Source organism: Schistocerca cancellata, chromosome 3, assembly GCF_023864275.1.
Source record: "Schistocerca cancellata isolate TAMUIC-IGC-003103 chromosome 3, iqSchCanc2.1, whole genome shotgun sequence".
NCBI classification, from domain to species: domain Eukaryota; kingdom Metazoa; phylum Arthropoda; class Insecta; order Orthoptera; family Acrididae; genus Schistocerca; species Schistocerca cancellata.
Genome location: NC_064628.1, coordinates 894,844,220 through 895,067,875, shown reverse-complemented (window position 1 = coordinate 895,067,875; position 223,656 = coordinate 894,844,220). Strand labels below are relative to the sequence as shown.

Here is a 223,656-nt window from a genome sequence, read left to right as displayed (position 1 = left end):
CGTAATGTGTAATAGGCAGACATCTATCCAGACCGTCACACAGAAATTCCAAGCTGCATCAGGATCCACTGCAAGTACTTTGAACAGGTGAGAAAACTTGGATTTCATGGTCGAGCGGCTGCTTATAAGCCATACATTATGCCGGTAAATGCCAAACGACGCCTCGCTTGGTGTAAGGGGCGACTGAACAATGGTAAAACGTTGTGTGGAGTGACAAATTACGGTACACAGCGTGGCAATCCGATGGCAGGGCGTGGGTATGGCAAATGCCTGGTGAATGTCATCTGCCAGCGTGTGCAGTGCCAACAGTAAAATCCGGAGGCGTTGGTGTTATGGTGTGGTCGTGTTTTCCGTGGAAAGGGCTTGCACCCCTTGTTGGCGCTATCACAGCACAGGCCTACACTGCTGATGGCACAGCATTGAAATCTGCCGCAATTTGCAGAAGGGTTACAGTTCTGTCACATTGAACGATTCTCTTCAGTCGTTGTTGGTCCCGTTCTTGTAGGATCTTTTCCCGGCTGCAGTGACGGATTCCTGCTATTCACGATACACTCGTGAAATGGCCATACGGGAAAACACCCTATCTCTGAGATGCTGTGTCCCATCGCTCGTGCACCGACTATAACACCACGTTCAAACTCACTTAAATCTTCATAACCTGCCATTGTAGCAGCAGTAACCGATCTAACAACTGCGCCAGACACTCGCTGACTTTTGTAGGCGTTGCCGACCACAGCGCCGTATTCCGCCTGTTTCCATATCTCTGTATTTGAATACACATGCACATACCAGTTTCTTTGGTGCTTCAGTGTATATTGTGAATACGACTGTAAGTTGACATTTGCTTAGTGACCTTAACACTATAATTATGACAATGTGTTTTACTTGCTGTCTCCATTTAGACACCTCATGTATGTATCCTGGTCTGAAGATGACCGTTTAAGCAGTTGAAACTATTAATCACTGTTTCCTACCAAATAAAGATTTCAATATAATCTACAACATTCAAGTGTACAGATCGCTGTTCCTTGCTGAGAATGTCAGCTAATTACTACGTCTAGTTTTGACTGTATTCGCACATTAATAGACTTGCCACATACACTCCTGAAAATGGAAAAAAGAACACATTGACACCGGTGTGTCAGACCCACCATACATGCTCCGCACACTGCGAGAGGGCTGTACAAGCAACGATCACATGCACGGCACAGCGGACACACCAGGAACCGCGGTGTTGGCCGTCGAATGGCGCTAGCTGCGCAGCATTTGTGCACCGCCGCCGTCAGTGTCAGCCAGTTTGCCGTGGCATACGGAGCTCCATCGCAGTCTTTAACACTGGTAGCATGCCGCGACAGCGTGGACGTGAACCGTATGTGCAGTTGACGGACTTAGAGCGAGGGCGTATAGTGGGCATGCGGGAGGCCGGGTGGACGTACCGCCGAATTGCTCAACACGTGGGGCGTGAGGTCTCCACAGTACATCGATGTTGTCGCCAGTGGTCGGCGGAAGGTGTACGTGCCCGTCGACCTGGGACCGGACCGCAGCGACGCACGGATGCACGCCAAGACCGTAGGATCCTACGCAGTGCCGTAGGGGACCGCACCGCCACTTCCCAGCACATTAGGGACACTGTTGCTCCTGGGGTATCGGCGAGGACCATTCGCAACCGTCTCCATGAAGCTGGGCTACGGTCCCGCACACCGTTAGGCCGTCTTCCGCTCACGCCCCAACATCGTGCAGCCCGCCTCCAGTGGTGTCGCGACAGGCGTGAATGGAGGGACGAATGGAGACGTGTCGTCTTCAGCGATGAGAGTCGCTTCTGCCTTGGTGCCAATGATGGTCGTATGCGTGTTTGGCGCCGTGCAGGTGAGCGCCACAATCAGGACTGCATACGACCGAGGCACACAGGGCCAACACCCGGCATCATGGTGTGGGGAGCGATCTCCTACACTGGCCGTACACCACTGGTGATCGTCGAGGGGACACTGAATTGTGCACGGTACATCCAAACCGTCATCGAACCCATCGTTCTACCATTCCTAGACCGGCAAGGGAACGTGCTGTTCCAACAGGACGATGCACGTCCGCATGTATCCCGTGCCACCCAACGTGCTCTAGAAGGTGTAAGTCAACTACCCTGGCCAGCAAGATCTCCGGATCTGTCCCCCATTGAGCATGTTTGGGACTGGATGAAGCGTCGTCTCACGCGGTCTGCACGTCCAGCACGAACGCTGGTCCAACTGAGGCGCCAGGTGGAAATGGCATGGCAAGCCTGTGGAAACAGGACTACATCCAGCATCTCTACGATCGTCTCCATGGGAGAATAGCAGCCTGCATTGCTGCGAAAGGTGGATATACACTGTACTAGTGCCGACATTGTGCATGCTCTGTTGCCTGTGTCTATGTGCCTGTGGTTCTGTCAGTGTGATCATGTGATGTATCTGACCCCAGGAATGTGTCAATAAAGTTTCCCCTTCCTGGGACAATGAATTCACGGTGTTCTTATTTCAATATCCAGGAGTGTAGAAAGAGTGTATTTCTTTAAATAACACACAGTTTTAACTGTTAAACATGAAACTAAGGGATATCTGTGTAATCTGTGCATAGCAAGAGTGTATTTGTTTGAGTAATGCTGCGTGGTTGTGGTGGCATTCGCTGTGGCACACACTACATCAAGTGGCCCACGCTGAGATTCAACATTTGGCACTAACAAGTGCCTGTACAGAAAACCAGAGTGAGGGCAATGGATCTAAGAAACAAGCACAGGAGGCTCCACATCGCTATTTGCATACAGCGCCGGGAGCCTGTCTTCATTTTTGTTTTAGCTTTCAGGCGAGCTTCCTCGAGTTTATGTGGCACTCGTTTCTGTGATTCTAATTATGACGAGAGCCTGGACTTAGGCCGTTTACTGGAATTACGGATTGGACTTGAGGTTACTGCAAGCTGTATTATGAGAACTAGTGCTGTTCATGCCTCTTGTTACTGTCGTGCCACTGAGTTAAGTAGTCTGCAGCTATAAATATCAGTGTGTGTCCCACATGTGATGTCCTATTTGCATGACGGTTCCTTACTCACTGCAGCCAAATCCACACGATACAATAGTTTAAGACGAGGTACTTTTTACCAGCTCATTGTTTCAGTGATTCCTGCCACATAGTCGGATGACGAACAGTATCCAAGGGCTTATTTGACAGTGTGTGTGTGACTCCCTTACATTTTGAGGGACGATGGAAGCAGTGGAACAAAGCTGCTACAAGCCTAAATAATTTATTCAAAATGGTGGATGTCACCCCAGCGCTCCTATGATGTCACCCAGCCCCCTCCATCCCCTAGAAATGACTGGAAATTTTGGTGGGAAAAGGTCAATTGGGCTGTCTTCACTAACCAAACTATGCCCCCTCTCCCTACCCCCCCCCCCCCCCCCATTCTCTCTCACCCCATTTATTCCATGATATCAATCACAACCCTCCACCTACTGGAAATGGCGGGAAATTATATTGGGCAAAGGTCAATTGGGCTATATCTACTAACCTAACTTTCCCCTCCCCCTCCAACTTCCTCCCACTCCTCCTATGACGCCATCCCTGGAAATGTCAGTTGGGCTAACATAGCTTGTGGGAGTGGCGGGAAACAGTAATACTGTGCTGGAGACGAAGGTTTTATTTATTTATTTATAGCTCAGTTGGGCTGCCTTCAGTAATGTAACTTGGAGGCATGTGGTTTTGCCTCAACATGCAGGGACCGACTGAGCTAATTCATACTACTTCCATCAGAGGGCGCTGTTGGCCTCCACCTCCTCTCCCACTTCCCTCTCTCCTCTCCCTAATTCCTCCACTCCTCCCCTTGTGCAGAAGCTTCAGTCTATTGTGAGCTCTTGCATGGGATGACATAGGTCTTTGCGATGTGTTCGATGTCGTTGGTGTCAGAAAAGGAGGAGTTCAACATCTGTATCACATGTCATCTTGAGGGCAAGAACTGTATCCAAAATTCCCTGCACGTGGGTTGGAAGGGGAAGAAAATGGTGGAGAGTAAGGAGAAGAAGAATCCAGTTCATCAAATAGCGATGATGCAGTGGGACAGTCGGAGTTACGTTTCACAGCTCATGCTAACAAATGCTTCTGCTCGAACTGTCGACCTTACACGAGACGTTCAGTCCGGAACCTCGCGACTGCTACAGTCGCAGGTTCGAATCCTGCCTCGGGCATGGATGTGTGTGATGTCCTTAGGTTAGTTAGGTTTCAGTAGTTCTAAGTTCTAGGGGACTGATGACCTCAGATGTTAAGTCCCTTAGTGCTCAGAGCCATGAGAAGTTCAGTCAGTAGTCCAAAGCAGATGAGACGAGATGTTCACCTGCTTCAGCATAAGCATTCAATATAGCAGATCCCTTGCACTGGTGTATTGTGGAGGCGTTTACAAAATGAAACACCCCTCACGGTCGGATATACTCGTCAATGCATTGACTTATGGCTAGACATACATAATTTTTTTCCTTGAGTAGTAGTCTGATTACTTCACACTCATTTCTGGTGATATGTTGGAACACTAACAACAATAACCTCACGTTCCAACAGCATAAAATTCCCGACAAGTAACGAGATTGTGCTTTATATATGTATAGTGTCCGAAAAATTATGGTATGTCCACACCCACACCAACTGAGTGTTGTTTCGCATGGCCTACCATATCTTCCCAGTAGCAAAATCCTCCTACCATATCGTTTTTATCACGTATTTGTCGCGGAATAAGGAGCATAATTACAATTAAAAAGCCCTTGAATCGTTTATTTATGTTACGTACGTTCTTGAACGTCGGTGTATACCATTGCAGGAAGAACTGACACAACGTATAAATAGTAACTTAGAACGGTCGAGCTAACTTCCACGAAAACATCACCTCAGCCCCCCAGACGTCTAATCCCCACGTGTTGTCTCGATTTCGCCACTTCCACGAAATTATTTAACATATAGTTCTTCCGGTCTCTCAGAATAGAGAACATGCTGTAGGTATTCTGCCCTTGTAATGTCGTAAATAAATGGATTGGTCTCCAGATTTCATCATGAGTGCTGTGTCATCATACATATAGATAGTGGCTATTGGTATATCCCCATCCATTGGATTGATCCATAGTTCAATGGATGGTGTGTACGTTGGAGTCCAGTACTGACCTGCACCACGCTGTTTGAAACTTTTAGCGCACTTCTGTTAGTTAAAGCCTCCACAACAGAGAGAGGACTGGAACGAAATGATTTTAATATACCCAAATGAACATTTAACTACCCTCATTCATCCATATTTTTGATGAATTTTCCGTCGGTTTTACGTACTCTCCATTAATTCCACAATTTTACCAGGTTTTTCCGTAATTTAAACGCATTTTATCCAATTACTCGAGTTCAAAATCACTGCTCTCGGCGACTCCTCACGTCGACAAAACGTCCTACAGCTTTAATTTCATGAAGCTGTCAGCCAGTGACGTTGCAGCATGCTTCTCAGTTTCTGTATAATTGCTAAATCACCACCTCCACTAGTTTGCGAGTGCTATATACGAGTGGACATATCGCAAACTCTGTTACACTGCCCACTTCACATGACACAAATACTGTTTCGTAGTGCGGGAAATAGCCAGCAGCAGAGAGGAGGTGCAAAAACCACGTTCCTTAGTCGAAACACTTTACACATTCGACAAGATTTTATTACAACTGACCTTGTCCTCCTATGTGGAAGGGAGTCACAAAGAATTCTCGCATTCGTTGGATAAAGTCGAAGATTGAAAGATTTCACCAACATCTCTGATGATTACTATCCCAACAAATAATACCTCTGTCCTCTATTTCGAAACGCGCTTCCCCTTCATTAAACCTGTTGGCTAAGGATCCTGAGCAAAACTCTAGATGGCCTCTCTCTATGCATCTTGTAACTCTTCCTCTGTCTTTAGCCAACCCTCTCTGAAATACTGTCCCCGACTTAATTTGGAACTAACCAGAAGTAGTAAGGTACTATACCAGCTACATTCGACATCTCGTGAAGAAACAGAAAGGGCATAGTTTCACTGGAGTCAAAATTAACTAAATTCTTGCTTTAATCAAAAAATTAAGAATAAATTTTAATGTTCAGAGGCTCATTATCATACATGCATTTCAATTAGTGAACGGAACCATTTACTCACTCGGTGATGCGTCCTTGGCTTCGTCGGCCTGCATCATCATCAGGACGTCGTCAATTTCGTCGAATATATCATCCAATCCCGCAAGTAAGAGCAAACGCTGTATTACATCACACCTCAAAATTACAATTATACCTACAGATAAGAGCTGCTATTGATATACAACAGACACACAAACATACACAGACACAATCACACACACACACACACACACACACACACACACACACACACACCTTGAATGAACAGAAATTCCTCGATATCCGTATTTGAGCTGGTGTCCACCCACTCATTATCACCCCCCCCCCCCCACGTAAGGAAGTCATGATTGGTCTACACCGGTACTGGAAAAGAAGATGAACAAAACACAGACAGTTTCATCAAACTACATACGTATACATACATGTTGCTGTTGTTATATGAATAATTACAGAGACTTAAAATAAATCCTCCATTACACATTGTTATACGAATAATTACAGAGACTTAAAATAAATCCTCCATTGCACATTCAGAGCCATGTCGGCTAGGTGACTCCAAAAATACAACTGAACTGGATTATAGGGGAACATCGCCTCTCAGAAGACGCTGCAATTGACCTTGTCTGGAAAACCCACTACAAGAGCTTGTTGTAAAGTTCCGTTCTGCCTCAGGGGAGGTTGGCCATTGGTGGAAATGGTAAGCTGCTAGCCGCTGTCGCGAGCCTGTCGACGAGAATTTCGAGACAGAAGACAACAGAAAAGGTCCCCACCCCAGTCATATCCTTTGTCGTGCACAGTAAGTCAAAAAAATAGAACGGCTGCAAACTTGTATTGAGGTCTTGCACCCACCTACCTCTGATCTACACACATCAAAAAAAGTTTTGCATCACCTCGGTTCCGAGAGTTCTGGAATCTGTACAGAAAACTGGAATAGAGAATAACATAAACATCATTTCCATCCTTTTTATTCCTTATGAAAACCACATATCACATGTTGTACCACCATACAGAGATGGTGGTCCACATTGCTGTACACACCACCTCCTCTAATACCCAGTAGCACGTCTTCCTACATAGATGCACGTCGGTATTCGTCATGACATACTATCCGCAAGTTCATAAAGGCATTGTTGGTCCAGATTGTCACCCTCCTCAACGGCGATTCGGAGTAGATCCCTCAGAGTGGTTGGCGGGTCACGTCGTCCATAAACAGCCCTTTTCAATCTATCCCAGGCAACTTAGATGGAGTTCATGTCGGAACATTCTGGCCACTCTAGTCGAGCGATGTCGTTATCCTGAAGGACGTCATTCACAAGATGTGCACGATGGGGGGCGCGAATTGTCGTCCATTGTAACCTCCCCACACAAAATGTTAAATGAAAATGACCCAAGTGTAACCTCGGCACAAAAAATATTAATTAAATGAATTTTTTAATATTGTGACCTCTGAACAAAATTGGCTCCCATTTAGAGTCTGTGCGCAGAAATGCATTCACATTTAATGTAACCACAAAATTCAATTCCTAAACACCGAAATAATGAAAAAGTTTTGTAACCTGATGAATTTTATGAGGACAGCAGCGCTGCCCTTCGGCCCTGTATTCTGAATAAAAAAGCAAAAATTCTTACCTCAATAAAAAACTGCAATTATATCTGCGCTTAAGTTGGAATTTTTCGACACAGTTTCGTGCAATGCTGGCGTATATTTTTTTTTTTTTTGATTATTGGAAGGAAAGCTAATGCATTGGAAATATTCTTTAAATTGAAATGAATGCTTTTCTTTAAAGGAGTTACTTTATACACTCCTGGAAATTGAAATAAGAACACCGTGAATTCATTGTCCCAGGAAGGGGAAACTTTATTGACATATTCCTGGGGTCAGATACATCACATGATCACACTGACAGAACCACAGGCACATAGACACAGGCAACAGAGCATGCACAATGTCGGCACTAGTACAGTGTATATCCACCATTCACAGCAATGCAGGCTGCTATTCTCCCATGGAGACGATCGTAGAGATGCTGGATGTAGTCCTGTGGAACGGCTTGCCATGCCATTTCCACCTGGCGCCTCAGTTGGACCAGCGTTCGTGCTGGACGTGCAGACCGCGTGAGACGACGCCTCATCCAGTCCCAAACATGCTCAATGGGGGTCAGATCCGGAGATCTTGCTGGCCAGGGTAGTTGACTTACACCTTCTAGAGCACGTTGGATGGCACGGGATACATGCGGATGTGCATTCTCCTGTTGGAACAGCAAGTTCCCTTGCCAGTCTAGGAATGGTAGAACGATGGGTTCGATGACGGTTTGGATGTACCGTGCACTATTCAGTGTCCCCTCGACGATCACCAGTGGTGTACGGCCAGTGCAGGAGATCGCTCCCCACACCATGATGCCGGGTGTTGGCCCTGTGTGCCTCGGTCGTATGCAGTCCTGATTGTGGCGCTCACCTGCACCGCGCCAAACACGCATACGACCATCATTGGCACCAAGGCAGAAGCGACTCTCATCGCTGAAGACGACACGTCTCCATTCGTCCCTCCATTCACGCCTGTCGCGACACCACTGGAGGCGGGCTGCACGATGTTGGGGCGTGAGCGGAAGACGGCCTAACAGTGTGCGGGACCGTAGCCCAGCTTCATGGAGACGGTTGCGAATGGTCCTCGCCGATACCCCAGGAGCAACAGTGTCCCTAATTTGCTGGGAAGTGGCGGTGCGGTCCCCTACGGCACTGCGTAGGATCCTATGGTCTTGGCGTGCATCCGTGCGTCGCTGCGGTCCGGTCCCAGGTCGACGGGCACGTGCACCTTCCGCCGACCACTGGCGACAACATCGATGTACTGTGGAGACCTCACGCCCCACGTGTTGAGCAATTCGGCGGTACGTCCACCCGGCCTCCAGCATGCCCACTATACGCCCTCTCTCGAAGTCCGTCAACTGCACATACGGTTCACGTCCACGCTGTCACGGCATGCTACCAGTGTTAAAGACTGCGATGGAGCTCCGTATGCCACGGCAAACTGGCTGACACTGACGACGGCGGTGCACAAATACTGCGCAGCTAGCGCCATTCGACGGCCAACACCGCGGTTCCTGGCGTGTCCGCTGTGCCGTTCGTGTGATCATTGCTTGTACAGCCCTCTCGCAGTGTGCGGAGCAAGTATGGTGGGTCTGACACACCGGTGTCAATGTGTTCTTTTTTCCATTTCCAGGAGTGTATAATAAAAATTATTATTGGGGCCCTTTTTTTTCAACAAATTAAATTACAATTAACATATATTATTAAATATGCACAAGGCTGCTTCTTTACCTTCTACGACAATACTCATCCTCCAGAGTCCTGACCAGAGTCCCGAGCAGAGCACACAGCCGACACATGCCGACACGCGCCGACTCCTGTCGACTACTGCTTACATGACGGACAGACGACTACTACCGACAGACTACTGCTATTAGCGACTCACGCCGACTCGCGACAAGCAACAACTAACGACAAACTACTCTCTGGTCAGAGATTCTGTCATGCCTCGCCCATCGCTGGCAATATATACGTCTTACATAACCCACCACTGGGGGGGCAAAAATTTGGCAGCGATGGTGAGTCAATTGGACTTGCCATGAGCAACAAATTTTTCTTAATTAACTAAGTTTACAATCACAGAATATATACATATATGAAATAAAATATAGTGTACATGCACTGAGTACAGAACATACCAAGCAAAGACAAAATGTATACAGAATGAGTACAAATCATATTAACAAATGACATAAAGTGCACATGCACTGTAGTTCAGAATATATCAGCAAATCACAAAATGTATACGGAATGAGTACAAATCATATTAACAAATGACACAAGTGCACATGCACTGTAGTTCAGAAAATATCAGGAAATTACAAAATGTATACGCAATGAATACAAATCATCTTAACAAAATGACAAAAAGTGCACATGCACTGTAGTACTGAACATATCAGGAAATCACAAATGCATAGGCAATGAGTACAAATCATATTAACAAATGACAAAAAGTGCACACGCACTGTAGTACAGAACATATCAGCAAATCACAAAATGTATAGGCAATGAGTACAAATCCTATTAATAAATGACAAAAAGTGCACACGCACTGTATATATCAGCAAATCACAAAATGTATATGCAATGAATACAAATCATGTTAACAAATGACAAAAATGCACACACACTCTATATACTTTTTTTTACTATTTTACAAGAACTAGGATAGGAAAGGGAAGGATTGCATCATGGTTGTAACACTTTAGGTTGCTCGCAGCTGCACTGAAAGTCCATATCTTTCTACAGAAGCACAACACCAAGTGAGACAATCTGAAGTTCTTTTCCTTGAAGTATTAATCAGTATAGCCAAGACACTGAAATGTCGTAGTAATATTCCATGTTATCATTTTGGTAGTACATTAGGTACACCAAACAGTGGGACTATTATAATATCTCCATCGCTCAAGGTGGTGGACAGCATGTCGTGTCAACACCACGTTCTTGTAAAGTACACCAATGTAGAATTAGTGAAAAAACCAAATATAGTACTCCATGATCATGAGGATAGACAGGACAAACGGATATTGCAGTAATTTGTGATAATTAGGTCAGAAGGTGAAGGACATTAAGTCACATACTAGTCTCCATTGAGAATTACACTAGTCTAACAACTGATTTAAATGGCACTCATTGCCCAGTTACTGAACATTTCTGTACCATGTATGAAGTATTACAGAATAATGTTCATAAATCATCTGATTACAGTGAACATTGGCACTCATTGGCCAGTTACAAACCATCAGAAGTCATCATTGAAAACAGGAGCTAATGAATGGCATAATTCACTTAATTATAGTAATCATTGGCATCATAGGTCATCTTATTACAGTAATCAGTGGCATTCATTGGCCAGTTACAAAGCATTTTTTATGCATTATTCAGAAGTGATCATTCAAAACAAGAGTTAATTATTGGCATAGCATTTATACATAATTCATCTAATTATAGTAATCATTGGCATCATAGGTCATCTCATTACAGTAATCAGTGGCATTCATTGGCCAGTTACAAAGCATTTTTTATGCATTATTCAGAAGTGATCATTCAAAACAAGAGTTAATTATTGGCATAGCATTTATAGAGTATAACAAAAATATTATTTACAGAAATTATGCACATAGTATTTATGCATTATTACAAAGCATCATTCAGTATTACTCAGAATTCATCATTCAAATGACATACAATTCAGAGCATCAGTATTACTCAGAACTTTCTTAAACTGGTAGCATTATTTGGGACTGGTAATACATTTTTTTTTGGTGCTAGCAATACATTGCGTTGGGATCGATAATTAATTACTGGGGGATAACAATATTTGCTTTTGAGTTATTGCTGCAAATGAAGATGTGTAACGTCATTCGTCATGAGTCAGCTATAGCAAGGTTATGAAACAACTAGAGTATATGTGATCACATTCATAAATGACATAGGTTTAATGAACAACTGCTTATAGCACATTAATTTCATGAATAATTTCTCCTGCAAAAAATACAAAATGGAATATTAAACTGAAAGAAGAAACGCATATTATGCTGAAAAGTAGTGAATTTCGAATTAACAGGTAGTGAAATGTGTATAAAAAATATATATGTTCTCTAGCTGTCCTTTCCAAAACCTTCAGTCATCATACCATGCGATATAAGACATACTGTCAAAACGAACTGCAACAAATACTTAAATAACTACATAGCATTTCTTAACAAACAGTAAATATATAAACTTCATCATTATCCTCATCTGTAAAGAAAAACTTTATTATTCATATTACCATAACTCCATTATCATCACCTGTAAAGCAAAACTTCATTATCCATAGTAGCATATTCTTCATCATTATTCATCACCATTCATCATCATCTGCAAAAAAGTCACTTCATTATACAACTGTTCCTTATTTCTAGCATATTTCATCAATAAAACTAAGATGTGTAGTTCTGTCTGACAGCCTGCATCAATCGCCTTGTATTCCGAAAGAAAAAATTAGTTAAGACTTCTATCATACGATGTGTATAGTATATTCTCGTTAATGCTTGTTAATTCTGATCCATTTACTCTTCGTCACGAGCTATTGCATTTTCTTTCGTTCATTTAGAAGGTGAAATTCACATTTCTGTTTAATTTATTTCTTTTACACGTTATTTATTTCTGAAAATGATGAACAAAGATTAATGTCTTGCATTTAAATCACATACCCATTAAATAACATTAAGTAACATTACCAGATGCCAAGTTTGTTTTGTTTGCCGATGATACAAACATTGCAATAAATAGCAAATCAAGTGTAGTCTTAGAAAGATCAGCCAATAAAATATTTGTGGACATTAATCACTGGTTCCTAGCCAATTCTTTGTCACTAAACTTTGAAAAAACACACTACATGCAGTTCAGAACTTGTAAGGGGTGTCCCAAGAGTATATGTCTAACATACGATGACAAGAAGATAGAAGAAGTGGACGGTGTTAAATTCTTGGGATTACAGCTTGATAATAAATTCAACTGGGAGGAGCACACCACAGAACTGCTGAAGCGTCTTAACAAATCTCTGTTTGCAATGCGAATTTTGTCAGACATAGGGGATATAAAAATGAAAAAGCTGGCATACTATGCTTACTTTCATTCCATAATGTCATATGGGATTATTTTTTGGGGTAATTCATCAAGCCAAGCTAAAGTTTTCCGGGCACAAAAACGTGCAGTAAGCATTATATGTGGTGTGAACTCAAGAACATCCTGCAGAAGCCTGTTTAGGGAACTAGGGATACTAACTACAGCTTCCCAATATATTTATTCCTTAATGAAATTTGTCATTAAAAATATATCACTTTTTCAAACCAACAGCTCAATTCATGGAATCAATACTAGAAATAAGAATAATCTTCACAAGGATTTAAAGTCACTTAGTCTTGTACAAAAAGGTGTGCATTATTCAGGAACACACATTTTCAATAACTTGCCAGCAGCCATAAAAAGCTTAACAACCAATGAAATTCAGTTTAAGAGAAGCCTAAAGGATTTATTGGTGGCCAACTCCTTCTACTCCATTGATGAATTTCTTAGTAAAACCAACTGATTTGTATATAAGTACAACATAACTTCTGCACAATTTCAGTGCCGTAATGTGTTCACTGAAAATTTGTGTGTGTGTGTAAGTATAATCTAACTTCTGCACCATTTCAGTGCAGTAATGTGTTCATTGTAAATAAGTATTACAGTAGTTGTATTACATGTTTATTACCTTATAAATAAATAAAAAACTTTTTTATTTTAAATTCAGTGCATTAGTATTTGTAAAATGACTCTTAGTGTTCATTAAAAATGACGATCATTCCACTTGGGACCTGTGGAATGGCACATTAGCTTATTTGTTTTAGTTGTAAATATTTGTCATGTATTGTTGTTTTTCTGACATGTTCCACATCCTGGAGGACCTCCTCACTACGGATCAATTGGAATGAAAGTAAATCTAATCTAATCTAATCTAGAAACTGGTTTCTAGTGATATAATTGAGCATACTGCATAACATGACAGACAGTGTACAGGTGCAAAAATGTACACATTGTATCACAATGTAGTAGCAAAAAAAAAAAATGTACACATTGTATCACAATGTAGTAGCAAAAAAAAAAAAAAAAAAAAAAAAGTAAAATAGTCATGATGTTGAGATATCATAAGGCAAAATGTCAAAGTCAACTGGTGTTTGTTATATCTTGAATATTTCATAGTGCATACAAACAAAACAGGAAAACAATCATACATACATGAAAAATGGAAAATGTGCACAGTCAGATGTGTAACGACAAGAAAAGCGACCTGCTAACCTTACCTTGCCGGGCACTTGCCAAGAAAAAATACGATAATCATCAGTAAGTAGTCACGTAAATATAATTGCATAAGTGGTCATAAAATGTGTAAGTTCATCTGGAAAAATATGCACGGTCTGATGTGTAACGACAAGAAGAGCGACCTGCTAACCTTACCTTGCCGGGCACTTGCCAAGAAAAAATACGATAATCATCAGTAAGTGTTCATGTAAATATAATTGCATAAGTGGTCATAAAAAATTAGCAAATAGCATTACAGTGTGATAAATCATAAAGTATCTTCATTCAATAAAAGGTTTGATGTTGGAGATGTGGTGGTTCCCTTTGGTTTTTCTGGTTCTCAAAGTTTCGACGTGTACTACATTGGGGTGAGAAATGCTGCGAATTCGATATGGACCTTCATATAGAAGCTCAAATTTACTGCATCTATTCTTTCCTCTGTTGGATAAATGGTGTGTACGTACTAATATCTTCTGTCCAATTTGAAAGTCACGACGTGTACAAACCTGTTTTTGCTGTCTTCTCCGGCGCTCTGCGGCACGTTTGATGTTGTTCAGCGCAATGTCAATTATTTCATGGTGTCGTAGTCGACGAGATGCAGGAAAGGTTACTAATTCTTTAATTCTGTTAGGTGGTTCAACATTTTTCAGTATAACAGACGGAGATAGCATAGTAGATTCATTTGGTATGGAATTAATTACATCCTGGCATGAGAGTATGTGTGTGTCCCAATCAATATGTCTTTTATGGCAGTATATTCCACACAGTTTACCAATTTCTTTCATTAATCGTTCACAAGGGTTCGAAGAAGCATGGTACTTGGATATATAGATCGGAGAAATGTTTCTAGCTCGTAACATACGTGTCCATATAGCAGATCGAAACTGTGGTCCATTGTCGGAAATTACTTTCAATACATGCCCTACATGAAATAGAAAATGTTTTACAAATGCTTTCGAAACAGTTTTAGCAGTAGCTTTGCGTAACGGAGTGAAGGTAACAAATTTTGAAGTGAGTTCAACAGCGACAAAGATGTAGCAAAAACCTCTATTAGTTTTGGGAATCGGACCAAAAATGTCTACAGCGGCGATGTGTCTCAATTTAACAGGTACAATGGGATGTAATGGAGGAATATGTGAAGTCGTATCTGATTTAGCTTTCTGGCAGATTTTGCATGACGCTAAAACTCGTCGTATACGTTTCTCCATGTTAGTAAAATAACAGTTCTGTCTCAGTATAAGAAAATATTTTCTGACTCCGTAATGTGCGTAATTTAAATGAGTATACCAAATTAACTTGTTAACAAGTTCGTCAGGAATGCATAATAACCAATTATTGCTGTCAAGATGAGAGCGGCGAAACAGAATTTCATTGCGTACAGTGTAATGGTTTCTAATGGGAACATTATTCTTATCTTGCCAAAGGTGTTTAATTTCTTTCCATACGTTGTCTTTACTCTGTTCTTGTGCTATGTCTTGTAATGACGACGAAATGAAATTTTCAAATGCAACTTGTTGAATGTACATGACGCTGAAATTTGCTTTGCAGAAGTTGGTTGATGTCTTGGTGATTGTTGCCGAGAGAACGAGATAGTGCGTCTGCTACAACATTTTGTGTGCCGGGAATGTGAACAATTGTAAAATTAAATTCCTGTAAATAAAGTTTCCATCTGCTTAATCTGTCGTGAGTAAATTTAGCCGAAAGTAAAAACTGTATAGCTCTATGGTCTGTGTAAACGGTGGTATGTCTTCCATAAAGGAAATGCCGAAATCTCGTAAATGCCCATACAACACATAATGTTTCAAGTTCTGTAACAGAATAATTGCGTTCAGCAGGTGACAGAATGCGACTCGCAAAGGCGATGTTTTTAATTGCTGTACAACCATCTTCTTCAATTTCCTGAAAAATATGTACGCCTAAAGCGGTGTTAGAACTGTCGGTGGCAATGGAAAAATTTCTGGTAAGATCTGGATGCGATAAAAGTGGTGCATTCAACAAAGCATGTTTCAAATAACATTCTCGTGAACAAGAAGATTCTGCGTGTCAAAATTATTGCTTGCGTTACTGGAATATGCAACCTGTACTGTATCTAGTCAAATTCTATCTGACGTGTTATTATTTTCAGGAGGATGCTGTGGCATTTCCACTATTTGTACTGTTCTATTATTTCTTCCTGACGTACTACGTTCTGGATGATACCTACTGTCTGGTTCATTCAAGATAATATGTTGCTGCTGATGTTCTTGCTGCTGATAAGATCGACTGTTATTAAATGTACGCTGAAAATTGTGCTCATTATTTTTACGTCTGTCATGATAGTCATTTCTATACGGCGCAGTGCGATAGGAATTGAAATAGTGTGTTTTCTGTACGTACTGGTTTCCTTGTTGCTGTGCGTTACTATTTGTTGGAGCTGATGCTAGACGTGCACGCGGCGAAATATTAACGCTCGGTTGACCTTGTACATTACATTGTTGGTTAGGTATGCTAACCGGTTGGTTTTGTTGCTGTTGCGGAGAAAAACCTCTACTGTTACCAAAATGCGTTTGCTGTTGCTGATAATTTTGACGATTGCTGAAAATGCTGTACATACTGATGATTACAATTTTATCTGTTATTAAAATTACGGCGATAGTTGTCATTTCGGGAGTGTCTAAAGAGAACTGTCACTTTCGGTAAAACTTGTCTAATCAGGTTTTCTTTACTCATTCTTAATCCTAGATAGAGCGATAGTTAAAGAGCTGTTTTGATAGATATAAAGGATAGTAGAAGAGAAGGCAGCAGTGAAGAAAACTAAAGATGAAACAGCACTACTACGGCTCGGGGCCCTGTGCATGCTACGGCACATTAAAGTGTAATGAATCCCCTGAGGTCTATTACTCTCTGCAAATAAATTTTAGCTTTTCCGTTACAGGCAATGCCGGTGAAAATTCAAAAACAAATTGCTGTATCCATGCTAATTCTAGTTTCTGCATTACAGCCCAAGCTGGTGAAAGTACAAAAATACATTGTCGTATCCAGTTCAATGCGTGCACCTGTGCTTTGTCATTTTTAAATACCTTAGATTTTATTACGGATAAAAATTGCTCGTAATCAACGTTATCGTCTCTGAATGTGTGAACAGGTTCACGATTGCATAAGAATCTGTTTGTCTGTGTCTTTTCGGATTTTAAGTCGCGTAGTCTCTGTAAATTACTTAAGTTATACTGGCTGTGTGAGTGTGAGAAATGTTCGGAATGTGCCGTATGCTGTGACGTGTTATTGACTGAAATATTTTTTATCTCTGTTACCTCTTGCTGTATAGTTGACAATTTTCTACGTAATGGATTATTAAACGAATCTATCTCACTGATTGTCTGCTGTAAATTTTGAAATTCAGGTGTTTGATTAAACGAAATCGGTGTAGTATCGTCTGATTTGCTGTCATTACAACTTTCAATAACGTCAATACGACTGGCCAATTCATCACATTTTTCAGTCAGTATTTTTACCTGATCATCAGTTTTAGTGTCACAAGCATTAATTTGTTTTTGTATTTTACGTGTAGTTTCATTCAATTTTTTCAGCGTCTGCTTTGATGACATCGGAATCCTGTATTAGTTCTAATTGTTCGAGTCTGTCGGTCACTGTCTGAAAGTCTACTGTGTGTGTGTCTGTTTTTGTTTTAAGATCGGAAATTTCATCACGCCATTCCGTGTTCAACTGTTTGATAGTATTAATTTCGTCTGATACTGTAGCAATATTGTTGTCTACGTATGTTTTTGCTTTCGTAAACAATTTACGTTTATCTTCCTGTCTCTGTGCGGTAGTTGTTTCCATGACTTGTCGCTTTACTTTATTCTGTTCCTGTATAAATTTACGGAAACGCGTTTCACTGTTTTGCAGGTGATGATTAAAACGTTCGTCAATTCGACTGTTCTGTTGGTCGAATTTCGCGTCTACTTTTGCATCCAGTGTACGCGAAAGTTCTGCTGACATTAATTTAAACTCGTCGCGTAACTGTGTTGCGTTTTCAGAGCATTGTTTACCGACTGCACTAATTTCGTCTCTAAGTGATTCTGTTGTAGCTGTTTGCATATCCCTTAATTCTTGAGCAACAGATCTAATTTCTTCACTACTTTTCCTAGCACAAGCCTCAATTTCCTCACGTAATTGTTCTTTAGTATCATGACATTGCGCGGCAACGGCTGTAATCTGTTCACTAAGCTGTCTGGAATTGTTGTCTAATTTTTCATTCAACTGTTTGGAATTGTTGTCTAGTTTTTCATTAAGTTGTTTGTTCTGTTCACTAAGTTGTTTGTGATTGTAGTCTTGTCCATCATTCGACTGTTTGAGACTTTCATTCAACTGTTTGGAATTTTCGTCTTATTTTTTAATACGTTCATTAATTTGTAGCAACAATGCCATAATTTGATCCGAGCCAAAATTAGAAACTCTATTCTCTGTGCTGTGTGTTGGTGTATCTGCATTTGTCACGTTTTCTGTAACCATTTGGTCATTCTGTAATTTTTGAAAAGGTTTGCCAATCGGATGTGCACTGTTGGTCACTACACCGGAATTAAATAAATCTGTCGTACTCTGATTACACTGCTCATTTTCGTTAGAAAAATTTGTCTGTTCATTAAGTAAATGTTGCAAACCGGGTGTGTCAAGCTGGGCAGCGTTCATTGTAACAGAACGTGCCGCGTTATCAATTGTCGTTAAATTAACAGAGGACACAATTGAATTTATTTGTTCATCATTAGGATCAAAATCATTACTAGTGGTCAGTAGGCACTGATTGTCTACAATTAGGGGATTCTCATCATTACACTGAGTGTCGCAAGTAGTATCAGTCAAAATATTCGAATCGGCTATTTCACTCATTGCACATCGCGATGTACTGTTAACAGTTTTTCGCGGCATTTTTCACAAAACAAAATTAAGCACAAATGAAACAAGGACAACGCAAAAATGCAACAAACACAATTACAACAAGGAGCAACAAATTGTCGATGATCTGTGAAAGAAAGAGTGACAAATTAGTAAATGCGTTGCGCCAGATGCAAACTACGTTTAAGTAAATAAGAGCAGATATATGACTGCTTCTCAGAAGATTCACAAAAAAATACGATCCTGGCCGGATGTCGCCAAGTGTAACCTCCCCACAAAAATATTATAAAAAAAATATAAAAATGCGAACCACGAGCCAACCTCCCCACAGAATTATTTAAATTAGTAACCAGGAACCAAGTGTAACCTCCCCACACAAAATGTTAAATGAAAATGACCCAAGTGTAACCTCGGCACAAAAAATATTAATTAAATGAATTTTTTAATATTGTGACCTCTGAACAAAATTGGCTCCCATTTATAGTCTGTGCGCAGAAATGCATTCACATTTAATGTAACCACAAAATTCAATTCCTAAACACCGAAATAATGAAAAAGTTTTGTAACCTGATGAATTTTATGAGGACAGCAGCGCTGCCCTTCGGCCCTGTATTCTGAATAAAAAAGCAAAAATTCTTACCTCAATAAAAAACTGCAATTATATCTGCTCTTAAGTTGGAATTTTTCGACACAGCTTCCTGCAATGCTGGCGTATATTTTTTTTATTATTGGAAGGAAAGATAATGCATTGGAAATATTCTTTAAATTGAAATGAATGCTTTTCTTTAAAGGAGTTACTTTACATTATAAAAATTATTATTGGGGCATTTTTTGGAACAAATTAAATTACAATTAACATACATTATTAAATATGCGCAAGGCTGCTCCTTTACCTTCTACGACAATACTCATCCTCCAGAGTCCTGACCAGAGTCCCGAGCAGAGCACACAGCCGACACATGCCGACACGCGCTGACTCCTGTCGACTACTGCTTACTAGCACGGACAGACAACTACTACCGACAGACTACTACTATTGCCGACTCACGCCGACTCGCGACAAGCAACAACTAACGACAAACTACACTCTGGTCAGAGATTCTGTCATGCCTCGCCCATCGCTGGCAATATATACGTCTTACACCATGAAAACGAATACCTCGCCACTATGCTGCCGATATGGTTGCACTATCGGTCGAAGATAGCATTCACGTATCGTAAAGCCGTTACGGCGCCTGCCATGACCACTAGCTTGATACGTCGGCCCCACATAATGCTACCTCAAAACAGCAGGGAACCTAAACCTTGCTGCACTCGCTGGACAGTGTATCTAAGGCTTACAGCGTGACTGGGTTGCCTCCAAACACGTCTCCGACGATTGTCTGGCTGGAGGCATATGCGACACTCATCGGTGAAGAGAACGTGATGCCAATCCTAAGCGGTCCATTCGGCATGTTAGTGGGCCCATCTGTACCGCACTGCATGGTGTCGTGGTTGCAAAGATGGAGCTCGTCGTGGACGTCGGGAGTGAAGTTGAACATCATGCAGCATATTGCGCACAGTTTGAGTCGTAACACGACGTCCTGTGGCTGCACGAAAAGCATTATTCAACATGGTGGCGATGCTGTCAGGGTTCCTCCGAGCCATAACCCGTAGGTAGCGGTCATCCACTGCAGTAATAGCCTAAGCGAGGCACGTCATCGACAGTTCCTGTCTCTCTGTATCTCCTCCATGTCCGAACAACATCGCTTTGGTTCACTCCGAGACGCCTGACACTTCTCTTGTTGAGAGCCCTTCCTGGCACAAAGTAACAATGCGAACGCGATCGAACTGCGGTATTGTCCGTCTAGGCATAGTTGAACTACAGACAACACGAGCCGTGTACCTCCTTCCTGGTGGAATGGCTGGAACCGATCGGCTGTCGGATCCCTTCCGTGTAATAGGCGCCCCTCATGCATGGTTGTTTACATCTTTGGGCGGGTTTAGTGACATCTCTTAACAGTCAAAAGGACTGTGTCTGTGATACAATATCCACAGTCAACGTCTATCTTCAGGAGTTCTGGGAACCGGGGTAATGCAAAACATTTTTTGATGTGTGTATAATGTACCAAATCGCTTTGATATCTTCCCAGCCGATCTCTCGATCGAAAATACGTGTGGCACTATCGTTTTTCATCCCTCTGTTTGCTAGTGGAGCAGGATGATGAAAACCAACACTACTACTACTAAGCATGGTCGACACGGCAAATGAGATTGATGGAGTGCAGATTCCCGACTTAAAACACGAATAAAATCTTTTTTGACTAAGAAAGTAACTTCTAATTACTTTATAAGCGATACTTTCATGGTGTGGAACAGCTCGGTCAGCTCCTACGATACGTGCATGAAAATTTACCATGGAGGTAGAAAAGGACCAGCAACTACCATTGAGAGATGGTATTTGGGTTGTTCTTTGTCTTTTTAATATAGGAGGTGTACTGGATTGTATACACATCTATCGAATTTATAAAGTGCTCTGACTAAGGAATACTGTAGTATTAAGCTGGCATTTTCAACCATTCGGTACTCGTGCTAGTTATTCTCACTAGAATGCATAATATTGTTCTGCACCGTCTCCACCAAAGAGCACATAACACATCTAGAAGCTGTCGAGCAGTTTACTTGATAAACTTCAACGTATATGTGGACATCCAGAAGTCCACTGACAACATTTCGTATGCTGTTCAGGGATATTTTCTGAATATTTTGGTATAAGGGACTTGGGTCCTGTGGCTTGCTACAGAGTAGTAATGGGACCGTTTCGTCTGCGTTATAGGAATTGTATCAATACTTATTTTTATTTGTTCCCAGTACCGCTCTGAATTGTAATGCCACCAGACGTAAGCTGATGTGGTTAGAATGAGAACGATCTCTGTGAGTCCTGCCTCTGCTCCTTGTATAAGGTTAGATGACTGTTAATTGCATAGGTTTTGTGTGTAATTTTAATGGTAATGGTTTATATTCACGAAGTAAATTCAGTTACTCTCATAAAACTATACTGACATTCGCTCCATGTTGTCTTGTCAGATCATTTCATGACGTTAGCGGTGGCACTGTTGTGTTACTGAGTTTACAAGAAACTTAGTCCTGCGCTGAGGGGACATAATTATTTCGAGAACTGGTGTGTCTTACAGCTCGCTGGCCAAAAGAAACATAATCTGGCATATCCTGCCTATTGTTCAAGAACATATGTAACATAAATAACATACGCAACTATATCGCAGCTGGTGAAACATAAATAAAAGATGCGAGGGCTTTTGAATTGGAGTTATGCCCTCTATTCCGCGACAAATATGTAGTAACAGCGATATGGCAAGCGTGTTTTGCTTTTGGAAAGCTATGGTAGGCCGTGCGAAACGACACTTAGGTGGTGTGGGTGTGGGCATACCATTATTTTTCGGACACTGTACACTTACAAATGACAATCACGCTACTTGTCGAGAATGTTGTGCTGTTGGAACGTAAGGTTACTGTGGTTAGTGTTCCGAAGTATCACCAGACATGTCTGGGAAGAGATCAGAATGCTATTCCTGTAAAAAAATGTATATGTCTAGCTGTAAGGGGAGGACAGATTTGACTTGGAGAATTGCGTTTTTAACGCGTTGGCGAGTGTATCCGACCACAAATGGTCACAGATTCATTTCGTAAACACCTTCACAATAAACCAATACAAAGGTTCCATTGGATGTGCTACGTATGCTTATGCTAGTGAGGGTGGACGTCTCATCTCTTGTGCTTTGGATGACTGACTGGACTTCTCACGAAAGGCTGACAGATACAGCACAAGCATCAGTGAGCATGGATTGCGAAATGTAACTCCAGCTCATTCCACTACATCATCATTATTTGATGAATTGTATGCTTCTCCTTCTTTTGATTCAGCATTTTTTCGCCTTCCAACCCACACGGAGGGAACTATGGACACAGTTTTTGGCCGCATGATTGCGGGTGGTATAGCTGGTAAACCCCTCCTTAACTGACACCAATGACATTTCTAACACTGAACACATCGGAAAGACTTCTTTTGCTCTATCAGGAGCTCAGAATAGACTGAAACTTCTGGACAATTGAAGGAGTGTAGGAAGTGTGGGTGAATAGGATATTTCTCAGTAGACAAGTTATGATACTAATTTATGTATATGCAACAAATTAAATGCACTGAAACGAAATGGATGGGTTGGTGGAGATAAAATCAATGAAGATGCAATGACGCAAAATGCGAACCTGGAATGTAATGAATAAGATGTGATAACCGAATATTCGTGTCATTCTGGGATGTATGTCGAGATTATAGTGTTAGTTACTTTAGAATATAAACCACAATGATGCATATACACTTTGTAGCCTGGGATACAACCTTTTAGACTCAAATAAGGCAGAAGATACTTGTCTGTTCACAAAACCACTGTACCATCTTCTCTCAAACTTCAGTATTCTCTGTTACAGCCTCTCCACTTCAACACTCCTTCACTTTGTGAACAACATAGCTGAGAAGCAATTGACTCATGTGTTTCAAAACTACCCACCTGTCCGACAAAGAGACTGAGTGTAACTCACAGGACGAAGACTAACAATGTCTTAGAGTTGAGAGGCACCCACATGCCTTGCTCATACTGTGGCATCAAGCAGTCAGGCCTGCAAGATGAGTGGTCTGCCAAGCGAGTGGATTCTTTCTTAATTTAACGAGTAACATTAGCTCTAGTACTCTCACTTAAGTTACAAGTTATCCTCCTATATGATTACTACGCAACGGAAACGCATATCTGACTATCAATGATTTACAGAACTCTGACTGTACACTACGCACTGGCAGTACCACATTTTCTTTTTGTCTTTTATTTGACGGCTTTTATTAACACGTGGCCATCCCACTGAATATGAATGGCGCACACATTATAAATTCGGGACATTATGACAACATACAATTTGAAGGAATAGTCTACTAATCTCTTTCTTTTCACTAACTGATTTATTCTGATAAATTCCCTAACCTAAACACACAAATTCTATAACCTACAACAATTCCGCCCAGTGGGCATGGCTTTACATTAGTGAATCTCTATATTATGGTCTCGTAATTTATTTAACGCTACAGTGCACTTTCTGGATAGGTTGGTGGATCTTTTATTATACCTCACACTTCGACTCTCACAATCATCATCACGAAACTTTCCTCCAGACCGAGCGGTACAGAAGGAACAAGCATATCCCACTAATCTTTTGAAACTACTTCGCTACACACCCATGGAAACCACACCTACCCAAATTACATGTCATACACCACACAACAATATAAAATACTACACAGAGAATGGTTACAACATTATCACTTTCAGCTTTCCCACTTCAATTAATATTGATCCCAGTTTCCACGACACTGCCCCACTTTGTAATTCTACTTTCCTACTGTGAACTCTGGAGATAAATGCACGTCTTCCTGTGCAATGCAAGCCAAGTGGCGTTGCTGGATAGACGGCCGACTCACCTTGCTCTCTCTCAGAGTTTGAGTCTAGCGTCACACGCAAGTTAATATTAATGTATTCATCACACACGCGAGTCCTCAATTGATTCCATGGACGAGTACTTCTCTTTATCCTTTGTCTCATACACAGATTGAGACTCACACAGTACTCACCACGTGGAAGTACTCGTCTCTTATTTCAAGTCCTGCACACGCCATTTCTTAAATATTTCAACTTATGGTACACACGCTATTTCTTAAATATTTCAACTTATTGTACACACGCTAGTAATTCAACTTAACTTAAGCACACGGAAGTATTTCAACTTATTGCTACACGTGGTTTCTTTGTGACCGTTGGTCACTTCCGAAGATTACTACAATCCCATTAATATTACCTGCCTGACATTTAATTCTCCCCACAAAAGTTCCTGAAATAGAGAAATTATTATTTCAAACTACTCTTAAATATTCCACATGCATACCATGCCTCCACTCTTTCGTCATTACGGAGCACATCTAAAACAGGTGTTAACAGCACAGGATCCAGCGGCAGAGTGCCTAAAACATGGCCGTTTTCGAGGTCCTCTCCACCTCTGCTGAAGTGGGGGAGCACCTTACTACCCTATTGGCCAGCTACATTTCAGGCGCTCAAAGCTCTGGTAAATTTCATCTCTTTGGTTCCACCAAAGGTGGCCAAAGGATCGACTCAAAGATGATCATATATTCACATTCACTATCTGTGGTTAGCAGACGACCATACATTCATTCATTTCAAAAGATCTCACCAAACTGGATGTAGGGATTTATTTTGTGGGAGTGCACATATGATAAATTAAATAAATAAATTGTCATTCTTTCCTACACTGGTATCCGGCTTCGCTGTAGTAATTGAAATTGAGTTATTTTACAAAAATAATGTGTTGTTCTGACAAAAATACTGAAGTATGTTGTACCTATATTCAATGTCGGGCGGTACTGTACCCTTTCAGAGTAAGGAAAATGAATGCCTTGTAAATACTCTTAAGTGTTACCAGATTAGTTTGTAAATGTGTCATAGTTGATATCTGTGTTGACAGTGTAACTTTCAGAAGGAAATAGGATTGATGTTTTCGTGTTCACAAGTAAATGTGTAGTATGACTGGGTATTCCATTAACTATGTTATTAATTTCATGTTCTTGTTTACATAATATTTTACTGTTGCCTTACATTAAGAGTTTAGATGGTACTACGAGTAATGAAAGTTCTACTGAAAAGTATTATGAAATATAAAGAAGCAATTAAGTGTGGATATTGTAGTGATTTTTTTTTGTATATGTGGGTGCGTAAATTTGTTGTAGCGTCAATGTGGTGTCTTTTATGCGTCTGTGTATCATATGTGGGCACGAGTCGCTGAACAATACGTGTGACTACACTTGTGCTGTTAATAACACATCGTAAGATCACATGAGGCTATGTCCAATATACTTACAACAGTTTCATTCCATGGGCAAGAAAATTCTATCTTTGATATTGTTAAGGCTCCCTATATTCAAGTGCACGATAAATAAATTACTTTGGAGTGTCTGTATATACTTAAAATAGCTTAGGAACAGATCGGTGTGAAGGACGTTAATCGTTTCCTCTTAGAAATATCTCAGGGTTATAATGGAATGTCTTTTAGCATCATTAATAATTTATACTTTCGTACGTTCGTACTGAGAAGCACCTTTTGCGTGGAACACTTACTATAAATTCAGAGCGGAGCATTTTCTTAACTGTGTAAAATCTCTTCACTCGAACAAAAAATCGCCGTGAAGCGGCAACCACAAGAATCTGTTTTGATATCGATACCACTCTTTGCAAAAAGTATGAAATTTACTTTAGTCTGTTTATTCAAGAAATTAATCTCCTTTTGGCATTACGTCACGCAATTTTGGAGTAATTTGAAAAAGAATATGCCGCCTGGCAAATGGCGGCCAACAATACTAATTCCAACTCTCGCTGTACCGCACGTTATTAATCTCTGAAAAATATACAATTTTTCGAACATGTAGGGATGCTAATGCTACTGAAATAGGTGGTTTGGTTATCAATAACGGCGTATATACGTTAGGAGATGTATACCTCTCCACTCACGTCTTTCTCGTAGGAAGATTCCAACCAGGGTAAAAATTTTATGAAAATCTATATCTATTGTTTTTTCATTGTCCTCAGTATCTTTACTAGAAAACAGAGATTATCATGAAATATCGATGCTCCTTTTCATATACATCACAGTTCTATATATAGGGTGTTACAAAAATACGGCCAAACTTTCAGGAAACATTCCTCACACACAAATAAAGAAAAGATGTTATGTGGACATGTGTCCGGAAACGCTTAATTTCCATGTTAGAGCTCATTTTAGTTTCGTCAGTCTGTGCTGTACTTCCTCGATTCACCGCCAGTTGGCCCAATTGAAGGAAGGTAATGTTGACTTTGATGCTTGTGTTGACATGCGACTCATTGCTCTACAGTACTAGCATCAAGCACATCAGTACGTAGCATCAACAGGTTAGTGTGCATCACGAACGTGGTTTTGCAGTCAGTGCAATGTTTACAAATGCGGAGTTGGCAGATGGCCATTTGATGTATGGATTAGCACGGGAAAATAGCCGTGGCGCAGTACGTTTGTATCGAGACAGATTTCCAGAATGAAGGTGTCCCGACAGGAAGACGTTCGAAGCAATTGATCGGCGTCTTAGGGAGCACGGAACATTCCAGCCTATGACTCGCGACTGGGGAAGACCTAGAACGACGAGGACACCTGCAATGGACGAGGCAATTCTTCGTGCAGTTGACGATAACCCTAATGTCAGCGTCAGAGAAGTTGCTGCTGTACAAGGTAACGTTGACCACGTCACTGTATGGAGAGTGCTACGGGAGAACCAGTTGTTTCCGTACCATGTACAGCGTATGCAGGCACTATCAGCAGCTGATTGGCCTCAACGGGTACACTTCTGCGAATGGTTCATCCATCAGTGTGTCAATCCTCATTTCAGTGCAAATGTTCTCTTTACGGTTGAGGCTTCATTCCAACGTGATCAAATTGTAAATTTTCACAATCAACATGTGTGGACAGACGAGAATCCGCACGCAATTGTGCAATCACGTCATCAACACAGATTTTCTGTGAACGTTTGGACAGGCATTGTTGGTGATGTCTTGATTGGGCCCGATGTTCTTCCATCTATGCTCAATGGAGCACCTTATCATGATTTCATACGGGATACGCTACCTGTGCTGCTAGAACATGTGCCTTTTCAAGTACGACACAACATGTGGTTCATGCACGATGGAGCTCCTGCACATTTCAGTCGAAGTGTTCGTACGCTTCTAAAGAACAGATTCGGTGACCGATGGATTGGTAGAGGCGGACCAATTTCATGGCCTGCACGCTCTCCTGACCTCAACCCTCTTGACTTTCATTTATGGGGGCATTCGAAAGCTCTTGTCTACGCAACCCCGGTACCAAATGTAGAGACTCTTCGTGCTCGTATTGTGGACGGCTGTGATACAATACGCCATTCTCCAGGGCTGCATCAGCGCATCAGGGATTCCATGCGACGGAGGGTGGATGCATGTATCCTCGCTAACGGAGGACATTTTGAACATTTCCTGTAACAAAGTGTTTGAAGTCACGCTGGTACGTTCTGTTGCTGTGTGTTTCCATTCCATGATTAATGTGATTTGAAGAGAAGTAATAAAATGAGCTCTAACATGGAAAGTAAGCGTTTCCGGACACATGTCCACATAACACATTTTCTTTCTTTGTGTGTGAGGGATGTTTCCTGAAAGTTTGGCCGTACCTTTTTGTAACACCCTGTACATTAATAACACATATATATATATATATATATATATATATATATATATATGCTGCTTAATTAATATAATATATAAATAATACTGCTTAATTAATATTTTTATGTATGCTTTTGTACACAGTTCGTTTTATTATGTAAACATTTCATGTCAACCATAAAGAAATGTTTCTCGTTTCCACAGGAACAATACAATGGAACCCTGAAATGACTGGACCAAAATTATATGAAGTTATGTGGGGAGGCATTCCACTCATACCGTCAGTTACTTAGGCACATCACGGTTTGTTGTAATGCACTCGTAAAGACAAGAAGTCAACTTCATAATGCTTTGATATGTGAACACTGTTAGATCAGCTGTGTGTTCGTAATCGTATTTGTTTTAACCAGTTACTAATTGATCGGTTCATACTTCGTTTTCAGATGGACAATTTCACTTTTATACTGGGTTTGCAATTGCATCTGCTTTAAGTAGGTATCAGTTAGTTCACCAAGCATTGTTAGCTACACACGATTACATTGGTTGTGAGTTCACAATAATGTTTAAAAATCATCAGTTAGTATTTAACGACATCTATTGCGTAAAGTTTTTTATTGTTATTTATTATTACTTGGGCACTATATTAATTGATTTTGGCCTATTTCTCATTCCACTACTGCAAGCAATGAAAACAGTCAGGTAAAGTTTAACATTCCCCGGAAAGAAATGTGTTAACTCCCCACTCGGGTTTGTAGGCAGTGGGAAAAATCCGAGGCTGATAAAAAAAACTGTCCGGAGTCTTCAGATTGTTACCATCTGAACATTCGCACAACCATTATAAATTTAGTTACAATCTACGCTATTAAAGCTATTAACGGTGTTTTCAAAATTCACACTGAGAATTTTTTTTTAATAGCAGTACTTAACATGTTTGTTAAGGGAAACCATTGCATTAGCTTTCATTGTATTGTTCTTTGAATCTCACAATACAAATATGTGCAATAGTCTTTGAGAAAGTAATAGGTAAACTGTTCATGTGTAACAAAATATGCTGGAGACGCTTTTTTACAGACCTGCAATGAAATACATTAAGCGTTTCTTCAAAAAATGGTTCAAATGGCTTTGAGCACTATGGGACTTAACATCTGTGGTCATCAGTCCCCTAGAACTTAGAACTACTTAAAGCTAACTAACCTAAGGATATCACACACATCCATGCCCCTGGCAGGATTCGAGCCTGCGACCGTAGCAGTCTCGCGGTTCCGGACTGCGCGCCTAGAACCGCTAGACCACCGCGGCCGGCTAAGAGTTCCTTCCTCCGGTATCTGTATCGGCAATGTTGACTCAAGATACAGGAAAAGACGGTTATAGATGGACGTGGGTTGGTCGATGAGCTGCGTTAAAGCGCGTACAGGGCCACGCCCCATCGGTGGTCAGCTGTTGCGGTTGGCTCCGCCCCCCGGGTTAATCAGCTGTTTGTGAGGCGCGTTGTCATCTAGTCGCTGGTATAGCTGCCACGAGAACAGAAATGTTACCGACACAGTATGAATACACTTGTTACCACTGCTCGTTTAGCTGAAAAGAGTCGTCATTAGCTTCTCCTCATCCCGCAGTTATTCTTGCGTGTGTGGGTATTATTTTTTTGTATAGTATGAAGCAGTTACCCAATCCGGTATTTCGTTCATTTCTCGGTTGTAGGCATTAGTTGTTTTAATTGACCTACAGAGAGCATTACTTTCATATCTGTCACTGCACTTCACTAGCCCGCACTGTCTGTATTTACCATGGTCAGCGTTCGTTACTGTCGTAACGGGTTTGTACTGCTTTCCGAATTCACAATTGGCATACATGACATCGCAACATTCAGATGCCACGATTTCAGCTGTCACTGGCTGCTTGGCAAGGACACACAGTCTGTTTCAACTCGTTTAGCTTTGTTCCAGTTCTCATTTACACGGTACATAACTATAGACGTTGGCTGGGACGTTTAAACTAAATGAACTCTTGAATTACGAATGAATATCACCGATTCATGCATAAGTCAGTTGCTGTGATGGCGCAGTTTATACTCCTTAGAGTCACTCACAGTCTAATCACTCGAACAGAGCGTTCTTATAGTCGTAGCACAGTTTCACGCTCACAGTCTTGTTTTGTCATACTTAGAACGTCCTCTTACACCGTTAACTTCGTACATCGTACATGGTGAAAGAAACACTAAGTATTTTATTCTTTAAAGATCGTTTGCACACACAGAATGTAACTTAGCTCTGTCACATATTTCATTGACAATATGTTGTTTACCGTTGCTTTTGATCACTTCAGAAAGTAACTTAGCATCCCGATATGTCGAAAAGCAGACTATTAGGTCATCTGGATTAAATAAATTTAATGGTTTTACTATCATTCACACCGAGTCATTCTGTAACCTAATTAAATACAGGATACGGTCGCATACTGTCAGGCTTCACTATAACATGAAGAAAGCTTCATCTAGAATGAATGCAACAGTTATGAAACACGCATGACTGTGTTCAAATGTCCAAGACTAAAATTAGGACAGATCTCATCTGAGATGAGATACAGTTACTAGCAAAACAAGAAACCAGAGCGCTCTGATCAAAATTATAAATAAGTAATAAGTGCCCCCCCCCCCCGGAACATGCATGCAATATTTGCATAATGAGTACTCACTCAAGTGGATTCGTAATTGCTAACACGGCTCCTACACCATCATTATACACGCTCTTTTCCCCATTTTCAGGTCGGGTTAGCAGTGGTATGATAATCTTGTTGATATCGCACGCATCAGGCATGGGGCGTATGCTACCACCCGATTTGGAGAAGATAAAAAAGGCCTCAATTTGAGGAAGAAATTTGTAAGAAAGTAAGTCTGGAACAAAGCATTGTATGGTAGGGAAACATGGACTGTAGGTGTTGTGGATTGGCAAGAGAGCCAACCCGGTGTGAGAGGAAGCCGAAAGGCACGCGTTTTAGCTCACGCAGGCTGGCGTGAGGTCTGGAACAGGTCAAGGAAATTAGACTAGCAAAAAAGGACGTAGCTGTGGAATACATAACTTTAATCTATAAATGGTGAACATCGCTCTTGACGGTACATGTTTTACAGCATCAATAGTAACTGGTAATGGCGCCTTGCTAGGTCGTAGCAAATGACGTAGCTGAAGGCTATGCTAACTATCGTCTCGGCAAATGAGAGCGTATTTTGTCAGTGAACCATCGCTAGCAAAGTCGGTTGTACCACTGGGGCGAGTGCTAGGAAGTCTCTCTAGACTAGACCTGCCGTGTGGCGGCGCTCGGTCTGCAATCACTGATAGTGGCGACACGCGGGTCCGACGTATACTAACGGACCGCGCCCGATTTAAAGGCTACCACCTAGCAAATGTGGTGTCTGGCGGTGACACCACAGTAGGAAAACCAGAACGGAAGAGAATCGAAGCATTTGAGATGTGGTGCTGCTACAGGCGAATGCTGAAAATTAGATTGACTGATAAGATAAGGAAAGAGGAGGTTCTGCACAGAATCCGAGAGGAAAGGAATATGTGGAAAACACTAACAAGGAGAAGGGACAGGTTGATAGGATATATGTTAAGACATCAGGGAATGACTTCCATGATACTAGAGGGAGGGGCCGGCCGCGGTGGTCTCGCGGTTCTAGGCGCGCAGTCCGGAACCGCGCGACTGCTACGGTCGCAGGTTCGAATCCTGCCTTGGGCATGGACGTGTGTGATGTCCTTAGGTTAGTTAGGTTTAAGTAGTTCTAAATTCTAGGGGACTGATGACCACAGCTGTTAAGTCCCATAGTGCTCAGAGCCATTTGAACCATTTGAACTAGAGGGAGCTGTAGAGGGCAAAAACTGTAGAGGAGCAATGAGATTTGAATACATCCAGCAAGTAATTGAGGACGCAGGTTGCAAATGTTACTCTGAGATGAAGAGGTTACCAGAGGATAGAAATTCGTGGCAGCATCAAACCAATCAGAAGACTGATGACCCCCAAAAAAGGAAGTTTCTATTGTCCCCCATTCAACCATACGCTGTATCTCCGTAGACACCGCCTCCTTTTTACTCCATGGTACCGAATAGGTAGCACGGCAGTCGGTCCCATGAAGTTCGACTTGCATATCGTAAATGTATCGTTTAAGTATCCCCTGTTTTTCGGAGAATAACATTGCATAATTTTTCAATAACCGTGCAAGTTGGTACCACTGTTTACCATCGAGATTCGGTGATGTTCCCATCTATGTCTTTTCTTGTGTAGTCGACCTCGCTTTCGCCGTTTTCAATTATACATGGGTAGTTTTTCCGAGTACAGTCACTGGCTGTGTTCAATAGTTCGGGTTTCATTTATGTTACCCTCGACCTTCTGCAATATTGTCCATGTAAAGCAGTTTTTTATAATTCCCAGTTTGATTAACCTTCCTTCCTTCATAAGTGAGCATACAGCTCGAGAAATGTCGACCTCTGCGTCCTTTTCTTTTAAATAATCCCAGCCGGGGAATCGCTAAATTTTTCACAACGTGGAATGAGCTCCTTACCACTCCGTTTCCTACTTCAATGAAGGTCTGGATCTGACTCTGAATTCGCTGCATACGTCCACGTACGGCTCCAACAGTTCTAAAATTTTGAACTGGCAATGTTGGCAACTTATTCACCTGATTGATGCACTTGAATAAATCGTATTCCATAACGGGTACGCCGGTACCAATAATTGCATTCACTGGCATACCCTGACCACACTTTCTCGAATCAGCACACAGTTCTTCTTAACATATCTAATCCTTCGTTGCATCTGAGCTTGAATACATTTACGTATCGATTGCCCCCATTCGTGCCCCCACGACCACATGCGGTGGCTTACTTTGGTCATTCGGAATTTGAGGCTTACGATGTACTTGATTGTGGGTCATCCACCATTTCTACTATTCAGACACTATGAGATTGCTGCATCTATTGCGGCACCTCACTCTGTGTCTGTAGACACTGTGGTTATCGATTAGGAGCCCGCACTGGTATAACATTAACGTTATTCCTTCGATAGTTCCTATTCTGTGGTGTTGGGTTCGAATGCCATGTTGCTCGCCCTGCCTTTTGTTCTTGTTCATTCATCTCCCTCATATTCTTGGGTTGAAATGTGGCGTTATAGCCCCTTCATTTCCTCTTCCTATTAAAATTGTTACTCCACTACTTAAGCGAATTCCCGTTAGAAATGTTGCTATTATTGCTTCCATAATTTCCTTGACTTCGCACCAGATTTGGTGGTTGGCATTGACCCAGGCACAGAAATCATTGTCTCTTTGGTGTCTGTTTTTGCTTGGACTGTTCCCATTTTTGTTAAAATTATTATGGCCCATGCCACTGTTCTGTCTCGCTTTGGTTTGCATCCTCCCGTATGAGGTCAAGTGCGCCAACAGTGGCCATAAACTTTTTCAAGTCCGTATCAGGAACATGGAAAAGTTTTTTCCAAATGGTAATTGGTAGAATGCCTTTGAGTATTTGCAGAACATCTCTTGGAGACATTGGCTCATCCCAGTACCGAGCCTTATTTAAGTACTTTTCAAAGTACCGCGCAGGTTTCCCTGTCTAGTATTATATGGTTCGGGATTGTAAATCTGCTCCGAATTCTGAAAAGTTGTAACAGGCGTCGGCGATTTCCATCGCCCAAAATGCTGCATCGCCAGTTATGAAAGAAATCACAAACAGGAACTTTTACCTCTCAGTCCAAGAAGCAGGCAGTACTTTCTAAAAACTCTGAATAAACATTACGGGATGTACTCTCTTTTTCTTTTCCGAGAACGTCTGGAATTGTCTATCTTTTATAAGCGAGTCTTCGTGCTTTATATGCGCCAAAGTTGGTTCAGCAACGTCAGTAGCTGTCATGCCAACAATGACCTCGTTACTGTGCGGGTTGTATCTGTCAGTTTGATTGCGGTTTAAAATTTCGCAATGTTCATTGTTAATGGGGATGTTACCATACTGATAACTAGTATTCGGGGTTTCATTAGATTTTCTAAGTCTGTTATCGTTGTCTCACGGTCTGCTATAACCATACGCTGCTGTATTTTACGCACGTCCTGTGGCAGTCGTGCATTAAGGTCATCTTTCTCGCTATTTACTGCAGTGTTCAAAAGTTGCACTGTCGCGGTAACTGCAGTTTCTATTTTCTTGTTTAGATGACTGAGCAAATCGTCTACAGTACTAATCTTTTTTTTCCTGGCTTTCATGTGTTTCGTAAGCTTCTTCTTGACTGTTTACGTGTGAATCCAGTTCACTCGCTTTACTCGGCATATCCTTATTTTGAGTAACTAATTCTTCCATCTGTGCTCGTATGCTATCCATTTCCTTTATATGGTCCACAATACACCTATCATGAGCGTCGAGAGTTTTGTTTAGTTGTACGGTCAGCCTATTATCTCTTTCGAGTTCGTGTATTCTTTCAGTCTCCTGTCGTTCCTTTTCCTTTATACTCTCTAAGGTCTAGCTTCTGTAGCAACAGAAAAAGGAAATTGTTTTCTGTTGCCGTAAGTAACAGTACCCCGTCTGTCGCTACGACCTTTGAAGTATTAGTCGCAGCGTCAGCTGATCTGGCGCTTGTCTTTTGTTCCAGTGTTCCCACACTAGAATCATCCATTTTATTACCTATCTCGGTTTCCAAAGTCTGGAACTCCGAATTATGATCCTCTGTTTCGGGATAAGCTAACTCACGAATGTTGTCAGTTTCCTCTGAGTGTGTCACGTTATCTCCCTGCAGCTTTTCTTTCCTCTTAGGCCTACCCATACCTCAGTACACTATACACAATATGCAAACAAAAATACAAGACACAATAAATATTAACGTACTGAAAACAATAATAATAATGTAAATAAAAAAGTCAGTCCCACTTTTACATCGGTAACGTTCCCACACAGCACTGAAAATTGTACAGCAACAAGATGTAATGTTGAAAATGCACAAATATAATTTCGCTCATTGGATGCCCCCAAAGACAATACTATCTTTATTCTTGGAGTTTGGCGTTGTATGTCAACGTATCCTTACTTTGGATTTTATGCAGTTGTAAAGTGTTGCTCAGGATCTTATTAGCAATAATTTCTCTCAGCTTATTGTCTTGCCGATCAATTTGTATTCACGTTCTTGTAGACAATGATGTACATGAAAGAAAATACAAATGTACCTTGTACCACACGTTTCTGGTTGTACCGTATGGGCGCCAAAATAGTGATTTTTTGCGTATATGTGTCTAAACATGCTGCGTGGTGTCTGTTTGTTCTATATCGTGTCTCCCTACCACTTTCGCGCAACGACGCTCTGAGCGTGGTTTTTTAGGGAATTGAGTAGTTTGAACCTGGGACCTGTTGCTGGTAAGGAAACGTCAGACCACACATGACATGTAGAATTCAGAAGAGTTCAGTGAGACTAGCGATGATATAACCAAATACTTAATGATTTCAGCGTCAGCTCCACTGCACTCCCTGTAAAGGAATCTTAATACTAACTACATTTAGTGGAAGGGGTTCAAGGCTTTCCTATTTTTAGTTAGCTGGTAAAATAACGTCGAAAAAGCAGTTAAGTTTACCATTGGAAATTTTATTCTACTCACAAAACATCGTTTATAAATTGCACTATTGATAAAAGGAAATGTTTTAATACAGGATGGTAAAAACCAACTGCGTTCAACAAAAATGTGAACGAATATTCCCTGAATGGGTTTCCAAGTTCTACAATGGATCGAAGGATGACCTATGCCATATCACATCTATAATCTAGGTTTAAATTAAGTTTCACAAAAGAGAAAACTATCAAAATGGTCTACAGTGACCCTCAATTATCTTTAATTACTTATCTAACTTGTCGTAAATTACAGTGGCTGATGTGGCTTCTCAATAACTATATAACAGAAAAATCATCGCGTTTCTGATTTTTTACTTCAAGTGGCAAATGTGAACACCATGAGCTTTAATTGACGATCGACACTAGTATTACGTAAAAGGGATGTAACAGATGAGACTTCTGCAGTTCTGAGTGAAGCCTTATGCGCTCAAAAATGCGGCATCATGTGCGTTCATTACCTTGTCGGTGTTCGTCAGGGGGCGGCAGCCGGCGCAGCTCCGTCCAGCTCGCCCTCTCGGAAGCAACCCCCCTCTAACTTCTCCTTACTACAATTTACCGAAGTTGGTTAAAAAAAACTATCTGGCTGTGTTTTCATCTGACCAATCAGGGTCTCAATGTTAACCTTAAGCTCCGCCTACAAAAATTCTGTCTATCCAATGAGAAACATTATACTTTTCGTGGTGGGGCAATGTTTTTAAAGTTTGCAACGTAACAGAGAAGCAAAAAAGTCTCACGCTAAAACTTGCAGATGGTGTGGCCCTTTTAGCGTTATCGTAAGATCTATACTGTTCTTCTGGAGGGCTCTATCTTTTAACATGGGCTGGGGGGTGGTCCTAACGTAACAGAGACATGAAAAAGTCTCATGCTAAAACTTGCAGATGGTGTAGCCCTTTTTGTGTTACCGTAAGATCTATACTGTTCTTCTGGAGGGCTCTAGCATTTAACATTGGCTGGGGGGTGGTCTTGACGTAACAGAGACGCGAAAAAGTCTCACGCTAAAACTTGCAGGTGGTGTAGTCCTAGCGGTTACCTGGCGACATGGGTGTCCATCCGTCCCTTATCGTAGGGCCTTCCAGCTTAACACAGTTCTGCTCTCGGCTTCTGTTCTCATTTCTCCCCTCGGAACTGCGTCTGTCTCACGGTGGGAAGGTATGACATGCATTTAGGCATTCTTGTGTTAGTCTGTGGTATTCCATTTGCTCACTCGTTACTCGTATTACTTTGGTTAATTTAATGTCACGATTTATTCGGAGCTATGTGACATACTACTGGATTTGCTTATCATGTCAGGGTTTTCATGGAAGGTGTTGGATTTGCCTGACACCTTACATATCACCACCCTTCGAACTTAATTTTTGCACTGAAGTTAGGCAATGATTGAATCGTTTCATAAGTCAGTCAAAAATTATTGATTTATTTAAATTTTGTTGCCTACTGTTCAGCCACATTATTCTGGTTCTATGCTAGTTTGTATTACTAATTTATATTTTTATATTCTTCCGCATTATTCTTAAAAATGACAAGAGAAGAATATTTTTATGCTATTATTAATTTTTAATTATTTTCTTTATTTATCTAAGTGTGAAGTTTGTTTTTTAAGAAGTTTGTTATCGAAAGTGAGGAGTCTTTCACATCGATTTTCTTAGAAATAAATAAATAAATATATATATATATATATATATATATATATATATATATATGTATATTATAAATGTAGTAATTAAGTAAAATCTATTCCTAACACGTTTTCTAAATATCATGTACAAGTAAAATGTTTTTGTTTCTAGACACTCATTTCAACATTGTTACACTAACAAATAAGAATTATTTCCAAGAATTGCTTTGACAAAGAAATATACATACACAAGTATTGAGATATTATCCTAACAAATGGTACAAATGTTAAAAGAAGGGAAAACATCCAACAAGATAATTTTTTATTCTTTGTTTTTATTAGGAGAAAATAAGTAAAATATAGTTTTTCATTTATTTTTATGAGGAGAAAATAAGTGGCATGTAGTTTTAATGTTTATAATGCCTTACTTTTGTTCTTTATATACTGTCATTTCAGAACTAATGACTTTTTATCGTCCATAGTCCATAGTCAATGACTGTTATTTTGTAGTTTATTAGCTGTCTGGTGCTTAACTTATTTAGTTTTTCACACGTTTCTTTTGCACAATTCCTACATCACATAATTTGATTTCACACATTCACACAATCCTATGAATGTTTAAGCATGAGGTTGGTGAATGTTTTTGCACGAAGGTGATGGACTTGAGCGAGATGTGTGTGGGCAAGTATTTGATGTACAGCTTTGTTCGTCGTTCCCTGTTGGCTTTGCAAGTGTGTGTTGCTGTTGTGGAGGTCCCATAATGGAATGGACCTGTGAGTGCAGAATCTCGTGGTTTACTGGCTTTGTATGCGTGAAAGTCATCGTTATGTGTCGCTGAAAGCGGACGTTTTTCGTTGTAATACTTCGCAGACGACTAGTTTACAATAGGATAGGGATTTGGGAAGTTATGTCGTCTATTCTTCACCCATCTTCTTTCTTGGTCTCAATCTTGCGAATCTTCAACTTCTGGTCTTCCTGCTTTTTCTCTGCTTCTTACTTGATTCTTGGTTCTTCTCTGGGCAGGATATGGAAATATTTATTGATAACTAGTCGCTTTGAAGTTCTTCTGTGTAAATTCGTTACAGCGTCAATGTTGTGTCTTTTGCGCGTGTGTGTATCACGTGTGGGCACGAGTCACTGAACAATAGCTGTGAGTACAATTGTGCTGTTAACAACACTTCGTAAACTCACATGAGGCTATGTACAACATACTACAATTTTTAATTCCACGGGCAAGAAATTCTATCTTTGATATTGTTAAGGCTCTCTATATTCAAGTGCCCGATAAATAAATCACTTTGGAGTGTCTGTATATAAAAATAACTTAGGAACAGATCGGTGTGAATCATCTTAATCGTTTACTTTTAGAAATATCTCAGGGTTATACTGGAATGTCTTTTAGCATGATTAATAATTTATACTTTCGTAGGATGGCGTGGAGAAACATCTTTTGCTTGTAACACTTAATATTAATTCAAATCTGAGCACTTTCTTAACTGTGTAAAATCTCTTCACTTGAACAAAAAAATAGCCGTGAAGCGGCAAACACAAGAATCCGTTTTGATATCGATACTACTCTTTACGAAATGTATAAAATCAACTTAATTTTAGTCTGTTTATTCAAGAAATTAATTGTATCCCATCTCCTTTTGGCTTTACGCCACCCAATTTTTGTGTAGTTTGAAGAATCTGCCGCTTAGCATATTGCGGGCAACAGTACTAATTCCAACTATCGCTGTACCGCACGTTATTAATCTCTGAAAAATGTACAATTTTTCGAACATGTAGGGATGCTAATGCTACTGAAATAGGTGGTTTGATTACCAATAACGACATATATGTACCAGGAATACTTTACAAGATGTATACGTCTCCACTCACATCTTACTTGTAGTTACACAGAATAATGGTTCGTTTTATTGCGCACCAGTACAATATGATAAATGTTGACGACACCATGAACTTACGGTACCTTATTTTCTAGAAGCCCTATTGGTGGCGACATTATTTAACTAATAGTTCTTATTTAAATCATCATTTTATTTGTGTGGAAGGCACTATAGCTGCATAAACACTGAAACGACAAGAGTGTATATACACAACCTCAAAGAACATCTCAGATTGCTGTCAGCAAATGAGATAGTAAATGTTCCAAATGACTGCCATTTATTGGCATGGAACTGATATATTGGTTGTCTTCTTCAATTGTGAATATTGGCCACACTACCCTGCTCATTGCCATTTAGTCTTTTGTGTCCGGTGAGTGTGAGTTGGTTTCCACCACCACTTACTAAATATATGCCGAAGCTGCACGAGGTAATTCTCCCAGATTTTGAAATGTAAATTGCATATGAAGATCTGGTAATCGCCTTATGCTGTGTTAGTTAAAATTCTCGGGCTCCTTGTCGGAATGACTGCAGGTTCAGGTTGTACAATCAGCAAAAAAAAAAAAGATGATGTTGAAAAGTTATAACGAAGTCACGTCAGTGATGGATCAGTGCCACTTGGATTGGTTGCAGCTCGTCCAAAAGATGATGATGATCGAACTGGGTCAAAAGAGAAAAGCAAACAGCCAGGCATCTCTCAGTGCCCTAGAAATAAATGAAGGCCTCGCCTTCGTTTACTTGTACAGATAATGTAAATCTTAACATATGAACTCTTTCGTCTGGAATCGCTACACAGAATTTTATACAAAAAATAATTCTTAGAAAGGGGTATTACATGATCTAAATAACTTTCATTGTCTGTCACAAACCAAATTAAAAATCGTTTATTTTGTTGCAGGTGCTCATGAAATCTGACTTTAGATACATATTTATAACATATACGCACATAGCGATCATTTGAAAATGGCCATTTTGATGAAATTTGACACGCAATCTTTATGTTACCAGTGAAGCAAATAAAATATATGAAATAATTTTACTTAGAAACTTAAATATCATTTATTTTAGTAAAATAGTCGTAATATAAATAGATGGTGACCAAACGTCTTCTAATCATAAAAAGTGGGATTCCACTAGTCTTCATTTTACATCAAATGCTATTACTCTCTCTCTCTCGCATGCATACACACACCACAATATGAACAACAAGAAAATAAGAACAGGTGTTTATAAAATATCAACTTTAATCACCACTGCCATCGCTATTGGCTACTGGCTAAAAAGCTATCAGAATACTTTCTAAGAAAATGAGCACTCATTTCTCAGTGGGTCTTGAGTTTTGCATCCTTAAAGATGATAGAAATGAGATACCTTATCAATGAATACATCGCAACACAACAGATTACAGTGACACACAGCACAAAGGCAATGACATCTAGCAGCAGAAGCTGGTACCAGCTTAGGTCCATGCCTGCACTACGCAGATGTGGAGCTCCATTGTGGCGCAGAACGTATTCTATCCACCAGATGGCTTTCGGCAGTGACTCTGCCTGATGCTCACGATACACTGCTGACAACTTCTTCATGTTTTCCCGATACCTACGGCATCAAGCGATTTCATGAACACAAATAAATACTCGCTTAATTTATAGTACACAGTTATATTTAAATTAGCTGATTATGAATGTATGGTTACAATATACTAAGAATGTAGTTTTACAAAACTGTCAGATTGATACTTAAAGACATAAGATAAGGTTAAAAGAGAAATGAAAATATTTTTTCCTGGTAATTGTTTCTACTGTGCAGATGAATTTTTAATTACTATTTATTTTGCAATACAATATGCAAAAGCAACATAATGAATTTTATGTTGCTAAAATTGCATTGACAAACTGGTTGATTTTACACAAAAGTTCAGTGTTTTAAGAAATGACAGAAATATAATTTGATGCAAAAAATTTCATAGAGACATATGCCGTGTGTCGAACTGGTCCTTAGATAAACAATTGAATATATGTATTTTCACTATCAAACAATGGAAAGTCCAGGATGGAGGAACAACAGCATTATGAAAAGAACAGATTACTATTCACCATAGAGACGGACACTGAGTCTCAGACAGGGACAATGGGAAGATTGCTGTACATTTTTAAGCTTCTGACTAAATGGTCTTCTTCCAAAATAGAAACCATACTCACAGTCACACAGGCACAACTTCCACACAGATGAAAACTGTCTCTGGCCACTGTGGCCGGACTGCCGTCTGAAGTCTGGTAAAAGAGTTGTCATATGTGTGTGTGTGTGAGTTGTGCTTGTGTGAATGTGTGCGTGTTTTCTACTTCATGAGAATGCTTTTTGCCTGAGAGTTTAATTACAGAGCAGTCTTTTCGTTATGCCTGTCTGCGACTTAGTGTCTCCTCTACATGGTGATTATCGTTTATGTTTCACTTCCATGCATGGCTACACTTCATACTAATACTCTTCAGAAAAGACTTCCTGACACTTACATCTATACCCAATGTTAAAAAACTTATTTTCTTCAGAAACGCCTTTTTTGCCATTTTCAGTCTACATTTTATATCCTCTCTACTTCAATCATTATCAGTTATTCTGCTGCCCAAATAGCAAACCTCATCTACTGCTTTAAGTGTCTCAATTCCTAATCTAATTCCCTCAACATCATCTGATTTAATTCGACTACATTCCATTGACCTCATTTTGATTTTCATAATATTTTCATTCTCAAATAGATTTAATTGGTTGTGGTTTTAAGTTCTTGTAATTATTATATGTAATCTCAAATTTTTACAGTGATTTATAGTACATTTTAAACAGTTAATGTTTTCATAATCATGAAAATATTAGATAAAAATGTATTTTTCTCCTAATTACTGTCAGAACATCTTTACAGTATCAGGGGAAAGCTATAGTTTTTGCTCCAACATCTCAACTCTGTGTTGCCTATACCTTTACTGCTGAAGTTTATCATGTATCTCCAACCTTTGAACATTTTTTAAATTCTTTCCAAATTGAACTAATTGGTGCAGTTCCACTTTTGACTGACAAATCTACATATGCATTTCATAACACATTTATAAATTTCCAGTTCGATAATCTGACACTAGAATTTCGTAGTTGTGTCAAACTCTGTATTTGTACAAGTATAAGAATGTAAATGATAAATGTAGAAGATTATCCATTAAAATATTTCTAGTGTACTAACAATTTATAAAATGAACAACATTGTTCTCATGTACATGATGAGTAGCATAAATTCAGACCATAATAGAAATACCTGCATAGAGTATCACTTAATCCTGCATGTTAAAAGTGATATGGTCTAAGATCACAGTTTATATACCCGTGTTAGAAATTTTTTAAAAATGACTTGAAAAATTATTTCACTATATGTTAGAAGTGGAAAAGAAACAATGAATTGTGGTGATTTCATATATTTTTTAAGGAGTCAGATCAAAATCAGTTATAAAAATATTGAATAGTATAACATAAGTCACATAAACATTCATCAAGGAATAAATGGTAGTTTATAAGATGACTGTCAGTCAACCACAGTATAGAGTATGACAAAAAAAGTAAGTTGTGATATAGAAAATGATGTATAAGTACTTAATGTTTTCATTGTTATTAATTTTAGGATGACCTACTCATTATCAACTGGAAAATGTGTACAATTCCATGGGTGTCAACTTTGCTTCTTTTCTCAAGAAATTTTTCACAGATAGGAAATTAATTTTCAATACAGCTATGGAGATCATAGGTCACTAAGGAAAGGGCTAGAATAAAAATTTTCAGGAAGTGAAATTACATATGAATGCTCTGCAACATGCTCTTTGTCATTAACTATATAGGGGGAAGCCATAATTTAATCACTAAAAAAACTATTTTTAGATAGCCATTATATATTACATAGTGGGTGATGGCTCATTTCAGTACACATTCGATTCTGTACAGAAATGTTACATCCAACAAGTAACTTGAATTGCATTATAACAGAAAACAATATTTTCTTATCTGTAATTACTGTTCTTGATTTTGATATGCACATCCAGAATTAAAAAGGACTACTCATTAATATGAAATGACGACTAAAATTGGACTTCTGACATATTTGTTTTCCAAAAGCAATATTATATTATCATTTATGTAAACAGTCTGATATATACAACAAGAGCTAATGTTCTATAAGACTGAGCATACTGTGAATCAACGAGGCTCAAGATAAATGAAGGAGGTGAATTTGTTTTCATAGTGAGAAAAGGTGAATGATAATTGTTTTGAGAACATAGCTTTATACTAGAGTGAGTTGCTGGAGCAAAGCAGTGATGTACTGGCAATAAAAAGTGAAATTTAAACCTACAACATGAAAACAATCACATGGCAGAGGGTAAATACTTAACAATAGGTGTGAACAAAGCTTGTTGACTCGACTTACATCGTGCAGTAGAGAAAACGAAAGAATACAACAGAAACGAAGTGAGTTCATTCATTAACCTAAAATAAGAAATGCCTGATAAAGAGGATATATATGTATGCATGTGTATACATCTGTAGGAATAGAAGACAAAAGGCAAGAACATTATAAAAATATTTTAAGAAACTATGATACATATTAAATGAAAAGATGAAAAAATCTGATAATCAGGTATAACAGAAAGTTTTCTGAGCAATCTTCATCAATTATATTATGTCAAATTTGATAATATGAAATTTAATAATACATATTACTCTTAACTAACAACAAAGGACTGTTTACATCATTGACTTAGAGATGAGGAGTAATACAACCAACTGTTGCCTGTTGCTGCCTTCGTAGTGGCAGGCTAAGGCTATAATGGCTATACAGTCTGATAGACCCATCATGTCGATAACTAATGAATACTGTGTAATAGAGTAACTGAATTTTGAATTGATATGACTCAGACATGGAGATTGCAAGTGATATTACAGATACCAACACTGACCACTAAATATAGTGGTGAGAACGTTTGAAAATCAAAAAGAAATGTTACTTACTTAGGATCACCAAGAATAGCTCTAATAGCTTTTAGAACCACATCCTTTGTGATACTTCGAAACTGCAGCCTGTAACCAATTTCAGCAGATACCATTTTTGCTACATTGTAATGCTGATCTCCCATGAAAGGAATCCCAATTAAAGGGACACCATAATAAGTGGCTTCATTGAAGCTCTGCAGGCCTCCTTGTGTGATGAAGATTCTAACATTTGGATGTGCTGTGGATGACAAACACATACATTACTAATGATACAAAGAGTAATTTCATGTATCATATTTGTCAATTTATTTCTGGAGTAATAGTTTTTTAAGAATCTGTAGGAATTAGTATCTTCCGCTTCAACTCATCACCATTTTCAGTTTTGTATACAGAAACATAATGTGCAGATATTATTTAGCTATAAACAAAGTAAAACCAGAGTAATTTTCAGTAAGCTACCATAATTACTTTAGAGGAAAGTTTCATGGACATAAGCAGTCACTGGAGAGGCTAGTGACATCGAACATGTGTACGGTTTTAAGTACTATACTGAAACTGGATTCAGAGTGCATAGTGTGCCTAAATGATGATGCGACAAACTTTCTAGGGCTGCTGAAGAAGAATGAAAGTGAAAAAGTGTGTGAAAGTTCTTCTGTCCTCAGAAGTTCCAGTCAAACATTACACTGCAGTAGCCAACAGGGGTAATAGTTCATTGGGGTTGTCATTCTAATGTTTGCTGTATGGTCTGAATTTCTGCTGAAAGATACTAAAACAAATGTTTTGAAACGCATAACACTTAATACAGAAGTGTGCGATTATGACTTTTCCATAATTGCAATTTATGTCAAATCTGAATGATTGTCTACCTCTACTGTAGAAGAACTCTGCGACCAAGTAATGGAAACATGTAATTGGTACCACAAACACACTTACAGTTAACATAATTATGACTTCATTAGGTAGAAAGGTATTAACTGGAATGTAATAATTACTATTACTTTCAGAAAAAGGCTACTGCCGATAGGTGTGAATATAATCGAACCAGCAGCGTAATAGGACATTCTTATAAAAATAGCAACACAAATTATTTGTGACGACTGGAAAACTAATAGAGTCGACCACATGGATGTTCAGTTTGGATTTAGCAGAAGTGTAGGAACAAGTCAAGCAATACATTTATCCTAGAAGGTAATTTATAGATTTAGATAAATCTTTTGCAATTTTGGCTGGAATAAAGCCTTTGAACGTCTGAAGGTACCAGCGATAAAGTACAGAGAGAAAAAGCTTACCTAAAATTTATACATTAACCAGACTCGAGTTGTAACAGAGACATGAAATTGAGGATCAAGCTGAGAAGGGAGGGAGACAGGTTTGTAGAGTACTGCTGATGTTACTCAGTCTGCACACTGAGAAAGGTGTGAAGGAAACGATAAATAAATTTGAGGAGGGCGTTAAAGCTCAAGAACAAAAAATTAAAACTTGGTTTTTGCTGATTACATTGGAATTCAGTCACGGACGACAAAGGACTTGGAAGAGCAGTTGAACGGAATAGGTAATGGTTTGAAAAGACGTAAAAAGATGAATCCCAACTAAAATAAAACAAGAATAATGGGCTCTAGTTGAATTAAATCTGGCGGTGCTGAGGGCATTAAACTAGGGACTGATGTCGTGAATCACAGTAGAGCCGCCATTAGCAGTCTAACCACTTTATTACATAGTCACAGAACATACAATATAACAAGTCAAAGATGCATTGTCCTAAGAGTAAACAAACAGTCTCTCACTTGCGAGAAGTACATCACTCTGTGACATCCACCCCACCCTGGTCGACCTCCAAAGGTACGGCCTGCTGCACAGGACGACTAATGATGTGACCTTCTGGTGTCCGGAGTATTATCGTCCTTACCCTGCCGTCTCTTCCTGGTAGTACCTTTTCTATCCTGGCCTTCTTCCACATATGTCGCGGACGAAGGTCCTCTTGGATCAGCACGATGTCGCCAGGGCGAAAGGGGATGACTCGTCCCGATGGGCGTTTAACTTCATGGTAGTTCCGGAGCTCCAATAGCTATTCTTTAACCCAACGATTCCAAAAACTGTCACAGAGTTGCTGTCTCAGTCGGAATTCCTTTGTTAAATTCGTGCTCGCTGAAGGCTCTGGTCCCGTCGGAATAGTCGTAAGTTTTCTCCCGTCAGAAAATGGGATGGTGTGAGTGCATCACAATCATCTCCTGGTGTGATGGGCCTGGAGTTCACCGCGGCTTCAATACTGATCAAGGTGGTGTTCAGTTGTTCCTCAGTGAGCTTTGCGAGTCCCAGTACCTTCCGTAGGCAACGCTTTATAGTGCCCACCATTCTTTCCCACCATCCTTCCCACCAAGCCGCACGGGAGACAATGAATTTCCAAGTAATACCGTGGTGGGCGAGGAACTGATAAGATTTTGTGGTGGTTAATGCCTTCCAAAGTTGGGCTAGTTCCATATTCGTGGCGTGGAATGTTTTCGCGTTATCTGTATATATCGTGTGGGGTAGTCCGCGTCTTCCGGCGAATCGCTGAAGTGCCATAAGAAACTTGTCCGTTGACAAGTCTGTACAGAGTTCGAGGTGTACAGCTCGTGTGGTAGCACATGTGAAAAGAGTGATATATGACTTGTGCGTTTCCTTCCCCACTTTGATGAATAGTGGGCCAGCGAAGTCTATTCCGGTTATAGCAAATGGTTTGGCAGGTGAAACTCGTTCAGGTGGCAGCGGTGCTTCGATCTGTTGCCCTCGTGGATTCTTCAAGATCTTGCATGCGAGGCATGAGTGTAGGATTCTTTTGATGGCCTGACGAGCTCTAAGGATCCAAAATTCGGTTCGCAGTTCGGATAGTACAGAACGAACACCAAAGTGATGAAGGCGGATGTGTGTCTCTCGAATAACCAATTGTGTGAAGTGGTGGGAACCGTCAAGGAGTACAGAATGTTTTTGTTCCCTATTTAGGCTAGTGCACTGCAGTCCATCTTCTAGGAAAGGATTGTATCGTGTGATTTTTGACTCTCTTGGCAGTGGTAAGTTATTCTGAAGTGCATGTAATTCGTTGGGGAAGGAATCTCTCTGGCCGACTCGAATCCAATACATTTTGGCAGCTGATAATTCGGTGGCTGTAAGGTCTCCTGAAGATTTATTCTTCTGACGAATGTTGTGTAGGAAGCGGAGCGTCCATGCTGTGATACGAATGAGCTTCCAGTACGAGCTGAATTTAAGTAAGTTCAAAAGGCTGGTTGGCGTAGATATCGACAAAACTTGGCTGTGGGTTTTCTTCCTCTTTTCTTCGGGAGGAAGTCGTACCATCGTTGGAGTATCGTTGTTTGGCCAGCATTCAGGAGGGCGTGTAAGCCAAGGCGGCCCATGCCACCAAATATCCAGAGAATTCATTTGGTAGCCGAGGAGTCCACGTGAGAGGTGGTCAGCAGGATTGTCTGGTCCTGGGCAGTGTTTCCATTGCGTGGGAGTCGTGTGTGTTTGTATCTCAGTTACCCGATTACAAACGAAGGTCTTCCATGTTAGGATCACAGCGAATCCAACTTAGTGTTATTGTAGAATCTGTCCACAATATCGCATGGGCAATTTTAAAGTCTGTTGCACGGCAAAAGTAACACAATAGTCTGGTCCCAACTACTGCCGCTAAAAGTTCGAGTCAAGGCAATGTCACCTTCTTAATAGGAGCAAGTCTGTTCTTGCTACAGACTAAATGGGTTACGACGTCATCATCTAAGACAGTAGGAATGTACAAAGCTGCTCCATATGCCTTTTCCGAGGCGTCACAGAATACGTGCAGCTGAGAGTCTCTTCCATGAGCTGTAGCAATCCATCTCGGGACACGTATATGTGACAATGAAGGTAAGCTAGATATCCAAGTGCGCCATCGTGTCCCTAAGTCCCAGGGCATAAGTTCATCCCAGCCAGTTCCTCGGCACCATGTGTCCTGGAATAGCAATTTCCCAACAAGAGAAACTGGGGAAAACAGTCCTAGTGGGTCATAGAATTTAGCCGTACATTGTAAAAGGAGTCGTTTGGTGGCTGGTTCTTCTGACGACCTTCTGATGATTTCGCTAGGATCGATACAGAAGTAGTCACCTGCGGTGTTCCAGTCTACACCTAAAACTTGAGTCTGGGTGTGGAGTTCTCGCCCTTCTGCCCTCCAGATAGTGTGGAGTTGTTCACAGTTGGTAGCCCATTTTGATAAGGGGAGACTGATCAATTTCATTAGGGTTACAAGTTCATAGTATATAGTTATCCCCAAATTATCACCTTCTACTGAGATCACAAAATCGTCCATGTATGCAGTCTTGTTTATAAGTGGCGCTACGGTGGGAAATGCTGTCATACACTTGTCGGCAAGTTCTCTTAGTGTTGCAGAAAGTAAAAATGGGCTGCAGGTCAGGCCGAATGGGAGTCTGTTAAAACGGTATTCTGTTAGTTCGTCAGTCGTTTGAAGGTTTCCTGTTTGATCCTGGCTAATTTTGAAGCAGAAAAATCTGGTCAAGTCTTTGTCCTTTTCGTTCAAGGTTAATTGAAGGAAAGCTTGTGTGATGTCCGCGACGATAGCCGTAGAATATAATCTGAAACGCAGTAAAATTTCCAGAATCTCTGGTAATAGGTTCGGTCCTACTTCTAATACCTCATTCAGAGAAGGTGCATTGTTTTCGTGAGATGAGGCGTCAAAGACTATTCTCCACTTAGTGGTTCCGTATTTCTCCTTCCTCACTGCATGATGAGGGAGATAAAATAGCTCCTTTCCTGAGAGTGGGGTGGGAGCGACCTCTACTTGCCCCTTCGTAATGTAGTCTAGCATAAGATCGAAATACATTTGCTTAAGTGTCTCTTGACGTTGAAATCTTTCCCTGAGGTGCTTGAATCGTTTTTCCGCGATAGGTCTGTTACTCGAAAGCACTTTATGTTGCATTTTGGGAAGTGTAACGACTGCTCGATTATCCTTTATAGAGAAAGATGCTCTAAACTCTTCAAGAAGTCTCGTATCCTTGTTGTTCACAGGTAGATCCTGATCGGCAGTAATCCCTATAGTTTCCAAGTCCCAAAAGCGTCTGAAATCATTGTCAGAGTGCAGAGGAGATCGGTCAGTCTGAGCAAAATTTACCACGGTTGCATGCACACAGGCTTGTGACTTGTTACCACTAAGTATCCAGCCAAACAGAGAAGGAACTAACACTAAGGTTTCAGAGATGCGTATGGGCGAATTGTGCTTCACTATCTTCCAATAAAAATCGCCTCCTACAAGAATCTCCACGGGAAGATCTTCTGTTGAATCGGTTTTAGGATCTGCTAGCGTAATCTTACGGGCATCTGGTAAACTCTTTATATGTTGTGGAACTGAAGGCTGGTGAGAAATAACGTGAGTACTTTCGAAGGCAGTAAGTGGCACTGAAGAATTCTGCCAAAGCCCCTTCATATTAAACTGAACAAGCCTGCGGTGGCGTAGGCGTGTAGGGTTTGATTCAAAGGAACAAACGGTTAGTTCTGTCGGTCTACCGTTTGCAGTTTCAGATCATCAATCAGCGATTTTGCTATGAAGCTGGACTGACTACCTGCGTCCAGTAGACATCGCGTTGTCCTGCTCAATCCTGTAGGTCCTGAGACGCATACTTGAGCTGTCTGAAGGTACGTACATCCGTGAGGAGCGACAGATACCTTTCCCACGGAGGTAACGTTTGTCTGACCCGCAGGACCCCTAATATCCTTTCGTTCCTCACAAATGGACTTATGATGCAGTCTTTTACAGTTAACACCGAGCCTTTTCTTTCTTTTTGCAATTTGACACTTTGTGGCCACGTTGAAGACAAAGAAAGCATCTGTTTGCTAGTTTCAGTGGATCTATTCGATCATTAACGCGTAAGATCTTCTTACAGTCTTGTGCCCAATGACCGTCAGATTCACAAAAGACGCAGAATGGTTCCTTTACGCTGGTATCCTTCGGAGTCGATCTTTTAGATTTCGCGTGTACGTGAAGTGTGGACGCTGTGGGAAGGTTACCGTTACTAGAAGTGCTTGAAAATTCACCGCGTATCTTCTGCGTGGTAAGCGCCCCGTCGACTTTCTCGTTCAGAAACTCCATCAGTTGCAAAATGTCCCCTTCGGATATTCCTGTACGCTTGGCGTGAATTATCCAGCGGCGGCATATGTCATCCGGAAAAGCGCGTAAAATTTTCGGCGCGAGGACTCGGCCGTATCCGTTCACGTCTTCCCCAAGTGCCCGGAGAGCTTGAATACGTCGCTGGCATTCAATGAATGTTGAATTAAGTTCCTCTGGGGTGGACAGCTTAATTGGTTTTATGGCTTCGAGATAATCTAAGTGGGCTTGAATTATTCGATCCTTGTTGCCATAACGCGCTCGGAGAATCCTCTTCGTTTCTGCGTACGTCTCGGCCGTCACCGCAATACCGTCCACTAAATGCTTTGGTTCTCCGGAGAGATAGCCGCGAAGAAAAATGTGTTTATTGATTGTAGTTACCGTCGGATCTTTGTCAACCGACTGCTCAAACTGCTCCCAGAATCGCGCCCATGTCTCAATATCGCCTGAAAAAGGCTCAAGTTTGATCGGCGGAAGTTTTACTGAAGCTGTGGGAACACTCATTGTTACAGATTGTGCCGGCGGATTGTCGGGAATCTTTATGTCTGCTACCGATTTCGCAAGCTGTTTCTCTATTTCGTGAGACAATCGGGAAATTGTGAGTTTCGCGGTGTCTATATAATCTTCGCATTTAGGAACATCTTCTTCGTATTCTCCATCATCTAACAACTCGTGAATATCCTCATCTAATTTAACGAGGCGGTCCAGAACGCTTCCCAATCTGTCATTGTAATATTTATAATCCGCGATTTCTGATGTGTCGGGCAACCTTGCAACTTCCGCCACGAGTCGCGTAATGTTTGCTCTTTATCTCATACGTTTTCTCTTTAGAGAGTGTAATTGCGCTTCTGGTTTGTGGTCTGGCACGTCCATTCCGTCCGATTACTCCAAAGTTTAAAGCAGTGTCGGCTAGCGATCAGCTGGTCCTAGTAAGGCGTTATCTTTGGATCGCTAGTCGAAGTAGTTCAATTGATGGTCGCTAGATGGCAGCACTAGTCATAAACAATCTACAGGCGTAGCGTAGGATCTGATAATTCGTTAAAGCGCCAATCGAACAGCTACAATAGCAGTACACAGCGGCAATAATGTAATCAGTTCCTTTTGCAAATGACACTACAAAACATGTTGCGTGAGGATGGTGGGAAAGAATGGTGGGCACTATAAAGCGTTGCGTGATAATTCAGTTGAACTTAGCTGTGTATGATGGCGGTTGTCGTCGAAGAGCTTGTTGCGTGGTGTAACAAATCGCTGCAGTAAACCCCGTCGTAGTATTGCAGCGTGACGTGCGTCCAGAATTCGTGTTTCACAACGGCAATCGTGGAAATTGTCTCGGGCAAAATCTATTCCCGGGTTTCGGCACCAAACTCTTATGTCGTGAATCACAGTAGAGCCGCCATTAGCAGTCTAACCACTTTATTACATAGTCACAGAACATACAATGTAACAAGTCAGAGATACATTGTCCTAAGAGTAAACAAACAGTCTCTCACTTGCGAGAAGTACATCACTCTGTGACAACTGAAGCACTTTAAGTTGTTTTGCTATTTGGGCCACAAAATAATTCGTGATTGGTGAAACGAGGAAGATACAAAATGCAAACTGTCTTTTTTGAAGGCATTTGTCTGTCTTATATGGAAGTGAAACCTGCACAATAAACAACTGAGACAAGAAGAAAATAGAAGCTTTGCAAATGTGGTACTGAACATCAGATGAGTAAATCATGAGGTACTAACACTAAAATTGGATAAAAGAAAAGTATTTCACAATTTTACTAAAAGAAGGGTTTGGTTGATTGAGCACATTCTGGGGCATAGAATAATCGTCAGTTTGATAATGGAGGGAAGTGTGTGTGTGTGTGGGGGGGGGGGGGGGGGGGCGATTGGAGGCAGTGAGGCCAAAGCTTGTCTGTGGGTAGCATTGGAGGGCAGCGTGGAGGGTAAAAATCGTAGAGGGAGACCAAGAGATGAATACACTAAGCAGATTCAGAAGGATGTAGGTTGCAGTAGGTACTGGGAGATGAAGAAGCTTGCACAGGATAGAGTAGCATGGAGAGCTGCATCAAACCAGTCTCAGGACTGAAGACCACAACAACAACATGTATTATGCACATTATAAGTTTACGCAGCTGACAAAAAGATAATGGGCGCCCTTGACACAGATGAAAGATGTGGAAACGAGCGAGAAGAGATCAATACTGACTGACAGAGGTTTGGGTGTATACGTGGTGTTTGTTATTCACAGGTGTGCTGTCTTTGACAAAGAGAAAACATTTTTTCAGAATTCTACGTCTAGCACTCTTCACAAACTGAAAATACTGTGAGATCTGCCAGTTTATAGTTGAGGTGTTGTCATCTGATCAGGCTGTCCTTTGCTTTATAAATGCTAAATAGATTGCAGTGCCGATACAATTCCCAATGTTTGATGCCATCTTCCATCACTGAAATTCGACCAAATACCACATTTGCTTGTGGTGAATAGAGGTGCAGAATAGTACACACATATTGTACTGAAATTTCCCATGTATGTCTATCGTTGCTCTTACGCCATAGGTATTCGCCTCACTATTAGAGGCTAACAGTCTAGACTTGAAAGTCTCCTACAGCACGTGTCATGTTGGGGGTTTTGAATTCTTCTGTGAATCCACCTCCAGTTGCCGCCCGTAGTCATTGATATTTAGCCTCCTTCCATGTATATTGTCATGAACAATGCTGGACAATGGTATTTAAATTAATCGAGATAGCACTGTGGCCACACCTGAGTGGCAACGCAGTTTCATTCATTTTTATACGCAACAGCACTTTTTCATTATTGGCAACGTGAAAGATGTCTACCAATTTCTGCCATCACTTGTAAACGGAAACAATCGCGCTCCTCGCCTTCGTAATAAGGCAGCTCGCTGTGAAAACTTTCCTTTATCGCATGAGCGAATTTTTTCCCCAGCCTACAAGTCAAATTAGACCCAACTTCAGAGTCCAACACAACCTTCAGATGTGTCACACTGTAAAATTTTATGTTTCCGTTCTTACGAAGGCCTTCTTTCCTGAGAAAATACATCACTTTCCTCCCGCTTCTGATGCCAGGGGTTAAAGCGAAGAACTCCATCGGCACTGAACGTCATTATTTCCTCTTTGACAAGTCACAGGTGTAGCACTTAGACAACATACATTTCAGACACTAGCTCAAGGAGTGTCTTTAACAAAAATAACGATGACAATAATAAAAAGCCAATTAAATACTTGGCTACAAGACAAGGGTCTTTTTAAATATTTTAGCTTTTCACAATTTCCATGCTGGGAAAAAAAGTCTACAAACTGTCTGCCTTTGTGCAAGACCAAATTCACTGATTTTTCTGTTATTCATACAAGTTCTGGAACGTATCTTCAGAAGTTCTTTAAAATTATTATTCTGTCTCAAAAGATTTTGAGTATCCTATGTGTGGTGTCACCGCCAGACACCACACTTGCTAGGTGGTAGCCTTTAAATCGGCCGCGGTCCGTTAGTATACCTCGGACCCGCGTGTCGCCACTATCAGTGATTGCAGACCGAGCGCCGCCACACGGCAGGTCTAGTCTAGAGAGACTCCCTAGCACTCGCCCCAGTTGTACAGCCGACTTTGCTAGCGATGGATCACTGACTACATACGTTCTCATTTGCAGAGACGACAGTTTAGCATAGCCTTCAGCTACGTCATTTGCTACGACCTAGCAAGCCCCCATATTAAGTTACTGTAATCTGAACAGATAATATTGTGAATCATGTACCGTCAAGAGCGACGTTCATCATTAATGGATTAAAGTTAAGTATCAAACTAATTACGTCCGCTTTCTGAATTCTAATTCCTTGCCATGTTCCAGACCACACGTCAGTATAGTTCTTCCCTCCTCACGCCAGCCTGCGTGAGCTAAAACGCGTGCATTTCGGCCTCCTCTCGTAACACGGTGTTGGCTCTTCTGTCAACACAACACTATGAATTCGACTTGAAGCTATTTCTTAAGGAGTAATAATTTGATGTTTATTCACGTCAGTATACATATGCAGTAGAGCCACATTTCGTAGTTCAGCCATGAAATATTATACATCATATTTATAGTTTATCAGACCTACATCAAGTTTTTTGCAGAAAAATATTTTAGTGTTATATTCACGACACATAACGTCAATAATTATTTTAGGCTGGATACAACCTAAAAAAAAGACGCGTCATGAAGGAGTTATGCAAATTGGTCAAAAGTGATATTCATACAGGTATTGACAGAAAATGCAAAATCGTAAGCTTTGGCACCCGATGGACGAACGTGTGACACTGCAGTACAATTTCACTGCGCAGCTCGCAAGGATAGTAAAGGAGGGACATGTCGACACCAGGGCATAATGTCTTTGCGAATTTCATTCCGTGTACTCAGGTGGACAGTAGCTATGCCTCACAGACGGGCGCGTGAACAATATACGCAGATATCAGTGTACAGTTGGGCTCGAACAAGTGGGTTGGAGTAATCGATGAATCGTTCGAGATTTGAATAGAGGCAAGCATTCGTCAGAGAGGCACCCAGAGCTCCGGATTCATGATTACCATCCATCTGACGTGTAATTGGTGCTTCAGTGATCACAAGGACCATTAATAGGAGGCATACAGAAAGGGGGATGAGTTTATAGCGCCCTTTGTACAGACTACCATCGTCTACTGTACACCAACAAGACCAATTTGCCGTGGTGTCGGGCGTATTCAGTCTGGACTCTCGTTTACTGGAGTAGAATTGTCTTCAGAGAAGAGTCTTGCTTCGTATTGAGAACCGGTGATCACCGAAGACGTGTTTGAAGATGCCCCAGGCAGTGGTGGGATACCAAGCTTCTATCATATCACAATAACGTATCAGGCGGGAGAAAAAAGAAAAAGAAAAGAGAAACACTGACATTACACTGAAACTGCTGGAACAAGTGCTAGTAAGAGAAAATTAAATGAATTTAGTCTTGCATACTATGCAAATTTTCTCCAGTTTGACTACATATACCGCATACCTAGTACAGATTGTTGTGGAAGCCATTTGGACATTTTAACATTAGGTGGCAGGTCAGTCGCGTCGTCCGTCTCCCACTTCCAGAGTACCCTCTGCGGCAGCTGGGAGAAGGCGTCGAGGAAGGCCCGTCGCTTTTCTGGTGGCATTTTACTGCTCAGTACATTGGTGCCCAGGCTGAAGTAGATGACGCCTTCAGTCGCTCCGTCCAGCCACTCCTGTACGTCCTGTTTGTGAAACACAAAGTCCATTGATACATGATGTTACTGTAGTTCACGTACTACTGAATTTGTATTAAATCTGACATAACCTTGAATTTAGTTAGTTGTATCAGACCGTTCTGAACACAGTGACAAACAGTAAACCAGAATGAAGCAAAGAAAGAAAACACGAGTTGCACTTGAGTGGAGAGTAGATCGTTCCAGGAATTCTAAAAATAAATGCTGGCTTCAGTGAGCGTGTGGTAAGGCCGTAATGATTATCTTTTCAAATTAGTCTTAAATATTTCATTACAAGCTGCGACATTGTCGCGAATAAACCAGTGACCCGTATACACAATAAGTTTCCTGTAATTTGCGTCTATGGTCACAAACTTTTTGTTAACAGATTACCGGTTTCGGTCTATAATGACCATCATCAGATTTGTTTTATAAAAACAAATTCCTAATGTACTGCAGCCATAGTGGCATCGTCAAAAGTTTTTATAAAACAAATCTGATGATGGTCATTATAGACCGAAACCGGTAATCTGTTAACAAAAAGTTTGTGACCATAGACGTAAATGAAAGGACACTTATTATTTAATTACAATTAAAGAGGATAATCACGTTAACAACTTTGCTCAAAATTTGTATCGCTTGTCTTTGATTGCTTTACTGGGTTTCAGTTCAGCGGGCACCTACCTCACGAGCATGGGTTCAAAATGGTTCAAATGACTCTGAGCACTATGGGACTTAACATCTGTAGTCATCAGTCCCCTAGAACTTCGAACTACTTAAACCTAACTCACCTAAGGACATCACACACACATCCATGCCCCTGGCAGGATTCGAACCTGCGACCGTAGCGGTCACGCGGTTCCAGACTGAAGCGTCCAGAACCGCACGGCCACAACGGCCGGCACGAGCATGGGCATTAGAAAGTTTGTGCCAGTGGAAACACTAACGAATTGAGAGCAGTCTCGGTGCAGCAGCTGCTCATGTTTTGTAGCTGAAATGTATGTGAATGTCGAATAGGCACAGGATATATATCTTTGTCTCTACTGCCTTATCTCACTCCTCATATGAAAAAAAATCCACTTTATATGATAACTGCGCATCATCAGTTCAATCACATTTATTTTCCTTTTTATTGGGTCACAATGTTCGGGCTGGACTGATGTGGACCATCATGATTTACTCTCCTTTACTTCTCTTCATCTCAGAGTAGCCCTTACATTTAAACACACATTTACCAATCAGTCATGAACTATCTGGAGGCCGGCCGGTGTGGCCGAGCGGTTCTAGGCGCTTCAGTCTGGAACCGCGCGACCGCTACGGTCGCAGGTTCGAATCCTGCCTCGGGCATGGATGTGTGTGATGTCCTTAGGTTAGTTAGGTTTAAGTAGTTCTAACTTCTAGGGGACTGATGACCTCAGATGTTAAGTCCCATAGTGCTCAGCCATTTGAACCATTTGAACTATCTGGATCTAATAATCTCGATAGAAATTTTGCCTCTGTCGTGTACTCGAGATCAAACGCTTAGACCACTTTGGAAAATATAAGCAGGGACCCAAAACTAGCAAGGATTCTTTTTCCATAGACAGAGAGGTGTGAGTGTCACTAAAGTTGGTTTGTAGTTTTGACAAAATTAGTATAGGCAGCGGGATTGCACGACCAGTTTACTATCTTACAACAAAGACTTTCTTGTACTCAGCCAAATAGCATATACGATGGAGTTTCCTCCAAAAGCCCACGGAAAACGAAATACATAAATGTTCTGAACAGTGATAGGAGCGAAAGCTCTACGCCAGAAGCAGTAGTAACGTGTATATTCCAGTAGCTTCTATTCTGTGGCCCATGTCCGACAGAAATACATTTCTGAAAAAGGTGCACAAACATCATCCGAACTCCTACGGAAATCAGGATTTACGGGTAGAGATTTTAATGTGCGAGGGATGCTGCATTGCAACTTGCGATAAGTTGGAAATTTGAGTCGATCAGGGACCGTGTCCGGATGGCCGAAGAGCTTAAGGAAACCGTTCATGAGAAGCGGTAAATCCGGGTTCGAATCACGGTCGTGGACGAAGTTTCAACTTTCGGCATTGCATTATCACAATGTCCTGTGCGACTAGCCTTCATGATTTCCAACCCAACTTTATAGCCTTCCCTTCTCTTCGTCCTACATTCCATGTTTACATAGTATTAATAATGTGTTGTTGTTGTGGTCTTCTGTCCTCAGACTGGTTTGACGTAGCTCTCCATGCTCCTTCATCTCCCAGTACCTACTGCAGCCTACATCCTTCTGAATGTGCTTAGTGTATTCATCTCTTGGTCTCCCTCTGCGATTTTTACCCTCCACGCTGCCCTCCAATGCTAAATTTGTGATCCCTTGATGCCTCAGAACATGTCCTACCAACCGATCCCTTCTTTTTGTCAAGTTGTGCCACAAACTCCTCTTCTCCACAATTCTACTCAATACCTCCTCATTAGTTATGTGACCTCCCCATCTAATCTTCAGCATTCTTCTGTAGCACCACATTTCGAAAGCTTCTATTCTCTTCTTGTCCAAACTATTTATCGTCCATGTTTCACTTCCTTACATGGCTACACTCCATATTAATACTTTCAGAAACGACTTCCTGACACTTAAATCAATACTCGATGTATTTCTCTTCTTCAGAAACGCTTTCCTTGCCATTGCCGGTCTACATTTTATATCCTCTCTACTTCGACCATCATCAGTTATTTTGCTCCCCAAATAGCAAAACTCGTTTACTACTTTAAGTGTCTCATTTCCTAATCTAATTCCCTCAGCATCACCCGACTTAATTCGACTACATTCCATTATCCTCGTTTTGATTTTGTTGATGTTCATCTTATACCCTCCTTTCAAGACACTGTCCATTCCGTTCAACTGCTCTTCCAAGTCCTTTCCTGTCTCTGACAGAATTACAATGTCATCGGCGAACCTCAAAGTTTTTATTTCTTCTCCATGGATTTTAATACCTACTCCGAACTTTTCTTTTGTTTGCGTTACTGCTTGCTCAATATACAGATTGAATAGCATCGGGGAGAGGCTACAAGCCTGTCTCACTCCCTTCCCAACCACTGCTTCCCTTTCATGTCCCTCGACTCTTATAACTGCCATCTGGTTTCTGTACAAATTGTAAATAGCCTTTCGCTCCATGTATTTTACCCCTGCCACCTTCAGAATTAATAATATCACCACAGAAAGTTTTTAGAAAGTTGCTCGTTCACTGTCACGATGTAACATGTGACTCAGGAAGAATCAGATGAAGGAAAACGATGCCAGTCGTCTCGCCCTAAACCTCATGGAAGACCGTTTACCATGCAAAAATCTGTCGAAACCGCTATATGAATGAACGAATCAGTCCACCTGGACTGTGTTTAAGCAAAAAGTGAATAATTATATACTATACCTGAGGAAGAGGTTTAGTGTCTGGCTGTATGTGTAGACCAGTCAGTTCAACGAAATTTGGGAGATTCGGCCTGGGATAGCATTCGGTGAAGTGGTTAGAAACGAGCATCAGGCTGAAGTTTCTCTCGAGATCGAACACCGATGGGACTGAAGGACCGAAGTAGCTCTTCTGTATCTCGTCGTGTCTCGGCAGCACCACACTGTGCCACACAGAGTTAAAGTAGAGCCATATGTAGGCGCTGTAGAGCCTCTCCCAGAAGGACATGTGGTGAGAGTACGGCAGGACCCAGAGCGGCATGTAGGAGGGACTGTCTGGGTTCCTGTGGCTCCAGTGGGTGTACGGGTGTGCCCCGTGGGTGACGAGACCCACCATTGGTGGGGAGCCGACTGCGTGCACCACACCGTAGAAACACGGAACCAGCAACCTCTCCATGATGTACAGGTCGAATTTGGGCGCCGACCTGGAACACCAGTGCGCCACACGCTTATTATTGGTACACTGTGTTAGAAGTTTACGTAGCTTGTACTTCACAACAATGAAAATTTTTGTGCAGTAGTACACGTACTTTATAAAGCTGATCATCTCCGGACTATTTAGCGCGTCTTCGCAGATAGGGGCTGCTATGTCCTCAATGCGCGAAATCATGTCCACAGGATCCCAGTCACGCATTGCCATCCCCATCCAATCAGAAGACTTCCTGAGGTATCTGTAAGCCGGGGATATGTCCACCTCCGTGTAGTTTTCTATATTTTTCTGTAAGTAAGAGGAATAGATCGATTTATTAGGCTCTGATTTGAAACTTATTTCTACAGCTGAAGGATGAAGATGATACCGTAGCACTCTACTGAGTAAAACGTACTTGTGGCAATTTCAGTTTCAGTATTTTACTACAAGTTCGAGGGATCACTCGTTTCGGTCATTAGCTCGTTATTTTTTCTAGAGGTTTCTCTTTACTTTCGATAAGGATAGAAACAGAAGCAATGAAGATATAGCTGAGATTATATTACATTTCAGCGTCCAGTTGCATAAGAAAAGAAACTTTACCTAGGTTTCGGCTATAATAATGTAGCCTTCTTCAGAAATGTCACAATATAAAATTAAAATTAAAACATGCCGGATGTTGGTCTTGTCAAACTTAAAATGTTACTAACATTTAGAAATTGGCCTTGTCAAACTTAAAATGTTACTAAAATTTTAAGTTTGACAAGACCAACATCTGGCATGTTTTAATTTTAATTTTATATTGTGAAATTTTTGAAGAAGGCTACATTATTATAGCCGAAACCTAGGTAAAATTTCTTTGCTTATGCAACTGGAGGCTGCAATTTAATGTAATTACATTTTACAGTTGCTGACTCTGCTGCACCATGCTAAAAATATTCAAATAAAGCTGAGACTCATATGTCTCCGGAAAAATATAATTCCATTGGCTTCTCCTTATATTACGCTTGTGAAGGCAGAACGGCCATGATTACTACATAGGCACAAATTTGAGTTTGTGGTCCCCATAAATCATCCAAAGTGCCCTCATTTAACCCTTTCAGACTCGAAACATTAAAAATTGTTTTATCTGAATTTTCTTGTTTTCGAGGACACAGAGGACATACCCATAGTGGCCATTTATTTACCTCAATTGGGAAAGTAGAAAATCTGTGCTGGACCGGGACTCGAACACGGGTCTCCTGCTTACTAAGCAGATGCTCTGACCACTTGCTTTTCGATCTCATTTTGTTTGTTATTGTTCGTTGCATTTTTTGGCTTTGGACGTTCAAATGGCTCTGAGCACTATGGGATTTAACTTCTGTGGTCATCAGTCCCCTAGAACTAAGAACTACTTAAACCTAACTAACCTAAGGACATCACACACATCGATGCCCGAGGCAGGATTAGAACCTGCGACCGTAGCAGTCCCGCGGTTCCGGCTTTGGACGTTCCATGACACTTGTTATCCTATCAGACGTCCAAATTCTCACAAATGTTTAACTTTCCTCTTTGATGTACTTGATGTACTTCTTTCGGAAGTGCTGAAAGAACAGACACTACATATATTTCTTGTTTTTATTCGTCTATTAGGCCTACATTGAGACGGAACAACGTGAAAAACAAATGTTATGTACATTTGAACATGTACAGGTTGCTTTCAAATGGAGCCGCTGTGTGCGAAATGTCGTTACTTTTGGCAATAAGGTAAAACACAGTTCCTTGTTGCAGTTTGGGTGCCAACGGCCTTGCCCCAATGGTAACACAGGTTGCCGTCACATCTCGGCCTGGGCTAGTATTTGGATGGGTGACCATCTGGTCTGCCGAACGCTGTTGGCAAACGGGGTGCATTCAGACCTTGTGACGCAAACTGAGGAGGTATTTGACTGAGAAGTAGCAGCTCCGGTATCGTAAACTGACATAATGGCGGAAGAGAGGTGTGTTGACCACATGACCGTATCCGCATTCAGTGACGCCTGTGGGTTAAGGTACCATTGGGCCTTGATGGTCTGTTTGGGTAGAGTGTAGGTTTTTTTATTTTTTTTTATTTTTAGAGTTACGCATAGGGCTACTTGACAGAGACCACTCTTCCCTCTGCTTCTGTGATGTTCCTTCTTTGTGCTACAGTGTACACAGTGCCTTGAGGTGTCATATATTGGTAGATGTTTTGCTTCTGTTGTATGTTTGTCAACTGGCACAACAGTTTTACATTGTTTTGCTAATGGTTCTTCGCTCTCACTCTCTGAAATAACGCAAGACAACACTGATTTTTTCGTCTGAAACTCGATATCACTGTCTTCAGCTAATACATCATCTCCACTTTCCGTGTTACTGTTAATTTGAGCCAGTACCAAAAAATATCCCTTCTGAAAGGCACCCCAGAGTGTACTCTTCCTTTATTCTGTGAGGGTACAGCGTGTGAGATTGGAAATACAACTACTTGTCACAGCTACAGGTGTTGCCCTTAGAGCTGCAGTGGTTTCTGCAGGAACCTCCACAATAATTATGAAAATAAATACACAAATTTAATTATTTTCATAATACACAGAACATAAATTTGATCAGGATTAATTTCTGTAGCTAATCCATGCTCAAAACATGCATTATAGAGGCAAACTCAATCACAATTTGAAAACAAAAACAATCGCGCATTGCACATAAAAATGGCTCCTATGGTTGCTCGTCTAACAGCTAAGATTCGAAACATATGAAGTTAAAACTGCAGCCGCTAAAAGGCAGCATGTACTGGAGACGTAAAGAGTGCCTACAGATGAAGCTACTGTGCATATGACACGAAATGAGAAAATCCTAGGTGGCTTCAAACGGAGGCACATCGTTGTTGCGAGAACTGTGCGTGATATCTGTGACAACTTTGTGCTCAATTTACAATGCGCCTCTATCCTTTTCTGCAGAAAAATCTCTGTTGAAAATTGTTGTCATAATAATGTACTTCAAAATGGTTCAAATGGCTCTGTGCACTATGGGACTCAACTGCTGTGGTCATAAGTCCCCTAGAACTTAGAACTACTTAAACCTAACTAACCTAAGTACAGCACACAACACCCAGCCATCACGAGGTAGAGAAAATCCCTGACCCCGCCGGGAATCGAACCCGGGAACCCGGGCGTGGGAAGCGAGAACGCTACCGCACGACCACGAGATGCGTGCAATAATGTACTCTTTAGCACTTTTAACTGCTAACTCAGTACGTACCTGATTTATGTGGAAAGAGTCAACATTAGCTAAAAGTTCGTAGATCAATGATAATGTGAGTAAAAATTATACTCATCTTTGCTGCAGTTGCAAATTTCAGGCTTGTATTCTGTAGATCAGACGTCCTGGATTTTCGATTCCATAATAAAGACGCTTCCTCACGGTATCATAACAGGAAGTTTTATAACACATCATAACAGTAGAAATTTACGCCAATCATCCTTTTTGTGTTTCTGCACACGCGTCTTTTTCATAGTCACCAAATAAAGACTAACTGCCCAGTACATTCACAAGCTGACAAGAGGTGTTTGGACCTACTTGTTAATTGAACTTTCGAACTGAAGTGATCACTTTGGCGTGAATTCATTGATATTTAGTACAAAATGAGCTTCTGATACGTTCTCGAAGCCGTAATTGATCAAATAATTAATTACATGAACTTCCTGTTTTAAGCAAGTGAACAACTTAAACATAACCGCATCTTTTGATGCTTACAAAATTTAAGGTTGAGAGTAGTAACTTAAGTTGTTTTAAGTTATAAAGAAATATACAGTTTGAAATTATAGAACATACCACATTTATAAGACAATAAATATTTAACTTTTACAAAATATACTGTTATTAATAAAATTACGGGCCAAGAAGACAAACAATCAACTCTGACTGCCGAAATGGCCAAATCAAAGCCTGTACTTTAAGCTTTCTCTTCAGTGTAAAGTACGTCATTCTACACTCAAGTCAACAACCCAAATGATCGTTCCCACCATTCGAAACGGTCCATCTCTGTCTGCAAAGAAAGGCGGTATAAATTTGACGATAAGGAGAGTTATTTTCTGCCACCAAGCTATCTACCTGCTGTTTCTTTATAAATCATTGGTATTTTTATCATTCGGTTGCCGTATTTGCGATAACTTACAAGTTTAACATGTGACAACCACATTAAATCCTTCTGACATAGTCGTTTCTGTTCATTAATGATTTCATCACATTTTTTTATCATTGAATCATAACAAAAGACAAGCTGTAGAGGTCAGTGGAGCCACATGTGTTACGTCCTCGCTGACTTTGCTCAGAGTCTGTGAAACTCGTCCTCGCTACGCTACGGTTTTAAAACAGGAAATAGGCCGTGGTTCTCACCCCCACCCCCACCCCCACCCCCACCCCCTTTTCCTTCAGCACACACTGTAGAGGTCACCGACACAAGTCTTTTCTGAAAGAACTCAGTCTCTAATACTGTGATCATGATTTCTTACATTCAGTTAATACTTGGCAAGCCACAGTGTACACAGTTTATAGTAGAGGGGACAGGAAGGATCCTCGAGGGATGTAAATAGAGTCTATGCTGGCCTTAGTACCCACCAAGAAGGAAACATGGCACGAAATTCAATGTGATGAAGTAAATCTCTGTGGTGTTCATTTTATCGCTTTCAGTATAGTGTCTGGATACTATAGAACTACTGCAGTATTTTCACACTTGTTTAATCCTTGAGAAGCTTACATTAGAAAAAGAAGATAATAATGAAATTAATTTTTAGATGTAACACTCATAAAACAAAACAACAAGCACATGTTCTAAGTTTACTGAAAGCCCACGACTGACACAATCATTCACGAAATGTTGAACCACTGAAACTCCAAAAACAAGCAGCACTTCGACACGTGCTCCATACACTCAACAGAGTGCCACTTAACAAAGAAAATTACCAAAAAGAACGAGGCATCATAATCCAGATTGCCACAAACATTGGATGCAATAGTAAAATGTTCACAAATACTTATGCACAAAGCTGGACAACAAAATTAAAAGAAAACATTATCATTAAACACAAATCCACAAACAATAATACAACAGAGTGACGAATACGGGGAGGCTAGGAAACGTGCTTTCTTGGATCGCTAGAGAAACAGTTCAAACAAGTCGTATTAATGAATTTCATTGTGAAAAGTAATTGACAATATTTAACTTTGAGAAATATTCAGACGTGTTCTTTAGTATAACAATTCCAAGATTGAGCTACATAGAATGTGCAAGGAAAGTAATGAGCTTTGACGGATCTATCTAGCTGCTCGTCTTCAAGCTGCTGGAGAACTTGGCCGCGGCCAGTCGGGAGCGGCGCTTATGTTCTCTTCGCATAGAGGCCGCTGCTGCCGCGTTGTCGTCCTGGAGAGGGGTCGCTCAGCGTGCAACTGGCTGACGTCTTATCACAGCCTTCTCTGCTCTCCCGTTTCCGGCTGGCGTGCCGGCGCTTGACTTTGTGCCGTAACACATAGCTCAACAGAAATGCATACACTCAATATCATAAAAACAACACAATCAAGAAAATATGGGAGACTGACAAAAGATGGAATACAAAGACATACAAAGATAAGTTCATACACTCAAAAAAGAAAACAGCAAAATTTACGAAAGAGGAGGCTTAAACACAGCATACACATCAGACGGTTTCATCCAAAAATACATTCCAAAACTGACAACAGACATAGAGTATACCAGAAATTAGGTATATATCAAGTACTGTGTAACACTGGTGATGGCATTTATTTGAAGCGAATAGGTAAACGTTCAATGTCGGATACAAAGAACGCATGATAGCCTGGGAGTATCGGATAAACCACCCCACATGTGCAGAACACCTCACAGTACATATCACAAGCCAACCTCTAGAGAAAAAGACATGAAAACAATCAGAATGACCAATAAAAGACACCTTCTAACCTAGCAAAAAATTATCTTATACAAAAAAAACCAAAGAAGAAAAGAAAACGGGTTTGAAAGACGAAGTATATATGGAAAATATCTCACTTTGTATATTAATAAATAAAATACAGTAGAACTCTAATTATTGGTATTCCAACTACCTGGATCATCAATTATCCGGATCACTTTGAGGAAAAAGAAATTTATAGGACTAAAATCGTTGGTTTTGTTCGATAGTTATTACAGTATACAGTACATTGTAGTTTCTTTATCGTTCTAAAATCAGTATGTAACGAATGCATTAAAAGACATAATCTTTCAGCAAACAATGAATACAGTGCGCGTATTATGTGTTTGTGGTGCCTATCATTCAGTGCTACTTGTATCAGTGCGCGTCATGACCATAACGTATACACTGATTTGTTGCCATACATTCCGTTTTCAGTGTCTTTTGTTTTGTTTTATGCCTGTGATTTGATTTACTGTGCGTCATATGTCTTCTAAAAGGAAACTATTGTCTTGGCAGACAAAATGAAAGTCCCTGAACAATTAGACAAAGCTATCAGTAGTAAGGAGCTAGGTGAGATGTTTAGAATGGGAACATCGACAATTTCAGACATAAGAAAAAGTCTTCAATTTTAAGTTTTGTGGCTGTCCATGAGGTTGGAGACGGGAGTTCGTCGAAAAAAAACGATGAAATCATCAGAAAACAGAGAGCTTGAAGAGGCCGTGTTCAAGTGGTTTTTGCAGCAGCGAGCTTCGAGAAACCATTTACGGGGCCGATTGTTTGCGAAGAAGCAAAGTTTTTAGCAGAGAAAATCGAAGAGTTTGTCTTCATTTAAAGCGAGCGATGGCTGGCTCCGGAATTTCAAGGCAAAGCACGCAATTCATGAGTTTTATTTAAGTGTTGAAAAATTATCAGCGCGGACTTACAAGCAGCAGAAAATTTTATTCGGATGTTCAAAATTGAAGTAGAGTCTCATGACCCTGAATTTTTATACAACGCAGTGAGACAGGCTTTTTTTGGAAGGCTTTGCCTGAAACATCTTTAGCTTCTGAAAGGAAGACTAGCGCTCTTGGCCGTAACGTTAGTTGAGACCACACTACTGCGCCGAACTATACTAATTCTACAGGAAACCACAAAATGCAGTACCCCTTCTGTTGATAGGAAAACTGAAAAATCCTCAGGCTTTCGAAAATGTGAACAACATTCTCGTCTCTTACAAGAATCAACCAAAGGCTTGGATGATTGCTACATCGTTGTACGAACGGTGCGATTCAGTTTTCACACACGAATTTAAAAAAAAGTACAGAAAGGCCGTAAGGAAAGAAGGCAATAAGGTGATGTTAATTCTGGACAGTGCATCCACCCACCCCACAGAAAGCCTTCTTGATACGGAAGGTGGACGTTTGAAAACACTCTCCCTGCCGCCACACGCAAGGAGTTCGATGCAACCAATGGACCAGTCGCTTGTCGAAACTATGAAGCGACATTACAGAAGATAACTATTGTGGAAGGTTTTTATAGAAATGGAAGTAAAGAAGGCACTGTGGCTCATCACCAAAAATTAAATTTAAAAGACTTCTCTTACAAGGTGATGGAAACATGGAATTTTGTGAGGACAACTACATTAAAAAGAGCTTGAAATAAACTGAAAGCTGTTTAAACCAAATATGAGGTACTGAAAGACGAAGATAAAAGGAAGAATCGTGTAAAGGAACACGAAGAAAGAGAAGCGGATGGGGACGGAATATCAGATATTAGATTATCCGGATAAGTGGAGTTCCAAAACAGCAGAGTAACACCCCAACAGATGATCATCAGTACAACGCCATACAAGTGCTTTCCCTTCACTCTTCCGTGATCCCCTCCAAATAACAAGTATCCAATCACACAAACACCTAGAACCTTTTTACTCTCTGATAGCTATTAGATCCACATTCAACTCAATACATCCCCCTCCCTGACTAGCTACAGTCACAACTTCCGAAATATCTTAACATGTTATTAAAAAAATGAACATTCATACACTCACGTAAACACACATATACGCATGCACGCACACACTCGTACACGTACACACATACACATGTAGAGATAGAAAGAGAAAAGAAGTGAACAGTCAGATATTCATCCCGTATTTTGTTAGTTTGACAACACTTACGTAAACAAGTAAGCGGCACCATGTTATAAGAAACCAAGAGTTATACTTACTTTCTAATTTAACTGATGTTTGCGGTACCACATTCTTTTCAATAATGTTTATTCCGATTTTTGACTACAAAGCATGAGATTCGCGTTTCTCAAATAGCTAGGCTATACATTTGTGCATTTATCAAATTTTATATCTTTTCAAATTTGGCCATAACGTAATAACACGTTTACATATTTCTGTGAGATACTGTTGTGCCATGAAAATTAGTTGTCCTATGGATTCCACTTTATATGAGTTACAACTAATGCCAAATACACTACTGGCCATTAAAATTGCTACACCACGAAGATGACGTGCTAAAGACGCGAAATTTAACCGACAGGAAGAAGATGCTGTGATATGCAAATGATTAGCTTTTCAGAACTTTCACACAAGGTTGGCGCCGCTGGCGACAACAACAACGTGCTGACATGAGGAAAGTTTCCAATCGATTTCTCATACACAAACAGCAGTTGACCGGCGTTGCCCGGTGAAACGTTGTTGTGATGCCTCGTGTAAGGAGGAGAAATGCGTACCATCACGTTTCCGGCTTTGATAAAAGACGGATTGTAGCCTATCGCCATTGCGGTTTATCGTATCGCGACATTGCTGCTCGCGTTGGTCGAGATCCAATGACTGTTAGCAGAATATGGATTCGGTGGGTTGAGGAGGGTAATACGGAACGCCGTGCTGGATCCCAACGGCCTCGCATCACTAGCAGTCGAGATGGCAGGCATCTTATCCGCATGGCTGTAACGGATCGTGCAGCCACGTCTCGATCCCTGAGTCAAGAGATGGGGACGTTTGCAAGACAACAACCATCTGCACGAACAGTTCGACGACGTTTGCAGCAGCATGGACTATCAGCTCGGAGACCATGGCTGCGGTTACCCTTGGCGCTACATGACAGACAGGAGCGCCTGCGATGGTGTACTCAACGACGAACTTGGGTGCACGAATGGCAAAACGTCATTTTTTTGGTTGATTCCAGGTTCTGTTTACAGCATCGTGATGGTCGCATCCGTGTTTGGCGACATCGCGGTGAACGCACATTGGAAGCGTGTATTCGCCATCGCCATACTGGCGTATCACCTGGCGTGACGGTATCGGGTGCCACTGGTTACACGTCTCGGTCACCTCTTGTTCGCATTGACGGCACTTTGAACAGTGGACGTTACATTTCAGATATGTTACGACTCATGACTCTACCCTTCATTCGATCCCTGCGAAACCCTACGTTTCAGCAGGATAATGCACGACCGCATGTTGCATGTCCTGTACGGGCCTTTCTGGATACAGAAAATGTTCAACTGCCGCCCTGGCCAGCACATTCTCCAGATCTCTCACCAACTGAAAACGTCTGGTCAATGGTGGGCGAGCAACTGGCTCGTCACAATACGCCATTCACTACTCTTGATGAACTGTGGTATCGTGTTGAAGCTGCATGGGCAGCTGTACCTGTACACGCCACCCAAGCTCTGTTTGGCTCAATGCCCAGGCGTACCAAGGCCGTCATTACGGCCAGAGGTGGTTGTTCTGGGTAGTGCTTTCTCAGGATCTATGCGCCCAAATTGCGTGAAAATGTATTCACATGTTAGTTGTAGTACAATATATTTGTCCAATGAATACCCGTTAACATCTGCATTTCTTCTGGGTGTAGCAATTTTAATGGCCAGTAGTGTATTTCGAATATCTTTCCAAATGTAATTTACGAAGTTTTATTATTCACGAAATAGAAAACTACTGCTATGTTGCAAAAACTCACTTAACTTTTTCATTAATAACTGTATAATTTGTAAAAGCTAAATATTTATTGTCGTATACACGCGGTATACTCCATTATTTCAGACATTATATTTCGTTATAATTGAAAACAATCTATGGTACTACTTTCAACCTAATTTTTTTTATAAGCAGTAAAAGATGCAGTTATATGTAAATTGTTCACTTATTTAAAACATGAAGTTCATGTAAATATTAATTTGATCAATTACCGCTTCGAGAACATACCAGAAGCTCATGTTAGATTTAGTAGAATCCGCTCCAAAGTGATCACTTCAGTTCGACTGTTCATTTTCCAAGTCAGTGCAAAAATGTCTTGTCAGATTGTGTATGTACTGCACTGTTAGTCTTTATTTCATAACTATGGAAAACGCGCGTGTGCAGGTAACTGAAATCAGCTTTAGATTGTTCAGCACATCTTGTCTTCAGTGTAAGAGTATCTTTGCTCCGCAGACGTGTAGATGTAAAAATTTGTATAGTGAGCATCTCAATAAATGTAAGTTTTGCGGACGATGTTCATTCTGGCACGTATCCCAGTGGTGACACCAGCTATCAGTCTAATGTGACTGATTATACTGTTCCAGAACCGTTCCCCACGATAACCTAGCTTCCCTGTCACACAATGCACCTAAACTGCGTTGCACATGTGCAGTTTCTGGTCCTGACCTTCATAAAAAGGCTTCTGCTGTGTCGACACCACAGACATCAGCTGCAACCATCTAAGTGTCACGAACACGCCTAGATGAAATATTGAGGGGATTTAGGTAACATGCTTTGGTGTCACATACGAAAACCCCACATTCAACAGACCCGCCAGGAAAGATCGATGTGTGATAAGTACGTTGTGACTAATGGGTAATTGTTCAGATCTAGACGAGATTCTGGAACTCCTACCTGCCGTGTCCGATCACCTTAACAACTGTGCTGTCTGAGCACATCTCTAGGCCTGATCCAAAGTCACTGTTTCCGCCTACGATTTACGAGCCTGGAGTGTCAGGACTTTTACGTGTTTTATCCTCTTGAAAAATTTTAAAATATTACCACAAGTTTTCATAGTCATGTAAGCTTGTAAGCTTAGGAGTGGAAGTTGGCATCCCATCCATGCTAATGAAATCGAAGAATCTTACTTTTCGTTTTTTTTCCCTGGCCTTATCCTATATCATCACTGAGTGAGCACGCTACTTTTTGGATTTGGCAATGACACTTGTTAAGGCTGCGCAGATGCCCTTTCTGTTACCAACCTATTGCCCATAGGGACGAAACTTGTGTTCCTCAATTCTCGAGTGAAAGTGCGCCAACGTTTTCTAAATCGTGTAACGGAGGCGGAATATGGGTACCTATTTGGATGTGGGAAACCGCTTAAAAACCATATCCTGGCAGACCAGCGCACCGATCTTGTTGTTGAACCGCCGGTCGTATTCGATTCGGGGCCGTTGCGGCTCCCCGTACAGCTGAATCCGCGTGTTAATGTGGACAGCTGTCCAGGTGAATTAACGAAATGGAAAGATAAAAATAAATCCCGTGACTGTGCAGTACCTGCTACTGTCACCACGTGTCAGGAAGTACAGGTTGGGCGAGAAGTCCCACATGTTAACAGCGTAATACCGTTAGACATGTTGGTAAATACCGTTAGAAAATGAAAGAGTATGTTTTTACGTTTCAACATTTATTCTGAATAATCAATGTCTGGTTATTATAAATATTTAATGTGAATAAAATTCGAACATTGTTACAAATGTTCGTTAATCAATGTCAGTGTGCAGTCTTCGATGTGCCATGCAAAGTTTGATGCGACACCATGTTCTTGTGTGTATCCACCGCAGCATATCAAGGCTAACCCTTTCAAATGTGAACCCAGCCTTTCAGCTGATCGTCGTTCACATATCGTCGCTTACGAACGTCTCCTTTCACTATGTCTCGCAGCGTGCTGTCGGGTGTGGTCACGTCTAGGCTTTGTGGATGTCGTGGCAACAGTGTTGACGCCTCTCTTGAACTACGCCCAATCCAGCGATTTGAAAACAGTTCACTTAGCAGTTTGCAGACACTGCAAAATGTGGTGAAGCGCCTTCTCATTGAAGTTTAACGATTCCTCCAGCTCTTGATTCTGGAAATAACTATGTATTCATTATGTGAAGATAGGTGTGTTGGTTCACAGAACCATCAAAGAAATACGATCTAAGCAGGTAGTCTGCCCTTAACGCTTCCCAAGTCATAACATGGGATGGATTGCATCCAATTTTCTCATAAAAGTGCCCAAAGAAAAAAGTTACGGACCGAGCGAGGTGGTGCAGTGGTTAGCACACTGGACTCGCATTCGGGAGAACGACGGTTCAATCCCGCGTCCGGCCATTCTGATTTAGGTTTTCCGTGATTTCCCTAAATCGCTCCAGGCAAATGCCGGGATGGTTCCTTTGAAAGGGCACGGCCGACTTCCTTCCCCGTCCTTCTCTAATCTGTTTTGTCTCTTCCCCCAAAACAACCAAAAAAGTTACGAATCCGTGAGTTACGATCAATCGTACACTCTTCAGACAACATAACGTTCTTCTGATCATTTGCATGCGAAAAGCTCGGGAGCAGTATTGCACGTACATGCATATGTTGCTCGAAGTCACGATCACTCCCATTCACTGACGATGCCGGAAGACGTGAAACATTCATGTCTTTCCGCATGTAGTCTCGCTTTAGTCGATCTCTGGATGGCTAAGTGTGCAGACCGCTTACCGGTTGATTTCATCGGCGAATGTTCACTCGTAGTTCTGTTCAAGAATAGTACAAAGTGTATCGTTTCCGTATTATAGGTTTGTTTATAAATAGGTTTGTTTATAAATAAATAAATCTTCTGCTACCAGTCACGATTTTTCTTTATTTTACTATTCGCACGACGCGTTTCGAGAAATAATTCCCATTTTCAAGTGCGTTTTTATGTGTGTTAAGCCATTTCTTTTGATGTTGTCAGACAACATCAAAAAAACATCAAACAACATCAAAAGAAATGGCTTAACACACATAAAAAACGCACTTGAAAATGGAAATTATTTCTCGAAACGCGTCGTGCGAATAGTAAAATAAAGAAAAATCGTGACTGGTAACAGAAGATTTATTTATTTATAAACAAACCTATTATATCTACAGTCGCAGGCTTTCAAAAACCATTTATAATGGATCAAATCAGTTTCCGTATTATTTTGTATTCACAACAGTGTTCATGTACATGTCTAACTGTATTAATACGTGGAAGGACTATCTGCTTACCCCGTACACATACACATACCGGATGGTCGGGTTGTATCGGACAGCTGATTGTATCAGGCGATACCTGTTCCTAAGCTCTAGCACAAGTGACAACACCTAAATCGCGGCTGAACTGTGAACCACAGAGAAACAGGACCTCACTCGATTTTCAGTTGAAGCTACACTGCGTTTCAGTGTGGCAAGTCACTTCTTTCTTTGCATTTTCGATTCATCAACTTTGGAGTGTTATGCTTTGTTTGCAAGTAAGTAGGGTAATATAATTGGGCTCGTACAGTAAAGCCTTTATATCTCTGTATGGGAACAGTTCCTCATTGACGCAACCCTGACAAATGTGCCATTCAATTCACCGTTCTTCGAAGTTTTCATTCATTGCACAATATTGTTTCCGTTCATCATCGTCACGTGCTCGGAAAGACATGTAATTTCCTAAAACTGGGTTCATGGCTACCTCTCTGTTTCCCCGTAAAGCTTTAAGGATATCACCTAATGTACTTATTGAAACTGAGTATTCCTCACTTGCTTCCCTAATTGTCATTTCAAGAACTGTGATCCTTTCCTATGGTTTCCTTTATGTTATTTTCATCCCATTTATGTCATTACTTCTCCATATTTGTCTGTTAATGAAATACGTAAAAAATTAAGCCTTTATGGTATATGTTTTTTCCTGTTCAGCCCCTAAATTTATTTTGTATGTCTATCCTTCTGATCGGAGGTTTGAGGGACTTAGGCCGTTCACTTATGTAATAAAATGAAACACCTACAGCCGACCTTACGATATTATTTATTATATGGTTACCAGTTTCGGTGCTTCAGTGCACCATCTTCGGACCTTAATTGACGCTGAGGAGTTTAAATCCAACCGCATACACTATTCTATCAGTGGTCAACATCTATGAATTGATTTTCGGAAACTGCCGGTAGCAACGATGTTGTGCTCCAACCGTCAACTACCAAGTGAGTGACGTACCGTATAGCACTCAAAGCTGCCAAACGCCAGGCGTGAAGAGGAGCCCACCAGAATTTCAACAAGCATTACTATGCTACATGCCAACTGTTAGCTGATGGTTGGAGAAACAACATCGTTGTTACAGGTATTCTACGAAAACCAGTTCATAGATGTTGGCTACTGACAGAATAGTGTATACGACTGCAGTTGACTCCATCAGCGTCGGTTAACATGAAGATCGTGTAATGAAGCATCGAAACTGGTAGTAATATAATAAATAAATCGTAAGGCCCCCCTTCTAACAGCGGTGTACCGCAAGTCTCTAGAGGAACGGAAGGTTCCAAATGATTGGAAAAGAGCACAGGTAGTCCCAGTCTTCAAGAAGGGTCGTCGAGCAGATGCGCAAAACTATAGACCTATATCTCTGACGTCGATCTGTTGTAGAATTTTAGAACATGTTTTTTGCTCGAATATCATGTCGTTTTTGGAAACTCAGAATCTACTATGTAGGAATCAACATGGATTCCGGAAACAGCGATCGTGTGAGACCCAACTCGCTTTATTTGTTCATGAGACCCAGAAAATATTAGATACAGGCTCCCAGGTAGATGCTATTTTTCTTGACTTCCGGAAGGCGTTCGATACAGTTCCGCACTGTCGCCTGATAAACAAAGTAAGAGCCTACGGAATATCAGACCAGCTGTGTGGCTGGATTGAAGAGTTTTTAGCAAACAGAACACAGCATGTTGTTATCAACGGAGAGACGTCTACAGACGTTAAAGTAACCTCTGGTGTGCCACAGGGGAGTGTTATGGGACCATTGCTTTTCACAATATATATAAATGACCTAGTAGATAGTGTCGGAAGTTCCATGCGGCTTTTCGCGGATGATGCTGTAGTATACAGAGAAGTTGCAGCATTAGAAAATTGTAGCGAAATGCAGGAAGATCTGCAGCGGATAGGCACTTGGTGCAGGGAGTGGCAACTGACCCTTAACATAGACAAATGTAATGTATTGCGAATACATAGAAAGAAGGATCCTTTATTGTATGATTATATGATAGCGGAACAAACACTGGTAGCAGTTACTTCTGTAAAATATCTGGGAGTATGCGTGCGGAACGATTTGAAGTGGAATGATCATATAAAATTAATTGTTGGTAAGGTGGGTACCAGGTTGAGATTCATTGGGAGAGTCCTTAGAAAATGTAGTCCATCAACAAAGGAGGTGGCTTACAAAACACTCGTTCGACCTATACTTGAGTATTGCTCGTCAGTGTGGGATCCGTACCAGATCGGGTTGACGGAGGAGATAGAGAAGATCCAAAGAAGAGCGGCGCGTTTCGTCACAGGGTTATTTGGTAACCGTGATAGCGTTACGGAGATGTTTAACAAACTCAAGTGGCAGACCCTGCAAGAGAGGCGCTCTGCATCGCGGTGTAGCTTGCTCGCCAGGTTTCGAGAGGGTGCGTTTCTGGATGAGGTATCGAATATATTGCTTCCCCCTACTTATACCTCCCGAGGAGATCACGAATGTAAAATTAGAGATATTAGAGCGCGCACGGAGGCTTTCAGACAGTCGTTCTTCCCGCGAACCATACGCGACTGGAACAGGAAAGGGAGGTAATGACAGTGGCACGTAAAGTGCCCTCCGCCACACACCGTTGGGTGGCTTGCGGAGTATAAATGTAGATGTAGATGTAGATGTTCCATTTTATTACGAAATTTCTTTGTCCGATACGACGACACAACCGGAACATACGGCTGTGGTACTTTAACATTTAGATTGTTACCACTGAAGGTTAAACTAATATTTTGATTTAGGCCTATTATATTCAAAACTTTAACTTGATGACTGTATTAGGAATTGTTGTTTGCCGCGCGGGGTGGCCGTGCGGTCTTGGGCGCCTTGCCACGGTTCGCGCGGCTGCCCCCGTCGGAGGTTCGAGTCCTCCCTCTGGCGTGGGTGTGTGTATTATACTTAGCGTAAGTTAGTTTAAGTTAAATGACGTACTGTGTAAGCCTTGGTACCTCTCACCACCGACAATGCAGTGGCCGATGGCTCTCACTTAACGCCGAAGAGCAGTGGAATTTGCGTAGAGCTGTCAGTGCCAACCTTCGACCATAAATATAATAGACTGGCCCTGACGTCATTTTCTTGGCTCCAACATCTCTGGGCTAAAGTCACGTGAATGTTGGCAAAACATGGTTGTTTCGTGTTGCGCTTATGGCTGTACTCTGCGTTTTGTCGGGGGAAATGGCATTACATTTCACGTGTAAGTGTTTTTATGATAGCGCAAATGCGTTTATTGAAATCTGCTGAAGTGACTTTTATATGTTTTTTACACTTGAAATAGAGTATCACGTAAATTAAAGTGTTGAGAGTGATGCCTGTAAAGTCAGACTCATATTACATTTTGGAAAGTATCTGTGATAATTCGGTTACAGAAGTAAGTATAACTGTTTCTCATTCCTACTCATAGGTTCCCTAAGGATGAAAACCGAAGGCAGCTTTGGATACAGGCCCTGAAACGGAAAAACTTTAAGCTATCTGCACATACGCGCCTTTTTGTATATACATGTGAGATTATAATAAGGTAAGAGCACCTTAGTGGGCACATGAATAGAAATTTTTTCTACCTTCTAATACTATTAAATAAATGTAGGCTCCAAAATTATTTTCTGAAACTTCAAAGTCTCACCTTTCATCTAAAATATTTTTTTTAAACTGATAGTTTAAACTTTTGTAAAAATAGTAGGAACTGAACCTTTGAAGGGCACCTAAAATTGATACTCTAAAATGGACCTGCTCCTAAAGTCGACAATTTTGGCACCTATAGTTGACATAATTCCCATATCCCATTTTCTTTTATAAGTGACTAGACCTCAAAACGCGGCGAATCCAATGTTTAAAGTTTTGACAGTAGCCCACTCTTACTGTTTAAAAGAATTTTAACAACATTTTACTTTAATTGATAGTTTATAGTAATTTCGTCCCGCTGCCCACCAGAGGGGCGTTCGATGTATTTGTTGGATTTTATAAATGGTACTGTGAATAAATCCAGGTCAAATCTAGTTCTGACAATTTTTCGCAAATAAAAAAGTAATTTTTGTTGGAAGCGTTTGGCAGTCAATTGAGAAATGTGGGTAAAATACGATACAAACATAGGATGGCAGAACGCTGATTTGAAATCCCGCCACGTTTTGCCAACAGTCACGTGGTTTATGTTGGAGCCACACCAGCCCTATTGCTTCTGCACAGCGAGGCCAGTCTACTAGTATCTATGGTCGAAGGTGCCAACAGACATGCAGCACTGCGTGAAATAACATCAGAAATCACAGCGTGTCGTAGGACGAACATATCCGTCAGGACAGTGCGACGAATTTTGGCGTTAATGGGCTATGGCAGAAGCAAACCGACGCGAGTGTCTTAGCTAACAGCAGAACATCGGCTGCAGCGCCTCTCCTAGGTTCGTGACCGTATGGATTGGACCCTAGACGGCTGGAAAACCGTCCCGATTTCAGTTGGTAAGAGCTGACGGTATGGTTCGCGCACACTCCATGAAGCCATAGACCCAAGTTGTCAACAAGGCACTGTGCAAGCTGGCGGTGGTTCCATAATAGTGTGGGTTGTTTTACATGGAATGGACTGAGTCCTCTGGTCTAACTGCACCGATCACTCACTTAAAATGGTTATGTTCAACTACTTGGAGACCATTTGCAGCCATTCATGGACTTTATGTGAAATTCTCATGGTTGACAATGGGCACGTCACCAGGGCACTGTTGTTCGCTATTGGTTTTAAGAACATTATAGACAATTGGAGCGGATGATTTGGCCACCCGGCTCATCCGACATGAATCCCATCGAACATTTATGGAACATAATTGAGAGGTCACTTCGTACAGCAACTCGTGCAATGGCAACACTTGTGCAAACATCGACGGCTATAAAGGCAGCATGGCTCAATACAGGGTGTACACAAAGTCTGGGAACACTTTCAATTACTTATTGCACAAGAACTAAACATTCTACAGATGTCATACATATTGCATTTTGAAGAGAAATTCTGAAAGTCTTTTTACAAACATTCGATATACAAACCATGAGTGAGCCAGCAGACGTCAATACGGTAATCGAATTCTTGCCATAGGTACCCGTCCTAGCACGGAATTGTCGACTGTGGCAGTCGCTTCCCCTATTCCCTCCCGGAGCTCTGCCGTGTCACGTGGTAGAGGCGGTACATACACCAGATCTTTAATGTGTCCCCACAGAAAAAAGTCACACGGAGTGAGATCTGGTGATCGGGGAGGCCATTTCATAAAACAGCTGTCCCCTTCCTGTCTCCCCCTACGATTTTTACCCTCCACGCTGCCTTCCAATACTAAATTGGTGATCCCCACAAACTTCTCTTCTCCCCAATCCTATTCAATACATCCTCATTAGTTATGTGATCTACCCATCTAATCTTCAGCATTCTTCTGTAGCACCACATTTCAAAAGCTTCTATTCTCTTCTTATCCAAACTATTTACCGTCCATGTTTCACTTCCATACATGGCTACACTCCATACAAATACTTTCAGAAATGACTTCCTGACACTTAAATCTATACTCGATGTTAACAAATTTTTCTTCTTCAGAAACGCTTTCCTTGCCATTGCCAGTCTACATTTTATATCCTCTCTACTTCGACCATCATCAGTTATTTTGCTCCCCAAATAGCAAAACTAATTTACTACTTTAAGTGTCTCATTTCCTAATCTAATACCCTCAGCATCACCCGACTTAATTCGACTACATGACATTATCCTCGTTTTGCTTTTGTTGATGTTCATCCTATACCCTCCTTTCAAGACACTGTCCATTCCGTTCAATTGCTCTTCCAAGTCCTTTGCTGTCTCTGACAGAATTAAAATGTCATCGGCGAACCTCAAAGTTTTTATTTCTTCTCCATGGATTTTAATGCCTACACCAAATTTTTCTTTTGTTTCCTTTACTGCTTGCTCAATATACAGATTTAATAACATTGGGGAGAGGCTACAACCCTGTCTCACTCCCTTCCCAACCGCTGCTTCCCTCTCATGCCCCTCGACTCTTATAACTGCCATCTGGTTTCTGTACAAATTGTAAATAGGAATATCCAATGACAATTCTCTCAGCAAAGAAAAATGATCCGTACACTCTTCGATGTGACAAGGCACAAAAAGCATTTACCTTTGGGGATCACGCTCAAATTCAGTGCATTTGTAGGGATGCTTTGTACCCCAAATTCGATAATTATGTCTGTACACTTTCCCATTAGTGTGAAAAATGGCTTCTTCGCCAAAAATTAAGCGATCAACAATGCCGTCCCCATCCTCATTCAATTGTTGCAACTTCGAACAGAACTCAAAACGCTTGTCTTTGTCGTCGTCATTGAGTTTCTGAACTAGCTCCAATTTGAGTGGTTTCATAGACAGCTTCTGTCGCAAGACTTTCCACACTGTCATTGGAGCCGTTTAGAGTTCATGGGATGCACGACGCAACGATTTCTTTGACTCCTTATAGATGTCTCTCGTACGCGCTCCATATTCACTTCACTCACACGGAGACGTCCACTTCTCTTTGCCACATTCAAGCAACCCGTCATAACGAATTTGTTGTGCCAGTGGTAAATGGCCTTCCTTGTTGGTAATGTTACTTAAAATCCGTCTTGATTGCAAATTTTTTATTCATATGACCGTTTTCGGTTCATTCAGAACCATCTTCAGATCTGTAAAAATAATGATACTAATTTACTATTTCCGTGAAGTTTACTATTTCCGTGAAATAGTGAATTAGTATCATTATTTTTACAGATCTGAAGATGGTTCTGAATGAACCTAAACCGGTCATATGAATAAAACATTTGCAATCAAGACGGATTTTAAGTAACATTATAAAATCACTGATTGCTGTTATCCCATAAGACATTATGTCTGTTTTTACAAACTTCCTTGTTGGTGGCTTCTTACCCTACTTTCTAAACATCCGGTGAACAGCTGTAGCACACTTGTTTTTGTCGAACTCCAACACACAGAAAGCTCGCTCCGCAGCTGAACTCGCCATGTTTGCGACTAGCGCTGACTATCGGAAAATTACCAAATTACGCTGTGGCAGTATACATGAAAAAAAACTTTCATGGTTTCTCTTCAAAATGACATATATGTGATATCCGTACTATGTTTGGTTCTTGTTCAATAAATAATTGAAAGTGCTCCCGGTCGTTATGTACAACCTCTCTTTCTACGAGGGGCGTTTGAAAAGTCCGTGCAAAGTCCGAGAGATGGCACCACCGGCGCGTATCGAGGTCATGTTTAGTTAGTAGCATCTTTGGAAAAAACACACACCAAATTTCAGCCGTATTGGTGTATTTCTTTGTGTTTGGCATTCGTGTGAATCAAGGAAGTCGAGTGATTGTCAAAAAATGGACGAAAAAGAATTTCGTCTGGTGGTTAAACATTACTTTACGAAAGGCAAAACACCTCAGGAGACTAAAGAGAAGCTTGATAAACATTATGGTTACTCTGCACCTTCGATTAGAACAGTTTATAAGTGGTTTCAAAATTTTCGGAGTGGCCATATGGGCACAAGTGATGTTGAACGTTCTGGACGCCCTGTGGAGGTTATGAATGCAGAAATCATTGATAAAATCCGTGATATGGTGATGGATGACAAAAGAGTTAAGGTGCATGAGATTACTAGTGCTGTGGGCATTTCGAATGAATGGATACAGAATATTTTGCCATAAACATTTGGACATGAGAAAGCTATCCGCAAGATGGGTTCCGCGATTGCTCACGCTTGACCAAAAATTGAATCGTGTGAAATGTTGCAAGCATGGTTTGCAGCTGTTCAGGAAGAATCCACAGGACTTTTTAAGCGTTGTTTCGTCACTGTGGGTGAAAGATGGACACATTACTATACTCCTAAGACCAAACTACTATCTAAACAGTGGGTTACCAACGGAGAATCTGCACCAAAAAAGGCGAAGACCATTCCTTCGGCTGGAAAGGTTATAGCGACTGTCTTTTGGGATTCACAAGGGATAATCCTCATTGACTATGGGAAAAAGGGAACAACTATTACAGGTGCATATTATTCATCGTTATTGGACCGTTTGAAAACCGAGTTGCAAGAAAAACGCCGGCTATTGGATCGCAAATAAATTCTTTTCCATCACAACAATGCACCAGCACACACCTCAGCAGTTTTGGTCGCAAAATTAATGGAAATAGGATTCCAACTCGTTTCAAATCCCCCCTATTCTGTAGACTTGTCTCCTTCGGACTACTATTTGTTCCCCAATCTGAAGAAATGGCTGGCGGGAAGAAGATGTTATTCAAACGAAGCGGTGATTGCAGCAAGTATTAGCTATTTTGCAGACTTGGACAATTGCTATTATTCGGAAGGGATCAACAAATTAGAACAGCGTTGGACGAAGTGTATAAGTCTAAAAGGAGACTATTTCCAAAAATAAAAAACGTTTACCCCAAACATGTAAGTAGTTTTTATTTTCGCACCGACTTTTCAAACACCCCTCGTACACAGGACTTCCAGTGATCTATGAGTCCATGCTACATCAAGTTGCCGCACTACGCTGAGCAAAAAGAGGTCCGACACGACATTAGAGGGTATCACATGACCTTTGTCATCTCAGCGTATAAGGTCACGTGCTAATTTAGTCTCAAATCTTTGCTTAACAAAAGTTTCGGAATAGCTGGGAGTAAATGCCAGGTGTTTGTCATTTTTGGTTGTGTGGTGCCGGTCTTGTTTAAGGTATGTGTGTTGTCTTTCGATATTAGTATGGCATCCCGAGGTTTTAAATTTCTTTGCACAGCGCTCTGTGGTTGCTTTTGCGCCTTGAAAATGACAGGATGTGCACCTGCCTAAATATTGGCGGTTGTCGAAGGCGTCACCCGACTGCAGTCCTGTAAGTTGTTCGAACATTTCAAACGCTGGGAGTAGTCCATATGTATGCCCCGTTTCAATTGGCTTTTCTAATTTTTAATCTGTTTCTGCTTCACCTTCCGTATTTAATACGACTTCAGGCTATTCTTCAGTACTCTTGTCTTGTGTTAATTTTATATCATTATTAATATTAATTTAATTTGGACTGCTATACAGGCGCTGTTTTTTTTTTGGACGTATGATGCTAACGTTTCTCTGATTGGTTTTCTTTATACTTATTTACTGTTTAACATTTTTATTTGCATTGCTACTGCACTCTCAAAGATGGCATTTACTCTGTGTCTCTACTTCACTCTTGACGGTAGCATCTTTTGCATTGTTGTTCACGAATATTGTAGTCTCTTTGACGACGACAGTCAAAGTTTGATAAATTGTAAGCCGATAACAGCTAAACAAATTAAATCTAAACTGTGTGATACATCCAATATTGTGCTTTTTATTTGCAATTCTTAAGAATTACATACATTTGGCTAGAATGAAACCTATATCTCTATTATAACTAGAAAAGTAAGTTGAATCAAGCATCAGTAAACGACTTAGGATGAAACGTGGGAGATGTGATCACGAGTTAGTAAGATAGTAGGTAGTATTAGTATACACACCTTGATAGGATCCGTTGTGATATGCGTGACTTCGTGGCCTCGATTAACCAGCTCGAGAACTATATGTCTCATAGGTAACACGTGGCTGATGGAGGGAAACGGCGAAGCGGCCAGAATCCTGGCACACTCGGAGCCTCCTAGCGTGGACAGAACGACCAGCGGCAAGATGGCAGCCATTCTGCGCCCCCTGCGGAATAAAAATAGTGACATATTCACTCTGTTACAGCTTATGCAGAAGAAATGTGCCACAGGTTGCAATTGTTTATGTGTGTATTACGATTCCTTGTGCCAATTGTAGTTAGTACGTCTGTTATTCATTCTGCAGTCATCAGAGGCATTAGCAGTTATACCACAGGGATACATGTCTTTACTGAAGGGTGTTAATGTTTCTTACACGACTGCAAAATGAGATACTTCAAAAAATCGGGAAAAGATCTTTAATTGCAACATAATGAAGACTAGCGGAACGAACCATGTATGTATCACAACGTCCAATGCAGGCCACCTCCCCGCACCGATTTCAGTACCCAAACGATGTAACAACGTTGGTGAAGCGTCGTATGGGAAATAAATACGCATGTGGTACTCGCACTGCAGGCCTCATGGAGAGCAGAAATGTGTTATCCAGGGGAGTGTATGTTTTGCGAGTCACACAATGAGTGACTGACTGATAAATACAACCGCCGTGACAATAGTGCCTGGTGGCTATAAACTTGAGAACTGGTCGTGTTGACCATAGACTCTGGCAAATGGACTCATTCAAGCTATGATCATGGCTATGTCGAGATTTAGCACCATTCACATGTCACGACAATTTGGTGGGGACCCTGGTGTAACAACCGTTGGACTGTCAGAGGCCCTATTGTCAGATACAAGTGTCTCGCCACAAGCAATGAAAATTTGGAGTAGTGGAGTAAGAGAACTGAGGCAATGGTTTCGGGCAATGAGGATTGCCTAGTTACTTTTAAACCTGCTACTACTAAGTTGGACTATGAAGCATTAACATGGACCTCAAACCTCTAATTGTTTTGCTGCTTTTTGTTTCGAGACAAGAAACCGCAGAACTTTACTATCCAAAGACAGTGCAGTAGGGAGATGTGTTAAGTTAACATCATAGCGGACAAAAATGAAACCCAAAGAGAACTAATACAATGTCAGCCTTTAGGGGGACAGCGCTGGGATGAAATTTTTTTATATGAACATAATCATAACTAAAAAATGAAAGCAATATTTAGATAGTGAAGGAACCTGAGACAAAACAGGAAAACTTTTATTGACGCGTATACAAACGGCATTCCAAGTAAATCATTTAAGTCTATGCACTAATACTGTATGTACATTTTGTTTCCTATAGAAACTGATAACTGATAGCATATACCACTGAAAAATAGTGAAGGACGATTTTTGCATGAAAGAAATTTTAAAGAAGTATTTACAATACGATATGATGCTAAACCGTGGCAGGTCATTCGTTAATAATATGCTGAGAAGAAAACCTAGCTAGAACCATATGCAACTATCAATTAAACTGACTATATTTTAACAAACACTAAAGAAAGTGTATAGAGTGTAAAAATGGCAAACCACTAACGAATTTCAAGTGATGGAAGAGTCGTAATAAGTAGTATAAAGAAGATAGAAATATAAAAATAAACAGAATCATAACACAGTAGGTAATAGATTTAGATTATTTAAGAATACTAGATCAACTTAACCAAAAATTTCAGCATTTTAAACAACTAATGGTACAGAGGTGTAGACAAAATAGTCAATTTGCAACTTATTAAATGTGTTTATCCAAGCAACAAAATTATGAAAAGTCCAAGAAAAGGAAAACACAATAAAAATCGCAAACAGAACGATGCACGTGTATGGAGGTGAGAGTTTTAAACAAACGATAATGCGAACATAAGTAAATATGCTGATTTGAAAAAAACTGTCGAATATGAATTGAACTTCCTCCAGCATGAGCATTTTAATGATTTAAATAATAAAATACTGCACCAGTTTTTCCAAGCATAACATGGCTTTTCTCAAGGATTTACACCAGTTTAAAAGTATTGTTTGAGTTCACATTAGCAATGAACAGTCTGTTTAAAAGTTTGATGTAGTTTCAAATCCGAAACAAACTCAAAAAAATGATTAATTTGTGGGAGAATCAAGAGCGATAGTACGAACTGGAGCAGCATATTGGCAACCTTTCCCCACAAGTATTGCATTAAGACAGGAAGATACACTGTCATGTGTATTGTTAAACCTCACTGTGGACTTGGACTTACGAGAGAACTAAGTTTAAGAGTGCTATGGGCTATGAATGGAATTTCAGATACCTGCTTACGCAGACAACCTGGTGTTGGTTAGTGAGAGAGAACAAGATGTTGGAGAGATGTACTGAAGTGTTGCCATAGCAGCAAGTAAAGCAGGACTACTCACAAAAAAACGAAAAATACACTCCTGGAAATGGAAAAAAGAACACATTGACACCGGTGTGTCAGACCCACCATACTTGCTCCGGACACTGCGAGAGGGCTGTACAAGCAATGATCACACGCACGGAACAGCGGACACACCAGGAACCGCGGTGTTGGCCGTCGAATGGCGCTAGCTGCGCAGCATTTGTGCACCGCCGCCGTCAGTGTTAGCCAGTTTGCCGTGGCATACGGAGCTCCATCGCAGTTTTTAACACTGCTAGCATGCCGCGACAGCGTGGACGTGAACCGTATGTGCAGTTGACGGACTTTGAGCGAGGGCATATAGTGGGCATGCGGGAGGCCGGGTGGACGTACCGCCGAATTGCTCAACACGTGGGGCGTGAGGTCTCCACAGTACATCGATGTTGTCGCCAGTGGTCGGCGGAAGGTGCACGTGCCCGTCGACCTGGGACCGGACCGCAGCGACGCACGGATGCACGCCAAGACCGTAGGATCCTACGCAGTGCCGTAGGGGACCGCACCGCCACTTCCCAGCAAATTAGGGACACTGTTGCTCCTGGGGTATCGGCGAGGACCATTCGCAACCGTCTCCATGAAGCTGGGCTACGGTCCCGCACACCGTTAGGCCGTCTTCCGCTCACGCCCCAACATCGTGCAGCCCGCCTCCAGTGGTGTCGCGACAGGCGTGAATGGAGGGACGAATGGAGACGTGTCGTCTTCAGCGATGAGAGTCGCTTCTGCCTTGGTGCCAATGATGGTCGTATGCGTGTTTGGCGCCGTGCAGGTAAGCGCCACAATCAGGACTGCATACGACCGAGGCACACAGGGCCAACACCCGGCATCATGGTGTGGGGAGCGATCTCCTACACTGGCCGTACACCACTGGTGATCGTCGAGGGGACACTGAATAGTGCACGGTACATCCAAACCGTCATCGAACCCATCGTTCTACCATTCCTAGACCGGCAAGGGAACTTGCCGTTCCAACAGGACAATGCACGTCCGCATGTATCCCGTGCCACCCAACGTGCTCTAGAAGGTGTAAGTCAACTACCCTGGCCAGCAAGATCTCCGGATCTGTCCCCCATTGAGCATGTTTGGGACTGGATGAAGCGTCGTCTCACGCGGTCTGCACGTCTGAACGCTGGTCCAACTGAGGCGCCAGGTGGAAATGGCATGGCAAGCCGTTCCACAGGACTACATCCAGCATCTCTACGATCGTCTCCATGGGAGAATAGCAGCCTGCATTGCTGCGAAAGGTGGATATACACTGTACTAGTGCCGACATTGTGCATGCTCTGTTGCCTGTGTCTATGTGCCTGTGGTTCTGTCAGTGTGATCATGTGATGTATCTGACCCCAGGAATGTGTCAATAAAGTTTCTCCTTCCTGGGACAATGAATTCACGGTGTTCTTATTTCAATTTCCAGGAGTGTAATTCTAGTGGTTTTACTATCATTCACACCGAGTCATTCAGTAACCTGATTAAATACAGGATACGGTCGCATACTGTCAGGCTTCACTATAACATGAAGAAAGCTTCATCTAGAATGAATGCAACAGTAATGAAACACGCATGACTGTGTTCAAATGTCCAAGACCAAAATTAGGACAGATCTCATATGAGATGAGATACAGTTACTAGCAAAACAAGAAACCAGAGCGCTCTGATCAAAATTATAAATAAGTAATAAGTGCTCCCCCCCTCCCCCCGGAACATGCATGCAATATTTGCATAATGAGGACTCACTAAAGTGGATTCGTAATTGCTAACACGGCTCCTACACCATCATTATACACACTCTTTTCCCCATTTTCAGGTCGGGTTAGCAGTGGTATGATAATCTTGTTGATATCGCACGCATCAGGCGTGGGGCGTATGCTACCATCCGATTTGGAGAAGATAAGGAAGGCCTTAATTTGAGGAAGAAATTTGTGAGAAAGTAGGTCTGGAACACAGCATTGTATGGTAGTGAAACATGGACTGTAGGTGTTGTGGATTGGCAAGAGAGCCAACCCGGTGTGAGGAAGCCGAAATGCACACGTTTAAGCTCACGCAGGCTGGCGTGAGGTCTCGAACAGGTCAAGGAAATTAGACTAGCAAAAAAGGACGTAGCTGTGGAATACTTAATTTTAATCCATAAATGGTGAACATCGCTCTTGACGGTACATGTTTTACAGCATCAATAGTAACTGGTAATGGCGCCTTGCTAGGTCGTAGCAAATGACGTAGCTGAAGGCTCTGCTAACTATCGTCTCGGCAAATGAGAGCGTATTTTGTCAGTGAACCATCGCTAGCAAAGTCGGTTGTACCACTGGGGCGAGTGCTAGGAAGTCTCCCTAGACCTGCCGTGTGGCGGCGCTCGGTCTGCAATCACTGATAGTGGCGACACGCGGGTCCGACGTATACTAACGGACCGCGGCCGATTTAAAGGCTACCACCTAGCAAGTGTGGTGTCTGGCGGTGACACAACAGTAGGAAAACCAGAACAGAAGAGAATCGAAGCATTTGAGATGTGGTGCTGCTACAGGCGAATGCTGAAAATTAGATTGACTGATAAGATAAGGAAAGAGGAGGTTCTGCACAGAATCCGAGAGGAAAGGAATATGTGGAAAACACTAACAAGGAGAAGGAACAGGTTGATAGGATATATGTTAAGACATCAGGGAATGACTTCCATGATACTAGAGGGAGGGGCCGGCCGCGGTGGTCTCGCGGTTCTAGGCGCGCAGTCCGGAACCGCGCGACTGCTACGGTCGCAGGTTCGAATCCTGCCTTGGGCATGGACGTGTGTGATGTCCTTAGGTTAGTTAGGTTTAAGTAGTTCTAAGTTCTAGGGGACTGATGACCACAGCTGTTAAGTCCCATAGTGCTCAGAGCCATTTGAACCATTTGAACTAGAGGGAGCTGTAGAGGGCAAAAACTGTAGAGGAGCAATGAGATTTGAATACATGCAGCAAGTAATTGAGGACGCAGGTTGCAAATGTTACTCTGAGATGAAGAGGTTACCACAGGATAGAAATTCGTGGCAGCATCAATTTCCAGGAGTGTATTAGGTCATTTTTATGATGTACAATCGAATTATTAATCGTTGCGTTGGCTGATACTGGCTAGCATTATGTATTAACAGTTTCTGTAGCACTGCACGTCTGGGAGTTAAGTAGAGCTGAGCACTGACAAAAAGGGCGGAATGGGCCACACGCTCCTCAGAAGCCACTAACAGTTAATGAGGGGCTGGGAGGAGAGTTGTCTTATTCTGCAGGGGCGGACATTTACTGCCCTGAGAGCAGAGTGAGGAGGTGGCGGTTTACAACGCTGGACGCCTGCGGACAGTGCAGGCTGGACATTGTCCTCTGGTGGAACGAAAAAAAAAAAATTCAGAATAGCGTACCCGGTGATAAAGGGCGTTGCGGACAGAAGAAGGCGAAAAGACGTTCTTCTTAGTGCGAAGGAATGCGTGAGGCCACAAACGATGGTCGCGGGTTGACCCCCAAGGGATCTTCTCATGGGAAGTGCCGGGACGTGCTTCCCAATGAAAAGCAGAGACGCGAATTTGATTGGAGGAATGAGTAAGAGGGGAAATGGAAACTTCCAGAAAATCTTTTGAAAGGAGTATGAGATTCGGTGTAGGAGAAGAAATTAAAACTTTGAGGTTCCCCGATGACATTGTAATTCTGTCAGAGACAGCAAAGGACCTGGAAGAGCAGCTGAACGGAGTGGTCAGTGTCTTGAAAGGAGGATATATGATTAACATCAACAAAAGCAAAACGAGGATAATGTAATGTAGTCGAATTAAATCGGGTGATGCTGAGGGTATTAGATTAGGAAATGAGACGCTTAAAGTAGTAGAGGAGTTTTGCTATTTGGGAGCAAAATAACTGAGGATGGTCGAAGTGGAGAAGATATAAAATGTGGAGTGGCAATGGCAAGGAAAGCGTTTCTGAAGAAGAGAAATTTGTTCACATCGAGTACAGATTTAAGTGTCAGGAATACTTTTCCGAAAGTATTTGTATGGAGTGTAGCCATGTATGGAAGTGAAACGTGAAGGATAAATAGTTTAGGCACAAAGAGAATAGAAGCTTTCGAAATGTGGTGTTCGAGAAGAATGCTGATGATTAGATGGGTAGATCACATAACTAATGAGTAGGTATTGAATAGAATTGGGGAGAAGAGAAATTTGTGGCGCAACTTGACTAGAAGAAGAGATCGGTTGGTAGGACATATTCTGAGGCATCAAGGGATCACCAATTTAGTATTGGAGGGCAGTGCGAAGGGTAAAAATCGAAGAGGGAGACCAAGAGATGAATACACTAAACATATTCAGAAGGATGTAGGTTGCAGTGAGTACTGGGAGATGAAAAAGCTTGCACAGGATAGAATAGCGTGGAGAGCTGCATCAAACCAGTCTCTGTACTGAAGACCACAACAACAGCAACATGGTATTCAGGCGATTGGCTGGCAGATTCATGACCCAAGTAGTGGGAAATAATGTTTTCGTACGAGCCACTGGGCTTTGTCACCTGTGCACGCACATAGATGCTGCCTATGGCATGTAGACACTTCCCTGCAGGGATCGACACTTCTCTCCAGAGCTCGAGCTAGAGACTTCGCTGGCGAGAGCCACAGTGCAGAAACTGGCGGTTAGCGTTTGAGAAATGTTACTTGCAACACAAGGATCATGTGAAGTCGTTTCTCTGTGAACAGAGCCGTAATTCTGTTTACTCTCTGTGGAGGCTGACACACATTGAAGTGCTTCTTTACAGAAGAATACTTGAGTCGAATTTCTGGTCCTGGCTAGTGAGCAAAGATAAATATTGCCCCGTGTTCTGTCTTGTACTAAGGTAATTTAGCTCTTGGAGTTGGCAGACGACACATTTCGTTCACTGCGCAGGCAGAGAATTACATGTACGCCACGTACGCCATTTGCACAGCGGCCAACGACCCGAAGAGCAGATCATCTGTATAGTACACCTGCTGTCCGTAGCTCTGCACGTGACATGTGCACTTCGGTTCAGCGGATAGAGAAACATCCACAGTAAATGTGTTGGGTTCCACTTGCTTGCCCACTGAGTTTTTTCTGAAAGTGCCAGTCAGAGTATAGGTCTTCTGTTTTTCACTGCCAATCACTATCAGCCACTATTAAAAACAATGAAGGGGGGAGAGGGGCGGTCTAATGAAAGTCAAATATATGTTCTGCCACTCTGAAAATTACGTTTAGGATAGAATCTGGCATTGTGTACTTCATACTTACACAATTTTTGCACTTTTTTGAGAATAAGTCTTTTACGATATCCAAGTTGTGATTCATTTAGTAGCATACAGAAAGAAATAACTGCTTTGATTTGCTAAACAGAATTGAAGTAAAACCATAACACGATACCTCGTTTTAAGGGAATCCCTAGGTGTAGACTGTCAATAGCAGCGTGGTTTTGACCATTTGTAGGCGTGAGAATTCCATTGCGGAGACAATATTAGGCAACTGCTCGTACACAAGTCAAACGTTACAAACACGACGGGGGTTCACATAAAAATGTAGATGAAAGAATTACTACTGACTCGAGACGTCTAGATGGAGATACGTTCAAATCTGAAATCCTACCACGTTCTGCGAAAGTGAAGATCTACAATGCCATTGTCCTCTATGATCCAGAAAACTGGATCAAGATGCAAAAGCTTCTAACATTTGAAAGAAAGGCGGTGGCTCCTGGTGAGTGACGTACGTATTAGGAGGACAGGAACGAATTACAAAAGTCATGAGATCAAGAATCAGCCCAACGTTTTACAATATCAAAAGAGCAGACGACTCCAATGGGCAGGTCGCGGAATCCTTGAGCCAGAGACCCGACACCCTAAGCAAGCTTGCCGACATTTTAACAAAAAGACCCCTGGGTAGGCAAGAAACAGATGAGAATACGACTATAGAAAGTTGCGGAAGCTTAGAATGTAATCAATTGGGAGGAAATGGCAATGGATAGAATGCTACGGGGACTGATTGATGAGGCAGATCGGCTGGTGACCTCAAGAAAAGTACGTAACTGCATCTCATGGCTACGTATGTGTTGTTCTGTCTCTCTGTCGTTGCAATCGTCTTCACACGTTCTCACTGCAACCGAGACACGGAAAAATATAAATTTAGGTGTTTCAGATGCTGATAGGATGATTTTATTTGTACGTTTCGTATTCCCGACTCACATAAGCGAACATGATGACTGCGTGCCAGGGGGTAAGGGACTGCCTGTATTTTAAAGTCGTAGCACACGTTAGCTATCATAGAGGAAAATATTTTGTAAATGCTTCTTAAAGTATGTTTTAACTATCCACTGCAAAGATTTTGATCGTAGAATGCTATGAAGTTGTTGCTCGCCAAAGAGTTTGGATACAGTCAACGGTTTTATGTTTTTGTTGATATCGTTTGTACACTCCTGGAAATGGAAAAAAGAACACATTGACACCGGTGTGTCAGACCCACCATACTTGCTCCGGACACTGCGAGAGGGCTGTACAAGCAATGATCACACGCACGGCACAGCGGACACACCAGGAACCGCGGTGTTGGCCGTCGAATGGCGCTAGCTGCGCAGCATTTGTGCACCGCCGCCGTCAGTGTCAACCAGTTTGCCGTGGCATACGGAGCTCCATCGCAGTCTTTAACACTGGTAGCATGCCGCGACAGCGTGGACGTGAACCGTATGTGCAGTTGACGGACTTTGAGCGAGGGCGTATAGTGGGCATGCGGGAGGCCGGGTGGACGTACCGCCGAATTGCTCAACACGTGGGGCGTGAGGTCTCCACAGTACATCGATGTTGTCGCCAGTGGTCGGCGGAAGGTGCACGTGCCCGTCGACCTGGGACCGGACCACAGCGACGCACGGATGCACGCCAAGACCGTAGGATCCTACGCAGTGCCGTAGGGGACCGCACCGCCACTTCCCAGCAAATTAGGGACACTGTTGCTCCTGGGGTATCGGCGAGGACCATTCGCAACCGTCTCCATGAAGCTGGGCTACGGTCCCGCACACCGTTAGGCCGTCTTCCGCTCACGCCCCAACATCGTGCAGCCTGCCTCCAGTGGTGTCGCGACAGGCGTGAATGGAGGGACGAATGGAGACGTGTCGTCTTCAGCGATGAGAGTCGATTCTGCCTTGGTGCCAATGATGGTCGTATGCGTGTTTGGCGCCGTGCAGGTGAGCGCCACAATCAGGACTGCATACGACCGAGGCACACAGGGCCAACACCCGGCATCATGGTGTGGGGAGCGATCTCCTACATTGGCCGTACACCACTGGTGATCGTCGAGGGGACACTGAATAGTGCACGGTACATCCAAACCGTCATCGAACCCATTGTTCTACCATTCCTAGACCGGCAAGGGAACTTGCTGTTCCAACAGGACAATGCACGTCCGCATGTATCCCGTGCCACCCAACGTGCTCTAGAAGGTGTAAGTCAACTACCCTGGCCAGCAAGATCTCCGGATCTGTCCGCCATTGAGCATGTTTGGGACTGGATGAAGCGTCGTCTCACGCGGTCTGCACGTCCAGCACGAACGCTGGTCCAACTGAGGCGCCAGGTGGAAATGGCATGGCAAGCCGTTCCACAGGACTACATCCAGCATCTCTACGATCATCTCCATGGGAGAATAGCAGCCTGCATTGCTGCGAAAGGTGGATATACACTGTACTAGTGCCGACATTGTGCATGCCCTGTTGCCTGTGTCTATGTGCCTGTGGTTCTGTCAGTGTGATCATGTGATGTATCTGACCCCAGGAATGTGTCAATAAAGTTTCCCCTTCCTGTGACAATGAATTCACGGTGTTCTTATTTCAATTTCCAGGAGTGTATTTATAATCAACTGTTGTACGCTATGTGACCAAAAGTTTCCGGACACCCACAAAAACATACGTCTTTCGTATTAGGTGCATTGTGCTGCCACCTACTGCCAGGTACTCCATATCAGCGACCTCAGTAGTCATCAGACATCGTGAGAGAGCAGAATGGGGCGCTCCGCGGAACTCACGGACTTGGAATGTGGCCAGATGATTGGGTGTCACTTCTGTCATACGTCTGTACCCGAGATTTCCACACTCCTGAACACTCCTACGTTCACTGTTTCCGATGTGATAGTGAAGTGGAAACGTGAAGGGACACACGTGCAGCACAAAAGCGTACAACACTTGGGAGCAGGTTACGCGCTGCAGACCAGCGTAGTGAATTATCGGTAAGCACGGGCGGCTGCTTTCTATGACGATGGTGTTGGAAATTTGGTAGAACGCTCTGACAAATGTCTAAGTCGGAGCGGCGACTATGTAGAGAAGTATCTGGAAAGTGTAGCTAACTCTTGCAAATAGAATGTTTCTGATTTTCGCTGTGGTTTCCATTTACCTACCGATGTTTTCTTATGTGACTGGCGAGTATTGCGCCTCCTTCAATACATTTGGAACCTGCACATCATGCAGAAACTTGCGTTTCTCGATATTTTTGAAATCTTTTTTATTTATGCACTGCTGGTATGGTAGCTGGAAAAAATTCATTCACTTGACGTTCAGCAACTAAACTTTATTTACGCGTTTCGAGTAAATTCGTCTTCAGAATATGTGCAGAAAGCCTACAAAAGACATGAGTAACACGCTGCTTCAAACAGTTAACAACAGTAACTAAGCAAACACTGTTTTCAGCCTTGTTTAACAATTTATTATTAATGTTATTGCACAACCTAGGTTTCGGGTTATAAGCCCATTTTCAAGTACATTACTGATTCTCAAAGATGATACCCGAAACCTAGGTTCTGCAATAAAATTAATAATAAAATGTGAAACAAGGCTAAAAAACAGTGTTTGTTTAGTTCGATTTGATATTACGGAATGGCCACCAGGTGGCTTGGAAGGTAGCATTGTATGGCGCTGAAGACGTTCGACAGATCAAGCACAGATGTAAAGACATTAAAAACAAAGCGTATTAAAGAGGAAGTAATACAACATCATTACAGATATCCCGAAACAAGAGAATTACAATGAATGTAAAACCGAAACTTATGGTGAAGAGTGGAGATGAGAAAAAATCGAAGAAAGCCGGGTGGCACAGTAATCATATATCATATTACACAAAACTGAAGATCAAACATGCATTATATTTTACAAAAAAAAAAAAATGGCTCTGAGCACTATGGGACTTAACTTCTAAGGTCTCAGTCCCCTAGAACTTAGAACTACTTAAACCTAACTAACCTAAGGACATCACACACATCCATGCCCGAGGCAGGATTCGAACCTGCGACCGTAGCGGTCGCGCGGTTCCAGACTGTAGCGCCTTTAACCGCTTGGCCACCACGGCCGGCTTTTACAAAAAAGGAAGAGTATAACAGAGTAAATGTAGCTAAAATTAAGAATAGGGCGGTGAGCCTGTAGATACAGGCCCCTGTAGAGATCTACATCTACACCTGCATCCATACTGCGCAAGCTATCTGACGGTGTGTGGCGGACGGTACCTTGAGTACCTCTATTGGTTCTCCCTTCCAGTCCAGTCTCGTATAGTTCGTGGAAAGAAAGATTGTCGGTATGCCCCCGTGTAGGCTCTAATCTCTCTGATTTTATGCTCATGGTCTCTTCGCGAGATATACGTAGGAGGGAGCAATATACTGCTTGACTCCTCGGTGAAGGTATGTTCTCGAAACTTCAACAAAAGCCCGTACCGAGCTACTGAGCGTCTCTCTTGCAGAGTCTTCCACTGGAGTTTGTCTACCATCTCCGTAACGCTTTCGCGATTACTAAATGATCCTGTAACGAAGCGCGCTGCTCTCAGTTGGATCTTCTCTATCTCTTCTATCAACCCTATCTGGTACGGATTCCACACTGGTAAGCAGTATTCAGGCAATGGGCGAACAAGTGTAATGTAACCTACTTCCTTTGTTTTCGGACTGCATTTCCTTAGGATTCTTCCAATGAATCTCAGTCTGGCATCTGCTTTACCGACGATTGGTTCAAATGGCTCTGAGCACTATGGGACTTAACATCTATGGTCATCAGTCCCCTAGAGCTTAGAACTACGCAAACCTAACTAACCTAAGGACATCACACAACACCCAGTCATCACGAGGCAGAGAAAATCCCTGACCCCGCCGGGAATCGAACCCGGGAACCCGGGCGTGGGAAGCGAGAACGCTACCGCACGACCACGAGCTGCGGACTTACCGACGATTAATTTTATATGGTTATTCCATTTTAAATCACTCCTAATGCCTACCCCTGATAATTTATGGAATTAACTGCTTCCTGTTGTTGACCTGCTATATTGTAGCTAAATGATAAAGGACCTTTCTTTCTATGTACTCGCAGCACATTACACTTGTCTACATTGAAATTCAATTGCTTTTCCTTGCACCATGCGTCAATTCGTTGCAGATCCTCCTGCATTTCAGTAGAATTTTCCATTGTTACTACCTCTCGATATACTACAGTATCATCCGCAAAAGCCTCAGTGAACTTCCGATGTTATCCATAAGGTCATATATATATATATATATATATATATATATATATATATATATATATATATATATATATATATATATATAGTGAATAGCAACGGTCCTACGAGACTCCCCTGCGGCACACCTGAAATCACTCTTACTTCGGAAGACGTCTCTCCATTGAGAATGACATGCTGCGTTCTGTTATCTAGGAACTCTTCAATCCAATCACACAATTGGTCTGATAGTCCATATGCTCTTACTTTGCTCATTAAACGACTGTGGAGAACTGTATCAAACGCCTTGCGGAAGTCAAGAAACACGGCAGGGTTATGTATGCAGGGGTTTTGAGAAACACATACACTGGTAAAATTTTAATATAACTGTATACTTAACTAGGTACAGTGATTAAACTGAATGCTGTGATAGAAATCCAGATAACAGCCTGAAGTATGTACAAAAACTGCTACTAACAACAATTGCTAATTCTACTTTACTCAGTGTCTAATAAGAAGAAGAGGTCTGAGTCGATTACATTTGAACTCGCAGCTCTGTCTCACGTAAGCTGACTTCGTATATAAACCAAAGATTGTAGATTATGGAGACTAGATCACTGTATCCAGGTCGCTGGAGTCTGAACAATGGAGCCTGAATACTGGAGACTGGAGGCTCCTTGCAAAGGCCTCTTATTGGTGTGGTGCTTGACATTGTCGACGCCAGTCCAAGGGGGCATGTCCCTCAAGCAGCTGGCTGTTAGTGGAGGTGGTCGCCCTTGGTTGCCTCCCACGGTAACCTGCATAACCGTTATTGCCAACTCCAAACAGCAGTACGATGCCTCCTGCGTGGTATTCATTGCTTATGATACCAGTCTCCACACAGTGCCTAGAGAGCCTGCATATGTGGGCACTCATAGAGAGCTTGCACACATAGCGATATGCAGAGAGCCTGTGTACACAGGGGTTTTGAGAGCTTGTATACATAGGCATCTGTAGAGAGCCTGTGTACACAGTGGACTGTAGAATGCCTGATTAGACGGTGCCCCCTAGAGAGGATTTTCACACAGGAGTCTGTAGAGAGCCTGTGCACACAGCGGCCTGAATAGAGTCTGTGTACATAGTCACGTGTAGAGAACATGTACAAGCGAGGGTCTGTAGAGAGCCTGTATACACAGGCACCTGTAGAGAGCTTGTCTCCACAGGGACCTACAGAGAGCCTGTATACCTGGGTGCCTGTAGAGGCTGTACATACAGGGGCTCTGAGAGCCTATATACACAGATGCCTCTATACAGAGGATCCTGTAGAGAGACTGCATACACAGAGTGCCTTAGAGAGTTTGTATACACAGCCGCTGGGCTAAGACATGTTTCATTTATTAGTAAGTACGACTTCTGAAGAAGGCTATATTATTATAGCAGAAACCATGGCCAAAGTTTAAAATAAACATAATTTAATGCAACTGTGGGCTGTTTTTCATTCGAGACAATTTCGTAACGGTTGCTGTTGTCACTGCCATGATGAAAGTAATAAAATAATATTGAATCGAAAAATACACTGAAGAGCCAAAGAATCTGGTACACCTGCCTAATATCATGTAGTGCCGCCGCCAGCACGCAGAAGTGCCGTAACACGACGTGGCATGGACTCGACTAATGTCTGAAGTAGAGCTGGAGGGAATTGACACCATGAATCCTGCAGGACTGTCCATAAATCCGTAAGAGTAAGAGGGGTGGAGATCTCTTCTGGACAGCACGTTGCAAGGCATCCCAGATATGCTCAATAATGTTCATGTCTGGGGAGTTCGGTGGCCAGCGAATGTGTTTAAACTCAGAAGAGTATTCCTGGAGACACTCTGTAGCAATTCTGGACGTGTGGGGTGTCGCATTGTTCCGCTGGAATTGCCCAAGCCCGTCGAAATGCACACACGACATGAATGGATGCAAGTGATCAGACAGGGTGCTTAAGTACGTGTAACCTGTCAGAGTCGTATTATCTAGATGTATCACGGGTCCCATATCATTCCAACTGCACACGTCCCACACCATTACAGAGCCTCCATCAGCTTGAACAGTCTCCTGCTGATATGCAGGTTCCATGTGTTCATCAGGTTGTCTCGATACCCGTACACGTCCATCTGCTCGATACAATTTGAAACGAGACTCGTCCGACCAGGAAACATGTTTCCAGTGATCAACAGTCCAATGACACTGCTGACGGGCCCAGACAAGGCGTAAGGCTTTGCGTTGTGCAGTCATCAAGGGTACACGAGTGGGCCTTCGGCTCCGAAAGCTCATATCGATGATGTTTCGTTGAATGGTTCGCACGCTGACACTTGTTGATGGCCCAACATTGAAATCTGTAGCAATTTGCGGAAAGGGTTGCACTTCTGTGACGTTGGACTATTGTCTTCAGTCGTCGTTGACCCCACTCTTGCAGGATCTCTTTCCGGCCGCAGCGATGTCGGTGATTTGATGTTTTACCGGACTGCTAATATTCGCAGTACACTCGAGCAATGGTCGTACGGGAAAATCCCCACTTCATATCTCAGAGATGCTGTACTCCTAAGCTCGTGCGACAACTATAACATCACATTCCAACTAACTTAAATTTTGATAACCTGCATCTGTGGCAGCAGTAACCGACCTAACAACTGTGATAGACACTTATTGTCTTATACAGCCGTTCCCGACCGCAGCGCCGTATCCTACCTGTTTACATACCTCTGTAGTTGAATACGCATAACTATAACAGCATCTTTGGCGCTTTAGTGCATTTATAATGTAAAACTTCAGCCAGGAATGTCAGTAAGAAACGTTACCTCTAACATTACAGCCTCCTTTTGTTTGAAAAAGACAATATAGTGACACAGCCATTTAATGGAAAGCGCACATCGTTATGAACGCAGCTATACTTACGAAGTCTGAGCTTACAGCTGTCTACCTTAAGAGTCCGCCACAGATAAACAGCGCCTGCTGTTTCTCTCTCGCTCTAGCCATCGCAAGTCTTATTATATCAGCTCCATGGGCACCGCATGTGTTAGTCAAGAGACACGCTATCGTCGTAGATGCCTGACACAAAGTGCATCCGGTCACGCCGTTATCGCTGTTTGGTAATCATTCTCTTCTCCTCTCACTGTGCAGGCGCCTTATCGCAGTGCTGTGTAGCTATCTCACCTGTAAGTGCTGAAACGTTCGCTATAAATAGAACAGCATTGCATAACATAGCATCATGTTGCGCCACCAGATGAGACAAATCTTTGTTAGTCTGGATTCTCAGCAAAAACAAAATAAAATAAACAAAAGCTTCTGGATTTTGTTGGTTCGCCACAACCGCATCCAGACATCCACGCTTCGCTTCTATATCTAAATCTATAGTACCGAGGGCATTCTGTAAAGTAGCACCTCCGAATTTTTTATTTACACACTCTTAAAGTTTTTTGAATAAGACATACGTTACTAGCAGTCTATATTCTTATCATTCATATTTAGGTATTTTCAGCCCTTTGCCGCCAGAGTGCTTCGAAATGTAGCGTGTAACATGGCGGTATGTCGGTTCTCCAGACAAAGCGTCCTGTAATCGAGTTCTCTCCTTCAGCATGACAATGTCAACTCACACACGAGAGCTGTGACATATTCAACAATCCGACGCCTTAGCTTCACTATCATCAATCATACTCTATACAGTTCCGACTTGACCCCATCTGATTCTCGTCTGTTTCCTGAACATAAAAGGCGTCCCAGGACTCCACTTTCTCAGTGAAGAAGCGATGCCAGCATAGGTGAGGTTGTGGCTCCGTCAACAAAGTCAAACATTCTCAATTGATGGTATCAACAAACTGGTCTCTCATTGGAAGAAATGTATTCGTCGCTAGGATAACTATGTTGAGAAATAAATGTGTACCGTATTGCAGGGACTATAAGACGCACTTTTTTTCTTCGCAAAATTGCCTCCAGAATTCAGGCGCATCTTATACTTGAAATTAATATTAAAATGTCCATTGCTTGATTTAAAATTCCCGCCAGTCTTAAAAATGCTCGAAATTTAGCGCGGATTTCAATGCGAGATGCTTTTAATAATTTCCACAACCAAACTTTGTCTCGAATCCTGGCAGAAAATCCAAAGAAATTCTGGTCGTATGTGAAGTATGCTAGCGCAAAACACAATCAATGCCATCTCTGCGCGATAGCAATGAAGATACTATCGAAGACAGCGCTGCCAAATCAGAGTTACTAAACACAACCTTCCGAAATTCGTTAACCAAAGAAGGCGAAGTAAATACTCCAGTATTCGAATCAAGAACAGCTGCCAACATGAGTAACGTAGAAGTAAATATCTTCGGAATAGCGAAGCAATTTAAATCACTTAACAAAAGAAAGTCTTCAGGTCCAGATTGTATACCAGTTAGGTTCCTTTCAGACTATTCTGATACAATAAGTCCATACTTAACAATCATATGCAGCCGTTCGCTCGACGGAAGATCTGTACCCAAAGACTGGAAAGCTTCACAGATCACACCAATATTCAAGAAAGGTAGTAGGAGTAATACACTAAATTTACTGGCCCATATCATTAGCGTCGATATGCAGCAGGATTCTGGAACGTATGTTATGTTCGAACTTTATGAATTACCTCGAAGAAAACGGTCTATTGACACAGTCAACACGGATTTAGACATCGTTCTTCTGAAACACAACTAGCTCTTTACTTGCAGGAAGTGTTGAGTGCTGTTGTCAGGGGATTTCAAATTGATCCCGTATTTCTGGATTTCCGGAAGGCTTTTGATATGGAATATCGTCTCAGTTACGTGACTGGATTCGTGATTTCCTGTCAGAAAGGTCACAGTTCGTAGTAATTGACGGTAAGTCAACGAGCAAAACAGATGTGATTTCTGGAGTTCCCCAAGGTAGTGTTATAAGTCCTCTGCTGTTGCTTATCTATATAAACGATTTGGGAGGCAATTTGAGCAGCCGTCTTAGGTTGTTTGCAGTTCACGCTGTCATTTATCGACTAGTTAAGTCATTAGAAGATCAAAACAAATTGCAAAACGATTTAGAAAAGATATTTGTATGGTGCAAAAAATTGACAGTCGACCCGAAATAAAGAAAAGTGTGAGGTCATCCACATGAATGCTAAAAGGAATCCGTTAAACTTCGGTTACACGATAAATCAGTCAAATCTGAAGGCCGTAAATTCAAATAAATACCTAGGAATTACAATTACGAACAACTTAAATTGGAAGGAACACATAGAAAATGTTGTGGGGAAGGCTAACCAAAGACTTCGTTTTATTGGCATGACACTTAGAAAATGTAACAGACCTACTAAGGAGACTGCTTACACTACGCTTGTCCGTCCTCTTTTAGAATACTGCTGCTCGATGTGGGATCCTTACCAGATAGGACTGACGGAGTACATCGAAAAAGTTCAAAGGAAGGCAGCACGTTTTGTATTATCGCGAAATAGGGGAGAGAGTATCACTGAAATGATACATGATTTGGGGTGGACATAATTAAACCAAAGGCGTTTTTCGTTGCGGCGGAATCTTCTCACTAAATTTCAATCACCATCTTTCTCCTCCGAATACGAAAATATTTTGTTGGCACCGACCACCATAGGGAGAAACGATCACCATAATAAAATAATGGAAATCAGAGGTTGCACGGAAAGTTATAGTTGTTAGTTTTTTCAGCGCGCTGTGCGAGGTTGGAATTATAGAGGATTGTGAAGGTGGTTTGATGAACCCTCTGCCAGGCGCGTAAATATGATTTGCAGAGCATCCACGTAGATGTGGGTGTATATATTCGATGCCGTGGGAAGTCTATCTCTATCTGGCAAAACTGGATTCAATTGGCAGCAGCAGTGCACCGATGCGACGAACATGAGTTGCAGGGATTCACAAGCTTGCCAACACTATTTCCCTGCCGCCCCGCCATCACAAACCCAGATCCCCGTCTAGCGTATGATGCGTCATTGTAGTCTACGGTACGAGTGAACTTGAATTGAAATAAAGGATATGGACGAATCTCCTCCTGCACTTGATGTTCCGTGTAACAGAACTGTTGCCGTAAAGGGCGCTAAAACTGTAATTGTGAAAACAGGAGGACATGGAAAAATGCACTACACTTTTGTCCTTTCATGGTGTGCTGACGGTACTTAACTTAATCCAATGATCATTTCCACTCGCAAAATAATGCCAAAACCTTCTGAAATACCGCCAGATGTTGTTCACATACATGACAACGGTTAAATGGACTAGGCTGGTGTGAAATTATGGATTAACAGAGTATGGGAGGGAAGGAATGGTGCTTTGTTGAGAAAGATTTCTCTTCTTGTGCTAGACCAGTTTAGAAATCATTTGAAAAATTCTGTGAAAGAGGAATAGAGACAGGGAAATGCAGAGCCCGATGTTATTTCAGCAGGACTTCTTCACAATTGCAAACTGTTGATGTCTCGATAAGTAAACCGTTTAAAGTATATACGAGAGAGGACTGGATCAAGTCGACGATGGATGAAACCCAACATGAATTCACGTTGGAGGGAGGTTTAAAACGACCTACAGTCAAGCAAGTGCGTCAGTGGATAAAACAGCCGCGGTCTAGAGCGAGAGAAGACGTTTGTTAAATCTTGCAAGAAGTGGGGCTTAAGTAACGCTTCGATGGCAGAGAAGAGGAGAGGACATCGATGATGGTGATGAAGAGGAAGAAGAAGAAGAAGAAAGTATAGGTGACGATTTTCAGGGATTTTAAAAGTCAGTTCTGTTTTATGAACTAAGAATTTTTATAATGTGGCTTTGCAATCTAATAATAAAAAAAGTAAAAATGTTATTTTTTTAAAAAATTGCTTAAAAACTAAGGAGACTCTTATAATCAGTAGCGTCGTATAGTCCGTAAAATACAATAGACATGAAGCATAAAGAGGTGGAATGTTAATAACGTTGGTTTTGTTTAAAAAATTTTGTTTTCGCACAAAAAATTCGGCGGCTTTACTTTTCCGCACATCCTCGTTTATGCATACCTGCAGTAGTCCGACCAGTTAGTGCAGCGTGTCCAAGAAGTCCCCGTAGGCCTCTTGACCTTTTATAAATAGGGAAATAAATTATTATTTTATTCTTATGCTTCAGATGGTAATGAAAAGTATTGCTTTCAGTTTATGGAATATTCTGTCGGTACTTGGAAGAATATACACATATTAATAACTGAAATGCATACGCAATATTGATTTTTCTCAGAAGTAGTTTCGGACATAATTATTATTACGTGCGTTTCAGTTTTTAGTATTTTTTAGTATTGCTGTCATTTGTGAAGCCATGGTTGATGTGGGCGGATGCAGCTACACATAACCAAGCCAGATAACTCACTATGACGAATTATCGAGTAGAGAGGATGTTTAGGAAGGCCTTCGAATCAGATCTCCTATTACGGTGCGTGTGAAGTGGTAGCACGAAAGTGCACAGATACGACAACAACGACGGATTCGAATGCGTTTATAGATTGGTTTTGCAACGCCCTGAGTCTTAAAGTACAGGGTGACTCAAAAAGGAGTTTATAATTTTGAAATGATATAGAAATTCATTGAGATAGCTTACTGAATCGGTAGATGTGTCATTTTGTAACAAACAACCTCAAGTTTCATGTAAAAGCGTCATTTTGGTTCGATGTGAATACCATTTGTGATGCGGAAACATCCCACCTGTAATCAATTTCTTCGCACACTCGTTTCAGCAAATCGTCCATAACATGTGCAACGGCAAAGTAGATTCGATTTTTCAGGTCACCTAAACTGTTTGGTGGGAGAGGACCATACGGACAGTTTTTGTTGACACTCCAGAGAAAGAAATCCAGTGGTGCCAAGTCTGGGGAGGGAGGTGACTGCGCAATTGACCCTTCACGGCCAGTCCAATTACCTGGGAAGTGATTATCGAGTAAACCTTGAACTTCCATGAGGAAATGAGGAGGTGCACGGCTTGCTAGTAGTAAACCATCCCATCTCGGACATCTTCATCGATCTGTGGAATTAAAAAGTTTTCAAGCATATTCAGATACACTTTACCAGTGACAGATTTCTCCATGAAGAAGAAATGGCCACATACTTTCAATTTGCTAAGGACACAAAACACATTAACTCTGGGGCTATCAAGAACCTTTTCCAGGGTTGCACGTGGATTTTAGCTGATAAGAAATGTTACCTCATCGATGAAGACTATTATATTCGGGAGTATCTCGTCATTCTCTATCCGATGCATTTCCGCACAGAATTCCCCACGAACAACCTTATCTGAATCACTAATGTGCTGTGATAGTGTGAATCTGTTGGTTTCAGATGTAAACGTCTACGCAGTACTCGCCAAATAGTGTTCTGTGGCATGCCAGGTCGCGAGACGCACGTCGCGTCACGTTGATTTTTGTGAACTGTGGGCAAAGATCTCCCTAACCTGTTCGACGTGCGAGCGATCTCATGATTTATCATGCCACAGTGAACAACCCGTCTCAACAAAGTTTCTTATGCCAATATCAAATTCAAGGCCTGCTCGGAGGTTCTTTAACGTAATTCGGTGCAGAATTTAGGCCGAACAGTTGTTGAAGACTTCGTTTCATGAAACCAAAACACACAGCTCCGCTCTGACGTCTGGAGAGAAACTGGTTTATCTACAGAGCATCATGGAAACATTTGAAGCAGACATGCCGCTCCTGCTTGAGAGCATCACTCAATTCCATATTGCCCGATTAGTAACATAACACCAAAAACTCATCTGCTTATGTAGAACTGGTTTGTATAGATGAACTGCACAATTATTGTTTTTGTTGTGGTCTTCAGTCCAGAGATTTGCTTGATGCAGCTCTCCATGCTACTCTATCCTGTGCAAGCTTCTTCATCTCCCAGTGCCTACTGCAACCTACATACTTCTGAATCTGCTTAGTGTATTCATCTCTTGGTCTCCCACTACGATTTTTACCCTCCACGCTGCTCTCCAATACTAAATTGGTGATCGCTTGATGCCTCAGAGTATGTCCTACCAACCGATCCCTTCTTCGTTCAAGTTGTGCCACAAACTCCTCTTCTCCCGAATTCTATTCAAAACCTCATCATTAGTTACGTGATCCACCCATCTAAACTTCAGCATTCTTCTGTAGCACCACATTTCGGAAGCTTCTATTCGCTTCTTGTCTAAACTACTTATCGTCCAAGTTTCACTTCCATACATGGCTACACTCCTTACAAATACTTTCAGAAACGACTTCCTGACACTTAAATATATAATCGATGTTAACAAATTTCTCTTCTTCAGAAACGCTTTCCTTGCCATTGCCAGTCTACATTTTATTGCCTCTCTACTTAGACCATCATCAGTTATTTTGCTCCCCAAATAGCAAAACTCATTTACTACTTTAAGCGTCTCATTTCCTAATCTAATTCCCTCAGCATCACCCGATTTAATTCGCCTACATTCCATTATCCCCGTTTTGCTTTTATTGATGTTTATCTTATATCCTCCTTTCAAGACACTGTCCATTCCGTTCAGCTGCTCTTCCAAGTCCTTTGATGTCTCTGACAGAATTAACAATGTCATCGGCGAACCTGAAAGTTTTTATTTCTTCTCATGGATTTTAATTTCTACTTCGAATTTTTCTTTTGTTTCCTTTACTGATTACTCAATATACAGATTGAATAACATCGGGGAGGGGCTACAACACTATCTCGCTCGCCCCCCCCCCCCCACTGCTTCCTTTTCATGCCCCTCGACTCTTATGACTGCCATCTGGTTTCTGTACAAATTGTAAATATCCTTTCGCTCCCTGTATTTGACCCCTGCCACTTTCAGAATTTGAAAGAGAGTATTCCAGTCAACACTCTCAAAAGCTGTCTCCAAGTCTAGAAATGCTAGGAACGTAGGTTTGCCTTTCATTAATCTGTTTTCTAAGGTAAGTCGTAGGGTCAGTATTGCCTCGTGTGTTCCAACATTTCTACGAAATCCAAACTGGTCTTCCCCGAGGTCGGCTTCTACCAGTTTTTCCATTCGTCTGTAAAGAATTCGTGTTAGTATTTTGCAGCCGTGGCTAATTAAACTGATAGTTCGGTAATTTTCATATCTGTCAACACCTGCGTTTTTTGGGATTGGAACTATTATATTCTTCTTGAAGTCTGAGGGTATTTCGCCTGTCTCATACATCTTGCTCACCAGATGGTAGAGTTTTGTCAGGACTGGCTCTCCCAAGTCTATGAGTAGTTCTAATGGAATGTTGTCTACTCCCGGGGCCTTGTTTCGACTTAGGTCTTCCAGTGCTCTGTCAAACTCTTCACACAGTATCATACCTCCCATTTCATCTTCATCTACATCCTCTTCCATTTCCATAATATTGTCCTAAGGTACATCGCCCTCGTATAGACCCTCTATATACTCCTTCCACCCTTCTGCTTTCCTTCTTTGGTTAGAACTGGGTTTCCATCTGAGCTCTTGATATTCATACAAGTGGTTCTCTTTTCTCCAATACTCCCGTAGGCAGTATCTTACCCTTAATGATATACGCCTCTACATCCTTACATTTGTCCTCTAGCCATCCCTTCTTAGCTATTTTGCACTTCCTGTTGATCTCATTTTTGAGACGTTTGTATTCCTTTTTGCCTACTTCATTTACTGCATCTTGTATTTTCTCCTTTCATCAGTTAAATTCAATATATCTTCTGTTACACAAGGATTTCTATTAGCCCTCGTGTTTTTACCTACTTGAACCTCTGCTGCCTTCACTATCTCATCTCTCAAAGATACCCATTCTTCTTCTACTGTATGTCTTCCCCCCATTCTTGTAAATCGTTCCCTAATGCTCTCCCTGAAACTCTCTCCAACCTCTGGTTCTGTCAGTTTATCCAGGTCCCATCTCCTTAAATTCCCACCTTTTTGCAGTTTCTTCAGTTTTAATCTACAGTTCATAAACAATAGATTGTGGTCAGAGTCCACATCTGCCCCTGGAAATGTCTTACAAGTTAAAACCTGGTTCCTAAATCTCTGTCTTACCATTGTATAATCTATCTGAAATCTTCCAGTTTCTCTAGGCTTCTTCCATGTATACAGCCTTCTTTCATGATTCTTTAACCAAGTGTTAGCTATGATTAAGTTATGTTCTGTGCAAAATTCTACCAGGCGGCTTCCTCTTTCATTCTTTCCCCCATTCCATATTCACCTTCAACATTTCCTTCTCTTCCTTTTCCTACTATCGAATTCGATCGAATTATTGATATCTGTGCCAAAAGCAATAAGCAGTGGGACAACCTATATACCACTCCACATTGCATTGTTGCGGAATATATTCAAGATGGCGGCGATACACAAGGCAATGTCGCAATGACATCATGGTGGGCAGTTCAAATTTTGGCGGGAAAATAGGTCAATTAGGCTACCTCTACTAACCTAACCCCTCCCCTCTCCCCTCCCCTCCCAAGAAAATAAGGGGAAGTTCAAATTTTGGTGGGAAAAAAGGTCACTTCACTAAACTAAGCCACCTGACCGCCAGCTCTCCCGTGGAATTGGTGGGGAAGGACTCACCCTGTGCTTGGCTGGTGCAAAGGACGGACATAAGTCTTTATTTTGCATGCAGCATCTAATTAAACAATTTGAGACAGTATCTCCATCCAGTGTGTTCACCATGAGGTCTGGAGTGCAACTGACCTAGTACTCAATTCTGCCACCAGAGGGCACTGTCGTGCTTTCCATGAGATAATCCAAGATGGCGGTCTGGGGGGGAAATGGCGGGAAAAGGACTCAGCCTGTTCTGGCCTGCTGGAGAGAGGAAGGAGCGTACTTTATTTATTTTGGAACACTTTATTTAGGGACGGATTTCACATCATTTATTACACTGATACAAAACACTTGCTCTGACGTGCTTGGGTTCACAATACACAGTCTACAGACCTGCAAACTACTTGTACATTATCGAAATAATGCAGTACACTGATGTACAGACACGCAACCAACTCGTAAATTACCCAAATAATGCAATACACTGATGTACAGACACGAAAACCACTCGTAATTACCGAAATAATGCATAGCACAGCCTACAGACCAGTTCACAAAATGATGCAACAGATATGTCCGATAGTCGTGAAATTTTCGAAAAATAATGAGTATATAAAACTGTGCCAGCACACTCACACAGGCTTAAACAGCCGAAAACAATGAAGCAAACAAACACTCATTGCACGTAAAAACCGCTTTGGACTATCGTTAAGAAATTCGACTGTGATGTATCAGCAAACTGTTCCCTACAAAGGTTCCAACACATGCGCGTGCCGACGCCGCTGACTCTTGACGCAAGCCAGTGCCAGAGAGACGAACGCAGGTGCGTGAGCCATTGCTCTCAGGCTGCTGCCGCTTACAACCAGCAGGTGTAAGTCGCGTCTGTTTTCGAGTATACAGTTAGAATTCTTCCAGTGTCATACTGACATCACATGTCCATGTCTCTGGACGCGCATATGTTCACGTAACCACCGTTGCCGGCGCGATGACCCGTAGCTGCGGGCCCAGTGCCAAGAGAGAAGTTTGCACAGTGGCTCAGCCGCACAGATGCAGCTAAAACATTCTCAATGTTATACTGACATCATATGTCTATGTAAATGACAGCCAAGTCCCCCCCCCCCCCCCCCCTATGGACGCGTTATAGAAATCTGTTGAAACGCTTCCTAGAATAATATGGGGTGCATTGTCCATAGCAATCCTAATGGGACATCCCATTCCACATGAGAGACGCATCTGCTGTGTGGACGTGTTTACTTCCCTGGTATGACTGATGCATAGACATGAGAAGTGTGCGTAGTGTGGCTGGAATCTTCAGTGTCTACAGTTACTGGTCTGGAGATGTCCTAATGCCTCAAAGTCAGATGCAGGATAACATCATGTCCGAGAGGGATGGTCTCCTTTAACTTGTCTTTGAACACCTGAACAAAGAATACATCACCTTAAACTTAGAATTTTTCGTAGATAACTTGCCCCCCCCCCAATCTTGTTTGAACTAGTCTGTAGAGGCTCCTATGTACCAGAAAAAAAGGATGTCTTTTGAATGAATGGAGCATTCTGACTGGCTCTTACTGAATTTACCTGCCACGTTACTGATGCTGCTGGTGTGGAAGCACTGTCCACCTTTTTTTCTGCATATGAGACTTTCAGCAGCAAAAAATCTATTTTGTACATATCATCATATTGCACAGACAAAACCTGCAAACGTGGTCTACAGATCATCAAATACATCCCAACATACTGACCACGCTGCATTGCACCGCCGACCGGAGAAATTGCCGCCGTAAACGCGGTCCATGACCGCAGCCATGGAAGTGCGTGTCAGGCTGAGACAGGCCAGCCGGCCGTGGACGACCCCTCTCACCCCAGGAGGATCTGAGTGGTAGAAGTTCAAATGCTGTCAATAATCCCAACGCAAACACTAGTCATATTGAATCTTCTCAAATTCCTGCAGTGTATACACCCGATACACACGGTCCCAAAGGTAACTCAACACAAACTGGGTGTTGTTGTGGTCTTCAGTCCTGAGACTGGTTTGATGCAGCTCTCCATGCTACTCTATCCTGTGCAAGCTTCTTCATCTCCCAGTATCTACTGCAACCTACATCCTTCTGAATCTGCTTAGTGTATTCATCTCTTGGTCTCCCTCTACGATTTTTACCCTCCGCACTGCCCTCCAATGCTAAATTTGTGATCCCTTGATGCCTCAAAACATGTCCTACCAACCGATCCCTTCTTCTAGTTAAGTTGTGCCTAAACTTCTCTTCTCCCCAATCCTATTCAATACCTCCTCATTAGTTACGTGATCTACCCACCTTATCTTCAGCATTCTTCTGTAGCACCACATTTCGAAAGCTTCTATTCTCTTCTTGTCCAAACTAGTTATCGTCCATGTTTCACTTCCATACATGGCTACACTCCATACAAATACTTCCAGAAACGACTTCCTGACACTTAAATCTATACTCGATGTTAACAAATTCCTCTTCTTGAGAAACGCTTTCCTTGCCATTGCCAGTCTACATTTTATATCCTCTCTACTTCGACCATCATCGGTTATTTTACTCCCTAAATAGCAAAACTCCTTTACTACTTTAAGTGTCTCATATCCTAATCTAATTCCCTCAGCATCACCCGACTTAATTTGACTACATTCCATTATCCTCGTTTTGCTTTTGTTGATGTTCATCTTATATCCTCCTTTCAAGACACTGTCCATTCCGTTCAACGGCTCTTCCAAGTCCTTTGCTGTTTCTGACAGAATTACAATGTCATCGGTGAACCTCAAAGTTTTTACTTCTTCTCCATGAATTTTAATACCTACTCCCAATTTTTCTTTTGTTTCCTTCACTGCTTGCTCAATATACACATTGAATAACATTGGGGAGAGGCTACAACCCTGTCTCACTCCCTTCCCAACCACTGCTTCCCTTTGATGTTCCTCGACTCTTATAACTTTCATTTGGTTTCTGTACAAATTGTAAATAGCTTTTCACTCCCTGTATTTTACCCCTGCCACCTTCAGAATTTGAAAGAGTATTCCAGTCAACATTGTCAAAAGCTTTCTCTAAGTCTACAAATACTAGAAACGTAGGTTTGCCTTTCCTTAATCTAACTTCTAAGATAAGTCGTAGGGTCAGTATTGCCTCACGTGTTCCAGTATTTCTACGGAATCCAAACTGATCTTCCCCGAGGTCGGCTTCTACTAGTTTTTCCATTTGTCTGTAAAGAATTCGCGTTAGTATTTTGCAGCCGTGACTTATTAAACTGATATTTCGGTAATTTTCACATCTGTCAACACCTGGTTTCTTTGGAATTGGAATTATTATATTCTTCTTGAAGTCTGAGGGTATTTCGCCTGTCTCATACATCGTGCTCACCAGATGGTAGAGTTTTGTCATGACTGGCTCTCCCGAGGCCATCAGTAGTTCAAATGGAATGTTGTCTACTCCCGGGGCCTTGTTTCGACTCAGGTCTTTCAGTGCTCTGTCAAACTCTTCACGCAGTATCGTATCTCCCATTTCATCTTCATCTACATCCTCGTCCATTTCCATAATATTGTCCTCAAGTACATCGCCCTTGTATAAACCCTCTATATACTCCTTCCACCTTTCTGCCTTCCCTTCTTTGCTTACAACTGGGTTGCCATCTGAGCTCTTGATATTCATACAAGTGGTTCTCTTCTCTCCAAAGGTCTCTTTAATTTTCCTGTAGGCAGTATCTATCTTACCCCTAGTGAGACAAGCCTCTACATCCTTACATTTGTCCTCTAGCCATCCCTGCTTAGCCATTTTGCACTTCCTGTCGATATCATTTTTGAGACGTTTGTATTCCTTTTTGCCTGTTTCATTAACTGCATTTTTATATTTTCTCCTTTCATCAATTAAATTCAATATTTCTTCTGTCACCCAAGGATTTCTATTAGCCCTCGTATTTTTACCTACTTGATCCTCTGCTGCCTTCACTACTTCATCCCTCAGAGCTACCCATTCTTCTTCTACTGTATTTCTTTCCCCCATTCCTGTCAATTGTTCCCTTATGCTCTCCCTGAAACTCTCTACAACCTCTGGTTCTTTCAGTTTATCCAGGTCCCATCTCCTTAAATTCCCACCTTTTTGCAGTTTCTTCAGTTTCAATCTGCAGTTCATAACCAGTAGATTGTGGTCAGAATCCACATCTGCCCCAGGAAATGTCTTACAGTTTAAAACCTGGTTCCTAAATCTCTGTCTTACCGTTATATAATCTATCTGATACCTTTTAGTATCTCCAGGATTCTTCCAGGTATACAACCTTCTTTTATGATTCTTGAACCAAGTGTTGGCTATGATTAAGTTATGCTCTGTGCAAAATTCTACAAGGCGGCTTCCTCTTTCATTCCTTCCCCCCAATCCATATTCACCTACTATGTTTCCTTCTCTCCCTTTTCCTACTGACGAATTCCAGTCACCCATGACTATTAAATTTTCGTCTCCCTTCACTATCTGAATAATTTCTTTTATCTCGTCATACATTTCATCTATTTCTTCATCATCTGCAGAGGTAGTTGGCATATAAACTTGTACTACTGTAGTAGGCATGGGCTTTGTGTCTATCTTGGGCACAATAATGCGTTCACTATGCTGTTTGTAGTAGCTAACCCGCACTTCTATTTTTTTATTCATTATTAAACGTACTCCTGCATTACCCCTATTTGATTTTGTATTTATAACCCTGTAATCACCTGACCAAAAGTCTTGTTCCTCCTGCCACCGAACTTCACTAATTCCCACTATATCTAACTTTAACCTATCCATTTCCCTTTTTAAATTTTCTAACCTACCTGCCCGATTAAGGGATCTGACATTCCACGCTCCGATCCGTAGAACGCCAGTTTTCATTCTCCTGATAACGACGTCCTCCTGAGTAGTCCCCGCCCGGAGATCCGAATGGGGGACTATTTTACCTCCGGAATATTTTACCCAAGAGGACGCCATCATCATTTAATCATACAGTAGAGCTGCATGTCCTCGGGAAAAATTACGGCTGTAGTTTCCCCTTGCTTTCAGCCGTTCGCAGTACCAGCACAGCAAGGCCGTTTTGGTTAATGTTACAAGGCCAGATCAGTCAATCATCCAGACTGTTGCCCCTGCAACTACTGAAAAGGCTGCTGCCCCTCTTCAGGAACCACATGTTTGTCTGGCCTCTCAACAGATACCCCTCCGTTGTGGTTGCACCTACGGTACGGCCATCTGTATCGCTGAGGCACGCAAGCCTCCCCACCAACGGCAAGGTCCATGGTTCATGGGGGGAGGACTAACTGGGTATCAGTTCAATATGCACCCATCTAGGAGGAGCAGCGAGTCAAATAGTCATAAGTCGGAAGCTTTCTCAGAGTCTCTGAACCAGTGTACACAGGATGGGCAAGCCGTAGTTATGAACAAAGGCGTAAGCTGAAAGGCTGTTTCCGGCCCCAACCTGCTTGCTTGCTGCTGTGCTTTCTACGGCCTTCTCCAGACTCACAAGAAAACCGGGAACCAGGCGCATATTTATCAGTGTAACTGCAATTAAATATTGGGGTTGCTGCTGCAGCCTGACACCGAGCAATGTACTGGAAATGTCTCCTCTTGACAGCCGTGGTTCTGGAACGAATCTCAATATGTATAGCGCACATAATTTTCCACGTAAAAGAAATCCTTCATTTCCCTTACATTTATCGATATGCTCAATCTGTACCTCCCTCACGATAGGAAACACAGTAGCACCCACCAGACCCCCGTACATATACCGCAAAGACTGTTGTAGAAAGGCTGGGTCGGTTCCCCTCGGCACAAAGGCATCACTGTATCTGGGCCCGACCTGCTTGCATGCTTTCTATCCCCATCTACAGACTCTGGGATTACAAGAAATGCAATTTCACATGGTGTGCCAGAATATCACACCGTTTTCGCAATTCTTCTCCATATCAAGCACATAGAAATACCGCTTGATTAGCAGAATCGCTTGCGCAGTATAATTTCGAAGATACAGACCGGAAATTATTTCTCTATAAACAGAGTGAGGTGCAGTGTGCTGCAAACCACTGAGTAACTAGAAACTGATCTCGTCTGCAAAGACATTTACATGAAACCTCGAAAAAAACTGATATTTCCACTTGCGAATACCGATGTCGGTGATATAACAGATTCCAAATCATCCTTAAAATTTAAAAAGTCAACTAAGGTGTTTCTCATGTCTAGGGAACCAGCAAACGTGTCTTGCACCTGTCTTTCACCTGCTAGATGCCCACACCACAATCGATGTTCTCTTAACCAAATAAAGACGTGAAACGTGCAGAAGCAGTCAACCGGACAGTTTACATGGGAGGGAATAGTGGTCCAGGGCGAACACACGTCCATATTGAATCTCCTCAAATTTTCACCCAGTCATGAGGACTGTCCAACACATACTAAGTATTAGTTCGCTATACGGCTGTCTAGAAGACTACACGGTTAAGTCTGCTACATTCCCGCATCCCAACAGGCCTTTCCATTCGGACGGCTCCTGCCATTAGCGGGAAACGTGAATCATTCCCGAAACAGGCCACCGCCACCGCTGCACGCCATGCACTCCTAGAAAGGATCATCCTATGAAACTGCCCACATACACATTTGATTGCTATACTTACAATTATATATTACGGTAGTGGCCTCCATTGGACGACATTCGACAATGAGTGAAGAATTGGAAAAACAACCTGCTGACGGCTGTGGCCCAGGAAATAGAAATATCTGTACCATTCTTATGACTTCACATACTTTTCCCTTTGCTATCACAGTATTCCATGTCACATCCATACCTTCCTTACGACTGGACATAGTCAATTCCTTTGCACATGTTGGAATACTCACACATACTTTATAAGCCTGATGCTCAAGGCGAACCTATCATACATCCCCTACTACTAAGTATATTACTTCGCCAGTAACTGATTGCTAGGGATACAAAGTAATAGACCGAAAATCAGCGATGGGTGGGCATGTCTCATAAGTTTTTCTTGCGAGTGGTACCACTGTGTCTTAGAAAGAGAGGTGTAATCGTCTTACAAACCCTCAGATGTTAGTAAAACACGATCGCAACAACTACTGTATGTCACTGTCACAAGCGGTCTAGGTTCTACAGGTACACACAAGTGTCCATGTTAAAAGCTATATAGCCGGCCGCGGTGGTCTAGCGGTTCTGGCGCTGCAGTCCGGAACCGCGGGACTGCTACGGTCGCAGGTTCGAATCCTGCCTCGGGCATGGGTGTGTGTGCTGTCCTTAGGTTAGTTAGGTTTAAGTAGTTCTAAGTTCTAGGGGACTTATGACCTAAGATGTTGAGTCCCATAGTGCTCAGAGCCATTTTTTTTAAAGCTATACTCGCTTTATAAATTGAGGTATGGCATTACCTCCGAATTAACTGGTTTTTCCAGACAAATTCCGCGAGACTGAATATAGACGGTGAATGCCGGAGTATATATTATCAGACCAACAGTGTGGTTACACCTCGCCGACGGTACAACCTCGTAGTAAAATTACCTAATTTAGAAAGCGATTCAACTAAGAAATGTGGTATGAAACCGTTATTTGCAACTCTCTCATGTCGCCGCTATATATTTTCCAATATTTGCAACGCATTCTGTCTCGATGCCACGTCAGAGGTTTGGTGATATTTCCACTGGGTTATAGGCGATGGTTGATTGAGAAGCATCACAAACAGTAGATGGTGTGCTGATTGAGGTGAGAAATATACACTAGCTTTTGAGATCTCTAGTGCTGCGCTTTCCAGTAGAAATGATGCCTATGATTTGGAATCAGTTCTTTCCATTCAACCACATATTTGAGTTGCATCCAATGGAGAAGCCCTTTAATGATTACAGCCACTAGTGAATTATATTTATGGCACTCTTATATCTCGAAAAGAGTCACCTTTTTCGAACCTGTCTGTTACAGTAAAATTCCAATGTGGCTTTTTAGGCAGTCCCTATGTCTCTTTCAGCTACTGACATTCCTACAGCTTTGCGCATGTGATCATTCCAATTCAAATCAGAACTGAGCAGAAGTCGGAGGGAACTATATCTACCACCTTGTGCAAGCCGTGTAGAAACAGAGTGACATGAGTTAGTGCGACAGGACCGTGTTTTGACTGTTCGGTGGAAATGGGAGCAAGTTGTCGTAGCTCTGCCAACAGTGTACGATGTGTCAGGTCAGCGCTAAATGAAGCCCACTTCTGCAACACGAGGTAGTATAACAGACAGTAAGGGAACTCGGAGAAGGACGACGATTTTGCTATTGCATTGTGGTGCGTCCCCAAACTACGTACAACTACTGCAGTCCAAAGCAAATCCATGTCCCTCAGGGTCCATTCAAGTCTATCACCCTAGCATGCTGTCATTGTTATCTGTACCACCCAACAGAGAAAAATTACCAACTATTAGAGCTCCACTAACTTCATCTGATGGAGATCTCGATAAGATTTTTACTTCATGTCTCTCCTCCCATATATCGAAAACAAACACCGTCTGCATGCTGGCATCGAGCTCATGTGACGATCCTATTAAATATACAGGTATTGACCCACTGCACAGATCAGTTTAAAAGTTGCATCGCCTGTACTGTAGAGGGACGACCGTATCCCAAAAACTATACTATAAGTCGCAATAGATGCTCCCTGTGACCTACCATGCACAGATCTTTCGATAGTCAAGCAAAGCAATAATGTTACCCACGCGTTCTTGTGAAATGCCGATTGTGCTTGCAGTTTCTCTCTGAGTTATACGACGATCGTCCTGAATTAATCTATCAACATTTTGCTTGTGAAACTCGGTGGTTCCTGTTACAGGACGTCCAACTCTTTGTTTGTCACGCAGTTCAGATTTCCCCACCTCAACATCTTTAAACATACTCTCCCAACGACGCACAGTACTCACATCAATACAATCACCATAAACTGCTTTTATTCTCTGATGAATCTCCTTTAGGGTGACACCTTCTGCTGTCAAGAATTCAATGACTGCACAGTCCTTAAATCGCATTGACCGACCGTCTGCGCAGGGTTCCAGACTTTACACTGTAACACCACAACCGTTCAATGCTAAGGCTTCCCGCGAACTGGATCTGTAGAGAAGAGGATCAGAGCGAGCTGCAGATTTAAAAATTACCACATGAGAAGTATAGCGGCTAGTGTTGCTACCTCTGGATCACGGGGTCCCGGGTTCGATTACCGGCCTGGTTGGGGATTTTCTCTGTCTGGGGACTGGCTGTTTGTGTTGTCCTCGTCATTTCATCGTCATCCTCATCATTCGTACAGTGGCTAGAATGTACTGTGATAAAATTGGGACTTTGTACGGGCGCTGATGACAGCTTAGTTGAGCGCTCCACAAACCAAACATCATCACCACACGGGAAACAGGACAGCAATGAAATTCCTCTGCTATCGTGACGGAAGATGCATAATACACAAAGCTGAGTCTAAGTTAAGCAGTGGTCCCAGTAGCGCCTATCGAGTCCCAAATCCAAACAGCAAATGTTCCACAAACTCGGTGACACAGACTCTGCCCAAACTCTTCCGTGATCATGGCAGAGGCGATTGCCGCACTGGAAGACTTGATTTTTGCACAGAAGACAGCACAACTGTCGTAATAAATGATAGCACGTCAGCCATGCAATTAGTTAGAAACCACGACAACAGTCCTACAAATCCAGTAGGTGACGCTATAATTGACGACATGCGAGGAAACATCGAAAAATAGGAATTTAAAAAATGATTCAATCGGGAGAAAGACTGTCTTTCTACAGTATATTAAAAGTGGCCAAGATGCCCTGAGACATCATTCCTTCAATTTATTTTGCCTCTAAAATATCGTGAATTAATGTTGAAATATAGGGCGGTTCAGTTAGGAGTGGGAAAATGACTACTTGATTCTTCTCGAAGATGGGATATTCGACCACCTTTCCCCTACGAAGCTCAAAGTAACTGCTAGACAATTTTTGACAAGCTTTTTGCCTCAAGTCATTGCGTTTTGGACGATGAAAGGCCAAAAGGAAAGGAAAAATAATTTATTTTGTTCTTCAACAATGTCAAATAGCAGTGAAATGTTCCAGAATTGTCTAGCTAGCAGATTAGGCGTGTTTATTTCACCATCCAGCTTTCTCGTTACTATGTTTCAGATAAACATCTGTGCAATTGTAGTTCAACAGGTTGCTGTGCGTTTGTTGCAACATGGTGATACTTCCTTCTGTTTCTACAGACAGACTCCTTCGAAGTAGTTAGTTAAGTGGTTGATACGTACTCGTTTGTGTAAGATGCAAACAAAGGACACTTGTATGATCGATTCACATTCTCATATTTACTAACTAAACGTGTCACCTCGTACCGTTCCACGTGCACGGCCAAGCACTGTTTAGCACTGCTTTATTGTCGTACCGGAGCTGAACTACCGTTTCTTTACTACCGCATTTCTTTTAACGTGACTAATTCCTAGAAGCCAGTCTTTCATTTATCAATAACAGTGAGCTTACGGCGTTGAAACATCGACACCAAAGCAACAGTCTTTTCCAACCACTCGTACTTTTATTGCGAGAGACTGCGTAGAAGGAGAGTTACTTCGCTTGTGACGACAAAGTCACTGTGATAAGAGTGCCGATAAAGTCACTGCTGTAAGAGGTCCGTATCACTAGAACAACCCGCTTCGCCACTCAACGTGCTGTACCCGGAACGGAAGCGCACGTTCGTGGTGATGACATCACACTCACTTCAGCTCCCGTTATCTGTTACTATCTGTGAACTGTATCACGCAGCTTGTTTCACCTCAATTAAGATAAGAGTAACAGCTTACAATTCTTCGTGAATCAAGAGAAATATTCTAAAATCAAAGCGATTGCTCTCGACGCCATAAATAATTTAATAAAGATCCCTACAGTAATACACTCCTGGAAATTGAAATAAGAACACCGTGAATTCATTGTCCCAGGAAGGGGAAACTTTATTGACACATTCCTGGGGTCAGATACATCACATGATCACACTGACAGAACCACAGGCACATAGACACAGGCAACAGAGCATGCACAATGTCGGCACTAGTACAGTGTATATCCACCTTTCGCAGCAATGCAGGCTGCTATTCTCCCATGGAGACGATCGTAGAGATGCTGGATGTAGTCCTGTGGAACGGCTTGCCATGCCATTTCCACCTGGCGCCTCAGTTGGACCAGCGTTCGTGCTGGACGTGCAGACCGCGTGAGACGACGCTTCATCCAGTCCCAAACATGCTCAATGGGGGACAGATCCGGAGATCTTGCTGGTCAGGGTAGTTGACTTACACCTTCTAGAGCACGTTGGGTGGCACGGGATACATGCGGACGTGCATTGTCCTGTTGGAACAGCAAGTTCCCTTGCCGGTCTAGGAATGGTAGAACGATGGGTTCGATGACGGTTTGGATGTACCGTGCACTATTCAGTGTCCCCTCGACGATCACCAGTGGTGTACGGCCAGTGTAGGAGATCGCTCCCCACACCATGATGCCGGGTGTTGGCCCTGCGTGCCTCGGTCGTATGCAGTCCTGATTGTGGCGCTCACCTGCACGGCGCCAAACACGCATACGACCATCATTGGCACCAAGGCAGAAGCGACTCTCATCGCTGAAGACGACACGTCTCCATTCGTCCCTCCATTCACGCCTGTCGCGACATCACTGGAGGCGGGCAGCACGATGTTGAGGCATGAGCGGAAGGCGGCCTAACGGTGTGCGGGACCGTAGCCCAGCTTCATGGAGACGGTTGTGGATGGTCCTCGCCGATACCCCAGGGGCAACAGTGTCCCTAATTTGCTGGGAAGTGGCGGTGCGGTCCCCTACGGCACTGCGTAGGATCCTACGGTCTTGGCGTGCATCCGTGCGTCGCTGCGGTCCGGTCCCAGGTCGACGGGCACGTGCACCTTCCGCCGACCACTGGCGACAACATCGATGTACTGTGGAGACCTCACGCCCCACGTGTTGAGCAATTCGGCGGTACGTCCACCCGGCCTCCCGCATGCACACTATACGCCCTCGCTCAAAGTCCGTCAACTGCACATACGGTTCACGTCCACGCTGTCGCGGCATGCTACCAGTGTTAAAGACTGCGATGGAGCTCCGTATGCCACGGCAAACTGGCTGACACTGACGGCGGCGGTGCACAAATGCTGCGCAGCTAGCGCCATTCGACGGCCAACACCGCGGTTCCTGGTGTGTCCGCTGTGCCGTGCGTGTGATCATTGCTTGTACAGCCCTCTCGCAGTGTCCGGAGCAAGTATGGTGGGTCTGACACACCGGTGTCAATGTGTTCTTTTTTCCATTTCCAGGAGTTTATGTACTCTGTAAGTGCGTGGACTTCAACGGTCTGTGTATACAGTATATGAATGAAATTCTTTCTGGTGTCAGGTCGCTTCATAGTGAAACACCAAAGCACTTATACAAAACCTTCATTCCGATTGTCTTTGTCACAGTAGTGTTCATGGCCTAGCGTACTAAACGATTTAATTCAACTGAATACTGTCTTCTGAAATAATGCTGTCCCTTCTACTCTTATTTTCAGTTTCAGTCTGACATCCATTATAACTTCGTATTGATGATATTGTAGTCCTACCCTTCAGGGTTTAGATCATTCAGCTGTTTAGGACATTGCATCAGTCGTTCCATTGAGGAATTGTTCAATTGGAGACGTCAAGGAGCATTCACATGGCGAACCAAATATACCACATCCTGCACAAAAACCATGGATACGTAGTGTAAATACCTGTTATCCATGAACTGTTCAAACTGTAGCCAAATATAACAGCGAACAGAAGCTATTTCAACCTCAGTCTAATTCCTTTTCTGCTGAATGCAGTCCCAAACGCAACTCGAAGCAGGTACATTAGATGGTTACATCTCAGTTGAACAAGGATAGATGTGGGAAGCAACTGTAGCATGATTTAAAAAATCCTTGCCCCTGAAGTATTTAGAAAAATCACTGAAAACATGTCACGACAGCTAGACGGAGATTATATCGCCACCTTTCAATATGAGATTAGTATTTCCACACTCCCCGTGTCAATTGCTACTTCGGCTAGCTTCTGAGTGGAGAATGAAATGAGGAAGGTGGTAAATTATATTTTTTGGTCGTGTAAGGCTATCTTTGACTGAAAAACTCTATTAACAACTTTATTAACTGATGTAGTGTCTGCATTCTAACATTGAAATATGTGATTTCTCAAATCAATGTGCCAAGACGGGAAGCCTTATAAAATGTGACCAATGGTAATACCAACGTTGACTTTCGTATATTGTAGAACACAGAAAATGTAGTTGTGCATTCGTAAATCTCCGATAATCGAGATACATTGGATTGCAAATGTTTATAAGACTAGAAAGCCTTCTTTTGCATAAATTGTATGAAAGATTTTAACAACAGCAACAACGTATTTGTTATCTAGGTCCTTGTTTAGATATCAATGAAAATGAAACTGCTCACACTTTCCTACCATGAATTTCACCTAATTCTCTCATTTCTATACACTTTCCAGTTTTATAAGATGCTCTAAATTCGTTAATATTGCGCTCTTTAAGTGTGCACATTGCGTATAATTCATGGTATTTATATAAACCTAAAAGTTTGTTTCATCAATTTACAATGAGAGAGCCAAAGAGGTGGAAAGCACAAGACTTGATGTTAATGACAAGTTGCTCCTCCGCGAGCCCTCAAGTTATGATAACATACTGGGGCTTGGACTATATGATGTGTTGGAATAGTTATAGAGAGATATTAACTCTCACTGCATAGCAGTCAACATACGATGCAAACTGGAAAATTACTGTGTACTTTTGGCATGAACTTTTTTTATATACGGGGTGTAAATTTTAAGTTGACAAACCAGAATAACTCTAAAAATAAGCTTCACACGAAAAAATGTGTAGAATCCAGAGTTGAGTATATTCGAGGGGGACATCTGCTGGTGCTAAAATTAGCCCGCCATCATAGCCCCCCCGGGGGCGGGGCGGGAGGCAACTTTAAAATTTCAAATAGCAGCCCCCATTTTTTATTGCAGAATCAGATTCTACATCATTTGGTCTTAAACATTTGTTTTGATTCTTGGTAGTTGGTGCTGTAATCCAAGAAAATCCATGTTCTCATTTTTTCATGGAAAATGGTTACGGATGAACAAAAAATATGTATTTACTTCGTAAATTTTGATTGGCTAAAACTAAAACTCTCCCTCGCTCCCCTTAGGGTGGGGTTTGAGAATGAGGAATTAAAGTTTTACAAATGCTGACCCAAATACTGTATTAATTTTTTCCGCAGATTTGGATAAGTTTTGTTTGTTTCGTGGTCATGAGGCCAGACAACTTTTAATTATGAAACCCCACCCTGTGGGGAGAAAGGGGGAGTTTTAGTTTTAGCGAACCAAAATTTACGAAGTAAATAAGTATTTTTTACTTATCTGTAACCATTTTCCACACAAAAATGAGAACATGGATTTTCTTGAATTACAGCCAACTACTAAGAGTCAAAACAAATGTTTAAGACAAAATTTACGTAGTTTTTTTTATATAGAATCTGATTCTGAAATTAAAAATGGGGTGGCTAGCTAGTTTTAGCACCAGCAGATGTCCCTCTCGAAAATAATCAACTTTGGATTCTACACATTTTTTCGTGTGAAGCTTACTTTACGAGTTATTCTGGTTTGTCGACTTAAAATTTACATCCTGTATAATTCATGTAAGGTGCAGTAGGTAGCAGTTCAGTGTTTCTTTATCAACACTGTGTGAGATAAAATAACTCATACTGTCGAGTGGCACACGACCTACATCAATGCAATATGAAACATTTTCAAACAGTTTCCCTGGTACCCCAGTCCGATGAATTCGAAAGCCCGCCAGAATGCATGGACATAGACGGCAGCCGCTAGGTGGAGCTCCTAACATTTGCGAGTGCTAGGCGCGAGCCAGGCCCACGCAGTTGGCATCAGTTCCTGTTATCCTCCAAGGTGACCTTGTTCCCCTCCCACACCACACCCATCCCGAGAGTAACTCAACCCCCGCTGTCGTCCTCGCTTCCCCCAATATCCTTGGTCATATCGCCGTGGACGTCCTAGACTCCATCCAGCTCCTTAACGTTACCCACCTTATTTCCATCTGAGCACAGTACATGTTACAAAATCCTACTGCAAATCGATATATGATATAGGTCTGTAGTTTGGCGGATTACTCCTATTTTCTTTCTTTGGTACTGGTGTGACATTTTTAACTTTCCAGTCTCTGGGTACAGACCTTTCTATGAGCGAGCGCTTGTATATGAGTGTTAAGTATGGAGTTAGTGTATCAGCATAGTCTGTAAGGAACCTGACTGGTATACAATCTGTATCTGAAGCCTTGCCCTTTTTAAGTGTTTTAAGCTGCTTAGCTACACCAGGGCTATCTACTTCTAAGTCACTCATGTTAGCAGTTGTTCCTGATTCAAATTTTGAAATATTTACTTCGTCTTCTTTTGTGAAGGAATTTCAGAAAACTGTGTTTTTCTGCTTTAGTGGCGCTGTCATCAATAACATCACCACTGTTATCAGGCATTGAAGGTACTGATTTGCGTCTTGCCACCGGTGTACTTTACGTATCTCTTTGTGTTTTCTGCCAGATTTCGAGACGAAGTATCGTCGAGTAAATTATTAAAAGTATATCTCATTGAAGTCCACACTAAATTTAGAGCTCATGTAAAACTTCGTCAGTCTTGGGGATTTTGCGTTCTTTTAAATTAATCATGCTTTTTTCGTTGCTTATGCAGTAGTGTTCTGACATGTTTTGTGTACCACGGGGGATCAGTGACATCTACTGTTAATTTATGTGGTATATACCCCTCAACTGCCGTCGATACTATTTCTTTGAATTTAAACTACATCTAGTCTTCGCTTACATAGTCAGACTGGAAGGAGTAGAGACTGTCTCTTAGGAAGATGTCAAAAGAATTTATATGGTTTTTTTAATAGACGTATTCTGCGTTTATTTTTGGTGGGTTTGGAAGTTACGGTATTCTACATCTACATCTGTACTCTGCAAGCCACCTGACGGTGTGTGACGGAGGGTACTTTGTGTACCTCTATCGGTTTTCCCTTCTATTCCAGTCTCGTATTGTTCGTGGAAAGCCGGTCGTGTGTGGCCGAGCGATTCTAGGCGCTTCGTTTTGGAACCGCGCGACCGCTACGGTCGCAGGTTCGAATCCTGCCTCGGGCGTGGATGTGTGTGATGTCCTTAGGTTAGTTAGGTTTAAGCAGTTCTAAGTTCAAGGGGACTGATGACCTCTGAAGTTAAGACCCATAGTGCTCAGAGCCATTTGAACCATTTTTTTGTTCGTGGAAAGAAAGATTGTCGGTAGGCCTCTGTGTGGGCTCTAATCTCTCTGATTTTATCCTCATGGTCTCTTCGCGAGACATGCAATATACTGCTTGACTCCTCGGTGAAGGTATGTTCTCGAAACTTCAACAAAAGCCCGTACCGAGCTACTGAGCGTCTCTCTTGCAGAGTCTTCCACTGGAGTTTGTCTATCATCTCCGTAACGCTTTCGCGATTACTAAATGATCCTGTAATGAAGCGCTGCTCTCAGTTGGATCTTCTCTATCTCTTCTATCAACCCTATCTGGTACGGATTCCACACTGGTAAGCAGTATTGAGGCAATGGGCGAACAAGTGTACTGTAACCTACTTCCTTTGTTTTCGGATTGCATTTCCTTAGGATTCTTCCAATGAATCTCAGTCTGGCATCTGCTTTACCGAAGATTAATTTTATATGATCATTCCATTTTAAATCACTCCTAATGCCTACTCCTAGATAATTTGTGGAATTAACTGCTTCCAGTTGCTGACCTGCTATATTATAGCTAAATGATAAAGGGTCTTTCTTTCCATGTATTCGCAGCACATTACACTTGTCTACATTGAGATTCAATTGCCGTTCCCTGCAGCATGCGTCAGTGCGTTGCTCCTACATTTCAGTTCAGTTTTCCATTGTTGCAACCTCTCGATATACTACAGCATCATCCGCAAAAAGCCTCAGAACTTCCGATGTTATCGACAAGGACATTTATATACACTCCTGGAAATGGAAAAAAGAACACATTGACACCGGTGTGTCAGACCCACCATACTTGCTCCGGACACTGCGAGAGGGCTGTACAAGCAATGATCACACGCACGGCACAGCGGACACACCAGGAACCGCGGTGTTGGCCGTCGAATGGCGCTAGCTGCACAGCATTCGTGCACCGCCGCCGTCAGTGTCAGCCAGTTTGCCGTGGCATACGGAGCTCCATCGCAGTCTTTAACACTGGTAGCATGCCGCGACAGCGTGGACGTGAACCGTATGTGCAGTTGACGGACTTTGAGCGAGGGCGTATAGTGGGCATGCGGGAGGCCGGGTGGACGTACCGCCGAATTGCTCAACACGTGGGGCGTGAGGTCTCCACAGTACATCGATGTTGTCGCCAGTGGTCGGCGGAAGGTGCACGTGCCCGTCGACCTGGGACCGGACCGCAGCGACGCACGGATGCACGCCAAGACCGTAGGATCCTACGCAGTGCCGTAGGGGACCGCACCGCCACTTCCCAGCAAATTAGGGACACTGTTGCCCCTGGGGTATCGGCGAGGACCATCCACAACCGTCTCCATGAAGCTGGGCTACGGTCCCGCACACCGTTAGGCCGTCTTCCGCACACGCCCCAACATCGTGCAGCCCGCCTCCAGTGGTGTCGCGACAGGCGTGAATGGAGGGACGAATGGAGACGTGTCGTCTTCAGCGATGAGAGTCGCTTCTGCCTTGGTGCCAATGATGGTCGTATGCGTGTTTGGCGCCGTGCAGGTGAGCGCCACAATCAGGACTGCATACGACCGAGGCACACAGGGCCAACACCCGGCATCATGGTGTGGGGAGCGATCTCCTACACTGGCCGTACACCACTGGTGATCGTCGAGGGGACACTGAATAGTGCACGGTACATCCAAACCGTCATCGAACCCATCGTTCTACCATTCCTAGACCGGCAAGGGAACTTGCTGTTCCAACAGGACAATGCACGTCCGCATGTATCCCGTGCCACCCAACGTGCTCTAGAAGGTGTAAGTCAACTACCCTGGCCAGCAAGATCTCCGGATCTGTCCCCCATTGAGCATGTTTGGGACTGGATGAAGCGTCGTCTCACGTGGTCTGCACGTCCAGCACGAACGCTGGTCCAACTGAGGCGCCAGGTGGAAATGGCATGGCAAGCCGTTCCACAGGACTACATCCAGCATCTCTACGATCGTCTCCATGGGAGAATAGCAGCCTGCATTGCTGCGAAAGGTGGATATACACTGTACTAGTGCCGACATTGTGCATGCTCTGTTGCCTGTGTCTATTTGCCTGTGGTTCTGTCAGTGTGATCATGTGATGTATCTGACCCCAGGAATGTGTCAATAAAGTTTCCCCTTCCTGGGACAATGAATTCACGGTGTTCTTATTTCAATTTCCAGGAGTGTATATTGCGAATAGCAACGGTCCTACGACACTCCCCTGCGGCACACCTGAAATCACTCTTACTTCGGAAGACTTCTCTCCATTGAGAATGACATGCTGCATTCTATTATCTAGGAGCTCTTCAATCCAATCACACAATTGGTCTGATAGTCCATATGCACTTAGGTTTTTTCATTAAGCGACTGTGGGGAACTGAATCAAACGCCTTGCGGAAGTCAAGAAACACGGCATCTACCTGGGAACCCGTGTTTATGGCCCTCTGAGTCTCGTGGACGAATAGCGCGAGCTGGGGTTCACACGATAGTCTTTTTGCTGATTCCTACAGAGCAGATTTCTAGTCTCCAGAAGAGTCAGTATACTCGAACATAATACGTGTTCCAAAATTCTACAACTGATCAACGTTAGAGATATAGGTCTATAGTTCTGCACATGTGTTCGACGTCCCTTCTTGAAAACGGGGATGACCTGTGCCCTTTTCCAATCTTTTGGAACGCTACGCTCTTCTAGAGACCTGCGGTACACCGCTGCAAGACGGGGGGCAAGTTCCTTTGCGTACTCTGTGTAAAATCGATCTGGTATCCCATCAGGTCCAGTGGCCTTTCCTTTTTGAGCGATTTTAATTGTTTTTCTATCCCTCTGTCATCTATTTCGATGTTTAGCATTTTGTCATCTGTGCAAAAATCTGGAGAAGGAACTACAGCGCAGTCTTCCTCTGTGAAACAGCTTTGGAAAAAGACATTTAGTATTTCGGCCTTTAGTCTGTCATCCTCTTTTTCAGTACGGTTTTGGTCAGAGAGTGTCCGGACATTTTGTTTTGATCCACCTACCGCTTTGTCATAAGGCCAAAATTTCTTAGGATTTTCTGCCAAGTCAGTACATAGGACATTACTTTCGGATTCATTGAACGCTTCTCGCATAGCCCTCCTCACACTACATTTCGTTTCGTATAATTTTTGTTTGTCTGCAAGGCTTTGGCTATGTTTATGTTTGCTGTGAAGTTCCCTTTACCTCCGTAGCAGTTTTCTAACTCGGTTGTTGTACCACGGTGGCTCTTTTCCATCTCTTACGATCTTGCTTGGCACATATCTAATGCATATTGTACGATGGTTTTGAACTTTGTCCACTGATCCTCAACACTATCTGTACTTGAGACAAAACTTTTGTGTTGAGCCGTCAAGTACTCTGAAATCAGTGTAGCTACAACAACGTTATGGTCACTAATCCCTGTATCTGTGAAGGTGTTCCTTATTGGGTCATGATTATTTGTTGCTGAGAAGTCAAGTATGTTGGTTCCTAAACTAGTTGTTCACAATAAATTTCTGAGAAGGACTTCAGTACGATTTCTGACGACGTTTTATGTCTACTACCTACTTTAAACATGAATTTTCGCCAACATATCGAGGGTAGATCGAGGTCTCCACCTACTGTAATTGTATTATTGAGGTACCTATCAGAAATGACACTCAAGTTTTCTTTGAACTTTTCAGAAGTTTATCATCTGAGTTCGTCGGGGGGGGGGGGGGGGGTCGGTAATTTATTCCGGCTGTCAAATATAACCTTTACCCATATTTAGATATGAATCAGAGGCTCAGTCGGTTCGTCTGAGCCTCTGATTCAGACCGTCCACTCGGCTCTATACGAAAAGACCACAGTCGGTTCTGTCGACGATACTACAGGTGCAGAGCTCCACCTTCAACTCACGAGCAAGACTGGCTGTCTTTAGTGCTTCAGCTAGCCGCCCAAAACCACAGAAACCAGAGAGAATCTTCCAGTCATGAAGGTCGTCTTCCTCATCACAATTATCCTCTTCTTTACCATCATCACCTTCATCATCATAAACATTCTTTTGTTCTTCTTCTCCTCCAATGTATCTCCACTTTCTACCTTCATAAGTACATCGTTTTCTTTGGATTCATTGTATGTGTCTTCTTCTTCTTTGTCTATCTTATGCTTCTTTTTTCAGTACAGCTTCCTCATTCCTTGCAGTTGTTGAGAATTTGTTTAAATGCTTCTTCCAACACAGATTAATTTTTGCTTGCCCTTTTTGCAGCAACGACAATTTGTCGTGAATATTTCTTCGAAATTTCAATAAAACCTGGTGTGATTCTTTTGTATCCAACATTAGACACTGCTGGATCATGGTCTAAAGCTGAGAATAACATATCTCCATTAAGGGACAGAAAGAGTTAATATTCCTTTTATTGTTCTTTTAGATACTGAGTCTCTGTGTTTGTTGAGGATGACAACAGTAAATTTGAAAATTATTTCACTTTAAAATTTTCACTCAGTTAACATCAACGTTTTATTAGCGTATTAAACTGTACAATTTTGTGTAATTATAAATGTTATTACTGGAGGGATCAGCTTTCATTTTTTGACAGAACTGCAGTAGCATCATGAAATTTATTCCACATTTGTTAACAGCCTCCCTCAATGAAGAACCAGCTATTACTTCTTCTGTCTTTTGGTGTTGTGCCTCTGACTGCCTGTTTTTGTAATTACTCATGCTACTTTAACAAGGAAGTCAGGTTGTTATGCTACAACAAATCGCAGCAACTTGTGACAAATGACCCATACGTCATCATTTTATATTCAGCTGCAGATAATCATTGTCTCATATTTGGCAAAATATTACATGCTTGATGGTTGTTCCAATTAGCATTCATAGACATCATAAACTCTAGTTTTTCTGTTGACTGAGGAAGGTGAGACTTGTTCTAGCAAGTTGTGACTTGTTCGAACAAGTAAAAGTGAATAGTCTGGAAGATGAGTCTAATCAAGACAACATTTATGAGTTGGAGAGGGCGGCCAGTTACTGAAGGAAACTGTATTCCTTTCATTCCCTCTGTACTATACTAATACATTGTTTTCTCGTTGCAGAAACAGTAATACAGATATAGAGAGAGGGAGTTTACTATGATATATGAATCAGAGAGATAAAAATTACTAATTATGATTATCATAAGGTAAATGCAGGTATAGTGCAGGCAATTTTTTGGGTTATGTGGACACACAAGCAGTACTAACTTGTCTCGAAACTTTATCTGTTGTTCCAGTGCTGTATCAAATTGCTCCACAAGTGTAACAACTTGCCATAGTAGTGTATTAACATGCCCCCAAAAAGAGTAGAAGTGTATTAACATGCCACTAAAAAGAGTATCAATTTGTCCAACAATTGTTACAACCTGCACCTCAAATTGTATCAACTTGCCCCATGAAACTTAATCATCTTACCCTGCAATTTAAAAACTTTTCCTGTGACTGTAACAATTTGCCTTGCAACTGTAACAAATTACCCCCTGAAACTGTAACACTTGCCTTGCAACTGTAACTATACATCCCATGACTGTAACACTTACCCTACAACTGTAACAGCTTGCTTCCTGAGAATGTGACATCTTACTAAACAACTGTAATAACTAGCCCTTAGTGTAACAACATGTCCCACAACAGTGTCAGCTTGCTCCACAATTGTGACAACTTGCCCCTGACACTGTAACTACTTGCCCCCAATTGTAACAACTTATACCACAACCATAACAACGTGCGCTCTGAAACAGTAACAATTTACTGCACAACTGTAGCAACTGGCCCGACAACTATAACGTCTTCCTCCGCAATTATAACAACTAGTTGTACGTGAAGATCACACACACACACACAATAATGACATTGAATTGAAATATCTCGAAAAGCATTCTGAAGCATGAAAGCATTCTGGCTTAATGACAATGTTGTAGTGCTGGAGTCTTGCAGCTGTGGAAATAGATTTTTTATTATATATGTCTTTCGTAAATTGAAAAGCTACCTCCATTTTCCTAGCCGTTGCTAAGTTAGCTTCTTTGTCCAATGCATTTAGTTGTATTCTTACACCAAGATATTTAAATTTTGTAACCTTTTCTATTGTTCCGTAATCAATTTCCATGTGTTTCGGTACCTTCTTCTCACTTGTTATAAACCCTGTTATTTTTTTTTTTTTTTAAAGATATACATAGGCCTGCTTTTGAATCTGATATTGTAGGAAATTTATCTGCATTTTAGCATCTATAGATTTAGCTAAGACTGCAATGTCGTCTGTAAAAGCCAAACAGTCTCTAAAACTACACATCAGATCAAAAAAAGTTATAGTTGCAGTTTGTATATTCCGGAGAGGGACATCCAACGATACCACACACGACCCCCCCAACCTACTCTGTAGGTGAATGGCGAGGGCCAACTTTGAAATCTTCAATGTGAACCCCCATTTTTTATTGCACATTAAGATTCTATGGCAAAATCTACATACGTTTTGTCTCAAGCATTTTCTTCGCTTCGCCACAGATGACGCCGTATTGGAGGAATAAAAAAGGATACATAATCATAATATACGAAATATTACTCAATGGCCCTTGAAAATCTAATGACATGAGGAATCCTACCTTCATGCAGTGGGTTCCCTACAGGTCAGCCCAGATCACATTTATATAATTGCACAGTATCGGCAGTGCAGTATGAGTACACATTATTCTTCATTGCTTCCTCTATGTTGCCTTAATGACCTGTAACAGTACACACTCATGAAAATTAAACGTATACTGGGTCAGATTTACATTTGTGAGTCTACTCGGCAATTTTTGTGTTTATCATAAGCTAGTAGTATCGCTCCTCTAATATTGGGTACATTTGTTACCAGTGATACTTACCTTTTTGGAGATTCTCTCAGCAATTAAGATTATAAGTGGGTTACAAGTTAACAATGTGATGTCGCATGTTTTTATTTATGATTTTATTTCCTTTTCTCATCTGGAGCGGGTTACCTTCATTTTCAATTTCCTATCTGTAAATAACGTGTAAATAGTATGGTATGCATTTTGCAGTTAGTGTATCTATTTTTATTATAGGATAGATAAATATTTCGTAATATTTCCTGTAGTTTGGGTTTAAAATTAGTTTATTTTTCTATATGCATGTCTTTTCGTAAGGGCTCTCTTCATAGTCTCTTTGTAGTATATACCACTAGAAAATAAATTTCTCACAACCACTTCCTTGTATGTTAGGTACTAATGTCACTATATACAGCGTCTAAATTGGATGAATTTTTCACATTTTATATATACACTCCTGGAAATTGAAATAAGAACACCGTGAATTCATTGTCCCAGGAAGGGGAAACTTTATTGACACATTCCTGGGGTCAGATACATCACATGATCACACTGACAGAACCACAGGCACATAGACACAGGCAACAGAGCATGCACAATGTCGGCACTAGTACAGTGTATATCCACCTTTCGCAGCAATGCAGGCTGCTATTCTCCCATGGAGACGATCGTAGAGATGCTGGATGTAGTCCTGTGGAACGGCTTGCCATGCCATTTCCACCTGGCGCCTCAGTTGGACCAGCGTTTGTGCTGGACGTGCAGACCGCGTGAGACGACGCTTCATCCAGTCCCAAACATGCTCAATGGGAGGAATCCTACCTTCATGCAGTGGGTTCCCTACAGGTCAGCCCAGATCACATTCATATAATTGCACAGTATCAGCAGTGCAGTATGAGTACACATTATTCTTCATTGCTTCCTCTATGTTGCCTTAATGACCTGTAACAGTACACACTCATGAAAATTAAACGTATACTGGGTCAGATTTACATTTGTGAGTCTACTCGGCAATTTTTGTGTTTATCATAAGCTAGTAGTATCGCTCCTCTAATATTGGGTACATTTGTTACCAGTGATACTTACCTTTTTGGAGATTCTCTCAGCAATTAAGATTATAAGTGGGTTACAAGTTAACAATGTGATGTCGCATGTTTTTATTTATGATTTTATTTCCTTTTCTCATCTGGAGCGGGTTACCTTCATTTTCAATTTCCTATCTGTAAATAACGTGTAAATAGTATGGTATGCATTTTGCAGTTAGTGTATCTATTTTTATTATAGGATAGATAAATATTTCGTAATATTTCCTGTAGTTTGGGTTTAAAATTAGTTTATTTTTCTATATGCATGTCTTTTCGTAAGGGCTCTCTTCATAGTCTCTTTGTAGTATATACCACTAGAAAATAAATTTCTCACAACCACTTCCTTGTATGTTAGGTACTAATGTCACTATATACAGCGTCTAAATTGGATGAATTTTTCACATTTTATATATACACTCCTGGAAATTGAAATAAGAACACCGTGAATTCATTGTCCCAGGAAGGGGAAACTTTATTGACACATTCCTGGGGTCAGATACATCACATGATCACACTGACAGAACCACAGGCACATAGACACAGGCAACAGAGCATGCACAATGTCGGCACTAGTACAGTGTATATCCACCTTTCGCAGCAATGCAGGCTGCTATTCTCCCATGGAGACGATCGTAGAGATGCTGGATGTAGTCCTGTGGAACGGCTTGCCATGCCATTTCCACCTGGCGCCTCAGTTGGACCAGCGTTCGTGCTGGACGTGCAGACCGCGTGAGACGACGCTTCATCCAGTCCCAAACATGCTCAATGGGGGACAGATCCGGAGATCTTGCTGGCCAGGGTAGTTGACTTACACCTTCTAGAGCACGTTGGGTGGCACGGGATACATGCGGACGTGCATTGTCCTGTTGGAACAGCAAGTTCCCTTGCCGGTCTAGGAATGGTAGAACGATGGGTTCGATGACGGTTTGGATGTACCGTGCACTATTCAGTGTCCTCTCGACGATCACCAGTGGTGTACGGCCAGTGTAGGAGATCGCTCCCCACACCATGATGCCGGGTGTTGGCCCTGTGTGCCTCGGTCGTATGCAGTCCTGATTGTGGCGCTCACCTGCACGGCGCCAAACACGCATACGACCATCATTGGCACCAAGGCAGAAGCGACTCTCATCGCTGAAGACGACACGTCTCCATTCGTCCCTCCATTCACGCCTGTCGCGACACCACTGGAGGCGAGCTGCACGATGTTGGGGCGTGAGCGGAAGACGGCCTAACGGTGTGCGGGACCGTAGCCCAGCTTCATGGAGACGGTTGCGAATGGTCCTCGCCGATACCCCAGGAGCAACAGTGTCCCTAATTTGCTGGGAAGTGGCGGTGCGGTCCCCTACGGCACTGCGTAGGATCCTACGGTCTTGGCGTGCATCCGTGCGTTGCTGCGGTCCGGTCCCAGGTCGACGGGCACGTGCACCTTCCGCCGACCACTGGCGACAACATCGATGTACTGTGGAGACCTCACGCCCCACGTGTTGAGCAATTCGGCGGTACGTCCACCCGGCCTCCCGCATGCCCACTATACGCCCTCGCTCAAAGTCCGTCAACTGCACATACGGTTCACGTCCACGCTGTCGCGGCATGCTACCAGTGTTAAAGACTGCCACGGCAAACTGGCTGACACTGACGGCGGCGGTGCACAAATGCTGCGCAGCTATCGCCATTCGACGGCCAACACCTCGGTTCCTGGTGTGTCCGCTGTGCCGTGCGTGTGATCATTGCTTGTACAGCCCTCTCGTAGTGTCCGGAGCAAGTATGGTGGGTCTGACACACCGGTGTCAATGTGTTCTTTTTTCCATTTCCAGGAGTGTACATTTCAACTAAAATAATGCTTACATTCCATAAGCGCTCGTCGTACAAATTTCTTTAAGCCTTTTTGTGGGAATGAACCTCGTGTCTATAAAGAGTTTAAATATGCTAATAGATGATATCCTGGGTGTGGAATATCAAAGATCACATATGGATCTGAGTACAGTAACTGCCATTTACATTTTAACCTCTTTACTTTAGTCGATTTTTTATGTGTTCTAAGTAGCACTTCTTCTCTGATCTGATATTCAGATGTGAGTGGTAGACTTTTATCACATTGTTCCTTCCTCTGTCTTGCAGTTTACTTAAAGTTATCAGGACGTGACGAACCTATTCTTCCGGAGGAACTTCGTCAGGTGGTATTCGAGGCAGTGTTTAAACCACTCGTTCACTTCTGACTTACACAGCATCAGTTTTATTGAAGTAACTCCTATGAAAGAAGGTGGAAGATTATCTACAGTTTGCTCAAATTAAGCTAAGTATTATACCCATTTAGTCTGTTTTGTAGCAACATATGTCCTGATAAACATATTGGGTTTCTTGAAAATCCTTGCTACGAGATTTCCTTCCAGATGGAAATGAGAAATTAAAATGTGCTTTATTTGTTTGCCTTTCAAGATGGTTATCCACTTGTCATTCGTAAAAGTCGAGGCATTGTTTGTTAAGAAAACTGCTGGTTTACCAATTCTAGGCAAGTGGTCTTTTGAGATACTTTTGATGGCAGTGGCTGATGTTATGTTCTTAGTAGTATACAGCCGAAGATATTTTGTGGAGAGATCATATAATGCAATCACATACTTCACATCTCCTCTAGTCTGGGGAAAAGATCCCATAGGATCTAAGGATTCTAATTCTGAAGTATGTGTGGGATGTAATTCAATCACACAAGATTGATTCGAATGTTTAGCTTCCTGGTGAACAACACACGATTCCAAAACTTGCTGAGCTCGACGCTGCACATTAGGAAAGTAAGAGTAGGCTACAATTTTGTTCATACACTTGGAAACTGCATAATGTCTCCAAGCCGGATGAGTATAATTAATGGAATCATTTACACACGTTTCAGGTAAGCATGTGCACCACCAGGAGGATTTACGTTTGCTACAGTGAAACAATATTCCATTCTGTAAGGTATACTATTTAAGTAGTTCATTATCACTGTTTCCTTGAACTTTTTGCTGTATACCTTTTCATCGGGGATCAGCATTTTATAGTACACATCTTTAAATAATAGAAACAGAGGGTGCCATCATGTATAAGTAAAATATGGAAGTCAGATGTTAGCTCAGTAAGCTCCACAAACTCATTAGGATTTCACGAAAGAGATGAAAGAGCGTCTGCAATAGTATTCTGTACTCCACCTACACATGCAATTTCAAAAATAAATCGTTGAGGAAAAAGAGACCATCGTGCTGGTCGTGCATGAATTAGCCTGCAAATGAAAAGACATGACAATGCTTGGACACAGAAATCTTTAGTGTGTCTACTTTACAGATAATACTGCAATTTTCTAAAAGCCCCAATAAGCGCTAACGCTTCCAACTCTGTCACTGAATACGAACGTTCACACTCCGTGAGAATACCGCTCGCAAAACTTACAGCGCCAACGACAGGTCTTCCGTCAACACCTCTTATCTGGAACCGTCTCTAAGCAGCTGTGTTTATTGCTTTTTGTTTATTTACTTCAAGGCTTTATTTTCGTTCAGTTAAGCTTGGTAAGTGATGTCATAAACCTCTGCAAATATACTGAAGCGCCAAAGAAACAGGTACAGCCATGCGTATTCAAATACAGAGATATGTAAACAGGCAGAATAGGGCGCTGCGATCGGTAACGCCAATATAAGACAACAAGTGTCTGGCGCAGCTGGTACATCGGTTACTACTGCTACAATGGTGTGAACGTGGTGTCATAGGTGGTGCACAGCGATGGGACACAGCATCTCCGAGGTAGCGATGAAGTGGGGAGTTTCCCGTACTACCATTTCACGAGTGTACCGTGGATATCAGTAATGCGGTAAAACATCAAATTCCTACATCATTGCGGCCGGAAAAGAGCCTGCAAGAACGGGACCAACAACGACTGAAGAAAATCGTTCAACGTGACGGAAATGCAACCCTACCGCAAATTGCTGCCGATTTCAGTGCTGGGCCATCAGAAAATGTCAGCGTGCGAACTATTCAACGAAACATCATCGATGTCGGCTTTCGGAGCTGAAGGTCCAATCTTGTAACCTTGATGACTGCACGAGACAAAGCTTTACGCCTCGACTGGGCCCATCAACACTGGCATTAGACTGATGATGACTGGACAGAAGTTGCCTGTTCGGACGACTCTCGTTTCAAATTGTATCGAGCGGATGGACGTGTAAGGGTATGGAGACAGCCTCATGAATCCATGGACACTGCATGTCAGCAGGGGACTGTTGAAGCTAGTGGAGGTTCTGTAATGGTGTGAGGCGTGTGCAGTTGGAGTTATGTGGGACCCCTCATACGTCTAGATACTAGTATGACAGGTGATGGGTACGTAACCATCCTGTCTGATAATCTTCATCCATTCATGTCCATTGTGCATTCCGATGGACTTGGGCAGTTCCGGCAGGAGAATGCGACACCTCCTCCAGAATTGCTACAGCGTGGCTCCAGGAACACTCTAGTGAGTTAAAACACTTACGCTGGCCATCAAACTCCACAGACATGAACGTTATTGAGCAAATCTAGGATGCTTTGCAACGTGCTGTTCAGAAGATACCTCCACCCCCTCGTAATCTTACGGATTTATGGAGAGCCCTGCAGGGTTCTTGGTGTCAATTCCCTCCTGCACTACATGAGACGTATGTCAAGTCCATGCCACGTCGTGTTCCGGTACTCCTGCGTGCCCGCGTGGGCACTACGCGATATTAAGCAGGTGTACCAGTTTCTTTGGTTCTTCAGTGTATAAGGTGTTGTAGCAATCCACCGTACACTTATATGGTACTACGACCAAAGCGCCGGAAAGAAAAAAATGTTATCCATCGTTGCACATGCAGATTAACTCAATATTGATCATGAATTATTATACCTGACTTTAAATGGTAAAATGCGTCTTATTATAGGCTTATAAACTTTAGATCTTTCGCATAACAATATTTTTTGACACACTCTACAAATCCCACACCGCAAAACGTCATGACACGTTGACTGGGAAAGCAGATCGACGTTGTTCTTATCGGTGGAAGCAGTAAACCTAAGATGAGCGCACATGTGTTCCTTAAAAGGTGAAACATTAAATCATCTATGAAAACTTTACTAGAAAGCATTGAAACATGGTAGTTAAATATACTGTAAGTGGACGTAGTGACTCAACTTAAAATCAGTAAGCAGGATGTAATATAGGATCAGCGAAATAATGCTAAATGATCTTGCTTATCGCTTCAGACTTTAGGTGTATTGAGGTTGTCCGACTGTTTCACTTAGCAACCTATATTGTTAAGTCCAATTACATATCCACAAACTATTTTTAGGCAAGCGTTGTAACTCATGTAAAACAAAGAACTGTTGACAACATTGTAACGCAAGTCGTAATAAAGCACGGATGATCATAATGTAACAAAATATGTAAATATAAAGTACTGAAGATCAGAATATAACAGAATACGTAAATGAAACTTATTTTCCAGTTTTAAAAAGGTGAATTGTAAGTTAATAACGTAGAATGATGACGAAATGTTCACAAGCACAATACATATAAGGCCTCGTACCACCTGATATATTCAGATCTGACCAGCGGTTCCTAAACTCATAGTATTCAGTTTAAGATCGTCTACCGGCTGTATGATTACCAAGCTAACCCATGGAGCTCCTAATATTTACTAAAACATGCCTATCGTAAACATAACATTGTATCCATAAAGCAACGAAAACGTTATAACGCTTACCAACAACCAAGTTGATGAATATAACTTCTCACCACTTCGAAGAAATTTACAATACTTACCACTCCTTCTTATCAAGCATGAAATAATAATAAAAAATATTTTAAGGGGAGCCATTTCGAGAATCAGTCCAGTGATGAGGCACAAATATGGTCTCGCCACAGTAAATTATCAAAGCGAACGCGTTATTCTTTGGCTCTCCATAAACGTGTAGTCAGAAGGTGGAGAAGCCCGTTAAGTTTAGCCTCGCTGATTCTGTTCATAAACATACAATGGATGAATTGAATTTCAACACTGTAAATGTATTTAACCAGTACTCAAAGCGGCGTTATCAGTTTCTCTCTAACAAAGTCCGCTTAATCTGTTAGTAAACATGTACTGGATGTGAATATGATAAGCCGCAATAAATCCTTCAAAATGTTTGTAAACGTAACAGGGACCACGCCTGTCATGCTCAGTTAAAAAAGGCTGCGTTAACGAGGGAGTGCCTTCCGCCTGAGCATCACTTTACACAAAGTGTGGGCTATAAGGCGTGTTTTGTTTCTCATTAACTTCATATTTACTTAATTTTTATTCAGTTGGATCTCTCTGTTAATGACACAAGATGTTAAGGCACTGAATACTTGTTGAAAGAAGAAAAAACATAACGGATTAATAAAGTTTTGAACAACTATTGACCTGTTGTACAATTTTGGGATAAATTCAGGCATAGCTAACCGAGGAACAGCTACTCATGGTACACCTTAGAGTGTGCGTTGTATGACGCCAGCTTATTCTCTGGCCAGTAATTCATGAGAGAGAGTTGCCGTCCAGTTAAGTTGGGAACAACAGTGTCGTTTCATATTTATTTTGTCATCGTCTGCAGAAATAGCTTGTTTAACATCAGCGATAAGCATTCCGATCCGCAAAATGAATAGTTTTGAGTGTGTGTGTATGTGTATTGAACCTGGAAACAACGGAGAGGCTTCATCCCGCCATAACCCTGAGTAGTTCACAACCCCACAATAGGCCACAGCAGTCCACCCACCCCACCGCCACCGCCACCGCACACCGAACCCAGGGTTATTGTGCGGTTCAGAGTCCCCCCCCAGGGAACGTCTCATACCATACGAGTGTACACCAAATGGTTTGCATGGTAGAGTAATTATGGTGCATGCATACGTGGAGACAGTGTTTGTGCAGCAATCGCCGACATATTGTAACTGAGGTGGAACAAGGGGAACCAGCCCGCATTCGCCGAGGTAGATGGAACACCGCCTTAAAAACCATCCACAGACTGGCCGGCACACCAGACCTCGACACTAATCCACCGGGTGGATTCGTGCCGGGGAAGCAGCGCGTTAGACCGTGCGGCTAGCCGGGAGGGCAGTTTTGAGGGTACTTTGAGGCTGATCGCTGCTGTAAATAACTTCAACAGCGTAGAACACGAACACTGATGCGGTCTCATGCAAATATGAAAATGTAATGTAAAACATGTAACTAAGCTTGGAAGCTTCTTGAATGTATAACATAATGACCTGTTTTGAAATTAGTTAAAAGATCGAGTATTTATTGTTTGACCAGTAAGAGACCTTTCTAAATTTCCGAAAAAAAAATCGTGGGAAAAATATGCAACTTCCAGCTCTCAAACAACCTCACATAGATCGACAGAGCGATTACAGCAAACTCACGATTTTTTTAAAAGAAAGACACACATAAATATTATGCTCAGTAAAGGTAGCCTAGTAGTGCCTCGTACCAGGAACAGTCGTGTGCATTAAAATACACGATTTGATAAAGCTGTCAACGGAAGGACGCCATAATCAGTTCGATTCATATGCAACATTTCTAGGCAAGATAATGTTCCATCAAATGTAGCTGCATGGCAGATGAAAGATTGTCAGTAGCTACGAAATATGGTAGCAGGTGTGAAATGCGGACTGCTTTGTGAAATAGTTGATATTTTCAATCTCCACCGGACTGTAACAACACAGAAAAAATGGAGATTGATGTGATTAACAATTATGTGAGGTGTTACTGGCCCTGACTTGCTATTGTGTTTACGTCTTAGTACCATTAACTCATTACAGTAGCGATGGTCGTTCTGCAGAAAGTTTCTCTGCTGAATTGTTGAACAATATTGGTACATCAACTTTTGAGGTTCTTTGGCGTATGATGTGGTGGTTATTAATAATTATATTAGGGGCATATATGAAGAATAAAATGCCAACGTTTACAATGAACAACCATAGTCTTTTTTATATCGTAGGGGTACAAACGTAGCTATGATACAAAACCACACTGGACGCTGTTGTTATTGTATCTCACCTCAAATATTTGAGGAGCAGTAACTATTTTATACATAATTTTGGCTTGTGCAGTTATCTCTAGCAGCTATTTGTAGTCTGGGAGGGAAGGGATAGTAATTGGAGATGTGACACCTTCACTACGTTCTCCCCACTTTTCTACAATTTTCTCATCTTAACACGAATGAATCTTTCGAATCATTTGTAGTAAGTACAGAAATATTACCTATTGATGACACGCGAAACTTTGTACCGGACCGGGTTTCGAACCCGGATTTGCCGTATATCACGAACGGTCGCCTTGACCATCTCAGCTATCGATGCAGGCCCCTGGACCGATCCAGATCTCCATGTGCCACACTGTTTATAGTCCTATTGCTCGTAACTTTTCTTGGATTCGCACAACGGGACTAATGAGTCAAACATGTTCGATGTTACTAGCATTGCTGTCATTTTGCCCATTGAGGCTTGTTATACTTATTTTATCATGTCTCTTCTTTCAAACAGACATGCAGACATTTATCAAAGGCCATTTACAAAAGGAAGAACACGAAATCGTAGAAGTGGTGTGTTGTATAGCTAGAGAAGGCCGAAATGCACGCGTTAAACTCAAGCAGTCTGGCGTGAGGTCTGAAACAGGATACGTAATGAATGCTATAAAGAAAAGTACGTAGCTTCTGGAATACTTAACTTTAATCCACATTTGTAGAACATTGCTCTTGATGATACAGAAGTATTATAGCAATTGAATACGGCGCCTTGCTAGGTCGTAGCAACTGTAGCTGAAGGCTATGTTAACTATCGTCTCGGCAAATGAGAGCGTAATTCTCAGTGAACCATGGCTAGCAACGTCGGCTGTACAACTGGGGCGAGTGCTAGTACGTCTCTTTAGACCTGCCTTGTGGTGGCGCTCGGTCTGCAATTACTGACAGTGGCGACACGCGGGTCCGTCGTATACTAGCGGACCGCGGCCGATTTAAAAGCTACCACCTAGCAAGTGTGGTGTCTGGCGGTGACACCACATGGTGGAAGCAAACAGGCGAACCAGCAGACACAGAGTATGTTGGTAAGGAAGGACTGAATTGATTTGTCATAAATCGAGAAGGGAATAAAAATGAAGACTTGTGATAAACAAGTTTTGTTCACATTGCAAATCACCGATGTGTTTAATAACTACAGTATTTGTAAGCAAAGTCGTTTGTGAAACTTCCTGGCAGATTAAAGCTGTGTGTGCCGGACCGAGACTCGAACTCGGGACCTTTGCCTTTCGCGGGCAAGTGCTCTACCAACTTAGCTACCCAAGCACGACTCACGCCCCCTCCTCGCAGCTTTACTTCCGCCAGTACCTCGTACCTACCTTCCAAACTTTACAGAAGCTCTCCTGCGAACCTTGCAGGACTAGCACTCCTGAAAGAAAGGATATTGCGGAGACATGGCCTAGCCACAGCCTGGGGGATGTTTCCAGAATGAGATTTTCACTCTGCAGTGGAGTGTGCGCTGATATGAAACTACCTGGCAGATTAAAACTGTGAGGCGGACCGAGACTCGAACTCGGGACCTTTGCCTTTCGCGGGCAAGTGCTCTGCCAGGAAGTTTCATATCAGCGCACACTCCGCTGCAGAGTGAAAATCTCATTCTGGAAAGTCGTTTGTCGTTGTGGAACATGCTAATACTTAACTAGTTGAGCGAGAAACAACAAATTGCTGAATTCTTTTGGAAAGTAAGCTGTGTAGTAAGTGTACAGCAGAAAACGTGATTTATGTTGTCCTCATCATCATATCATCATCATCGACGCGCAATTTGCCGAAATGACGTCAAGTAGAAAGACTTGCGATACCATCATTTCAATACAGAAGCACGCTGAACTGTGAACGGAGGAGTTAGATGATAAATAGTGTCATTTTTAGCTCATATAAAATGACGATAAAAATAGCAGAGGATAATATTCTAAGGATAATGTGTCTGCTTTGTACCAGAATATTTAAATGGCTGACAGAGTAAATAACAGAGTATATATACAGGGTGAGTCACCTAACATTACCGCTGGATATATTTCGTAAAACACATCAAACACTGACGAATCGATTCCACAGACCGAACGTGAGGGGCTTGTGTAATTGGTTAATACAAACCATAAAAAAATGCACGGAAGTATGTTTTTTAACACAAACCTACGTTTTTTTTAAATGGAACCCCGTTAGTTTTGTTAGCACATCTGAACATACAAACAAATACGTAATCAGTGCCGTTTGTTGCATTGTAAAATGTTAATTACATCCGGAGATATTGTAACCTAAAGTTGACACTTGAGTACCACTCCTCCGCTGTTCGATCGTGTGTATCGGAGAGCACCGAATTACGTAGGGATCCAAAGGGAACGGTGGTGGACCTTAGGTACAGAACAGACTGGAACAGCACATTACGTCCACATACTAACACATTTTTATTGGTCTTTTTCACTGACGCACATGTACATTACCATGAGGGGTGAGGAACACGTACACACGTGGTTCCCGTTTTCAATTACGGAGTGGAATAGAGTGTGTCCCGACATGTCAGGCCAATAGATGTTTAATGTGGTGGCCATCATTGGCTGCACGCAATTGCAATCTCTGGCGTAATGAATGTCGTACACGCCGCAGTACATCTGGTGTAATGTCGCCGCAGGCTGCCACAATACGTTGTTTCATATCCTCTGGGGTTGTAGGCACATCACGGTACACATTCTTCTTTAACGTACCGCACAGAAAGACGTCCAGAGGTATAAGATCAGGAGAACGGGCTGGCCAATTTATGCGTCCTCCACGTCCTATGAAACGCCCGTCGAACATCCTGTCAAGGGTCAGCCTAGTGTTAATTGCGGAATGTGCAGGTGCACCATCATGCTGATACCACATACGTCGACGCGTTTCCAGTGGGACATTTTCGAGCAACGTTGGCAGATCATTCCGTAGAAACGCGATGTATGTTGCAGCTGTTTGGGCCCCTGCAATGAAATGAGGACCAATGAGGTGGTCGCCAATGATTCCGCACCATACATTTACAGCCCACGTTCGCTGTCGCTCTACCTATCTGAGCCAGCGAGGATTGTCCACGGACCAGTAATGCATGTTCCGTAGATTCACTGCCCCGTGGTTTGTGAAACCCGCTTCATCGGTAAACAGGTAGAACTGCAACGCATTCTCTGTTAATGCCCATTGACAGAATTGCACTCGATGATTAAAGTCATCACCATGTAATTGCTGATGTAGCGACACATGAAACGGGTGAAAGCGGTGACGATGCAGTATGCGCATGACACTACTTTGACTCAGTCCACCGGCTCTCGCAATGTCCCGTGTACTCATGTGTGGGTTCATGGCAACAGCAGCTAACACACCAACTGCACCCGCTTCTCCTGTGACGGGCCTGTTACGGACCCGTTTGCGTGCTACGACCATACCTGTTGCATACAGTTGGCGGTAGATGTTTTGCAATGTGCGCCACGTTGGATGCTCTCTGTCCGGGTACCGTTCTGCATACACCCTGCAGGCTTCAGCTGCATTTCGACACTCGCCATAGATGAGTATCATCTCCGCCTTTTCAGAGTTCGAATACACCATGGTCACAGTTCCTACAACACTACACTATCACAGACGTCTGGTAACACGGTGTACTACAGTTGGTCTGCGTGCGAATGCAGAATAACAATAGCAGCAAGCGCTACATGCGGACACTGCGACAGCTAGACCAAACCACAACAGTGCACTACAGCCACACTCGTATAAACACGGTCGTCATCGTAAACATGTCCCTGCAGATGCTGCTCGCCGGCCGTGGCCCGTGTTTGTTACAACACGCAACTGAAAGTCGGAGGTTTCAAGCGTCAACTTTAGGTTACAATATCTCCGGATGTAATTAACATTTTACAATGCAACAAACGGCACTGATTACGTATTTGTTTATATGTTCAGATGTGCTAACAAAACTAACGTGGTTCCATTTAAAAAAACGTAGGTTTGTGTTAAAAACATACTTCCGTGCATTTTTGTATGGTTTGTATTAAACAATTACACTAGCCCCTCTCCTCACGTTCTGTCTGTGGAATCGGTTCGTCAGTATTTGATGTGGTTTACGAAATATATCCAGCGGTAACGTTAGGTGACTCACCCTGTATATATATATATATATATATATATATATATATATATATGACAAGCGCTTATGTGGGCAAAATAACCCCTGAATCGATTTCAACTAAAATTGGTACATATATTACATACTGTCGGGAAAGAAATACTGTCGGAGTGAGAACTAGCAACCTACTATTAGGGTAGGGGTGAAAATGATGGCCTGTGCACAGAGAAGGGGGAGCAGGTTATCAATTACATAACACAACATTGACGTTGACGCTCCCAGCGCTTAGTGAAGGTGCTCTGGGTAATGGAACACATCCATGTGCTGACGTTGACAGAGGACAAATGTTAACCTAAGTAGAATGCACACCCGTCATTCCGTCAACCATCGTCTGTTGAAGAGCTGTGTGAGTAGAACACACACCAAGGAAGGGAAGATAGGAATGCAACTCATGTATGGGGACTTGTAAGTTAGCAGAACAGTAATTACAAAACTGTTTTCCTATGTACCGGTACATTTAGTACAGTTGTTTAGTCCTTTTAAGTACTGGTGTGTAGGGTAGGCATACAGTAAAGGCTACAAACTGAATCGACCTAACGTTTCTTTTATTGTTGTCGTTGTTGTTGAAGGTAGGCGAAATACTACGCAAGCAGCGGAACTGTACAGAGAGCGATATGCTGACAAGAACCCACCATCCCGACGGATGTTTTCTCGTCTTGTTGCGGCGCTTCAGGAAACGGGAAGTTTCAACCCACGACAACGTAATCGTCGTAGCACTCGCACAGATGAAGCTGCCGAAGTTACTGTTCTCGCTTCCGTTGGTATGAATCCACATGTGAGCACATGAGAGCTTGAACACGAGATAGCCATTCTTGAAACCAGTGTACATCGTATTCTCACGCGTCACCGCTTCCATCCTTACCATGTACACCTACATCAAGAATTGCATGAGAATGATTTCCAGAATCGTGTATAGTTCTGTCAGTGGGTTCATCAACAAATCCTCGCCCACACAAACTTCTTCTCCTCAAACAAAGGACAGATAAATACAAGGAACATGCATTATTGGTCCAGTGACAACCCACGATGGCTTAGACAACTGGAACATCAGCGTCAATGGAGAGTTAACGTCTGGTGTGGGTTGCTTGGTACTACAATTATTGGCCCTTATTTTCATCAGTGGTAATCTAAAAGGCGCAGCATGTGCCAACTTCCTTAGGCGAATTCTTCCTCCTCTTCTGGATGAGTTGCCGCTAAGAAGCAGAATGCTTGTGTGGTATCAACACGACGGATGTCCAGCACATAATGCCTTGCGTGCAAATCGTGTTCTGAACCGAAGGTATCCTGCCAGATCGATTGGTCGAGGAGGAACAGTTACACTACTGGCCATTAAAATTGCTACACCAAGAAGAAATGCAGATGACAAACGGGTATTCATTGGACAAATATATTATACTAGAACTGTCATGTGATTACGTTTTCACGCAATTTTGGGTGCATAGATCCTGAGAAATCAGTACCCAGAACAACCACCTCTGGCCGTAATACCTGCCTTGATACGCCTGGGTATTGAGTCAAACAGAGCTTGGATGGCGTGTACAGGTACAGCTGCCCATGCAGCTTCAACACGATACCACAGTCCATCAAGAGTAGTGACTGGAGTATTGTAACGAGCCAGTTGCTCGGCCACCATTGACCAGACGTTTTCAGTTGGTGAGAGATCTGGAGAATGTGCTCGCCAGGGCAGCAGTCGAACATTTTCTGTACCCAGAGAGGCCCGTACAGGACCTGCAACATGCGGTCGTGCATTATCCTGCTGAAATGTAGGGTTTCGTAGGGATCGAATGAAGGGTAGAGCCACGGGTCGTAACACATCTGAAATGTAGCGTCCACTGTTCAAAGTGCCGTCAATGCGAACAAGAGGTGACCGAGACGTGTAACCAATGGCACCCCATACCATCACGCCGGGTGATACACCAGTATGGCGATGACGAATACACGCCTCCAATGTGCGTTCACCGCGATGTCGCCAAACACGGATGTGACCATCATGATGCTGTAAACAGAACCTGGATTCATCCGAAAAAATGACGTTTTGCCATTCGTGCACCCAGGTTCGTCGCTGAGTAAATCATCGCAGGCGCTCCTGTCTGTGATGCGGCGTCAAGGGTAACCGCAACCATGGTCTCCGAGCTAATAGTCCATGCTGCTGCAAAATTTGTCGAAATGTTCGTGCAGATGGTTGTTGTCTTACAAACGACCCCATCTGTTGACTCAGGGATCGAGACGTGGCTGCACGATCCGTTACAGCCATGCGGATAAGATGCCTGTCATCTCGACTGTTAGTGATACGAGGTCGTTGGGATCCAGCACGGCGTTCCATATTACCCTCCTGAACCCACCGATTCCATATTTTGCTAACAGTCATTGGATCTCGACCAACGAGAGCAGCAATGTCGCGATACGATAAACCGCAATCGCGATAGGCTACAATCCGATCTTTATCAAAGTCGGTAACGTGATGGTACGCATTTCTCCTCCTTACAAGAGGCATCACAACAACGTTTCACCAGGCAGCGACGATCACCGACTGTTTGTGTATGAGAAATCGGTGAGAAACTTTACTCATGTCAGCACGTTGTAGGTGTCGCCACTGGCGCCAATCTCGTGTGAATGCTCCGAAAAGCCAATCATTTGCATATCACAGCATCTTCTTCCTGTCGGTTAAATTTCGCGTCTGTAGCACGTCATCTTGGTGGTGTAGCAATTTTAATGGCCAGTAGTGTACTTGGCCTGCTAGGTCTTCTGATTTAAATTCTCTGGATTTTTTTGTTTGGGGATGCGCTAAAGACGTTGTCTATCGCGATATTGCAACAAATCCAGAGGACATGCAGGAACGTATCGAGTTTGCTTGTAATTTTCTTCAGCAGGCAACGCTGGAAGCAGTAAATAACTCTTTCATTCAACGAGTGTACCGGTGTATCGGTGTCCAGGGTCGGCACTCTGAGCACCTTTGAATGTTCTACTTCTGGGCAGTGCTACAGGAGACTCAAAGTCAATTTTGTGTTATGTTTTTACTTGGTTTCCATTTGTTTTCTGACAACTCCAGCAAGTGGACGAGTTTGTGATCCCGGGCTCAAAGTCATTGTTGTGTTATGTAATAATTAATAATGTTGTGATTCAGTGAATGGTACACTGTGATACATTTTTGAATAGGTCTTTAGGAGAGGAAATGAAGTACCGAATAAAAAATACAGGGTGCCATTTAAAAAAGTCATACCGCTGTTCATATCTTTGTAAAAAACAAAGCTACAACGAAGGCAATCATGCTGATTGATGTCCCCCTGACAGCTAAAGAACTTCTGCTTGAAACATTTTGCTATTTGCATCTGGATAAACAGTTATTTAGGGTGGTCAAGATAAATGGGACACCATGTATATTGCGATAGGACATGAAAGAAAGTATACGTAGTTGACACGAGTCACTCCTTACTTCCGGGAAGGTGGACATACACAGTGTAAAGAAGCAAGATTCGGAACAACTGAATCCGAATCTAACACTAGAACTCTGGCTTGCAGTAGTTACCTCTGCTAAACAGCCAGTTTGGGAGCTGCAACATTTCGTCTATTTCTATACTACGACAGTTATTATAGTTGCTGTTTGTATGCTGAGTGCGTTCGTATTCAGTGGAGAAAGCGATATTGTTGCACAACAGCATGTCATATCATGCCAGCCCTTTTACGTTCGAGAGAGTCATACCGTAGCATCGAGCCATCGACAGCACCCTGACCACGGTAACACGCTATATCTGAACAGTCCCGTATCTCGGTTATCTTGCGCGGTGTGATAACTGCGAGTGAGCAGCGATGACGTAACGCTGCGCATCTCAAGGTCACTCCGAGTTATAGAAGCTGGCAAAGCTTCCATAGCCGGCAGTGGCCCGGCGGACAGCAGAGCGAGCAGCAGCTACACGCAGTCCACAGCAGGGCCGCACCTCCACGTGCTCACATCTCGTGCGCAGCCGGCGTGCTCGGAAAAGCCTCGTTAGTTACTGAGGTTAGTGAACACTTTGCAGCACGTAACGCTTCATAAGTACAAGTAACAAGCGAAGGCTGAACGTGACAGAAGTCCTCGAAGAGATACCAAACATCTGTCACACTGTGACCACGTGAATTCATTTTGAAGAAACTCTGCTTAACACCGCCTCTGTTCTAAACTTCACCTCGTCCCTACAGTACCTTCAGACCCTACTCCTTCATTGCCATCTCGTATTTTTGCGTGATTTGACTATTAATCTGAATAATCTTCATTTTAATATACGTTAATATGCTCTGCACTTGTTACACTTCACGCACTTTCATAATAATTGATGAATATAATATCAAATCTGCAACCACTCTCTGCAAGCCATCTTAGGGTGTGGCAAAATGTACTTCATGTATGACTGCCTCTTCTCCCCACATTTTATCATATTAATTCGAGAATGGTACGAGGTAGCAACGACTGTTGGTAAACTCAAATTTCTCAGGTTTTACTATCGTGGTCATTTTACGAGATATACACGGTGAGTCACTAACTACTGCCACCAAGAATAACTCCGAAAGTATGATAGGAGCTGAAAAGTTTGTGGGACAAAAGTTGCATGGGACAATGGGGGCCATAATATGATGTTGATTTTTTGTTGTGGGATCGCTTCAGAGATATGAAAGTCAACTTTGTTTTTATAAATGGGATGTTAAAAAATGGTTCAAATGGCTCTGAGCACTATGGGACTTAACTACTATGGTCATCAGTCCCCTAGAACTTAGAACTACTTAAACCTAACTAACCTAAGGACATCACACACATCCATGCCCGAGGCAGGATTCGAACCTGCGACCGTAGCAGTCGCGCGGTTCCGGACTGAGCGCCTGAACCGCTAGACCACCGCGGCCGGTAAGTGGGATGTTATACGAGGGTAATCCCAAAAGTAAGGTCTCCTACTTTTTATAAGTACATAGACCTCTTTATTTCTACAATGGTTTACATCTTTTACAGTTTGAACATTTAGCTATTTTTCGACATAATCACGATTTCTGTCGATGCATTTTTGTAGACACTGTGGCAGTTTTTGTATGCTCATGTCATACCAGCTTGTCGCCATGCTGTTCAGAAAGTTATGAACCTCTTCTTTCACCTCGTCGTCGGAGCTGAATCGTTGGGACCACAATTAACGCTGACAGGTACTGTGAGACCCTGAAAAAACTCAAACTGGTAATTCAAAACCGGAGAAGAGGAATGTTGAGCAAGTGCGTGTACATTCTCCATGACAACGCTCGTCCACACATAGCTTGGCAAACCGTTGCTCTCCTGCAACAGTTTCAGCGGAACATAATCACCCACCCACCCTATAGTCCCTACTTGGCACCCAGTTCCCTAGGTTAAAAGAACATTTGGCCTGAAAGCGATTCAGCTTCAACGGCGAGGTGAAAGAAGAGGTTCATAACTTTCTGCACAGTATGGCGGCGAGCTGGTATGACATGGGCATACAAAAACTGCCACAGCGTCTACAAAAATGCATCGACAGAAATGGTGATTATGTCGAAAAATAGCTAAATGTTCGAGCAGTAAACTGATGTAAACCATTATACACTCCTGGAAATTGAAATAAGAACACCGTGAATTCATTGTCCCAGGAAGGGGAAACTTTATTGACACATTCCTGCGGTCAGATACATCACATGATCACACTGACAGAACCACAGGCACATAGACACAGGCAACAGAGCATGCACAATGTCGGCACTAGTACAGTGTATATCCACCTTTCGCAGCAATGCAGGCTGCTATTCTCCCATGGAGACGATCGTAGAGATGCTGGATGTAGTCCTGTGGAACGGCTTGCCATGCCATTTCCACCTGGTGCCTCAGTTGGACCAGCGTTCGTGCTGGACGTGCAGACCGCGTGAGACGACGCTTCATCCAGTCCCAAACATGCTCAATGGGGGACAGATCCGGAGATCTTGCTGGCCAGGGTAGTTGACTTACACCTTCTAGAGCACGTTGGGTGGCACGGGATACATGCGGACGTGCATTGTCCTGTTGGAACAGCAAGTTCCCTTGCCGGTCTAGGAACGGTAGAACGGTGGGTTCGATGACGGTTTGGATGTACCGTGCACTATTCAGTGTCCCCTCGACGATCACCAGTGGTGTACGGCCAGTGTAGGAGATCGCTCCCCACACCATGATGCCAGGTGTTGGCCCTGTGTGCCTTGGTCGTATGCAGTCCTGATTGTGGCGCTCACCTGCACGGCGCCAAACACGCATACGACCATCATTGGCACCAAGGCAGAAGCGACTCTCATCGCTGAAGACGACACGTCTCCATTCGTCCCTCCATTCACGCCTGTCGCGACACCACTGGAGGCGGGCTGCACGATGTTGGGGCGTGAGCGGAAGACGGCCTATCGGTGTGCGGGACCGTAGCCCAGCTTCATGGAGACGGTTGCGAATGCTCCTCGCCGATACCCCAGGAGCAACAGTGTTCCTAATTTACTGGGAAGTGGCGGTGCGGTCCCCTACGCCACTGCGTAGGATCCTACGGTCTTGGCGTGCATCCGTGCGTCGCTGCGGTCCGGTCCCAGGTCGACGGGCACGTGCACCTTCCGCCGACCACTGGCGACAACATCGATGTACTGTGGAGACCTCACGCCCCACGTGTTGAGCAATTCGGCGGTACGTCCACCCGGCCTCCCGCATGCCCACTATACGCCCTCGCTCAAAGTCCGTCAACTGCACATACGGTTCATGTCCACGCTGTTGCGGCATGCTACCAGTGTTAAAGACTGCGATGGAGCTCTGTATGCCACGGCAAACTGGCTGACACTGACGGCGGCGGTGCACAAATGCTGCGCAGCTAGCGCCATTCGACGGCCAACACCGCGGTTCCTGGTGTGTCCGCTGTGCCGGGCGTGTGATCATTGCTTGTACAGCCCTCTCGCAGTGTCCGGAGCAAGTATGGTGGGTCTGACACACCGGTGTCAATGTGTTCTTTTTTCCATTTCCAGGAGTGTAGAAATAAACAGGTTTATGTACTTATAAAAATAGGAGACTTTACTTTTGGGATTACCCTCGTAGTTTGGTACTTATTTTCTGATTGTGGCTATCGAGACGAATCCAACGATGTGTAACAGTAAGGTCTTTGAAGGTCAACGAAGGTCACAAAGGTGGCATGAACGTCCATTTGCAGAAGGGGTTCGAAGTGATGACAATTGATGTCAATGCTGTGTTGCAATCTTGTTATCATGGATTGTGTGGTAGTCCTTATCAGATCGGCACTTATCAAAGTACATGCTCTGACAGTTCTCTCTCGCATATCTTCAGGTGTAGTTGGAATGTCTTTATAAACAATCTCTTTTACGAATATCCACAAGAAAAAATCCAAAGGCGTCAAGTCTGGCGAATGAGCCGGCCACGACACAGCTCCTCCGCGTCCAATCCAACGATGTGGCAATTGTTTCTGCAACTCATTTCTAGCCATCAGCGAAAAATGTGCCAGACATCGATCGTGTTAATACCACATTTTGTTCCTTGTTCTTAAAGGTATTTCTTCCAGTAACATACTTAATGTTTCTTGCATGAAAGTGGTGTACCTCCTACCATTAAGATTTCCTTCGATGGAACAGGGGCCTATAATTCTGTCGTCCAGAATCCCACACCATACATCCCCCGACCACGGTTCTTGGTGTGCAACTTGCCACAGCCAACATGGATTTTCAGTTGCCCAGTAATGAGTGTTATGCAGATTAACATTTCCATGATTCGTGAATGTAGCCTTGTCAGTAAATAAAATCAAATTAATAAATGTGTCATCCGTCTGAGTCTAAAGTCGAGCCTATCGGCAGAATTCAATGCCGGCCATACAATCCGTACCAGTTAATTCTTGGTGGAGACTGATATGGTAAGTATGATATTTATGGCGATGCAAAACACGAACAACACTACTATGGCTCATGCCAGAGTCCCTTGCGATTTGACGCGGCCGGCCGGGGTGGCCGAGCGGTTCTAGGTACTACAGTCTGGAACTGCGCGACCGCTACGGTCGCAGGTTCGAATCCTGCCTCGGCCATGGATGTGTGTGATGTCCTTAGGCTAGTTAGGTTTAAGTAGTTCTAAGTTCTAGGGGACTGATGACCTCAGAAGTTAAGTCCCATAGTGCTCAGAGCCATTTGAACCATTTGATTTGATGCGGACTAACACAAGGATCTCGAATCACAGTGGAAGTTGTACCAGTTCCTGTTTCCTCATTAGTAACTTTCCTTTGCCGGATATATTTCCGATGCGTTAAAGACCCAGTTGTTCTCAATTTAACATGTACATATTTCAATGTACGACGTGTAGGGTGAGTACGTTGAGCATATATTTCAGAGTATAAGTCTCTAGCTATGACTCAATTTCGTTGGCATTCTCCGCAAATGAGAAGCATATTGATTTGTTCTACATCATTCACATTCGCTTGATTCGACTATACTAGTCTTACCATTCATATTAGTGTTGTATTGCGAAACCGTCGAAAGGTGTTTACATGGCAATGGCACTTTGGATACGCCGTTTTGGGCGACTATTTACTATTTGCGCGATATATGAGAAACAATTGTCAGAGCACGTGCTTCGATAGGCGTCGACGTTATAAGGAATACCACTCAATCCATGATAACAAGATTGCAGCACAACATTGACATCAATTGTCATCACTTCGAACCCCTTCTGTAAATGGACGTTCACGCTACCTTTGTGACTTTCGTTGACCTTCAAAGACCTTACTGTTACACATCATTGGATTCGTCTCGATAGCCGCTACCAGAAAATAAGTACCAAACTGTAGCATGCCATTTAAAAAAACGAAGTTGACCTACATATCTCAGACGCGACCGCAGCAAGCAACAAAAAGCCATCGTCATATTATGGCCCCCGTTGTCCCATGCAACATTTGTTCCAGAAACGTTTCAGCTCCTATCATACTCTCGGAGTTATTCTAAGTGGCAATAGTTAGTGACTCACCCTGTATATTTAAGGAAGTAATATGTCGGTAAATTTTTACTGGTTATCTACGGTCTCGCAATTTTAACAGTAAATCTCTGTGATTCGGTGCACTTGTAAGTAGGCTGTTTAGATTTTTATATTGGTAATGCCACGTAGCGCTCTGTATGAAAATCACTGGCTGTGCTCTGTGCAGTCAGTGGCTAGTTTGCATTGTTGTCTGCCATTGTAGTGTTGGGCAGTTGGATGTTAACAGCGCGTAGCCTTGCGCAGTTGGAGGCGGGCCGCCAGCAGTGGCGGATGTGGGGAAGTGAGATGGCGGATTTTTGAGAATGGATAATCTGGAAGTGTGTCCATGAGAAACAGTACATTTGTACGAACGGATATCATGAGCTGCTAGATATATTATGACTATTAAGGTAAATACAGTGTTTGTTCTCTATTAAAATCTTTCATTTGCTAACTATGCCTATCAGTAGTTAGTGCCTTCAGTAGTTTGAATCTTTTATTTAGCTGGCAGTAGTGGCGCTCGCCGTATTGCAGTAGTTTGAGTAAAGAAGATTTTTGTGAGGTAAGTGATTTGTGAAAGGTATAGGTTAATGTTAGTCAGGGCCATTCTTTTGTAGGGATTTTTGAAAGTCAGATTGCGTTGCGCTAAAAATATTGTGTGTCAGTTTAAGCACAGTCATGTATAATTGTTCTAAGGGGACGTTTCACACTTTTCTCGTATCGTCTGCCACTTCATTTTGATGAACATCTTCACGATTGTCTCAAGCTTAACGAATGATCAGCTGTGGGAGCGCGTATCTCTTCTATGGATCTCCACCATCTCTCCAGTAGGCCTCCCTGGTAAGTGACTCAGACTGACTAGCAATATCAAACAATTGCACTAATGAGCGTTTTATAAGCTACTTCTTTCTCTTGTGATTACCTTTGCATAAGACTGTTCCGGTGAACTACAGCCTGTCATTCACCCTTCCTACAACTACTTTTATGTGACTCTCTTCACTCTGTCTGTATGATCGCAAAAATAAAGGTTTTTGGCAATTGATAGTATGCTCAGTTGCGAGTACTGTGGCTCTCCTACTGCTGCTAGTGACCTTAATACTTACCAAGAAACCAAAGCACTCGGATTCGGTCTTGTTTTAATCACATTCGGTACCTTTACTCCTGTTCTAAACACATTCGGTAGCTTTTGGGCTAAGCAGAATAACGGTGTAACGATCGTTAATACTAATGGCTGAGCATTTTGTATGTGTACATAAATGTTTGGTCGAAGTCGACCGGTACATTGTAAAGACACATCTAGTTGAAGCAGAAATTCCGGGTAAGTTTTTAAAGGTGGCATTACTTTGTTTGTCCTGCGAACAAAGAGTTTACGAGAAATGGAAATATTGATATCAATCAGCTAACAGGGTGATTGAATTGCTCCTCCCGAAACGTTTTGTGCAACCCACAATGCCTTAAAAACCACGCGTGAAACTGTTGTATTCCCTCGCTCGCTTTCTGAACTCAAGCAATTCGCAGTGTTCCAAAATGGAATGGTGATATTTGTAAAAACTTTAATGCTTATATTTGTGACAGAATTGATATCAATAAGGACGGAAGTCGAATGTAAACTAACCCCATGAGAATATTGTTTTAAATACCTCAAAACATAAAGATATATAGTTGCAGTATGCCTCATACAGGGTGCCCCAGAAGTTCGTTAACATGTGAAAATGTACTAACTCACATAATACTGTGGATGAAGAGGTAAAATTTGACACACGTGCGTGAAATGAAATGGGAACCTAAAACGAGTGCAAAAACCGCTCAACCTATGGTACTGGATAGCAACACGTTAGTGACGCCACATTAGAACCGTGTATAAAATGTATTTCTCCGTCATGCTTCGCCTCCCGGGTCATCAGACTTCAATCCGTGTGATTAACTACGCGGTAACCTAAAGTCGCAATCATCCAACCTCATCAGGAATGCCAACAGACAACATCCGATGGCAATTTCCCACGATACCTTCTGACATGCTGTACAGTGCCGCTCCAGCGTTGTCCCTCGTCTACAGGTATTGTTGACGAATGACGGCCACCATGTTGAGTGTTTCTTATAAAGAACATCGTCTTTGCTGAAAAATTAATTGTTATGCTAATTAATGCTTTTGTATCATATGAAGCGCTATCTGTTGGTCATTTCGTGCACCTTTTTTTTGTTTCAATAAAACCCCATGTAATTTGAAGCATGTGTGCCAATTGTTACTTCTCAACTTACATTATGTCATGAGGTAACGAATTATCAAATGTTAACAGACTTTTGTGTCACCCTGTACATCGATCCGCGTCAGCACCAGCCCAAGTAAAAGACAACAGTGAGAACGAATAGTTTTTATTCTCTTTCTCTAGTCCGCCTTGCACCCGTCTTTTTCTTTGTTTTCTCCTAAACTGAACTTTTCCCTTTCTGCTATATTTTCCTCCGTTTCTTTCCGTTTTCCTCAGATCTGTTTTAATTTCTTCGATCCAGGCCATCCATCGGGTTTCAGTCAAAAAAGTTAAAAATTCTTTTAAAATTTTTTTTCGTCTAGCCTTTCTAATTGTCCATGGAATACAAGTCTTTCTCGTTGTGTCTAATATTCGTTCCATTTTTTCACAAGCTTGTTTATTATTTCTTAATTTTCATTTCCCATTGTCACATTGTGGTGCCAGGATATTCCTTACCTTTATTTTTATTTTACGCAACAGTTTGGTTGCCTTTAACAAAAAACATTCTGAAACATGAAGGCATTCTGGTCTAATGACAATATTGTACTGCTGGTGTTTTGCAGCTGTGGAAATAGATTTTTTGTTATATATGTCTTTCGTAAATTGCAAAGCTACCTCCATTTTCGTAGCTGTTGCTAAGTTAGCTTCTTTTTCCAATGAATTTAGTTTCATTGTTACACCATGATATTTAAATTTTGTAACTTTCTTATTGTTCCGTAATCAATTTGCATGTATTTCGGTGCCTGTCATATACTCTGTTTTTTTTTAAAAAAAAAGATATATATAGGCCTGCTTTTGAATCTGTCTATTGTAGGAAATTTATCTGCATTCCAGCATCTTCTATAGATTTAGCTAAGGTGGCAATGTCGTCTGTAAGAGTCAAACAGTCAATATTCAGATCATCCCGTTTTCTTTCAATTGTGTGTGTGTTTTTTTAAAATTTCTACTACTTCTGATCTTTTCCTCCATTCCCTGACAACTTTTCCTAGTACACAACTGAATGGCAGTGAGTAAAACCGGTTCCTTGTCCTACACCACTTTTGATCTCAAAAGCCTCGGAGGTTTTACCAAAAAATTAAATTTTGTATTATGTATATGCCAGTGTGCTGTTTAGGATTGTCACTGATTTGTTATCATCTTCAAACTCTTTTAAGGTGTTGAATAATGTTTCCTATTCAATCGAATCATACGCTTTTTAAAATGTACAAATGTTACGTAAATAATTTTGGTTCTCATTTTTCTATACCTGATTATAAATTTCAGATTTAAAAGTTGTTCTGAACAGCACCTTCCTTTTCTAAACCCTTCTAGGTACTCTCCTACCTGCTGATCTATTTGCCTCTCCACCCTGTGTTGTAAAGCTTTTGAAAGAATTGAGTAAGTCAATGGAAGCATGGAAATTCCACTAATCTTGTTGGGGGTCAGTTTTATACCCTTTTTTGTGGATTGGGTGAATTAACGCTGTTTTCCAATCTTCTAGCATAGCTTCTCTTTCTCAGGCTTTTTGAAATACAATGTTATGTTATACACGTGATACAACAATCTTCAGTTGGCTTTCTGTTGAATACTTGTATACAACGCATCTACGTTTCTGGTCATCCCCTGAAATGTACAAACATATTAAGAGACATAGATTTTCTTGTGCAATTTGCCTCCTGTTCTTACAGTCTTGTCCACCATTTTAAATGATCAAATGGTTGTATCTCCTCACTTCTTCTCAGGCATATGACATGTAACTTTGTGTAGTTGTTTACAGTCTATTACATTCCTATTAATAGCTGACTTGTTCCATGAGAGAGTTTTTTCTTCTGCTTTTTTCGCACATGCGACAGTTGTTGTTCTTTCCCTACCACCATTGTTAAATAATTGCCACTTTAATCTGTGTCTGTATCATCTTCATTTCCTAGGATGCAGACAGAACTTAAAAACTACAGACCGATCAGCCTTTTCTCTGTAATTTACAAATAATTCACCCAGCACACAGAAAAAAACTGCGTTTTAATAAGCAATGGAAAAGCTGGCTTTGAAAATCACTGAAATTCTATCAGTGTGTATAGAGGGAATGAAAACTGACAGAAAATGCTACAGTCCAATATGTGTAACTTCAGAATTTGGCAGACTACTAGAGAAAGTAATATTAAATCAATTTGAGGCATATTTCATCAAACACAATCCATTCGACAATCTGCTACATGGTTTCAGAAAAGGGAGATCTGCTGTAACGGCAGTAGCAATATTTATTCATGTAATATCAGACAAACAAGACAAGTTAACCAGCACTTTTCTGGACATGAGTAAATCTTGCAGTTCTACCCCATTAATTAGAAGAATAGGGTATGAGAGGAGTAGCCTTACAACTTCTTACCACCTACTTCAAAGACAGGATAGAGTGCGTCAGGCTAACTTATAAAAGGAATTAACAGTTGGTAAGAACTAAATCAAAATACAAGATACTTCAATTTGGTGTGCCTCAAGGAAGTATATTAGGGCATTTCTGTTCCTTGTGCATGTTAATGATTTAAATGAGCCACAGAACTGCAAGTTCGTAAGTTATTCTGGGGCTGCGATGTACGAACTGCTGCCAACGGTAGTGAAATCAACTACAGTTTTCTGTCAACTTACCTTACTACAAATAAGCTGCTTGTAAATAAAGAGAAGACAGTGACAATACAATTCATGCTTAGCTATTATCAGAACATAAACGGTGCACAATCTACACCTCCATTGGCACATGCGTTAGCCGTACTACTAAACACAAATTTTTTGGTATTATTGTTGATGAACACCTGTCATGGAAAGAGCACACAGATCTTATCTCTAAGAAAATCAGTGCGAATGAGTATCTACTGAAACGGTCTGAGCCTTCCTGGGCCATGGTAGCTCCAGGCAAGTACATTTTGGATTGATACATCGATATCTTCAGCGTGCTATAGAGATATAGGGTGGGGCACCAGCGGTATATACAGGCTTTTTAGAATATACAGGCTTTTTAGAATACGAGAAAAGGCAGCAAGAATGGTAGATAAGGTAACCAAGAGAGAGCTTTGTAGAGAAATTTTCAGAAAATGTAAAGTACTCTATGTACATCCTGTAGGCAATCATATTTGTGAAACCATATCCAGAACGTAACGTAATAAACAGTAATGTATATCTACAATACACGAAGTGGAGGACGGGGGGGGGGGATATTTTCACAGAATTACAAGTAAAAAAAAATATCTGTGGACTGTAGTCCAGATAAAATAGGAACAATTTTGTGCTTCAGACTACCAAGTGATGTCAAGACAGCTAACTTAAACCCCTTGAAGAATAAACTAAAGCATTTATTAATAGAGAAAAGCTGTTATTCAGTAGAAGATTTAAAGTTGTAACGTATGATTTTAAAGTAGTGTATATAGCCGTAAGTTAGTTACTGCAAGAAAAAAATCTGCTTCTAATGATTTTCGGTTGTGTAAATGGATCCCGTCTACATTCTGCCATGACATTTCGGCCGAGAGACATTCGGCCATCTTCAGGTGAGCAGACAACTACTGAAGAGCCCAGGTGCATTCAGGGTATTTATGCCGTATCTCGCGCATCCGAAACGTGCCGGCGTCTTTGGGGTGCATGCGTCAGGCGATGACACGCGCGGGACAGCCGAACTGTGTGTGCTGCCGTCGGTGGTGGAAGTGAGAAATGATCTAATCCTGTCGATTCCGCTGTGACTGGACAATTCTAATTACAGCATTCCAATTTTTATCCAGTTGAAAGCCTTTGTCACGATTTATTAGATCGTTAAGGTGTATTTCCATCGCTTCTTTGATTACTAAACACCAAAAACTCGAAAATGGAGCTGAACTTTTTGTTCTATTGTATTCCATTGAGTGTCCAGTGGAAATACAGTGTTCTTCTATTGCTGATGTAAATTTTTGGTGTTCTGTACAATGCTCCTGGACAGTTTGTGTCGTCTGGACTATATATGCAATACCGCACTCACAGGGGATTAGGTAAACGCCCGGTTTTTTAGTTGTTAGCCGTCTTTGATGGATCCAACCAGGGTCAAGTTCTTAGCTGTAACAGCGTATACAGCCTTAAGTTTGTTTTTGCAAGAAAAAGCGGATAATTTCAGATTTTCACTCTTTTTATCAATGTACGCATTTATACTTCGAATTGTAATCTTCCTTTGTATAACAGTAAATTTAACCATAGGCTTGTTTTTGCAGCAAAAATTGATAGTTTCTGATCTTCATTCTTTTTATCAATGTATATATTTATACATATGTGAACTAAGCTTCTTACATGCGAACTACATTTATGACAATATCCGAAAACTGATTGTTATATAGAGCGAAAATAAACAAATAAAATGTTATAGCACACTGGATCATTTTGAACGGAGTTATCGAATAGAGCAAGAGGTATGAGTTACTTCTATGTCGCGGGTCTATAAACTTCGTGAATCCTTTTGAACTACTTTCAACCAAATGTATAGTGATAGCCCTTGAGAAGCAACGGTTTGAGTCAATCAATGTTGGTACACTGAAGAACATGTGTATAAATGTTACAATATCGAATACACTTCATCAGAATAGTGAGGAACACATAACTGAAGAGAACTCAGACAAGGAGATCCATTAACATCAAAAATTTTTTCACCAGTCCTGACGGGAGTTCTTGCGGTGCGAAAACAATCAAGATAAATATGTTAGTTTTCCTGACGACATTACAGTGTTTGCATGTGTAGCAGATCAAAATCAGTGGAGAGTGAAAGAACTTAACACAAGAAGTTTGTAAGTAGGCCTGTAAGTCAGTTACATTTAATGTAATGTGCAAAGAAGACCTGTCAGGAAAAAAGTGCAATTTAATAATGAATTTGTAGAAGAAGTTGATGAGTTTTTGCACCTAGGCCAGCTGAAGACGACACTAGAGTAGACACGAAAACATATAAAGAAAATGGTAAAATTTATTGGAGTGTTTTTAATAACCTGTTTACAGTTTAAAAATTAAGATTATATGCAGGAAAAGTTTCGTTCGTAATCAGTGGGTATTAACAGATTTCCTAACTGCAAAGATATCTGGGCTGTAAATCAGAAGAACATTCACAAACGGGGAGTTTCTCTGCAAGCAGTAGAGTGACACATGTTGGGAATTACTAATAGACAGGAAGACAAACAGGATGCAGGCAACAGGAACACTAACGAATAATTATGAAAGTCCTTAAAATGAAGTGGAGACTAAATGGACACTTAGCCATAACAATGGGCAGTAGGTGGCTCGAAGTTCTTTGATGACTTCCAATACATAAGAAAGGACCACGAAGATGACATAACCGAAAGTGCTCGGATGAGATTACAAAATATACAGAAACAATCTCGTTGCCTCCACCTGAAGTCTGGAACAGGCCTTTATGCAGTATTCGATGTCAAATGACTCATGGTAATGATGTCCTCTTCTATAAAGGTATTTTACCTCCTCTTGAGTTGCTAACTCATGCAACCAAATAATTTCTGACGTTCTTGCACGAGACCTAATGCAACACATTTTTTTTCTGAAAGCAGGTTGATTTTGTTCAGGATTACAACTGTAATGGCACTTCCTCGGACGAAAAATGAAAAAGAAAAAATAGCAACCAATACCCCAAAAATTTCCCCAATACAAGTTCCAAATTCCATGAAAACTGAACAAGTAACCGAAGTTCGATTTAACACTATTATTTGGATAATAACCAGTAATTGAAACAAGAACCTTATACTTAGTAATTTATCAACTTACAAAAGAAAGATAGAATGTCAGTAAACTCAAACTCAAAATCATAGTAAATCGGAAAATCATTATAATTAAAATTAGCAAAGTAGAACCAACGATCTGAAAGAATACTTCGTGTTAGTACTCTTTGAGAATCGTGAGTAATGGCTAAGGAAAATTTGATCCATTGTCACCACGTTACGAGAGTTAGCCGAAGCTGGTCAGACTTGTTTGAATACTCTTATATGTAGGAGCGTTTAGATTATTTTTCGAGGATTGACAATTGCGATCTACTATGACGCAGTGAAAAGAAACATTGACTTCAACTACAACATCGTTTAGAATTCAGATAGAGGACTACCTTATATTAGACTGAAGTGAACTTTCTAATTAGATTAGGCATTGAACAGTGATAGACACTCAACTTCATTCGTAATTGCAAATGGACTCTGGAATTTGGCAATAGTTTTAAAACAGATAATTTATAAATTCACCCTCACCACATGGGAAAGCTTCTTCCTGACGGCCTTGTTAGCAAGTGATTGTTATTTTTAAAGCAGATAATTTATAAATTCACCCTCACCACATCGGAAAGCTTCTTCCTCACGGCCTTTTTAGGAAGTGATTGTTATTGTGAAATAAACCACCCTTTCGTGTCAATTTACGCATTTGTGATTCCAAATTACATAATTGTTTAGGGACATAAGTGTGATCTTTTGCGTGCTACGATAACATTTAGCAGAAGCGCTCGCCGCATATATAGAAACTCTTTGACGTTAGGAAGCAATCGCAATGTTACGACTTATTAGAGATTTGAAATTACAACGAAACTATGGGGAAGTTGGTGTCGGTGGAACTGAATTGAAATTATGTTTCATATTTTAATAGGAACTGTTAAACCATCGAATATAAACGAGTTAATTACGACGAGTAGCGTAATATTGGTCACAACTGATGAAGTAAACATCACGCACACGTCGAGAGTTCAGTTCAGCAGTGTTCTTTGTAACGTGGTCTTTACCTAAATACAGTATCATCGCTCTACCGACTATCGCCGAGTTTTAGCCAGGGCCGATCAATACTAATCTATCAACTACCAACTAGAGAAACCGGTGACGGTACACAACACACGAGTATCACGTCGTTTTTGGAAACCCAGAATCTACTATGTAGGAATCAACATGGATTCCGGAAACAGCGATCGTGTGAGACCCAACTCGCTTTATTTGTTCATGAGACCCAGAAAATATTAGATACAGGCTCCCAGGTAGATGCTATTTTCCTTGACTTCCGGAAGGCGTTCGATACAGTTCCGCACTGTCGCCTGATAAACAAAGTAAGAGCCTACGGAATATCAGACCAGCTGTGTGGCTGGATTGAAGAGTTTTTAGCAAACAGAACACAGCATGTTGTTATCAATGGAGAGACGTCTACAGATGTTGAAGTAACCTCTGACGTGCCAGAGGGGAGTGTTATGGGACCATTGCTTTTCACAATATATATAAATGACCTAGTAGATAGTGTCGGAATTTCCATGCAGCTTTTCGCGGATGATGCTGTAATATACAGAGAAGTTGCAGCATTAGAAAATTGTAGCGAAATGCAGGAAGATCTGCAGCGGATAGGCACTTGGTGCAGGGAGTGGCAACTGACCCTTAACATAGACAAATGTAATGTATTGCGAATACATAGAAAGAAGGATCCTTTATTGTATGATTATATGATAGCAGAACAAACACTGGTAGCAGTTACTTCTGTAAAATATCTGGTAGTATGCATGCGGAACGATTTGAAGTGGAATGATCACATAAAATTAATTGTTGGTAAGGCGGGTACCAGGTTGAGATTCATTGGGAGAGTCCTTAGAAAATGTAGTCCATCAACAAAAGAGGTGGCTTACAAAACACTCGTTCGACCTATACTTGAGTATTGCTCATCAGTGTGGTATCCGTACCAGATCGGGTTGACGGAGGAGATAGAGAAGATCCAAAGAAGAGCGGCGCGTTTCGTCACAGGATTATTTGGTAACCGTGATAGCGTTACGGAGATGTTTAACAAACTCAAGTGGCAGACTCTGCAAGAGAGGCGCTCTGCATCGCGGTGTAGCTTGCTCGCCAGGTTTCGAGAGGGTACGTTTCTGGATGAGGTATCGAATATATTGCTTCCCCCTACTTATACCTCCCGAGGAGATCACGAATGTAAAATTAGAGAGATTAGAGCGCGCACGGAGGCTTTCAGACAGTCGTTCTTCCCGCGAACCATACGCGACTGGAACAGGAAAGGGAGGTAATGACAATGGCACGTAAAGTGCCCTCCGCCACACACCGTTGGGTGGCTCGCGGAGTATAAATGTAGATGTAGATGTAGATGTATTATTCCCCAGTCTTTTGGCTACAAAACCTTATTTTTCAACAAAACCTCCGTTCAATACGACGGCCTTACACCACCTTGCTGAGAAGCCCTGTGTGCCGGCATCGTAGCATTCTATGGTCGACGTCGGACCAACGTCTTGCTGCATCAATAACATCCCCATTATCCACGCACTGCTTGATGTGGAGTGCCTCCTTCAATGAGTCAAACAGATGAATGTCGGGAGATGCGATATCCGAGCTGTAGGGTCGACGAGGAACAGTTCATTCAAGTTTTGTGAGTCCTCTCGGGTGCGCAGACTTATGCGAGGCATTGCGCTGTCATGCAAAAGAAGACGTTCATCTGCGGTTTTGTAGCGACGAACACGCTGAAGTCGTTTTCTCAATTTCCTGAGGGTAGTAAATTACAGTTCAGAGTTGATCGTTACATCGCTGCACCATGAGGGAGGCAAACAGGGTATCTCCTTCAGAGTCCCAGGAGACCGTCGCCATGACTTACCGGCAGGGGGTGCAGCTTTGAAGTTTTTATTGGGAGAAGCAGTGGTGTGGCGCCACTGCATAGACTGCCGTTTTGTTTCCGGTTCGAAGATTTGAATCCGTGTTTCATAGCCTCTGACGATATGCGCCAAAAAATTGTCACGATCACCCTCGTAACGCTCAAGCAGTCCTGCACAGATGGTCCTTCGTTTCTCTTTATGGTCTTCCTTTAAGCGGTGAGGAACACAGCGGTCACGCGGCTTTGAGCACACCAGCTGGTGGATGATTAGATTAGATTAGATTAGATTAGATTTACTTTCATTCCAATTGATCCGTAGTGAGGAGGTCCTCCAGGATGTGGAACATGTCAGAAAAACAACAATACATGACAAATATTTACAACTAAAACAAATAAGCTAATGTACCATTCCACAGGTCCCAAGTGGAGTGATCGTCATATTTTAATGAACACTAAGAGTCATTTTACAAATACTAATGCACTGAATTTAAAATAAAAAAGTTTTTTATTTATTTATAAGGCAATAAACATGTAATACAACTACTGAAATACTGGGTCAGTGGAAATAGTGGGTCAGTACTAACAACAGAGACGTCCAGCTGAGCAGGGAGGCGTTGTCTCAACTGCGATCCGCCGGCCACCTCGAATGAGAGTGTCCGCACGTTCCAACACTGCAGGAGTCACAGCCGTGTGCGGCCGGCAGGCGGGAGGGAGGGATGTCGGACAGGTTTAAGCGACCTGGTTGCGATTATGATGACAGGCGCTTCGCCCAGCGACTCACCCTACTCGCGATGAGCGGGTTTTCCACAGAAAGAAACTCAATGACTACTCTCTGCCTGGAAATCGCCTCCTTTATAGACGCCATTTTGAAGGTTATGAGAGCGTCATTTCAACAGTCTACATTTTTCCTCCTAATTAGATTACATTAGATTAGATTTACTTTCATTCCAATTGATCCGTAGTGAGGAGGTCCTCCAGGATGTAGAACATGTCAGTAACACAATAATACATGACAAATATTTACAACTCAAACAAATAAGCTAATGTACCATTCCACATGTGCCAAGTGGAATGAGCGTAATTTTTTTTAATGAACACTATATGAAAGAATCATTTTACAAACACTAATGCACTGAATTTAAAAAAAAAAGCTTTTTATTTATAAGGTAATAAACATGTAATAGAACTACTATAATACTTATTTACAATGAACACATTACTGCACTGAAATGGTGCAGAAGTTAGATTGTACTTACACACACACACACACACACACACACACACACACACACACACACACAGTTATTTACAATGAACACATTACTGCACTGAAAGTGTGCAGAAGTTATATATATTGATTCAGACCATTACCTAACTAGAATTAAAATTAAGTTTACAGCACGAAGAAGTCATCAGAAGAAAACAGAAATACAGAAATATGATACCAAGAAGATTAAAGAATCTAAAGTAAAAGAAGAATGGGAGAAGGAAAAGGCAAACACATGGGAAGAATTTCATTCTAAAATCACGCGAATAGCTAAGGAAACTATCCCCTTGAAAAAGATATTCAAACACCCTTGGTGGGATTCAGACTGTGAAAATGCATTGGAAAGGAGAAAAAAGGCATTTCAAGAATATAACAGTAAAAAATCACAAGAAAGTCTACATTTATTTAACGAGGTTAGAAAACAGGTTTCAAAATCTATTAGGCAAGCAAAAAGGAAGTACACAAAGGCACAACTGGATGCCATAGAAGAAAATTTCCAAAACTATAATACAAGAGACTTCTACAGAACTTTCGCAGATAAAATTCGAGGATATATCCCTCAAAATTTATGTTTCAGAAAACAAGATGGTAAATTAGCCCTAACAAACCAGGAAAACTGTCAAGTATTGGCTCAATATTTTTCTAACCTACTAAATTGCCCAGAACCTAGTTTAAGGTTTCCCAAAGAAATCAGTGCCAACGCTCAACCGGATTCATTACCACCAACACAGGAAGAAATCAAATGTCACATTAAAAACTTAAAAAATAATAGAACATCTGGCGAAGATGGCATTGTTGCAGAGCTATTAAAAAACCTAGGACCAAAGACGTTGCAAGAGCTCACAAAAATAATAACAAAAATATGGGAAACAGAAAAATTACCAGAGGATTGGAAATGTGCCCTTATTCACCCGTTACATAAAAAAGGAGACAGAACAAATGTCAATAACTACAGGGGAATCTCACTTTTACAAGTCACCTACAAAATTCTCTCAACATGCCTGCTGAAAAGAACACAAGAGCAGCTGGAACGCCAAATTGGTGATTATCAAGCAGGCTTCCGCCCCGGTCGCTCATGCATAGAACAAATATTTAATTTAAAGACAATATTAAAACACAAAGCAATTAGAAATGCCCCCATAATTTGTACATTTGTAGATTTTAAGAAAGCCTATGACTCAATTGACCGGCAATCTTTGTTTAACATTTTAGAGGAACTTGGACTTGACTCCAAAACACTAAGGCTTATCAAAGAATCACTGACAGACACTGTATCTAAAGTTAAATTCAGGGGAGAAATCTCTGAACCTTTTCTCATAAAAACTGGAGTACGTCAAGGTGACGGGCTATCTCCACTTCTGTTTAATATAGTTCTGGATAAAGTCATTAAGGAATGGGAAACATAATTAAAAAATCAATCCTACTGGAAACCAATCCATCTTGGTAGAACCAAAGACAACGTGGAGGTATCTTGTTTAGCATTCGCGGACGACTTGGCCATACTTGCAGATGATGAAGAAATCGCCACCAAGCAAATAGAGATCCTTAAGGAATGCGCGGATAAAGTATGTTTGCAAATTTCGTTTCAAAAGACAGAATTTTTCTGTACGAAATTCCATATACACAGTTTGAACACAAAATATGGAAAAATAAATAGAGTAAAACATTTTAAATACCTAGGTGAAATTTTGGAGCCAACCGGAGGAGAGAAAGTTGCACAGAAGATCAGACAACAGAAAATGAAGAGAGCATATGATATGACACATGAAATATACAATAAAAAATGCATCTCCTCGAACACAAAAATTAGACACTACTGCGCAGTAATTAAGCCAGCAGCACTATATGCTAGTGAAACGCTCACACTCCACACAAAATGTGACTTAGAAAAAATACTAAAAGAAGAACGCAAAGTTATGAGAAAGATTTTAGGTCCAAAATTAACAGAAGAAGGATACCGGATACAATCAAGAAGAACCACAGAAACTATATCAAACCTGGCAGCAGACATAAGAAGGCGAAGATTAAAATTTTATGGACATTTCACTAGACTTCCCCCCACACGACTCACCAACAGAATTCTCACTTACATAGAAAAAGTCAAATCAACAACACCATGGATTAGCCAAGTAAAATTAGATTTACAAAAAGCAAATATTGAACTTAAAGATGTCAAAGATAGAAAAACTTTTAGAAATAAGGTGGAAAAGTGGATTGTATTGTCGGAGAAGGAAGCACTAAAGAGACCAGGAACAAAATGGACAGAAGAAAGAAAAAGAAAACATGGAGAACGAATGAAAGAAGTATGGAAGAAACGACGTCAGAAAGCTTTGCGTGATCCTTCTGGGTCCATTCGCGATAAATAAATAAATATATATTCATCAATCGAGTAGAAGGAGTTGGCCACCAATAAATCCTTTAGGCTTCTCTTAAAGTGGATTTCATGGGTTGTTAAGCTTTTTATGGCTGCTAGCAAGTTATTGAAAATGTGTGTTCCTGAATAAAATGGTTCAAATGGCTCTGAGCACTATGGGACTTAACTTCTGAGGTCATCAGTCCCCTAGAACTTAGAACTACTTAAACCTAACTAACCTAAGGACATCACACACATCCATGCCTGAGGCAGGATTCGAACCTGCGACTGTAGGCATCATGCGGTTCCAGACTGTAGCGCCTAGAACCGCTCGGCCACTGCGGCCGGCTGTTCCTGAATAATGCACACCTTTTTGTACAAGAGTAAGTGACTTTAAATCCTTGTGAAGATTATTCTTACTTCTAGTATTGATTCCATGAATTGAGCTGTTGGTTTGAAAAAGTGATATATTTTTAATGACAAATTTCATTAAGGAATAAATATATTGGGAAGCAGTTGTTAGTATTTCTAGTTCCCTAAACTGGCTTCTGCAGGATGTTCTCGAGTTCACACACATATAACTCTTACTGCACGTTTTTGTGCCCGGATAACTTTAGCTTGGCTTGATGAATTACCCCAAAAAATAATCCCATATGACATTATGGAATGAAAGTAAGAATAGTATTGCAGCTTTTTCATTTTTATATCCCCTGTGTCTGACACCATTCGCATTGCAAATAGAGATTTGTTAATACGCTTCAGCAGTTCTGTGGTGTGCTCCTCCGAGTTGAATTTATTATAAAGCTGTAATCCCAAGAATTTAACACTGTCCACTTCTTTTATCTGCTTGTTTTCGTATGTTAGGCATGTACTCGTGGGACACTCCTTACAAGTTCTGAACTGCATGTAGTGTGTTTTTTCAAAGTTTAGTGACAAGGAATTGGTTAGGAACCAGTTATTAATGCCCACAAATATTTTATTGGCTGATCTTTCTAAGACTACACTTGATTTGCTATTTATTGCAATGTTTGTATCATCGGCAAAAAAAAAAGAACTTGGCATTTGGTAATGTTACTGATAAAAGCTCATTGATATACACAAGAAAAAGTAAGGGCCCTAAAATGGAACATTGTGGGACCCCACATGTATCCCTATAATCTTGTCCCCAATTGCAAGTCTTACTCTTTCTTTTGTACTGCTTGCTCTAACCAGTTTGCTGGAGACATACTTCATGCTCCGACACACTCGTATAATCTGGCTGCATTCATACATTAGTTGTTTCACTGCTTCTACTGTACATGCTACGCAGTGAACACTATATCGTAATGACAAGAGCGTGTGTCACGAATGCAGCAGAGCTATTGATGTTGGCAGGTCACCATGGAGACCCGCCTGCTGCTGCTTCTGGTGCTGTCGGCTCTGGGAACCGCAGAGGCGGCCAGGATCCTGTCCGTCGTGCCGTTCCCAGCCGTCAGCCACCAGGGACCCCTCAGGACGATGAGCCTCGAGTTGGCGCGGAGGGGCCACCAGGTCACCTTCATCACCACCAACCCGTCCAAGGTACCGCACCTCATCTACAGTCCCTCAAAAGTCAAGGGAGGTAAACTGTCGTTAAACTTATATGGTGGATGCAACAGCGGTAATCACACAATAATAACAGATAAGTGTAATATCTCTTATGACGCAAATACGTGGTCTGAAGGAAAAAGGATGACGAGAGCCTCCTCGCATCGCTAAAGAAGTAATTCTTATGGCCCTTGTGTTGGTCCTGAACTGGTCTTCGATGCTATGACAAGTTTCGTCAAAATGGATCAACCTAGTGGCACTGGAGTAGCAGCTTCCTAAAGAGTTGTTCTGAAGCTCCGACATAAGACGAATATGCCGCAATTCCTGCGCACATTCGCGGAAGGCGACCCTGCAGAAATATTGTTTAGAATTTAGGTGGAATGAATGCTGGTGTGAGTGGACTCAAACAGGTCATATTTTGATTACTGTCTTCAATAATTGCATATATTTGAAATTATGCGAATCTGAAACGTCAGATTCGTTTATTTTGCGCCCAGATTTCGTTATTCTGGAACGCAGTATTTGGACGGATCTACTTTAATAAAACTTGTCGTGACGTGAGAAAACAGTTAAATATTGACAAACCACTGAGCATAGCCTGTAATGGCAATTAGTTCCTCAACAATGTAGCGTCTGGTTCCAGCCACAAACAATTGTGGCCCGGTGACATGGTGCATTGTCATCCATGAAAATTCCATCATTGTTTGGTAAAATGAAGTACAATGGGCTCCAAGAAGCCAAACATAACCATTTATTTCATTAAATAATTTTTTAAAGTAAAACTTATAATGCCTGGACCGCAATTTTACTGTTACAATTAATGTTCGATAATTTCAGTGCAGGGTTATTAAAAAGGCAGTGAACCTATTTCACCAATATCTTTGACCCAATACTTACAGAACTTTGTAGTCACACTCGTAAACTCATAAAGTTTCTGTTGCTAATCCTAAATGTGTGTTTCCCTTAGGATTCTACAGGGATCGAATCTGTAATCAACTTCAGCATTACTCGATATAACATATTCATACCACTCTCTTCATCCTATACCCTCCTTTCAAGACACTGTCCATTCCGTTCAACTGCTCTTCCAAGTCCTTTGCCGTCTCTGACAGAATTACAATGTCATCGGCGAACCTCAAAGTTTTTATTTCTTCTCCATGGATTTTAATACCTACTCCGAATTTTTCTTTTGTTTCCTTTATTGCTTGCTCAATATACAGAGTGAATAACATCGGGGATAGGCTACAACCCTGTCTCACTCCCTTCCCAACCACTGCTTCCCTTTCATACCCCTCGACTCTTATAATTGCCATCTGGTTTCTGTACAAATTGTAAATAGCCTTTCGCTCTCTGTATTTTACCCCTGCCACCTTCAGAATTTGAAAGAGAGTATTCCAGTCAACATTGTCAAAAGCTTTCTCTAAGTCTACAAATGCTAGAAACGTAGGTTTGCCTTTCCTTAATCTTTCTTCTAAGATAAGTCGTAGGGTCAGTATTGCCTCACGTGTTCCAACATTTCTACGGAGCCCAAACTGATCTTCCCCGAGGTCGGCTTCTATCAGTTTTTCCATTCGTCTGTAAAGAATTCGCGTTAGTATTTTGCAGCTGTGACTTATTAAACTGATAGTTCGGTAATTTTCACATCTGTCAACACCTGCTTTCTTTGGGATTGGGATTATTATATTCTTCTTGAGTTGGAAGTGTACTGCAGAAATATTGTACCATGCCGCCCCTATAGCGGTCCATAAATGCGAAAGTGTTGTTGGTGCAGGATCTTGTGCACGATTACGTCTCATAAATGTTCGATGGGATTCCTGTGGGGTTATCTGAGTAGTCAAATCATCCGCTCGAATTGTTCAGAATGTTCTTCAGACCAATCACGAACACTGGTGGACCGGTGACATGGTGCATTGTCATCCATAAAAATTCCATCATTATTTGGTAACATGAGGTCAAAAGGTCTCCAAGAAGTCGAACTTATAATTTCTTTTATTAAATAATTTTTTTAAAACTAAAACTTTTAATGCCTCGATCGCAATTTTCATATCGCAATTAAAGTTCGATAAATAGTTTCGGTTTCTATCTGTAACCATCTTCAGATCGTTTAAAATAAGAAAAGGCAGTGAAGAAGCATTGGAAGGTACCGTTGAGTGTAGTCATGCGATAACATGCATTCGTGAGTACTGTAATTAGCCTGTTTGTATGTTGGCAGCGCTATAGACTGTATTAATATCGCTGACAGCGCTCTGCGTCCTCGGCAACAGATTCTGTGGTTGGACGGACTAGCAGTTGGCGAGTGGGGTAGGGAAGTGTACGGACATGATACTCTTAGTGGAGACTCTGCGCTGCTAATACATACATTGTAAAGTGAGATGAAATGATGTGTTTATAAGAAAATATGCGAGGAACTGTATGATGATGGATGTTTGATTGATAATGGTTGGGCAGTGGAATTATTGTGGTAGTAGTGGTGGTAGTAGTAGTAGTAGTAGTAGTAGTAGTCATCTAAGGGACTCGAAGCTCCAGTGCCCATCTCACACGATTCCTCCAGATGCTCCTGTCTTGTGCTGCCTGTTGCCAGCTATTTATTCCCAATCTTCCGCATATGCAATCAATTTCATTGCCCCAAGTATTCCTGGGTCTCCCCCTCCCCCTTGGTCTTTTGCCGTATGGCTTCTCCCTGAATATTCTTAACACAATTTAGTCTTCTTTCACTCTCAAGGGGTGTCCAGCCCATTGCAGTCTTCTAGCATTTATTATGTTAACTATCGTTGGTTGTTGTGATAGCTCGTGGACTTCGATGTTGTGTCTTCTCTTCTAGCATTGTGATTCATTGTCATAATATGGACCAAAGAGTTTTCTATAAACTTTATTCTCAAACACTTGTAAATGGTGGTGTTCTGTTTTCGCTAGACTCCATGTTTCTGCCCTATAGATTAGAACTGGACTGATGATTGTATTATACACGGTTATTACTAATGATTGAAGCGATTTCGCAGCTCTACAATAACTTTATTATTTGAGATATTTTCACAATGCTTTGCACACACATACAAAAACTCAAAAAGTTTTTTTTAGGCATTCACAAATGTTCGATATGTGCCCGTTTAGTGATTCGGCAGACATCAAGCCGATAATCAAGTTCCTCCCACACTCGGCGCAGCATGTCCCCATCAATGAGTTCGAAAGCATTGTTGATGCGAGCTCGCAGTTCTGGCACGTTTCTTGGTAGAGGAGGTTTAAACACTGAATATTTCACATCACTATGCGTGAAACTTGCCCGCACGCGTTCAACCGTTTCTTCGCTCACTGCAGGCCAACCCATTGATTTCCCCTTACAGAGGCATCCAGAAGCTTTAAACTGCGCATACCATCGCCGAATGGAGTTAGCAGTTGGTGGATCTTTGTTGAACTTCGTCCTGAAGTGTCTTGCACTGTTATGACTGACTGATGTGAGTGCATTTCAAGCACGACATACGCTTTCTCGGCTCCTGTCGCCATTTTGTCTCACTGCGCTCTCGAGCGCTCTGGTGGCAGAAACCTGAAGTGCGGCTTCAGCCGAACTAAACTTCATGAGTTTTTCTACGTATCTGTAGTGTGTCGTGACCATATGTCAATGAATGGAGCTACAGTGAATTTATGAAATCGCTTCAATCATTTGTAATAGCCCTGTGTAACTTTATTTTAGTTTTCCTAGTCAGCAATTTGGACTCTAAGAGATTTTGTATTGCATAACAGGCTCGGTTAGGATTTTGCAGTCCAGCTTTTATTTCTATCTGTCTCTGATTTTGTTCATCTATCACTGATGCCGGAAATTTGAACTGTTCAACACCCTCGAATTTGTGTTCACCAACTATTAGATGTGATTGGTTATCCCATTGCTCTACATCTTTGAACTATCATGTATTTGGAATTGACAACTATATAATTTTTGGAATTGGATGTCACATGAATATGGTAAAATTTTCAAAATACATTGTTTCCTCTTCAACAAAATCTTTCTTTCACTAACTTATGTCTCCTAGTAGTTATAGTCTATCGTACTTAGGATCTTTTTATTTAGCTTGCGTAGTTGCTACTTGCTGTAATTGCTGTAGTTCGTGTTATGAAGATTTTCTGTGAGGTAAGTGACTTATGAAAAAGAATGGGGTTTGTACTGTGGTGATTCGTCATTGAAATGAGTTTAGGATATTAACAGAGTTGGAGGTAGTTTCATGTTTCTTTAATTGTACATTTTTTAGTTTTGTATTATTGTTAGGAATTCTTGCAATTCAGGGTGATTCTTTTGTGTTAATTATTGGAAGTCATGTTGTCAATGTATAACAGTCAGATTGCGTTGGGCTTGTATATTGTGGGTAATAAATGAATAGGTTAAGTTTGAGTTGTTTTTGTCAGCGAAAATTCTGTGGGTCAGTCTTCAATAAAAAATAATTAATGAGTTAGTTTCAGTACCAAAACAATAACAGTACGTGGTTGAAAACGTCACCGCGAGCACGCTAGGTTGTTGTTGTTGTTGTGGTCATCAGTCCTGAGACTGGTTTGATGCAGCTCTCCATGCTACTCTAACCTGTGCAAGCTTCTTCATCTCCCAGTACCTACTGCAACCTACATCCTTCTGAATCTGCTTAGTGTATTCATTTCTTGGTCTCCCCCTACGATTTTTACCCTCCACGCTCTCCTCCAGTACTAAATTGGTGATCCCTTGATGCCTCAGAACATGTCCTACCAACCGATCCCTTCTTCTGGTCAAGTTGTGCCACAAACTTCTCTTCTCCCCAATCCTATTCAATACTTCCTCATTAGTTATGTGATCTACCCATCTAATCTTCAGCATTCTTCTGTAGCACCACATTTCGAAAGCTTCTATTCTCTTCTTGTCCAAACTGTTTACCGTCCATATTTCACTTCCATACATGGCTACACTCCATACAAATACTTTCAGAAATGACTTCCTGGCACTTAAATCTATACTCCATGTTAACAAATTTCTCTTCTTCAGAAACGCTTTCCTTGCCATTGCCAGTCTACATTTTATATCCTCTCTACTTCGACCATCATCAGTTATTTTGCTCCCCAAATAGCAAAACTCCTTAACTACTTTAAGTGTGTCATTTCCTAATCTAATACCCTCAACATCACCCGACTTAAATCGACTACATTCCATTATCCTCGTTTTGTTTTTGTTGATGTTCATATTATATCCTCCCTTCAAGACACCATCCATTCCGTTCAACTGCTCTTCCAAGTCCATTGCTGTCTCTGACAGAATTACAATGTCATCGGCGAACCTCAAAGTTTTTATTTCTTCTCCATGGATTTTAATACATACTCCGAATTTTTCTTTTGTTTCCTTTACTGCTTGCTCAATATACAGATTGAATAACATCGGGGAGAGGCTACAACCCTGTCTTACTCCCTTCCCAACCACTGCTTCCCTTTCATGTCCCTCGACTCTCGACTCTTATAACTGCCATCTGGTTTCTGTACAAATTGTAAATAGCCTTACGCTCCCTGTATTTTACCCCTGCCACCTTTAGAATTTGAAAGAGAGTATTCCAGTCAACATTGTCAAAAGCTTTCTCTAAGTCTACAAATGCTAGAAACGTAGGTTTGCCTTTCCTTAATCTTTCTTCTAAGATACGTCGTAAGGTCAGTACTGCCTCACGTGTTCCTGTATTTCTACGGAATCCAAACTGATCTTCCCCGAGGTCGGCTTCTACTAGTTTTCCCATTCGTCTGTAAAGAATTCGTGTTAGTATTTTGCAGCTGTGGCTTATTAAACTGATTGTTCGGTAATTTTCACATCTGTCAACACCTGCTTTCTTTGGGATTGGAATTATTATATTGTTCTTGAAGTCTGAGGGTATTTCGCCTGTTTCATACATCTTGCTCACCAAATGGTAGAGTTTTGTCAGGACTGGCTCTCCCAAGGCCGTCAGTAGTTCCAATGGAATGTTGTCTACTCCGGGGGCCTTGTTTCGACTCAGGTCTTTCAGTGCTCTGTCAAACTCTTCACGCAGTATCGTATCTCCCATTTCATCTTCATCTACATCCTCTTCCATTTCCATAATATTGTTCTCAAGTGCATAGCCCTTGTATAGACCCTCTATATACTCCTTCCATCTTTCTGCTTTCCCTTCTTTGGTTAGAACTGGGTTTCCATCTGAGCTCTTGATGTTCATACAAGTGGTTCTCTTATCTCCAAAGGCCTTTTTAATTTTCCTGTAGGCAGTATCTATCTTACCCCTCGTGAGATACGCCTCTACATCCTTACATTTGTCCTCTAGCCATCCCTGCTTAGCCATTTTGCACTTCCTGTCGATCTCATTTTTGAGACGTTTGTATTCCTTTTTGCCTGCTTCATTTACTGCATTTTTATATTTTCTCCTTTCATAAAATAAATTCAATATTTCTTCTGTTACACAAGGATTTCTACTAGCCTTCGTCTTTTTACCTACTTGATCCTCTGCTGCCTTCACTACTTCATCCCTCAAAGCTACCCATTCTTCTTCTACTGTATTTCTTTCCCCCATTCCTGTCAATTGTTCCCTTATGCTCTCCCTGAAACTCTGTACAACCTCTGGTTCTTTCAGTTTATCCAGGTCCCATCTCCTTAAATTCCCCCCTTTTTGCAGTTTCTTCAGTATTAATCTACAGGTCATAACCAATAGATTGTGGTCAGAGTCCACATCTGCCCCTGAAAATGTCTTACAATTTAAAACCTGGTTCCTAAATCTCTGTCTTACCATTGTATAATCTATCTGATACCTTTTAGTATCTCCAGGGTTCTTCCATGTATACAACCTTCTATCATGATTCTTAAACCAAGTGTTAGCTATGATTAAGTTGTGCTCTGTGCAAAATTCTACCAGGCGGCTTCCTCTTTCATTTCTTAGCCCCAATCCATATTCACCTACTACGTTTGCTTCTCTCCCTTTTCCTTCACTCGAATTCCAGTCACCCATGACTATTAAATTTTCGTCTCCCTTCACTATCTGAATAATTTCTTTTATTTCATCATACATTTCTTCAATTTTTTCGTCATCTGCAAGCTAGGTTGTGGACGGTAATTTCGCTGGTTGACGGTCATATGGGCAATTGTCCAGCTGCGTGAGTAGAAGTTGGATCAAAAGCTCGTTACTTGCAATAATAATATAACAGGTATAATCGTGAGACCAATATATGCAACGGTTACAGAAGTTGGATTTGACGTGTCTTGTCAGACTGGTGGGCGTGCAACGTTCTCATATTATCCTTCAATATGTACATACACTCCTGGAAATTGAAATAAGAACACCGTGAATTTATTGTCCCAGGAAGGGGAAACTTTATTGACACATTCCTGGGGTCAGATACATCACATGATCACACTGACAGAACCACAGGCACATAGACACAGGCAACAGAGCATGCACAATGTCGGCACTAGTACAGTGTATATCCACCTTTCGCAGCAATGCAGGCTGCTATTCTCCCATGGAGACGATCGTAGAGATGCTGGATGTAGTCCTGTGGAACGGCTTGCCATGCCATTTCCACCTGGCGCCTCAGTTGGACCAGCGTTCGTGTTGGACGTGCAGACCGCGTGAGACGACGCTTCATCCAGTCCCAAACATGCTCAATGGGGGACAGATCCGGAGATCTTGCTGGCCAGGGTAGTTGACTTACACCTTCTAGAGCACGTTGGGTGGCACGGGATACATGCGGACGTGCATTGTCCTGTTGGAACAGCAAGTTCCCTTGCCGGTCTAGGAATGGTAGAACGATGGGTTCGATGACGGTTTGGATGTACCGTGCACTATTCAGTGTCCCCTCGACGATCACCAGTGGTGTACGGCCAGTGTAGGAGATCGCTCCCCACACCATGATGCCGGGTGTTGGCCCTGTGTGCCTCGGTCGTATGCAGTCCTGATTGTGGCGCTCACCTGCACGGCGCCAAACACGCATACGACCATCATTGGCACCAAGGCAGAAGCGACTCTCATCGCTGAAGACGACACGTCTCCATTCGTCCCTCCATTCACGCCTGTCGCGACACCACTGGAGGCGGGCTGCACGATGTTGGGGCATGAGCGGAAGACGGCCTAACGGTGTGCGGGACGGTAGCCCAGCTTCATGGAGACGGTTGCGAATGGTCCTCGCCGATACCCCAGGAGCAACAGTATCCCTAATTTCCTGGGAAGTGACGGTGCGGTCCCCTACGGCACTGCGTAGGATCCTACGGTCTTGGCGTGCATCCGTGCGTCGCTGCGGTCCGGTCCCAGGTCGACGGGCACGTGCACCTTCCGCCGACCACTGGCGACAACATCGATGTACTGTGGAGACCTCACGCCCCACGTGTTGAGCAATTCGGCGGTACGTCCACCCGGCCTCCCGCATGCCCACTATACGCCCTCGCTCAAAGTCCGTCAACTGCACATACGGTTCACGTCCACACTGTTGCGGCATGCTACCAGTGTTAAAGACTGCAATGGAGCTTCGTATGCCACAGCAAACTGGCTGACACTGATGGCGGCGGTGCACAAATGCTGCGCAGCTAGCGCCATTCGACGGCCAACACCGCGGTTCCTGGTGTGTCCGCTGTGCCGTGCGTGTGCTCATTGCTTGTACAGCCCTCTCGCAGTGTCCGGAGCAAGTATGGTGGGTCTGACACACCGGTGTCAATGTGTTCTTTTTTCCATTTCCAGGAGTGTATTTCACAAAGGTGACTACGTTATACGCCAGGCAGGATTATTAATGTGCAAGCCAGGCTACGGAAGAGCTGACAGTTTTTTGGAATGGTTACATATACTTTTCTCACGATACCACCTATTGTACTATCGCAAGTAATAAGCTTTTGATAACTTCTACTCATGCAATTGGACAATTTCCTTTATGACCGTCAACCATCGAAATTGCGGTTAACAATCTGGCTTCCTCGCTGTGTTGTTTTGGACCACATGCTGTTATCGTTTTGGTACTTACGAACGCATGTTGTCGCATCACTGCAGACGATAATGCTTTCCAATGCTTGTTCACCGCCTTTTCATATTTTCAACGACCTGAAGATGGTTACAGATACTACCGAATCCTGTTTTCGAATTTTAATAGTGACAGGAAAATTGCAGCTGGGCATTACAAATTTTGTTTTTAATTTTTTTAAATTTAATAAGTCACATTAAGACCGCCTTCTTCTTCCCTCTGACCATGTCAGGTTTCCTATTAACCATTTCTAGTTAATAATCGGTTAAATTAGACCAGAGGAGTCAGTCCATTTCATGTAAACACAAAGGACACCATTATAAAGCCACCACTAGCTTGATCAGTGCCTCGTTGTCAACTTGGGTCCATGGCTTCGTGGGGTGTGCGCCACACTCATACCCTACCATCAACTCTTAACAACTGAAATCGGGGCTCATACGTATGACCAGGCCACGGTTTTCCAGTCGTCAAGGGGCCAACCGATATGGTCACGAGCCCAGAAGAGGTGCTGCAGGCGGTGCCGTGCTGTTAGCAAAGGCACTCGCGTCAGTCGTCTGCTGCAACAGCTCATCAACACCAAATTTCGGCACACTGTCCTAACGGACACGTTCGTCGCATATCCCACACTGACTGCTGCGGCTGTTTCACTCAGTGTGCTGAGAGCTCTATACAAACGCCGCTGCTCTCGGTCGTTAAGTGAAAGCCGTCTGCCCCTATGTTGTCCGTGCTGAGAGGTAATGCCTGAAATATGGTATTCTCGGCACACACTTGACGTTGTGGATCTCAGAATACTGAATTCCCTAACGATTTCCAAAATGGAATGTACCCTGCGTATAACTCCAACTACCACTTCGCGTTCAAAGTCTGTTAACTCCCATCTTGCGGCGACGATAACGTCGCAAAACTTTTCACGTGACTCACCTGACTACAAACGATAGCTCCGTCAATTCACTGCCTTTTTATACGTTGCACACGTGAAGCTACCGCCATCTGTATGTGTACATATCGCTATACCATGACTTTTGTCATCACAGTGCAATGCTCTATTCATTTCTTTCGCTTACGCCATAGTCCTGCAGCAATCGCATGGTCGGCTTGGTTAAAACGGATTTGGCAAGGTTAGTTTTAGGAGTCGCCAGATGCCTTTTCTGCCCCCACCACGTACCCCCAGGGAGGGAATCAGTGTACCCCAGCTGTCTGCATCTAGTGTAAATCGTGAAATACTGCAAAAGTGTTTCAAATGTCTGTGACGCGTGTAACTGAGGCTGAACGTGGGGACCAGCCCAGTATTCACCTAGCGGGATGTGGAAAACCGCCTAAAAACCACAATCAGGCTGGCCGGCGCACCGGTCCTTGTCGTTAATCCGCCGGGCGGATTCGATCCTGGGCCGGCGCGCCTACCTGAGTCCAGGAAGCAGCGCGTTAGCGCTCTCGGCTACCCTGGCGGGTTACGAAGGAGATAAACTTTAAATTGTGAGAAGATACTCACCGGATAAACTTATCGTGGGTGGTGAACATCGTGAGCGATAACATGTGGATTTTATAAGCATCAGATAACACGTTGTGTCTGTTCAACCCACATTTAAAATTGTTGTTTCATTAATGTTTTTTCACTAAGACCGCCCTCTTACATTCGCTGTCGCGTTCTTGTAGAAATGCCAAACAGACTCACTTTGTACTCCGGCGCTAAAATTGTAATAATTGCAGGCTGTAACATTTCTGCTTCAAAATCCTCGTACTGCCTTCAAACGGGTGATTATAGGATATTATTTGTCTGTAAATCCTGCTTTAACACTGCCTCACATAGTTGGCGTCTTTATAAAAGCCTGTTCTCAAATGTTGTCGTGCTGTCCATGGAGATCTTCCTGCTGCTTCTATGCATCAGATAACACGTTATATCTGATATTGTGCTGTTGTAACAGACTAAAGTGGATGAAATTCCGTGGCATCATTAACGATTTCTGCGCCTGTCGCCATCTTTGTTGGTACTCTACGGTCACTCTAACGGGATTCTCGGCGACGTGACTGTCGGGAATAACAGAATTGATACTAGTCGAATGACAGTAATATCTGTTTTCCGTTTGCTGGGTACTCGAGCTCACAGCCAACAATGAATTTATAGTGTTTACGCCGACACAGAAGCAGAAGGGACATCTGGAGGTGCCGTCAGCTAAAAATCTACGCTTGACTGAGTTAAAAATAATATTATTTAATGGCGTGTTACAAACCACTAAAGACGCCCACCCGGTTAGCCGTGCGGTCTAACGCTCGACTTTCCGGAGTGGGAAGGACCGTCTCGTCCCCGGCACTTGTGTCGAGGTCCGGGGAGTCGGCCAGTCTGTAAATAGTTTTTAGGCGGTTTTTCCCTCTGCCTCGGCGAATGCGGGCTGGTTCCCCTTATTCCGCCTGAGCTACACTATGTCGGCGATTGCTGTGCAAACAAGTTCTCCACGTACGTGTACACCACCATTACTCTACCACGCAAACATAGGCGTTACACTCGTCTGGTGTGAGATGTTCCCTGGGACTGAACCGCACAATAACGCAGAAAGAGTGGTTCGTTGTGGGGCGGCGGAGGGGTGAAGTGGACTGGGGTAGTCGTCGTGGGGTTGTGGACCACTGTGTCGTTTCTATGCCCCCTGGTTAACATACAGTCCATACAATACAATACCACTAAAGGCAGAGGTTTCTGTTAGTTAAAGTTACTAGCGGACAGAGAGCAGTCAGTGCTCTCACCATCACGAACTTTCTAACGATTTACCTACTGCCGTTAGCTACCGCACCGAACGTCCTGTTAGAGACAGTGAGTTGTAACTACTTCTCTCAGAACAAATAAAGTTGTATTTTCTGCAACGAATCAGAAATTTAAACTTCTGTTACTACGGTGTTCTACGTTATTGTGCTATTATAGTGGTGCATAAGATCGTAGCAGTTTTGTTTTACATGTTTGTATCCCGGTTGCTATGGGTTCATTAATCGAGTGTCGTCTTTTGTTTGTAGTACGCTGTTGGTATTTTAGTTGACATATTGTCATTTGGAGATAGTGAATGGATCTGTGGACGCTAGGAAATGAAGTGCCAAGTCAGTGCACTCGAGAACTGACAAATGCGATGCGACATTTGCATGCAGTGGGGAAGGTTCAAAAATCGGCTGTGAGGGTAACGCATGCTCTTAAGCCAAAACCACAAAAATCAGCGGGTGGGGTTGTAACCTCCCCCTCACTTATCGACCTTAATGACAGTGAAAATTTAAACCGCGTGTACCTAATGGAAATTTTGGAAAAGCAATCGTCACCGAAGTTAAACTGTCGGTAAAGAGGGAGGAAAGGGTTACATCTAAATGAAAGGAAAAATGCAAATGAAACTGGTGGAAATTAATTTTGGAAAAGGGGTAAAGTTAATAAAGAAAGTAAATGTGTGGCCGTTACGTTAACAATCAACTAGCGGTAATTAGATATTTGAGATTTGGGGGAAATTACGGTCGCCAGTCCTAAGGACAATTACTATAGTAACTGAAAAAAAAGGTTATTACATATATAATTAGCACTAGAAGCGTGGCAACTGAAGGTTGACATGTGCAGTGTGAAAAACTGAAAGTTTGTCAGAAGTAATAAATTTCGCTACACTCTGACGTAATTTAGCAAAAGAATTAATAAAACAGGAAAATCAAAAGTTAATTTAATGACTGAAGTTAATAGTGAGCTTTCTTTCTGAAGCACATCGAAATTCAGTAAAATACGGTTAGTCTTGGACTACCTCAACAATCATTTCAAAAGCTACTTGAATCTACGCAATTTAGAAATAAGGGATTTAACTTTGAACTTGAATTAAATGATTCTAAACAATTAACAATAGTAAAATTTAGTACGTACCAAGCTGAGCTGCAGTCACAGGTAAGCTAAAATACGGTAACAAAACTCGCACTCTTAATTCGTGCTTGTGTAATCTAAATATTGTAGCCAGCTATGAATGCCTTAACTGAACTTTGAAATTAAAGCAGTGAAATCGAATTATATTTGAATTTCAACGACACTCGGGTTCATTTCGGAAAAGGTAGGGACCCTGCTTGGTAATGCAATTGGGACAATGAGCAACAAATGTTCATGCTAAGTTGCTGTAATTATAATTACGAAAATGGTACAGTTTGAAAAGCTGAGGTCTGCCATACAGTTCTAAAACTTTACGTGCTCCCAGTCTTCCTTGTTTGTTGATTGAAGGTTTGAAGCCGTCGATCGTGGAGGTGGCGACAGTCACTCATTGTCGGCCGTTGCTGTTGCAGAAGCTGGATGTTGGCGCGCCTTCTTCTCGACACGGTCACCAGACGAAAAGGGCTCTTGATGTGCGCCAGCTAATGCTTCCCGCCGCGACACCGTGTCAGAAACTATCATCGCAAGCCGAGCGCAATTACATTCTGCCAAACCCCGAAAGCGCGGCAACTCGCGGGAGCGTCACACAAAACACCTGCTCCACTGCACTCCTCCAGCCAGACTCCCTCTCTCTGCTCAGCCCGCGCTCCACGCGACAGAGTTAACACTACCAAAGATCCTACACACTTTGATTCTTCACACAACCTATCGATGTAATCGTTCAATAGCAGTTTTCCCTAGGCAAGACCCAGCGTAAAAATACAAATAATATTTACGAAACAAACCAATTATACATCGACATAAATGCCTATATATATATATATATATATATATATATATATATATATATATATATATATATATATATACAAATAGTAAAACAATTACAATATACGAAGACACAGAAATGTTATATATTCAGGTAACAAAAATACGGAAAACAAATTTATAGTACAATAAATGGAAATAGGAGGATATGCATTTCCGGCGTTACAGGGTATGTGCATCTCTACCTGCTCACCAACTGGCTCATGGGCAGCACCGACCATTCGTATCCTGCATCGTTTCAGGTGACGAGAAATGGTGTCTTTGGAAAAGAAAAGGAATGGTTGAGCTCAAACGAAGCGGGCACCCCTCGCACAAAGACCTGGGCGCATCCCCAAAAGATAATTTTATGCGTCTGGTGGAACAGCGACGGTGTGGTGTACTGCGAAATGCATCCCCGAGGTGTGACAGTCTCTGCTGACATTTACTGCCAACAACTGAGACGTCTTGCAGACATCTACATCTACATCTACATCTACATTTACACTCCGCAAGCCACTCAACGGTGTGTGGCGGAGGGCACTTTACGTGCCACTGTCATTACCTCCCTTTCCTGTTCCAGTCGCGTATGGTTCGCGGGAAGAACGACTGACGGAAAGCCTCCGTGCGCGCTCTAATCTCTCTAATTTTACATTCGTGATCTACTCGTGAGGTATAAGTAGGGGGAAGCAATATATTCGATACCTCATCCAGAAACGCACCCTCTCGAAACCTGGACAGCAAGCTACACCGAGATGCAGAGCGCCTCTCTTGCAGAGTCTGCCACTTGAGTTTGCTTAACATCTCCGTAACGCTATGACGCTTACCAAATAACCCTGTGACGAAACGCGCCGCTCTTCTTTGGATCTTCTCTATCTCCTCCGTCAACCCGATCTGGTACGGATCCCACGCTGATGAGCAGTACTCAAGTATAGGTGGAACGAGTGTTTTGTAAGCCACTTTCTTTGTTGATGGACTACATTTTCTAAGGACTCTCCCAATGAATCTCAACCTGGCACCCGCCTTACCAACAATTAATTTTATGTGATCATTCCATTTCAAATCGCTCCGCACGCATACTACCAGATATTTTACAGAAGTAACTGCTACCAGTGTTTGTTCTGCTATCATATAATCATACAATACAGGATCCTTCTTTCTATGTATTCGCAATACATTACACTTGTCTATGTTAAGGGTCAGTTGCCACTCCCTGTCCATCCGCCGCAGATCTTCCTGCGTTTCGCTGCAATTTTATAATGCTGCAACTTCTCTGTATACTACAGCATCATCCGCGAAAAGGCGCATGGAACTTCCGACACTATACGTATACAGGAACAACCACCAGGGAGACTGTGTGAAGCGATGCTACCCCACGGTAACGCCGCCCGCTTTCTGCTAGACTGACAAAAAACACTATACAGGAGTTGAGTTGGGAAGTCATCCCGCATCCACCTAATTCACCTGATCTTGCGCCCTCAGATTTTCACCCTTTTCCGGCCTCTGCCGAAAAACCTTCAAGGAACCATCTTCCCAGATGAAAATGCGCTCCGAATATGGCTCGACAATTTGTTCGCCTCAAAACCATGTGATTTCTACAAGCGTGGAATCGAAAAATTATCCCAACCTTGGCAGATAGTTTTAAATAGCGAAGGAGAATATATTATTGATGACTAAAGTCTCTGTTACGTGTGTCTGTTGCGTTTACTAAACTCATGGAAAAATGCTACCAACTTCTGCACATGATATATCACAAAATACAACCACAATGCATCGATGAATCTGCTTCCATCACTGCGAAGGATTATCACCAACCGTCTCGTCCACGTGCGATGAAAATTCTTCGGATTTTTAAGGGGTAACATCCCTCATATGTAGCCGCATAGTCTGGGAAAACTCTTCTTATGAGTCGACAATGCCGCAAAGCACGCTACACCAAACACTTTTCTACATATACGTTGAAACTGTAGGGAACTCTACATTAGTTGTAATTATGAAACTTACATAAATGTAACATTTTCAATATTTTTTTCTCTGAAAATGCGAGTAAATAACCATCAAAACATTATGATTATTTCTGCTTCCAGAAAAGAATTGCCAACTTCACAGAAATTGATATATCTGACTCCTACAAGTATCTGAGACAAGCCACTGATTGGATGGTAATGGCCCGTTGGACTGGAATCGACATGGTATTTTCATGGAAGCGGTTAGGGGCTGGTGTTTGCGAGAGCGACCTGAATGCTCCAGAGATGCAGGAGTTCATAAAGTACGTAGCTGCTCTATTACCCTTCAATCTTTTCACTCATCTGCTTTCCGTCTTTTCTTTCCTCCTCCTACTTGACATTCTTCATCTTCACGCAGTAAATTCCACTACGAACAGTGCAATACTCACTCTCAACCTAATTAACTTATAGTTACATATAAGTATTATATTATCTTTAATACCGTATTTTAATCTTACAAATCGAACCGATACAATGTTTAATATAAAATAGAAAAAAAATATATATATTTTAAAATTATTAGGAGATATATTGTAATCTGAAGCTGTTAAAAACTGTTTGTTGCCTATTAAAACACAAAAATTGATGGTAGTTTTTATGGTAAGAGCGAACGAAATCAGTTCACTGAACCAAGCTGTAGGGAATGCTCTGAGAAAGGGTAAGTCGGGAGTAGGAGTCTTGAGTGGTGTTGTAAAGTGATCTGGTAATGGAATTGGTGGGCTAATATGTGGGACAGTGGATCGTAGAAAGCATTGAGTTTGGGGTAAGTTTGACTAGCATGGAGGTCAGACCATGGTTATGGAAGTGAAAGAAAAGGATAAAATCTGAAAGTAGGAGTTGATGGGAAGGTGTGGGTGAAATCTGACAGCAAAATTTTACGGCGGATTTCGTTATCTATGACAGGCAGACTGTGTAAGTTGCGTTGAGAGAGGCTATAAGTGATGTGTAGATTCAGGGTCGGTTAGATTTGCATTTGCTGGTTCAGTGGTATACCATGGTTGCTACGGGAAAAATTATAGGGTATTTGAGTAGTATGCCTGGAGACACATCTTTTGCCGGCCAGTGTGGCCGAACGGGTCTAGGCGCTTCAGTCTGGAACCGCGCGACCGCTACGGTCGCAGGTTCGAATCCTGCCTCGGGCATGGGTGTGTGTGATGTCCTTAGGTTAGTTAGGTTTAAGTAGTTCTAAGTTATAGGGGACTGATGACCTTAGAAATCAAGTCCCATAGTGCTCAGAGCCATTTGAATCATTTTTGTTAAGTCCCATAGTGCTCAGAGCCATTTGAACCATTTTTGAAATACCTGGAACAACATAACAATAAATGAAAGCTCACTTCTTTTATTAACCTGCTTTGCGCAGCATTTGCCAGATGCTCTCTCTCGCGAGCGATGACCAGATAAAAAGGGGGGGGGCTGTACTGCGCGCTGTTCATGTCATCTCTTTCATAACAGCCAAATGAGAAGTTGTAGCAAAAGCGTGAAATTTAAAAAATAATTCCAATCGCGTTATATAAGTTGAAAGAGGCCAGTCGAAGCTATGCATTGCGTACAGACATCACAGACAAGATCAGTGCTTACAGGAGTTATAAAACAAGCAATAGAAATTACGTGACTGTACCAGAGTATTCCTTTTATTCCGTCGCATCCCTGTGCATTCAAGAAGTCACTGTCATATTTTTCTTCTGTCTCGCTGTGTATCTTAAGTCGCATATTGTAGTTGTTAGATTAATCCAATACAGGGCTATTACAAATGATTGAAGCGATTTCATAAATTCACTGTAGCTCCATTCATTGACATATGGTCACGACACACTACAGATACGTAGAAAAACTCATAAAGTTTTGTTCGGCTGAAGCCGCACTTCAGGTTTCTACCGCCAGAGCGCTCGAGAGCGCAGTGAGACAAAATGGCGACAGGAGCTGAGAAAAGCGTATGTCGTGCTTGAAATGCACTCACATCAGTCAGTCATAACAGTGCAACGACACGTCAGGACGAAGTTCAACAAAGATCCACCAACTGATAACTCCATTCGGCGATGGTATGCGCAGTTTAAAGCTTCTGGATGCCTCTGTAAGGGGAAATCAACGGGTCGGCCTGCAGTGAGCGAAGAAACGGTTGAACGCGTGCGAGTTTCACGCGTAGCCCGCGGAAGTCGACGAATAAAGCAAGCGGGGAGCTAAACATACCACAGCCGACGGTTTGGAAGATCTTACGGAAAAGGCTAAAGCAGAAGCCTTACCGTTTACAATTGCTACAAGCCCTGACACCCGATGACAAAGTCAAACGCTTTGAATTTTCGGCGCGGTTGCAACAGCTCATGGAAGAGGATGCGTTCAGTGCGAAACTTGTTTTCAGTGATGAAGCAACATTTTTTCTTAATGGTGAAGTGAACAGACACAATGTGCGAATCTGGGCGGTAGAGAGTCCTCACGCATTCGTGCAGCAAATTCGCAATTCACCAAAAGTTAACGTGTTTTGTGCAATCTCTAGGTTTAAAGTTTAGGCCCCTTTTTCTTCTGTGAAAAAAGCATTACAAGACACGTGTATCTGGACATGCTGGAAAATTGGCTCATGCCACAACTGGAGACCGACAGCGCCGACTTCATCTTTCAACAGGATGGTGCTCCACCGCACTTCCATCATGATGTTCGGCATTTCTTAAACAGGAGATTGGAAAACCGATGGATCGGTCGGGGTGGAGATCGTGATCAGCAATTCATGTCATGGCCTCCATGCTCTCCCGACTTAACACCATGCGATTTCTTTCTGTGGGGTTATGTGAAAGATTCAGTGTTTAAACCTCCTCTACCAAGAGACGTGCCAGAACTGCGAGCTCGCATCAACGATGCTTTCGAACTCAATGATGGGGACATGCTGCGCCAAGAGTGGGAAGAACTTGATTATCGGCTTGATGTCTGCCGAATCACTAAAGGGGCACATATCGAACATTTGTGAATGCCTAAAAAAACTTTTTGAGTTTTTGTATGTGTGTGCAAAGCATTGTGAAAATATCTCAAATAATAAAGTTATTGTAGAGCTGTGAAATCGCTTCAATCATTTGTAATAACCCTGTATTTCTTCAGAGGCAATATCACAGTAATACACAAATCTGTTACAGGTCAGCTCCAAAATTCGACCTGGTTATTATGGAACGACTGCTGACGCCGTGTTTCTACGGCTTGGTTCACAAAGTGGGCTCCCCACCTCTCGTCGGATACGTCACCCTCGGGGCCATTATCCCCAGCCACTGGATCGATGGCAACCCCAGCAATCCCGCCTACCTCACAGACGCGCATGTTGCATTTTCACACCGCATGTCATTCTGGGAGAGACTTTACATGATGTGTGTATGGCTCTACATGAATTATCGCTATTTCTATGTAATGATGCCGGATCAAGAAGAAATCCAGAGAAAACACTTCGGATCTGACGGCCCATCACCTTACGAAACTGAAAAAAATTTCAGCTTGACGCTGATAAACAATCACTTCAGTATAGACTACCCTCGACCCAATCTGCCAAACATGATAGAACTGACTGGACTGCATGTGGAAGCCAACCCACCACCTCTTCCTAAGGTAACGCCTTTTGCTTCTGTCGTTACAGTAGCATACACGACAGCCATATTACCTAATTTATCAAAATAACGAAATCTTCACTATCTGAAAAGTGCATTATAAACATAAATAAATAATTTTAAAGTTGTGTACCTAAGTTTCGCCCATCACAGTAACAATAACACACCAGTGTCCAAAAGTTTATCACAGTCAACAAATGTGGGTATATACGAGGGTTGTTCGGAAAGTAAGGAACGATCGGTCACGAAATGGAAACCACAGTGAAAATCAAAACTGTTTTATTTGCACATGTAGCTATACCTTCCAGGTACTCCTCTACATAGTCGCCGCGTTATACCAAATTTCCAACACCATCGCTGTAGAAGGCAGCCGCCTGTGCTTTCCGATAATTTGCTATGCTGGTCTATAGCGAGTACCCTGCGCCCAAGTGTTGTCTTCGTATCCAGCGTTTCATGTGAACAGAGGTGATACTCAGGAAGAGCCAATTAGGGCTGTGTTGCGGGTGATCGAGCACTTCCCATCAAAAAGGCTGCAGGAGCGTCTTCACTGCCCCTGCAGAGTGCGGCTGAGAGTTGCCATGAAGAAGGAAGTGCGTGGCAGTTGTGTTAGGTGGGCTGCATTCATTAAGGCGAAGCCTCTCAGTGGGCCCTCCTACTTGGTGGGAGACATCGTTGTTCTGGGCACCTTTACTCCCCACTCACAGTGCGCTCACAGCTGAAAAGAGCGTGTTGATGCGATCGACGGGCATACTAGAGACACTGCCGAAAACGTCTTGGAAAGCCTCGTCGGATTTTCAGAGTGGTTTCCATTTCGTGACCGATCGTTCCTCACTTTCCGAATAGCGCTCGTATTTCACCAAATGTATGTTGAAATGCAGAACAAGGTAAAGTGTAACATTTTCTCCAATATATGTAATAAGTAAAGGCAAAAATCGAGGTACACAATGCAAAAATTATAATAATGAAACTAAGGACGTAAGATTAGATACTGAAGTGACAAAAATCATAACATATCTCGTAATTTCGTCCTGGATCTCCTTTTGACCAGCGTAGTGCAGAAATTCGACGTGGCAAGGACTCAACGAGACGTCCCCTGCAGAAAATTGAGCCATGCTGCCACTGTAACCGTCAATAATTGGAAAGTGTTGCCAGTGCACGGTTTTGTTCACGAACTGACCTCTCGAGCATGTCCCAGAAATGTTCGATGGAATTCACGCCAGGCGCTCGAATTGTTCCCTTCACTGGTTACAAGGCGCATTGTTGCCCATAAAAATTCCATCACTGTTTGGGAACGTGAAGTCATGATTGGCTACAAATTGTCTCAGAATTAGTCGAACGTAACCATTCCCAGTCAATGACCGGTTCAGTTGGACCAGAGGACCCAGCACACTCACATATACACAGTCCATATCATTATGGAACCCCCACCGACTCGCGCATTGCCTTGTTGACAACTTGGTTCCATGGCGCCGTGGAGCCTGGACCACACTCTAACCCTTTCATCAGCTCTTACCAATTGAAACTGGGGCTCATCTGACCAAGCCAGGTCTTTCTGGTGGTCTAGGGTACAACCGATATGGTCACGAGACAGGGAGAGGCCCTGCAGGCGATGTCGTGCTGTTAACAAAGGCCCTCACGTCAGTCCTCTGCTACCACAGAACATCAGCACAAAATTTCTTCGCACTGTCCTAACGTATACGTTCGTCGTATGTCCCACTTTGATTCCTGTAGTTATTTCACGCCTTGTTGCTTGTCTATTAGCACCGACAACTTTACATGTGCGCTGCTGCTCTCGGTCGTTAAGTGAAGGCCGTCAGCCACTGAGTTGTCAGTGGTGGGAGGTGATGCACACTGTTTACTCAGTAGATCTCTGAACATTGAATTCCCTAACGATTTCCGAAATGGAGTGTCCCATGCATCTAGCGACAACTACCAAAGTTAGTTAATTCCCACCGTCGGTCATAATCACGTCAAAAGCCTTTTCACATTAATCACCTGTGTACAAATGACGGCTCTGTGAGTACACTGCCATTTTATACCTTGTCTACACGATACTACCGCCATCTGTTTATACGCATATCATTATTCCATAACTTTTGTCCCTCTATTGTACAGTCGACGTTGGAACGACCAGAGATGGAGCGCGAGCTCGATTTAGAGAAGCAGTGTACTTTTCGAAGTGATCATCCTGGCATTTGCCTACAGTGGTTTAGGAAAACCACAGAAAACTTCAGTCTGGACGACTATATCCGTTCCCGAATTTCCATCCTCTGGATTGTCAGTCCAGTGTCTTAGCCTCTTTGGTGCCTCATTCAGTAACTAGTAAATCCTCTTCCACAACAAGAAAAGAGTTCATGAGGAATATGTATGCCACTCTCAAACACGTGTTTCATAGCAATGTGGAATACTGTTTACGAAGAGGTTCAAGAGCTATGTTGGTAGTTAATTCCAATTCTGAACGAGGATTGTGCGCAGGTCTTGACGAGTCCTCAGTGATCGGTGAAGGGCTAAAATTCGACAGGCACAGAAATTTTGTAGGATTCAGATTAGGTAACCTCGCTGACGAGCCCTGCGAGTATTTAGTCCTCTGGGGCATCTCCATCCAGACAGGCATTACCGTCTCGAAACAGGGCGTCTTAGCCCATTGCTCTTCTCAGAGGTCGCTGCATTGCCTCAAGTCTGTACCTTTGGAAACCCTCCGACCACCACGGGGCTCTGTAAGCACACCTAAAGTATTGCCTCCCCACCTGACGGATCTCACCACCACCAAACCAATTGATTTCCATGATTTTCTACAATATCTCATAGCTGTACCTCTGAAGCCCTCCAAACACAATGAGGATTTGTAAGGACATCTGATGTGTTGTCTCCCCAACCGATGGATCTCACCACCACCAAATCAGTTGATTCCCATGATTTTCTTGCGATGATATCGGCAACTTATTTTGACAATAATTTTGAAAACTGAAGCGGAAATCATCTGCAAAGACCGTAGTTCATCGCCCGATTAATAAAAAATCAGGCTATCTGTCTACTTCTTCATGGAGAACACACATTGCTAGATGTCTGGGACATTGACCAGCTGCTCTGAGCTCCTTATAGATAGATTGTTGGGAAACTGAAACTCCGGAGGCAACTGTCTGCCCCATATCCTTAGTCGAATTCCTGTGCGTAGTTCAAGCCAGATGTCGACGGGTTTGGAGTGTTACTAATCGTAACTTTTTACTGCCCTACGATGAACATTTCCTGTGTCTATATTCCGCCTCTAAAGGCCTTCATATGGCGTGTGATGATAAATTGAATGTTGTTGAGTATGCAGTTACTGCCTGACAAGGATTCTGCCCTGCCAGAAGGGTCCACATAGCGACTTCTACATTCAGTTGTCAGATTTGACAAGAGACTAACCTTTGTTCACGACGGATCTGAGATGGGACTAAGAAGTCATGAGAGATGGGAGGGAGTGCAGTGGTTAAGACATTGGACTCGCATTGAGAAGGAACATGGTTCAATGCCATATTCACCTATCCATATTTGGAGTTTCAGTGGTTCCCCTATATCGTTTAAGGTGAATTCTAGGATGGTTCCCCCGACAAGGTAACAGCGGACGTCGTTTCGGACCACGTCAAATCCGAGTTCGGTCTGCGTCTCGAATAACTTGAGCGTGACCTGATGTCAAGCCCAGATCTTCGCTGTGTGCACAATGAAAGCAGAAACTGTTCTTAAAAACACATATGCTACATTATCGATTCTTAGTGAAGTCTGAACTATTAATTACATGAATAATTTTCTTTCACTTGTTATTCTTTACGATTTTTCACTGATTGAGCCATGTATTTGCACGATTGTATTTGCATGTATGTATCGTTGCAGTTCATGGCACGTCTGTTCTGCAATTGCTTTGATAATACTTAAAAGTTCGGTTATTACAGGTGTTTACAACTCAGTGTTTACTTTTACGAATAGGACATACAGGACTGGCTGGATGGGGCAGAACACGGCGCCGTGTACTTCAGTCTGGGTTCCACTCTGCAGGCGAGTACGATGCCAGAAGATAAGAGGCTGGAGTTTCTCGAGGGTTTCAAGAAAATCCCGCAGCGGGTGCTGTGGAAATGGGAGAAGGACATGGAAAACCTGCCGCCCAACGTCAAAGTCTCAAAGTGGCTGCCTCAGCAGTCTGTACTAGGTATGGCACAGCTCACGCATCAACATCACAAATACCACGTCTAATTTGTGTGCCTCACTTACTTAAAATTAACTGAATTTGCAAGAATCATAGATGTATCATATCCGTATGCAGACCACTTCCAGGTCTAGGCAGTGGAAACTACCTAGTCTATTCTTTGCAATGTATTGCTGCTGCCTGGAAGTGTAGCCGTGTTTATCTCGAAATAACCGACTCGCTTGCTGACCATGAAACAAATTTTCACCAGCAGTGTTTGATCGTCTGCGGCAGGTGACTGACTGTTACAATATCTGTCTACCAACGTGGATCATAACCTCCGTTAAATCCAAAATTTCACCACATTGTCTCATGGCATGAAGATACGTGACATTTCACATTGTAATCCGTCTATCAAACCAGAATGTTAAGCCAGCCGTAGCCTCGATGTTAATCGAGACGACTAGGCTATGAGTTGTCCATTGGCTTTCTTTCGCTACATACTCGTTCACGCATCAAGGCTATGAGCACTATGGGACTTAACGGCTGAGGTCATCAGTCCCCTAGAACTTAGAACTACTTAAACCTAACTAACCTAAGGACGTCACACACAGCCATGCCCGAGGCAGGATTCGAACCTGTGACCGTAGCGGTCGCGCGGTTCCAGACTGTAGTGCCTAGAACCACTCGGCCAAACCGGCCGGCTACGCATCAAAGCATATAGGACATAGCGGACTGGCCAAGCACTAGTAATGCTCGTTCACAATAGACGCACACACTCATCATACTTCATAGACATATTCGCCAAGTTCTAAAATGGCTCTAAGCACTATGGGACTCAACTTTTGTGGTCATCAGTCTCCCAGAACTTAGAACTACTTAAACCTAACTAACCTATGGACATAACACACATCCATGCCCGAGGCAGGAGTCGAACCTGCGACAGCAGCGGTCGCGCGGTTCTAATTTGGCCAAATTCTAATAAAGACTTTAACGAACTAAATCCGAGATGGCCTTTTCAAGAAAACAGTGCAAATTATTTCTCTACTGGTGAAACTCTGAAGCTGCCATGGAGATGTGTTTTCTCAATGGCTATCATGTCAACTTGTACTGAACGTGTAGGCACTGGATTCGCAGCAAAACTTAAGCGAAGTAGCAGAGCCAACCTCCTGCAGATTTCGAGCATTAGAATGACTTGATGATCACACTTAATTATTGAAAAGGAATCGTTGGTGAGTAGAGTGAGAATGTGCGTCATGTAACTTAACACGTAGGGACAATGTGTTGCACACTTGAGCAGTCGTTTGATGTGTCAGGAAACGCACCTTTTAGGATTCAATAGCATCTGAGAACCCTTCACGACCATACAAAAGCTCACTGATAAAGTTAGCTGTGGGCTACCCAGTCCTCTGTACAAGGTGCATTCAAGTTCTAAGGCCTCCGATTTTTTTTTTCTCTGGACTGGAAAGAAATAAAAACGTGCGCATTGTTTTAAAATGAGGCCGCATTCATTGTCAATACGTCCCAGAGATGTCAGCACCGTATGGCAGATGGAATTTTACCGTCAGCGGCGAGAATGAGAACTGTTTTAAATACTTAAAATGGCGACGTTTTCCTTACTTGAACAGCGTGCAATCATTCGTTTTCTGAATTTGCGTGGTGTGAAACCAATTGAAATTCATCAACAGTTGAAGGAGACATGTGGTGATGGAGTTATGGATGTGTCGAAAGTGCGTTCGTGGGTGCGACAGTTTAATGAAGGCAGAACATTGTGTGACAACAAACCGAAACAACCTCGGGCTCGCACAAGCCGGTCTGACGACACGATCGAGAAAGTGGAGAGAGTTGTTTGGGGGATCGCCAAATGACTGTTGAACAGATCGCCTCCAGAGTTGGCATTTCTCTGGGTTCTGTGCACACAATCCTTCATGACGACCTGAAAATGCGAAAAGTGTCATCCAGTTGGGTGCCACGAATGCTGACGGACGACCACATGGCTGCCCGTGTGGCATGTTGCCAAGCTATGTTGACGTGCAACGACAGCATGAATGGGACTTTCTTTTCGTCGGTTGTGACAATGGATGAGACGTGGATGCCATTTTTCAATCCAGAAACAAAGCGCCAGTCAGCTCAATGGAAGCACACAGATTCACCGCCACCAAAAAAATTTTGGGTAACCGCCAGTGCTGTAAAAATGATGGTGTCCATGTTCTGGGACAACGAGGGCGTAACCCTTACCCATTGCGTTCCAAAGGGCACTACGGTAACAGGTTCATCCTACGAAAATGTTTTGAAGAACAAATTCCTTCCTGCACTGCAACAAGAACGTCCGGGAAGGGCTGCGCGTGTGCTGTTTCACCAAGACAACGCACCCGCACATCGAGCTAACGTTACGCAACAGTTTCTTCATGGTAACAACTTTGAAGTGATTCCTTATGCTCCCTACTCACCTGACCTGGCTCCTAGTGACTTTTGGCTTTTTCCAACAATGAAAGACACTCTCCATGGCCGCACATTCACCAGCCGTGCTGCTATTGCCTCAGCGATTTTCCAGTGGTCAAAACAGACTCTTAAAGAACCCTTCGCCGCTGCCATGGAATCATGGCGTCAGCGTTGTGAAAAATATGTACGTCTGCAAGGCGATTACGTCGAGAAGTAACGCCAGTTTCATCGATTTCGGGTGAGTAGTTAATTAGAAAAAAGATCGGAGGCCTTAGAATTTGAATGCACCTCGTATGAAGATAATTGGCGTACATTATTGTTGTTGTGGTCTTCAGTCCTAAGACTGGGTTGATGCAGCTCTTCATGCTACTATATCCTGTGCAAGCTTGTTCATCTCCCAGTACCTATTGCAACCTAAATCCTTCTGAATCTGCTTGGTGTATTCATCTCTTGGGCTCCCTCTACGATTTTTACCCTCCACGCTGCTCTCCAATACTATATTGGTGATCCCTTGATGCCTCAGAACATGTCCTACCAACCGATCCTCTTCTCCCCAATCCTATTCAATACCTCCTCATTAGTTATGTGATCTACCCATCTAATCTTCAGCATTCTTCTGTAGCACCACATTTCGAAAGCTTCTATTCTCTTCTTGTCTAAACTATTTATCGTCCATGTTTCACTTCCATACATGGCTACACTCCATACAAATAATTCCAGAAACGACTTCCTGACACTTAAATCTATACTCGATGTCAACAAATTTCTCTTCTTCGGAAACACTTTCCTTGTCATTGCGTCTACATCTTATATCCTCTCTACTTCGACCATCATCAGTCATTTTGCTCCCCAAATAGCAAAACTCCTTCACTACTTTAAGTGTCTCATTTCCTAATCTAATTCCCTCAGCATCACCCGACTTAATTCGACTACATTCGATTACCCTCGTTTTGCTTTTGTTGACGTTCATCATATATCCTCCTTTCAAGACACTATCCATTCCATTCAAGTGCTCTCTGCCGTACATTAGCTGAAGAAATTTACAGGACTGTTAACATAATAGGGTTCTCCGGAGTAGCTCGTTACATGTGCGGAGAGAAATCTCACCATGAGGGCCCTAATACGTTCAGTAGGGGTTCTGCGGGAAATGATTGAGAACCTGGGGTATCCTGTGCTTAGCATTTGGTTTGCCTGGGTGTTATGGTGCCTCTGGGGAGCCCGCACTGTGTTGCTCCTCACGAACACTGGTGGCCTATTAGACTGCGTTCACACCGACTCGTCAAGTCGTGCTCCGGTAATCACCACCTGTCATGTGCGGCTGTTGACTACTCCGTGCAATACGAGTCACAGCTCACTGATGCGATGCGACGGGAGACTCATCCGCGGCCATTTTTACGAGCGCTCCAAACAAGCATCAGACAGCAACGCGCGGCTAAACAAACAATAATAAACAATGGAAGATTATTCACAGCTGCTGCCAGTCACACAAGGGATGTCACATGAAATAAATCGGAAGTATTTTCGAGATGGCAGCATCCGAGAACTGCATCGGTACAAATCTACCGATACAAAGACCATATTTGGTGTAACACAACAGCATGATCGACCTAAATTTGAAGATGACCGTGTAATCGGGTGTAGATGTAATCTCGTTATGCTACACTGAATGAACTTACGGGGTACAATTATTGAACTATATGAAAAAAAACTAAATTAGTTACAAACTACGGCGTGGACGCACTTTATTCAACGTGTAAACGTCACTACATATATTCGGATTTAAGTTATGACATGTTCTATATGCCTGCCATCATTGGCGATGATGTGACGCAGACGAATAGCTAAATTCTGCGTGACCCGTTGAAGTGTCGGAACATCGATGCTGTCGATGACCTCCTGAATGGCTGTTTTCAGCTCTGCAATTTCTTTCGTGTTTATTGGTGTACATCTTGTGTTTATTGTAGCCCCACAAAAAGGAGTCGCATGTGTTTAGATATGGAGAATATGGCGACTAATCGAAGCCCTGCCAGTGGCCTCTGGGTCCTCCAGAGCCACATTGCGGTCACCGAAGTGCTCCTCCAGGACATCGAAGATTCTCCTGCTTCGATGGGGTCGAGCTCCATCTTGTCTGAACCACATCTTGTCGAAATCAGGGTCACTTTGGATAACGGGCATCAAATCATCTTCCAAAACCTTCACGTACCGTTCGATAGTCACCGTGCCATCGAGGAATATTGCACAGATTGTTCCGTGACTGGACATTGGACACCACACGGTCTCCCGTTGAGGATGAAGAGACTTCTCGATCGCGAAATGCGGATTCTCAGTCCCTCAAATCCGCCAAGTTTGTTTACTGATGAACTCATCCAAATGAAAGTGGGCTTCGTCGCCAAGGCGTAAGCACTTGCACATACTGGTTACGATCATGCTTCGCAGCCAACCGTGCAGTTTGAGCGCCGTAACACAAACCGTTCAGAAGTTATGGCTATTCTATTTCATATAATTCAATAATTGTCATCCTGTAAGTATGTTAGTTAACAGTGTTTAATTCCGTGTGCGGGATTCCGACGTTAAGAGAATGAAACTAAATTTATTATGCACCTCAAAATAAATAATGCTGTACTGATATACGAGTAATAGCGCTGTACCTTTACTCAAACATGCAAAAACGAGAATCAAGAAAATTACATAAACGTCATATTCTGGTACTGCATATAGTTGCCACAAGTATATAGTACGAATGTTGTTGAATAATAAGTATAAGCATGAAAACTGTACTGAGGTACTCGAAATACACTAACGCATGCATCATGTCATGTTATAAAGAAATCAGCCCAAAACAAAATCTGTCAAATCAGCTGTCATATTCAAATATAGTGCTGGCTGCAGTTCTCAACCAATCAGAACAAAGCACTTTTACTACAGGTTCGTGCCAACGATGTATAACATCGATTCACGAATTTGCTCACTTCAGAAATTTATTTATTTATTTTACGTGAGAAGTCAGGATCTTCGAAACACGGTAAATGCATACTGATTTTTTGTTTTGTTTTTGAGTCATCCGCCGTCTGACTGGTATGATGCAGCCTGCCACGATTTCCTCTCCTGTGCCAACATCATCTCAGAGTAGCTCTTGCAGCCTACGTCCTCTTGTCAGTTGCTAGATGTAGTCCAATCTCTTATCTTCCTCTGTAGTTTTTACCCTCCACAGCTCCCTCTACTGAGATGGACGCTATACCCTGATGTCTTAACAGATGTTCTTAATCCCACAAACTAACCAACCTTATTGTTGTCAGTGTTTTCCATACATTCTTTTCCTCGCCTATTCGCCTGAGAAGCTTCTCATTCCTTACCTTAACAGTCCACTTCATTTTCAACATTCTTTCGTAGCACCACATAACAAGTACTTTGCTTCTCTTCTTTTCCGGTTTTGCCACAGTCCGTGTTTCACTACCATACAATGGTGTGCTCCAAACGTACAGTGTCAGATTTTTTTCCTGAGATTAAGACCTGTGTTTGCCGCTAGTAGACTTTTCTTGGCAAGGAATGCCCTTTTTGCCAGTGTTGTTGCTGATGTTGTGGTCTTCAGTCCTGAGACTGGTTTGATGCAGCTCTCCATGCTACTCTATCCTGTGCAAGCTTCTTCATCTCCCAGTACCTATTCCAACCTACATCCTTATGAATGTGCTTAGTGTATTCATCTCTTGGACTCCCTCTACCATTTTTACCCTCCACGCTGCCCTCCAATGCTAAATTAGTGATCCCTTGATGCCTCAGAACGCGTCCTACCAACCGGTCCCTTCTTCTTCTCAAGTTGTGCCACAAACTCCTCTTCTCCCCAATTCTATTCAATACCTCCACAGTAGTTATGTGATCTACCCATCTAATCTTCAGCATTCTTCTGTAGCACCACGCTCCATACAAATACTTTCAGAAACGACTTCCTGACACTTAAATCTATACTCAATGTTAACAAATTTCTCTTCTTCAGAAACGCTTTCCTTGCCATTGACAGTATACATTTTATATCCTCTCTACTCCGACCATCATCAGTTATTTTGCTCCCCAAATAGCAAAACTCATTTACTACTTACGTGTCTCATTTCCTAATCTAATTCCCTCTGCATCACCCGACTTAATTCCACTACAGTCCATTGCCCTCGTTTTGCTTTTGTTGATGTTCATCTTATATCCTCCTTTCAAGACACTGTCCATTCCGTTCAACTGCTCTTCCAAGTCCTTTGCTGTCTCTGACAGAATTACAATGTCATTGGCGAACCTCAAAGTTTTTATTTCTTCTCCATGGATTTTAATACCTACTCCGAATTTTTCTTTTGTTTCCTTTTCTGCTTGCTCAATATACAGATTGAATAACATTGGGGAGAGGCTACAACCCTGTCTCACTCCCTTCCCAACCACTGCTTCCCTTTCATGTCCCTCGACTCTTATAACTGCCATCTGGTTTCTGTACAAATTGTAAATAGCCTTTCGCTCCCTGTATTTTACCCCAGCCACCTTTAGAATTTGAAAGAGAGTATTCCAGTCAACATTGTCACTGTTACTCTACTTTTTATGTCCTTGCTCCGTCCGTCGTGGCCTATTTTGCTGCGTAGGTAGCAGAAATCACCAGTTATGATGTCAAGTTCCTCGCTGTTCTCATTTCATTTACTTCTTATTACTTCCGCCTTTCTTCGGTTTACTCTGAATCCATATTCTGTACTCACTAGACTGTTCATTCCGTTCAGCAGATCCTGTAATTCTCCTTCACTTTCAATGAGAATAGCGATGTCATCAGCAAAGCTTATACTTGTCATCGTTTCAGCTTCAATTTCAATTCCAGTGTTGAACCTTTCTTTTATTGCTTCCTCGCCGCATAGACTCAACAGCAGGGGCAAAAGACTACATCCCTGTCTTACACCCTTTTTAATGTGAGTACTTTGTTCCTGGTCTTCCAACCTTATTGTTCCTCCTTGACCCTAGTACATACTGTATATTACCCATCTTTCCATGTAGCTTACCCCTACTTTACTCAGACTTTCGAACATCTTGCACCATTTGAAGTTGTCAAGTATGATTACTATTTGAAAAGTGAACAAAAGGATTGTAGGGCAGGATGCGTATCAACACTACATTTATATGGCGGTACTGTTGCAGCCACAATGTTGTAAATCTAAAAATTGCAATACAACTGGGACAATATTATTCGTTAAAGTCTTTTTTTCCAGTTTCAAAAATCCCTGCTTTTGCTGCTACAACGATTACACTCATGCTGGTATTTGGCGATCTCGAGATCCGTTATACATCTGTTGCATCTCCCACACTGCCACTACAGTCGTGAGTCTGATGTCATGAGACTGTAATTTAGGAATTGACACTATTTGAAATACGCGGCATTGGCGTATTGACAGAGTATGTTTGTCCATACAGTTGCTTACTCCTTGGCACCTGCGAAACAGTTTCAGTTCAGTGATACCACACGGTTCAATGATTGTTCACATAAAAGCACAATGATCTAAAGGTTCAAATGTGAAAGTTCACACGCATAGTGTTCCCAGTAACCAACCGATCTGCGTCTACTGCACACCCGAAAACTGTTTTCGTTCATCCATGAATAAAATGGCAGTGACTGCTCGCATTTGGTCCAGTATTAATCACTGTCTTTCTCCAGTTCACATTGATAAGGCGCACATATTAATTTAAATGTTTCATCCGTGTCTTTACGTACGAAAATTCAACCCACCAGCCGACGATAACCACAATCACCGTCTCTTATTCGCCACCACCATATGACTCGATTCTTCAGTATCGATAGTCGAAAACAGTCTCTGTTACAGCAAAGATACATACAGATATACACATACGTACATACATACATACATTAATCCTTGTTCCATAGATCATGAATACGACTTTTCGTAATGATGTGGAATGTGTCAGCTTAACATAAGTTTTCTTTACACAAAATAATTAACTTTTTCTTACAGTTACTACTTCACATCTAAGAATTCATCTATTGAGTAGAAGGAGTCATCATTCAGAAATTCTTTTAATTTGCTTTTAAATGTTGGTTGATTATCTGTCAGACTTGTAATACTGTTTGGCAAATGACCAAAGATTTTTGCGGCAGCGTAATTCACCCCTTTCTGCGCCAAAGTGAAATTTAATCCAGAATAGTGAATATCATCCTTTCTTCTAGTGTTAAAGCTATGCGCTTCGCTGTTATTTGTGGATTGTTATGGGTTATTAATGACAAATTTCATAAGTGAATATATGTATAGCGAAAGTACTGTGAATATCCCGAGTTCCTTAAATAAATGTCTGCAAGGTGGGCTCCGGCTGTTATTCTGATTACACGCTTTTGTGCAATGAATACTTTCTCTCTTAATGACGAATTGCCCCAAAATATGATGCCATATGAAAGCAGTGATTGAAAATAGGCACAGTAGGCTAATGTACTGTAATGTTAATACCAAAATTTGCAATAACCCTGATAGTATAAGTAGCTGAGCCTAACCGTTTCAGCAGATCATCGTTGTGTTTCAACCAATTCCATTTCTCATCAATGCACACACCTAGAGTATTCTGCCTTAGCAGCAGACTTCCGTTTACAGTGTATTCTACAATAGCAACAGACTTCTGTTGATAGTCTATATTCATCAATGGTGTTATGCCATTTACTCTACAGAATTGTGTAAAGTGAAACATATATTTTCTTGTAATATTTGAATTGATTGACATTTATTGCGAAACACTATGAATAAAAAAATAATAGGACGAAAAATTATGAATATAAGTTCACTGGGGTATATATTTAGATGTGTAGCTTCTCTATGAACAAACAGTTCTGTAGGCAAAAGTAGTGATTAGATTAGATTAGGTTAGATTAGATTAGTATTTGTTCCATAGATCATGACTACGACACTTTGTAATTATTTGGAACGTGTCAGGTTAATAAAAGGTGTCTATACAAGATATTACATTACGCAAAATATTACATGACACTTAATATTTTTGATTTTTTTGTGGGAGTTGGGGAAATTACCCACTTACTATATCCAAAAATCATCTAATGAGTAGAAGGAGTTGCCATTAAGAAGTTCTTTTAATTTCCTTTTAAATGCTATATGGCTATCTGTGAGACTTTTGATGCTATTAAGTAAGTGACCAAAGATTTTTGTGGCAGCATAATTTACCCCCTTCTGAGCCAAAGTTAGATTTAACCTTGAGTAGTGAAGATCATCCTTTCTCCTAGTGTTGTAGCCATGTACACTGCTGTTACTTTTGAATTCGTTCGGATTGTTAATAACAAATTTCATAAGTGAATATATATATTGTGAGGCTACAGTGAAGATTTCTAGCTCTTTAAATAAGTGTCTGCAGGATGATCTTGGATGAGCTCCAGCAATTATTCTCATTACACGCTTTTGTGCAATGAACACTCATTTACTCAATTATGAGTTACCCCAGAATATGATGCCATACGAAAGCAGAGAATGAAAATAGGCGTGGTAAGCTAATTTACTGAGATGTATATCGCCAAAATTTGCAATGACCCTAATAGCATAAGTAGCTGAACTCAAACGTTTCAGCAGATCTTCAGTGTGTTTTTTCCAGTTCAGCCCCTCATCAATGCATACACCTAGAAATTTTGAGTATTCTACCTTAGCTACCGATTTCTGATCGAAGTCTATATTTATTAATGGTGTCATTCCGTTTACTGTGTGGAACTGTATGTACTGTGTTTTGTCAAAGTTTAATGAGAGCCCATTTGCAGAGAACCACTTAATGATTTTCTGAAAAACAACGTTTACAATTTCACCAGTTAATTCTTGTCTGTTTGCTGTAATAGCTACACTTGTATCATCAGTAAAAAGTACCAGCTTTGCATCTTCGTGAATATAGTATGGCAAGTCATTAATACATATTGAGAAAAGCAGAGGACCTAAGACCGAACCTTGCGGAACCCCATTCTTGACTGTTCCCCAGTTTGAGAAATCATCAGTTTTTTGCATATTATGTGAACTGCTTATTTCCACTTTCTGCACTCTTCCAGTTAGGTTTGAGTGCTGTCCCATTCATACCACAATACTTGAACGTGACTGACCGAATTTGGAGTAAAAGTATGTAATTTCTAAGTACAAACTAGTTGTGTACTTTCAGGTGCACATTAACATATATCTATAGATTTAACCCAGTTACTTTTATTTATTTTGCCATGTCGAATAAAATACCGAGCGAAGAATATCTCAATAAGATGCTGTATGTGTTACTTTCTGGTGTTATGTTCTGCTGTTTCGTATGATCTTTGAAAAAGCGTCACCTTGTCTAATGCCACCTCTGGTACAAATGATTGGGTACTAAACAACATCGATTGCAAAATCACTTTTAGATCTAGTAGACTATACAAAATGTTCCATTTCTTAGATAAAATCTGGAAGATACATTCGATGAATAGCTGAGCACAGCCAAACCTACTTCTTCTCGTGTATATTTCTGGCAGATGAGAAGTCTCTGAAAATTGTCGAATCACTGCAGGTAACAAAGGCTCCGACATTAATGATGATAAACTTGTAATCTGCATCATAGATACAAAGCAATACAGTTGCAGAATATCTCCTGTAATTAAAAAAAAATATGATTTGCTACGAGTTAGGTGGATGATACGTGTTTTCCAGCGATAGGATCCATAAAAGTTGGGCTGTTGCATGCCTTTGAAGTGTTCCTCCATTGTTTACCATTCTCCCTCTGTTGGTTTGCGTAACAATAAGTTGATTATTTTGGGTTATTCGGTAGACCAAACGCGGCTCTCTATAGGAGAAACAATACGGCACCCAAGTGTCGAGTTTAAATCACCAAATTCGTTTTCCGAGGCTAGATACTTGAAATTAAAAAGTGCTTTAGTTATTTAAAGATTTGTAATTGCACAGGAAGAAAAGAAACGTAAAAGACTACTACTTCTGGGAAACAAAATGATTGAGGACCTAGTGAAGTGCACAGCGGTTTCACGAAAAACGCCGTATCTTTCTTTGCACAGCTTCACTTTCGTAAAGTGCAAAAGATGGTGGTACTACTGCTTCCAATATTCAGCATCTTACTGAGTCAGTGACTGGAGAAACACCAGCAACAGAACCATCACAGAGCAACCGGTCTCGCAACCAGAAAAAAACCACTAAGATTAAATTGATGTGGAAATGACTTACAGCTTTTATCTAGCTAACCGTCGAGAAAAGCCAGAGAACACTTTCATTCTGAAAAATTGTTCCTACTGTCAGTCCCAGATCACTTACAAGAGCTGAGTTATTGCAGACTGAATGATAAAATAGTTACAATGAAACGTGTTCAGTATTATCAGTCTCAAATAGATTTCCTCGACTAAGAGAAACGTCATGTGAGCTTCCAAAAGAGCAACACTGCTGCCACCAACTAGTTGTACAATCAGGTTCATGACTATTACTGCACTCGATGTACACGGTATTCAGCACCAGATCCCTCCTTCGAGCATTCTGTATCCCGACTCCGTGACACAAGATTATGAAGACGCTGAATCATTTCCGTGAGTGTTTCACCTTTAAATGAGCAATAAAAATGTAAGTGCTGTTTGTTCTTTTCTATAGTATGAACAATCCATATGAGTTTTGTAACTTAAAAAAATTTTTAATTTCAACCTCCATCTAGAAACTACCAGGGTTATTGTATTGGCGGTAGTAAATTTCGCCTTGCATAAACTTATTCAGTACAACACAATATAAACATTAAACATTTAGAGCAATATTGCCCGAAGGCGCAAATAGGGAAAGAAGACTAGGACTTAACGCTTCATCAACGAAGAGGTCATTAAAGATGGAGCACCATTTTCGGTGTACACGTTGTAACTTATCTTCGACCGATTTTGGGACGTCCGGCTTTCTTCATCGCCAACAACAGAATCCCTTCTTAACAGCGACGTCTTTGCTCTCTTGCATATGCCTCCGTTTCATGTCCTTTTCTCTGGCGTCAACCAGACAATAAACTTTCCTATGTAATATAGTCGTGTTGTCAAAACTAAGGCGTTCATAGAAGACGCTGTACGAGTGTGATTAATGATGCGGAAGCACGAATAGCACTAAGCGTTGTGCGAAGCACGCTCAATTCACAATTAAGAGGAGGAAAACAAGATTAGTGTTTAACGTCCCGCCGACACGAAGTCATTAGAGACGGAGCACAAGTTCGGATTAGGGAGGGATGGGGCAGCAAATCGGCCGCACCCTTTCGGAGGAACCATCCCGGCATTTGCCTGAAACGATTTGGGGAAATCAAGGAAAACCTAAATCAGGATGACCGTCGTCCTCCCAAATGCGAATCTAGTGTGTTAACCACTGCGTCACCCCGCTCGGTTGCAATTAAGAAAACTAGTGCACTTAGTTATGAAATATAGACAAAAATTTAAGATGGTATCAATGTGTTCTAAACAATGTTTAGTCACAAGGATCAATTCGGTTTTACTGAAGGCAGGTCTACTCGGGAAACAATTTTAGCGCTGCGGTTAGCAATGGAAACGAAGGAAACATATCTTTCATTTGCGGATTTAAAGAAGTGTTTGGATTACTTGGAATGGAGTAAAATATTTTCCGTTTATAGGCAACTTGATATCAGTTACGGAGATTGATGGGTTACATACTCTCTCAGTGAAAATCGGCCTGTAGTAGCCAGTACATGACATTGGGAATGGGAAGGGTAGAGGGGAGGTGTAGAGAAGACAAAGAAGGAAGATGCTAGACATTTCACAAGGCAAAAATATTGCCTGTAATACTTAACAGCTGCTGACATCCGAAAATTCAAAGCTAAGATCAGAAAAAAATACACGAGGAGCTAAACACTCCTCTACACAAGTGTAAAACGTGGGCAATGAGGCAAACGGAAACAAAATGATTAGAAACCTTTTGACATGTGGTATTAAAGCAGAATGTTAAAGATCGGAACGAGGGGCGTGAAAGGAAGACAGACGTGCTGCAACGAGCTAACGAGAAAAAAATGTTAACAAAAAACAAAGTCATACGAAGAGACACAGTGGTTCGACACCAATTGTGGCACGAGTCATTGCTGGAAACTGAAGGGATAGCGGTAGGAAACAGTCGCAGGGACAGGCCTAACAGAACGTGGCATGATGAAATGAAGAGGATACTGTACATGCGCCAGGAATGTGAATTCAGTCTAACCAACCTCAAGACTGATGTACGAAACAACATCAATAATCGAATTCGCGAGTAGTGAAATCGTTTATACAGAGAGAAAAGTGTACTTGGATACAGTTGCCACATCCAGTTTGCTGGTACACTTCTGTTAAACTGTAATGTACTATGTCGGGTGTCGCTTACAAAACTCTTGACCCATCAGTCCTTGAGTTGTTTTCGTCACTTTAGGACCCTCTTGAAGCTGGAAAAATTGAAAATGTCAGCAGGCTCCAGTAGTAAATACTACAAGAGAAGCTAACGTTCAAATGACGAGGGAACTCGTCCCAGGACTATCCAAGACATACATCCTTACTTCTACGAACATTTCTCTTGATGATATAACAGTAAATTTAGAAAAAAACTGCAGTACACAAATGGTTGTTTACTGTTAATCTTCTCTTGCACCATCGATTGTTGATGTATTGTGCAATTTCAGTGACCTCTGTTTTCTGGCTTACAGCACATCCCAATGTGCGCGTGTTCATCACTCAGGGTGGTCTGCAGAGCTTTAATGAGGCCGCCTATTACGGAGTTCCTCTACTGGGGATTCCTTTCTTCGGCGACCAGCACCATAACGTGGCGAAAATGGTCGACGCCGGTATCGGCATTGAGCTCAAATTCTGGGACGTCACGAGAGACTCGGTTCCGGATGCCATTCGCAAGCTCATTGAAGACAAAAGGTAAAATACAACAGCATGTCAGTAAATCAGCGTTATTTGCAGCAGGTTATTAAGTTCAATGATCTCCTGTTTTTTGCATAAAAATGCTCCAGTGAATTGCATAGCAGCTGCAGGAGTGGTTTGTGTTTTGACGATGCTACTCTGTATAACACGATTCGCAATTGTGACACACGGTTAATATCAATGTACGTTTTTCTACGTGAAGGCAGAACTGATATCATTGACCGCAGTGAAACCTGCAGTAATCTTAATACATGGGAATGGAAACGAAAATAAGGGTCAAGGAGAGTCTGGAAGCCTGCTAGAGTCTAATTGCAATGAGGACAATCAGAATTAACATATTTTATTTGATCGTCATCAAAAATCTATTGCTTTAGTGTGGATATGAAATGACTCCGAAGGACATTCTGCCTACAACTTCAGAACTCACTGAAAAGGTTTGGTTTTTGTTGTGGGAGATGCTCTAGCTGGTGGTATGACCTGATGAAATTTGTATCCCACAGTATGTTCAACATTTCTGGTTAAAACTCAAAAACAAAATTGTTTTATTTTGTTATCCTGTACTGGTCCGTGGCTGGCAGTACCCAAGATCGACTGACAACGACAAGGGATCGTAGTGTACCAACGTCTCTGTGCCGTTACTGCAGAGTATCCTTAGGCCACCAGTCGACCACCACACCTTTAATTAGGTACAGTTTCTTATTTTTAAATAGATGTTAAGACTACAGAACGCTATCTAATTGCAATAGATTCCAGTAGGAGAGGAGCCTCTGATGACGACAAGACTCTAGCCCGCGTCGCAATCACACAGGCAATGAACTAATCGGACACGAAATCAGCCTTAGTACAATTAATACTGCAGCCACCTCAACCGCTGACCGTGCAAACAGCCTGTCTGCCAAATAATGGGAACAACACGCTGTCTAGACACGACGCCGAAATCGTACCAAGCCACGATAGAACTACGAATAATCACTTAACAATATTCACATACCAATGATTACTGAAGTTAAGCAGTAGTGAATAAATGGGCCTATTTAATGAACCACTCTCGTTGTCTACGATACTGATCTCGTCAGAGCAACAAATTACTTTCAGTACCTGATTATCTTGTGTGATGATAAATGCGACATCCAACTAGCAATTGTTATCTTTCGTAACGAGCTTTTCACAACGCAGTACGAACTCTCTGACATAAACTTGGAACTATTTCATTACTTCTACTAAAATACCAATCTGTCTACAGTCTTGAAATGATTATTCTGTTTATGGACACTTGCATCACTACTGTTAGGAATTAAAACATTTTTAATTCTCCCTTAAATTTTTTTTCCAATTCGACGCAGCGATAATATGTAAGTGATGAGACTTCGCATGCGTCACAGAATAACGAATCTTTGTTAGTAGCAAAATCTTTGGCCTTTCCGTAAATAATTCAATTACTTCAATTAAACTTATTCATCATTTAGGAAGCTTTTTCTCTTAATTGAAATCTTTTCTTTAATATTAAGAAGATCTACTTTCACTAGATTATTTGCAATTTCATTCTTTCAAGAACCTTTTAGCAAGCACATTTAAAAACACCACATTTATGTGATATCGACTCCACTGTATCAACATCTCTGAATTACACTCGTTTATACTTCCGGAAATTATATAGTTATATTCACACTAGATACCAATTAAATAGACTGGAAGGTTTCCTTTAACCCCAATAAAATTGGATTTATTTTCCTTCTAGGTATCTCAATACACGTTGGTTATCACCAGTGAACGACTGCCAGCAAATATATTATCATTCCCCACAATACGGAAACAAGTAATAAAAAAATCAAACAAAAGTCCTAAATGTCACCACCACTTTTCAACTAACCCTAAGTTACAATTTAAAAGCAAATCTTGACCTCTTCAGGCGTTGACCAAGCGCGACCTGCTAAGTTCCCTAACATTTAAATTGGCCACTCGTCACCTTGATGAATCAAGTTTTGGTTTAGCTACGTGTAGCTCGTTAAATGGTTCCTTCAATTTACTATCGCTTATCTACTCAGTGATACGTGAACACCATCACCGTATAGTGAAACAGTTCATCGTTTTATGAGCCAATTCGCTGTCTGCTGTAAGCTAGTGGTCTTGAAAATACAAATACCAACACATGTTCGAGGCTTTCCCTTCTCGATACACACACGCACAATACCCAAACTACCTCAATAAAAACGACAAACAACTTAATTACCACTGGGCGCGTCGCGACCACTCAACATACAATGCAGACGGGATATCGGTCACACCGATTCCACAAAACTCAGCACCTAACAAATCAATCTTTCAATTAAATCAGGCTCACGCGAGACTCACCCCAGCAAATTTTACGAACGAAACTGTTCCCACAACTATAATCAACAAAATTCCGTGCACTCTTCCAAGATTTAGGTGTCAACTGAGTAGCCTCACTACACCACGCAGTGAAACGCTACAAGATCAGACCTGATATACACCACTACCACCACTTGGTCGGTGAGAGGTCTATCCGGGAACTAACTAACCCTTTTCGTTGTACAATAGGAACCATTTAAAACGAACAAACACGGAACGCCATGCCAACTTTTAACAATTAATGTAATAATAATCGATGCTGTCGATTCTTCGCAATAGCGGCCCGGCTGCTGCGCGTCGCTCAGGCGGCTTCTCTGGACGCAGCGAGGGCGATATGGTATATCGCTGCAGTCGCGCATGCTCGCCTCCTGCTATTCCGTAGACGCTCTCGTATCATCTAGAACACAATTTGATTTTGGTTTTACCACATCATACACGTATATTATCGTGACCACCAGGTGTTATCATTGTTTATCACGCAGTACGCTCAGCACCAGTAAGGGTGAACGTAACCCGTGCATTTTGACCCAGCACAATCCTAGACAGGTAGCTACCATTTCGAGACTAAAAATTGGCAGGATTGCTAGTCGCGGGTTGCCATGTGACTCGTGAAGTTATTTTTGCTTCATCGATACCAAGCGTCACAGGTAAACTCCAATAACGCCAGGATTGTTCTCTTTGTGTGATCTCTAGCAACACACTAGCGTAGACACAAAATACAGGGTGTCCGAAAAGTCTTTCCCTGATTACATATATTGATAACTCATGCTACAAGTGAGATACAAATATGAAACTGGTGTCTAATTGTTAACAAACTATCAAAGTTTTTTTCACACATTAGTAAACTTTCACTTGAGCACCCTTGGTAGCACGTAGCACATCTAGGCGATATTCAATTTCCGTCCACACATTAGCCAACATCACTGCAGCATCGATTCAACGACTGTGGTTATCCGTTGCCACAGGGTTTCAAGATCTGGTACACGTGTTCGGTAGACCTCGTCCTTGACATAACCCCATAAAAAGAAGTCTAATGGGGTTATGTCAGGAGAGCGTGGAGCCAAACCGTTGGCCCATCACAACCAATCCATCGCCCAGGAAAGGTCACATCGAGATAGGCACGGACGTCCAAACCCCAATAAGGCAGTGCACCGTCTTGCTGAAACAAGACATCAGGGTGATACTGAAGCAGCTGAGGAACAGCATACAGTTGCAACATGTCCAGATACACTGAAGATGTGATGGTAGCCTCAGCGAAGTAGAATGGGCCGATAATTCGATCGTGCAATAGCGCGCATCAAACATTCAACTTTAGACTGCCTCTGGTGCACTCCATGACGTCGCCAGGGGGTTGTGAACCCCAAATGCGCGCATTATGGCGATTCAGTACTCCACTGACAAAAAGGGTCGCTTCGTTGGAAAAGGCAATTCGTCTGAGATAACCATCATCGTCCTCAATACGTGATAGCATTTCGATTGCAAGGTCATATCGACGTGTACTGTCATTGGGCAACAAGGCCTGAACTATTTACACTTTGTATGCACGAAACAATAAACTTTTGTGTAAAATGTCATGGAGACAGCTTTTTGGCATCTGTAATTCACGTGAGGCCCTGCGCACCGATTTCTTCGGACTTCGCAGAAAAGACTGCCTTACAGCTTCCACCCTGGCTGCTGAGGTTCTTGGTCGACCAGACCTCGGAAGGTCAGTAGCCGATCCTGTGTTCTTGAACTTCTCATACCAGGCTTTAATGCTCTTGACATCAGGTGGATTCCTTCCAAATGTTGTCTGGAAGTGTCTCTGCACTGTGGTTGGTGATCGTGTCTCATGGTATCACAGGACACACTGTGCCTTCTCCTGATTGGTTGACATGGCTTCTTCGGCACTGCACCTCTTCCACTACTTACATACTGCGAATCTAAAACACAAAAAAACTTTGATAGTTGTAAACAATTCGACACAAGTTTCATATTTGTATCTTACTTCTAACCTGAGTTATCAATTTATGTGATCAGGGAAAGTCTTTTCGGACACCCTGTATGTTTAGTGTACCATGTATAAGAACCATCCCACGTAGCTTATGCTTTATGATGTCACCTCAGTTTCACTGGAATTTATGTTGTTCAGTAGGTTTGATAATGAAAGAATTACGTGGAAGTGAAAAATCACTTCATGTTACCTCAAAATTGATATCACGGAATCTGGAACGCCCCCCCCCCCAAGTCCCTTGGATCATTGTGAGTTAAATAAAATGGACATACATTTTTGTTTATGCTTACTTTAGAACATTCTCTCTTCGGTTTCTATAAAACCAGTTCCACCATTCGTTGTTGATAGGTCATTATAAAAACTAATATATCTTCATAGGATTTCCGTAATCTGTTACCCTGTTACGTCATGGTATGGTGATTTCTCTACCATAACAGGGTTTCCTGGTTTTATTCATAAATCCTACCCATCTTATGTTTTGTATTATCCGCTTGTACAGCAACATTCAAACTCAGTATTACCACTACATAGTTGTGTTGACTCTTGTATTTACTCCTGACGAACTATTACCACTTTTTAAGCTTTGAAAAAAAGCGTTGTCATCTATCGTCCTTCCTTCTACAGGTTCAGCGAGAAAATGAAGCAGTTCTCAGCTGTCTATCGTGAGCATAAGGAAGAGAGCCTGCCTAAAGCCATCTGGTGGATCGAATACGTACTTCGCCACAACGGAGCACCACATCTGCGCAGTGCCGCAAAAGACCTGACCTGGTACCAATACCTGCTGCTAGATGTCATTATCTTCGTGCTGGCTGTAGTAGTGATCTTTTGTATAGCTCTCTACAGTATTACTAGGTTTCTGATCTCCATAGTGTTCAAATCTAAGAAACTGAAAAGTAACTGAGAACATAATCTTCTGTTATACAGAAGTATCATTGGGTATTAATTTATTGAGAAACTGCGTGGATGTTCGAGTGGAATGGTGGAGCAGATACATGTATACTGATCTGTAAAACTCTTTTCATGATTGTATCATGTGCAATACAATGTATATAAATTTTAAAACTCATTTGTATAATGTTACGAGTGGGAAAAACTGTGAGTGTGAAATTCATTGACATTGCTGTAATTTAAACTACAGTTCTAGTTTGAATGGCTGGTTCTAAAAACCAAAATATTATTTTTTTACATCTGTTTCAGTCAGCAACTTTTTATGTTTACAGACAGTTTTCTAAATAAAATCCTTAATCCTGTTACATCAAGACTGAATTTGTGTAGACTTTATACTCTCATATACAGGGTTATTACAAATGATTGAAGCGATTTCACAGCTCTACAATAACTTTATTATTTGAGATATTTTCACAATGCTTTGCACACACGTACAAAAACTCAAAAACTTTTTTTAGGCATTCACAAATGTTCGATATGTGCCCCTTTAGTGATTCGGCAGACATCAAGCCGATAATCAAGTTCCTCCCACACTCGGCGCAGCATGTCCCCATCAATGAGTTCGAAAGCATCGTTGATGTGAGCTCGCAGTTCTGGCACGTTTCTTGGTAGAGGGGGTTTAAACACTGAATCTTTCACATAACCCCACATAAAGAAATCGCATGGGGTTAAGTTGGGAGAGCGTGGAGGCCATGACATGAATTGCTGATCGTGATCTCCACCACGACCGATCCATCGGTTTTCCAATCTCCTGTTTAAGAAATGCCGAACATCATGATGGAAGTGCGGTGGAGCACCATCCTGTTGAAAGATGAAGTCGGCGCTGTCGGTCTCCAGTTGTGGCACGAGCCAATTTTCCGCGGGCTACGCGTGAAACTTGCCCGCACGCGTTCCACCGTTTCTTCGCTCACTGCAGGCCGACCCGTACATTTCCCCTTACAGAGGCATCCAGAAGCTTTAAACTGCGCATACTATCGCCGAATGGAGTTAGCAGTTGGTGGATCTTCGTTGAACTTCGTCTTGAAGTGTCGTTGCACTGTTATGACTGGCTGATGTGAGTGCGTTTCAAGCGCGACATACGCTTTCTCGGCTCCTGTCGCCATTTTGTCTCACTGCGCTCTCGAGCGCTCTGACGGCAGAAACCTGAAGTGCGGCTTCAGCCGAACAAAACTTTATGAGTTTTTCTACGTATCCGTAGTGTGTCGTGACCGTATGTCAATGAATAGAGCTACAGTGAATTTATGAAATCGCTTCAATCATTTGCAATAGCCCTGTATATTAGTTTGTTACCCTACGTTTACGAAAGTCTCCCACATGGAAGTAAAGAAATTATGGAGATTCTATGATTTCATTAAATAAAAACTTTCAGAACATTTCGAAATGTGTAAGAGTTTTCTTTATTTTTTTTTTGTCTACTGGGCAAAATAGTTTCCCGACAAAAGAAGCACCCAGCTTTTTACCTGAATAATTTCTTGGCCTGCAAACTAATGAAGTGAAAAGTTATTTGAATATTAGTTAGTCATAACATCTGAGAATGAAACAGCAGAAATTCCTTCGTCATGCAAAACCTTGTGAGAGCTGTATGCAGTGATCAGCCAGAACATTCTGACCACCGACCTACTGTCGCTAGCATCGTCACCTGGCGAGGAATGACTGCCAGTCAGTTACACGCACGGTTCGTGTAGTATCAGAGAGCGTGCTGTCAGTGTGTAGACTGGGGAAACGTGCGAACTATCTCAGTTTCCAGAATGAGATTTTCACTCTGCAGCGGAGTGTGCGCTGATATGGAACTTCATGGCAGATTAAAACTGTGTGCCCGACCGAGACTCGAACTCGGGACCTTTGCCTTTCGCAGGCAAGTGCTCTACCATCTACCGAAGCACGACTCACGCCCGGTCTTCACAGCTTTTCTTCTGCCAGTATCTCGTCTCCTACCTTCCAAACTTTACAGAAGCTCTCCTGCGAACCTTGCAGAACTAGCATTCCTGAAAGAAAGGATACTGCGAAGACATGGCTTAGCCACAGCCTGGGGGATGTTTCCAGAATGAGATTCTCACTCTGCACCGGAGTGTGCGCTGATATGAAACTTCCTGGCAGGTTAAAACTGTGTGCCCGACCGAGATACTGGCAGAAGTAAAGCTGTGAGGACCGGGCGTGAGTCGTGCTTCGGTAGCTCAGATGGTAGAGCACTTGCCCGCGAAAGGCAAAGGTCCCGAGTTCGAGTCTCGGTCGGGCACACAGTTTCAATCTGCCAGGAAGTTTCATATCTGAGTTTGACCGAGGGCAGATTGTGATGGCCCGGACGCTTGGCACGAGCATTTCGGAAACTGTATAACTTGTCGGGAGTGCAGTGGTGAGTTTCTCCAACACTTGCAGAAACCGAAGTGAAACAATGTGTCGAGGTCGTGGGGACAGGCGACCACCCCTCATTACATTTGTCATATGCTGGGCAGACTGGTAAAACAGGCGGCGAACTGTGGCGGAACTAACATCAGATTTTAATGCTGGGCAGAGTACAAGACTGTCTGAAAACACAGTGCACCGAACACGCCCAACGATGGACCTCCACAGCCGACAACCCATGCTTGTGGCAATGTTAACACTACGACATTAGCAACTGCGACTGAAATGGGCACGTGATCACCATCACTGGACGTTGGCGTAGTAGCAAAGCGTTGCATGGTCTGATGAATCCCAACATATTCTCATCATGCCGATGGCAGGGCGCGAATCCGTCGTCTTCCAAGGGAACAGCTCCTTGAGACTTGTACTGAGGGACGGAGACAAGCTGACACTGGCTTCATTATGCTCTGGGGAACATTAACGTGGGCGTCCTTCGGTCCATTGGAGCTTGTGCGAGGCACCATTACGGCCATGTAGTATCGTACGCTGGTTGCAGACCATGTCTACTACTCCCTACGACAGTGGCACTTTTGAACAACATAATGCGCCATGTCACAAGGGCAGCAGTGTGAAGGAGTGGTTAGAGGATCACAGTGGCGAGTTCCAGTTGATGTGCTGGCCCCCCAACTCGCCAGATCTGAACCTGATCGAACACATCTTGGATGTGACTGAACGTGGTGAACTCATCAACCCCTCCCCGGAATTTACGGTAATTAGGTGACTTTGAGCAGATGTGGTGCCCGCTCCCCCCAGCGACCTACCAAGGCGTCATAGCTTCCATGCCACGATGCGTCGCTGCTGTTATCCGTGCCAAAGGTGGACATACTTGCTATTATGTACATGGTGATAATGTTCTGCTGATCAGTGTATGTATGTGTATGGTGTAAAACGTGAGAGCCAAATGTTATAATTTATAATTCACAAATGGCACTGCGCCGGCCAGTGTGACCGAGCAGTTCTAGGCGCTTCAGTGTGGAACCGCTCGACCGCTACGGTAGCAGGTTGAAATCCTGCCTCGGGCACGGATGTGTGATGTCCTTAGGTTAGTTAGGTTTAAGTAGTTCTAAGTTCTAGGGGACTGATGACCTTAGAAGTTGAGTCCCATAGTGCTCAGAGCCATTTGAACCATAAATGGCATCAATAAACTGTCCAAAGTAGCCTCTCAATTTAAAATAAGACCAGATTTTGTTTAATTCCTTAAATATAAGCCATAAGAGCACAGCATATTTTACACTTCGGTTCAAATCCTTTTCTCGTCACCTCCATTCTAGAAACCTTAGGAACAGAGCTTACGTCCATGAACACAGTGACAGTAAGGGACCTTAAACATTGCAAAATAAATCAGTAGCAGGGAAGAAAATTAATTTAATGGTAATAACGTTGATAACCTTCTTGTGTAAATGATTTATTTTCCCAGTACTGATGCTTAACCTGCTGTCATAACACTGAATAGTCCTGAAGACATTAAAAACAAAAATAATTTTTCATCAACAGTTTGATTCATACTAGAACTTTAGTTGATGTGAAGAAATTTTTCGTGCTGGAGCATGACTCGGACCCAAGGACGCCACTTTCTTGGAGATCTTGAGAAATTTTGAGTATTCGAGGAAACAACCGGTGGAACTGTATTGTCCCCAAAGTGGTCAAATCCTAGCGAAAGGGAAGATCCGAGAGCGAATCTCAGTCCATCACTAATATTCTCAACATATCAGGTTGAAATTAAAGGTGCATGAATAAAGAGTAGTTTCTGGTTTAGCTAATAGAACCCACTATGTTGTTCTGGTTGTCGAGCGTTCATCACAATGACGTCACGAGTGTCTCATGGGCCTGTGACCTCCACGACCACTGGCTCACTGCATACAAAGTTTCTAGTGTAAGGAAAGCTGACTGATGACAGAATTGCCGCTTGGCGCCACTTTCACCTGTCATGGTGCACCTTAAACTGTCTCTACTTCAGTCAGTAGTGAAGCAACAATGCAGTTGATATGGATCTGGAACCACGGCGTAACACTACGTTCTACACTTTGCATGACCAGAGATGACAAGGATCTCCTCTTGCTTGTTGAAAATGGTAGCCTGCAATGGGATTCGACTCCAGTCTTAGCCTTACCACGCTACCGTCAGTCCAACACTTCACCAAACTAAGCGTTTGGCTTGGTCACGTTTTTATCGGAAAGGAATATTTGCCACACTGAGTAAGAATTCTAACTGTCTGGAGGGAGATTACAGCCTGTTCAATGAATTCGTTTCTTTGTTGTGTTGGTTTGTTTGGGGAAGAGACCAAGCAGCGAGGTAATCAGTCTCATTGGATTAGGGAAGGATGGGGAAGGAATTTGGCCGTGCCTTTTCAAAAGGTACCATCCTGGAATTTGCCTGAAGTGATTTAGGGAAATCGTGGAAAACCTAAACCAGAGCGCTAACGCGCTGCTTCCTGGACTCGGGTAGGGGCGCTGGCCCCGCATCAAATCCGCCTGGCGGATTAACGATGATGGTCGGTGTGCCATCCAGCCTGGATGTGGTTTTTAGGCGGTTTTCCACATCCTACTAGGTGAATACCGTGCTGGTCCCCACGTCTCGCCTCAGTTACACGACTCACAGACATGTGGAACACATTCACACTCTTTCACGATTTGCACTAGACGCAGACAGCGGGGGTACACTTATTCCGTCCCGCGGAGTATGAGGTGGTGGTAGGAAGGGCATCCGGCCACACCTTACACATTAACCACGCCAAATCCGTACTTAACCCTGCCGACCCTGCGCACAATGCGGGATAAAGGCAGTAGCGAAAGAAAGAAACGAAAGAAAGAAACGAAAGAAAGAAAGGAAAAACCTAAACCAGGATGACCGGACGTGGGATGCAACCGTCGTCCTCCCGAATGCGAGTCAAGTGTGCTAACCACTGCGCCAGCTCGCTCGGTTTTTCTTTGTCCGACTGTGTCTCGCACCCCCCCCCCCCACCCCCCACCACCACCACCACTTGAGCTATCCTGGTAGTATATATGTTTGTGACCTAGCGGTAAATGTCGCTCAGAATAAACGCAAATGTCAGATTTCAAACTCACGCCTCCCTTCACCTCTTTTCGGTTAATACAGGGTGATTCAAAAAGAATACCACAAATTTAAAAATGTGTATTTAATGAAAGAAACATAATATAACCTTCTGTTATACATCATTACAAAGAGTATTTAAAAAGGTTTTTTTTCACTCAAAAACAAGTTCAGAGATGTTCAATATGGCCCCCTCCAGACACTCGACAATATCAACCCGATATTCCAACTCGTTCCACACTCTCTGTAGCATATCAGGCGTAACGGTTTGGATAGCTGCTGTTATTTCTCGTTTCAAATCATCAATGGTGGCTGGGAGAGGTGGCCGAAACACCATATCCTTAACATACCCCCATAAGAAAAAATCGCAGGGGGTAAGATCAGGGCTTCTTGGAGGCCAGTGATGAAGTGCTCTGTCACGGGCTGCCTGGCGGCCGATCCATCGCCATTCTCTGTAAACTGTTTATACCAACGTTTAATACACCACCTATCAGGAGGTTTAACACCATACTTCGTTCGAAATGCACGCTGAACAACTGTCGTCGATTCACTTCTGCCGTACTCAATAACACAAAAAGCTTTCTGTTGAGCGGTCGCCATCTTAGCATCAACTGACGCTGACGGCTAGTCAACAGCGCCTCAAGCGAACAAATGTACAACTAAATGAAACTTTATAGCTCCCTTAATTCGCCGACAGATAGTGCTTAGCTCTGCCTTTTGTCGTTGCAGAGATTTAAATTCCTAAAGTTGTGGTATTCTTTTTGAATCACCCTGTATAATAGGGTTGTGACCATTGCTCCAGCAACGCAGGACGTGAGAAATACTGAACTACGTTATCTACCATTGCAGACAAACTTTACCCGAAAAATAAACCTAGGTTGGTGCGCGAGGTCTTGGAGATTTTGTTTGGTGTTTTGCCACACATGTTGCTGTCAGTATATTTACCAGTCGTCATTTTCATTTCAGATTCTAATATTTTTCTTGCGGTTACTTACTGAATATTTCATATTTGAAGGTTAAGGGGAGCATTAGAAAACTCTGCGTTTGTAACATTTCGTTCTCTTTGGATTTAATGGATGAGTGAAGACAGCTCGAAATATTTGCGCCACATGCGAGGTAAGTGCAATCGAAGAGATCACTTCAGAACACATTTTTCTCCTCTCAAATAGCCGGCCGCTGTGACCGAGCGGGTCTAGGCGCTTCAGTCCGGAACCGCGCTGCTGCTACGGTAGCAGGTTCGAATCCTGCCTCGGGCATGGATGTGTGTGATGTCCTTAGGTTAGTTAGGTTAAGTCGTTGTAAGTCTAGGGGATGATGACCTCAGATGTAAGTCCCATAGTGCATAGAGCCTTTTTTTTTTTTGGTCTCAAATAGGATCGTTTTGTCGTGAATTATTCTTCACATTCAATACGATCAATGGGGTTTGATGACGACGTTTTAATGGTTTACGGTACGCGAGAATGCTCCCGATAATTGACAAATGTGATGAACTGTAAATATTTAAACTTGGTGCGACAAGTGTATTCCATGGGCAACCGTGAGGAAAAAAGAAAGGGGGAACGATTAGGGTTAAACCATTCGCAGACGGCATGATTATTTTAGTAGACGAAGCAGAGGCAGTACAAGAACAACCTACACACTCGAAGTCAAACTCCTTCATAGGTGCCCGCATCTCGTGGTCGTGCGGTAGCGTTCTCGCTTCCCACGCCCGGGTTCCCGGGTTCGATTCCCGGCGGGGTCAGGGATTTTCTCTGCCTCGTGATGGCTGGGTGTTGTGTGCTGTCCTTAGGTTAGTTAGGTTTAATTAGTTCTAAGTTCTAGGGGACTTATGACCACAGCAGTTGAGTCCCATAGTGCTCAGAGCCATTTGAACCAACCTTCATAGGTTCCGAACCGGCGAGCTAAACCGGTGGACGGAAAACACACAATGTCGGCGGAAGCAACATAAAGGAAATCGCCAACACCACCCTAATACAAGGCAATAGCAAGTCAAAAGCACAACGGCAATAGCGAAATATACTCTACTTCAGTCCCGGAGGAAAACCTGCCGCCCTCAGTGCTCAAAACATTCCCGGAGCAACCGTCCTCGGCGACTCCCACTATTCTCCGGAACAGCAACATCACAGCTCTTTATTTCAATTCTCTTCCGACAAGAACAAGCACAACCGGAGCTAACGGCTTCTCCAAGTCAGACACGCTATGCCGTAGAACCTCACGGTTAAATGAGGCGGGCGACACCGCACAGACCACCGCCAAGTAAGACCGACAAGCACTCCGGAGTCGATGGCGTCCTGCCACGCTTCACGACTCAGTCACTCCACTCAACACCGACTCGAAGGAAGGCCTCGGCGCTTGATCGTGACGTCACGTCAGCTAGGCACGGCGAACGCCAGGTCTGTTGCAGGCATACTCATAATAGTGGTGTCTCCCTCTCTGACACAGGAAAATGTGAACAATAGGCGGTAGTTGACAAACACACATTGTTCTGAGAGATTTCTGCTATCAATTAATTGTGCAGTTCATTACACTTCTTAACAAATAGTGTACTCCTGAACTTAAATTGCCACCTGTTTTAAGGATTCACATACAAAAACAACTTCATGGTCCAGCAGAAATAGAATTCGTGCTTCTTTACCTTATTTGTAAATCTGAGGAAGTTACGTTTGTACTGGGTTGCTTTTACAAGAAACTGTGAAGATATTGGTGCTTTTCTTTAGGTGTCTTGGTTGACTATGGGGTGAGGAGCACTGAATGTTAATGAAATATCTTGCGATTGTACATGTTGGAGGAAGGGGTGGAGGACAGAAGAACAGGCAAAAGAGAGATACTTGTCTTATCAAATAAATTTTTTTTTATCTTATTAAGTTTCTCCTTTCAGTTGCGAGAGCGGAATATTTATCTTTTCTAATGTGCATGTTTAAAAAAGTTTAAGCTCAGCAGTATTTTCGATGTATGAAGCTATTTTGTTTCCTGTTTAGAATTCCTTTCGTTGAAAACGACTGTTATCTAATGACTGGCAACAGTTGGACATTTACACATGTAAATTAGTTCACATTTCCAGTAACGATGTCAAACGAAAATAAATAAATAAATAAAAGAAACGAGTACATTGTAAGGGGGTTGGGTAAGTTTCGATAACAAAATGGATCAAGTAAATATAGTTACTTGAATGTAAAATTTCCGAAGCTTGCAATGGGGCCAAGCATCTTCTCATATTGATCTACGTTTGTTTAGACAGGATTCCGTAATGCAGACCTATGATCTTCATTTGCAGCTTTACGATAGTAAGAAAATCTTTCATCTAAATAAAACTGCAGAATCCAAAACAATTCCAAATATTTTGTCCAAAAATAAGAGATTTATAGTGATAAGCACGCCCAGGCGTTTCTGCCTGCAACAGACCTGGCGTTCGCCGTGCCTAGCTGACGTGACGTCACCAACAAGCGCCGAGGCAGGCCTTCCTTTGAGTCGGTGTCGCTCCACTCCACCGACCTAGGGGGCGGGGCATCAGACGAGGAGAGCAGACGGCGCCGCCACGCGGAAAAGCGCCGGCGGGAAGCAAAGACGTAACTGGGGCGCGTGTTTAAACGAGACGGACAGAAGCACGTCTCAGTACGTAACGCCACCATCCACCACGTGCACAAGCCTCAACTGCCCCAGCATTTTAGCTGCACCAGGCGTAATAAACATGTATTCTCGCCCTATGCGTATTCTTACTTTCTTGTGTTGTGTTGTCGGTACAGCACCAGAAAGCGATTTCGACCACGTACTACTGTGTCATTATACGTTGTCCAGGTGTAGCCTCCTGAAAGTTTATAACCTCTATGGTGAAACACCCTGTATACAGGGTGTTACAAAAAGGTACGGCCAAACTTTCAGCAAACATTCCTCACACACAAATAAAGAAAATATGTTATGTGGACATGTGTCCGGAAACGCTTAATTTCCATGTTAGAGCTCATTTTAGTTTCGTCAGTATGTGCTGTACTTCCTCGATTCACCTCCAGTTGGCCCAACTGAAGGAAGGTAATGTTGACTTCGGTGCTTGTGTTGACATGCGACTCATTGCTCTACAGTACTAGTATCAAGCAAATCAGTACGTAGTATCAACAGGTTAGTGTTCATCACGAACGTGGTTTTGCAGTCAGTGCAATGTTCACAAATGTGGAGTTGGCAGATGCCCTTTTGATGTAGGGATTAGCACGGGGCAATAGCCGTGGGGCGGTACGTTTGTATCGAGACAGATTTCCAGAACGAAGGTGGCCCGACAGGAAGACGTTCGAAGCAATTGATCGGCGTCTCAGGGAGCACGGAACATTCCAGCCTATGACTCGCGACTCGGGAAGACCTAGAACGACGAGGACACCTGCAATGGACGAGGCAATTATTCGTGCAGTTGACGATAACCCTAATGTCAGCGTCAGAGAAGTTGTTGCTTTACAAGGTAACGTTGACTACGTCACTGTATGGAGAGTGCTACGGGAGAACCAGTTGTTTCCGTACCATGTACAGCGTGTGCAGGCACTATCAGCAGCTGATTGGCCTCCACGGGTACACTTCTGCAAATGCAGTAAATGAAGCAGGCAAAAAGGAATACAAACGTCTCAAAAATGAGATCGACAGGAAGTGCAAAAAAAATGTAAAGATGTAGAGGCTTATCTCACTAGGGGTAAGATAGATACTGCCTACAGCAAAATTAAAGAGACCTTTGAAGAAAAGAGAACCACTTGTATGAATATCAAGAGCTCAGATGGAAACCCAGTTCTAAGCAAAGAAGGGAAAGCAAAAAGGTGGAAGGAGTATATTGAGGGTCTATACAAGGGCGATGTACTTGAGGACAATATTATGGAAATGGAAGAGCATGTAGATGAAGATGAAATGGGAGATACGATACTGCGTGAAGAGTTTGACAGAACACAGAAAGACCTGAGTCGTACCAAGGCCCTGGGAGTAGACAACATTCTATTAGAACTACTGACGGCTTGGGAGAGCCAGTCCTGACAAAACTCTACCATATGGTGAGCAAGATGTATGAGACATACGAAATACCCTCAGAATTCATGAAAAATATAATAATTCCAATCCCAAAGAAAGCAGGTGTTGACAGGTGTGAAAATTACCGAACTATCAGTTTAATAAGTCGCAGCTGCAAAATACTAACACGAATTCATTACAGACGAATGGAAAAACTGGTAGAAGACGACCTCGGGAAAGATCAGTTTGGATTCCGTAGAAATATTGGAACACGTGAGGCAATACTGACCTCACGAGTTATCTTAGAGGAAAGATTAAGGAAGGGCAAACCTACGTTTCTGGCATTTGTAGACTTGGAAAAGGCTTTTGACAATGTTGACTGCAATACTCTCTTTCAAATTCTAAAGGTGGCAGGGGTAAAATACAGGGAGCGAAAGGCTATTTACAATTTGTACAGAAAGCAGATGGCAGTTATAAGAGTCGAGGGGCATGAAAGAGAAGCAGTGGTTGGAAAGGGAGTGAGACAGGATTGTAGCCTCTCCCCGATGTTATTCAATCTGTATATTGAGCAAGCAGTAAAGGAAGCAAAAGAAAAATTCGTAGTAGGTATTAAAATCCATGGAGAAGAAATAAAGACTTTGAGGTTCGCCGATGACATTGTAATTCTGTCAGAGATAGCAAAGGACTTGGAAGAGCAGTTGAACGGAATGGATAGTGTCTTGAAAGGAGGATATAAGATGAACATCAACGAAAGCAAAACGAGGATAGTGGAATGTAGTCGAATTAAGTCGGGTGATGCTGAGGGAATTAGATTAGGAAATGAGACACTTAAAGTAGTAAAGGAGTTTTGCTATTTGGGGAGCAAAATAACTGATGATGGTCGAAGTAGAGAGGATATAAAATGTAGACCGGCAATGGCAAGGAAAGCGTTTCTGAAGAAAAGAAATTTGTTAACATCGAGTATAGATTTAAGTGTCTGGAAGTCGCTTCTGAAATTATTCGTATGGAGTGTAGCCATGTATGGAAGTGAAACATGGACGATAAATAGTTTGGACAAGAAGAGAATAGAAGCCTTCGAAATGTGGTGCTACAGAAGAATGCTGAAGATTAGATGGGTAGATCACACAACTAATGAGGAGGTATTGTATAGAATTGGGGAGAAGTGGAGTTGGTGGCACAACTTGACAAGAAGAAGGGATCGATTGGTAGGACATGTTCTGAAGCATCAAGGGATCACAAATTTAGCATTGGAGGGCAGCGTAGAGGGTAAAAATCGTAGAGGAGACCAAGAGATGAATACACTAAGTAGATTCAGAAGGATGTAGGTACTGGGAGATGAAGAAGCTTGCACAGGATAGGGTAACATGGAGAGCTGCATCAGACCAGTGTCAGGACTGAAGACCACGACAACAACAACAACAACAGTTTCGAAAGTAATCTCCTCAAGACGGCGGCCGTTAGCATCAATACATTGTTGTGGACGATCGCTAAAGTTTCGAGCACCTCTTGCACACATGTCGCGTGGTATGGCATTCACCTCGTCAATAATCCGCTCTTTTAACTCTGGTAGGGCAGCTTTCGAAAACCTTTTCCCTCAGCTATCCCCAAAGAAAGTGGTTACAAATGCTCAAATCTGGTGACCGCACAGGCCACCCGACATCACCCCTCAAAGGGACAAGGCGTCCCGGAAACATTTCTCTGGAAACATCAAGTGAAATTCGAGCTGTCAGCATTAGCTCCATCCTGTTGGAACCACAAGTCCCCCAGTCCATATTCTTCAACAGTCTCGACCATCCAGGGTTGCAAAAAATTTCGCAACATTCATACATAACGTGTAGAATTCACTGTCACGGTCACTCATTCCTCCTCAAAAAAGTAAAGGCCTACCACGACAAATTGTGATACGGCACACCACACTGCCACTTTAGGAGAATTTTGCGGTCTTTCATGAATAATTCGGGGGTTATTTTCAGCCCAGTAGCGAAAGTTTTGCTTATTCACGCACCCACTAAGATGAAAATTTGCCTCGTCAGAACTGAAGAAAGCTGCAT

General features: G+C 42.3%; 2 protein-coding genes across 2 annotated transcripts; one reads left to right on the top strand and one right to left on the bottom strand.

Annotated features, from left to right (window-relative positions):
• Positions 1-40,544: 40,544 nt before the first annotated feature.
• LOC126176633 (UDP-glycosyltransferase UGT5-like) lies at positions 40,545-167,828 on the bottom strand. Its single transcript, XM_049923792.1, has 7 exons — positions 167,824-167,828; positions 82,341-82,527; positions 59,747-59,934; positions 59,182-59,641; positions 55,546-55,759; positions 44,421-44,640; positions 40,545-40,982 (listed from the first exon to the last, which is right to left on the bottom strand). The coding sequence occupies exons 1-7, from the start codon at positions 167,826-167,828 to the stop codon at positions 40,706-40,708; spliced, it is 1,551 nt and encodes a 516-aa protein (XP_049779749.1). The 3' UTR covers positions 40,545-40,705.
• On the top strand, positions 147,061-211,625 carry LOC126175959 (UDP-glucosyltransferase 2-like). Its single transcript, XM_049923046.1, has 7 exons — positions 147,061-147,169; positions 167,970-168,155; positions 183,879-184,060; positions 186,917-187,376; positions 191,339-191,558; positions 205,647-205,866; positions 210,854-211,625. Exons 2-7 carry the CDS (start codon positions 167,976-167,978, stop codon positions 211,128-211,130), a joined length of 1,539 nt encoding a protein of 512 aa, XP_049779003.1. The 5' UTR covers positions 147,061-147,169; positions 167,970-167,975; the 3' UTR covers positions 211,131-211,625.
• Positions 211,626-223,656: the final 12,031 nt, after the last annotated feature.

Bases quoted from the DNA above. Each gene is read 5' to 3' on its own strand.
- LOC126176633 (XM_049923792.1), bottom strand. The intron at 59,642-59,746 runs GTACGTGTACTA...CTGGTGTTCCAG, and splicing joins GAGATGATCAGCTTTATAAA to GTCGGCGCCCAAATTCGACC. The intron at 40,983-44,420 runs GTAAGTAACATT...TTGATGCCGTAG, and splicing joins GCTATTCTTGGTGATCCTAA to GTATCGGGAAAACATGAAGA.
- LOC126175959 (XM_049923046.1), top strand. From the start codon at position 167,976: ATGGAGACCCGCCTGCTGCTGCTTCTGGTGCTGTCGGCTCTGGGAACC. The intron at 168,156-183,878 runs GTACCGCACCTC...TTCTGCTTCCAG, and splicing joins TCACCACCAACCCGTCCAAG to AAAAGAATTGCCAACTTCAC. The intron at 187,377-191,338 runs GTAACGCCTTTT...TTTTACGAATAG, and splicing joins ACCCACCACCTCTTCCTAAG to GACATACAGGACTGGCTGGA.